This window comes from Bos javanicus, chromosome 28, assembly GCF_032452875.1.
Source record: "Bos javanicus breed banteng chromosome 28, ARS-OSU_banteng_1.0, whole genome shotgun sequence".
NCBI lineage: Eukaryota > Metazoa > Chordata > Mammalia > Artiodactyla > Bovidae > Bos > Bos javanicus.
In genome coordinates, this window is record NC_083895.1 from 37309489 (window position 1) to 37596624 (window position 287136).

General features: G+C 46.1%; 3 protein-coding genes across 8 annotated transcripts; all 3 read left to right on the forward strand.

Moving 5' to 3' along the window:
• The first annotated feature begins 17568 nt into the window (after positions 1–17568).
• Positions 17569–36491, forward strand: PRXL2A (peroxiredoxin like 2A). 5 transcript variants are annotated; one of them, XM_061405505.1, is made up of 7 exons: positions 18682–18884; positions 20049–20132; positions 28330–28509; positions 30549–30640; positions 31285–31425; positions 31986–32150; positions 35707–36491. In XM_061405505.1, the coding sequence occupies exons 1-7, from the start codon at positions 18881–18883 to the stop codon at positions 35818–35820; spliced, it is 780 nt and encodes a 259-aa protein (XP_061261489.1). In that variant the 5' UTR covers positions 18682–18880; the 3' UTR covers positions 35821–36491. The 5 variants fall into 5 exon arrangements, with proteins under 5 accessions (XP_061261493.1, XP_061261492.1, XP_061261491.1 ...); XM_061405509.1 differs by lacking the exons at positions 18682–18884; positions 20049–20132 and adding an exon at positions 17569–17786 and having other exon boundaries at positions 28347–28509; XM_061405508.1 differs by lacking the exons at positions 18682–18884; positions 20049–20132 and adding an exon at positions 17579–17768 and having other exon boundaries at positions 28347–28509.
• A 24301-nt stretch (positions 36492–60792) lies between these two features.
• TSPAN14 (tetraspanin 14) lies at positions 60793–118518 on the forward strand. Its single transcript, XM_061405503.1, has 9 exons — positions 60793–60920; positions 86979–87076; positions 106780–106830; positions 108588–108734; positions 110245–110415; positions 112552–112677; positions 113941–113985; positions 115703–115822; positions 116898–118518. Exons 2-9 carry the CDS (start codon positions 86996–86998, stop codon positions 116967–116969), a joined length of 813 nt encoding a protein of 270 aa, XP_061261487.1. The 5' UTR covers positions 60793–60920; positions 86979–86995; the 3' UTR covers positions 116970–118518.
• A 17675-nt stretch (positions 118519–136193) lies between these two features.
• Positions 136194–221791, forward strand: SH2D4B (SH2 domain containing 4B). Of its 2 annotated transcripts, XM_061405511.1 has the most exons (8): positions 136194–136770; positions 157487–157646; positions 159220–159367; positions 174661–174808; positions 191697–191913; positions 195841–195965; positions 215442–215662; positions 218921–221791. In XM_061405511.1, exons 1-8 carry the CDS (start codon positions 136587–136589, stop codon positions 219011–219013), a joined length of 1296 nt encoding a protein of 431 aa, XP_061261495.1. In that variant the 5' UTR covers positions 136194–136586; the 3' UTR covers positions 219014–221791. The 2 variants fall into 2 exon arrangements, with proteins under 2 accessions (XP_061261495.1, XP_061261496.1); XM_061405512.1 differs by lacking the exon at positions 215442–215662 and having other exon boundaries at positions 136194–136784; positions 157483–157646; positions 218921–219009.
• Positions 221792–287136: the final 65345 nt, after the last annotated feature.

Below are 287136 nucleotides of genomic sequence, written 5' to 3' on the forward strand. Positions count from 1 at the left end.
GGGATTTTTCAGGCAAAAATAGTGCAGTGGGTTGCCATTTCCTTCTCCAGAGGAGCTTCTTGACCCAGAGATCAAACCAGCATCTTCTGCATTGGCATGCAGATTCTTTACCACTGAGCCACCTGGGAAGCAAGGCTACAGAGATAAAGCCTATTAAACTAGAATTTAATCCTGACCCTAAGTTTAAGCTTAAGTCACTATGCAGTGTTAGCTTCCAATGATGTTGTTGTTCAGTCACTAGGTCGTATCTGACTTTGCAACCCCATGGACTGCAGAACAAAGGCTTCCCTGTCCTTCACTATCTTCCGGACCTTGCTCAAACTCATGTCCATTGAGATGGTGATGCTATCTAACCATCTTATCCTCTGTCACCCCCTTCTCCTCCAGTCTTCAGTTTTTCCCAGCATCAGGGTCTTTTCCAATCAGTGGGCTCTTCGGATGAAGTGGCCAAAGAATTGAAGCTTCAGCTTCAGCATCAGTCCTTCCAATGAATATTCAGGGTTGATTTTCTTTAGGATTGACTGATCTGATCTCCTTGCTGTCCAAGGGACTCCCAAAAGTCTTCTCCAGCACCACAATTCAAAAACATCAATTCTTTAGTGCTCAGCCTTCTGTTTGATCCAACTCTCACATCCATACATGACTACTGGAAAAAGCTTCGACTTTATGGACCTTTGTTGGCAAAGTGATGTCTTGGCTTTTTAATATGCTGTCTAGGTTGGTCATAGCTTTCCTTCCAAGAAGCAAGTGTCTTTTAATTTCATGACTGCAGTCACCATCGACTATATGGATGGTGCTTCGACTATATGGACCTTTGTTGGCAAAGTGATGTCTTGGCTTTTTAATATGCTGTCTAGGTTGGTCATAGCTTTCCTTCCAAGAAGCAAGTGTCTTTTAATTTCATGACTGCAGTCACCATCCACAGTGGTTCTGGAACCCAAGGAAATAAAATCTGTCACTGCTTCCACTTTTTCCCCTTCTATTTGCCATGAAGTGACGGGACCAGATGCCATGATCTTTGTTTTGGGGATGTTAAAATTTAAGCTAACTTTTTCACTCTCCTCTTTCACCCTTATCAATAGGCTCTTTAGTTCCTCTTCACTTTCTGCCATCAGAGTGGTATGACCTGCATATCTGAGGTTATTGATATTTCTCCTGGCAATCTTGATTCCTGCTTATGATTCATCCAGCCCAGCATTTTGCATGATGTGCTCTGCATAGAAGTTAAATAAACATGGTGACAATACAACTTTGTCATACCTCTCTCCCAATTTTGAACCAGTCAGTTGTTCCATGTAAAGTTCTAACTGTTGCTACCTGACCCACATACAGGTTTCTCAGGAGACAGGTAAGATGGTCTGGTATTCCCATCTCTTTGAGAATTTTCCAAAGTTTCTTGTGATCCACACAGTCAAAGATTTTCATGTAGTCAATGAAGCAGAAGTAGATGTTTTTCTGGAATTCTCTTGCTTTCTTTATGATCCAGGGATGTTGGCAATTTGATCTCTGGTTCCTCTGCCTATTCTAACCAGCTTGAACATCTGGAAGTTCTGAAAGTTCTCAGTTCACTTACTGCTGAAGTCTAGCATGAAGGATTTTGAGCATAACCTTACTAGCATGTGAGATGAGTGCAATTGTCCAGCAGTTTGAACATTCTTTGGCACTCCCCTTCTTTGGAATTGGAATGAAAACTGACCTCTTCCAGTCCTCTGGCCACTGCTGAGCTTTCCAAATTTGCTGACACATTGAGAGCTCCACTTTAACAGCATCATCTTTTAGTATTTCAAATAGCTCAGTTGGAATTCCATTATATATACTAGTTTTGTTTGTAGTAATGCTTCCTAAGGCCCACTTGCCTTCACACTTCAGGATGTCTGGCTCTAAGTGAGTGACCGCACCACCGTGGTTATCCTGGTCATTAAGACCATTTTTGTATAGTTCTGTGTATTCTTCCCACTTTTTCTTGCTTCTGAATACCAGACCACCTTACCTGCCTCCTGAGAAACCTATATGCAGGTCAAGAAGCAACAGTTAGAACTGAACATGGAACAACAGACTGGTTCAAAATTGGGAAAGGAGTACATCAAGGCTGTATATTGTCACCCTGTTTATTTAACTTATATGCAGAGTACATTATGCAAAATGCCAGGCTGGATGTATCACAAGCTTGAATCAAGATTGCTGGGAGAAATATCAATAACCTCATATATGCAGAAGACATCACCCTTATGGCAGAAAGTGAAGAGGAACTAAGAAGCCTCTCGATGAAGGAGAAAGAGAAGAGTGAAAAAGCTGGCTTAAAACTCAACATTCAAAAAATGAAGATCATGACATCCAGTCCTGTCACTTCTTGGCAAATAGATGGAGAAACAATGGAAACAGTGACAGAATTTATGTTTTGGGGCTCCAAAATCACTGCAGATGGTGACTGCAGCCATGAAATTAAAAGACGCTTGCTCCTTGAAAGAAAAGCTATGACCAACCTAGACTGTGTATTAAAAAGCAGAGACATTATTTTGTCAACAAAGGTCTGTCTAGTCAAAGCTATGGTTTTTCCAGTAGTCATATGCAGATGTGAGAGATGGACCATAAAAAAGGCTGAGTGCCGAAGAACTGATGCTTTTGAACTGTGGTGCTGGAGAAAACTTTTGAGAGTCCCTTGGACAGCAAGTAGATCAAACCAGTCAATCTTAAAGGAAATCAACCCTGAATATTCATTGGAAGGACTGATGCTGAAGCTGAATCTCTAGTACTTTGGCCACCTGATGCAAAGAGCCGACTCATTAGAAAAGACCCTGATGCTGAGAAAGATAGAAGGCAGGAGGAGAAGGGGACGACAAAGGATGAGATGGTTGGATGGCATCACCGACTCAATTGGACATAAATTTGAGCAAGCTCCAGGAGATAGTGAAGGACATGGGAGCCCGGCGTGCTGCAGTCCGTGGGGTTGCACAGAGTCAGACATGACTGAGCGATTGAACAACAATGAGAAGAAGATAGGGCCTTGAATACCTAACAAAGAATATTGCACTTAGAGAAGCTCAAGTTCTGGAGTGAGAAACTTAGGAAATATGCAAGGTTGTAGTGGAATCTCCTTAAGCCTGAGCAGAGAGATGTATGCAGACCCAAGCCAACACTCAACCCTTATCTTAGCAGAAGAACTCTGATTTGAGATAAGGTAGTGTCTGCTGGGAGTGTGACTCCAGATCCAGGGCACAGGGAACATCTTCCAGGTATAGTGCCATTCCTTAGGAAGAGTCTAGGCTTCTGTTATCTTTAGAAGCCAAAGACCACTCAACTTGTTTCCATGGGTATACATATTGGTGCCCAGTAAAAATGAGCTACCCAGGAGGCTGATGAAGAGAAGAGAGTGGAACCGATGAGAATTTAGTGCATTGAAGGGCCTCCCCTCCTGCCCTGACTCTGCTTGGGACCACCACTGACTTGGACTCCTCCTTTCCCCAATGAAGGAGGAGGGGAAACTCACCAGAGCTGTTGGAGAGCCAGGTTGCTCGAATAAGAAAAGCATCCAGCCGTGAATCAGGTCACCCCCAATGTGGATGATGACCTTAGGCAAATCTTTGGGCCATTTGTAAAATAGAAGGACAAACCCAGTGATCCTGAAGAACCTTTGCTTTGTTTTATTGTTATTGTTGCTTTGTGGTTTAAAAAAATGGGCAACATAAAGTTTACTGCCTTCATCATTTTCAAGTATGTGGTTCAGTAGTGTAAAGTACATTTATGTTGTTGTGTAGCAGATCTCCAGAGCTGTTAACTCCATTAAACCCCCAAGCCACTTTGTCTTTCTGTGAATTAGACAACTCTAGATGGAGAAGGCAATGGCACCGCACTCCAGTACTCTTGCCTGGAAAATCCCATGGGTGGAGGAGCCTGGGAGGCTGCAGTCCATGGGGTCGCTAAGAGTCAGACACGACTGAGCGACGTCACTTTCACTTTTCACTTTCATGCATTGGAGAAGGAAATGGCAACCCACTCCAGTGTTCTTGCCTGGAGAATCCCAGGGACGGGGGAGCCTGGTGGGCTGCCGTCTATGGGGTCACACAGAGTCGGACACGACTGTAGTGACTTAGCAGCAGCAGATACATCATATGGAGAAAGCAATGGCACCCCACTCCAGTACTCTTGCCTGGAAAATCCCGTGGGCGGAGGAGCCTGGTAGGCTGCAGTCCATGGGGTCACGAAGAGTCGGACACAACTGAGCAACTTCACTTTCACTTTTCACGTTCATACATTAGAGAAGGAAATGGCAACCCACTCCAGTGTTCTTGCCTGGGGGAGGCTGGTGGGCTGCCGTCTATGGGGTCACAAAGAGTCGGACACAACTGAAGCAACTTAGCAGCAGCAGCAGATACATCATATAACTGGAATCATACAAAATTGTCTTTTGTGGCTGGCTTACTTCATTTAGTATGATGTCCTCTGGGTTCATCCGTGTTGTAGCATGTGACAAGATTTCCTGCCTTTTAAGGCTGAAGAATATTCCATTGCATATATATGCCACATTTTGTTTATCCAGTCGCCAGCTGATAGATCTTTGGTTGCATCCACCTCTTGGCTATTGTAAATAATGCTGTTATGAACATAGGTATGCAAATATCTTTTCAAGATGATGCTGAAAGCTCATGTTCTCTGTATACCGGTGCTGCATCAAACCTTGGAGACAGTTTTGAGTGAAGTAGAAAAGGATAGCTTTATTACTTTGCCAGACAAAGGGGGACACAGTGGGATCCTGCCTCAAAAAACTATGTGTCCCAACTTGGAGAGGATAGTAAGAAGTTTTATGATTCAAAGAGGGTGTGATCAATTTGAAGACATTCTTCTGATGGGTTGGTGGTGAAGTATGTAGGAGTCAGCATCATCAACCTTCAGGTTCCAACTGGTCTGGAGTTAGGGTTAGGGTTAAAGTATGCTTGTGGGGCAGCATGCCATCGTTGATCTTAACTTCTCCTACCTGGAGAGGGCTTCAGCATTTACAAAATAGTTCAAAGATATTATCGAGGGTATCCCTTGATGGGCTTCCGTGGTGGCTCAGACAGTAAAGAATCCTCCTGCAATGCAGAAGACCTGGGTTTCATCCCTGGGTTGGGACGATCCCCTGGAGGAGGGCATGGCAAGCCACTCCGGTATTCTTGCCTGGAGAATCCCCATGGACAGAGGAGCCTGGTGGGCTACAGTCCATGGGGTCACAAAGCGTCGGACGCGACTGAGTGACTAAGCACAGCGCATCCCTTGATATAGAAGCAGGACCTTGCCCAAGACCGCACTATTGTTTCTCCTGCTTAAATCTGACCGTTGGACCTCAGGGAAGATCATGGAGGCTGAATGAAGGCTATTTCTTGTAATCAAAGAAATGGGGAACATAAAAAGTCTTTGTGCCCAGGAACCACACAGGACCCTGCTTAGTATCAAAGATCCAGCTTGACTCTTGGGTTTAACATACAATCAACTTGGTTGCATGTTTTATTAGTACGTTCTTTAAACGAACAAATAAATAAACATGAAGCCTTTTGAGGAGTGAACTAACTGAAATTAACATTTCAGAGACTGCTGGGTGACATTAATTTGGGAAGTTTGGACACTCAAAGCTAAGATTTTGGTATTCAATAGAGTCCCAAAGCTGCACCCCCCAAGAAGGTACAGACCAGCCTTAAATTGTACTGAATAGCCTTAAATTGTACCCCTAGAACAGCTCTAAACTGGGGCCTTGCAGAGAAAGTCCTGGAATCATTATGAACTTTAGTCACAATATTATCTAGGAAACCCTTTCAGCAAAGATGAGTATCTAGTAATATAAATCGTTTGCTAGATGAAGCTATGCATTTACTTGTTGGAAAATATGGAAGACTACATTCCAGGTGTTCAGAAAAAACATTCTTCAAATTCAGTCATGTATACTACACCCCCAGGGAAAAATATTTAGGAGCCGTACAGCATCCTTTGGAAGAAAGATTTGCCTTTTCTCTCCTGAGTAGCGTGGTTGAAAGGTCTGGCCAGTGATCAAGCTGGTAGGCATGTTACTAAATATTGGAACTTCTGACTTCAGCACAATGACTCAGTGGGGTGGTGAGTGTTTGTTAGATGCTTAATATTTCAGTAAAGGTGTGCCTGCTGGTTGGTGTGCAGAAGTAACTTAAATCACTAATCACAGAATCCTCTTTGGAGAAAACTGTTGTGAAACCTGGCTGATCCATTGAAACCTTCCTCTCTGGGTTCGTTTCCACAATGAGAATGTGTATCTCAGGATAGTAGTGGGAGAGCCAAGCCATTCTTCTTAATAACAGTTGCCAAGTCCCCGTCTGGGAGTGTGGCTGTGATGAACACAGTCTCTACCCTCGAGGTCCTACTCCAGTGGGGGAGGCAGAGAGAGGTAGGCAGTGTGGGAACAGAAATAAAAACAATCCTCAGGAGCCCAGAAGAGTGAAATTAACTCAGGTAGAGTGCGAGGAAAGCACTGCACAGATGACAACTGACCTGGGTGTTGAAGAACAAGGAGGAGTTTCACAGGCAGAAAAGCATAAGGAAGGGCAGTTTAGACTGGAGGAAACAGCACATGCAAAGATACCTTGATGTTTGGAAATGCATACGAGTGGCAGGATGGCTGAGTAGCAGACGGTTGAGGCTGAGGCTGAGACTTGAGAAGCCTTCTTGATGAAGTGTGAGAACCCCAGAAGAGGGCTGCTGTGTCCCTGTTGGGTGGATCCAGTCCCATTCCTGGTCTTCCTGGCTGCCCACAGTGTCCAACCAGGGCTTACACTGTGCAGCTGTGTACCCAGAACCAAGGATGGAAAAGGCATTGATTCATGGGTGGTACAAGCATTGCTTTAATGGCCATTTGCAGGGATGAGGCATTCAATCAGCAAAGAGGAGGCCTTGCCTGCTTAGAGGGGAGGCTTCCTGTGGTGAAGCTGAGGAGAGTGTGAGGAATATTCACCTCTTGGCTCTTTGCTGCAGCAGTCCTGGCCATCCCAGTCAATGACTTGATGCTCATTAACATTCCTGGGAGGCAGAAACAGCATGCACTGGCTCCAGCCAGGTCCCTGGGTGTCTTGGCAACGTGCCAATGAGGGGAAGCTGGTGGCACTTTGAGATATCAGCAAGAGAACATAAGGCAAGGTGACTGCAGGCAGGGAGGAAGCCTTCATCTTCTCCCAGAAGGATTGGCTGGTGGCAGCCTACTATTGTCCAAAACTGGTTATCTGTGATTTGGGAGACAGTGCTTTTTATCATCTCAACCACAGTTCTTCTTTCTGGGACATAGACTATACTGAATGAGACACTAAGAAAAGAGACAAAAATTAGACAGTGTTAAGCCAGTCTAGACTCTTTATGGGATGCTCTTCCTTCTAAATGTTTTTAGGAAGAAATTGAGTCTCCCCAGAGAAGCTCTAATGAATATGGAGCGGCCTGTCTTGCTACACAGGATTCTTTTCACCTGGGAGTTCTGAGTGTCTTCTCTAGCCTCCAGAAAGTGTAGGTGATCTTTAAAAATAATAATTAATAATTCAATGAGACATGGGCAGAGCTAGGAAGAACTATAGAGAGCTCCTAGAGGAGAAGGATGCCCAAAATGTGGAATACAAGGAAACTTTTTTTTTTATCAGTGTAGCTATTTTCCTTTTAATTATATTGCTTTAAAAATACCAACATGAGCCTACATGTTGAAAAGTAAATCTTTCTCCTTCCCAGAATGGAACCATCATTATGAGTTTGTGGGGTTTCCTTCTAGAACTTGTGCTATGCACATACAGCATCAGAGTGTATCAAAACAGACCTACATGTAGCTGGATGAAGAAGAGTCAGAGAGACAGGACCAGAGTGGGATGCAGAGAGGGACAAACACACAGCTGATGTCAGCTGTTCCTTCCGGTTATCAGGAACAGGGAATAAGAAAAGCCTAACTCTTGGGAACAGAGTGAGGAATAGAAGTTTTCTGTTTCTAGTCAGTTAAGCAGAGTTACATCAGGAGAAACAAGCCAATACTTGGGAGGAAGGAGAGGCCAGAGAAGCCAGATCCAGATTTCTAAGACTAATGGAAGAGACGCAATTGGGGTTACCCAACACGACGGAGGGCCTGAGCCCTCTCTGCCCCGGATTGCTGCAGGGTCTTTGTAGAGACTGGACTGTAAGCCCTAAATCACTGAAGAGTGGCTTCAAGGATCTAATGGCAAGTGTGCTGTCAGCGGAGAAAACTACAGGGCTTGATTGAAAATTCCAAATTTGGTGAGGATGTGGAGCAGCTGGAACTCCTACACACTGCTGGTGGGAATGAAAATCATACAGACAGTTTAGAAAACAGTTTGAGACCGTCTTATAAAGTTAAACATACACTGACCATATGACCACTCCTAGACATTGATCCAAGAGAAATGATAACAGATGTCCAGAGGTTGCAGACAAATGTTCCCAGCAGCTTTATTCATAGCTGACAAAAAGCCAGAAACAACCCAAATACATCCATCAACTGGTGAATGGAAAAACAAAGTCTAGCATACATATACAATGGAATACTTCTTAGCAACAAGAAGGAATGAAGTACTGGTGTGTGTGTGTTAGTTGCTCAGTCATGTCCAACTCTTTGCGGCCTATAGACTGTAGTCTGGCAGGCTTCTCTGTCCATGGAATTCTCCAGGCAAGAATATTGGTGTGGATTGCCATTCCCTTCTCCAGGGGATCTTTCTGACCCAGGGTTCAAGCCCGGGTCTCCCACATTGAGGGCGGATTCTTCACCAGCTGAGCCACAGGGAAGCCACAAAGGACTAGTGTACACAGCAACAAAGGCTCGAAAGCACTATTCTAAGAGATAGAAGCCAAATAAAATACTGTGTATTGTATGATTCCATTGATATGAGACGCTACAAAAAAAACTATAGTGATAGAAAGCAGACCAGTGACCTCCTGAGGCTAGCGGTCTGGGGAAGGGATTGACCACAAAGGGCCATGAAAGAACTATTGATCATGGGTAACAGAAGTATTCCATTCGACGACTGTGCAGGTGGTCGTAGACGACTGTATATGCAGGTTTCATCAGTTAAAACCGGTGAATTTTATCTCAATTCTTTAATAAAAAATTGTACTTTACTAAAGCTGATAAAACTGCTTTTAAAGAAAATTTTTGTGGTTTTATTGTAGCATGAGGCATTGAAACATCTGAACAAATCAGTATCTGAGCGGTGAGGCAGCTGCTTTCTCCTTCATTTCTTGGGTTATTAGAGCCTGTCAGTAGATTAGGAAAAAAAGACAATCTTTTGCATTACTTAAGTCTTTCCAAGGCATATGCTGGTACAACACAAATCTCTCCTGTCAGATGCAACTTATTTTTTTCTTAATTCAAGCAAAAATAAGGAAGGAAATTGATAACTGGATTGAGAGATGGGATCTAACTAGAGGAAAAGCAGACTTCTTTTAGAATATCATTAGGAAGTGAAGTGAAAGTCACTCAGTTGTGTCTGACTCTTTGTGATCACACAGACTGGGGTCAACTTTGAATACGTATATCTTAAAATGTAGTTGAAATGGACAATGATTCAGAAAAATATAACTTAATAAAGTGAATCAATAGAAAAGTTCTTAGCTGGTTTTACTATGCTAGCATAACCCAGATGCCCCTGAAACTATCAAGGACAGTGAGGAGTTTGAGGGAGCAAGACTTCTTTTTGTTAAATATATATTTTTTATTAAATTTTTTTTATATTGCAGTATAGCTGATTAACAATGTTGTGATAGTTTCAGGTGGGCAGTAAGGGACTCAGCCATACATATATATGTGTCCGAGGGAGTAAGACTTTTGACACCAACTTCAAGTTTAGGGCTCTTGAAACCACACTTAGGTTTGATAATTCACTTGGGGAACCTGTAGATCTCACTGAATGCTGTTATGCTAGCAGTTATATTTTATTATAGGGAAAAGATATAGATTAAAATTAGCCAAGGGAAGAAGTACATAGGGCCAAGTCTAAGAAAGTGCCAAACTCAGAGCTTCCGGTCATCCTCTTACTGTGGAGTCATGAAAAGTGTTACTTTTCCAGCAGTGATGTGTGACAATATTCAGAATACTGGTGACCAGGGAAGCTCACTTGGACCTTAGTGTCCAGAAAAAAAAAAAAAAAGTGAGAAGGAAATTAATAGCAGGATGGAAAATTGGGATATAATTATAGATAAAGCAGAGGTTTTAGAAAACATTGTATTCACCTGAATGGCTTTATGGTGTATTTTGATACTTAGTAAGATAAACTTTGTCTCATTGTTCTTTCATGTAACTTGCACAACTACTTTCAGGCGTTTGGGCTTCCCTCATAATTCAGTTGGTAAAGAATCTGACTACAATGCAGGAGACCCTTGTTTGATCTCTGGGTTGGGAAGATTTCCCGGAGAAGGTAAAGGCTACCCACTCCAGTATTCTGGCCTGGAGAATTCCATGGACGTTATAGTCCATGAGGTTGCAAAGAGTCGGACACGACTGAGTGACTTTCACTTCACTTCACTTCAGACATTTACGTTTCCTTATAAAACTTGGATGTTATATTAGTTCAGCTTCATTGAGTTACAAGTGCACACTGTTTACCCTCCATGAAAGAGTTTAACTGCTGTGTAAAAATCTTCTAAGAGATGACATAGTGACTTGGCACTAAAGTGAAAAAGTCATTGTGAACACAGTTTTCATGGAAATAGCAACTGAAAAAATAAATTTATATTAGTAAACGAAATTTGGTTATCAAAGGAACGACTTCATTTTTCTGTTTTCCTGCAAAGCAACAATCAAAATAAAAGACATTTATAGAGCCAAGAAATAAAGCTATCCCCCAATCACCCCTCACACACATATGAATTCTATTATATTTCACAAGATCCATGCCAAAGGATTATAAAGCAAAGGAAAATTCCTCAAATATCTTGATAAAGATAAAAGAAATTCCAAAGCAATAAGAGATTGTTATCACAATTCATGTGTTTTGAAGGACTGCCATTAAGATGTAAAACATCTATTTATCAAAACTTCCTGTTGATTTTGAGCAGAAGACAATAGTGGAACTATTTTTAAGAAATGCTGCATTATCAGTGTTTCTAATAACCCAAGGATAATCAGTTCAGTTCAGTCGTGTCCGACTCTTTGCGACCCCATGAACCACAGCAGGCCAGGCCTCCCTGTCCATCACCAACTCCCAGAGTCCACCCAAACCCATATCCATTGAGTCGGTGATGCCATCCAACCATCTCATCCTCTGTCGTTCCCATCTCCTCCTGCCCTCAATCTTTCCCAGCATCAGGGTTTTTCAAATGAGTCAGCTCTTCGCATCAGGTGGCCAAATACTGGAGTTTCAGCTTCAACATCAGTCCTTCCAATGAACACCCAGGACTGATCTCCTTTAGGATGGACTGGTTGGATCTCCTTGCAGTCCAAGGGACTCTCAAGAGTCTTCTCCAACACCATAGTTCAAAAGCATCAATTCTTCGGTGCTCAGCTTTCTTTATAGTCCAACTCTCACATCCATACATGACCACTGGAAAAACCATAGCCTTGATTAGGCAGAACTTTGTTGACAAAGTAATGTCTCTGCTTTTTAATATGCTGTCTAGATTGGTCATAACTTTCCTTCCAAGGAGCAAGTCTCTTTTAATTTCATGGCTGCAGTCAAAATCTGCAGTGATTTTGGAGCCCAGAAAAATAAAGTCAACCACTCTTTCCACTGTTTCCCCATCTGTTTTCCATGAAGTGATAGGACCGAATGCCATGGTCTTAGTTTTCCGAATGTTGAGCTTTAAGCCAACTTTTTCACTCTCCTCTTTCACTTTCATCAAGAGGCTCTTTAATTCTTCTTCACTTTCTGCCATAAAGGTGGTGTCATCTGCATATCTGAGCTTATTGATATTTCTCCCGGCAATCTTGATTCCAGCTTGTGCTTCCTCCAGCCCAGCGTTTCTCATGATGTACTCTGCATATAAGTTAAATAAGCAGGTGACAATATACAGCCTTGACGTACTCCTTTTCCTATTTGGAACCAGTCTGTTGTTTCATGTCAAGTCCTAACTGTTGCTTCCTGACCTGCATACAGATTTCTCAAGAGGCAGGTCAGGTGATCTGGTATGTCCATCTCTTTCAGAATTTTCCACCGTTTATTGTGATCCACACAGTCAAAGGCTTTGGCATAGTCAATAAAGCAGAAATAGATGTTTTTCGGAACTCTCTTGCTTTTTCCATGATCCAGCAGATGTTGGCAATTTGATCTCTGGTTCCTCTGCCTTTTCTAAAACCAGCTTGAACATCTGGAAGTTCACAGTTCACATATTGCTGAAGCCTGGCTTGGAGAATTTTGAGCATTACTTTGCTAGCATGTGAGATGAGTGCAATTGTGCGGTAGTTTGAGCATTCTTTGGCATTGCCTTTCTTTGGGATTGGAATGAAAACTAAACTTTTCCAGTCCTGTGGCCACTGCTGAGTTTTCCAAATTTGCTGGCGTATTGAGTGCAGTACTTTCACAGCATCATCTTTTAGGATTTGAAATAGCTCAACTGGAATTCCATCACCTCCACTAGCTTTGTTTGTAGTGATGCTTCCTAAGGCCCACTTGACTTCATATTCTAGGATGTCTGGCTCTAGTTGAGTGTGACTGATCACACCATGGTGATTATCTGGGTCATGAAGATCTTTTTTGTACAGTTCTTCTGTGTATTCTTACCACCTCTTCTTAATATCTTCTGCTTCTGTTAGGTCCATACCATTTCTGTCCTTTATTGAGCCCATTTTTGCATGAAATGTTCCCTTCGTATCTCTCATTTTCTTGAAGAGATCTCTAGTCTTTCCCATTCTATTGTTTTCCTCTATTTCTTTGCATTGATAGCTGAGGAAGGCTTTCTTATCTCTCCTTGCTATTCTTTGGAACTCTGCATTCAAAGAGATATATCTTTCCTTTTCTCCTTTGCTTTTTGCTTCTCTTCTTTTCACAGCTATTTGTAAGGCCTCCCCAGACAGCCACTTTGTTTTTTTGCATTTCTTTTTCTTAGGGATGGTCTTGATTCCTATCTCCTGTACAATGTCATAAACCTCCGTCTGTCTATCAGATCTAGTCCCTTAAATCTATTTCTCACTTCCACTGTATAATCATAAGGGATTTGATTTAGGTCATACCTGAATGGTTTATGGTTTTCCCCACTTTCTTCAATTTAAGTCTGAATTTGGCAATAAGGAGTTCATGATCTGAGCACAGTCAGCTCCTGGTCTTGTTTTTGTTGACTGTATAGAGCTTCTCCATCTTTGGCTGCAAAGAATATAATCAATCTGATTTCAGTGTTGACCATCTGGTGGTGTCCATGTGTAGACTCTCCTTTTGTGTTGTTGGAAGAGAGTGTTTGCTATGACCAGTGAGTTCTCTTGGCAGAACTCTATTAGCCTTTGCCCTGCTTCATTCTGTACTCCAAGGCCAAATTTGCCTGTTACTCCAGGTGTTTCTTGACTTCCTACTTTTGCATTCCAGTCCCCTATAATGAAAAGGACATCTTTTTTGGGTGTTCTAAAAGGTCTTGTATGTCTTCAGCATGCAACTGTTCAACTTCAACTTCTTCAGCATTACTGGTTGGGACATAGACTTGCATTACTGTGATATTGAATGGTTTGCCTTGGAAACAAACAGAGATCATTCTGTTGTTTTTGAGATTGCATTCAAGTACTGCGTTTTGGACTCTTTTGTTGACTATGAGAGCTACTCCATTTCTTCTAAGGGATTCCTGACCACAGTAGTAGATATAATGGTCATCTGAGTTAAATTCACCCATTCCAGTCCATCTTAGTTTGCTGATTCCTAGAATGTCGATGTTCACTCTTGCTATCTCCTGTTTGACCATTTCCAATTTACCTTGATTCATAGACCTGACATTCCAGGTTCCTATGCAATATTGCTCTTTACAGCATCGGACCTTGCTTCTATCACCAGTCACATCCACAACCGGGTGTTGTTTTTGCTTTGGCTCCATCCCTTCATTCTTTCTGGGGTTATTTCTCCACTGATCTCCAGTAACATATTGGGCACCTACCGACCTGAGGAGTTCATCTTTCAGTGTCCTATCATTTTGCCTTTTCATACTGTTCGTGAGGTTCTCAAGGCAAGAATACTGAAGTGGTTTGGCATTCCCTTCTCTGTGACAAATGCAGACATCAACGATTCTGAGTCTAAAAATGCAGAAGAGTTAAACTTTTGATGTAAAGATGTTTTAGGAATACCTTAACACATTAATTTCACTTCTATTTATCCTTTAAAGTGTGCATGCAGTGATGTATGAGATAGACACTAACCCAGACTTAGACCAATCAGAGCACAGAAATAATCTGTCTACCATGACTGGCCAATCAGAGTGAGGCTCTTGACTTTGTTCCCTTCTTAGTCTAACTGGCCCCTCCCCATGCTGGGTCTTGGAAAGCATCCTTTGACCATAAGAGGAAACAGACTTAACATGAACCAACACATGGCTAACAGAGCAAAGAAGCAAAAGGACCTGGATACTTGATGACTATATTGAACCACAGGAGCACCTCAGGGCAGCACGTGTTTGGTCTCTGTTACTCGCTTTAGAAGCAAGCTTTAGAACTAAAGCTCTCTAATCGAATAAATGTGGATGGAGCAAATATAATAAGTGAGGACACTCAAGGCAGCCCTGCTGTGTCAACGGAGGGACCGAATGATCGAGCATACCATCCAGCTCTGGGTTAGTCATTGATCCATCTGGTGAACCAGGTATTGTCTACTGAGGGCTCCAGAGAGGTTTTGCTGTGAGGCACACTGTGGAGGGAGAGCATCTTTATAATACTTTTTAAAAAATAAGGAAGAGTGGAATTTGGAGATATTGGCAAGTAGAAAGATAGCTGGAGCTGATCCACGCACATCTGTTTCTGTGCTTCATACATGTTTCCAGATCTTGATTTGACTTTTACGCATCCACAGAATGAGAACCTGGCCTGAGAAGATGAAATCAAGCACCTATTTTTACTTTACTTTCATGTTGATGCTAGCTGCTTCCAGAACTGTTCCCAAAGAGCCAGACACTTGGCAGGACCACCAACTTCAAGAATCATGTTATGCTGTTGGCCTGGATTACTGCTGAGTGAACAGATGAAGATAGGTCAGTCTACAGGCAGCTGTGACACTGAAAGAATCACAATTTTTTACTTACAAATCTCTGCCTCCTGTTAGCAATGTTTTCTGCCTGCCCCAGGGGATTTGTGAAGGATGGAACAGTTTCCCTGCCCCTATCGAGAGGGTAACACAGCTAAGTTGTCACAAAGCCCCTAGTCAACCCTCAGTTCTACTCCCCTAAATTCAAAATCTAGGTTATTTCATGGTCTTCAGGACACCAGAACTACTTTTCTCTTTAAAGCTTGGCAGATTGGTATTGGTGTTTTTAATCCTTGAGTTTTGTGAGTTTTCCTGTGCCTACTTGCTCATAACTTATTCTTCTGGTCTGATGACCACTTTTTAATGAGTTCAGCCTGTGCCTTCTTGGACCAGTTGGGAGTGTGAGGAGTGTGCTAATTAGCTATCAGATCTAGCTTGACTTTTGAAATCCAGAGCTTTGGAATGCTACAAAAATGTAAATATAATCCTGGCTTTTTGCATTTGGTAATTATCCAGAGCTGCAGCCTCAGGGAGCCTTCCACCTTAGGATTCTGAAACCCACAACCCCTGGATGGTTCTGTCATTAATGGTCAGTCTCCAGGGACCCATACCCAAGGGAAATGGTTTCCTGTTTTGTTCTAAGTGGCTCTTCTTCCCTGCAACCTTTCTCCCTGTTGACTAAATATCCTATTTCAGGATGGCTAGAATAAGCCTTTTCCCTCTCCCCTTCATGCGCTAAGAAGGTATTTATTAACAGGAGTGAGAAAGGCCCTTTGGGGTAAACTGTCTTCTTATGACTACACTTACACTGAACCAAATTATATCAAATATTTTCAGGCCTTCAAATACCTACTTCTGCAAGAAATCTGCAAGATCACCCACAGATCGCTCTCACCTCCAGCCTAGAAACACCTTCTCTTTTACAACACTTCCCATCTATACCTCCGTGCTGGCCTTGGGCCAGGCTCTGGGCTCCTAACGATGAAGAAAAGGAATTCACCATCTGCTAAAGGACAGGTCTCTTAAAGCAAGGATCTCCATCCTCCAGAATCCAATGATCTGAGGTGGGACTGATATAATAATAATAGAAATAAGTGAAGTTGCTCAGTCCTGTCTGACTCTTTGCAAACCCATGGACTGTAGCCTGCCAGGCTCCTCCGTCTATGGGATTTTCCAGACAAGAATACTGGAGTGGGTTGCCATTTCCTTCAATAATAGAAATAAAGTGCACAATAAAAGTAATGTGTTTGAATCATCCTGAAACCACCACCACCCCATCCCCACATCTGTGGAAAAATTGTCTTCCATGAAAGTCTCTGGTGCCAAAAGGTTGGGGACCGTAGACTTAAATGGCCCATAAATTTACAAGATACTTGGAGTCTGAATTGGGAGGGTTGGGAAGGTGAACCAGACCTCTGGACTTTGCACATCAGTAGGCAGTGCCAGGTGAACTCAGGGGGCAAAATACAGTGAGTGTGTCAGCCCTGCTATGCTGTTTCATTGCACGCTACCTGTGACTGATCAGTTGTCCCAGTGATATTTTAAGTGTTGATCAGTTCTTCCTATCTCTGAAAAGGCGTTCTCTCAATCGCTGACTTTTATAAAATAGTGTGAACATTTAACACATAACAAGTAAACGAATGTATGGAAGAACCATTTGGGTCAGACTAGACCCTGACTTCAGAATCTGTGAAGTCTGGCAACATCCCAGGAGCCAGCGCTCCAGGCTGCCACTCACCACCCTCTACCCAACAGACAGCACTCTGAAGGTGAATGAGGTTGCGGGATGGGGGTCAGAGGCTGGCAATTGTGAATTTGCTCCTAAAGCTTGAAGGGACACTCACCACAATGCGTCCGACCTAAAGCTTCTCGCTCCCTATACAAAACAAAAACCCCCCAAAGACAGAAAAGCCTTGAAAAATTAACTGCTCAAAAACGGTGAGGACTGAAACTCTAATACTTTGGCCACCTGATGCAAAGAACTGATTCATTGGAAAAGACCCTGATGCTGGGAAAGAGTGAAGGCAGGAGGAGAGGGGAAGACAGAGGATGAGATGGTTGGATAGCATCATAGACTACGGACATGAGTTTGAGTAAACTCCGGGAGTTGGCGATGGACAGGGAAGCCTGGCGTGCTGCAGCCCATGGGGTCGCAAAAAGTCGGACACGACTGAGGGACTGAACTGACTGAAAGGGGCTGTCCTCGGGCTACAGGGCTTCCACATCCAAATAGGGCACGAGAGCCTCCTTTTGCTCCAGAAGGCGCTCCTGACAAATGAGTCAGGAGTCTAGGGTCACCGCTAGCAAAGGACTGAGTTAAGCTGGAGCTGCGAGAACGAAGGGCCGGAGGATAGCGGGTCTCGAGAGCCACAGAGGGTTAGACGCGCGTTCGGAGTGAGAGACAGCGCCACAGCGCCGCAGGCACCGAGCCGCGGTGGGCGGGGCGGGTCACTTGGGCGTGGCCCGCGCGGCGGCGCAGGCGCGAACCTGCGCAGGCGCGGGGGCCACCCCTGCGACCCCTTGGGCCGGGGAGGGTTTATCAGTCAACCCACCCGGCATCCTACGCTAGAGGAGGCGGGAGGCCGGGGAGCGAGAGTCGTACGCGCGGCGCGCTGGGGGTCCGCGAGGCTCGTGACGTCCGCGAAGGCAAGTGAGGAAACTGAGGTAGGACGGGGCGAGCGAAGCCGGTTGGCGCGGGCAGGTTAGCTGGATGCCGGACTCGTTAGGTCCGCCCGGCGATCAGCTTCGGGGCCCGCGGGAAGCTGCTTCCGAGCCGGCCGGCTGCGGCCGCACCTGCTGAGCCCGAGGCGGCCCCCACTCCCGCGGAGGACGACGCCCCTCCCACCCCAGTGCCCCGCGCTCCGCGAAAAAGCCAGCGTTTGCGGTCAGAAAACCAGGTTTCGGGACCGGCGTTGATCCGTTCGGCCCAAAATCACCCTTTTCACCGCCCCCAGGCTTTGAGAGAGGCTGATTGCACAGGCCTGCCTAGATTATTAGGACAAAGAACTGAGAAACGGACTCTTGTCCTGGCGCGTCTGTCCTGTGGGGCCGAGCCGGGATGAGCCTGGGGTTGTTTCCCAGGGGGTGGCGGGCGGACCAGCTGGCAATGTGCAGGTAGAGGCCGAGAACCTGGTCATGCGGGGCTCTGTGTTTTATGGGGTAGCGATTTCTCGCTTTTTTCATAATCTCAGAGGCACCTGTTTTGCCTCCCTCCTACAAAGGCAACTGAAAAGAGCCCAACCTTACGGATTTTAAAACACTGTGCTGAAGTGTGGGAATGAAAAATCAAGGCACTGATGATCAGACAGTCGCACCTCGAAGTTGTAGGGATCAGAGCTGAAGCAGTTGGAGAAGGTGGTTAAGGCCCAGCCTGGCCAGGGTCGTGGGGAGACAGCACCCCCAGAGAGGCCAGAAGCCAGCTTGGGCTTCAGCCCCAGCTGACTCTGGGCTTCTTTTTGTTTACACACGAGGCTGTTTCCACAGCCCAGCTCCCTACCCCTCCGTTTAGTTTTTTTTTTTTTTTTTGTTAATATATTTTCCTTTGAACTTGGCAGATGATTAAAAACAGAAAATAATTACTTCGGATTTATTTAGCTAAGCCTTGTCCGGGAGCCAGCTTGGGAAGTCTCGGATGCTCCTGTTTCGGCTCAGTCGGGCAGATGAGAAACCCTGTCTCCTTGGAACGTATCCAGCCATTAGGAATCCTCCATCTTCATGTATAGACAACATTTTAGGGGCAACCACTGACTAATCGAGAAATGAGTAAGAATTACACCTCACATTCTGTCACTCTTTGTAAGGTAGCTTACAAAGCACCATGCATGCATTTAATCCTTCAGTTCTACAACTCTGTAGGTTACCTTTTGTAATTTGGGAATCGTTCCTGTTTTACTAATGCAGAGCCTTGTCCAGCTTCTTACAGCTTGCAGCAATTTGAATTAGGTTTGAGTTATCCTTGGTGTGAATCTTCTTATCTTGCCCTTCTTTATAAAGGCATGCCATTTATTTGAGATCTTAGGCAGTGTTCCTGAGGTGAATGAAGACACTTCTTACTTAATCTGCTCCTGTCACTTAAAGAGTGCTAGGAAAGTCTGGTGAGGACTGGAATTCTGGGGCTTGAAGCCCCAGGGTCTGTTAGTATCCCAGAAATAAGGCAGCTCTCCTGCCAGCTGGGTACTTGCCTTTTTGTGAAATGTTGAGCAGAAACACTCCAAATGTCCCTCTGCTGAGGCGTGTGTGGCAAGAACTCTCTGGAGGGAACCAGCCTCACCCCTGAACTCAGTAGCCTCTGGCCCAGGGAGATTACAGCTGGGCAGGGCCCTTTGCCTTTTCTGGTGCTGGCGGGCTGTAGAAGGACAGCCTGGAGTATGCACTGTAGAGTGGGCAGAGGGGCCAGAGAAAAGCCAGGGTTCCCTCCAGACCCAGAACTTATGCCCAGGAGGCAGGCCTGCAGTGACACAGCTGGAGCAGCTGTTCAGTGTTTGGTGTCTGTTCTGCTTCACATCTCCTGCCCTTATAAGAGAATGAGTGAAGCGGAGTCCTGCAAAGAAGAGAATAGTGCTGCTTTGCAGTTCATTCCTCATTGCTCTTCTCATATTTTCTTCCTGAAAGTGCCCTTATTTTAAAGGAGCGCTGAGGTTCAGAGGGACAAGGTGAACTCTCAGAATCAAAGAGGAAGAAATAGGATTTTTGTCCTGAAGCCCAGTGTCTTTCATAGATTGAGCTTGCCTTCCCATCCACACTCATAAAACGGAGCCCAGACTGGAGGCTATGCAAGCAGACGGCAGAATGGCCAGGGGTTTTGCAGGGCAGGGGGTGGGAGAAGCCTCAGGATACTGATGAGAGGAAAAGATGTCTCCCAGTCCTCACATTCCTTACACTGGCAAGTTTCCCAGTAACTGAGATATCCTCTTGTTCTGCATTCAGCATCTGATCAGAACTTTGAATCTGGCATCTGGGAGACAGTCATCCCAAGGAGCAGAGCAGGAAGTTGGAGACTGAGGCAAGTAGGTGAGAGCTCCTTGCACCTGGCTAGTTCCTGGTGGTTGATGACAAGGGTGGGTGGGAGTGCGTCCCCTATTGCTCCTGGGGCCGTAGGTGCCATGACACCAGGCTGCTAAATTGTCATTTTCGAGGCTATCTTTTTATCATCCAGAATTGAGACGACCTTGTGACCGTGGGGAGGAGAGGTACAGAATGGCTTCTCAGCCAAGAATGGGCAATGTGACTCTCAAAAAAACATTTGACTTCGAATTATAAACTGCTTGCAAGGCACTGGACTTGGGAGAGATTAGTGCTCTCTCTAGCCACATGATTTCCCAGGCTCTGTTCAGGAGCAGTTTTGCTTTCAGCCTTCTTCAGACCAGTGAGCCTACTTGAGGATCTCTGGGCCCCTTTCCTGAGCCCCACACTGTTGCAGCCTCTGCAGGTGTGTCCAGTGCAGGCTAAGTAGCCATGAACTGGGAGTTGGGAGCCCTGAGACCCAGCGTAGTCACTAACCAGTCTTCCCCAGAAGTGACCTGGGACTAGCTGGTTCCATCTCTGGGCCTTAATTTCTTCTTTTACTTCGTGAAAGAGGGGCTGAACTAGAACTCTGAAAGAACGTGCATTAGCGAGAGCAAAGAAAAGAAGATGAAGTATGCTTTCCAGCCTCCTAGTTTCTTCTGTCTTCCTGAGGACCCCTTTCTTCCTCCTGCCCTGTCTCTGCCTGAAGCCAGCTCATTCTGAGTAGGGAAGATTCCCTGGGTGGGGCTTGGTTGGGCAGATGTACCCTTAATGTTTGGAATATGATGCTGTCTCTACTTGTTTCGGGCATGAATTAACCCACCCAGTGCTGATACCTTGTTTTAGTAAGACTTTTATCAGTTCTTGCCCAGAGGCAGCTCCTTGAACAGGCAGAATGAGGCCTGGGGAAGCCGAGGGTGAGGCTGCACACACCCAGCAGGGGAGCAGTAGTGGCACGTGTCCCCATAACTTTCTGGATGTCAGAACCCTGGAGGTGCAGTCGTGCAGTAGTTCAGAGTCTTTGGATGGCAGAGCTGAGACAACCTCATAAATTTGTCAGTTCCCTCCTGTGTATGGATGAGGAGACCCAGGCCCAGAGCGTCTTCAGCTTGCGTCAGATCACCCTACCAATGAGCAGAGGAGCTAGGAACCCACCTAAGGTCACCTAAGCCCCAGGCTCAGGTATTTTCTTTAAGGTCAAACAAGCTACAAAGTAGTTCCAACTCTGCCTCACTGTGGAGTTGAAAGGGTAAAATTGAGATCATTGCATCCAGACATTTAATGCCTAGCAATTGACAGGATTTATGTTAAATAGATTCCTGCTGAATTTGCAGGAATGGATAAAGATGGCAGCTCCTACCCTCAGATTGATCCACCATATTGTGTAGATAGACGTGTAAATAACTAAATACACTGAAGTCCATCTGCTTGTTCAATGTGCAAAAGTTATGTGTGTGTTTGCACACATGCATGCAGTCTGACCGGAGGTGAGGGAGCAGTCAGTTGTCAGGACTTTGAGGAAAGGCTCCGGGGAGAGAGTGTTAACCTGTGCCGTGCCTCTACCTAGTTGGCCTGGGTGGGGAGGGCGTTCTGGATAACAGAAACAACACGAGCTGCAGTGCGGAGGCCTGACATGACATGTTATAGTCCTTGCACATTGAGTGACCAAGGAGGGTGCTGAAATGGCTGGGAGTGAGGCAAGAATGGTGGCCTGAAGCTGAACTGTGAAGGGCCCTGGTGGTGGGTTGCAGAGTTTGTTTACAGTGATAATCTGAAGGCAAGGGAAGGATGCAATCCGGCTGGGGAGTGTAACAGTTGATCTGCCTACAGCACGGAGAATAAGCAGAAGAGGGCTTGGAGCCAGCCAACCTCAGATCTGTAGTTACTGAGGCCAGGTGCAAAGTAACAAGGGCTTCACTCTGGACAGCAGCAGTGAAGGTGAGAAGAGGGCGGGTACTGAACCCATTGCATAGGATGGACAGAACTTCCTGACTGATTTTGTGTGGGTGATGAGGGAGAATGAAGAAGAAAATGCACTTCTCAGTTTCTGGCTTGCACAGTTGGCTCCATGCTTGTGTCATTCACTGAGCTGGGGAAAAGGAACTCTGGAAGAGAAACTGACTTTAGTGGATGTCAGCTTTTGGTCACAGAGATAAACTATAGAACTCTCGAGTGGAAACTTCGAGTCCAGAGCAGCACATGGAACATGGAAGTCAATCCCAAGGTGGTGGGTGAAGCACCGGCCATAGGTGAGGTCACTGAGGCACAGAGTGTGGGTTTCGAGGTGTCTCGAAGTGGCAGGAAAAGAAGGGAGGGCAGAGGGAGGTGAAGAAGAGACAGTGGTAAGTGGCCTCAGTGGTGTGGGGTGGAGGATGGGGCAAGGAGGCTGTCTGCCTAACTTGCACTGCTCACCGCACAACAGGCCAGTAAATCGAGAGACAGGGTGTCAGGGGAAAGAATAGCGATTTTATTCAGAAAGCCACTAGGCCAAGAAGACAGTGGACTGGTGTCGCAAAGAATCATGTTACCTGAGTTAGAATTCAGCCTTCGTTTATATGGAAAGGGGAGGGGACATGGCTGATTGTTGCAAATTTCTTGATGCAGATATTCTTTGTTCTTGCAGCTGTCAGAGTAGGTCCGGTCACAGTGTTCCTTTAAACCATCAACAAGACAATTGTTATTTTCTGTTGTGCAACTTTTTAAAGATCAAAGCCTTGAGAACACCTTTCATGTATATTTCAGGTTCTAGGCAATGTTCTTTCACAAAGGTGCAATAAGTACCACCTGACTAAGCACAAAGCACGAGGGTTAGAGCTAAAGGAATAGAGCCAGCGTGGAGTCAGGCTTGTTTGTCTGTTACACAAGCAGCCATGGAGAAAGGGACAGCTCCTTTTATTTCAGTTACTGTGACCCCAGGACTGTGTTAAGGTCTGCGTTAAGGACTTTGCTTCATTAGCCTGCTCCAGAAAGCAGAGAGGGAGTCTGTTGGCACTTGATAAATGTTATAATCTGCATGACTGCAAATGACTCAACATTTGCTCAGTGTTTTGAAGGACTAGGGGGTCTTGGCAGCTGTCCATATTGATGTTTTTTGGAGATTGACTATTGGCAGCTGAAGGTGCCCCACGGTTTGTGGGTGGCCTGGTCCTGCCTATGGAGTGAGTGAGCTTAGGGCCAAAGGCGGGACTCGAGAGCCCAGCCTCCAGCCTTCCCCTGCCACCTGCTCCTTGCCTACTCCTAGCCGGTCAGCAGGACCCGGGGTGTGTACTCTGTCCGTGGGGGATGGTGAGTGCCTGGTTCCCAGGTTTGAAAGGTTGGGTATACGGGACCGTATGTGGTCAAGGGCAGGTGCCTTGTGAAGCTCTGGGTACCGGGGAAGAAATACTCTGAACTTGAGACTGGAGGGGGGTGGAGGTAGGGTCATGATCAGGAACCCAGAATGCACAGGCTCCAAAGTGAGCTGTTCCTGAAAGAATCTTGTGATGTCACTGGGTGCTTTGGAAGCTTTGCCATTCACCTTGTCCAACCCCCTCATTTTGGAGTTGAGGGAAAGGAGGCTGGGGGAGGGATCAAGCCAGCAGGGCCTCAGGAGCCCGGCTGTGTCTCGTGCCCCCATGCTCATCCCAGCCCGGCGCTGCCACTCTGAGCCGCCCCAGCTGTTGTTTGTGGTCTTATCAGGCTTCACCTTCTTCTGTGGGAGAGCCCGGATCAGATAAGTCCCACAGTGGGCAACCGAATACTGTGGTGGTGTCAGGTGACGGTCGGCTCTTCTGTAAACAGCCTCGCTATTATCTTTCAGAGAAGCACTGACCCTTTCCTTAACAGAAGGGGGATAGAGAGGGGAGGAAAGAGAAGAGACCTCTGTCACATGGTGAATTTCCTTTCAACATGTGGTTTGACTGTATGTGATGAATGAAAAAACAAGTTGATCTTTTAAAATTCTAAGACAAAAGACACCAGGCCCTTTGACCTCCAGAAACCCCACCAGTGAACGCTTTGAGAGGCCTGTGTAGTAGAAAGATTCAGGGTCTTAGTGGTCTGGATCCAGGAGACAGTACTGCTGCCTGCTAGCTCTGTGACTGGAAGGAGGTACTGAACTTCTCTAAACTTAACTGTTGTCAGCTGCGCAACAGGAGGCTATGTGCGTGATAAGACTGGAGAGAGAGTGAAATTGAGGCACTCATTTTGGATGGTACTAAGTAAGTGCTTGGAGAAGGCAATGGCACCCCACTCCAGTACTCTTGCCTGGAAAATCCCATGGATGGAGGAGCCTGGTGGGCTGCAGTCCCTGGGGTCGATAAGTCGGACATGACTGAGCGACTTCACTTTCACCTTTTGCTTTCATGCATTGGAGAAGGAAATGGCATCCCACTCCAGTGTTCTTGCCTGGAGAATCCCAGGGACGGGGGAGCCTGGTGGGCTGCTGTCTATGGGGTCGCACAGAGTCGGACACGAACTGAAGAGACTTAGCAAAGTAAGTGCTGCTGTACCGGCCACCCTCTCTCTCCAGTTAGTAGCCTTAGAGGTTCACATGATTCGGCATTGTTCCATGCAGATATTAAGCTTCCCTCTACCTCCAGGCTTCCTTTTGTGAGTGGAAATAGCTGTGATTCAGGTTTCATGGCACATGCCCCAAGGCTTGTTGGGTTGGGAATTGTTTTGCAACTTAGGGGGGCTTGGCTGGGAGGTGGATCTATACACTCTACTTCCCTCTGGCAGAAGGGCCAGCTGCTCGAGGCCCACTGGGAGCATATGTTCCCAGAGAGGCCTGCCTCTCCCCTCTGGTGCTGATAACACTCTCACATCTTAGTGCTTCGGGGCCTGGGGTTGGGGGCGGAGCTCCCCGAAGGGGTGACTCTGTGCTCATGCCTTCTGGATCACAGCTAGAGGTGCGGATGGGGTGCTGAACAAAGCTCCTGGGGGTTCTGAAGCCCCTGTCTTGTGTTCCAGCTCATGAACTGGAGGTAGAGAGTCAGGGGCCTGTAGGACATTCACACCCAGCCAGTCTGCTGTTTCCCAGGCTTATTGAGCCGCAGCCTGGCCTAGCTCTTCCATCCTGCTCTCTGAGTTTCTCCAAAGCCACTTCCTTCTAGGTGCTTCTGTGGCTCCCCAGACCAGACAGAAGCGTTTCATCCCTGCACTGCCCTAGCGCAGTGTTGATACCGTGCCTGCGGTGTGGTCTCACCTTTCTTTTTCCCCCTCACCTTTCCACCCTGTTACTGGTGTACTAGGCCTGTAGCTCCTAGAGGACTGTTTATCATTTAGTTAAAATTCCCAAATTGCCACTTATTAAACAGATCAGTGCTGAATAAATGTTTGGAAATAAATGTTGAGTCTATTTGAGCCTGATTCCCTTGTACTCAGGAGCAAACAGGCTCGATGATGGATGGGCAGTGGAGAGATGGAGCCTGTTTGTCTCCAGGAACAGCAGTGGTGTGTTAGAAGGATGCAGAGCTGACTGTGAGGGTCCCCGGACTTCCTAAAACTTAATGATGTGTCCCAGGAATTGAAGCGAGTCCTTTGGAAGGGTAGGTGTAAGCTGGCCTTTGTGAGCTGACGCAGAAATGGTATCGAATCTGTGATCCGAGACCGTAGCCTGTGGATCTGAATCATACACACTTATCAGGAGTCCAGGGAGGCTTTGGAAATACGTCAAGGTACAGAAATTGCACCCCGCTCTGGAGAATCTCCTGTTTATAGCAGGCAGGTGAGAGCTGTGGTTTTCCTCCTGATTGTTCTATGAACCATAATCCAATAATGTATAACTTTGCCACATAAAAAAACAAATTGGAAGTCGGCCTGTGGAATGTTCTTTCCTGCTTGGCCCAAGTGCTTTGGTCGTCCATAAATCACCATTTCCATCACTCAGTCTTGTCAAATTCATTTCAGCACACATTTATGAAAAACCCACTGTGGACCACAAACAGGCCCTGTGCTGTCCACCGGGAATTCAGAGATGAATTGAGGAACAGAGTCAAAAGAGAGACAACTTGAAATCGGGTCCAAATGAGTGTGGTGAACACATCAGAAGGACCATTGTGCAATGTGGACGCAGGCTGGGGAGAATAATCCCCTCTAGAGGGAAAGTGGGGATAAGCAGAGCATCCAGGAAGACCTCTGGAAGAGGTGTTTGGGTCTTAACAGAATGAATGAGGCAGGACGTTCCGGGCAGAGGCGTGGAGACATGTCCTGGCTTTTGACTCTCAGTGTCACTGTGGCAACTGAAGCTGGCCCTTGAGGAAGGCCCAGCTCTCCAAGGCCAGCCTGCCTTCATAGCTGCACTTGATTCTGTGGCTTATGTCCAGCCAAGCATGAAACCGGAATTCTTTGTTCTAAGACAATGCGTCTCACACTCCAATATGCCTGTGAATTGTCTGCCACATCTGATGAAGATGCAGGTTGTGATTCCTTAGTTCTGAGGTAAGACTGGAAATTCTGCAGTTCTCCCTGGTGCCAATGCTGCCAGCCCATGAGAGCACGTTTTGAGGTTATACGACGTGCTTCTCTCCCAGTTCACTTGGTCCCTCCCCCAACACACACACAAATAGACACATACAGCCTCCCCTTCTTTTTCCTCTTCCCTCTGGTACAGATGCCAGATTCCTCTTTCTTAAAGGCTATTTTTGTTGGTTATTCCCAGTTCACACCCCACACCCACTGCCTGGAAGTCCCCTTTTATGTCTGAACTCAAGTCTAAACTTCTCAGGCTGACCTAAACACTAGTCTGGCTTACCTTTTCTGCCCAAAACCATCACCACCAAGTTACTCCCAACCTCACCTCTTGGCAGTGGACCCCTCCCAGCCCCCTCCTTTGGCTATGACGTGCGAATTTCTGGGCCTTTGCTTAAACCTTTGGAGAAGTCCTCTCCTGAGTAGAGTCTCGCAGGGGGAGTCAAGTCTTTGGTTAAGTGGGATGAGGTCAAGTGGGTCACAGAGACACAGACACATAGATACATACCCCAGGACGGTCCCAGTGATCCTAGCAAATAGAGTCATGCTAGTACTTAGGGAGGAAGGCTCCAGTGTAAGTCAGATCCTAGGATGGCTAGTGGGCCAAATGGAAAGACAGAAACTGTAAGTGGTTGTCAGGAAAAGAAGGCTGGATAGGGTATCTGCCACTCTTACAGAGGTGGGTTGCTTCGAGGAGCTTGCACCCAGAAGCACAAGGCTTCCCAACTAGAGGAAGCCCTAGTGCAGCCCCTGAGCACGAGCTGAGGATGAGGCTAGATTCCACAGGACCTGCCTGTGCCTCCATTTCAACCAGCGAGCCCCCTGCCTGACACAGACATCTGTTGCCCAGCCCTCTGAAACAGACTCCCCCCCCGCCACCCCAGCACCATGCTCTTTTCTTACACGATGCCTACTCTCTCAGACTGTGACCCTGTTCCTTCAGCAGACATCTGTGTAGTTCTGTTCACAGGGGGAAATGTCAGATTAATAGTAGCCATCTCTATTAAACTATATAGTAAGGGTAGATATTTAGAGGACATTTGTGTTGTCAACTATGGTTTTATGTAATGCTCCTTTTTTGTTATTTGCTTGTTTTCACTTTAAGCCTGTTTTATTTGTATAATGATCAGAAAATAAAAGTCTTCTCAATTGGGAGAAATGTACTCAGATTGCCTGTCTGCCTCGAGTGAGGTCCTGCTGGGCACTGTTGGGGGCTGGATGAAATAGGAGGACTGGTCTCTCTGTGCCTGAGGGGTTCACAGTGAGGAGGAAGGGTAGGGTAACAAGAAGGGGATCGGCACTCTGAGTAATCTAATTACACAAGAAGCTGCTCCCTCCCCAGGGAGGTGGGAGCTGTGACTCCTGGACTGAAGGCATGGACAGGCATTGAGGAGGAGGGAAGGAAGTGCTGGGGGTTGCAGCCTGGAGGAACACCATCAGACCAGGAGGTGACAGCTTTGGGCATGGGAGAGGGATCAGCAAGAGAGGCTGTCACTCTCTTGCCTGGCTCCTGACCTGGAAGTGAGCTCCTTGGGTCAGGAACCTCCATATGTCCGTCATAACCCCCCAGGCTCCTATGGTGGCGGATCCCTTGATAGCATCCCTTGTCTAGTTCTATCTCTGATGCTGCAGCTCCCCCTCCCTTGGCCTCTGGCACCCTGATTAGCTGTCCAGCCAGAGCCCTGTCCCAGAGATCAGATTACAGCTGTCCTGTGGGAGCAGTAACATCTTCTTCCTTCCTCTCAATCCCCAGAAATGTCTTTCCTCCAGGATCCCAGTTTCTTCGGCATGGGAATGTGGTCCATTGGTGCGGGGGCCATAGGAGTCGCTGCCTTGGCACTGCTCCTGGCCAACACAGACATGTTTCTGGCCAAGCCCGAGAAAGCAGCATTGGAGTATCTGGAGGACATAGACCTGAAAACACTGGAGAAGGGTAAGTGGTGACCCCACCGGTGTCAGTACTTTTCCAGGGCACTGGGTTGCAGGCCTACTTATTTTTTTTCTCTCTGAAGTAGTTTCTTCTTTTTGTTTTCACTGAGAAGGCAGTGTAACATTAGAAAAAATTTAATAACACTTTTAAAATTACTGATAATTTAAATTTTAAATTACCATTACCCTAACACAATAATCTTTTTAATTTTTGAACATTCTTTTCCAGGTGTACATGTTGTAATATGTATTTGTGATCTGAGTGTACATGATTTCTTTTACAGTATAGCTTTTTCTTATCAAAAGCATTATTCATTTTCTCATGTTGTCTCTCTAAATGTAATGATAATTGTTCCGTAGTATTTAGTAACAGTGCACCATGGCCAACTCAGCCACGCCTTCCAGAGTGTGGAGTGTGTCCTGAGGGATTCAAGGCGCCTGGGCCTTCCCAGGTGGTGCTAGTGGTAAAGAACCCGCCTGCTAATGCAGGAGATAAGAGACGTGGGTTTGATCCCTGGGTCAGGAAGATCTGCTGGAGGAGGGCATGACAGCCCACTCCAGCATTCTTGCCTGGAGAATCCCATGGACAGAGGAGCCTGGTGGGCCACAGTCCATAGGGTTTCAAAGAGTCAGACACGACTGAAGTGACTTAGCATGCTCACAGGCATGGATCTTCAAAAACAGGAGCTCCTGAGTCAAATAAGTTTGAGAAATATTGTGTGTCCAGTTCCATGTTCCTGATGCGAGCACAGGGCTTTGCTTCCTGAGATGAGGTGTCTGAATTTTCACTGGTACAGATGTGGGCAGCCTCACCTCTGGTACAGCCAGGGTACCCGAGGAAGCACAGTCACATTTTTAGAATAGACCCGCCTGTCTCCTTCCTGGGGAGCCCACTGGAGTCCCTGCTGGATGGCTGAGAGCCACATGTGATGACTCAGCTGCCTTCCTGTGCTCTTGGCCTTGGACCTGAAGCTCAGGGGGTTTCAGTCATACCCATACTGTGGGTTCAGTGGGCATGAGAATTAGGTGCAAGTTGGGGCTCACTGACTGGGTGGTCTCCAAGTTGACCCCTCAAAAGGAGACCATCATTTCTGTTCAGTAAGTGAGGAAGCTTGTGAAGGGAAGGCAGGAACTGTGATTGCAGATTTATGATGTAGCTTCCCTTGGTAAGGGACTAAGAAGCCATGGAGACAGAGAGCTCTGTTTCACTATGTTCAACCCAGAATTTCCCCGTATGATTTGATTTCAACCCTCTCCCACCTTTATTTTCCTAGGTAACATTTCACAGGCACATGGATTCCTCACTGAAATAATAAGGGATAGTGCTTACTCAGCCCTCACTGACTCTATTACGAGATGCTGCAGTGAGCTCTTTTATATCCATGTTTTAATACTCCTTGTGGCCCAAAGTGGAGCTGCTAGGCGTCTGCATTTACAGATAGGGAAAGGAAGGTTCAGGGAGGAGACATAGCCTGCCTGGGCTCACACCTAGATGCTACTCAGGCTGACCAGAGCCGGGCTTGAGCTGCACTGCTCTGCTACCCGAAGCATCTCCTTCTTGGGCATTTTCTACCCTCTCCTGTGGATAACACTGGAGTTAACATATTGAGGTTAAATTTAGAAAAAAAAAAGTTCAGTTGATTTCTTTAAATACTTCCTTCAGAGTTGGGATTTTCTTGGCCCAGTGCAAGATCTTGTTCAAGTTTTGGCCATGTGTTAGCCCTAAAGCACTGTTATAAGGTCCACCGAGACCAGCAAAGGAATACACTACTTTTCCAGAAATATTGCAGTTTGGGATATTGCAGTTCACAACTAGATTTTTATGGGGGAGGGGGCTTCTGGTTAGGGAGTAGGGCTCTTCCACTGGATTCATTTTCCTCCAAAAGATGAATATTGCCTGTCTGTGTTTCCTGTTTGACTTTTTCCTCAATGTGTGAAGTACTTTTCCAGGTCCTCTGTTAGGCCTGGTGCTGTTTATGAGGTGCTTAGAGGTCGGGGGCAGCCAAGAGGAAATGATACTGAATTCTCTTTTCTTCTCCTCAGATGCAGTAACTTTTAAAGCGAAGGCGCTCTGGGAGAAGAATGGAGCTGTGATTATGGCTGTGCGGAGGCCAGGCTGCTTCCTCTGTCGGGAGGTGAGTGCACTGGAGGACCTGTTCATAGGAAGGGATCCTAGCAAGTGGGAACCGGGGCATTTCCAGCCAGGACCAGCACTGGCGTAGTCTGTCATTTATTCCAGGTTTTTTGTTTTGGTCTAATTCTCTGTTTCTCTTCATGTAAGAGTTCACCTTATCCTAGGGTTAACCCCATGCTTGACCTTCCTTTGGCAATCCAAGGCCTGTGAGTCTTGTACTCTGTCCTGTACCAGCTCCAATGCCCATGTTCCTGATGTGAGCACAGGGCTTTGCGTACTGAAATGAGGTGTCTGGATTGTCACTGGTACAGGTGTGGGCAGCCTCACCTATGGTGCAGCCTTGGCACCTGGGGAAGCATGGCCACACTTTTAGACTAGACCCACCTGTCTCCTTCTTGGGGAGCCGCTGGCATTCCTGCTGGATGGCTGAGGGCTGGAGGTGGTGACTCTGCTGCCTCCCTCAGCCTTAGATCCGAAACTCGGGGATTTCAGTCTTGCTGATCATGTGAGTACAGTGGGCATGAGAGTCTGTTCTCCTGCATTTGGTGCATTTGTCTTTCCTACACTCTGGGCCTGTAGGAGACGGTGTTGGTTGGCCACAGAGTCCCAGGAGTTCATGCCCTTGACCTTTCCATTTTTCTGCAGGAGGCTACAGATTTGTCCTCCCTGAAGCCCAAGTTGGACGAGCTGGGCATCCCCCTCTATGCAGTGGTAAAGGAGCACATCAAGAATGAAGTTAAGGACTTCCAGCCTTATTTCAAAGGAGAAATCTTCCTGGATGAAAATGTATGTGTGGTGTGAGCCAGTCAGACACAGACTGCTGGGGATGGTGCTCATGCATGAAGAGTTTGGTGGCTCCCAGCCTGTCTGGCCAGGAGCTGAAGTTGGCCTCCCTTTCAGCTTCCCCCAGCCCTCTGAGCAGAGCACGAGTGAAAAAAAAAACTTAAAAACTGTCTTTCAGATTTTACTTGAGCCCTTCCTGACTTGTGACCCAGGAATGGGAGCCTTGAAAATAGCTAAGAGCTCTGCTGAGTCCCCCACCCTGTAGGGGGGTGCCCAGCACCAACCCCTGTCCCGTAATTCACTGTGCCCTTATTCTTTCCCCTACACTCGCCTCTGCAGAGTGTAGGACTGTTATCACTTGGTCAGGCCCAAGAAGCCTGTACGTCTGTAGCAAGAGATAGCAAGAGTTGCAAGCTGCAGGGTTCTGTTTGGTCCCGCGCAGTTTAGAGCGCTCTTGGGCAGGAGCTGTGTGTGTGTCAGGGGTGGAAGATGTGAACCAGCAGAAGGCAGGAAGGCAGGCATACGGGCTACTCACATGGGGTCTATCTTCCTCAATCCTGCAGAAAAAGTTCTATGGCCCACAAAGACGGAAGATGATGTTCATGGGATTTGTCCGTCTGAGCGTCTGGCAAAACTTCTTCCGGGCCTGGAATGGAGGCTTTTCTGGAAACCTGGACGGCGAGGGCTTCATTCTTGGGGGAGTCTTTGTGATGGGACCAGGAAAGCAGGTAAATTCCTAGCATTCACTTGGGGGTCTGTGAGCATAAGACACCAGTCTGTTGGTGGGAGGGTGATTTTCCCTAATCGGAGTCTCCCAGCCTTCCTTCCAGAAAGCCAGGGATGATGTGGATGGGGAAGCGGGCTCCTCCTGCTCTCTCGGCACCTCACGCGGGAGCCCCCTCCCCCGTCACAGTAACATCACAGCATAGTGTGAGCCTTGCAGGAGTACCTTGTGAGGGCGGTGAGTGAGCGCACCAACCAGGACAGCTCCTCAGTGGCACTGTGGGGGCCTGACCCAGGTTTTCTGATGTCGAGTTCTGTTTTCCACATTAGAACAAAAGCAGAGTCTTTATTCTGTGAAAAATTTACTCCCTTGCAGTGTTCCCTGTCATTGAGGACGGATAGTAAAGCGACGAGAAGGAATGGAAACAGACCTCGCTGGGGGAGCAGCTGGGAGCTGTGGTGGGCGGGGTGCTTTCCGCATGGGGGGTCCTGATGGCAGGGCACAATTCTGTGTACACTCTGGCTTGGGTCCCAGCCGTGGGGATCCAAAACAGGGGCCTAGGAGGAGAAGGTGTAGAGAGATGAGGACTCTGTGGGCCCAGGAGGTGGTGGGTAGATGTTCCATGTCAGACTCAGGGCAGTGCCAGCAGAGGCCGGGCAGGTACAGAGCTAGGACAGGGTGCAGTGGGTGCCGGCTCAAGGGCCTGGCAGGAGGACCCAGAGACTCAAGGTCTGACTTCTAAATCTCTAGGCCTGTCTCGCCAACTTTAGGCATGACATTAATACTTGGGCTCATCTGTAAAAAAGACAGGATTGGGAATTCCCTGGCAGTCCAGTGGTTAGGAGTCAGTACTTCCACTGCAGGGGGAACAGGTTCAATCCCTAGTTGGGGAACTTAAAATCCCACAAGCCTTGTGGCACAGCCAAAAAGACAGGGTTGGTCTTCATGGTGGAGATTCCTACTGACACTGCTAACTGCATACTTTTACCAGGTAGGGAAGAATAAGCTAGTGGGAACAGAAAGCCTTCAATTTTTTTAAAAGAACTTTTTATTTTGTATTGGGGTGTAGCTGATTAACAAGTAGTTGTTGTTCAGTCGCTCAGTCGTCCAACTCTGTGTGACCGCATGGACTCCAGCACACCAGGCCTCTCTGTCCTTCACCATTTCCCAGAGCTTGCTTAAATTCATGTCCATTGAGTCGGTGATGCCATCCAACCATCTCATGTTCTGTCATCCTGTTCTCTTCCTGCCTTCAATCTTTCCCAGCATCACGGTCTTTTCCAATGAGTGGGCTCTTGGGATCAGGTGGCCAAGGTATTGGAGCTTCAGCTTCAGCATCAGTCCTTCCAATGAATATTCAGGATTGATTTCCTTTAGGATTGAGTGGTTTGATCTCCTTGCATTGCAAGGAACTCTCAAGAGTCTTCTTCAACACCACAGTTTGAAAGCATGAACAAACAGTGTTGTGATATTAATAGTTTCAGGTGAACAGCAAAAGGATTCAGCTATACATACACATATATACATTCTCCCCCAAACTCCCCTTCCATCCAGGCTACCACATAACATTGAGCAGAGTTCCATATGCTATACAGTAGGTCCTTGTTGGTTATCCATTTTAAATATATCAGTGTGTACATGTTGATCCCAAACTCCGTAATTATCCCTTCCACCCACCCGCACAACTATAAGTTCATTCTCTAAATCTTTGAGTCTCTTTCTATTTGGTAAGTAAGTTCCTTTGTATTGTTTCTTTTTAGATTCCACATAAGGGATGTCAGACGATATTTCTCCAGAAAGCATTCAACTTTAAGCTGTATTTCAAGTCTTTTTCTTTTAAACCTTGGGTATCTGCAGTTGCTTGTCTGAGAATCTAGCATGATCTGGTGTCTGGTATAACATTAACTTATTTGCTAACTTTCTGGTAAATATATCAACATGTCTTAGTGACAGGGACTGCCAGTGAGTACCTGCCTTGTGCCAGATGCTCATCCACATGATCTCATGTCTTCTCTGCAGTCAGTCTGGGGTAGTCAGTATTTTTATTCCCACCTACATGTAAGAGAATGGGCCTATGAAATAACTCAGCAGGAGAGAAAGTGACTCTCCTGCTGCAGAGACGCCGCCCTTCCCTTGCCCATAGCTCCTTCTTGCAGATGGTTCCCAAAGATCCCTTCCGGGTACCCTTGCAGTTGGGCAGGCCACTTCCTTAGGATCCTTCAGCCTCTCCCCACTCTGGACTCCTAGGATTCCTTCTCTTCCTATCCCTGCCTCTCTCAGCCCCCAGGGCAGGGCCCGGCTCCCCTGCCAGCCTCCTCTTGCCTGGCAGTGACTCACCCGGTGCTCACAGGCTCCCTAAGCCCGGCTGCTCACTCTGATGTTGCTAGGTGTGTTGCTTGACTTTGTTGGTGCCCCTGGAGCTCCTGCCTTCTTCCTTCCTGGTGGAAGGTTGACCAGGCTGGCCCAGCTTCAGGACTCACCTCTGTGTTTCTTGAGAGCAGAGTTTTTGCAGTTCCACTGTGCCAAGTGCCACTCAGTAGGGATTTTCTTTGTAATAATCTTTAAAGCATACTTACTTTTAAAATAATGCACTTTCAACGTAGGAAATATGAAAATGGAGAAGGTGGGGAGAGCTCAGTTAAGAGAGTCAACTTGTTAGAACAGAGCTGAGCTGAGGGGCCTTTTATTTTTTTTAGAAAATGATATCTTACTAAATTAGATATTCTCTTTTAACTTAACAGTGTATCATGAACATTTCCTCATGTCATCATATGTTCTTCCTCAGTGTTTCTAATGTCTGCAAACTGCCCTGATGAGCAAGTAAATATAATTTAATTTCCTGCTGTCCTTCCCGGTAGTGGAAGGAGATCACCCTTCCCACAGGGTGGTGATACTTTTTATTTTTTTTTTAAGTCTTTACGAATAATGGTAAAAAGAACATGTTTACAGTGTTTACTTTTCAAATTCAATTTGAGTTTAATTTATTTTGTGTCGGAGAACTCCCTAACAAGGATTCCTTGATGCTGATCTCCAGCATATTGTCTTTTTTACCACTTCAGGGTACTTTGGGGCATACCATGTTTTAGTGCATTATGCTTCACTAAATGCACCAAGACTCATAGGTAAACTGAAGAGAGGGTCACCCTTCTCAGTTCGTCATTGGGTGCCCATCAAGGCCTGACCTCGGAGTTCCACTTCCACACCATCAGGCTTTTCTGAGCAAGCTCCTGTTCTCTTCTGCCTGGAATGTCCTTTTCTGTGCACCTCTCCCTTCACCGTCCATGGTGTATTGTCTGTGAAGCCTTCCTTGATCGCCTGTTACATTAATCACTCCTGACTTCCTGTTCCCAAAGTGCTGCATGTAGAGTCCAGATTATTTTGAGGGAGACTTCCTGATCCACCTTCCCCAAAAGACTGCACTTCTCAAGGACAGAGCCCATCCTGATTTGGATCTCTGTTCCTTGCTGCCCCAAGCATAGGGCTTAATGGACAGCTGGCACTGAGTCTGTCTCATGAATTTCTCAGAGTAAGGACTGATGTAGTCTCTTGTTTCCTTTTAGGGCATTCTTCTCGAGCACCGAGAAAAAGAATTTGGAGACAAAGTAAACCTGACTTCTGTTCTGGAAGCTGCTAGGAAGATCAGACCACAGACTTCGGCCTCAGAGAAACAATGATTGTGTGAAACTGCCCAGCTCAGGGATAACTAGGGCTCTCACCTGTGTTTGCAGGATGTGTTGTGGTTCCACTGCTGTCCCTAAGGAGTTATAAACCCATTTATGCCATATTCTCAGTATAGACCATTAACATATTTTAATATTGTACTCTGTGTAGGTCTCATAAGGCAAAATAAGGTCTAATAAGCCCCCAAACAAGACTGATAAAAATCTAAGAAGCTAATAAGGCTTATTTCAGCTAAAACCTGGAAAATCTGAGGCTTAAAGTTGACTGTTACACTTCATCACAAATGTACATGGTGTTTGAGTGCTATTATTTGAAATGATTTTTATCTTCATGTCTTTAAAAATCTTAGAAAAGTTGATGATTGACTTGATTAAAGATACAAAGTTTTTGGCTCATGTTTTCACAGTAATAATGAATGATTTATTTTATAATGTTAAAGTAATACATAAAAGAATTGATGTGCTTTGGATGACTTGATAAAGGTAAATAATAAAGTGAAATCTATTTTCTCATTGTCTTCCATTCTAATCTTGGAAATTTGATTTTCTAGAAGGAATGATCTTCTAGAAAGCATGGTTCTGGTTCTAATAAAATTAAGCATCAAAAATTGTCCATATATACACATTTCTGATAAAACTAACAATAAAAATATTTACCATAATAATGGCTGAATTTATTAAATCATTGGTGTCAAAGACACTGAATGTGAAAAATCAGTGCTCTGCATGTGTATGGGGTATGGTTGGTAAAGGAGTTCCCCTCGTTCTAATGATCTAGGAGATTTCCAAATGACCAGAAAAGTTCATCCTGTCATTCACGTGAGCTGTCTTTTCTAGAGAAATGACTTGGCATTTAAAATTGGTAGTTGCTTTCTTATTGATGGTCTTTTGGCCTAATTTGGTAACTGAAGGGAAAAAAGGACAGAGAAGATGAAATGTAACTTAATTCATTAGTTTGTTACGTTTGAAATTTTGTCGTGTGAGTAAGTATGATGCCCACAAAAGCCTGAAGGGGACTCTGCCCTAGAGAGTCGGCTCAGGGCACCAGACCAGCCCAGGAGTAGGAAGGCAGGGATGGGAGTCCAGAGGAGAGGAGTACAGTGGTCCCCCTCTACATGTATATGTTCCAAGAACCCCTCTGGCTGCCTGAAAACATGGAAGACACTGAACCCTGTGTATACCGTGTTTTTTCCTATACATGCATACCTATTATAAAGTATAAATTAGACAAGAGATTAAAAATAATAAAATAGAAAAATTTATACTCTGATAAAAGTTATGTGACTGTGGTCTCTCTCAAAGTATCTTAATGTACTGTACTTATCCTCCTTGTGATGCTGAGATGGTATGTGCTGAGATGAAATGAGGTGAATGACGTAGGCATTGTAGGGTCAGGCGACTGCTGACCTGACAGTAAGTAAGAAGAAGGATCATCTGTCTGCTCCAGGTGATCCTGGATCCCTGAGCCGTGACAGTGTTGGGGTTTGGGTGCCAGAAGCAGATGATGTGGATGCTTGTGCATCCCACGCAGGGCAGCGGGGCAGAGCAAGATTTCATCACGCTACTCAGAACAGTGTCCAATTTAAAACTTCAGAATTTTTTTTTCTGAAATTTTCCATTTAATATTTTCAGAGGGCAGTTGACTTCAGGCAGCTGAAAGGGTGGAAAGCAAAACCATGGATAAGGGGGAACTACTGAATTTACCTAAGAGGCCAAACCGGCCAGGAAGAAGGGAGTCAGTGTTTATCCGGGAAAGCAAGAAATGAAGATGGAGGGTGGACATAAAGCTGGGAAGGTAGGCATATCGGCACTGAGCGTACAGTGAGGAGGGTTGGCTAGTTCAGGACTAAGACCAGGACTGGGTCTGACTTCATGTGGTGGCTGTATGGTGTATGCAGTAGCCCATGAGGTGCTGGGCTTCTTGGAGGCAGTGCTCTTCAGTATTTGAAGAGGGTCAACAGTGACTCATCCCCTACTAGCTGTGACCCCTGGGACTCCAGGTAATGATAGGATTTTCCAGATGAGAATTCTTTGGTGCCTAGGAGACACTTGATTCTGAAACAGTTCTCATACAACCAAAGAAGAGCAGAGCCTGCAAGATGTCGCTGAAATGGATGCCTGGAGAGGAACCAACCTTATTGTGATCTTCTTCATCAGCTGTTTCACTCCTGGGTCCTCGCATGCGTTGTGTCTTCTCTCCCCAATCAGCATGGCGTTACGGAATGAGCACTGGACTGAGTTATGAGGTGAGCTCAAGTTCTAGTTTAACTGTGTGACTTTAAGCAAAGCTCTGACCTTAGGCTCTCAATCGTAGAATGGGCATAGTAATTCCTATCTGTCACTGAGGGCTGTTTATTAGAAGTCATTGAGGGAATGATAAATACGAAACGGTACTTCTCCAACTTTCATATACATGCAAATCACCTAAAGATCTTGTTAAATGAATAAGGTTAGAGAAAAGCCAAACACTAGTTAAAGGCACTGTAGGTGGAGTTTACTTGGTAACCCCTACAGTTAGGGCAGAGGCTTCAGTGCAGAACTGAATTCAGCCAGGCTGTGCACAAAGGTGACTGGAATTTTAAAGGGAAGATGAAGGAGTGGGAGGGGAGATGAGCTGGGATTTGAACAAAGTCAAAGTGGTGGAAAATTACAAACGGCAGGTGGGGGGCACTGATCACTGTGATCAGGCTGTCTCTGCTAACTGGCTCATTCAGCAGGTTAGGTTTCCATCCTTCCACAGAGACTGGAAGATGGAGCCCTATCTGTCTTGCTGAGGACAGTTTCAGAGGGATGCCCCCAGGTCCTTAAGGAAGATACTCCTGGGTTTCAGGAGATAACATACACATCTTAAAGGGACAGAGAACATTTACAGTTGTGAGGGGTTTTTTCTTTCCTTTTTTTTAAAGTAAATGCTCTAAGGAAAGGGAGGTAAAAAAAAAAACAAAAGGAAGAAAATGGAGTCTGTTTGCTATCCACCTGAAAATATCACAATGTTGTTAATCAGCTATACTCCAATATAAAATAAAAAGTTTAAAAAAATAAAATATACATCAACTTAAAAAAAGAAAATGTAGGTCAGAGGCCTATGGTCAGATGTTTGGCTGGAGCAATGGGTAAATTCTTTTGACAGCCTTGAGCTTCCCCAGGCAAGGACTCAGGGGGCTGGATCTCCCCAAGAAACCTTGAGTGCTAAAAACTATGCTAGGGAGCATAGTTTTGTTCAGGTCTCCTACTGTGGGGGCTGGACAAAACCATTTGTACTGAAAGTTACACAGTTCTCAAGACTGGAGGAGGGGTGGGGCTTGAGTTTTCACACCTCTAACAGGCTCCTGGTAATGATGTTCTACTGACCCATGGACCACACTTTGAGAAGCAAGAATCTAACGACCCTACAGAGCAAACCTGTTAATATCTGTGTACTTCGGGCTTGAAGCTTCAGCAGCCTTTGACAAGCAGTAGCATGTTCCCTTTTCTTTATTTTATAAACTAATCAAGAATCCATAATAATTTAAACTACCTGCAGAGAGAGAGTCCTTGCAGGAAAGCTGATGGTTCTTAAAAATGTTGGCACGATAGAATTACCTGAGGAAGTTGGAAAGATTCTGATGCCCTGGACACACACCCAGGCCCATTAAATCAGAATCTCGGGGGTGGGACACAGATAAAACATTTCTGTAAGCTCCTGGGTGACTCCAATATGCAACTAAGGTTGAGAAGCATCTTCAAAGAATTTAGCATCAAGTCTAGACCAGCGCTCACACCTTAAAAGAGAATTTACCCAGAACCAGACTGCCTTTGGTAGTCTGTGATGATTTTTGTAAAATGGTCTTTGGATGGCAAGGGTCAGGGATGGCATGGACATGGATGTAGGGGAAGCCTGGGCTGAATCTTCAGGGTGGAGAAGATCTGGGTCGGTGCACAGGATAGTAAAGAGGTCATTTCAGATAGGATCAAGCCTCTGAACCTCAGAGGGAAAGTATGTAGGCATGGGAAAATGGGAGAGCCTACTTTATTTACCTGGTTCTTCGTTCTCTTTCTCAATACACTGATTTCTCAAAAGCATTACCCTTCTCACATCAATGAGGAAACAGCAGATCCAAAGGCCCAAAGGTGGGGATGGGATTGTTATAGTCAAGGAATAAAAAGAAAGCAAGTGTGGCTGTAACAACATAAGTGAGGGGGCAGAGGTAGATGAGACTGTCTAAGAGAGAAAAACAACCCTGACTCATTGGATCTACTCCTTTAGCTCCAACTCCTGTGCCCTTTGCCTGTGCATAGTCACGCTGGCGCTGCGCCTTTGTGAACGAGTGTTGCCTAAAGCCTGAAAAACACAGAATAGTCCAGTCTCAAGGCTCTGACTTTTAAAAAGTTGAAGAACAGAAAATAGCACCTGTCTTCTTGGAGGTTTACAGGAACACTGTAGCCACACCTATGTGGACAGTGGCAGTCATAAAGGATCCCTGCATCAAGAAGTATGCAACAACCAGCCACCTGCCTCTCCTTTCAGAGGCCCCAAATTCTAACTCAGGTAATATGGTTTTCGGGACACTAGTCCACCATCTTCTCGGTCTGCTGGCTTTCTAAATAAAGTCGCTATTCCTTGCCCCAACAATCCCTCTCTCGATTTATTGGCCTGGCATGAGGCAAGCAGTATGACCTTGGCCTTGGTAACAAGATGAGAAGGTGGTGAGATAGATGGTGGAAATGTACACCATGTTCTGGCATACCATGGTAAAACGTCTGAATTTTACTGAGAGATGGGAATCCTTTGGAGGGTTTTGAGCAGGGGAATGATTTGACTTACATTATTCTGATTGCTTTTCGATGATCGATGATAGAAGATCAGCCATAGAGACCAGTTAGGATGCTACTGCAATAATCCAAGCAAAAGATAATGATCGCTGGAAGCTGGTGGTAGCCGTAGAGGTGGTGAGAAATTGTCAGATGTATTTGAAGATTGAAGATGGAGCTAAGGGGATTTCCAAATGAATAAATTTGGGACACACACACAAAAAAGAGGAGTCAAAGATGACTCCAAAATCTTTGACCTGAACAACTAACTGCTCGTGAATTTTGCAGTAAAAGAGAGCAGAAAATGATGGTGTAGAAGTAAGGTTTTAATAAGCTGTTAACACAATAGTTGGGATGAATGAACCAGGGGTCTAAGTATCAACTGAGATGCATAAAAACAATCTTAGGTAAAAACCAAGCTTCCCAAGGCTATACTCAGTAGCACACAATTTACATAAAATTTTAAGACTGACCAACAGTAATGTTTAAAGCTTCATACATATGAAGTAAAGTGTAAAAACACATATGGAATGATAAACTGTGTAGCCAGGGCTGTGCACCATCCAGTTGCTTCACACTTTTACAACTAATGCCCAGGCCAGATCCTACTCCAGTTAAACCAGAATTTCTGGGTGTGCATCCAGGATGGATCCAGTATTTTTTAAAAAGCTTCCTAGGGGTTATAGTGTGCAGTCAAGGTGGAAAACACTGCCTTAAATTGAGAAACAACTGTGGTATGTTAGAGAAGTATAAGGAATGTTCCTCATCTATATCTTAAGCCTTGAATAGAGCATCTGTTTAAGAGCTAGATAAGAGACACCCATGCCCTAGTTAGTATGGTGTTCAGTCCAGAAACATGAAAAAACTCTTCTGCTGCTGCTAAGTTGCTTCAGTCATGTCCGACTCTGTTCGACCCCAGAGACGGCAGCCCACCAGGCTCCTCCGTCCCTGGGATTCTCCAGGCAAGAACACTGGAGTGGGTTGCCTTTTCCTTCTCCAATGCATGAAAGTGAAAATTGAAAGTGAAGTCCCTCAGTCGTGTCTGACTCCTAGCGACCCCATGGACTGCAGCCTACCAGGCTCCTCCGTCCAGCAGATAAGCCCACACTGTCATCTTCCAACATCAAAGAAATGGCTGATTACAAGCTTAGGGCAAAGAATGTGTACAAGCTCACCTGGAATACCTTGTCATATCAGTTATCAAGCAAGTGCTCCAAAAGCACTGAAGGCTTGTAGAAAGAAAGGACTCAAGATCTACCGTGAAGGGTTCTTTCTTGCAAAAGATGGGACAACATGAGCATCTTTAGTTAAGATGGATTAGAACATATAAGATATGTTTAAACTCATAAGTTCACAACAATCCTTTAAAAATTTTTAAACGCTAAAAAAAAAAATTAAAAAGTCTTTGGATGATACTAGAAAATTAATTCATTTTAAAACCTGGGAAAGAAAAAAAGAAATGAGCACTTATCCTGTCTCTCTTGATTCAGAGGAACCAAAGAGTTGGCGAGAGAACCTTCTCATTACACAAGTACATGCTCAGGGCTGGCCCAGCCATATTTAGAATGGGAGAGGTCACGGAGTAGCCAGAGGCAGAGGCCAGGTCTCTGGAAACTCCTCTCCTGGCAGAGCTTCTTTCCAACAAATAATGCCTCAAACTACTCTCTACATCCAGCAAGACACGCTGGTTCCATTTCCTACTTGAAATACTCCCACCATAGACTCAATGAGTTAAAATCTTGATCCTACCCCTCACTTTATGGGGTAAAACAGAGTTACAGAAATATGATGTTATAGGACCCCAAACAGGTCAGTACCAACATTTTGAAGAAGACAAAAGAGCTCTGAATTAAGCCCCCAAAGCTGAGGCTACAAAACCTTTTGCTGATGGCCACAGGACTGGAAAAGGTGAGTTTTTATTCTGATCCCAAAGAAGGGCAGTGCCAAAGAATGTTCAAACTATTGTACAATTGCACTCATTTTATGCTCAAAATCCTTCAAGCTAGGCTTCAGCAATATGTAAACTGAGGACTTCCAGATGTACAAGCTAGGTTTAGAAAAGGCAGAGGAACTAGAGATCAAATTGCCAACACCCATTGGATCATAGAGAAAGCAAGGGAATTCCAGAAAAACCTCTATTTCCTTTTCATTGACTATGCGAAAGCCTTTGTGTGGATCACCACAAACATTCAGTCCATCAGTTCAGTCGCTCAGTCATGTCCGATTCTTTGGGAGCCCATGGACTGTGGCATGCCAGGCTTCCCTGTCCATCACCAACTTCTGGAGCTTACTCAAACTCATGTCCATTGAGTTGGTGATGACATCCAACCATCTCATCCTCTGTCGTCCCCTTCTCCTCCTGCCTTCAATCTTTCCCAGCATCAGGATCTTTTCCAATGAGTCAGCTCTTCACATCAGGTGGCCAAAATATTGGAGCTTCAGCTTCAACATCAGTCCTTCCAATGAATATTCAGGACTGATTTCCTTTAGGATTGACTGGTTGGATCTCCCTGCTGTCCAGGGGACTCTTGAGTCTTCTCCAACACCACAGTTCAAAAGCAGCAATTCTTTGGCATTCAACTTTCTTTATAGTTCAACTCTTGCATCCATAAATGACTACTGAAAAAGCCAAAGCTTTGACTAGACTGACCTTTGTTGGCAAAGTAGTCTCTGATGCTTTAATATGCTATCTAGGTTGGTCATAGTTTTTCTTCCAAGGAGCAAGCATCTTTTAATTTCATGGCTGCAGTCACCATCTGCAGTGATTTTGGAGCCCCAGAAAATAAAGTCTTTCACTGTTTCTATTAGGGAAATCCCCATCTATTTGCCAAGAAGTGATGGGACCAGATGCCATGATCTTAGTTTTCTGAATGTTGAGTTTTAAGCCAACTTTTTCACACTCCTCTTTCACTTTCATCAAGAGGCTTTTCAGTTCCTCTACGCTTTCTGCCATAAGGGTGGTGTCACCTGCATATCTGAGGTTATTGATATTTCTCCCAGTAATGTTGATTCCAGCTTGTGCTTCATGTACCTGGCATTTCACATGATGTACTCTGCATATAAGTTAAATAAGCAAGTGACAATATGCAGCCTTGACGTACTCCTTTCCCGATCTGGAACCAATCTGTTGTTCCAAGTCCAGGTCTAACTGTTGCTTCTTGACCTGCATATAGATTTCTCAGGAGGCAGGTCAGGTGGTCTGGTATTTCCATCTCTTGAAGTATTTTCCACAGTTTGTTGTGATCCACACAGCCAAAGGCTTTGGCATAGTCAATAAAGCAGATGTTTTTCTGGAATTCTCTCACTTTTTCGATGATCCAACGGATGTTGGCAATTTGATCTCTGGTTCCTCTGCCTTTTCTAAAACCAGCTTGAACATCTGGAAGTTCACATATTGTTGAAGCCTGGCTTGGAGAATTTTGAGCATTACTTTGCAAGCATGTGAGATGAGTGCAACTGAGTGGTAGTTTGAGCATTCTTTGGCATTGCCTTTCTTTGGGATAGGAATGAAAACGGCCTTTTCCAGTCCTGTGGCCACTGCTGAGTTTTCCAAATTTGCTGGCATATTGAGTGCAGCATGTTCACAGCATCATCTTTTAGGATTTGAAATAGCTCAACTGGAATTCACCTCCACTAGCTTTGTTCGTAGTGATGCTTCCTAAGGCCCACTTGACTTCGCATTCTAGGATGTCTGGCTCTAGGTGAGTGATCACACCATAGTGGTTATCTAGGTCATGAAGATCTTTTTTGTATAGATCTTCTGTGTATTCTTGCCACGTCTTCTTAATATCTCTCCTTCTGTTAGGTCCATACCATTTCTGTCCTTAATTGTGCCCATCTTTGCATGGAATGTTCCCTATAGTGCAAAATCAGAAAGTGTGATGCCCCTAGATTTGTTCTTTTTTAGGATTTCTTTGGCTATTTAGGGTTTTACGATAGGTTTCCCTAAAAGGTATTCTAAAAATGCCATTAGAAATTTGATAGGGATTACACTGAATCTGTAAATTCCTTTGGGTAGAATGGATATTTTCACAATATTAATTCTTCCAATTCAGGAACATGGAATATCTTTCCATTTATTTGTGTCTTCTTCTTTTCCTTCCCTTTTTATTTCTTGTATCCTCTTTAGGCTCTTTCATCAATGTCTTATACTTCTCAGTGTACTGGTCTTTTATCTCCTTGGTTTATTTAATTATTTGGATGCTATTGTAAATGAGATTGCTTTCTTTTTTGCTATAATCTTTTTTATTTCTGAAAATAAAATAATGGCCCTTTTTATTAATGATTTTAATAAACTGAGTTTTTTTTTTTTACTAGTCTAGCTAAAGATTTATCAATTTTGTTGATCCTTTTAAAGAATCAGCTTTTGGTTTTGTTGATTTCCTCTTTACATTTTTTCTACATTTTTATTTCATTTATTTTGGCACTAATCTCTATTATTTCCTTCCTTCTGTTTGTGTTGGGTTTAGTTTGCTCTTCTTTTTTAGTATCTTGAGGTACAAGGTTAGGTTATTGATTTGAGATCTTCCTTTTTTTTTAAATATAGATGTTTACAGCTATAATTTTCCATCTAAGCACTGTGTTGGTTGCATAAACTTTGGTATGCGGTGTTTTTGTTTTTTCATTCATTTCAAAATATTTCCTAATATCCTTTTTGATTTCATCTTTGACCTTTTAGTTATTTAGGAGTATGTTGTTTGTGTGCTAGTCAGTCAGTCATGTCTGACTCTTTGAGACCCCATGGACCCATGAGACCCACCAGGCTCCTCTGTTCATGGGATTTTCCAGGCAAGAATACCAGAGTGGGTTGCCATTCCCCTCCAGGGGATCTTCCCAACCCAGGGACTGAACCCAGGTCTCCCGCATTGCAGGCAAATTCTTTATTGTCTGAACTAACAGGGAAGCGTAATATCCACATAATTGTGAATTCCTCAAATTTCCTTTTGTTAATGATTTCTAATTTCATTCCATTGTGATCAGAGAATAAGCTTTTGTATGATTTCAATTATTTTACTTTTTAAAGATTTATGTGATTGCCTAACATATGGTCTATACTTAAGAATGTTTTTTAGGGAGAATTCCCTGGTCCAGTGGTTAAGAACCCACCTTACAGTGCAGGGGATGTGAGTTTGATTCCTGGTTGGGGAACTAAGACCCCACATGCCACACAGAAACTAAGCCTGCATGCCATGTGCTGCAACTAAGACATGAAGCAGCCAAATAAGCGCCCAGAGTGTTTCCCAGGCACTTGAGCAGAATGTGTTCTGTAGTTGCTGTGTGGAATGTGCTTACAGATGTCTACCGTGTGCTCACTCACTCAGTTGTGTCTGACTCTTTGTGACCCCATGAACTGTAGCCTGCCAAGCACGTCTGTCCATGGGACTTTCCAGGTAAGAATAGTGGATTGGGTTGCCATTTCCTTCTCCAGTGATAGATGTCTATTAGCTTAGCTATCTATTAACTTAGAAAGCTTAGGTTGCTTTCTTGCTCTTTTAGATAGCTTGTTGTTAGTGTATAGAAATACAATTGATTTTTATATATTGGTTTTATATCTGCAACTTTACTAAATTCATTTATGAGTTTTAGCAGTTTCAGGGTGGCCTTCAGAGTGATCTGTATCATGTGATCTGTAAACAGATTTCATTCTGATGAAATTCTGACTGGATGCCTTTTATTTATTTTTTTCTTGCCAAATTGATATGACTAAGACTTCCAGTCCTATGTTGAATAGAAATGGTGGTAGTGGGCATCCTTGTCTTATTTCTGATCCTAGGAGGAAAGGCTTTTAGCTTTACACCATTGAGTATGACGTGAGCTGTGGGTTGAGGAATAATGCTTCCATACTTAATCTGTCGGTATGGAACAGATCCTTCCATACTTAATCATACTCAATCCTATCATGAAAGGATGTTGAATTTTGTCAAAGGTTAAACGTACTTCTTTCTCTTAAGGTATGACCTAGAAGAAGCATGTATCACTTTTGCTCACATCCTACTGGCCAGGATTAAGGGCTGCACGTGCATTCCTTGGAGATTTCATGGGTTCAGTTTCAGATTACTGCAAAAAAATAAATATAGAAAATTAAAAAACAAAGCCAGTCAGATGAATTTTTTTGGTTTCCCAGTGCATATAAAAGTAATGTTTACACTGTATTGTAATTTGTTAAGTGTGCAGTAGTATTATGTCTAAGAAAATAATGTACATATCTTAATTTAAAAAGTTTGTTGCTAAAAACGCTATCATCTGAGCCTTCTGCAAGTAGTAATCTTTATGCAATAGTAGTAGCATCAGAGATAACTGATCACAGATCACCATAGCAAAAATAAGAATGATGAAAGTTTAAAATATTATGAGAATTACCAAAAATGTGACACAGAGACACAAAGTGAACAAATACTGTTGACAAAAAATGGCGCCTATAAACTTGCTTGATGCAGCATTGCTACAAACCTTTAATTTGTAAACACACATACACAGATAAACAAAGCAAAGCTCAATAAAATGAGGTATGCTTGTACTTAACTGTAACAGTGGCTGGGAGAATGTAGTCTTTCTCATGGATGGGTTTATACCTTGCCAAACTTTGGTGACTCTATCCCTAGAAAAAGAAAACAGAATGGATTTGAGGATTCAACCGACAGCGTCTTCCATAACATCCTGATAAGGGCCTTCCCTGTACCCTTTCTGATTGTGCCTGTCTAGGGGGAGAGAAGACTAGCCTGCTGCCCTTATCGGGAAAATAAACGAACAGTAACAGTATTTGCTTTGAGGAAGAGGGTGCTAGGGACACAGGTGAGAAGAAAATGTCCGTTCCAAAGCCTTTTTGAACTTTAATACATGTGAATGTATTAACTAATTAAATATTTTTAATGAAGTAATAAAAATAGCATTATCCTATCTGCTTAGTAAACCTCTGTATCTGATTTACTGACCAAAAGTTTTTTGCACCCTCACCCTCAGCCCCTCCGAGAGGGTTATAGATGTGGCATGAAGCTCAGGGCACATTAAATTGTATAGAATCAGTATGGCTGGGTAAGCCCAATGGGCCTGCATGGGGAGAGGAGGCCTGGAGAGGAATGCAAATTCAGACAAGCCCTTGGGAGAGTTGCTCTGCCTGTCAGTGGATCCAGTCGGCATTGGGCCTTCCCTGTGCTCTTTCTAATTGTGCCTGTATAGGGGGAGAGAAGACTAGCCTGCTGCCAGGCCCTTATCCCGGCACTGCCCATACTCAAGAGGAGGAGGAGGCCAGGGCCCTGAGGGCCAGAGGGGCTGGGGAGCTGGGCCTAGAGACACAGCCAGCTCCTTGGGTGGGCTGTGCGGCTTGCCCTTTCAAGCAGGAAGCCTTTGACACGTTTGCCAGGCAGGGGCCTCAGCTGCCCTTATCTGGCATTCATCTCTTCCCCAACATTCATGACTCAAAAGAACCTTGAATCAACTTCAGGCCTGTGTGGGGTGAGGGCTGGGGGGCCACCAGCAGTGAATCCCTTACCCTAGAGCACAGGGTCAGCCCCCTTCAGTGGCCCCAGCTGGGCCACAGGGCAGAGCACAGGACAGACACCTTCTCACCCCCGGTGCACAGGCAGTGAGAGTGTCCTGCTCCCTGGACTGACTCTCAGCACCCCTTGGGCTCCCCACAGCTTACTCTTTAATGCCCAAGGAACTCTGTGTACACAGAGAAACACAGCCAGCTCCACACTTTGTCTCACATGCAACATGGGAAAGCGGAAACAGTTAACATTTCTTTAAATATTCACATACTATGTCTGACTCTTTGCAACCACAAGGACTGCCCCATGCCAGGCTTCCCTGTCCTTCACTACCTGCGGGATTTTGTTCAAAACTTAGCAAAATCCCGGAGGTAGTGAAGGACTTTTTTGAGCAGTGAAGGACAGGGAAGCCTAGCATGCTGCAGTCCATGGGGTCCCAAAGAATCGGACACGACTTAGCGACTAAACAATAAACCCCCACAGTTAACAAATTGACCTTTTATAATTTTAACAAAGTAGATTGCCCTGAACATTTGAAGTTAAGTGTAATCAATGACACTCTTCCGAATTCTGATGATTCAGTCTCATAAATGTTTTAAACACCTTTAAAAATCGACCAATAAGACTATAATCATCACAAAACCGGATCTGCATACTCATACTCAAACTGGTTGCAAATGCTAATATGTAGATCAAACTTTATTATCTCGAGTCAGCAGCCCTAGCAGCAGACAAGAGAGGCACTATGCACTCATTTGCCATGCATCACTGCCCTCTCCTGGGGCTCTCATGCAGCAGCTCCACTGGAGTCCCCTCACCAGAGCTCTGTACCCCAAACTGTCCTGGACAGAGTGGCTGGACCAGAGGTGGGTCCTGGACTCTGAGTTAGGGCCCCATGGACTGGTCAGGTATGCAAGGCAGACCAACCTGCAAAGCTAGCACAAAAGTTTTGTCCAAGAAGTGATATAGAGGGTGACAGTCAACCAAGGTAATCAGCTTCTCACTCTTGGGGTACACAAATGTGCCTCTCTGAAAGAGGAAGAGGGCAAGGGCTGAAGACTCACAGAGGGCAGCAGGCAGAGCCCCCGCAAGGAAACTGGGGACCAATTGGCCAGAAGTAGCTGGAGCAGGAGAAAGAAAGGGAGACACTAGAGCCAGAGTGTGAGTGACACTCTGGAAGCTGGTGACATGGGAACATCCAGGCCCATTCTTCTGAAGGACCTGGCTGAGCGGTGGGGCTGGCTGGTTTCTTCCTTCTGTATTCTCACACAAAGGGAATGGGCAGAAGATGTTCTGAGTTGAGGTGGTAATATGTGCTGTGGTCAAGTGCACTGGAAACAGAAGCTGATCCAGAGACCTGTGTGCAGGAAGTAAGGGAAGCAGGACAGGGTGGAGGGAGAAATTGAACTGAAACTGAACTCTGGCTTCATCTGACCCCATGGGGAGGCCAGAGCCAGGATCACTCATCACTTGTCCAGAGTGAGGTAAGAGGACTTGGCAAGCTCTGGGTCTAAGAACTCTGGGTGAGGCAGCTTCCTTCAGCCAGAAGCCATTCAACGGATTCCAACACTGGGTCCTGAAGGGCAGATTCCAATACTGGGACCTGAAGGGCAGATTCCAACACTGGGTCCTGAAGGGCAGGCTGTGCAGCCACTCCTGAACTAGAGGTGGCAGACTGGATCACCGAGTGTGAAGAAGGCCAGTGGTCAAAGCCGAGGTTACGGGGACCTGCTCAGATGTGGTTATGGGGACCAGGCTTGTGGAGTTGTGCAGAGTTCAGGGACATGAACTTCTCAGGGCCTGGGGGAAGGGGAGCATGGAATCAAGTTCTCCTTCTAGACTGAGGCTGGGGCTCATGAGACAGGGCAAGTCTGGTGATGAACATGAAGTGTGGCCAGTGCATGGAAGGTATCTAAAGTCACATCAGCAACAGAGACCTCAGAGAGCCTGTGGAGACGGTGGAAGCAGGGAAGAGAAGAAACATTTACAGGGAAGGGAGATTCGGATACTCGGAGGAGGAGGCGCATAGTCCTGTCTGAGTGGGTAACTAGGAGAGGGGAGTCAGGAGAACTAGTGCTCCAGGAAGGAAGCAGCCTCAGACCAGACCAAAAGCCCTTTTCTCCTGCCCCAACACACAGAGCAGTGGTTCCATAAAGCCAGTTCAGCTGGCTGCCCCTAGATGGCAGTGTGTGCACGCGCAGGAGCTAGCACGCACTGCTCCCCAGGGACAGCCAGCTTCTCTCACGGAACCGGGGGAAAGTCCCCAGAGGTGTGAGGCAGCCAGGCAGAAGCGCTTGTGATGTGTACAGCATCCACCTCTGCTCTGCTCTGCTTCAGGCGGCTGGGGCAGGTGCCTCTCTGTCCCCCTCCCTGGGGTTCCTATCAAGGGTCCCTCCTGGCAGAGCCTGAGCATAGGGGTCCCAGGGGCTCAGTGAATCCCCAAATCCATGTGATCATGACTCTCCAGTCTGGGGTGGAAGATTGAGACACAAAGGTCTGGACATAAAGCCAACAGTTCTGGTTCTACGTCTTATGGGGTGAGTGACTCACTCTGAGCCTATGTTTTACAAACGCATAGCTTTGTCAAAGTCAGTTCACATGAGATTATTTCAGAAGGAATAATTCTTCACTGTCAAGTGATTTTCACATTTGCACACAGTCCACAGTTCCCCTAGTAGACAGCTTTCAGGGGCAAAGCTGGGGTTGACCTTACTCTTAATCTCGCTGATTGGCACCCTCCCTCTGACGTCTTACTGGCAACATCTGGACCTTCCTGCTTTGGCAAAACTGTCTTCACCCATTTGGAGAAATTACAGTAGGGTTGACTCACAGGCTGTCAAGGCTGGAAGGGCCCTGGGAGGTTACCTACTAAACAACTGTCCCCTCTCTCCCACCCTCAGTTTATAGGTTGGACAACTAAGGAGAGATAGGTAGGACTCCCCGTTACCATCATCTATGACAGTCCTGGCCTCCACCATTAAAGTATGCTCCACTGTGTCCTGTGCTCACACATGGGATCCTATCACAAATCGCTATGGTCTGGTAGGGATACTTCTGAGGACAGAAGACTCACAGCCGCGGTGGCCGCTGCATATCGGAGCAAGAAGCCCTTGGAAATTTACAAATTCTTTAAAACAGATATTTGGGTAGGCATTGGGTGACAGGCTAACAAATTACTTTCTTTTTACCTTTCTCCATGGCTCTCTGATCTTTTCAAGAAAGGCAACCTTAATTCAAGACAGCTCTGGGTGAAAGATGTTAGCGCCCGGCTCACCTGAGTCCTGCCATACTTGACCCTGACTTCCTCACTCCAAGGGTCACTGATTCCTTCATTCCAGCTCAATCATTCCCACCCATGGATACATCCCTCTGTCCGACCTAGCCTCGTGCAACCACTCCTGTCTTTTGTAGTCAATGAGGGCCCTCCAGCTCCACTCCCATCTTCTCCTTTCTCTCCGTCTACTGGCCCTTCCAGCTATCACTTCTCTCCCCCAACACCCACAGCTCATGATGCAACACTTCGGTGCTTTCTCTTCAATTGTCTTCAACCCTCTGTACCATTGTTTTCTATTATGCCTTTCCAGCAACTCCCTCCACACTTTGATCAATTCTCCGGTCTGTGCTCTCTACACCGGGACACACCCGAGTCGCCGAGGACTGATGAAGGCTGTCTCATTTGAGCTGTGACTCTGACTCTGGTTCACCATCCTCAAACCTTCCTGCCTGCCTTCCTCAGAAGCTTCTCTCATTTTCTACTAAGTTTCTCTAAAAATCCCTGGATCCCACCAAACAGCCACTTTCTTTCTTTCTTTTTTTTTTTTTTAGCCACTTTCTTTTAACAGGTGACCTATTTCTCCTATTTTCAGAAGGAAAAAAAAAGCCTGCTTTCACTCAGGGACCCCCACTAAACCCACAAACATCTGTATCCAACTCGGCTCTTCAGTTTTTGGTTGCCCACTTGTCCTGAATCCCAGTCCCTCCCACCTTCTCCAGCAAGCATCATCTCTTTTCCTTCAGACTCTTGGATCTCTCCTCTTCTACTGTCTTTCCTGCATCATTTAAACGTCTTCAAGTCTCTCTCTCCATAAAAAATCCAAACAAACCTCTCCTTCAGCCTCTTACCCCCATCATCTTCCAGCTAACGATCTCACTCTGAGCCTCATTTAGTCTCCAGCCCACTTTTGACTCAATTATTCCACTAACCCAGCTCTCTGAAGCTGCCGATCCTCATTATTCCTCAGCTTCATCTTGCAGTCCTCCTTGCAACACTGGAAACTGGGGGCCACTCCTTCCTTCCTGAAACCCTCATTTCCCTTGACTTGTATACATACTACCTTTCTGGCTTTGCACCTGCCTTGCTGATGCTCTTTCTCAGGTTAATTAATCCCTCTTCTTTTCTCTTTCTGGTTGGCCCCACGTTCATCGGGATTCGGCCTCAGTTACTCTCCCTTCTCAACTCCCAGTCCCAGGATAATTTCCTCTACTTTTATAGTTATTAATCAGCTTCTCTGTGCAGCTCTCTCAAGAATCATTCTCCTTTTCTGTCAAACAGGCTTGGACTTATTTCTTTAAATTACATTTCCCAGCCTCTCATGGAGCTAAGGACTTCCATGTGACCAGACTTGGCCAATGAGGCATAAGCAGCAGGCAGTGGGGATATCTGGGAGAGGGGTGCTTTCCTTAACACAGGTGCTGCTCCTTCATCCATTCTGCTCTTTCTCCTGCATATGTGGAACGCAGTTGGGAAGCTGGAGTTGCAGCAGCCACTGTATGACCACAGCTGACTCTGAGGATGCAAGCTTCCCAGTAAGGAGAGCCAGAGCAGACTGACAGGGCAAACCTGGGCCCTGAATGACCAGTCTTGCTCTGCTTACCTTCAAACTTGGCGTTACGTCAGAATTTTCAATAAAGAGAGCAACAAAGAGCAACAAATACCATTTAGTTAAAGCAGTGTGGTTGGGTTGACGTTACAGGAACCGAACACAAGTTCTGATTAATACAGTTCTCAAATATATAATGTTGCTTAGGTGTTTCTCCTGAACTTCAAACAGCAATTTGGACCTCTTTTCTCTATCCAGAAATCTCTCAAAGGGAAGAGGTCCAAGTTGTGACCCCCTCACCAAATACACACAGAGTCACTTGGATTCCTGGTCTCAGTAAACAGCATCACTGTCCATGCAGCCAGAATTCCTATTAGTCACCATCCTATTAGTTCCCCCTCAGTTCTACCTCCTAAATATATTTTCAATCTGTTCACCTCTTACCATTTCCTCATTATCAATTTTCTGAACCACTGTACAGGTTCCTTCGTAACTATTTAAAAATTTTGCTCCCTCCAATCCTTCTGCAGCCTTAGGGATCTTCTCAAAGCACAAGTGTAATAATGTTACTATTTTGCCTAAAACCTTTCAGTGACTGCTTAGGGCCTAAGGAATACCAGGCATATATATACTGTAAAACTCTGCCAAGAATTAGGCTGGTCCTGCACCCACCACCTCTTCTTTGGCAAAGATGTTGCTCTACTGACCACAGGGATGGACATGTTGACCTATACCTGGTGGAACTAGGGAAACCTCTCTCCCTTGCCACAGTGATTGGTTCAAGAGTGGGCACATGACCAGTTTGGCCAATTAAAGGCCTTCCTTGGGATTCCTAGAGTGTAGAGTTATTTGGAGTCACATTTCCAACATGGGGCAAGCTCTGAGCACTAGGAGAAACAAAGAGAAAAGGGCTCCTGGTCTGTGTAGCCCACAGGATCAGCCCCTAGTATCCAGAATCGATCGAGTTTCAAGTTCTTCTTTTTGATTTTGTGAATGACTTGAGTATCCTTCTAATAATTTTCCTTCCTTTGGCCTAAGCTAGTTTCGGTAGGGTTCTGTCACTTGCAACCAAAACATCCTGACTAAAGTGAGGACCTTTGGTCGTCTGGCCCTAATAAGGCATCTTTCCAAGAAAACAGAGTTTCTTCTAGCTTAGAGGATGTTTTACAAACGTTATTTCATTTGATTCTTACTACAAGCTTGTGAGGTGGGTTCTACTATCTTGACTTCACAAATAAGTAAGGCTCAGAGATGTAAAATATTTTGCTCATGATCAAGAGGCTGAGAATTAGGAACACTTGGACACCAAATCCCTCTTATATTCAAGGTGTTTCTGTTTATTCCCCACCTCTTGTCCTGTACACACACACAGAAGTGCTAGAGTGGAGCCCAGCGTGAGCAAAAGCAGCCCTGGGACAAGGACCAGACTCGGGCGGGGCGGGGGGCGGAGTGGGGCAGTGGGGGAGGGGGGTGATGGGAGGGTTAAAGGAGGAAGTCAGAGGATGGTAATGCCAAGTTCCTCCATTTAAATTTTATAGCCACTCCAGGTCCAGGAGAAGAAAGTGCTCTCAGCTTCTTTCTTTTACCCCTCCTTGTACTATTTTCTGTTCCGATAATCTATACCTCAGGCTTGCAGTAGGTGCAATAATTCAGTTATATTCTTGGCAATTACAGTTCTAGGGGCTAGCCCGGAAACTAAATCACCGTTAAAATACAGCCTTTTTATGAGTTGGGACTGTCCATATCTCCATTCTTCCGCTTTAGGTTACATGGTACTTTTTTTTCCTTCTTTCAGTGCTATTGAGATGTAACTGACCTATGGCACTGTGTAAGTTCAAAGTACATGGTAAAATGATTTGATCTACAAGTATCATAAAATGATTACCACAATAAGTTTAGTGAGCAACCATTAACTCATACATTAAGAGAAACAAAATAAATTTTTCTCCTTGTGATGAGAACTCAGGATTTCCTCTCTGAATGACTTTCATATGTAACATACAGCAGTGTTAATTACATCCCTAGTACTGTATCTCAGAACTAGAAGCTTGTCCCTTTCGACAGTCTTCATCCAATCCCCCTCCTGCCCAGGCCCCGCCTCTGGTAACCACAGATTTGATCTCTTTCTCCCGTGAGTCTGCTTTTGAAGCATGTAATTGACCTACAACACTGTCAGTCTCGGTGCACAACATAGTGATTTGATATTTCTGTACATTTCAAAATGATAACCACTGTGATTCCTTTTAGTTTTTAAAAAAGGAAAAGAAAATGGGCCTGCTCTGTTTTGAGTGTCCCTGATGCTCTCTGAAAGCCACAACAAATTATTGTAAAAATGGGTCAGGTAAAGCTTGGTGGGTCTCAAAGGGCAGCTGGGAATGGCAGGTGAGTGTCACAGTAACTCTCAGTGAGGCCTGGTGGGGGTGGGGTGGCGGCCTTGCTGGCTTTAGGGCACTTCCCTCACCCCCTTTCATGTCCTGCAGCAGTATGGCCAACTGCGCCAGGAAGCAGCTGTCTCTCTGAGGCTGCTCATGCTGGCAGGACCACTAACATCATGGGGTCCATGATTCACAAAGTTGGCTTTACTCTCTCCTCCTTGTTCTAGGCTCACGACATTCTTCACCATCCAGGGTTAAGCAGAAATCATCAGGTGTGGATGATCATCTTTCCAATTCCAGCCTTCACTGGAAATATCTTCTCTGCCTCCACATCCCCCTTAATAATGGTGGGGGTACCCCTCTACTAGAGGGGACAGCACCATTCCTGCCCACATCCCATCTCCTTCTACTTCTTCTTCCGAATCATCACTCCTGCCATCTCTCCTGAGTCATTCCTATCACTCTGCAAGCTTGTTCTGCTCCCTCCACATTTGAATAAAATCCAAATATCCTAACCAAAATTAAAATTAGATATGGCTATAAGCACTGGAAAACAAAGGATGAAGTAGGTAGCCCAGAGTAGATACAGCAAATCCCTAAACATCAGGAACCCAAAAACTTGTTGCCCTAACATCCTCAACACACAGCTTCCACTTCAGCATTGAATAAGCCTGCTTGAGCTGCAGCTACATCTTTACATATTCCATTGGTCAGGAGAAAACAATGGCTGAGGCCAGCACACCACTTCCCTTTACAGCTACTTATCCGGTGTTGCACATGCTCACCTCCATTTACTTCCTGTTGGCTAGAACTGAGTCATGTGATCATGCGGAGCCCTGAGGGAGTCCTAGAAACTTGGTTTTAGTCAAGGAAGCTATGTGGCCAGCTAGAATTGGAAAGTCCATAATAAAGGAAATAGGGGAGAATGGCTGTTAGGGTCATCCAGCATTCTCTGCCAAAGCCTCCTGTCCTTCCGCATCCCTTCTAGACCTCTCCCAGTTCTGTGTTCCCTGTTGGAGAAGCTGTCCAAACACAACCGCTCTACCATCGCGTGGCAGCCACCCACTACTCTAGGAACACTGCCCTTATCATGCGCACCAATGACTTTCATGTTGCCAGAATCAAAGGCTCCTTCCCTTTCTTCATCTTATCTGGTTTGTGAGCAGCATCTAACACAGCTGACCACTCTTTTCTGGAAACACTGTTTTGTCAGTCTCTGGGATATAGCACTCTCTGGTTCTCCTTTCGCTTCCTCAGCCTTTTGAAAAAGAAGCCTTTTTCAGTCTTCTTTCTTGCTCTGACTCTTCTGACTCCTCTCGGTCTCTCTTGAACCCCCCTCCCCCCTTCTACATCTACCTCTTTGGCCTGGGTGACTCCCTCAGATCCCAAGGCATTTACCATCTTTAGAATGATGTCTCTCAAAGCCTCACCTCCAGCCCACGCCTCTCTTCTGGGTGTGTAGTGACTGGACAATTGAACTGGATCTCTGATGGGCATCTTGAACTCAACATAAACACAGGATTCTTGATGTGCCTGTCTGAGCTGTAGTCTCTTTCCTCCAGCCTACCCTAACCAATAAATGAGGCACTGTTTACCCACTTACTCCAGCCAGAAACTTGAAAGTCATCTTTCGTTTCTCCGTTGCCTCCCCCACATCCATCCTATGGATGTCCACGTCCAAAACAGCATCTTTCAACTACTGATCTTAGTGTGGCCATCAGTTTGGTCCAAACCACAATGAGTTTGGGCCAGGGCTGCCATAAGAGTCTAACTGTCGCCTTGCTTTCATTTTTGCCTGCCACCCACCCAATTTATTCTTCACACAGTAGAAAATCAGGATACATTAGTCTTCTGCATAAAACCCTTCAATGCTTTAATGAAAGGTCTCCAACCTAAATCAAATCCCTTATGATTATACAGTGGAAGTGAGAAATAAATTTAAGGGACTAGATCTGATAGACAGAGTGCCTGATGAACTATGGACAGAGGTTCGTTACATTGTACAGGAAACAGGGATCAAGACCATCCCCATGGAAAAGAAATGCAGAAAAGCAAAATGGCTGTCTGGGGAGGTCTTACAAATAGCTGTGAATAGAAGAGAAGTGAAAAGCAAAGGAGAAAAGGAAAGATATAAGCATCTGAATGCAGAGTTCCAAAGAATAGCAAGGAGAGATAAGAACGCCTTCCTCAGCTATCAATGCAAAGAAATAGAGGAAAACAATAGAATGGGAAAGACTAGAGATCTCTTCAAGAAAATGAGAGATACCAAGGTAACATTTCATGCAAAGGTGGGCTCAATAAAGGACAGAAAAGGTATGGACCTAACAGAAGCAGAAGATATTAAGAAGAGGTGGCAAGAATACACAGAAGAACTGTATAAAAAGGAGCTTCACGACCCAGATAATCACGATGGTGTGATCACTCATCTAGAGCCAGACATCCAGGAATGTGAAGTCAAGTGGGCCTTAGAAAGCATCACTATGAACAAAGCTAGTGGAGGTGATGGAATTCCAGTTGAGCTATTTCAAATCCTGAAAGATGATGCTGTGAAAGTGCTGCACTCAATATGCCAGCAAATTTGGAAAACTCAGCAGGGGCCACAGGACTGGAAAAGGTGAGTTTTCATTCCAATCCCAAAGAAAGGCAATGCCAAAGAATGCTCAAACTACCACACAATTACACTCATCTCACATGCTAGTAAAGTAATGCTCAAAATTCTCCAAGCCAGGCTTCAGCAATACGTGAACCGTGAACTTCCAGATGTTCAAGCTGGTTTTAGAAAAGGCAAAGGAACCAGAGATCAAATTGCCAACATCTGCTGGATCATCAAAAAAGCAAGAGAGTTCCGAAAAACATCTATTTCTGCTTTATTGACTATGCCAAAGCCTTTGACAGTGTGGATCACAATAAACTATGGAAAATTCTGAAAGAGATGGGAATACCAGACCACCTGACCTGCCTCTTGAGAAACCTATATGCAGGTCAGGAAGCAACAGTTAGAACTGGACATGGAACAACAGACTGGTTCCAAATAGGACAAGGAGTATGTCAAGGCTGTATATTGTCACCCTACTTATTTTACTTATACACAGAGCACATCATGAGAAACGCTGGACTGGAAGAAGTACAAGCCGAGATTAAAGACTGCCGGGAGAAATATCAATAACCTCAGATATGCAGATGACACCACCCTTATGGCAGTAAGTGAAGAGGAACTAAAAAGCCTCTTGATGAAAGTGAAAGAAGAGAGTGAAAAAGTTGGCTTAAAGCTCACCATTCAGAAAACTAAGATCATGGCATCTGGTCCCATCACTTCAGTGGGAAATAGATGGGGAAACAGTGGAAACAGTGTCAGACTTTATTTTTGGGGGCTCCAAAATCACTGCAGATGGTGACTGCAGCCATGAAATCAAAAGACTAAGTTTACTCCTTGGAAGGAAAGTTATGATCAACCTAGATAGCATATTCAAAAGCAGAGACATTACTTTGCCAACAAAAGTCCGTATAGTCAAGGCTATGGTTCTTCCAGTGGTCATGTATGGATATGAGAGTTGGACTGTGAAGAAGGCTGAGCACCAAAAAATTGATGCTCTTGAAATGTGGTGTTGGAGAAGACTCTTGAGAGTCCCTTGGACTGCAAAGAGATCCAGTCCGTCCTAAAGGAGATCAGTCCTGGGTGTTCATTGGAAGGACTGATGCTGAAACTGAAACTCCAATACTTTGGCCACCTCATGCGAAGAGTTGACTCATTGGAAAAGACCCTGACGCTGGGAGGGATTGGGGGCAGAAGGAGAAGGGGACGACAGAGGATGAGATGGCTGGATGGCACCACTGACTTAATGGACACGAGTTTGAGTAAGCTCCAGAAGTTGGTGATGGACAGGTAGGCCTAGCGTGCTGTGATTCATGGGGTCGCAAAGAGTTGGACACAACTGGGCACCTGAACTGAACTGAACCAAACCTAGACACAGTCTTACATGTCTTGGTCCCCGCCCACCTCCCCATATCATCCTGGTTCTCTTTCCCAGGCTCCATACTCTGGCCATATTATTTTTGTTTTTTTTCCTTCCTAGCTCCTTGACACATTCACAACTTACCTTTCTCAGGACCTTGGCACAAGCTGTTCTTGATTTGGGAGAATTTCTCTCCCTGGCTCTTCCCAGCACTGTCTCCTCATTCTCTTGACTTGAATTCCAACATCAACTCCTCAAAGACATTTTTCCTGCTGGCTCCACCTAAAGAATTAATGGCTCCTATCTTCTAACCCAGTCCCTTGTTCTTCTCCCAGCATTTACTTCAACTTGCAATTATGTCTCCATCACCAAAAATCAGCTTTATGGAGTAAGAGGCTTCCGCTGTCTTGTTTATGGCTGTATCCTGAGCATCAAATCAGGGCCGGGCACTCAATCAAACACCCACTATCTCCTCTAGATGAACGGATGGGCAGTTCTCCAAGGTCTCTGAGCTGTCTGGGTGTCAGAGGCTGGCTGCATACCCCTTAATAAGAAAAAACTGAGAATGGACCCAACAGTTCCTTTACAAGATCTCCTCCTTACATTGCACTTAACCTGTTGGTTGCTTTTACCATAAGGTGGAGCAACCAGTCTGTTGGCCCAGTTCTAACAGATTCGAATTTCCTGCTGCCCAGCAGAATAGCCTAGTTCTTCCCCACTGAATGAGTTCTAGGCTCAGTGGCGGTGCCTGGGTCTCATTTTTCAGATAGGTGGGTTGAGACCCCAGAGGTCAGCCTTTTTAACACCAGAGCCCAGTCGGCACTGTGAATACCTGTCTACCACAGGCTGTACCTCTAGCCCCCCTTCCCCTCAAGAACCCTCTCAGCCATCTTCTCAGGATGAAGGTGAGGGACGAATCTCGGCAGGTGGTCCAAAGAAAGCCTGGTATTTTTAGCACCAAAGCTACCAGGAGCCAGTCTTTACCTGCCGGTGGGTGTGTAAAGGAATAAACGTTAATTTACTATTCTAGGTTGGAATCGTACCCCCACTCCCAGACTCTGAGGCCCGGCAGGAACGCCTTTCTGTATCTTCAATTCAGCCATTTTTCTAACCCTGCGCTCACCTCTCTACCCGGTCACCCTCGTCGTGCCCCGCCGCGAAACGTGGCCCCCAGAGCTCGCGCTCTCAAGGAGGCTGGGTTCCGGTTGGGTCAGTGACAACGCCGACGTGGCGTCCGCATATTGCGGAGGCCCCAAACGCGGGGTGCGGGTCCCGCCTAGGCCTGCGCCACGAACCCACCCGGCGAGCGCCGACCAGGGCCGCCTTCGCCTCCCGCCCCGCCCAGACTGGTTCGAAGGGGCCCGGGGCCCCGCGGGCTCAGCCCAGGCGCGGACTGGAAGGCCGGGAGGGGCGGGGCGGGGGCGGGGCTATAGGCGGGGGCGGGGCGCGGAGGGCGGCGCCGCGCCGGGAGGCCCAGGGAAGCGGCGCCCCTTTCTCAGCAGCCACCCGGCGCCGCGCCCCCGGCCCCGCCCTCCGCGCCCCGCCCCCGCGCTCGGACGGCCTGAGTCGCGCCCTACCGCCCCGCGCCGCCGAACTTGCTCTAACTTCCTTGGCCGAGCCCGGCCGCGTCGCTGCTGTCGCCGCCGCCGCCGCCGCCACCGCGCCCGGGTGAGTAGAGCGCGGAGCCCCCGCTGGAGCGTCGGGCCCTGCCCCGCTCATTGTCTGAAGCCGATCCCCCCCACTCCCCCCAGCGCCCTCTGGGGACAAGGACTGATCCCCTGGTCCAGGTTCGGTCCCTCCAGCGCCCTCGCTCCTGCCCCGGGGCGGCCCGGCGGCCAGCGCTGGCTTTGTCTGCTCAGATAGCCCGCGAGGGGCTGAGGCCTTGGCCCGGACCCCGCTGAGCCGAACTCGGGCGCCGAGCGGAGTGAGAGCCACAGCGGTCGACCCAGCTGGCGCTCGGGGTTCTGTCGCCCTCGCCCTGTCCGCATTCCCGGACGGGTGCCTGCTGGGGCCGGGCGTGGGTGGGAGCACTCGGGGAGGGAGGGATCAGATCGCCGTGGTCGTGGGCTCTGCTCCCCTCCCCAGCCGCGAGTCTTGGGATGGGCACTCCTTTCGGTTCCGCCACAGACCCTCGGCCGCCCGGAGCTCGGGCTAGAGGGTGGAGGGTGGCGCCGACCGGGGAGGGCGGTCCCCTCCCCTGCCCCCCAAGTGTGCTCCCAGTCGCCCACCCTGGCCCTAAGTCCCATTCTGCCCTTCACGGATTTGGGGCGGTCGGAGTTTGAGTAGGTGGTGATCCTGCTTCTCTGTGTTGGTCGTTTGGAGTTGTGCTTGGGAGCAAACCAACTCCTGATATAACTGGAACTTCGGTCGAGTTGGGTCTGTGGCTGTGGAGTTCGTTCGTCCCGGGCCACTGCTCCTGCCCGGTAGGGGCGATGGTATTGGTAGGTAGGGTGTGTGTGTGTGTATTTGTGTAGGGACTTGTGCATCAAGACCGCTGGGACACGAATCCGGGGGAACACGAAGTTGGTCTCTCGCTGGAAGCAGTCCGTGCTGTTGGGAGTCGTGGGGAAGCGGCTGGCCCCGGTGCTGGCCTGGCAGCTTGATCTGGCAGCAGTGTACCAGTTCGCAGGCTGTCCCTGGTGGTGGGGTCTAGGGGCATCAGGTCAACCTGGGCCCTGAGTGCAGGGCATTGCACTGGAGCCTGTGCAGCTGTGCTCTCTGAACCACAGTCAGCTCCATAGGATTGATTCTTCTCCACTTCTGAGATGGGGGTTGCCCTCTGGTTGATAAAAGTGGGTGGAGCTGCTTGCTAAATCCTTCAGGGTAACCTTTCCCCTTCCCCTTGACCTCAAGGTACAGGAAGTTAGTGCCTGCAGAGTGCTTGGGTCACCCTTCCCTGTTGGTGAAGCGAAAGCTGGCGCCTCGGTCATCAAAGCACCCCAGCACCCCTACATCACCTCTATCGTTCAGTAAGCCCTGTGGAAGGCCGAGCGCCCTTGTTTCCAGGGATCCTTCAAGCACTCTCAGAATGAAACTCATACTCCTCTATGATGGCCCTACATGTCCTTCCAGATCCTCTGCTATCTCCAAGCTTTGTCTTATCTTGAGGATCCATGATGTCTGGGGGTCAGGCCTTGGAAGCCCAGGCTATTAGATGGATTTCCGCTTCTGTCTTCCTGCATCCTCACATCTCTGAACTCCACTGCTTGAACCACTAAACATGGTCTTCAGTTCATTCAACAAAGCGTGGTTGAGAATCTGTGGGGTGCCAGGCATTGTTGTAAGCACTGTTCTAGGCTCACAGCTCCCTGATTGGCTGTCAGTTCTATGAGGTCTTAGAACCTGGGCTGGACATGTAGTAGATGCTCTGTAGTGTTTACTAAGCTGAACTCAGTCTCAGCTTAGCAGCACTGTTCAGGCACTGGAGTTCAAGCCCACTGGTGCATCCTGAGGTTTGTAGCTGCCTTTAGCAAGAAATTTGGAGAAGGAAATGGCAACCCACTCCAGTGTTCTCTCCTGGAGAATCCCAGGGACGGGAGAGCCTGGTGGGCTGCCGTCTATGGGGTCACACAGAGTCGGACATGACTGAAGTGACTTAGCAACAACTAGCAAGAAAGGGCAGGGAAAGGAAGGCCGCGGAAGGGTTGACTGCTTAGGAAAGTTCCATCCTTTGCCAGCTGGGTAGCTGTGCAAATCTCTGAGGCCGGGTGAGGGTGCCTCCCATCCCTCCCATCCTGCATTTGGGAGTGGGAGGACAGAAGGCATTCTCCCTGGGGGAGGGGAGGGAGCTCTGCCCCACGGGTCCTGGTGGCAGTGAAGTTTCCAGAGAGGCCAGGAAACTGGGAGTTCTAGAAGCTCTGGGTTGTGGAAGCATTTCCTGAGGCCCCACGCTAGGGTTACCTTGTGCTCAGGGATTTGACTTCAACTTTTATTGGGACAGAATTCAGCTTGGCAATGCTTACAAAGTGCCACTGTGCCAGTCCTGGGAAACCTTTGCCAGATTTAAAAACTGGAGGAGTTATGGACAAGCTTATAGCAATTACATGGAATGTTTAAATGTGTAGTAATTGTGTTTATTAAGACAGTGTTTATTGAGACACATCACATACTATTGAAGAAGCTTTGTGTGTATTCATTTAATCCTTGAAAGAACACAGTGCAGTGGGTAATGTTAATGTCCCACTTTACAGATGGTGAAACCATGGCCCAGAGAGGTCACCGAGTGAGGTCTGAATGTGAACTGGGTTTTCTCATATCTAATTAGATAAATTAGATAAAGCCTCCTCTCAGAAGTGATTCAAGTTGATTAGTACACTGAAGAGCCTGGCCCACAGAGGAGCTAGTAAATTCTTCAGTGCAGGTCCCTTCATATCCTCTGCTTCTGAAAGCATTTCATCTGTCTGGGCACAAAGCAGGTGTCTCTGAACCTCTGCTGGTTGACTGTCAGTGTAGCTTTTATCTCCCTAAGGCCAGGGAATGGGAAGACCAGCACTACCTTGCACAGAACACTGGGGAGTGAGTCATTGCCTGTAGCTGTCTAGATAGATCAGGGTTTGCCGTGGTAACAATCCTCAAATCTCAGAGGCCTGAAGCATTGAAGGATTATTTCTTACTCACACCACATCCATCGCATATCTGCTTTATGTTGTTCTCACCATGGGACCCATGCTGATTAATTGGAACGCTCCTAGTTACTTGCACCTGGAGACAGGGAGCACAGTGAATCTCACCCTGGCTCCTAAAGCTTCCACCTAGAAGTGGCGTTTCAGTAGCCAAAGCAGTCACATGGCCATACTTCCCTGCAGGGTGGGGAGCAAAAGAGGACTGGAAACATTTGGGAAACAGCACTGATGTCTGCCACCTGCCCAACACTGTGCTGTCCCTGTAACTTATTTCCAAGGTCTAGATCTGAGTGTTGTGTGTTTCTGTGCCATCAGGAACACCAATCATGAATTAGTCAAAGAAATGTCATTTAGGTTAGAGATGAATTGAGGTGTCACATTTGAAGGGCAGAGGTATGGTGAACAAAAATGCTTATTAGCATAGTAAGAGGTGGTCTGCAGAAGCAACTTGTTCCTCTGACCCTGGACAAGGTATTTTGAGTTCCTTGAGTTCTTCTTTTGCTTATTCATTTATTCAGTCATCAATTCGTGGGCCCAAGGACTGGTGCAGAGACCCTAGCCAGGGATTCTCATTAAGCACTTGTTTATCTCCTTGCCTGGCGCTCGGGGCTGTGAACTGGGTTCCAGGATCCCTGTTTCCTGCTGCTGGGTCCTGTGGCCTTTAAGGAGGGATGGTATTACCCATGGTATGGGAAGCAGGCTCCTGCTCCCTGTCTCTGCCCTGACACATCAATCCTTGGATTTCTTGTCTTCCTCATATTCTGTATGTGGCGAGTAGGGGCAGCCAACTTTCTTAGAAGCAGGAGCAGGCAGAAATACCCCATAGGCTTTGCTCTTCCCCTTCCACCAGTGAGATTCCGAGGCTGAGCTTGCAGGCCTTGGGGTGTGGAAAGGTAAAGTGGTGATGTTACCTGAAGGATGGAGCCACATGGAGATCAGGCTTGGATGTGGGGTTGGGGTGGTTCTCTGGCCTGTGAAGCGGGTGGAACCCCTTTGTTAATTGCATTTTCCCACCTGGGCCACCCTTGCAGGGTGTCTAAGAGCTGGCTACACTTTGCACCCTGCTTTTGTGCTTTGTCGCCTGCTTTGTCCCTGGTGACTTCCAGCAAGGCCAGGAAACCCTGGCGGAGGTGGTGAGACCTCAGGTTCTTCTGCTTGTGGTTAACTCACTATCTTTGGGCATCTTTCCTCCTTTTTCAGGGCTTCTGTTTTCCTATCAGGAATACAGGGAGAGGTAATGGTGATCTACAGCAATGGTCTCGATTTTGGCTGGTCATCAGAGTGCTCAGGGGACTACATACACCAGTTTTTTGAAAGTCTTTGGTCTAAGTGAATGCCAGCATTCCTGGTTTGTCTTATCTTCATTATAACAATGGGGGTAATTCATAATGTGTCAACATCTGTTTTCTCCTTGAACAGCGTGTTTTTTTGGTTCAGACAGAAAAGTGGTGTGCTGGACTAGTAGAGGGTCTGGCCTGGCCAGTGGGAAACAGTGCCTTTGCTGGTTGAATGTACCAGTGAAGAATGTTGTCCGTCACACAGAGTGGACAGTGATGAGGCCAGCTTTTGAGCTGTACCTACTTTGTCGCTGAGTGATCTAGACAAGCCTTTGAATTTTCTTTCTCCCTTTCTCGAACTTGGTGTTTTCATTTGTAAAATGAGAAGAATCCGCCCTCCCTGTTCGTGGTGGAGTTACTGCGAAGCATACACACTTGGGGTTTGCGATGCAGTATGTGCAGCTCTTGAGTTAGGCTGATATATACTCTGCTTTGGGACTGCTGCCATGACTCTGATGGCTCCCAGCAAAGTGCTCACCAGCTGCGGGTTCTGGGAACCCCACTTCCTCCATTCTTGGGCCTGGTGGGGGCTGGGCGGGGCTGGGCAGGGCTGTGGTTTTCTTTTAGGAGGCAGCAGGCCTGGTAATCTGAGATACGGTGGGCCTGGGCAGGCTTCTGGAGGTCTGTTCTGTCTCCCTCACTCAACAGCCAGAGAGAAGTTCCTGGAGCCCTGGTGTCCATCAGCTGGACAGCTGGAGGGACCGGCCTCTCCCTTCTCGGGCTCTGTCCGCCTGTGTTTAGTGGCTGTGAGCTGTGGTGGTGGGGCCTTTGGGATCCTAGTCAGAGGTGCATTCCTGGTGCTGCCTCTGTGTCCCCCTGGAATTTAGGAGAGCTGAGGCCAGGCTTTCCTGTATGGGTAAGGTTTGGGGAGAAGCCACGCTTTGGGACTGAGTAAGGGTTGACTCCGAGAAAAGGGTTGATGAACCTCCCCCTTCTCTGGCTTTTCCCTGTCTACCTGTACTAATCACTGGGGCCTGTGCCAGTCTATTTTGCAGGGCCCAAAAAGTTAAAAAAAAAAAAAAAAGCTTGGAGGAATGTGTAGTCCTGATACTCAGGAGAGGGGCCCTCAAACAGCAGTTGGAATTACAAGAGTGTTTCCTGAATCTCTTCAATCCATACCCTGAGGTCCGAGTGGTGAGCCTGGGAGGGCCGAGGGTAGCAGCATATCCCTGGACACAGTCCTAAGTCAGGGTCTGCAATTATGCATCAGAAGCCCCCCAGGGCACCGTGGGAAACTCAGGCTTATTGGAAAGTGGCAGGTGGGAATAAGGAATATGATCGCCCCAGCTTCAGATTTGGTCTCCCCTGGAGGGGCAACTGGGCCCCACACACCCTGCTCAAGTTCAGGCCATGGTGTGACTTTCTGCTTTCGGTGTGTTTTGATGCCCAGTCTGGAGAGCCCATTCAAGCTGTGCTCAGGACTAGCTCTTTCCACGCCTCCCGGCTGCAGCCACCAGCTGCTCCAAGGAAAGGCTCCGATTGCCCACTTGAGTGACCATTGCTGCGAAGAGACTCTGTTTCCTCTCCAGGTGACTTCCCTGATGTCTGGCTACTCTGTAGCTGGTTTCAGCCCTTTACTTCTGGGCCAGGCAGACAGCATCTGTCCCTGGGGATTCTTGGGGGAGGCCAGCGTCCAGCCTGAAATGCCAGCCCCAGTTGTTCTCACAATCCAGGTCCAGGAAGACTTAGAGCTCCATATTGTTAAAGGAAAAAATATATATATATATTATTCTGACACTTGTGAACACAGTAAGGTAGACTTTCTTCAGGACTGTCATGATAGGTGTAAAGACTATAACAATGGAGCTTTGCAGTAAGGGAGAGAGATTGGGCTCGCCCCCAAATATTACAGGGAAAAGTGGGAATTTACAGCCAGGGAACAGAGTAGGGGGAGGGGTGGATGGATGGAGAATTTATGAGAGGGTAGGGTAGTTCTTTGTTAACAGACCTAACAGAATTCTTGCTGAAGTCAGGCTAGGGTGATCAGATAACGTGGGGGATGCTGCACTAGGAGGGTGAGGATTTGGTCAGACGTGCAAGGTGACCAGCAGTGGAGGGGTGGGGGATCCTGGCTAAACTGCCGAAGCGGGAGTCTTGCTAAAACTGGAATCTAACAGGACAGAGACAGAAGGGGCAGAGGGCTCAGAGGAGCCTGACTGGCTCGGTCAAAGAAACTGTCAGTGTATGAGGCTAGCTCAGCCTTTGTTCGGTCTTGCCCACGCTTCTCGCATTGGCCTGAGCTCATCACTACTCATGCTTGTCACTCAAGGGTGGTACCCTCTTTGTGGGCATCACTCTCTTGTTTCCAGAAACCCTAGTCCTTTTCTTTTCAGCATTTACTGGCTCCTTGGCCCCTGGCTCCCTCACAATTGGCCCCTTGACCACCTTCTGCACCCAGGAAACAGACTTGGGTGAACCCTCGGCCTTGGTTCCCTGGGGCCCACCAGTGCTGGCTGCCCTTGTTGCCAGATGTGTTGGGAGCCAGATAACAGCCTTTTGACTCTGGACAACCCTCCCTACTTGACCCTCTTTCCTCAGCCTCTCCACCTTGTGTTTCCTGTTCTCCGCATTCTGGGCAAACCAGTCCGACAACTTTATGGATCTGTTTCTCTCCCACAGGCCTTGGATACAATTAAACTGCCTGACCTGGGCCAAGGGAGGTACAGTGGGTGACTCTCCCCTCCCCACCCTGCTCCACTGCTGCAGCTCCAGGGCCTTCTGGCCGGATCCCCCCCTACCCCCAACTGCTTCCTTCCGCTGTCTGTGGCCTTCCCATCCTCCTGGTTCTCTCTGACCTTCTTGTCTGTTTGCTCACACCTGCACAGATGACCCTGTTGGGTGTGTCTGCTACTCTTGGAGGTGTTCGTGTCTCAGTAGCCAGCTTTTTAGGAACGACGCCACCCGCTGTTGTGAGGAAAAAAAGGGAGTGTGGAGAAGACCTGCTGGCTGCGGGGCTCGGAGCCTTCTCCACTTCCTGAAGGCTGGCTTCCACCCCAGCAGGGGAACAGTGGCCCTGTGCACCCATCCTGCCTCTGCTGTCATCGTCTCCTTTGTCCTCGTTGTTTCCTGTGAAATACAAGTAATGATATAAACAAGGGGCCTGTCAACAACAAAAGAGCCAGGAGTTGCCTTGAGGTATTCATTCCCAAGGGAGTAGGGCGGAGCCAGTGGCGTGAACCCTGGTGCAGGGGTGTGGTGTGCAGATCTCTGTGGGGCTCCTCTGGGCTGGGGAGTCCTGATGCTCTCTCTGTGGGAAGACAGATGTGGGGAGGGGCAAGGGGGGAGGTGCCAGCTGGGATGCTGTAGGATTCAGTGTGTTGAGCATCAGTGCCTACCTGGGTGTGGGAGCCCTGCCCATTCATGCAGAAAGACTGTGGGAGAGGCCAGCCTTGGTCTGATGGACCACAGCTCCTGAGGGTCCACTGAAGGGCCAGGAACTTGTTTCCAGTAGCTGAGGTCAGAAGGCTCTGGCTGCCTGCGTGATTCTGCTTGTCATGAAGTCTCATTTGTACTCCTTTATTTCCAGCCTCCTTGTTGAACATTGAACACTCATCAGAAAGCCTCTTACAGAGTAGGGGAGCAAAACTTACACCTCCCCCATTTCTAGCCACCTTTCTCTGTGGCCTGGGCACTCTGCAAGTCCTTAGGGGATCTTTGTGGTGGGCTGGGGGTGGGGCAGGGGACCTCTGCTAGGTAGAGACAGCTCCATCCAGGAAGCACTCACTCCCTGCCTTCCAAGTGGCCTCACTCCAATGGTCTGGCCCATCCTGGTTCTAATAGGCATTGTGTCATACCCCTCAGAAGCCAGAGAGAGACTGAGATTAGTTATTCTGTTGTCCCTTAGGGGGAAAATCACTCGGAGGAAATACATCAGTGCTTCTGAGTGCAGAGTATTTATTGATGTGTCAGTTAAAGTAGGCTTTTAAACAACATGTATGTATCCCTTTAGTAAGGAGGAAGCGTGCACACCGATCTCGCAGCTCCATTTTGCAGCTTGCATTTCCTGAAAGGTGCAGGGAGTTTAGTGGTTAAGGGATTGGAGTTTAGAGCTGGGATTTTGGAAAAACTGTTTTTAGCCTGTCCTTGGAGTTGGGCCAGGCCTAGAAATCTGTTGAAATAGCTTTCTTCAGCTGCTAAAATTGGGATGGGTTCGTAACATGAGGACCTTGAGCCTCACTGATGATTGGGGAGGGCCCTGAGAAGGGTCTCTGCCTAGGCCTGGGATGCCTGTGACTCAGCGCCCCCTGATCCTGGGGGTCTTACAGTCTCATCACAGATGGAGTGGACCTGGCTACAGATGGTCCTCTGTATGGAATAACTTAGGTTTCCTTTCTGCCTTGGTCAGAATCCGCTCTTGGTCTTCCTAGGAAAACTTTCTGTTTTGGGACCTGGGGAGGACTTGTGAGCCGGGAGCTCTATGAGTTGGTATGTCTGTCTTTATTTCAAAGACCGGCACCCCCCCACCCCACCCCCACCCCTTGCCGCTTCTTATTCTAGGGAACCGCCTGCAGAGAGCTACAAGCCAAATTTTTTGTGCTATAAATGAGGGGTTTTAAATGTCAATTCAGTTTTAACTTTTTTCATTTTTAAAACTACATGTTTTATTTTTAAAAATACATATTTATTTCAAAGATCTGATATGTAGTGAAAATTAGTATTTCCACCCCTGGCTCCTTCACTTCTGCTCCCCTGAGGCCACATAACCATCACCAGATGTTGGGTGCCTAGTGAAGCGTGTCTGTCCTCTTGTTTGTCCCCATGCTGTACACACCTAACGGTGTTCTGATTTCTACCCTCAAGTGTATCTTGGGATTGTTCGATTTCAGCACATGTAGTTCAGGCCATTCTTTCTAACAGTGGCATGGTATTCCTCTGTGTGGTCAATCATGGTTCACTTTATCAGCCCCCTATGGATGGACATTGAGGTTGCTCTCAGTGTTCAGCTGCTACAAGCCAAGCAGCAAGGAATGCCCTGCATGTACACGCTCAGAGGTCTGTTGTAGAGATGGTTAGATGGGGAATCCAGGCGTGGGGTGCTTGACCAGAAAAGAAACATCCTGTTTTGATTCCAAGAGGGAGAATGAACGTTTCTGAGCTTTCCTTGTGGAAGGATCTTGTGTTTATGCCGTCATACCCTCGAGCTGGAGGGGCCATGGTGCTGGCTCGTTCCCATGTGGTCTGAGCATTTCAGCTCAGGTCATCCTGCCTCTGGAGCACCTGGTGTTTGTAGCCTTTGGCTGTGCCCCATGGGCCGTGCAGCCTGTGCACCCAAAAGTGTGATTATAAGAGTGTGAAGAGGCAGGCAGAGCCGGGGAGGGTCTGGGGAGGCCAGGCGTGGGGAACTTCTCATACGTGGGCTTGAGTGACTCTAGGAGTTTGCAGGAATTGAGCTGGGTATGAAACCTGGAGTCTTGGAGAAACAAACAAGGAACTGGGGATCAGTTTTTAGAAGAAAAGATCCTCCTTGGGTTTCAGGGGTTGGTATGAGGCCTCTTGTCCAGGTCTCACTAGACCATCCACCGCCCTGAGATCCCCCATCTCCTAGCTGCCCAGCAGCCCTGCCTGGCTTTGTGCAACTTCAGGCTGCTCTGGAGAAGACTGCCCCCTTGTGATTTTAAAAGCCTGTCTAGAAGGAACCTGGTGTAAATAATAGATGAGTTTTTCTGTTTTGAGCAGGCAGCCTCCTTGAAGAGCAGATGCAGGGGGTGAGGGCAGGTGAGGTTTTCTTACTGGGGTGGGTTTGAGGGAATCCTTCTGGGGGTCCTGGGAGTGCTCTGGCAGTTTCTTCACCCCTGTGGCCACCATGTGCCCCTGAAATGACCATAATATTCCCCTGTCTGGCTCTGGCGACCTCATGCCTAGACAGGGCAGGGCAAGAAGGGAGGAGATTTTAGGACTGGCTGGCAGATAGCTCCCCTAAAAAACAATGTGCTTGGTATGACGCTGCCCTGGTGAGTCTGAGGCCCACATCTCTGCCCTCTCTCTCCCACCATTGCCCTTACATGCTGCCCTGTGAGAAGTCCACAGCTTCCCATGCCCACAGCTCTATTGTATGGGGCCTGGAGCTTGGCGGCATACAAGTTTCTATTGTGGCAGGGTGGCAGCTAGGGCTGACCTGTGGGGCTGAGGAGGTGGGGCCTAGGGACTGACAGTGGAGCTATTCATGGGCTCTGCCCCATTTCCTGCTGCCTCCCATTGTGGACAATTTTGGGGGGAGGGGAGGGGAGGAGGAGAGGGGGTGGCCAGTGCAGCTATTGTTCCTGGCAGTGGGAGCCCATTATGCTTAATAGAAGTCCTTTGATGAACAGATCTTAGCCACTCCAGGGCCCCTGTCCTGTTCTCTGACGTTGGGTGAGCTGCCTAGCCCGACCCTGCCCTCTGTCAGCACTCCCCATCGCAGGAAGTCTGGAAGGATCCTGCCCTTTGGGTACTTCTGTCAAGACTCCCCTTCCTCCCTCTCAAGTCCCAGGTTCTGCCTGGAACCTCCCTGGGTATGAGCACTGAGCAACTGGGCAAGGAGTAGGGATGCCCAGCCACCTGCCCACTGCCTCTGGGAGTGGGTTTCTGCCTGAGCTCTCTCGGCCCAGCTGCATCCTTGGGTGGGGGCCAGGCGTGTGCCTGGGCAGCTGTCAGTCTTGAGGCCCCCACTTTCCTTTGTACTTCAGCGCCCTGTGTTCCTGTGCCTCACTGGAGTACTCAGCTGCAGAAAAGCCTGCTTGCTGGTTGGCCGGCCTGCAGCCTCCTCGCGCTGCCTGAGCCACAGCCATTTTTCTTTGTTCTGCCATCTCTGGGCTCTTGAATCTCAGGCAGGCGGTGGCAGGCTGGGCAGGCAGCAGGCAGCAGGCACACAGCACCAGCGGAAGCCCTTATGACATGAATCTTCCCACTGAGCCGATGCTATGCGGTCTGCTTGCTGTACCGTCACTTCCCCCAGCTGTACCTCCGGCTCCCCAGTGGTGCTGAGATTTCTCTTTGTTTAAAGAGGGTCTTGCCATCTTATTGGATCACAGTGCTGCTGGTTTGTACAGTGGGGACAGAGAAAGGGCTCGCCTGCTCGTGCCACTGAAGATGTGTAAGAGAGGGGAAGGACTGAATTCATGGATGCCTTTGGGAGCACCGTCCTTCTGGTCTTTGGCAGAAAAAGCCACTCCCAAGTGCAAAATGTGATCTTCCTTTACCTCCTGGTCCTTCTCCATGAAAGAGTCATATCAGGACAAACTCTTAGCATTTAGTGGCAGGGGTAGTTGAGAAAACAGTGATTTTTGTTTTTCGGGTTTTTTTTTTTTTCTTTTGAAGGGTCTCTATGGTTGTGGTATTCAGTATTCTTGCCTGGAAAATTTCACGGACAGAGGAGCCTGGTGCGGGCCGCAAGAGTTGGACATGACATAGTGTGCACGCGCCCCCCCAACACACACAGCATGCGCCACCCACACCCCCAACACACACACCCATCATCCCCGGCCCCTTTGCATCTGAATGTCTCTCATCCTCAGTTTTTGGTGGGCAAATTGAGCTTCCTCCTGGGGAGTCTGATTTTACCCAGTGTGAGGTCACAGCCTAAGCTGAGGGTTACTCTTTCTGAAAGTGTGCCCACCCCAGCTCACAAATCTCCAACTTTCTTAACTGCAGTCTGTAATCGTCTCCCTGCCTTTGACATAGAGTTGTTTGATATGAGAACTCCTGAGCTCTCACTACTTTCTGTATTTATCATTTTATCTTTCCAAAACCCATCCATCTTGAGATCAGCCTGGCTGTCTTATCTGACTCTTATCAGCCAACCTCCTAAATTAGGAAGCAGGTCCCAGGCCTGGACAGGGTTGCCCCCTTGGAGTGCCCTTATTGCAGCAAACGTTGAACCAGACTCAGTAAAAAGAGCTAGGTTCGCTGTCATAAATGTTGAAACACAGATGCACCTTTTAGGGTTTTTTGTTTGTTGTTGTTCTGTCGCTAAGTTATGTCCAACTATTTTATGACCCTGTGGACTGTAGCCCACAGGTCTCCTCTGACCATGGAATTCTCCAGGCAAGAATACTGGAGTGGGTTGCCTTTTGCTTCTCCAGTGGATCTTCCCAAACCAGGAATCAACCCCTTGTCTCCTGCATCGGCAGGTGGATTCTTTACCACTAAGCCGTCAGGGAAGCCCAGTTTTTAGGGTAGTTGGGCCCAAACGAGGGTGGGAAAAGCGTGATTGAGGCAGCATGCTGCTCTGGAAAAGCACAGGGAGGTAAGGCGAAGCGTTGGGTCCCAGCTGTGCCGCTGGCCTTCCGGGTGACCTTGGTCACTCATTTCCATGGGCGTAGGTCTCTGGAAGATGGAAAGGTTGCTCAGATGAACTTTGGTTGTTTTTGAGCCGGGACCTTTTGAGTTCTATGAAACTAAGTCCAAAATGCTTGTTCACTACACAGATCCCCTCTCGCCAACTCTGGGTACGTTTTTGGGAGAAATGTCATTGGACGGGGTTAATGGGGCATCTCTTCCCATGGTTTTTTTTCCCCTCATGTTCTTGAGGGACTGGCAGTGGTGATGATAACCTCCCCAGATGTCTGTGGTTTTCACAGGGAAACCCACCCACCAGGAGCCAAAAGCAAACAGCAGCCCTCAGGGGCTGAGTGTGACATTGGGAGCCCACTCAGACAGACAGACAGACAGTCTGCCTTAGACAGTAGCACTGGCCCTTTTCTTGGACATACCACACTCCCTCTCTGGCAAACCTGGGAGGAGGCAGTGAAGGCTGTTTTTTATGTCCTGCCAAAATGAGGCCGGGCTGTTAAAAGTAGAAATAAAACTTATAAGACGGAGATACCCTCTGTATTTAAATATCCTCTTTAGTTCTGGGAGGTGGGAGTGGGAGTTAGGGGAATTGGGGGGTAGGAGGCTGAGGTTACATTTTGTCTCTATTTTGTTAAAAATTCCAGGAGGCAAAATGGGTTTCTGGCTCTTTATCTGCCTTTCCCCACCCAACCTCTACCCCCTGGGGGACCTCCTGTGTCCCTTGGCTTTCCTGCCTTTGTCTGCTGGGCTAGGATTGGCCTCCTTGTCACAGCTCTGGCCTTTGTGCTTCCGCCCTGCCCTGCCCTGCCCTTCCTCACGGGAGGCCTGTGCTCTTGGAAGACATCCAAGGGGCAGGGAGCCCAGCTTTGATAAACATTTGGTTAGAGTAGCTTCCACAGCTGTGAAATGGGAATAAAAATAACCTGTGAGGATGCACTAAAATACCAAACAAATTCCACAGTTAAAGCATCCCTCCAAGAAAGCTGATGACATCCCTGGTTAAGAGGGGTGAGCTTTCCCTGTCACTTGCCCTAAAGGGCCTTTCGCTCCATCAGTGCTGTTGCTTCTCACTCGAGGCCTCTTAAACCCTCACTGTGGAGAGTACTGCCCGCAGGCCTGTCAGCGGGCCGGGCTGCCAACACCTGGGAGCCTGTTGCCCTGCAGACTCACCCCACAGCAGCTGAGGCAAAATCTGCATTTAACAAGATTCCCAGGTGATTTGCATGCACTTTCAAGTTTGAGAGGCTCTGTCTCAGACACCTCCGTCCTGCCCTGCCCCACCTTCAAGACTGTTTTCTCTCTTTTGTGGTTTAGTTGTCTGCACCCTCCTTCCCTGCTTAAAGTTGCCTACTTTAAAGGGGTCTGGCTCCGTCTCTGGGACACGAAGATTGCAGCAGGTAGCCCTGGGCACTGGGGGTGTCTGGGAGGTGGGTCTGGGAACCATGGAAGCCGCCTGAGCTGGCAGCTGCGGGTGCCTCCTCCAAGCCTGTCCTCAAGGTCAACTCTGGGGCACCGGGCCGAGGAGGTAATTGGAGCCCTCCTTTGTGAAAGGGGGCTAAGAGCCTCCCTGGGCCATCTGCTGCCACCTACCCCACCGCATCCGTCCCAGCTGGGCGACATGGCGATCAGAATCAGATTGTAAATGTTGTTTGCTTTTTGTAGACACACGAAGCATTCTATAAAAAGGTTTTTGGTATATGTTGAAGTTCAAATAAATAGTCCAGAAAACGGACTGTAAATTTATTTTTTGTAGTATTTTTTTAGCGGGAAAAATGTTTGAAATGATTTTCCTGATTTCGCTAAGATGGTCTGCCCTCCCCCTGCCTTCAGGTAGAGGTGGGTGGAGGGCCTGTGGGGGTGAGTGTGGGGCCCCAAGCCTGGGGATGCCCCTGGCTGTCTGGAACTGTTTTAGGTACTAAGCTTCTAATCTCTTTGCAGATTTTTCTCAGCTTTTTTCATTAGAGTCCCATCACTGATTTGTGTTTTTTAAAAAAACATCTGCTTCTTCCTTCCCCTCCCTGCTTGTTCCTCTTCTCTCCTACATTTCAGCGCATTTCATTTTACTTATTTTTCTCCAGCAGGCTTCACCTTTTATAGCTTGTTGGGAAAATTTGCTTTCTTCCCTCTGTGAGACTGACCCCAGGCTGTTTGCCTTGCTCAGAGGCCAGGAGCCAGGCTCTGCCCTGGCTTGGTGAGTCCTGTCCACCCTGGGCAGGATTAGGGGGTGGCCCTCCAGTGCTGACTTCGGGAGTCAAGTGGGTTGGTTGGTTGGTTGGTTGTCTTAAAAAGTATATTGCAGTGAACTGTGCAATTTTGGGTACAAGGATTTTGAACATCTTAGAGCCACAGTCTTTATGTCTTTCAGGCATGAAGAAATGGAAGAAAAGGTGTTTAATTCTAAGTTTTATATAGTTTGTGTTGCGGGGGAGAGGGTGGGATATCTCTGCAAAGAGAACGTTTCCCACCCACGTTAGACACTCAGGTCACATCCTCGCACTGAGTTGGAGCAGCTCCCCTAAAGGCTGCCCAGGACTCAGTTATTGGAGCAGAATTTATTTCTGCCCGAGAGCAGGCCCACTCGTCACTCAGTACGTCCGTGGCTGTTAGGAGCGTCCCATTCCCCAGCTGTGTTGGTTCTGCTGGGGCAGCCGGCCCGATGGCGCCTTGGTGCCATCCACAGGGCCTGACCCAGAGCTTTGTTGAGACTCCTGGCTGCCACCATGCCGGCTTGTAGTGGTTAAAGCTGCTGCTCTAGGGAACATTTCCTGACCAGCTTCCCGCCTCCTCCTTCCTTCCTGGGCCTCATCCTGCCCTCCTGCGCCTGCCTGACAGCATTTAGCAGAGGGAAGCGTGTCCTGAGCCCCTCCCGTGAGGTGCAGGGCTCACTCGAGTTCTTGGTCTCCACAGCCCCACTCTAGGTGCCTGGCAACAGCAGCAGCAGCCAGGACGTGTAGAAACAGGTCCCGAGGTGTTCGTCTCCCACAATAAAAGCCTTTCCTCCCAGGGACTCGCAGAGCGAGTTAGTACACTGATAGGTTGCTGGACTCTTGGCTTCATTCATTCGTGCTGTGGCCTTGCCTCAAGCCATTTGTGGAGAAGCTCAGGGTGGACAGAAGGCCCAGTCCTCTGGGTCCTGAGGTCCAGAGGTCCCAGCATGCAGGGTTCATGGGTTCTTGTCCATGTTGGAGATGTTGCCATAAACTGGGCCCAGAAACCGCATCTCGTGCGCGTCTGCTTCTGAATGCGGACATTTCATGTGCACATTGGGCTTTCAGAAACAGGCCTGCTGTGATCATCTGGGCTCAGGCTCCCCCCTCTGCATTTAAACAGGCGGTTTCACATTCAGCGGCAGAGGGAAGGCCCCTGGAGGCCAGGCCGGTGCCAGGCCTGCTTCCGCAGTGCTTTGAGAGGTGGAGCGGCAGCCGCTGCAGGTGGCCCGGCCCTCACCTGTGTGGGCAGGCAGGTGAGGCATGACTTGCCTGATGTATCATTTTCAAGATCTCTCTTTGGGCCCCAGGATTGTCTGTTGCCCCAGAGTTTTCTTCTCTTCATTTCTTTTTTTAAAGAAAAATGGCCACAACTTCTTAGATTTTACTTGAGGTGAGTTACTTTTGTAAACTCTTCATTTGTTTTGTTTGTTTTTTGATCATTCCTCAAGATAGGACTCAGGTTATGCATTTTCGCCGGGAACACCACAGAAATGACATGTCCTCGGTGCATCCCGGCAGGAGGGACAGCCGTTGGCTTGACTCATTGCTGGTGATGACAGTGGTGGTCACTCGGTTAAAGGTGATATCTGTAAGGTTTCTCCATTGCTGAGTTACTATCATGCTCTTTGTAATTAATAAGTGTTCTATGGGGAGATACTTTGAGACCATGTAAACATGCTGTCTCTAATCAAACTTTCGTTGACTAGTTGTAGAGCCTGTTATGGTCTAAAGGTCTTTGTGTGTTCCCGCATTCACGTATTGAAATTCTGTCTGGTGCCTGGCTTGATGATGTTAGGACTTTGGGAGGAACTTAGGTCATGGGGGTGGAGTCCTCAAGAACAGGATTGGTGCCCTTACAAGAGACCCCTCAGAGCTCCCTTGCTGACCACCATGTGAGGACACAGTGAAGAGGTGCCAGCTTTGAACCAGGATGAGGCTTGAACCCCACTTTGTTGGTGTCTTAATCTTAGACTTCCTAGCCTTCAGAACTATGAGGAATAAACTTCTGTACTTTAGAAATTGCCTGGTCTGTCAGTTTGGTCCAGTCTGGTGTTTTGTTATAATAGCCAGAACAGACTTAACCCATTATCAGTTATTTCTGTCATACTAGAATTCTCCAACCTAGAATTCTATGGTTACTGAATGCTGATGATTTAATTACATAAATTTTTACATTTATCCTTCTGCTGTAAAGAACTTTCCCTTCTCTTCCATTTATGTATTATTTATCCATTTATATGTATTAGAATGGAGTCATGGGTTCTTTATTCAGTGAGTTAAAATGCATCAATATTATTTATTTTGGTGCACACATAGTTCCAGATTGGGCCAGTGGGGGGGGTCCCTTCAAACTGTCTGCTGTGAAGGACAGCTCTTAAAAATGTGGCTTTCCAGGTCTGTCACATTCACTACTGAACGAGTCTCCATGTGCAGTTTGGAAAAAGCTCCTTGAGTGATTCCCCTGATTCCTGTATTTGGGATCAGCTGGGCCAGACCCATCATTTTCAAGCATGTATGTCATAGAGCCTCCCCTTCCCCCTAGCCACTTGAAGAGAACTGCTCTGCACACCTCATGCTGGGTTTCTGGGTCAGAGTCTCTTTGTACAAAACCTCCTGTAGCTTAAAAAGTAATAAAAATAGTAAGTTTGAAAATCGCTGGATTAGGTGACCTCCATTCGAGGCCCAGCATGTCTCCCACTGAGCCCTCGCCTCACTGCTTCCTCCTCTGCCCCACGTCCCTCCCTCCCTTGGCTTCTTTCCTGGTGTCAGCACTGAGGGAGACAGATATCTCCTCCCCAGATTAGCGAGGGGCCCCTTGGTGCTTCTCAGACTCAGCAGGTCTGGGGGTTGTGGGGTTTTGGTGGTGGAAGCTCATAATGCTGTGTTGGTTAAAAACAGTTTCAGACAGGAAGCCAAGCTCTTAGAATCCCAGGCCCATTGGAGAGCCCGATGGGGCTCAGAGCTGGCAGCCCAGGTGTTCCTGGACTTCCACCTGGAGGCCTTCCCAGGTCGGGCAGTCAAGGGCCTGAGAGTCTCTGAACTCTGGGAACCTCCCTTCCCCCACACCTGTGTGGCAGGGCTTGTCACCCGGTGATGAGGGATGGTGAGGGGTGGGGGTAGGGAGTTGAGGGGCCCAGCCTAACTCCTGGCTGAGTTTGTAGTGTTTTCCCAGGGTGAAGAGGCAAACTTCTGGACTCCTGCGGTAGTTGCTGCCACCCTGTCCATTTTTGCACTGTTTGTGGCAGACCCTGAGTATGGAGAGTTGGTCCTAAGGGGTATGGGTTAGAGTAGGACTTAGACACTTCTGGCTCTGAGGGTGAGTCGGAACTGAGTGGGGAGCCTGTGGACTTGAGGCCCTCTTTCCCCTCTGAGTGATAGTGCCCCTAGGCTGAGGTATGATATGATATCCTTCCTGTATGTGAGATTCCCTTGGGCAGTGAGGCAGCCTGCCTACTGGCCTGCCTTACGACCATCTCATTTACCCATTTCCCTTGAAAGTCGCCTGTCTCTTCCTAGACTTCTCCCCTTGGGCCTCCCTGTCCCATTGGCCTGTGAATGGTCCCCAGCACACAGTGGGCTCTGAGGACCTGGAGAGTCGAAGGCCTGTGGTGTGCTGTTTGGAGGTGCAGCAGGGCCCCCAACTCTGTTGGGAATATGGCTGCCCTTCCTGGGGATTGGCTTGTGGGCAGATACAAGTACTGGGAGCCTCAGAGGTCAGGTGGAAAGGTTGAATCTTGGTCAATGGCCAGGTCTGGAGAATGAGGTAGGGAGGAGCCAGCAGAATAACTTGGTAGAGTTTTAGCTTGGGATATGGGTGGATAGTGCTGTCAGGTCAGCACAGTTCCACTGGGTTCTTTGCCTGAGGCTGTCACATGGCCCAAATCAAAGGGTTGGCAGGGCTATATTCATTTCTGGAGGATTTGGGGCAGAATTTAGTTCCTTGTTGTTTGTTTTAGTACTGAGGCCCTGTTTCCTTGCTAACCGTCAGCCAGGGTTCCCCTGAACTGCTGGAACTTCTCTCTGCTCTTTGCAGGTAGCTCCTCTGTCTTAGATCCAGCAACAATGCATTGCATCCTCATACTTGGAATATGACTACTTCTGCCCTCAGCTGGGAGAAAGCTCTGCTGTTAAGGGCTCATCTAATTACATTGGACCCACTCAGATAGTTTCCCTATTTTAAGTAAATTGATTATTCATCTTGATTACATCCGCAAAATCTCATTTGTCCTTTTATATGGTTATAAATTATACTTCCTGTTTTTCCTTTTTTTTTTTTTTACTTTGCTCAGTAAAAAGATGGCAACTAAAATATTTCTGAAGTCTTCCCAGAGATCTGTGGATTTAGTGAACACACTTAATTTTACTTTATCCTAAAACCCCACAGAAGTTAAGATAAAGGGAATTTTAAAAAATGAATCACTCTACAAGGACATGGAGAATGGCAAAGGAAGCAAAAGCAAGAAAAAAATGTTCAAATCAGGAATTAGATGGGTGAGTGACCCACTTTGAAATGTAGGAGTTGGTGTCACCATATTATTTTAGGGGGGCTTGGAGGGGAGGAGCCTCAGAGCTGGCTGAATATAAGAACTGAAGGCAGTTCATGTGGTTAAACGCCTTTCTTGTCTCCATGGTGCTTGGTGACTGCATTTTCCCTTTAGTGGGACATTGGAGATTCCTTGTGCTGAAGGAAAAACCAAGGGCCTGGGAGATTCCAGTTGTTCTTAGTAAAGCCTTCTATCCCACTTGGCTTCTAGAACTCTGACAGCCAGCCCCTTACCTTCCAAGCAGGAGATTAAGAGACCTCACTGAGGAACCTGACTGACCTAAAGATGTCGACAACATGGACTTATAGCAGATGGGCCAGTCAGATCGCCCTGCACAGAAACTCACCTACCTGCCCAGGGACTCAGTGCTTCTAGTCAATTCTTAGGCATTTACTTCTAGTCATGAGGATTACTAATGATTGCTAATACCTGAAGAAAGCACCTAATGTGAAAGGAAGCAAAACAAATGGGGCAGGGGGAGCAACTTGAAATAAATATTCTACTTGGAGAATATTTTGAAAAAAATTAGACATTTTCTCAGAGACATAAGAGAAGTACCCATGAAAAAGGAATAGGATACTATACAAAAGGAACATTTAGGGAACAAACAAAAAATTAAAATTTTCAAAGAATAAGGGCAGAGCAAAAATATCAAACCATTAGAATAATTATAAATTTGAAAGAGTTTTCTGGAAAATAGACAAAAAAGATGAAGAAGAGATGGATAATAGAGAAGAAGAGGTAAGATGTTTAAAGAATCAGCTCAGGTTCCCATATCCATTAATAGGAGTGGCAGAGAAAAATGCAAGTGGGAAAATCACCCGGAAAAAAGTTTCCTAGAAGGATATAGGTTTCCATATCAGATGGACTTATCAAATGTTGAGCTGAGTGGATGAAGATAGGCCAGTACCCTGATCAGTTAGCCCAGTACCTTGAAATGTCAGTGTGCTGGGAAGAAAAGGATGATCTTACAAGTTTACAGAGAGAAAGAAACAGGTTAAGTACAAAATCAGGAATCTGAGTGGTTTCAGACTTCCCATTACCCTGGAATGAAGATGATGTTAGGGCACTGCCTTTAGTGTTCTCAGTAGAAATGGCTCCCAACCTAGAATTCTATACACAGCCAAACTTATTCACAAATGAAGGTAAAGTAAAGATGTTTTCAGACATACAGGGTCTGAAAAATTTTCTTCTTGCCCTGAAGATTTCTTCCCCAAAGATGAGCAAAGACTGGCTCTTTCATAGGCTGTATCCCAAATGAGGCTGAGGGAGTTCTTCTGGGCACCAGTCCAGATTAAAGTAGCTCAGAAGGTTCCAGGAGAAATTTCTTCTGGAAGAAGAACTAGAAATAGAACATCTGATGTGAGTGAACTTATTGAGAGGAGATTTGGACAACTGACATTGAATTGGGGGTTGAATATTAATAAATTCATAGAAAATTAAACAGAAAAAATGAGAATTATTGACTCCAGAGAACAAAAAAGTTGTCTAGGAAAAGTAATCATGGCTTACATGGCTCGCTGTGATGACTCATGGGGTCCTAATAATGTAGACTCTGAAAATTAGTGTCGCCGTGCGTATGATTGGAGTGGAGATATGGGAAAGGAGTGTGAGGGGAGTGGTTTGGGACAGGTGGCTTGTACAGGAGTAGAGTTACATTTTCGTCTTCAGGGCAGGAAGTGGTGAGGTAACACCTAACAATGAAAAACCAGGGAATAGTAATACAAGCATAGCATGTACTGAATTTTCTAAGACATTTGGAATGTTAAGACCAGCTAGAAGTTAAGGGAGCCCCTGGAAAGGGACTGGGGCCTTGGGGCCTAGGATCTGTTTTTTTTTTTTTTTTTCTGAACACAGCATTTACAATCATTGATTCTTGCAGGGATATGTTCAGGAATAATTAAAAAAAATGAAAATAGCATATCTGGAACACGTGGCCTGTGATAAGGGCAAGTATTGTTTCACAGAGCTCAGATGTGTATGGGAGTATGTGTGCATTGGATTGATTGTTCAGTGTGATTCTTGTGTGTGCTAAGTTGCTTCGGCTGTGTTTGACTCTGCGACCCTGTGGACTGTAGCCCGCCAGGCTCCTTTGTCCATGGGACTCTCCAGGCAGGAATACTGAAGAGCTTCTTACTGTGGGCCATCGTAAAAAATTTGAAAGCCATTGTCAGTGGCTTCTCATCGCCAGTTCTCTTTGTACACTTGTGAATTGTCTAAGTATTTTACAGTTCAACCTTTTTAATTAAATAAAGCCAAGAGACGGAGGAGGCAACAATCTTACAAGTTAATATAATCCCAAAGTAGATGAGCCCTGTTTACAGTGATTGCAGAGGTCATCACACTTGTGGGGCCAGCACCCTCCACCAGCAGTGGCCTCAGTTTACATTTTAGTACAAAGGTGGTCACAGTAAGTGCCACAATAGAAGCCTTTTTAGAAAATCACTTGTAAGCCTACCAACCCACGAAGCCATTTTCATGGTTTTAGCTTCCATTTTGACCTTTAACCACATGCTTACAAATTGTTTCATAATTGCAAGCTAGGATATTTAGATTTTGAATGCTTAACTCGTATTCTCTCTCTTCTTTTGGTTTCTTTCCTTGAGGCAAACTCTTGAGTCATGAGTTTATTGGATTAAGGATAGGACTTCTTTTTTTTTTTTTTTTATGTCTCTAACTGTATTGCTTACCAAAGGGTAGTAACACTTTATTCCACTCCCAGCAAGGTATGAATGCAACAGCCTCACCATGGGACTGCCAGCAATAGTGGTGGTGATTTTGTTAAAATAAAAAGTGTAAAACAATATCTGTGAGTTGTCTTTAATTTCATTTCCAGTGACTTTGAGTAGTTTTCCATCTAGGAATTGTTTTGTTCTTCAGTTTTAGAATACTGCCCATATCCTTTGTCCATTGGTCTAAAATCAGTCTTCTATTAAGTGTGAATTTCTTTGTGTTGGAAATAGTATTTACCTTTTGTCATAATCACTACAGCTGCAGATAATTTATCATTTGTTTCCTTTTTAATTTTAATGTTACTTTTAATTGTTATATGGGAATTTAAAAGCATATCTGTTCTATATTGATAATTTTGTACTTCACTTAGCTTAAATGTGAAGGATACCCTGTTCTTGAGTGTGTGTGTGTGTTTACTATTTAGATAGACTTTAGTGTATTATTCAATTCCTCTCAGGTTGCTAACCAGCTATCTTAACACTGAAATAATTCTGACTTTCCCCCTTGTTTTAAGAAGTTGATGTTTGGACAAACACAATGCCTCCTGCTTGCCACGTAAAGGCTTTATTCTGTTATAATAACTTTTGGAGTTGAGACAGTTTGAGGACTTGGAATTAAATAATTGTTTTCTCTACAGAAAACACAACATAGCTTTTGGAGAGTTTTCAGTTGTGGTGGTCATTAGTAGCTGTGAAAATTTATCTTCTGTTAAGAAGCAGAATTTTTAGTCTGTGTATTTAGGGTATTCAGGGTAAATGCTTTTGGTGCTGACTGAATTCGTTAGCTGGTAGAGAGCTGAGTTTCGCCTTCCTCTGATGTGACTCTACTCGGGTTAGCAACTATGGTGAGAAGTGAGGGACCATAGTCACTCGAGTCATTTTGGCTGGCTTCTGGGTTGGATCTGGTTCTAGTTACATACAGCACCACCATCCTCGTCACCTTCTGGGGTTCTTTGAAATGTGGGTAACACCTCAGGCTGGTGGGGGAGCACTCATCAGTCTTTTCTCCTTCCCTGAAGTTCTGAAGCAGCCAAGCCAGACCTCAGATGCTCTTTGCCTTCATTCCGCCCCAAACCCAAGGCTCTGTGTTGGAGGATGTGGCTTAGGCTGGAGTCCAAACAGATCTCACTTTTACCTCCTTCCAGTTAAATTCAGAACTTGCCTATGTGGGGACCTGGATCTTCTGGCTGAAGCTCAGGACCTGCCTCTCTACCCACCCTGGTCCCAGGACAGAGCTGGTGGGTCAAGAGCAAGAGGCAGCTTTCCCTTGCTGCTCCTTCGACGGCGTGTGGTGCCGGACCCCTCTCCCCACCCCCCGGTCAGTCGAGCGCCTTCTCTCCCCATGGGGAGGAGTAAACAAGGGGTGAAGAAAGACTAAACTGCACTGTTTCCATTCAACAGCTTCCTCTTCTGTGGGTTGGAATGGGGAAATAAGTGTCATTAAAACACCCTACCCCAAGACCTCATACGGTTATCTTGGTCCAGCAAAAATGATGCAACGTTTAGCGAGTGTTCTGGGGGTGAGTGGCAGGCATGTAAGGGGACGTATCTGGGGGTGGTACATCATCTCATGGATGATTAGGGTGTTTCTTTCTGGTTATTCCCTAGCATGGACCTGGCTAGTATAGTCTGAGTGTTTAAGTTACCATGGAGTGAAGGCTTGGGGTTTATATCACGGTTGTTGAGATTCTCTATGTGTGGGTTTGAACCCTGACATTTATAAAGGCAGAGTTATTTCCTGGTTGGGTCTTTATGGGGTGAGACCCTGGGAGCCCAGTGGAAGAGGGGGGAACAGGTGCTGAGAAAACCAGCCTCCTGCAGAGAACCCACACTCCAGAGCACTGGCTCCCTGCAGTGTGCATGACAAGGAGCTCGCTGTGGCCATTCCATGTTCTCCCCATGTACGTGGCCGGAGCAGAAGGAGATCAGGGATCTCCGGGTGGAGAGTCCCTGTGTCACCTCAGGGTCATCATTGTTCAGAGGCCCTGGGCTAGGGGGCAGGGATGAGGTCTGCCCTGCTATGGAAAGCATACAGGCCAGTGGTAATTAGCTGGTGTCTTTGTGGAGCCAAGATCCAGGAGAAGGAAGGGAGCCTGGCTTTGTTTACTGCTTCAGAGCTTTAAGGAGAGTTCTTTACTACGGTTAGGTTAAATAACGCCAAGGAGCACCCCTTAGGATTCCTGAACTTTAGGGTATTGTGCCTGAGCAGCCCTCCCCAGTCTCTGGGGACCTTAGGGATCGGCCCCATTTTATTTGAGGCCTTGAGAGGCAGACGCTTGCTCAGGGTCAGGTCATGTGGCCGAAGGAAGGACTGTGTCCAAGAGTTCCTGTTCATCTCCTTGCAGCCGTCCTGTGTGGCCCAGGCTGTGTTCAGGCCTTCTGTGTCCTTACCGGGAGCTGTGTTCATGTGTATTCTGGGAGGGGAGTGTTGTAGAGATGCTGCTCTGCTGGTGGGACGAGGAGGTGGGGATGGGCTGCAGGGTCACTGCCTCCTCCCTGGCTGGTTTCAGGCCAGGCAGGTTGGATACTCCCAGCTGGGCCTTGACCATACTCCCGTCCCTCTGGGAGGGAGGGGGCCAGTGGGCAGTGGTGTCCAGTCTCTGCCTGTTGGTTCTGCTCTGCGGGAAGGATGGTAGAGCAGTCAGAGTACCCATTTCCAGAGGGATGTGGTTTCATGTGCCTGCCTGGCAGCGCTTTCTCAGAACATTACAGACCAGGGGCCAGGCCGCCAAGCCTCGGCAGGAAGGGATTCTGTGGTGGCTGCTCCACGGCAAGGCGCAGAAGCTGGTCTCTTACTGGCAGCTGTGGGTGGGTTGTCTCCCCACTGCCAGAGTAGCCTTGTTTGTTTTTGCCCTAGGCCTTGGGTTACCTCTTGTTCCTCTCCTCACCCTGGGAAGTAGGGTGAGTTCTGGGGCTAGGGGTGGGCATTTCCAGTGAGCCTCAGATCCCACCCGAGGGTCAGCTTGAGGTGCCTTCCCCACCATTCAGCCACTGTTGGGCAGCAGCGGATAGTGGAGGACTTAAGGATCCGCCTGGGTTGCCATGGTGTTTCAAAAATGAACATAGTGAAGGTGGAGCAGGCCCTCGGAGTGCACTCCTTCTGAGGGCACCTCCTTTGTAGGCTTTGGACACAGACAAAGGAGAGTTGGCCCCAGCCTTCACCCTGGGCAGTTCAGAGTTCTATAATCTAAGCTTTACTGTAGCCCAAGGAGGCCAAAACAGTGATCCTAGAGGGTGGGAGGTTAGGCAGGGGAAGAGGGAGTGGGGTGAAGACTGGCTGCTGTGAGTTCACGGGACCTCTCCACCCAGGCCAGGGTGCTCTGCCTTCCTTACCTCTTGAGGGCTGAGCTTGAGAGGTTGTCTCAGAGAATATTAGATGAACAAATGTGACTTCTCCTGACTGGCCACTGTTAGGTCATGCCCAGACTTGCTCTTCATCTCTTCTTCCCAAACTCGACTCTCACTAGTCGAGCCCTCATTTCTTCATTTGGTTCCCTCAACTCCTGGTTGCTTAGCCCCGGGTAGCAGTGTGTGGGAAGAACGTGGATTGCGGGGACCGCTGTCTCACCCCCACGTTGCCTTGGTGTGGGTCCTGAACGCTGTGCTTTTTGTCCTGCTGTTGGGCAAGTCACGTGACCTTTCTGAACTCCTGTTTCCCTGTTGTGAAGTGGGGGAGTAAATACCCAGTGAAGAGGTGATGACCTAAATGTTTGGGAAGGTTCCCAGCAGAAGTCCACAAGACACTTTTTAGAAATTGCTATTCTCCATTCTTTCAAAAATTTTCCTCTTATTCTTTTGGCTGTTTATGGAAAGTTGACTTTGCTGATTTTTGTCTAACCTATAGTTGGCATTGATATTAAACCTATGTCTGGACTACTGAAAGAACACAGGACAATTTGGGAATTTCAGGAGTCTGTGTCTTGCCTTTGCTCCTTCCTTGGGGAGCAGATTTTGGGGAGATGGTTTGAAAAATTGAACCTGCCATCTCATCACTCTTCCTCTCTCCACAGATCCTGCTTCTCAGAAGATGCACTATTATAGATATTCTAACGCCGAGGTCAGCTGCTGGTACAAGTACCTCCTCTTCAGCTACAACATCGTCTTCTGGGTGAGTGGCTGAGAGCGGCTGTGTTCTCTGTCCTTAATTAGTAAACCGTTCTTCTTCACGTACTTTGGGTTTACCTGGCCCCCCATGAGGTGGCAGTCATTGCTCTACCCTCATGAAGCCAGTAACAAGTAAATTATAAAATAGACCATAAAGTGCTGGGGAAGGCCAAGTGATTAAAGACCAGATTAAGGTGCCCTTCTTCAGCCTTGGGGGTTTAGGAAGCCTTGGGGGTTCAGGAATGCTTGGGGCTCTGACCCAGTTTCCCTCCACCCACACTCCAGGAATGCCCCAATGATACATCAACTGTAAGGTCCTTTGTGCACACTGGACTGTGGGCCAGGCCCTGTCCTGGTTTCTAGGAGGTAAGGGTGGGCAAGGGTAGTAAAGCCCTGCCCTTGTAATGCTGGGGTTCAACTGGCAGAGGTATTAGCTTAAGAGCCTCAGAGCAGGGAAGGAGAAGCCACTTGGCCAGGACGCTTGGGAAGGACATTCAGAAGAGAAGGCTTGTGGGCAGAGACCTGAATATTAATGAATACACAGCCATGTGGGGTCTTGGGAAGAAAGCGCTGGGTAGGGAGAGCAGCAGAGGTCCTGAGGCAGGAATGAGCTTGGCGTGTGCAAGAAACAAAAGGAATGCCATGTGGCTGGGTCTGAGTGAGTGCAGGGCATAGGCAACACAGGTTAGGACGTGGGCACAAAGAAGCCAGGTCATGTGGGACTCAGTGGTTCCCAGTAAGTAGCTGGAATTACTTTCTGCTCCTTTTAATAATGCTTGGTAGGTTATAAGTTGGATGGTGTCATCTGATTTTGGAAAGATTCTGAAGAGTGAAGAGATGGATGGTGGTCCCAAGTTCTGAGATGAAATTTGGGGCAGAAGAGTTAGAAAGATCTCTTAGCCAGATACTTGGAGTTGTCAGTTTCCTGGAAATGAAAGTCTTGGCCACCATCGGAGGAAAGGGTGACCAGATTATTGAAGGAGAGGAGAGGAGGAGTCTGAATACGGAGGTGGGGATGCTAGAGGTGGGTTGAGGAGGAGAGTCCACTCCAAAGTTGGCTGTGAGTGAGTGGCCTGAGGTCAAAGGAAGACCAGGATATTTTTGTGTCATGGAAGTCTCAAGAGGAAGCCCTTCATGTAGAGAGGAGTAGGGTGAGAACAGAATATTGACATTGGCTTTGACAAGGTGGAGGTTGTGACCTTGACCAGAACTGCTGGGGAGTGAAAACCCACCTAGAGTTGGCCCAGGAGCTAATGGGACGTGAGAGAGTGAAGACCAGTGACTCATGACAGTTCTTTCAAGGACTCTTGCCTTAATGAAAAGCAGAGAAATTGGGTACTAGCTGGAGACAGTCAAGGGGTTAAGAGAGATATCGGAGCATGTTGGTGGGATTGGTTCAGACAAAGGCAGACATTGATTCTGTGCAGGAGAACAAGACCACATGACCATACACAGAGACTTTTTAAAACCTCCCTTTAATATAAGCACCATTTCTGGTGTCTGGGTCTGCAGCCTGTGTCTGGGGGGACCAGATGGAGACAGGCACAGGATGAGTGGTCGTGACGCCACGTGTGCCTCTGCTGAGGATTTTGACATTTCCTATTTGGACTGGGACACTTGACAATAAGGCAGACTTACCGCACTCCTCAGCTTTTCAGCCTTGTTTTTCCAGCATCATCTCCTGATGATTTATCCGGTGGGGGGCTGGGTTTCTGTCCTGGAGAAATAGGGTGGGATTCAGTGGCTTGGCTGTTTCCCCCAGGACTTTTCTGGTCCCAGACAACCTTTCATTAGCAACCACCTCATTGCCTCTGTAGTAGAGCAGTGCTGAACATTTGAGGTGGTTCCTGTGGACCCCTCCTAATGGGAGGGCTGTGGCTGCCCCTCCCTGAGATGTGTGACGTCCAGACCTGCATTGCTACCTGTGTGGAGGGGAGCCTTCTGGCCCCACCTGGAGTCCCCACCCACCAGCCAGATGCACAGTTCAGAGCCACCTGGTTTAGACCGGCGGTTTGACCTTTTCAGCTTTGTCCACCCAGCTGTTGTACCCCTCAGCCAGCTGGCCAGCTGTGTTTGCTGGCCTTACATCTCGACCTCTGACTCTCATCCTGATTTTTGCATCTGGAGTGAAACTCTCCTGTGGCCGCCGTGGCTGAGGGCCTGGGAATCTCCGTTTCTTCAAAGCCTCTTCAGAACAGATTCTTTGCTCTTGGGAAGCTTTACTAACCTACCCAGTATAATACACTGGCAGCAGCAAATTCAAATTGTAGAGTTCATGAATCTAGAATTGTAGCAGGTCTGTTTGGTTATTGAAGGGGGCTGCAGTGTTATCAGAGTTTTGCAGAATTGGCTATGTGTGTGGTTGAGAGCTAATCATTTTTTAGTTGGTGTCCACTGGGGCAGAATGGGATGGAACAAAAAGGAACAGTCAGGAAAACAAGGACGGAGAGCTTGGTTGGGAAAATGAGAGGGGGAGGCCGCCTGGCCCCTCCCTGCTGAGTTCTAGGCACAGATTTTCTGTCTTCTGTGCAGGGGCTGGAAATGTGGAGTGAGGTCTGAGAACTGGGGTGTAGAGCCCTTCTAGAAGTACATGGTGCAGCCAGGGCTCCTGGGTGCCAGTCTGGACTCCCACCTGAGCTAATTTCTTTATGAATTGCTCTCACCTGCCTGCTTCCTGCTTCACAAGGTTTCTGAAAATGTGTAATATGGTATGCCTTCTCAGAGGAGTTTTCTTTTTTAAATGGAGAAATTACAGAAATAAAACAATATAATGAAACATCCCCCAACCCCATCCCACCACCACCACCATGCTCCCATCAACTGGCTTCAAAAGTTACCAACTCAGCCGATCTTGTTTAATTTATGTCTTCTTCCACCTTGGATTATTTTGCTGGATCGTTCTGCCGAGAGTTTTTGTTTGATTTTGATGAATTAACAGTGAGCAGTGGAGCAGGATGACAGCCTTAATGGTGGACTTGGGCTCAGTAGGCAGGTTTGAATATGAAGAAGCAACTTGTTGATTCTTTGACCAGTTCTAGGTGCTGGAACAAGCAGAGGTTTTATTTAGCAGGTTGCCCCATCCAGAATTATTTTCACAGTAACATTCTTTATAGCAAATACCTGTAGTACTCTTCTTTAAGCTGTCTATTTCCAACTTTAGGACCAAGATTTTTCCATGGAACATTTAATACTTACTGGAGGCAAGAAACACGGATGCCCCAGTATTTGTGTCTGTTCTGAATTGCATGTTTTACTAGGTGAGCATGGAGCTGGGCTTCATGGGGTTTTCATCACAGGGATGTCAGGGAAATGCTGCCAACACAGCATTTTGAGGACACTAATATTTTTTACCCTTCTTTTGGTTTTTTAAATTTATAATCATTCCTTGGTTGTGTTATATCTGTCTCTAGGGTGGACTCTCACTTTGACATAGGGAAATGCAAATCAAAACCACAATGAGATACCACTTCTCACCCCTTAGAATGCGTATTATTAAAAACAAGAACATAACAAATGTTGGCGAGGATGCAGAGCGATTGGAATCCCTATGCACCATTGGTGAGAATGGTGCAGCTGCTGTGGAAAAAAAGTATGATGGTTCCTCCAGAAGTGAAAAAATTTACCGAATGATGCAGGCATTCTCCTTCTGGGCATATATCAAGAAGAATTTAAAGCAGGATTTTGAAGAGGTATTTGCACACCCTTGTTTATAGCAGCATTATTCAGAATAGCTGAGAGGTAGAAGCCACCCTGGTGTCTACTGAAGGTTGAATGGATAAACAAAATGTAGTCTATACGTGCCATGGACTATTCGGTTCAGTTCAGTTGCTCAGTCATGGCTGACTCTTTGTGACCCCATGGACTGCAGCACGCCAGGCCTCCTTGTCCATTGCCAGCTCCTGGAGTTTACTCAGACTCATGTCCATTGAATTGGCGATGCCATCCAACCATCTCATCCATGGAATATTACTCAGCCTTAAAAAATAAGGGAGATTCCTACATGTACTCCCACATGGGTAAACCTTGAGGACATTATGCTAAGTGAAATGAGCCAGACACAAAAGGACAAGCACTCTATGATTCCACTTATATGAGGTACGTAGAGTAGTCAGAGACAGAAAGTAGAATGGTGGGAACTAGGGACTGCGGGAAGGGAAAGTGGGAAGTTACTGTTGAACAGGGTGTCAGTTTTACAAGATGGAAAGATACCTGTGGATGGAGGTGATGGTTTGACAATTCTGTGAATGTACTTAATGCCACTGAGTAGTCTTACTTAAAAATGGTTAAGATGGTTAGTTTTATATTATGTGTTCAGTTCAGTTCAGTTCAGTTGCTCAGTCATGTCCGACTCTGCGACCCTATGAATCGCAGCACACCAGGCCTCCCTGTCCATCACCAACTCCCGGAGTTCACTCAGACTCACGTCCATCGAGTCAGTGATGCCATCCAATCATCTCATCCTCATCGTCCCCTTCTCCTCCTGCCCCCAATCCCTCCCAGCATCAGAGTCTTTTCCAATGAGTCAACTCTTCGCATGAGATGGCCAAAGTACTGGAGTTTCAGCTTTAGCATCATTCCTTCCAAAGAAATCCCAGGGCTGATCTCCTTCAGAATGGACTAGTTGGATCTCCTTGCAGTCCAAGGGACTCTCAAGAGTCTTCTCCAACACCACAGTTCAAAAGCATCAGTTCTTCGGTACTCAGCCTTCTTCATAGTCCAACTCTCATATCCATACATGACCACAGGAAAAACCATGGCCTTGACTAGACAAACCTTTGTTGGCAAAATAATGTCTCTGCTTTTCAATATGCTATCTAGGTTGGTCATAACTTTCCTTCCAAGGAGTAAGCGTCTTTTAATTTCATGGCTCCAATCACCATCTGCAGTGATTTTGGAGCCCCCAAAAATAGAGTCTGACACTATTTCCTCTGTTTCCCCGTCTATTTCCCATTGAAGTGATGGGACCAGATGCCATGATCTTTGTTTTCTGAATGTTGAGCTTTAAGCCAACTTTTTCACTCTCCACTTTGACTTTCATCAAGAGGCTTTTTAGTTCCTCTTCACTTTCTGCCGTAAGGGTGGTGTCCTCTGCATATCTGAGGTTATTGATATTTCTCCCGGCAATCTTGATTCCAGCTTGTGTTTCTTCCAGTCCAGCGTTTCTCATGATGTACTCTGCATAGAAGTTAAATAAGCAGGGTGACAATATACAGCCTTGACGTACTCCTTTTCTTATTTGGAACCAGTCTGTTGTTCCATGTCTAGTTCTAACTGTTGCTTCCTGACCTGCATACAGATTTCTCAAGAGGCAGGTCAGGTGGTCTGGTATTCCCATCTCTTTCAGAATTTTCCACAGTTTATTGTGATCCACACAGTCAAAGGCTTTGGCATAGTCAATAAAGCAGAAATAGATGTTTTTCTGGAACTCTCTTGCTTTTTCCATGATGCGGCAGATGTTAGCAATTTGATCTCTGGTTCCTCTGCCTTTTCTAAAACCAGCTTGAACATCAGGAAGTTCACGGTTCACATACTGCTGAAGCCTGGCTTGGAGAATTTTGAGCATTACTTTACTAGCGTGTGAGATGAGTGCAATTGTGCAGTAGTTTGAGCATTCTTTGGCATTGCCTTTCTTTGGGATTGGAATGAAAACTGACCTTTTCCAGTACTTTACTGCAATTAATTTTCCTTTTTAAAAAATTATTTATTTATTTTTGTCTGTGCTGGGTCTTCATTGCTGCACGGGCTTTTCTTTAGTTGCAGCAAGCGGGAGCTACTCTCAGTTGCGATGTGCAGACCCCTCAGTGCGGTGGCTTCTCTTGTTGAGGAGCACAGTCTCCAGGGCTTCAGTAGTTGTAGCATGTGGGCTCAGAGGTTGCTGCTCACAGGCTCTAGAGCACAGGCTCAGTGTTTGTGGCACACGGGCTTAGTTGCTCTGTGGCATGTGGGATCCTCCCAGACCAGAGATGGAACCCGTGTCTCCTGCATTGGCAAGCAGGTTCTTTACCACTAAGCCACCAGGGAAGCCTCACTATGATTAAAATTCTTGAAACATCTCACTTTGACTTCAGAGGAAGGGAAGCTGAGAGAGGCATATACAGCCTTTGTCTTTGTTCATTCTCACCCCACCTGATTCTGGAGAGAATTTGGGCTTCCCTGGTTTTACTGAGTGTATCCTCAATGAGGGATGATTCCGATGATGCTGGCAACTCCAGGATTGCTTACCACCTCAAACACTGAGTTTAATCTGCAAAGGTTCTGATGAAGCCCTTGCCAGGATCTATTTCAGAGATGGATTAAAAGTGTAGAACCGAGGCCCCTGGTAGGCACAGACGATCAGCCTGTTTCACAGAGAGCCCCTGCCCTGGGCCTTCTCAGTGACATGAGCCACAGCTTCCTTGCTTGTAAAATGCAGGAATTCGCTCCTGAGCCTCATGTGCAGCCTGTTTCTGGGTGAGAAACATGGACATTTGTGTTCTGTGACCAGCATGGCTTGAGGCCCCTTCCTTCAAAGTAACAGATGCCTCCCATGAGTAGGGTAAGCATGTAATTTGTGGTCCAAGTTGGGAAACTTTAAAGAAAGAGAGGTTTTTAAGAATTTTGCCGGAACAGCAGATGTGCCCCAGGACTGCCCCAGGCAAAACAGGACAGTTCCTAATCCTAACCCTGCCCAAGAGAGGCAAAGCCAGTCTAACGTGGAAGGACTTAACAGCAGCTCCCTGCCCTCGCTCCTGTTTGTGGCCTCTCTGTGGGTGGACAGTCTCTTTGTCTGACCCTACAATGGGCTGTTGACTCTGGATCGTTCTAACCACTAGAGAATTGCCCTTATTTGAGCTGAACTCTGTCCATGTGATATTGGACCCCAAGGCCTGATCCCCACACAGATGGTTTCTCTGCTTCCATTTCTTGGTTGTTTAATGCAATTAGAATGGAAAAGTCTAGTGTTTAATAATGTTTGTAGAGTATTTCGCTTTCACTGCTGAGAAGTATTACCTTTTCCCCTTCCAGTTTTATATACTGAACTTTTGTATTTGCCTGGAAATTCTGGAGAACTACACAAGGCCTCCCAGCTTTACTGTGTTCCCTCCTACAGGCTCCATTTTCCTGTCTGTGGTCACTCAGTTTCACTTGGTGAAAGTATCCTCATCATCTTGCAGTCTGAGTTTTCGTATTAGCATCACTTAGGATAGAGCATTCCAGGTTGCCAAGTAGACTTCCTGACCACGTCTTTGAAAATTCCCTTATCGGACATTTAGGTTGTCTTTCTACTATCCTGGATAAGGACGCTGTGATTAGCTTTTGTAACACAGATTCTTGCCTTTGGGGAAAGGACGAGAAATTATTTGCTGGGATAGGTTCCCAAGGGTGAGATTAAATGGGTCAGAAGGTGTATCCATTGTTTTGACTGGCCTGACACATTTATATAATCATATTCACCAGAAGGACTGCCCCAGTTCAGAGGAAATAGATTGCCTTATCGTTTGGCGCACACGGGTATGTGTTTGTTTGTGTATTTTTCCATATTTTGGCTTGCCAAGACAGAGGGCAAGGATTGCTTAATTATAGACTCCACTTGAACTGGGAGTGGCTGATCCTTGCAGGCCCTCAGCTCCTGATCTCATTGGTTCAGGCGCATCTGAGGCTGGGACCACCAGGAGGAATTTGCAATGATGGGCAGTATGTGTACTGTGATTATTGCCTGGGACATGTGATTATTACACACTCACAGGGTGGTGTCAGGGCTGAGTAACTCTGCTTCTGGCAAATAGTCAGCATGGCCCAGTCTGACGGGGAGATTTGTCATCTGTGGGGGAGTGTCCTACTCCCACCTTGTTTTACCTTTCCCCTCCCAGAAATGTGTTTTAAAAAAATCACGTCTATTGAGGTGTAAATTAAATAGGATAACATGTACCCATTTCGGATGTTCAGTTCACTGAGTTGGCAGCTGTATACTCTGTATAATCACCATCACCACAATAAAGATATCAAACATTTCCATCACTCCTGCAACAGTCCTTGCACTTTTCTATAATCATTCTCCCCCCACCCCTCCTCCAGCAACCATTGATCTGCCTTCTGTCATTATAAATTAAATTTCACTCTTGGATATGGCTTCCTTTAATTTAGGGGATGTTTCTCTGGTTTTTTTTTTTTTTTTTTTTTTTCTGTTTTTAATTTCATGAATTTCTTTAAAAAGTTTAAAAATTTTTTTATATTTAAAAATTGTGGTAAAACCTATGTAACAAAACTTAGAATTATAACCATTTTTAAGTGCCCAGTTGAGTCGCATTAAGTGCATTCATATTGCTCTTCATCTCCAGCCTGTTGCGTGGATTTCTGCTTTTTATTATTTTCTCTCTTCTATGTGTTTTGGGATCATGCTGTTCTTTTTCTGTCGTCTTGAGGTGGAAGATTAGGTCATTGATTTTAGATCTTTCTTTTTTCCTATAGTGTAAGTACCTCATTTTATTGTGTTTCCCAGACACAGCAGTTTTAACAAATCGCAGGTTTTCTGGCAACCCCGATTCGAGCAAGTCTATCAGCACCATTTTCCCCAGTAGCAATGGCTCAGTTCATGTCTCTCACATTTTGGTAATCTTTGGAATATTTCAGACTTTTTCATTATTGTATTTGTTATGGGGATCTGTGATTCATCACTATTGTAAAAAAGATTATGAGTTGCTGAAGGCTCAGATGATGGTTAGCATGTTTTAGAAGTATAGTATTTTTAAATTAAGATACGTACATTTTTTTCTTAGTCATAGTGCTATTGCATACTTATTAGACTACAGTATAGTATAAAGACAATCTTTATACGCACTGGGAAACCGAACAGTGTAGTGTGACTTGTCTTATAGTGGTGGTCTGGAACCGAACCCAAGTATGTCCAAGGTATGCCTGTGTTTGGTGATGCTCCATGTTTTTTTGTATCCCACACATTTTGAGATGTTTTCATTTCATTTGGTTAAATATCTTGTAAATGTGTACTGTTTATACAAGTGTCTTTTCTTTCCCTTCCAGGCTTACTGCAGGAGTTTCTCTTTTTTACTGGGTTCCAGCAATTTTATCATGATGTGTGCTGGTGTGTTTTCTTGTGTTCTGTTTGAAGTCCATTGTGCATTTTGGATTTGTGGGTTTATATTTTTCATCAAATTTGGGATGACTTCAATTATTATTTCTTTAAATATATACCCCATCCCCGCCTTGAATTCCTTGTTGTCCCACAGGTCACTGAGATGCTGCTCAGTTTTGTTTTTTCTACCCCCTGCATCATTTAATTTAGATGGTTCCCATTGCTTTCTCTTTGAGTTCACTCATCTTCTGTAGTGTCTAACTGGCAGTTAAACCCGTTTAGTGAATCTTTCATTTCTAATGTTGGTTTTTCTGTTTCTTATAGTTCCATTTTAATCTTTTTAATATTTTCTATTTCTCTCTTTGCTTATTTTCCTGTAAATCTGAGTATATTTACAGTATCTGTTTTGAAGTCTTTGCTGATTCCATCTTCTCTCTCATTCCTGTCTTGTTTCCAGTTACTGATTTTTTTTTTCCTTTTTATAGGTCATGTTTTACCTCTTGTCTATCTGGTAACTTTTGTTTGGATGCTAGATACACTTTTTCTGCCCGAGCATTCTTCCTGTCTTGGTCAGCTTGGGCTGCCATTACCACATGCCATTGCTTTTGTTGCCTAAACAATCGAAATGTATTTTCTCCCATTTCTGGAGGCTGGAAGTTTGAAATCAGGGTGCCAGCATGGTCAAGTTCTGGTGAGGGCTGTCTTCCTGGCTTTCACGTGGCTGTCTTTCTGCTGTGTTTTCACATGGCAGAGAGAGAGAGAGAGAAAACACAAGCTCTGGTCTCTCTTCCTCTATTCATGGAGGCTCCACCCTCATGACCTCATGTAACCGCACTTAACCTCCCCGTCTCCAAATACCATCACACTGGGGCTGCGGCTTCAAGATGTGAAATTTGGAGTGACATAAATTTCAATCCATATCAAGTCTTTTGAATTTGCATCTTTTGTCTGAGATTCATTCTTGCTGTGGTACGTAGCTGTAGATCATTGATTCTCATTGTTGTGGGATATTCCATTGTGGAAACATATTATTTGAATTACTTGTAGTTTTAGGCTATTAAGACCTGTTGAAGTGATACAGAAACATACCAGGGTTGGAGACCCGAATTATAGGATGTCCTGGGGTTCACGTGGCTGAGCTGAAGGAAATCCTGTCTCAGTTCAGATGGTTTCGGTATGATAGTTTAGTGCAGGACGTGGCTGACTATGGCTTGCACGCCAAACCTGGCTCTCTGCCCGTTTTTGCACATACGACTTTTTTTGGAACAAGCCCTGCCCATTTTCCTGTGAAAACAGCAGAATTGAGTAACTGAAACAGAGACCTTCCACCCAGCAAAGCTGAAAATACTTACTATTTGGCTTCTGGAACTGCCGACCCTCAGCTTAGTATCTTGTTTTCTACTCACTGTTAATCATCCATCTGTGCCAGCAATGGCAGGGACTGGGACAGGGGTGAGGCGGGTTTGGGGGTTCCTTCTCACTATCGCCTGGGGCCGCTGCCTGTAACCATCCTCCGCCTTCGTGTCTTTCAAAGGCTGACCAGAGTCAGATCCCTGGCCCAGGCATTGTGTGCGTGGGCCCCCTGTTATCTGGGAGCACAGAGTGTCTGTGGAAGCTGCCCCAGGGCCCTGTGGGGTGTCCTTCCCCATCCTGGCGTGGCCCCTCACAGGGGTTCACAGGCTCTGTGGGAAGGGCACACATGCTTCTGGTTTTCAGAACCGCCCTTCCGGCAGGAGGAAAGGCTGGTGTGTGATAACTGTGTGACCCAGGGCAAGGCACTGACCCGCCCAGGGCCTGTTTCCCTCTGAGATGAGGAAGCTGGGCTCCAGCATCCCTTCCGGCCCCCAGAACTTCCAAACTCCCACCCAGAAGTGGCTGGGTTTAAGCTTTTTTTTTTTTTTAAAGAAGCAGTCCTTTTATGCTTTCTTTATGCTCCAGAGTGGATGCAGTCTGGAAGGGCAAGGCCTCCTCATCTTGACCTCAGCGCACTGGCTGTCAGGGCCAGGTTGGGTCTAAGATCTGTGCCATCTCTGGCATCCTTTCACGTGACCACAGGCATCTCTGGTGTTCCCTGGACTTGCCAGGCCAGGATTTCCAGTTCTGGAGAATGAGTGCCAGGACCATTGGGTTTCCACCTGGCATGGTTTATGGTGGCGGAGCTTAGGGAGCAGGAGAAACAGAGGTCTTTGGAGATCATTGGCTTCCACTGAAGTCGAAGAGAGAAGTGGTTTTCTTGAAGCCACAAGATGAGTTAGGAACAGAGCTGAAACAGTTTTATTATAGCTTTTTCTACTCCCTGCCCTGTTTTCTATCCATCATCCTTTCCCCATTTCACTTGCCTCCAGGAGGCACCTATTTCCTTAAACTCTACTCTTCTGACCTTGTGTCAGGACAAAGCTGTGAGTCATTGGAAGGTGGGGCACAGTGTCTTCAATCCAGCAAATGCTGATAAGGTCTGGAAGGCCCCCCACCCCAGGACTCTGCTCTGCTTCCAAGGCAAGGCAGGGCTCGCTCAGTACCCCAGGGTAAGCACATTATTCGGGATGCTTACTGAATCCTTATGACCCTCCTTTGACCCAGGAGGGGTCACCTTCATTTTGCAAAGGAAAACGGGTTCAGAGAAATTTCTGGACCCACACAAGTCCTCTCACAAGGAACTTGTAGGGTAGAGCTGGAATCAAGACCAACTGACCCATGCTGTTTGTTCAGCGCTGCCCAGGACTCCTTTGGGTTTCAGTGCTTCCTCCTGGTTCTTTTTGGAGCCTCCCTCAGGTAGCCCAGAGGAGCCTGCCTCAGCTAAAGGAATCTACAAGAGTCAGGGGCTGGCAGGCCAGCAGCCTGAAAACATTTACGGCTGCTGGTGGTTTGTCTTGATCTTGTGGAGGAAAGGCACTGGGGCCCGAGCACTTTTACACTGAAATGAAATCTTGTAAGAGACTAGGGCCACTAAATTGTGGGTGATGAGGGGCTGCTTTCAACCTACTTGGTGTTTGAATCCTCCTCCAGTCCGGCGAAACCTAGCCAGGTGTCTACACTTCCATCGTGTCTGGAACCTGCTGGGTAAAGACTTGCCCACTTAGCAAGTTGACTCCATGTGGGCTTCCAGAACAAAGCAGGGCTGGACCAGCCCAGAGTGCCCCAGAGGAAACCTCTCACCTTCTTACACAGGGGGCCTTTGCTTCAGGTTATTCCTGAATCTTCACAGTGACCCCCACAGGGGTCCTGACTGGACACAGAGTGATCCTCCATTGGCTTTACTGTTGCACACCCTAGAAGCCCCTTCTGCAGCCTCCCACACCACTGGGCACTTGTGACTGCGCCTTGTGGTGGAGGGCGTATGCTGCTGCCCACTATTCGCGGCTGCCCTGTGCAGTGAGATAACGTGATGTCAGGACAGTCAGAGACACATAGGTTTGTTTCTTGACTTCTCCACCAGCTTGCTATGTGAGTTTAGGCAATAACCAAATCATCCTACATCTGAACTTTCCCATTTGAAAAATAGGGGTAACAGTACCAGTGTTATGGGGTGTGGAGGGCCTCTTTAGGTATATTGTGTTTAATGTAGCATCAGTTACCCAGGAGAGGGTGGTGCTACTCGCCCTGGTGACCACCACAGTGTGCTAACCTGATGGTCCAAGGCTGTCCTCTTTGAGCTCCTCCCAAACTGGTGAGAGTTGGACTCCGTTCTTTGAGAAGGAATTTAATCAGGTCATAGATGAGAAACAAAGGAGGTTACTCTGAGGCTGGAAGGCACTCCCAGATGGTTGGCAGCCAAGAGGGCAGCCCAACTACACAGACCATCTGTCCTGGGGGGTGGGGGCTGGCCAGAGAAGGGGCTCCTCAGGGAGCCATGCCAAGCTGGCCAGAGTCCTGGCTCATTCAAGAGGTTGCTGTTTGAGCTTCCAGACAGGTCACTTCCCTGTCTGGCCCTCCTTCAGTCTTGTCTCTAAAACAACTGTTAGTCCTTGAAGTTCCTGCCTTGGGCCAGTGTTCATTGAACCCATGAGCTGGCATGTGACACCCCTCCAACCCCCCACCTCAGTTCCTGTCTTTCTGCTGCAAGTTAACTTTAGTTCTTCCTTTGAAACAGAATGGGAAAAAAAAAAATGTGAGCTCTTATTCTTGGAGCCCTGTTGTTTTGAGAGGAGAACGGGGCTGTGGTGGCATGGAGCTGGTGTGTCAGGCTGATTGTGTTCAGCGAGAGGGCTGCAGGGGCCAGACCTGCCTCACCATCCCATGTGGTACATGGTGGTGGGTGGGCTGTCCTGGAAAGTGGTCAGGCAACCCTAAACAAAATAGAAAACTTCTCTGCCCTCAGAGGGCTTAAGTAGGGGAGGAGACACAGTAGACAGCTCACGTGGTCTAGGATGAGTACCTTGAAGAAGATCCAGCAGGGAAGGAGGTCAGGACTGACGCGTGGGGAGACAGTCTGCGCATGATGGCAAAGGGAGGTGTGTTTGAGGAGGTGAAATTTGGAGAGACCTGAATGGAGTGAGGGAGGAAGCCAGGAAGGGATGTGGAGGAGGAACCTTCTAGGCTAAGGGATCGAGTCAAAGTTCTGAGGCAGGGGTGAGGTGGGTGGGTTCAAGAAACAATGGTGGGGAGGGATGTCTAGGATTCAGCAGAGATGGCCGGGATTGGGGGCGGGTAGGTGGGTGGGACGGGGGCTGGGGAGATGGGTTGGAGATAGTGTTAGAATGTGGGCTACAGCCTGGCTACCCAGGCCCTTGTGAGCCACAGGAAGGAGTTTGAATTTTATTCTACGTGTAAAAGGAAGTCATTGGAGCATTTTGAGGAGGAGGGTGATCTGATATTATTAAAGCGTTGTTCTAGTTGCTCGGGACCTGTGGGGAGACAGTGGCAAGGTCCCTGCAGGGGTGATGGCATGGACAGGTGGGAGCAGAGAGGGTTCTTAACATATTTTGAAGGTAGGACTAATAGCAGGTCCTGGTAGGTTGAATGTGGAGTTGGAGGTCCAGAGTGGTCAAGCCTGAGGTCGAGGTTTTCTGTCTTAAGAGTAGATGGTCAGTATTGCCATTTAGTGAGAACGGGGTGGGGGGGGGTTGGGAGGAGCCGCTGGGGATCTGGGAGACCACAGCTCCCTTTGGGGGCACGTGAAGATTGAAATGTTGCTGGTCGTATTTAGAGGACAGGTCAAGTAGTCATTGGTGTGTTTGACTCGGGATCAGCTATGGCTGGAGGTTGGGGTTTGTGCGTCAGCTGTGTGAGTTATGAGATTATCCAAGGATTAGGGGAGGGCAGGGGTCAGGACTGAACAGTGAGGTTCTCCAGCATTTAGAGGCCTCTGATTCCAGTTGAGCTATTTCAAATCCTGAAAGATGATGCTGTGAAAGTGCTGCACTCAATATGCCAGCAAATTTGGAAAACTCAGCAGTGGCCACAGGACTGGAAAAGGTCAGTTTTCATTCCAATCCTAAAGAAAGGCAATGCCAAAGAATGCTCAAACTACCACACAATTGTACTCATCTCACACGCTAGTAAAGTAATGCTCAAAATTCTCCAAGCCAGGCTTCAGCAATATGTGAACCGTGAACTTCCTGATGTTCAAGCTGGTTTTAGGAAAGGCAGAGGAACCAGAGACCAAATTGCCAACATCCGCTGGATCATGGAAAAAACAAGAGAGTTCCAGAAAAACATCTATTTCTGCTTTATTGACTATGCCAAAGCCTTTGACTGTGTGGATCACAATAAACTGTGGAAAATTCTGAAAGAGATGGGAATACCAGACCACCTGACCTGCCTCTTGAGAAACCTGTATGCAGGTCAGGAAGCAACAGTTAGAACTAGACATGGAACAACAGACTGGTTCCAAATAGGAGAAGAAGTACGTCAAGGCTGTATATTGTCACCCTGCTTATTTAACTTCTATGCAGAGTACATCATGAGAAACACTGGGCTGGAAGAAGCACAAGCTGGAATCAAAATTGCTGGGAGAAATATCAATAACCTCAGATATGCAGATGACACCACCCTTATGGCAGAAAGTGAAGAGGAACTAAAAAGCCTCTTGATGAAAGTGAAAGTGGAGAGTGAAAAAGTTGGCTTAAAACTCAACACTCAGAAAACGAAGATCATCGCATCCCGTCCCATCACTTCATGGGAAATAGACTCTCTTTTTTGGGGCTCCAAAATCACTGCAGATGGTGATTGCAGCCATGAAATTAAAAGACACTTACTCCTTGAAAGGAAAGTTATGACCAACCTAGGTAGCATATTGAAAAGCAGAGACGTTACTTTGGCAACAAAGGTCTGACTAGTCAAGTCTATGATTTTTCCTGTGGTCATGTATGGATGTGAGTTGAACTGTGAAGAAAGCTGAGCGCTGAAGAATTGATGCTTTTGAACTGTGGTGTTGGAGAAGCCTCTTGAGAGTCCCTTGGACTGCAAGGAGATCCAACCAATCCATTCTAAAGGAGATCAGCCCTGGGATTTCTTTGGAAAGAATGATGCTAAAGCTGAAACTCCAGTACTTTGGCCATCTCATGTGAAGAGCTGACTCATTGGAAAAGACTCTGATGCTGGGAGGGATTGGGGGCAGGAGGAGAAGGGGACGACAGAGGATGAGATGGCTGGATGGCATCACTGACTCGATGGACATGAGTCTGAGTGAACTCCTGGCATTGGTGATGGACAGGGAGGCCTGGCGTGCTGCGATTCAAGGGGTCGCAAAGAGTCGGACATGACTGAGTGACTGAACTGAACTGAACTGAAAGAGGGTAAGCCCTCAGAAGAGACTGAGGCGGAATGACAGGGAGAGTGAAAGACAACCATGTGTGTACCCTTCATGTCCCCAAAGCTGAGGGCCTCAGTGGAGGAGGGAATGACCACTGTGCTGGATGAGGGTGGATAAGCTAAGGCAAAAGACTTGACCTCCCAGCTTGGAAAGAGGGAAGTGAGTCATCAGAGACTGTGAGGAATGGTGGGGAGGGAGGTCTATAGGATTCAGCAGAGAGCAACTAGTCACCTTCCAGCTTGCTTACCGCACAGTGTCAGACACTCAGGAATGGAAAGTCATGCACCCCATGAAGGAAAATAAAGTCCTTTATCAGCTGGCTAATCCAATGGGAGGACTGAAAAGTGGGGGATCGGTGTGATGTGGTGGAAGGAACCTCATGTCGGCTCCTTGGCACCCACGTTCCAGCAGCAGAGGGACCTTTGGCCGCGTAGTGCAGTGCTGTCTCCAGTGCTTGAGGTGGTGCCTAGCATTTGCTCAGTGTCCATTGCACGAATGAGTGAGTAAATGAATGAACTGAGACTCGGGATCGGGGTCTTCTCCCTCACTGCTTACTGAATTGTTACTGACCGGAACTTGGGTTCACTCTCCCAACTTGAAGCAAAGCCAATAAATTGACACGAGGTTGTGGTGAAGGGAAGTACAAGGTTTATTGCAGAAAGCCCAGCAAGGAGAATGGGCAACTCGTGCTCAAAAGACCCCAACTCCCCGAAGGCTTTCAGACAAGTGTTTTTATTTATTTATTTATTTTTTAAATTTTATTTTTAAACTTTACAATATTATATTAGTTTTGCCAAATAGCGAAATGAATCTGCCACAGGTATACACATGTTCCCCATCCTAAACCCCCCTCCCTCCTCCCTCCCTGTACCATCCCTCTGGGTTGTTTCAGTGCACCAGCCCCAAGCATCCAGTATCATGCATCGAACCTGGACTGGCGACTCATTTCATATATGATATTATACATGTTTCAATGCCATTCTCCCAAATCATCCCACCCTCTCCCTCTCCAACAGAGTCCATAAGACTGTTCTATACATCAGTGTCTCTTTTGCTGTCTCGTACACAGGGTTATTGTTACCATCTTTCTAAATTCCATATATATGCGTTAGTATACTGTATTGGTGTTTTTCTTTCTGGCTTACTTCACTCTGTATAATAGGCTCCAGTTTCATCCACCTCATTAGAACTCATTCAAATGTATTCTTTTTAATGGCTGAGTAATACTCCATTGTGTATATGTACCATAGCTTTCTTATCCATTTATCTGCTGATGGACATCTAGGTTGCTTCCATGTCCTGGCTATTATAAACAGTGCTGCGATGAACATTGGGGTACACGTGTCTCTTTCCCTTCTGGTTTCCTCAGCCCACTTTCACCATTACTATTCAACATAGTTTTGGAAGTTTTGGCCACAGCAATCAGAGCAGAAAAAGAAATAAAAGGAATCCAAATTGGAAAAGAAGAAGTAAAACTCTCACTATTTGCAGATGACATGATCCTCTACATAGAAAACCCTAAAGACTCCACCAGAAAATTACTAGAACTAATCAATGATTATAGTAAAGTTGCAGGATATAAAATCAACACACAGAAATCCCTTGCATTCCTATACACTAATAATGAGAAAACAGAAAGAGAAATTAAGGAAACAATTCCATTCACCATTGCAACGGAAAGAATAAAATACTTAGGAATATATCTACCTAAAGAAACTAAAGACCTATATATGGAAAACTATAAAACACTGCTGAAAGAAATCAAAGAGGACACTAATAGATGGAGAAATATACCATGTTCATGGATTGGAAGACTCAATATAGTGAAAATGAGTATACTACCCAAAGCAATTTATAGATTCAACGCAATCCCTATCAAGCTACCAACGGTATTCTTCAGAGCTAGAACAAATAATTTCATAGTTTGTATGGAAATGCAAAAAACCTCGAATAGCCAAAGCTATCTTGAGAAAGAAGAATGGAACTGGAGGAATCAACCTACCTGACTTCAGGCTCTACTACAAAGCCACAGTTATCAAGACAGTATGGTACTGGCATAAAGACAGAAATATAAATCAATGGAACAAAATAGAAAGCCCAGAGATAAATCCAGACAAGTGTTTTTAAAGGCAGATGTTCGTAGTGAGGGCCACAGGGTATGTGATTAGCTTGTGGACTTTCTTCTGATTGGTTAGTGTTGAACAGATAATGTTTCAGAAATCTGAATCATCAGCCTTCCCGTTCCAACCAGTCTGGGGTCTACACTTCTTGTGGTCAATGTGTAATTGCCCTCCTCCACAGAGTGGGGGTCTTACTTCTGCAGAACAACTTAAAGATAGTGGTAGATTGTTATCTAAATCCCTTCTGGAGGAATCGGGAGTCCTGTGACTCCTGTGTCATTATTCTAATCATTAACTGCTTGAATCTGCTCTTTGGAACAGGTAGGGGGAGGGGAGGCCAACAAGAAGCAGGGGTCATGGAGGGGCTTGTACCCGGCAAGGTCCTTCAGGGTTCTGCTCGGTTTCAGTCTCCCCTTTTCTTTGATATTCCTTAATCTCAAGGAGAACGGGGTGGGACAAGAAAGGGAATGAAGTTACGGATAGAGCGATTAATCATCAACTTGTCAGGGAACTTGGATTCAGGGAGACTTGGGTTCAGAGTTCTCGTCCTGGCCCTGTCGGCCCCTGTGGTACTTAGTCAAGTTGCGGGGGGCGGGAGCAGGCGGATCAGGTCACCTGGCAGGACTTTTTCACTTGAAGTCCACAGACTGCTGTGGGAACCAGCAATGAGGAGTCTGTGAACCCTCTGAAATTCCCTCCAAAATGTGGGGCATGTGCACATTTTCTGAAAGTGGCCTGTGATCCAGAGGAGGTTGGGAACTCCCGGGCTTTCTCCAAAGGCCTTTCTTCTGAGTCCAGCCTCCTGGGGCTTGCAGTGGGCAGGAGGGTCCTGGAACTGGAGAACACACTTGGGAAACTTGCAGTCACAGAGAACCTTGCCCTGTTGTTTATCACCAGGTCCTGATAAATGGCGGCACAACGCCAGCAGAATGTACGGCAGTTGAGCAGAACAACAGGGGGCTGCTTAATTTCCGAGGCCACGAGGTGTTTGCTCTGGAAAACCCTTCCTGGTGTAGGGAGCTGTGGGGTGTATCTGGAGGGTCTCTTTTTGTCATGGGGCAGGTGGGGCACCTTGGCACCAGTGGGCTCCTGTGGATGAGAGGTCAGGGTTGGGGGACACGGTTCTGGGGTTGGCACATGGCTCGGTGCAGGCCTCTTAATTCAGTAACATAACCCAGCGTTCCCTGATCACAGGTGTGTCCTGCCACGAGAGTGTAAGTATGGTAGGGGAGGAAGCTCAGCCTGGCAGCTGCTTTTCTGTGCTTGGAGTATTTCTCCAGGGCTGGGACCCAAGAAGGGTGGCAGTCCTGTGCAGAGCCTTACCTGCACTGGGAGCCCTTGAAGGCGTCACAAGGGATGATGTCCTCTTCACACCAGGCAGTGCACTGCATTGAGAAGGGACTTGTGGAAGAGGAAGGAAGCAGGGTGTGGCTCAGTGTCTCTGACCCCAGAGTCTCTCCTGATCAGAGACTGTTCCGAGATCTTTGTTTCTGCTCTCCCAAGCATGGGGCCAGCTGGGGTTGAAGGACTTTGTCCCAGCAGTCGGGGAAGACAGGTGTGAGTTACCTGAAGAGCCTCACTGTCCCACCGTTCAGCCGGAGTCCCTGTCATCTGCAGGGACCGAGGGGCTGCCTTGCCTGCCCAGCGTGGACATGAGCCAGGAACCCCCTCTGACACTAGCAGTCTGGTCCCTCCTCTGAGAAGCATGTTCGTGGAGCTGGTTTCTGACCTAACTTTCTCTCTCTTTCCCCTGCCCTGCTCAGCTGGCTGGAGTTGTCTTCCTCGGAGTTGGATTATGGGCGTGGAGCGAGAAGGTAGGTGTGACTGTCACTGGAACCCTGAGCAGTAGTCCACCAGGTTCATTCAGCTTTAATTGTCCCTTTCTCCAAACTCCTCCCCAGAGAGCCCCTCCTGTGCAGGGCAATGATTTGTGGTCATTAACCTTTACAGAGCCAGTTCTTGGAAGTTACTTAACTTGTGATGAAAACTCTTGGGGTCCTGTGGCTAGCCTGGCTTCCCTGTGGCCGGTTTGCTGCTAGAGGCCAAGGCTGGGCCAGTTGGGATTTTGAGCCCCATGAGCATGGAGAGCCCTCTCTTCCGTTTCCAGAAGTCCCGAGTCATCCCGGGGCGTGTCCAGAGCTGTGTCCAGGGCAGGCCTGGGGCTACCTTCTGGAATGGACTGTGCCTCTGGAGCCAGCAGGTCCCTGAGCACAGCTGTGGTGATTCCTGAAGCTCTCGTTCTCGCCCATGGATAGGACCCCTGAGTCAGGGAGTTAGGCTCTGGGTTGTGCCCCCTGGGTGCCCTGCGGTGCAGGGGCACATCTTTAGCGCCCACGAACCTCATTGCCCAGCCTATGGAGGATGGGGGAGGAGAGGAAAGCAGGCTCTTACTGTCTGGAAGGACAAGGGGCATTTGGAACTCCAAGCAGGGGACTAGACCGCACGTGAGCAGAGTGGACCTTTGGGCACCTTTTGCACCGTAAGTCGGTGGGTATTGGGGAGGTGGAGAGACGAGGCAGGAAACAGTGAGAGCTAAAGCTTTCTCTTACGCCTAAGGCCCAGGGCCCTCTGTTCCTTTAGCGGAGCCTCTCTTTACTTTCAGAAGGAGGCAGGAGCACTTAGGTCTGTGGGCTTTGTTGCCATGGCCTTGGGAACTGGATACGGTCTGCCTTTAGGTTTAGGCCCCTTTAAGTGCTTGCAGTGCCATGTCCCTTTGCCCTAGTGACCGAGAAGCTGGTGCAAACCATGACTCATAGCGCCACCGTGTGACCAGAACGGAGCAGCAGCATCTCAGCCAATCGGGCCCAGAGCCTAGGCCTGGCTACCCTGGCTGCCCGGTTCCCGCTGGGTGTCTGGCCTGGCTGCTCTTTGCTTCTTCCTCCGTTGAATCCTGTAGAACTGCTCTGTCCATTCTGGTTCCCATTAGCCAGATGTGGCTGATTATATCTAAATTAATTAAAGTGAAATACAAATTAAAATGCACTTCTTCAGTTCCACTAGGCCTCATTTAAAGTGCTCAATAATAGTACGTGTGACCAGTGGCTGCCATTTTGAACAGCGCAGATATATACAGGACATCTGCATTGTCACGAAAAGTCAGCGGACAGTGCTGTCTTCATCTGTCCCTGGTGCCTGTGCTGTTCACAAGCCTGTTCGTGTTGAAGCTGTTTTCATCTCAAAATAATGGCGTTCTCCATGAATTGAATGCAGAGTCAGCTGCCAGATGACCAAAGGCCAGGGCCTTTGGGTGCCTTGACCACAGGGTCCTCCAGGGCCCCTTCTCACCCCATCTATATCCTACAGGCTACAAAAGAAGCATGGGGTCTGCCTGTGAGGAACTGACAGCCTAGATGGAGTCTGGGAGCAGGAGGGCCACTGGGAGCTGAGGGAGGCAGAGATCTGCTGGGCCTCTAAGAGGGCAGCGGGGCAGGGCCATGCGCTGGCCTGGCACTTAACGAGAAGACAGCCCCAGAAGGCAGCTCCCTGTCCTCATTTAGTTGCAGCTCAGTCCCCCCAGGGCACCCTCGACTCTTCAAGGCTGATGTTACCCTGCTTTCTCTGCCTCTTTCAGGGGGTGCTATCCGACCTCACCAAAGTGACCCGGATGCATGGAATTGACCCGGTGGTGCTGGTGCTGATGGTGGGCGTGGTGATGTTCACCCTGGGCTTTGCTGGCTGCGTGGGGGCCCTGCGGGAGAACATCTGTCTGCTCAACTTTGTGAGTGGCCCGGAGTGGGGGTGGGAGGAAGTATGGTGGGGGAGGTAGGAGTGCAGGCTCTGTAGGACAGGCTTAGCCTTATACCTGCTGGAGTGGGTGGGGCGAGGTAGCCACTCTTACAAGCCTGCCCCAGGATCCGGCAGTGAGGGGAGGAGGCAGCCCTCTGTTCCCTGCTGCCCCCTGAAAAAGGTAAGGTTCCAGGAGACACTCAGATGAAGTAGGCCCTCAGCCGGGGAAAAGTTGGGCCCCTCTGGTTTTCAGCTCCTAGTGGGCAGGGTCACCTGCCCCTCCCTCACCTTTTATCTGCCCCCTGCAGTTCCAGCTATTTGTCTGCTGGTCACCTTTGCCCTTCCTGGCTAAGATCAGAAGATGTCAATAATGTTAGGAAATCTTTTGCCTTCTCCAGTGGGTATGAATCTGTTGGATGTACAGTGCAGAATCCTCGATTTCCTGGCAGAACTTTGAGTTACTAAGAGTTAGTTTTATATTTAGATACACATTTATTTTGAAATGCGTTCAGCTAAAATTAAATAGCACCTGGTGGGGGAAACACATAATCATATTTTGCAATATATTATTTGTTGAATTTATTAGACCAAGCCTTTTATTCTGGGCTTAAATTAAAAAGCAAAACACACTTTTTTTTTCCCCATGCTTTTCATTTTTGTTTGGTTATCTTGCTTCTCTGTGAATGGAGATTACATTCTGGGAGGCCTTGTACGTATGTATGTTTGTGTGTGTGTGTGTGTCTTATTTTGAGATACTGCTGGCTATAGCATAAATGCTTAGTGTGCGGTGTGGCCAGTGCTAGTGGCTGTGATAACACGAGCTCCGCAGGCCGGAACCCCGCCTTGACGGAGGGGTGTGGACCTGTGGCTGCAGTGGCTTTGACAGAACTCCACCCCCGTGGTGCCTCTGCTCTGCAGACCTTTTAACGCAGTTGACTATTGTATGCACACAGAGTAGGTACTGATAACATTAGCAACTCCAGAGTTGTCAAGAGCCCTGCCAGGGGACTCAGATGTCCTGCATCTCAGGCATGTGACCTGAGTGAACCTCGGTTTCCTTATCCCTAAAGTAGGAGTGACAGATTTCTAGCAAGTGCGATGGCTGTAGGTGTGAGGAGAGAGGTCAGATAGGATGTCTGGGGCACAGTCCCTACACTAAAGGAGCTGGCAGCCTGGTAGGCCAGGATAGCCATTCATTCCTATTGTGGGGTTTCCTTGTTGGAGGGGTGCTCCTTCATAGGAGATGGCTGGCCCATTGTCTTGGAGCTTGCTTGTCCTTTCACTCATCTGACTCTTACCAATAGTGCAGCAATGTGAGCAGGGATGAGGTGAAACCAGGGTACCCAGCCCATCACGTGGGATTCCTCAGCTCCAGCGCAGGTCTCTTGGCTGCCAAGCCCGTGCTCTTAGTGGGAGGCAGAGGTTCTGGGTCAGGTGGGGGTGTGGTCTGGCTGGGAGGCTGAGGTGCGGTGACACCCACTCCCTGCTTGTCCCCCCTGCAGTTCTGCAGCACCATCGTGCTCATCTTTTTCCTGGAGTTGGCCGTGGCCGTGCTGGCCTTCCTGTTCCAGGACTGGGTGAGGGACCGGTTCCGGGAGTTCTTTGAGAGCAACATCAGATCCTACCGGGATGACATTGACCTGCAGAACCTCATTGACTCCCTTCAGAAAGCCGTAAGTACCACGCCCGCCTTCTCCCTGATAGAGCTTGGTTGTCCTGGCTTCAGTCTGTGTGCGCGGCTGGGGGCCCAGGCTGGTGAGGAACATTGGACCCTCCTTCCTCAGCTCTGCCCTCAGCAGGGAGGCCAGGGTGGTGCCACCCCTGCCTCTGAACAGATTAGCTTTGTCCACTCCTGTGTGCTGATGGGCCAGGCTTGCTCAGGGTACTGTCCCCCAAGTGCTTCAGGCAGGCAGTCTAGCTTCACTCGTGACCACCCCCACTCCCTCGGGCCTGGACCTCTCCAGCCCTGACCACGCAGACAGCCACAGTCCCTTGGGCCCTGTGGGCACTGAGGGGCAGAGCTAGGCACATGACTCCCTGTCTGAGGCTATTCCTGTCCCTTTCCTTCCCGGGACCTTTTCCCCTTCCTGTTTGAGAGGACAGAGCCGCCTGGAGCAAACTTCTTTAGACCGAGAGGAATGTAACCTCCCTGGAATATGTCCCCGGAGGTTAGTCTAAGCAGTCCCAGGCGGTGACCTTTTCTCGTCTGACCTCCATCCCCGTTGTGTGTGGCTGCACCTGGAGGCTGGGACCACAGCTGTCCCCCATCCCTTACCTCCCTTCCCCCGGGAGAAACCCACTCCCCACCATGCTGGCCTGTGCAAGGCTGCTGTTTGATCTCTGCTCTACCAGAAAACCTGCTGCTGCTGCTGAGTCACTTCAGTCATGTCCGACTCTGTGCGACCCCATAGATGGCAGCCCACCAGCCTCCCCCGTCCCTGGGATTCTCCAGACAAGAAGACTGGAGTGGGTTGCCATTTCCTTCTCCAATGCAGGAAAGTGGAAAGTGAAAGTGAAGTGGTTCAATCGTGTCCAACTCTTAGCAACCCCATGGACTGCAGCCTACCAGGCTCCTCAGCCCATGGGATTTTCCAGGCAGGAGTACTGGAGTGGGGTGCCATTGCCTTCTCCAGCCAAAAAGCCTAGCTTCCTCAAAAACTTTTTATAGGGAACCTTTTGGTTCTGAGAAGAAAATAGAGAGCATTAAAAATAACTTTGATCTGTTCTCCTTATTAACCAGAACTTGTTTGCCCCGTGTTTCACGTATCCTGAGATCGATCCAGCAAAACCCATTTATGTGATCAGAGATCCTTCCTGTGTTGTTGGTAGAGACCCGCGTGCGTCTGTGAGAGTCGGCACCCCACCCCCTCCTGACAGCACTGCCTGAGGCGCCTTTTCCTTTTCTATTCAAGGCTCCTCGATTCCACATAGCCTGGGGCTTGCTGGTATCAAGGATCCAGGTCTCTGCCCTGGCCTTAAAGACACTGTAGTTTCCTCCACTGCCTTCCTCTCCTCATGGTGAAATATTGGGTATTCGTTAGAGCACCTGGAACCCTGGAGGGTGGTTGCGGGAGAGAGGCGGGCTTTTACCTCAGAAATGAAAGTAAAGCAGAAATCCTGGTTGTGGGCTTGTAATTAGGGCTGTAACTGTGTCAGCTCTAAGGACAAGTGCAAAAACAACATCTGGTTGGGACACTGCTGATGTCACAAAGCTGCTCTCAGTGCACTTGGTTTTATGAGTTTTTAGACAAAGGGAGGTTTTCTTTGCTGCTTCACCAGATAGGGAGTGCTTGTGGGAAGGGAGGACGAGACCCTGGGTCAGGGGCAAAGCTTCGATTGCATTACCATTCACCCTAGTTGTAACTCTTTCCTTGGGAGTACGTGTTCAGCAGCTGTTTTCTGTAGAGACACAAAAGGTGACTGGGGTCAGCTTGGCCTTTTCTTGTGGAGGAAGGCACACTGACCATGGGAGGTGTTCTCTTGCCAGGTGATAAGAGGACCATATACGAAGGAGAACGAGAAGCCTGCTCTGGGCTGGTTAGGGGGCAGTTGGGGAAGTTCCAGGGTGAGGAGGGAGTAGAGCTGAGGCCAGGGCGCTGCCCGGGGTGTTGGGCCCAGACAGGGCCTGGACGCAGTTCCCTTCCTTAGGACCACCAGGGTCACCTTGGTCACGTCCCTGTGATGGCAGGTCCGTTGGGTGGGCCTTGATTTCTCTGCGTGATACATAGAGGCACACCAAATCCCTCGTCCCTCAGACAGACACCACCCTGTGCTTGGAGCTCTGATGGTCCCTGGCGTTGTGATTGCAGAACCAGTGCTGTGGGGCGTATGGCCCTGAAGACTGGGACCTCAATGTCTACTTCAACTGCAGTGGCGCCAGCTACAGCCGTGAGAAATGTGGGGTGCCCTTCTCCTGCTGCGTGCCTGACCCCGCGGTAAGTCGGCTCACCTGTGGACAGTCCCTCTGGAGTGGAGTGAGCAGTTCCTGCTTCCTTGAGGGCTCTGGCCACTTCTCTCCTGCGGACTCACTGAGCGCCTGGCTCCCCTTCCACTTGCCTGGGGCTCGTGCAGCTCTGAAATCCTATATGTAGAAATTCCAGGAACGTTTTCACACGGCCCACCCTGGCTCTAGTGGGTTGGGTGAAGCAGGAGAAAAACAGTGTTACCCCTGCCGGGAGGGGCTCTCACTCAGAGAGCCTGAACAAGATGCTATGAGTGTAATGAACCCAGGTGTCCCTTTCTCTGGAGAAAATGCCCAGTCCTCAGAAGCCTGGGACGATGGGGTACATCGCCATCTGGGGTGACGCAGAATTTTTACTGTTCTTTCTTCTTCACTGGTTTTCCTCTCCGGTCTGCAGACTAACATCCTTGAGTTCCAGAAACTGAGCTCTTGGGTGACCTTTTTTTTTTCTTTTGGTTACACTGTGTGGCTTATGGAATCTTAGTTCCCCAACCAGGAATTGAACCTGGGACCTGGCACTGAAAGCTCCAAATCCTAACCAGTGGACTGCCTAGGGAGGTTCCTCGGGTTCCCTTGAAGGAACACTCAGTGTTTGCCTGAAGAGGGTCTGAGCCGAGAGGACAGTTACACTGTACTGTCAGTGTGGTCACACTGTTGGTGCTGGGCCACAGGCCCTGGGCAGGTTCCTCAGATCAACAGAGGCTGCAGAGCACAGCTCCACGGTGACTGTGAATTCTTCAGCAAGGGTAGGTTTTCCCCTCTTGCACAGGGATCGGCAGACTGCAACCCCTGTGCCACAGCCGGCCTGCTGTTGGTTTTTGCCTCACCTGTGAGTCAAGAATGGTTTCAGACATTTTTAAGTGAACATAAATCAAAACAAGAATAATTTGTGACACATGAAAATCATGCAAAATTCAAATTTCATTGTCTATAAATAAAGTTTTATTGAAATACAGCCATGCCCATTCATTTATATATTGTCAATGGCTGTGTTCATGCTCCAACAGCAGAGTTAAAAAGCAGCTACGTAGACGGGTCAGAAATATTTACCGTCTAGTCCTTCATGCAGAAAGTTTTCTGACCCTGTCCTAGCATGAAAGGTTAGCTGGCAGTGTGCTGGAAGGGTGTGTGCTGTAATGGAGTTGGTGCTCATGTTTGGTTGTGACTTTTCTAGAGCTTTCTACCACTAGCTTCTCAAGAGTACAAAAATGATGAATTTTTCTGTTTTTTCTAACAGCAAAAAGTTGTGAACACACAGTGTGGCTATGACGTCAGGACTCAGGTGAGAGCCCCCATATTGCATATGAATTTTGAATTCTTTAGGTCTATTCCCCAGGGTCTGACTCCCTGATTTAGCACAAGTGCAAATTGGATGGGAAACCCAGGGGAGACTTAAGGAGCCAGAGGTGCCACCTAAGCTGGGAACCAGGCAAGCTTGGAACCAGCACACACATGTTCATGCACACATCCTCCCGAGAACAATGATGCCTGTGATTTCAAACTCTGTGAACTACAATCCCAAAATCTAGCAGTTGCTACATGAGTGGAAAGAGGTCAGGTGGAAGTTTGGGAGAACAAAGGCTATATGTTGGAGAAGAGGCTCCTTGGAATCCTAGGAGGTATCTGTTATCTAGGGGTCCAGGATGGAGCTGCAGGAGCATATGGCTTGGTCCAGCTGCCGAGTGGAGACAGTGGTGGCAGGGCAGGAGTGGGGCTCAGCCCTCTAAGGGCTTCTTCAGGCTCCACTCGGATGTGAAGAGGTGAGGCCTCACCCAGTCCTTGCTCTGATGGCCTCTGCTGCTGTGAATGACAGCTGGTCTGAAAGAGAGGGATCTCAGGGAACCTGCAGACACCCCTCCTATTGGTCGTGGACACTGGGGACGTGACCTTCCTGTTTGGGAAACCTCAGCTCCCTCTGCAGTGAGCTCCCCTTGACAGGGATGGGCCCGTGTCAGCATCAGCCTCTCCAGTTAATGAATTTTGTCACCATTTGTATTAGTCACTAGGGCTGCCATAACAAAGCGCTCGGGCTGTGGGGAACAGAGGTTTATTTTCTCACAGTTCTGGAGGTTAAAAGTCTGGGATCAAGGCGCCAGTAGGGTTGGTCCCTTCTGAATCCTCTCTCCTTGGTTCAGATGATATCTTCTCCTCCCTGTGTCCTCAAATGGGCTTCTCTCTCTATGTCCTAACCTCTTCTTAGGGGACCCCAGTCATACTGGATTAGGGCCCACTCCAGTGACCTCATTTGAATGTATTTACTTCTTTTTTACAAGCCTGTCTCCAAGTACAGACACACTCTGAGGTCTTGGGGGTTAGGACTTCAACATACAAATTTTAGGGGGACATAATTCAGCTCCTAACACCGCTAACAAATGAATGTTCTGTCAGTGTTTCATGAGTGATGCTGATAGGGGAGGGGGGCCGGAGCTGGTTGCTGTGTGGGGACATAGGAACCGGCTGTGGCCCATCCCTTTGTGCTTCCTGAGCTTCCACTTGGGGTCAGGATTAGAAAGAGCCGGCCGGCTTGTGTCTGCTTATGCAGGCTCTGCTTCCTGGAACCGGTCTCCCATGGGCTAGGGGACACGACCTGAGAAGCTCCTTCCCTTCCCTCTGCTGACTCAGAAGACGCTGAACCCTCTTCTCCCAGTTTCTCTCTTTGAGGCACATCTTTCCCCCGCACCTCCCAGCCTGCTCCGCTTTCTCCAGATACGGGCTGTGGAGTGTGTTGATCTTGAAATCTGTGGAGACCCTCACAGAAAAGGTTAAAGATCACAGTGAGGGAGCCTTTACTTAGGCAGACTGTCCAGGGAGGGGCAGAGGCCAAGGCCAGCTGATGTACTTCTGGAGAGTTCTGTCTGTCCATCTGTCCTCGGCACCTCCCTCTCAGATCCCTCATTCCCCACCAACCTTTGCCCTGCCCTTGGCGGGAGCCCACTAGAAAACCAACGTGGGACAGCCTGCGTGTCACAGGCTCAGGGCAGTGTCGTGTCTCCCTGCAGCTGAAGAGCAAATGGGATGAGTCCATCTTCACGAAAGGCTGCATCCAGGCGCTGGAGAGCTGGCTCCCGCGGAACATCTACATCGTGGCTGGCGTCTTCATCGCCATCTCCCTGCTGCAGGTCTGTTCCCACTGCCCGTGTGGCTTCCTCCCCGCTTATAACCACACCTGTCCCCTTGAGTCAGATTTCACACGGGGAAAGACGCTAGTGGCTGGGGGTCCCCGAGGCCAGGGGTGAGCAGGCTGGCTAGTGTCTGCCAGGAGAAGAACTAGCTAGGGAAAGTCGAGAATTCAGTGAATCAGAGAAACCAGGGGTTTTTCAGTACTACCCAGGGCTTGGAGGAGAAGCCAGCAGCCTTGTGAGCAACTTCTGAAGCAACTGAGGCTGCTGCTCTGTGGAAAAACACACCGTTTAGAAAATGTACAGCTCTGACCTTTCCTGGAAGGAGGGTCACTGACGTGGACTCGGGGTCACCAGCTGTCCATGCCCTTTTCCCTCCTTTGCTCCGTGGCTGGTTGATCTCAGAGGAAAGCCGAGAGACAGACGCAACGGGAAAAGGAAACAAAAAAACTTACTTGCAAAGCAGGCAAGAACTCAGACTTAAGAAGGAGTGGCTCATCAAATACCAACCACAACAAGAACTTAAAACTGGGGAAAAAGCCAATTTCCTCAGGTCACCGAGTTCACATTAGTCTGTTCTTGGTAGAAAAACATCATTCTTCCCACACGGTTATCCCAGCCACTGAGGTCAGAGTGTAGCTTCAGACATCAGCACAGGCCAGGGCGTATTTATTGTAGAATCCAGGTTTATGGGAAATGTTCAAGATTTGTTATTTTGGGAATCAGAACCAGTCACTGACCCTGTCATTTCCAGTTTCACCCAGCACACAAAGCGTGTTGTGGTTTGCGGTCTGGGACATGCAGGGTCATGTTGCAGGCAGGCCAGAGCATCCCTTGTGCTTCTGTGGTGCTGCAGTTTGCCCCTTCCAGGCTCTTGGGACATGGCAAAGCAGACCCCAGGCTCCTCTGTCTTAACTGTGGGTTGGTCTCCTTTGGTGTGTGCCCGGTTGCTGCTTTCTGTCCTCAGTCTCTGCGGGCAGGTGTGGGGGTGATGGGCAGTGTGGGGTACCCTCTCCAGCATGCCCTCTGGGCCCCGATGCTGATGGCCGCTGCCTCTGCTGCCCTTTGTTTCCAGATATTTGGCATCTTCCTGGCGAGGACCCTGATCTCAGACATTGAGGCGGTGAAGGCAGGCCACCACTTCTGAGGAGCCAGAGGCAGGCAAGCGGAGCTGAGCCACACCGTGGAGGCAGCAGCCCTTCTCCAGCATTAGCGTCATGTCCACAGGGAGAGAAGCAGAAGCACCTGGCCAGAGCCGGCACCCCGCCTTCGGCATCCGCGTGATGTCACCTCTGTTTCTGCTTGCCGGTGCTGAAGACTGAGGGGCCCCCTGTAACCCACAGAGACTTGTGACTGACACCCCCACGGGGGTCCGCCCAGAGTCAGAGGCTCCGTCTTTAAGTGGGGGAAGTGACTGAGGGACCGACTGCTCTGGTGGCTGCACCCTGGCCTCCATCGCACATGTGGTTGGTGCTGGCCTCAGGGGCAGCCCCATCTTCTGTGGACCTCCGAGTGCCAGCGGGGCCTGCGGTGTCTGCACACATTGGGGGTGTGGGCGGGGATCCTCAGCCACATCCAAGTGAAGTAAGCCTGAGCCAGCACGTGGCTGGTGCCACGGGAGTGCCTCGTCCCCTGTCCCCTCCAGCCCCCCAGGACGGGAACTGCTCCAGCCTAACAGCATTATGCCCTGATGGCACGGGGGGCGGGGGGGGGGGGTGGGGGTGGCGGTGGGCGTGGCTTTCCTCTTGAGCGTCAGCTCTCCTTTTCCTAAAGTGTGTAAATAGTTTATTTATAGGGGTAAGAATGTTCTCACACCACGTCTTCATTTCCTCTGGCATTCTCCTCTCAACAGCCTTACGCGGTGTCTGGGACTGACGCCATCCCTTTCAGTTCCCTTGAGTGTCTCTCAAACCAACTCCATCAGCTTCTCCTTATCATCCCTCATCACCTAGCTGCACTCACACACTCCCCCTTTGTCTACGTGCCCCTGACACGCATACCGTCACTCCCCTCCCCACTTGGCCTCACTGTCTTCTGGTCTTGGTGCTACTGAAACTGTTACCCGGAACTTGAATCCTGACCCTTGTCTACCGCAAAGCCAGGGAACCCTAGCCAGAGACAGCCAGCCGGAGACCTTTGGCCAGGGCTCCTCTCCAGGCTGCATGCAAAGGGCCGGCTGGCCGGCCTGGCATTTTTTTGCCTCTCCTTGGACAGAGAAGCCCTGTAGCCAGCCCCTGGGCTGAGCCATGGACCCCAGCCTGCAGCTGGGTAGAGGCTCATATATTTCGTTGAAGACTTTCGTGGTGACCCTCCAACCCCTGAAGGGGATATCTGTGGTCATTGTGTCCACCCTTCGTGTCAGGGTTTATTGGGGGCCTGCTTTTGGAAATGAAGTCTGTCTGATGTCCTGAATAACTTCCCGGGGGAAGCTGGGATGTCTGTGCCGCTTTGGCTGGGCTACACTCTAACGCCTCTCTGGATCTTGTCCTGCCAGTTCTGTCCTCCTCGTTCAGGAATGAGCGCTACCTTCACTCACTCGCCGAAGTGTACATGCCGCTGTTTGTTGATGACGTTGGTTTTGTTGTTTTTTACAGTTTTCTCTGTAGACTAGAGGAAGAAGAATGCTTGTGTTTTTAGGAAGTGTGATGCTTTTCTTTGACTGCCAAACTCTTTTATGGAATATATCTTTATATTAATGCTGTTGCTTTGATTGTTTTTGTTTGGGGTCATAGCAAGATGGCATTAAGCACCTCAGTGGTAAACTTGGTTGCCAAGGGAACCAGTGGGATTGGGTGTGAGTAAGCACCACAGGAAGGTAGCCGGTTGACACAATCTGAAATAAATTTCATCAGGTGATTTTTTTTTTTTTTTTTAGATTCCATGTGCCACTTTCAGTGATTGGAGGTTACGATACAGCAAGCTGGCTTGCTCAGCTGTAAACACAGGGACTTTGACTCTGTAGGCCCAGAGGCAATGTTATTTTAGGTCATAAGCATACAGCCCCAGGTGGTAAGGTCCAAGCAAAAGAGCCTGGGAACACTGGGCTGGAATCTGAGACTGTGTGAGCTGTGTGCCCCAGACCTGCTGGCCCACGTGTGGAGAGGGTTAGCGGCTGTGCCCGCCTCGCCAGTATGTCTGATCCAGCCCGCCCTGGGGGAGTCAGTGTCCGCAGGCTCTCCCTGCTGGTGTGTGTGCACCGCAGCTGCTCCTCGACAGCTCTGCCGTTCCGTCTATTCAGGTGGACCTGGTGACCCCTTGTAAATATCTTTACAGGTCCCAGCCCAGTTCAGGGTGAAGTCTACCTACCTGTGACTTTTTAGAGTTGGGTTTGTTTCTTATTTTACAGAACTTGCTGACCACTTTCAGCCATCTCTTCTGACTCTGAGTTGTGCTGAGGGTAGAAGAGAAATGCAGGCTAAGGAGTGCTGACATGGCATCTCCAACGCTCTGGACTCTCCACAGAGCCACAGTGCAGCCTCCTGGTCATGCCCTGCCCAGTCTCCCCTGAGCCCCCAGCCACTCCCTGTCCTCTCAGACCACATAGGCCAGCCTGTGCCTCTGCACGTCCCCTCCTGCCCCACCTCCCCCCCACCCCATACACTCTTGCTTGAAAGTTTCAGGGTCTTTGCTTATCCTTCCTGTGACTCTCCTGTCCACCTCCTCCTCCTGGAACTGCCATGCTATTATTTTTCCCAGTTGGTCTCCTTCTTGTCCCATCCCACATACCCACCTCCCAGAAAGCTTGCCTACCCAGCTCTGTGCTGCCCTGCTCCAGCTTTCCTTCCCAGGAAGCTGCTTGTCTGGCACTGTCCACCTCCCGCCACTACCCACTGCTTTTCTCACTCGCCTGGAAGCCGCTTAGCCCAGTCACCAGACTCAGTGCCTCTCTCTTGTTCCCTGTGGCTCCTGAAGCCCCGGACCACCCCATCCTCAAAGTCCTCTGCTTCTGCCGCCCAAGCTCCCAGGTGCCTGGCCCCCTCATGCCCACCCTTGTCCCGCCTCTCGCTGCACCTATTGCACGCACCAGTCTCCTTGGGCTCCTTTGACCCCAGGGCAGGGCTGCGGGTGGGGCAGGAAAGCCGTCTGTGCTGGTGCTGGGCTGGACTAGGTTTCCCCACATGAATAACAAGAAAAATGAATGGATCCAGAACTTCCTGGAACAAAGGAAGTACTCAGAGTACCTAACAGTTAAAAGCTGATTCAGTCCCCAGATCAGCTCTGGAGGAACCATTTTTGTGTCCAAAACACAAGAAAGGTAAGTTACCAGTGGAGATTTGGAAGAGGTGGATTGAAACTCTGGGAGCCTTGCCCCTGAAGGAGATTTGGTGCCTGTGACCCTTGCTTCTGAACCACTGATTGGTGCCTGCTGAGGAAAACCAGCACCAAGGGCAAGGCTGTGAGAAGGATCACTTCCTGAGGAGGATCCAGTTACTGAGCTCTGTGGCAGGTTGACAACCATCCGGAGAAAGTCAGTGAAGATCCCTAGCTCTGTACCTGGATCTGGGTGCCTGGTTGAGTTTGGGGGGCCTTTGGGAGAGCATGACATCATCCCAAAGGACCTCTGTCCCACCCTGGGCTAGAGGCCCTGGTTTTGAGCCGCAGGCTCACTCCCTTTCATGACCAGAGCTGCCGTCTGGGCAGCTTACTTACCTTCATGAGCAGCAGCCTCACTCCCCTCCATGACCAGAGCAAGCCTAGTGGGCAGTGAGAAATCAGGCATAGCTTTCTCTCCCAGAGATACTACTTGGGCAGTAATGGGCATGGCTGGGAGTGTAGGCCACTGCAATCTCAGGGACACGGGGGGAGAGAGCTCCTCAGAACAGGAGGCTGGGTCAGAGCCAGCGGAGGAGGGAGTGAGTCTCGGCAGTGGGGACCACCCAATTGCCTCTTGGCCGGCAAGCTCAGAGTGTGGACTGCAAAAAAGGGGGAGGAGATATTGCAGTGGTCCCAGGACATCCTTCTGCCCAGGTGTCCGGAGCTCAGCCAGGTCACCTCTGGGTCCAGTGCCCTCAGCTGTCTGGGTGAGTGGAGTGGCTGTGGCTGACCTTGGGTGGGTGTTTTCTAGCTCCAGGCTCATCCACAGGGTTTGTAGGCTGTCTGCCCCCAAACTGTGGTAACCTGTCCCCAGGGACCCACCTTGGTACAGGCCCTGGCATGTGCTCGCCTCCCATCCAAGAGGATGCTGCCCAGCCTTCCAGGGCAGACTGGGCCTCCTACAGCACCATTCTCCTTCATCTGGGCGCTCTCTCCAGAGATGCAGAGAACTGTACACTTTTAGCTCCTGTAAACTCAGCAAGACCTGGTTTATCCTCCTCAAACCCAGGTCTCCTGCATTGCAGGCAGATTCTTTCCAATCTGAGCCACCAGGGAAACCCAAGTGTTAGTCGCTCAATTCTGTCTGACTCTTTGCGGCCCTATGGATTGTAGCCCACCAGGATCCTCTGTCTGTGGGATTCTCCAGGCAAGAATACTGGAGTGGGTAGCCATTTTCTTCTCCAGGGCATCTTCCCAAACCAGGGATCAAACCCAGGTCTCCTGCATTGCAGGTGGATTCTTTAACATCTGAGCCACCAGGGAAGCCCTCAAAGACTACAGTAAAGATATATTCATTCTCAGAATGCTTTTAGGGTCTCCAGGGCACCTCAGGACAAGCCGACATGGGCACTATAATACGGCGACTGTGATACAACTTTGGGATTCAAATGGATACTGTTCTGGTGAACTTGCCAGTTTTAGAGATTCCAGCTTTGGAGAAGGAGGAAGTCTGCCTCACAAAGGTCTGGGAGAGTTCTCTCTTCCTCAGTTTTCTTGCCATGCTCTGCATTTTGTATGTCAGCAGTGGCTTCAAAAGCATGGTTTAATAACTACCAAATTAAATTACCACCTAAGACTCTATCACCTCAAGTGACTTTTAAACTAATCTTTCTCTCTTTTTTCAGTATAAGTTGAGACAGTCCACGCACAGAGTATAAAGTAACAAGTACGTGTTCTGTTCCCCAGTGACATCCACCACAAAGTACCCTCCTCGGAAATGTGCATGCATATTCAAGTATCTTTTCCACACAAACGAGAATTGTGTTTTGCAATTAACTACTTAACTATATCTCAGAAATATTTCTCCGCGGCCAAATACCCATCCACAATGCATTATCACAGTCCACTGAAGGACTGCCATGAGTGAATGAACCTAGTTTTAGAATGGGGATTGTGTTCACAGTCACAGGTAAAAGAAAACCCAGTTCAAACTGACCGAAACAATGAAGGGAGGTTTTTGGCTCCTGAACCTGGAAAGTCCAGAGGTGGGGTGAGTTTCAGGGTTTGATCTGAGTGACTCAGTGATGTCAGCACTGAGGATCTGGTTTCCTTTCCTGTCTGCTCCACCTGTCAAGGTGTTCTCATCACCCAAGGCAGAGGGAGGGAAGACCCCACCACGAACCACCTGGAGCCGCTGAAGAGGACGGCATGGTGGTAAAGCCATTGAGGGGATCCCCTCCAGCAGCCCTCTGTGTGGGTTCATCCCACTGAAATGCCGTGGTGGGGGAACCAGACTCCTGTAGAGGAGACGGACATGGGAAAGACTGCCAATCACCCCTATTACACTCCTGTGGATGAACATTTTGGTTACAGGGTGTTTTGTTCTTACAAGGGCTATTAAGAACCCCACTATATTTTACTATTAGAATTACTTCCAAGAAGGTTTTTGTAAGGAAAACATTTTAAAGAAATTCTCCAGGGAGGTGGGCTGCCATCATAATGAGCGGCTACTCAGGGCCGGAGTGTTCCTGTGCTGCCAGGCTGTTGAGTGGTAAGGGTGGCCTGAGCACCTGGGATGTACGGGCTAGTTCTGGGGTGAGGGGTGGTGGGCAGGGGATGGGTGACGTGTCCTCCAGGAGCCTGTGGCCTGCGACAGCACAGCTTCCACAGGGAGGCTGAGCAAGGTGGCCCTGCAATCCACCTTTGCCTTCGGAGACAGCTGGTCCTGTGAGAAAGGAGTGGTTTGAATGGCATCCTTGTGTACAAATGAGGACATGGAGATCCAGGGCCACCCTGAGGTTGCCAGGGAGGGAGCTGCAGAGCCCGGCAGACAAGCCTGCAATGGGGCTTTGGGGTCCAGATGGCTCACTGCTGACTGCTGGGTCGACCCCCTCCTGGAGAAGGGCAGATCACCTGATGGGCTCAGCCTATTGGTTTGGCCACTTCCCCAGACAGGTAGGTATGTGCCAGAGGCAAAACTAGACAGTGAACCCAGGGTAGGTGGGGAAGCGGGGGCGGTCTTGGCTCTGTGAGGGTGTATTCCTGCGGAGACTGAGTGGGGTTGCCATTGATCCTTTGCAGTACCAGGCTCTCTGCTCTAGATTAAGGCTTGTGCAGGAGCTCAGGCTTGAAAACAAACACCCCAAGCAAATACCTCACTGCCTCAGTTTCTTCATTTCTCAGGTGGAAATAATTTGAGGTCTTGATTTCACAAGGTTTCTGGGAGAATCTGATGAGTTTGTGTAGAGGAGAGACAGCAAGGTAAACTTGAAAGGTGCTATCAGCTGCCCAGCCACCTACTGCTCACTAGCCTGTAGCCTTTGGGAAGTTATTTAACCACTTTGGGTGTTTTTTGTGAAACACACCTCCAACATGAGGTTGTTTCAAGGTTTAAATGAGATGAGGTGGCTCATCTAAGCATTTTAACATAGGTTTAGATGGATTACTTAGTAGGCACCCCTCACAACTACTGCTAATGCAATTATTGAATTCTATCTAACTACCAGTCCCCACCAGGCTCAGCTGCCTGGGTTATGGGAAACACAGCTCAAGCTCCCAGCCAGAGCTGGGATCCAGCTTTGCAGCTCCCTCCCTGGCAACCTCAGGGCGGCCCTGGATCTCCAGCGCACAGGAAAGACTTGTTCCTTTTAGGAACAAGGCTTAGGTCTGTTGGGGGCTCAGCGGGTATTTGAGGTTCAGGGTCTGTTTGCTTTCTACGTCATGGTGGTGGGGAGGCAGAAGACGGGTTTCTTCTTGCCGGGAGTGTGGATCCTGCCAGAAACCAACACAGCCTGAGACGTAGCTCCTGAAGCCCCCAGAGGAAGCAGTGTTCCTCTCCGGCCAAGGGGGCCAGCAGAGGGCCACAGCCTGCCTTCAAGAGCTCCTGAAGGGATGATCTGGGGGAGACTGGGGAAGGAACCTGGGTTAAAGGAGCTTGGACGAGAAAGAAGAACCTGAATAGATGCTCTGAAACTAGCAGGATGACGTGTTTGGATGGGATGGGAAGGCTCCTATGGTTGGAGACCATATTTGGTTCCATTCCAGGCAGGGAGAACAGAGATGAGAGGAGTGCTGGGACCCACCCTAGGCCTCAGAGTGAGGGGCTGAGTCCAGCGGAGGGGCCTGGAGCCAAGGCCAGGAGGTGGTCCGTGCACCTCCCACCTTGACAAGCGAGTGTGTCCAACCCTGATGCAGGATGGCTGCAGCAGGACTGGAGGCACTCGTGTGTGTGTGTGAGAGACGCATGCAGTCCTGGAGGCATGTGTGTAAGACATGTGCATGCAGTCCTGGAGGCATGTGTGTGTACGTGTGTAAGACACGCATGCAGTCCTGGAGGCATGTGTGTGTGTGTGAGACATGCATGCAGTCCTGGAGGCATGTGTGTGTGTGTGTGAGACACGCATGCAGTCCTGGAGGCATGTGCGTGTATGTGTGTAAGACATGTGCATGCAGTCCTGGAGGCATGTGTGTGTGTGTGTGTGAGACACGCATGCAGTCCTGGAGGCATGTGCGTGTATGTGTGTAAGACATGTGCATGCAGTTCTGGAGGCACACATGCATGTGGGTGTATATACGTGTGTGTGCGCACGCATGCACTACAGGTGCTGGAAGTCCTGCTGTACTAGCCCAGGTCCCCAGGAGGAAATCTTCATTTCCAAGACCTTTCGGATTTTATTTATAGCCCTAAGGTCAGGAGGGCAGCTGGTTAACAGTGTCTTAAGACTGTTCTAAGGCACATGAGCCCAGCAGTCTCACCTTCGGGCTCCACCTCGTGGCGGCACCTTCTTCTGGGTCACATCATCCCCTCTCTCCTAGCCCTCACCGCCGAGCCATTTCAGCCTTACTGTGCCTTTGCAGGGAGCCCGGGGTTGCAAGTTTTGTTTGTAGGTGATTTTGGGGGTCCAAGCAGTCATTATCAGCTGGGGCTGGGAGGAGGGCTGTGTTTTCTTTTTAGTTTTAGATCTGTTCTTGCTTTGTTCTACTTTTAAAAGTCAGCACAGCTATGATCATACATGTGGAGAACTGACCTCTGGGAGGGACTGAGCACCCTGTTGCTAGAGGTAGGCAAACCCAGGCTGGACACCTCCTGTTGGGGGTGATATGGATGGGGCTGCCGGGGAGGTTTGCACTGCATGGTAACTCTTCTCATCCCTGAGAGGCTCTCTTTCCTGTGTATTTTGTCAGATTATTTTTCAAAAATGCGGCATCACTCATCTACATGTTAAGCACATGCGAAAGATTTAACTCATTAATTAAACAATGGATCTGGCAAGATTAACAAGCAGTTCAAAGGAGAAATTGCAGTGGACTATAAATCTAAAAAGAGTAAAGCAAATGTTGAGACTGGCTTTTTTTCAGGGCGAAAGGGTCAATGGTCATTCCCCTTTCCTGAAGGATCATGCAAATATACTATATGCATGTCCATAGACAAGAAGTATTTTGCATTAACTACAACTTAAAGAGTTGTAAAACAGCTCAAAGGCAATGACATTTGAGAATCAGGATCAGATAACTGAAGGCTGTTCTCTAAACCATGCAGAGTTTTCCACCCACAATCTCTTGCTTATTCCAAATTTCCTTCCACTTCTTGTTACTCTGGCAGAGCTCACTTTTAAAAAAAATAGGACCCATTCAGGGAGTCCAAAGGAGCCAACTTCTCACTGTGAAGTGGAGCCGGGGGATGAGGGTGTCTCCCAGGTGCCCTTGGTCAGGGTCAGCCACTATCAGAGGGGTCCTAAGGGCACTGGCTGCCTTCTCAGTGGGGACTGGATGGCTCAGGTCTGCTGCCCAGAGAGCCCACTGTCAGCAAAGCCGCTTTAGACCCACGGGGTCACCCGCTCCTGCAGACGTGTAGGGTTTGTCTTCGTTCCTCCAATTGTAAATCTCAATCACATCCCGTTACCCTTCCAGTCTCGCCCATCTAAGCTGAGGGGACTATTGCCCGTTAGCTAAATCCAGGCCACAGCCTGGATTTGAGAGCTCCTGGAGGGATGATCCAGGAGTGTGGGATCACCAGGGCCCTGAGGATGAAATTGGCTCCTCCAGTCAACAGAACATCCGGTCACCTCTTCTAAAAGTTAGACATCTCACGTGTATCTGAATCTCTTTCCAAGCATAACTGCATTTTGAAGTGAGCTTACCTCCCCTCTCTGTGGATCTTAAAACAATTCTTGGAAGCTGCAGGGGGTGGGTGGGTCTTTGCAGGATTCTCATATAAAAGAGAATCTGTAAGGATGTTCTAAGAAACTGGGGTGTGGGGGCCCAGTCCCTGGCTGGTGAACTCCCCTCCTTCCTCCGGGCAACACAATTCTTACACCTGGCCAAGGTGTGCATTAAAAGTTTTCGACTGTGTTTTTGTTTTCTCTTTCTATATTCCACCCTGCACCTTCCTCGATCCCCAAACTGTATGGGGACAAATGTCAGTCACTGGCCTTGGAGGCAGCAATACCGGTGAACGTCCACGTGGTTCTCAGGAGTGAGGCTGGAATGGGCTCATCTAGGACCAATATTCGTTCCTTCTGTTCCAAGTATCTGCTGCTCAAGGGCAACAGTCAGATAGCCTCATTAAAAAACCTACTTTGGGCAACACTGCTGGGCAGGTGAGGTATGTTTGACATTAGAGGAAGCTTAACACACGGGTGCCACGCATGTTAAGTAGCAGAACTGGGTTTATAGCCCAGGATGTCCACTACAAGGACTGTTCTCACCCTGTCTGAAGACACCAACTCACAGGACACAATCAGTGTACATAGAAGGGGCCGATGTGGGGGCCACACACTGATGTGGTCTAGTGTGGAGGCAGCACAGTGCCAGTGAAACAGACAGAACTGGGGACCATTTCCTCTGTAAAGTGGGGATACTGATTATAACACTGCAGCTTCAGCAACAGTGCGATGATTCTCTATGTGTGACCTCCTAGACCAGCAGCTGTGGTATCACTTGGGAACTCGTTAAACATGCAAATTCTGTGGTCCCACTCTGGGCCTGTGGTAACAGAAACTCAGGAATAGAGCTCAGCCGTCACTGTTGTAACCAGCCCTTTGGTGATTCTGGGGCTTCCCTGATGACTCAGACGGTAAAGAATCTGCCTGCAATGCAGGAGACCCAGGTTTGATCCCTGAGTCAGGAAGATCCCCTGGAAAAGGGAATGGCTACCCACTCCAGTATTTTTGCCTGGAGAAATCCATGGACGGGGGGTTGCAAAGAGTTGGACATGACTGAGCAACTAACACTTTCACTTTCACTTGGTGATTCTAACACAGGTTCAAGTTAGAAGACCACTGCATTAGAGTCAGCATTGGAGAAGGCAATGGCATCCCCTTCCAGTACTCCTGCCTGGAAAATTCCATGGACGGAGGAGCCTGGAAGGCTGCAGTCCATGGGGTCAGTCGCTGAGGGTCGGACACGACTGAGCGACTTCACTTTCAATTTTCACTTTCATGCATTGGAGAAGGAAATGGCAACCCACTCCAGTGTTCTAGCCTGGAGAATCCCAGGGACAGGGGGAGCCTGGTGGGCTGCTGTCTATGGGGTCACACAGAGTCGGACACGACTGAAGTGACTTAGCAGTAGCAGCAGCAGTCTAGTCAGCTGGTGGCTGGAGCAGGGAAGAGGGTGAGGACCCAGTGAGGGAGAATCTTAGGAAAGAGGTCTGGATGCTTGCACATCACTCGTGCCCATGTTCCATCATCTGAAGCCACGTCAGGCTGCCAGCTCAAGGTCTCTCTGTACACCCAGGAAGAAGAGGCGAGGCTAGATATTGAAGGACACCAGCCGACTTTACCCTAAGTCCCACAGCTTGGGGAAGTGAGGATTGGGGCTGGAATCCCCCTTTGTAGGGAACTGAGAACCCAGCCTGTGGGGGGTTGTTTGCCTAGCTCACAGCCTCTGCTCAGCCTTCTCACTGCTCTGAAAAGCAGCCTCGAGGTAGCAGGCGCCTCTTCAAGCTGAATAGTATGTGGGATCCCACAGGGACAGATGTGGTTTGTGGGCAGATGGTGGCGGGGAGCAGGAGGCACACGTACTCTTGTCCATACCCACCAGGGGTGACCACTGGGGAGGTGAGACACCACTGCATGGCCCCAGAAGGACTGTTTGGCTCAGAACAAGACCCCAGAGAGTGGAGGTGGAGGATGGAAGGGCAGGAACCTGTTAGGGCTCACTAAGACTTAGGTTTAGGTCCTGGATCATTAGCAGCTGTCGACTTTGACAACAAAATTGGCCTTGGAATAATAAAACTGTCTGCCTCATAATCTTATTCTGAAAATTAAAGAAGTTAGGAGAAGAAAGGCCTTAGCACAGTGCCTGTGGCTTCATGGTGGGCATGCAGGAAGTATTGGCAGTGATCTCGGCTCGCTCTTCCAGGCCCGGATGGGAGCCCAGGGCTCCCTGGAGTTCTCAGGTGCTTATAGGGTGAGGGCACTGCTGCTCCTCTCCACTGGGCGGGATGGCCTAGGGGCCTGGTGGGGCCAGGCCTGTGGTTTGGAGGTGACTCTGCAGCTGAGAGAGGCAGCAGGCAGGCCTGGCTGATGCATGGTCTTTAGTAGGTGCCAGGGGACCTGGGGAGGTCTGTGTGGGCGGCTGCCCATAGCACAAGCCTGTTTGCCATCTGCGGTCTCAGAGTCGCCTCCTGCCCTTTGAGTTAATAAGAATCAGTCCTGGGCTGACACAGTCAATCTGTTATACTTGTGCTGAGTGGCCTGGTTCCAGGGGGATTCGGATGGAGTCAAGCGTTTTCCAATTAGCAGGACCAGGGCTCCTGGAGAGGTTTAGGGAGGGGGAATGCAGATGAGCGTAGGCTGGCTGTCTGTGATGGAGAGGGGGCAGCCCGCTCAATACTCCCTCCACCTGAGGACCCAGAGCTCCCTGCTGTACGAGCGGTGTGCAGCCCAAAGGACTCGGCATCCGGTGAGCCGAGGACCATCTCTGGAAACCACCTTTTTTTTTGCTGTGTCACTGGTTTCCTGGGGGAGGTGATGAAAGGGGGGCTGGGCAGCAGGAAGGGGGGATGGCTGCCGTCAAAGAGAGAGCGGAGCCGAGGAGGGACCTCCAGTGGGAAATGGGCCATCAGAAATGGCCCTTAGAGAGGGTTTGGCCAAGGTCCTTAGTGTCATGTCCAGTTCACCCCTGCGGCATCCTTGGCAAGACAAATGCAGGACTAGCCAAGTAACACACGGGTCATGATGACCTTAACGGAGAGGAGGTGAAGCAGAAGGGGACTGTGATAACAGGGAGGAGGGTGGGGTACTCTCAGAGAGGCATGGGGCATGGGGACAGGACCAGACTTCACACTGCCCCGTGTTTTCTCTCCATCAGTGTCTCCGCCTCTTGGAACGCTGGCCCGTTCCCAGACTCCCCGAGTGCTGCAGCCACAAGTTCGAACTGTAGTAGAAAATCAGCTGATTTCTCCTTGTTTTGCGTATCGGTCCCAGGCTCAGGAAACACACCTGTGGAGAACTCAGGACTTTTCCTGTAAACCAGAAGGAGTCTGGGGACATAGAATTAGCTCCCAACACCCACCAGCCCCACCTAGTATGTTGATTCACCAAGTTAGTGAGGAACTCAGTCCCATATTAAGGAGCAGGAAACAACTCCCACTGCCACCTACTGTGAGCCTGGCCATGTGGCTCTGACATAACTTACCGCACCCACTGAATGCTGATCAAAGCCTTGTGCAGAGACCTGATTACTTAAGCTCTGAGCCACTGGAAGGTCAGGTCTGGCTGCCTGCAACCCTGGGCTCTGAAGCTAGAATCACAAATGTGTGTGTCTGTGCTTTTTATTTAACATCAGCATTGGTGTCCTCAACCTGTACTCCACCCTGTACTCTGACCCCAGCAATTCCATGGTGGGGAAAGCCCCAAGCCCTCCTCATGAACTCTGCTAATACCTGGCACTCGGGCCCACAGGCCTCCCACTACTATGTCCCTTAATGGTTCCTTTTTATCCCTCCTCTGTCCTGGCAGAATTAAAGTTCACTTTTTTTTCCTCTTTTAAATAAATCTCACAGCAAGCGTTTTGTGAGTTAAATCATTCTGATGAAGATCTGGGGCAGAGTGGTCCACCTTCTCAGGTGTGCAGCCATCCCTTTGCTTCTTCCCCTGCCTCCTCTGGGCTCAGAGATCCTGGTTTTCAGTCCTGGAGCAACTCAGCTCGCCACAGCTTGGCCTCCCAAATGTGCATATATAAACCTGGCATGGTTTCCAGAAGTTCATGGGCCGTTCCTTTTTTTTTTTTTTTGGATTTACTTATTTATTTTTGTGCGTGCTGGATTTGAGTTGCGTGCGCGCACTTCCTCTAGTTGTGGAGAGCAGAAGCTGCTCTCTAGCTGTGGTGCTCGGCTTTCTCACTGCGGTGCCTTCTCTTGTTGCAGAGCACAGGCTCTAGGCACGTCCGCTTCAGTAGTTATGGCTCACGTGCTTAGCTGCCCTGCGGCATGTGGGATCCTAGTTTCTGGACCAGGGATCAAACCCATGTCCCCTGCATGGGCAGATGAAGTTTTAACAGCTGGAGCACTAGGGAAGACCCTGGGCCTTTCCTTTTATTAGGACCTGTTTATTCTCTTTAGAAGGCACTAGGGTTTAAAATACTCTTTTTCCTGATACATTAGACTGGGAGCATCCTACACATGCTTTTCTCCACTAGTAATATATCACGATTACATTTATGCCAACAGATATGCTCAATGTCAGTTCTAATATCTGTATAGTATTTCATTCTATAGACTCACCATGATTTATTAATCTAAGCCCCTTTTATTGAATCCATCTGTTATTTTGAAATTTCCCACGATTATGACTAATGATGCAGTAGTTATTCTTTTGTATGTCACAGAACCCCTAAGGTCATGACCACTGAGGGCGATCCTGGTACAATCACAGGTAACAGATCTAGCTAATTATCCCAGCTCTGATTATTGAATAAATATCCATCCTCTCCCTCACCCCGTTATTAAGTGTCAATTGGATCACATTCTAAATAATGACATACGTATTTGGATCTGAGTATGGGCTTTCTCCGGTTTCCCTGGTGGCTCAGTGGTAAAGAATCCACCTGCAATGCAGGAGACAGTGGTTTGATCCCTGGGTTGGGAGGATCCCCTGGAGAAGGAAATGGCAACCCAGTCCGGTATTCCTGCCTGGAAAACCCCATGGACAGAAGAACCTGGCGGACTGCAGTTCATGGGGTTGCAAAAGAGTCAGACACAGCTTAGTGATTAAACAACGGCAACTGGGCTTTCTTATTTCAATCTATCTGGTTTTTTGTCAGTGTGTCAGAACTGAAATGTTTGTTTTAGAAGTCTGAATACTGGCAGTATAGAGTTCAACATTCCACTGTATTTTCTAGACTGTTCTCATCTGTTCATTCATTTGGCTAACTTGGGAAACACTTTGTCAAAGTGTCTTGCCCACATACCAGTTAAATTTCAGGTTTGGCTTGAAATCGTAGAAATGGATGAATTATTTGAGATTGTATTAGTTATGCTTCGCTGCATGACACATTACCCCAAAGTTCAGCAGCTTGAAATAGCACTTATACATCTTACATCCTGTCTGAGGGTCAGGAAACTAGGACCAGCTTGGCTGGGGGATGCTAGCTCAGGATCTCTCGTCAGGTGGCAGTGAAACTGTTGGCTGGGGCTGCAGTCTTATCTGACCAGATCCTCTGCCACTCACGTAACTGTTGGCAGGAGACTTCAGTTCCTTGACATGTAGGTTTTGTAACATGGTGTCCCCAGAGTGAATGCTGAGAGAGAGAGAAGAAAAGAGAGAGAGGAAGGGAGAGAACCCGAGGAGGAAGCAGAAAAATCTTTTATAACCTAATCTCAGAAGTGACAGATGATCACTTCTGGTGCATGCTATTATTGATCACACAGATGACCCTGGTGTGTGTGAGAGAGGCCACCCAAAGTCACAGATACCAGGTGTCCGGGATCATCGAGAACCATCTTGAAGGCTAATTAATACAGAGGTGGACTGAACATGTTACGGTACTGCAGCTTTTCAATTGTGAATGCAGTGTGTCCCTGCTGCTGCTGCTGCTGCTGCTGCTGCTGCTGCTAAGTCGCTTCAGTCGTGTCCGACTCTGTGCGACCCCATAGACGGCAGCCCACCAGGCTCCTCTGCCCATGGGATTTTCCAGGCAAGAGTACTGGAGTGGGGTGCCATTATACCAACTTAAATCCTCAGTGTGCTCTCAGCAAGGATATTCACTTTTTTTCACATAGGTCCACACAATGTTTGTTAAATTTATTCGCAGTGTTTCATATCTGGTTCCTATTGTGAACTGGATGTCTTTTAAGTGGCTGTTGCACTCATACAGGGACACTATTGATTTTTATGGCCATGATTTTTCAGGGGAGCTTAACAGGTAACAAAGCAGAAATTCCTCTAGACTGTCACTGAGCCTTTGGATCACAAAACAGAGACCAGATAAGATCCTAAATGTGCTCTTGGGACCAGTTTCCCCAAGTGACTGCGTGCCAGGGAGGTAGGAGGAGAATATAAGGAAGGCCTTCCCGCAGTCCGTCTTTACGTGGGGCTCAGGGCAGCAGCAGCAGCAGGGCTGCCTGAAGTCAAGATGATGGGGTTCTCTGACCATGACTTGACCCTGCCTTTAAGGGAGCCCTGTGGTCAGGGCCTGGGGGGATAGCCAGGGCAAGTGGCCAGTCCACCTAATGCCCCAGAGACTTAGCCCATCTGCCCGCGACTTCCAGGTATGAATCTCCAATAGCATCTCCTCAGAGCCCTGTTCTGCAGCGTTTACACAGCCTCTGGTCGATTCCCACATGAATGTTCCATCATCCATTCTCGTTTCTAGTAGCTACAGTGTTTATCCAGCACCTGCTGCACACCCAGCAGAGCTCTCAGCACCAGGGATCAGCAAAGCACCTGCCCTTGTGATGCTTGTTACAAGTAGGGAGAGAGAGACAACACCAAACCAATTGTAAAATAGTCTTTTACAGAGTAAGTGATACAGGAATAAAAAGAGCAGAATAAGGGAGGCTTCCCCGGTGGCTGAGCAGTAAAGTTTCCATCTGCAATGCAGGAGATGCAGTAGACACTGGTTCAATCTCTGGGTTGGGAAGATCTCCTGGAGGAGGAAGTGGCAACCCACTTCAGTATTGTTAACTGGAAAATCTCATGGACAGAGGAGCCTGGTAGGCCACAGTCCATGGGGTCACAAAGAGTCGGACACGACTGAGCATACACGCAACCAAGGAAGGATCGGGAATATAGAGGGGCTAAAAATTTGAGCAAAGACTCGAAGGGGCTGAAGGAGCTAGCTGAGACCTGGGCAGAGGGAACAGCCAGTATAAGGGAGGGAGTGTGTATCTGTGGAAAGGTGAGAATGGGAGTGGTGGTTAACAGGGACTTTGCGGAGGTGGGAGGGGTGGCTGGGAGGAGGCAGATTCTGTAAGCCTTGGACTCTGAAACAGGAGCCACTGCAGGGTTTCAAGTAGAGGAATGACGTGATCTACATTTTAAAATGACTTTAGATGTAAGCAGATGCCTGATAGGAAACTCTGGGATAAGGAAATGCCCTCTCTTGTGGCCTTGGTCCCCACGGGCCATGCTGCTACAGTCCTCATCACCTCCCTCAGAGACTTTGGCCAGAGTCCGCTGACTTCTCCCAACCTCCTGCTCTTCTGTCTCAGAGAAATGTCTCCAAGCCCTTATGCAGCCTAGGAACCTCTGGTGACAGGAAGGATTATCCCTGCCAAGGTTCTAGCCTTCCTGCTAGGAAGGTCTGGCTTTGTCTACATGTCCCTCTTTGGGGGTGGGTGCCAGTGTGGGCAAGACTGTGCATGTCCTGTCCCGTGTCCAGAGGCCAGTTTTCTTGGGGGCACGTTTCAGCACTTCTCAAATATATTTATTTCACTCATAGGAATTATATATCTTACTCACTATATAAAACAATACAGAACGGACTAAAGTGGGCTTCCTCCCCCTTCCAACAAGAAAGCAAGGAACCATGTCTGTCTTCTTTCATATTCTTCCTTCGTTTATACGAAAACAATCAAACATAGAATTTTACAAATGGATTGCACCATGCACAATACTCTGTCACCTTTCCATTTTTCTGCGCTGGACATTTTCCTCAGCCAAAGCAGACATATAGACTCCATTCTTTGTGACAAGTGTCAGTGTTCCTCATTAGGCCACTCCCCACCCCACTGAGGGACATTCGGGTGGTTTCCAGTTACTTTCGTAAGAACATTGCCTGCGTGCACCCTGCCCCCAGAGGGAACTGCGTTAGCATGCAAAGTTAAACACATCACATCAGCCGATGAAAAATGAAAACAAAATAAAACCAGTTGGAAGGCGGTAAAAGGCCATGTGTAAATACCCCTGGGACTCCTCACCTGGTTCGTTTCCAGTCGCTGGGCGCTATCTCGGCAGGAACTGCCACGGGCTCCTTTGCTCTGCGCTGCCGCCGCCTTGGCGTCCAGGCTCTGGGCCGCCGTCGTGTACTGGCGCAGCGCGCCAGCGGCGGGAAGGGGTCCACCTGCGCGCAGATCCCGGGGCGTCGGCGCGCTTGGCCGGTGCTAGCTGCTGGCTCTCCCTCTGGCTCTCCCACGGGCAGGCGCGCCCACTCCGATTGGCCGTCAGGGGGCGCTCCAGGCCGAGTCTAGCGGCCTCCCTCGCCCGGGGACCGCGACCGGCGGGCGGAAGCCAGGCCGGAGGTGGAGCGGGGAGCGGGGCCAGGCAACACCCACCCGCGCCGGCCCTAGCACGTCCTTCCGGAAACCCGATCCAGCCCGCGCCCCGGCCGCGCTCCACGCTCGGCCTCCTGCCCCACTGACCTGGGATAGCCAGGGAGCTCTTTGCCCGCTGGAACACAAAACGGGGCGCTAGCGTCGTCCTTCCCATTTGGCTACCACCCACCCTCTCTCAAACATATCACTCCCACAAGGATGAACTATCACCGCCCTGGCGAGAGGACCAGACCTCTTGCCGATGGCAACCGGCCCGTCCCAGCAGGCCTGTATTGTGCACGCTCTCTGCCCTCCCTGAGTGGGGAGGAGAGAGAAGAGGGTGGCTGGCATCCAGAACTACAGCGCTGCATGGCAGGAGCCTCTGTGTGGGGCCTCCATAGTCTGGGTCCTACTGGGACAGGCCAGCCAGACCTGGGGGTGGGGCAGCCTGGCCCTCCATACTTCCTGTGACCCCCTGGGCATAATGAGCACCCACTCACACCTGGGTTCCATCACTCTGGGGTGCCTGATCCACCTTTAGTTCTCTTGGGGAGGGAAGAGGATGTGAAGGTTACCATCCGTCCCAGGCCATAGTGCCAAACTCTGTTTTCTCCTGCTCAGGCTACAAACCATCAAAATATTCATAGTATCTAGTGGATGTCAAATTTGAAAATTAGATGAAGTCCCCAGGTGGCAGCCTATGGAGTGGGTAGCCAGAGACAAGTCTCTTACCTTCTCTGAACCTGTTTCCTTGTCTGAACACAGGGGCAGCTGGGAGTAGCTCTGAGTGCTTGTTAGGGTGAACTTCGGATCTGTTGCATGAGCAACACTATCCATCCTCATGGCCAAAGACAGATGAGCTCCCTCCAAGCAGAAAGCAACATCCCCCTCTGTCCAGGGCACTTCACATTCAGGGCATGGAGAGCACAGAGAAAACACACTTGTATTGTTTGTGATCATGTCCAGATACTTGCAACAATAACAACAAAAGGACCAGCAGTGACCACAATTGACCCCAGACTGAGCCAGCCCATTCCAGGGGAAAGGGAGAGGATATCTGCCTCCTTCATGTCCTTGAATCCTGTGATCAAGCCCCTCGGGTGTCCCTACTGATTCCATTTGGCTTTCTTCCTTAACTGCAAGCCAGAAAGAAGGGCAGATCTCTTTTCCTCCAAGGCAGAGTGTTAGAAGCATTATCTTAGTAGGCCAATGTCCTGGAAAAGAGAAAGACTGGCAATGATGGAGCAACTAAAGCGAAAGACAGCAGCTGAGAAGCTCCTGGCTGGCTCCTCTGGCCTGTTTGATGTTGACTCAAAAGACATGGAATTCATTGGCAAACCTGCCTCCTCCTCCTCCTCTTACCTTTGGAGGAAAGATCGGTTCCTGGTTGGCTGGGGCAGTGTCATTGATACAGCTGGTGTCATCGTTACCTTCCACTAACAGATCACTCGACACCTGCTGGGCCAGGCAGGGCCAGGCCTGGGCATTGCCCGCAGAGCTGGAGGCTTTGACTCTTCCATCATCTGAGAGCCCAGGGGAGGCCACGACCCAGCCTCTTGGGGACCCAACAGAAGGACTAGACTGTTTCAGGCGCCGGATTGCCATTGCAGGTCTTGGCTGCCTCTTTCCTTCCAGCTGCCTGATCCCTGTTGTTGTCCCGAGCAGAGGAGATGAGTTCGTCGTCAGCTGGGAGCTGTGGCAGAGTGACAATGCTGCACGGAGAAGGGGCTCTGGGAGTGGCTGTGGCGTGAGGAGCCCGGGGTGAGGAGTGGCCTGGGGTGTCCTGCTGGCGTGCGCATCCCAGGCGCCGCCATGCTTCAGCAGATCCTGCATGACATGTACATCGACCCCGAGCTCCTCGCTGAGCTCAGCGATGTGCAGAAGCACATCCTCTTCTACAAAATGCGCGAGGAGCAGCTGAGACGCTGGAGGGAGCGTGAGGCTTGGGAGGCCCTGGCCCAGGTCGAGGGCCTCAGGCCCCCCAAGGTCAAGCGAGGTAGGTGGCTGGAAGTAACCAAAGGCCTGAGCCCTGGCCTCCTGGGAGATGGAAAAGTTGATAATATCAGGCTGCATTCTTTAAAATGTGTACTGATGTGATGAGGGTCAGGGGCTTGAAACCCTTGTTCTGTGAGCATCCTATCCCATTAGCCTGGGCGTCTGTCTTTTATGCAGGGCTCCAAGGCTGCACAGAGGACTGCCTGGGGACCCTGACGGCACGGACAGAGGGCAGGGTGCAATGAAGACACTCCGTTCCTCCCTCCCTCGCGAGTGCAGCTCAGTGGCTCCAGCACGGTGCCCCGTGCCCCTCCTCCCTGTCCTGTGAGAGGATGCTTTGGGTTGTGCTGGAGCCTCACTGGGCCTCTGGACCTGCATTAAGCATGAGCAGCCCCAAAAGTAGTAGCAACTGCAGATGAGAAGCAAGGGTTCCACCCACATTTCAGGTAGTTAGCATGCAGTGATGTGCCAGCCACTTCTATGGACTGGGGCGCCTGTGAGCGAGGGCACATCTGAAGCAGGCAGGCTGCTGAGTTGTGCGGTACTCGAGACCCTGCTGGGGAGGGCACTGTATATGGGTGTTGCACTTTACCATTCACAAAACCCGTTTGTCTTCTCTCTCATTGGCTGCCCACAACAGCCCTCCTCTTAGCCTCTATACTGTGGGCCAGAGTGAGGTGTAGACTTGATCAGTTTGCAAGTTTTCAGTCTAGGATAAGGTTCTGCCTCTCGATAGACATACAGGCCCCTGAGTGACCTGGCTCCCTCTCTTCACTCCAGGCTCACCATTAGCCCCTGCCATGTTCTGCAGGCCGCACCTGCACCCATCTGGCCATATTGCTGTAGCCTCTGTCTTTACACACATGATTCTTCTCTTGAGGAATGTTCTCCTGCCTTTGTCCTCCTGACAGACTCCTGCCTCTTGCAGTCTCTTGGGGATGCTCTTGGCACAGGAAGTACTTGCTCCTTGGTGACTGCTTGGACCCATCCCTGCCCTAGCACTTGGCACACTGTCAGTGTCTTTGATCCTCTGCTTGCCTGGCTCTCCCAGGGGACTCAAAGCTCCAGGAGTGAGATCATTCTCCATCCTGTCTTCCACCCTTGGGTCTAACACAGAGTTGTCATAGAGTATGAAATCCCCATTTTGAGCAAGACGTGGTAGGACCCCAGGGAGGCAAAGCTGTGACTTGGCTGCCTGTGGCTCATGCCAAGGCTGGGACTGCACTGGCAGCTTCATCACTGCTGGTGAAAAAGACAGGCCACCTTCCTGCCCCACCCGCCCAGAGCCCTGGGGCCGCATGTCATCGATACCGTGACTCTCCTGGGAGGAAGACAGATGCCTAAAACTTTAACTACAAAAATATTTTTACTACGATTTGTCACACGTTGACATCTACATTTTCATGCATAAATTATACATTAAGCTCATTTGGGTTTCTGGTGCAGAAGACTCTTTTCCAGATAGTTAATTTTCTGATTTATAAAGAATGGAGACGAGGAGGAGTGTGTGTATTCCAGGTCAGAATCCCGCTCAGATGTCAGCTCTTTTCTGCAGTCCCAGAGCTGTCTGGGAAGACCTCGGGGAAGCCCTGGGGGGCAGGCTCAGCCCCAGAGGCTGAAGAGCTTCTTGGTATGGGTCTGGGTGCACATTGTCTGCTTCTCGTCCTGGAATCTTGATAAAGGGTTGCAACAAACATCCCACCTGTCCAAGACCTTTAATATTTACCATGTGCTTGCCCTCACTGAATACCCCCATAGTCCTGTGACCCAGTCTCAGATGAGGAAGCTACAGCCCAATCCTCCAAAGTCACCTAGCTGCTAAAAATGGAGTCAGGATGAATATCCTGTGACTTTGACCATGGTCCAGTGACTGATGTTTTTCTATTCATTCACTTCTGAACTCAGTGCTTCAATTCAATGGATGGTCTGTGCGTGTATTCATTTGTTCATTCATTCATACCTTTAGCCAGCATTGCTAAGCTCTGATCTTGGTGAACTGGACAGAGCTTCAGCTCTTGAATCCATGGGTAAACAGATCAGATCCAAGAGAGCATGCCAACTGGAGTGTCAGGAGTGAGGCTTGGGAAAGAAGCAGCCATGGGGTGGCTCAGGGCAGGGTGTGTGGGCACAGGCTCTATCAGCTGGATCTTTTCCTTCCTTTCACAGACACTTCCTTCCCAGCTGGTGCTTCCCTCCCTCCAGTCTGTCCTGAAGGAAGCGCCTGCTGCGCCCTGTTGTACATGCCAGACTCTTGGGATCCCTGAGCACAGCTTAGTTCCCGTCAGCCTGGAATGACCTCGAACCTCCTCCTGCCTGTTGATCCCCCAAGTCCCATTGGTCCCTGGAGAACTCCATCCCACCCTCTCTCTTCTGAGGACACTTCTCAGCTCCTAGCAGGCCTGACCTCGCTGTCCCTAGGACTCAGGCAGGGCAAGGTGCGTCCTGACCCCGAGAACGTCTCAGCTTTCCAGTTACACCTGCAGAGGGTAGGGATGAACACTGGTGATATGGATTATTCCGGTTTACAGAAACTCGGTGGTTGTTCTGGTCCTGGGAGGGTCCCCAGAAGTGAGCTGGGCTGAAAGAGGATGGTCATGGCTGGGCGCATCTCACTCCCCTGATCATGCAGGTGTGTCTTTTTGGTTTCGCTTTGTACTTTGCTGAGACGCTTCTGGTGTTCTGCCCTGTTGTAGAAGGTACAGACCCTTAGCCTATGTTGTTTTCCCATTTCCCATCATATTTGCTAGTTTTTCATGTTTCTGGCAAAATTGATGTCTGATGGAAAATTGTGTTGTTTGTTGAGACTCTGGGAAGGCGTGTTACATTACATTCTGCTAGATTTAAGCCACAGCCATCAAGCATGATGGTGACTGCAGCTCCTCACATGTGATGTGGGTTCTTGCAGCCTTCACAACCTCCTGGCCCTTTCTGGGTTTTCTTGGGGCTAGAGCTGTGTGTCACCTGGAACACTGGATTCAGGACACATGTGTTCCTACTGCTGCGGTGACCCAGGAAGCCTCTCCACCTGGTCTTGCTGGTTCTGGCCACGATTGGCAGTCCCTGTCAGTGTTAAATTGGTTTCTCCGTGACCATCTCCTTATCTGTCTGGACATCCTCTTCCTGGGGTCCAGACCTCTTCCTCCACTCTCCTTCCTGCTCTCTCCTTTCATGTGGCTGACATTGGCCACACTGCAAGCCAGACCTGCAGCCTCACGGAAGTGCCTTATTCTCACCCACCCAGCCAGCCTTGTGCCTGCTCCTCAGTCTGGCCTACGGGAGACTGTCGGTCTGGCTGTCCAGCCCCTACTGCTTCCGTTCCCCAAGGGTCAAGAGGCAGCTCCCACCTGTTAGGCCCACCTCTCTCTGTCCTCCCATCCTATGCCACTCCTACAAGCAGCCCTGACCTGGGGCTAGAGGGAGGCACCCGATCCAGCATCCCGTCTGAGCTCTCAGCCATTCCCACTGCACATCTGCCCTGGACTTGGTGCCCAGGTGGGCCTGGTCCATGCTCTAATGAAACTTGTGGGACACAGTCTTTCTCCCTGGACATCCACCTTGTCTCTGTTTCCTGGGAACCTTCCAGTAACCATGGCAACCTCACCCGCTGGGCCTAGACCCTCCTAGCCTCAGTGTGTTCCCTTTCCGGGCGTGGGAACCTGTACTAGCCTGCAGACATTCCCAATGCATCCATCTTCTCAGTGGTCCCCCTGTCTCAGGCTCATGCCCTGTGACCTTTCTCTGCAGAGTAGCCAAAGTGCCCTTTCAACACACTAAGCTCAGGGACCTCCCTGCCCCAGTGGCTTCCATCCACTCAAAGGAACACAAATGCTTCTTGAGGGCCTCTACCCATTCTCCAACCCAGTTTCTCCCTCTTTGGAGTCCCTCTGCGTGGAATGCTCTTTTCCCAAATCCTCATGAGCCTGGGTTCTCCCCTCTGTTCATTTCTCAGTTAAATGTTGAGCTCTTCACTGACTCTTTGCCCTTAAGGAGCCCCACCCTTGTCTTTATTATAACATCCAGCCTGACTTCCCTCAAAGCACTTTACCTCATCTGAAAGTATCATTTTTCTTTTTTTGTGTGGTAAAATATACACAACATAACAGAGAAGGCAATGGCACCCCACTCCAGTACTCTTGCCTGGAAAATCCCATGGATAGAGGAGCCTGGTGGGCTGCAGTCCATGGGGTCGCTAAGAGTGGGACTCGACTGAGAGACTTTCCTTTCACTTTTCACTTTCATGCATTGGAGAAGGCAGTGGCAACCCACTCCAGTGTTCTTGCCTGGAGAATCCCAGGGATGGGGAAGCTTGGTGGGCTTCCGTCTATGGGGTCACACAGAGTTGGACACGACTGACGCAACTTAGCAGCAGCGGCAGCATACACAACATAAAGGTTACTATTTTAACCATTTTAAAGTGTGCAGTTCAGTGACGTTTAGAATATTGTGCAACCACCACCCGCGTCATGTACATCACCCCAGAAGGAAAGCCCATATCCATTACTCGGTCATTCCCCATCCTTCCCTCCCACAGCCCCTGGCAAGCACCGATCTGCTTTCTGTCCCTGTGAATCTGCCTTGGAGGTTATCATCTTCTTTTTCCCTCACGTCTGTTTGCTTGTGTACAGTCTGTCTTCTCCATTAGCCTGCATGTGCCGTGTCAGCATGGCTGGGGCTGTGCCGTGTCCATCCTAGCAAGTGAAGAAAACCTGAGGATTGTGGTTGGGGCCAGCTGTGGGCGGGGAGCAGCTGAGACCCTGGTGTGCTTGGTGTGTCAGAGGGGCTTGACTGAGGAGACAGGTATTAAAGGATTTCTCTTTTGAGTAGAAGGCTGTGAGTTGTGGGATTCCCAGGTGACTCAGTGATCAATCTGCCTGCCACGCAGGAGACATGGGCTTGATCCCTGGGTTGGGAAGATCCCCTGGAGAAGGAACTGGCAAACCATTCCAGGATTCTTGCCTAGGAAATCCCACGGACAGAGGAGCCTGGTGGGCTATAGTCTGTGGGGTCACACACAGTCGGACGTGACTGAGCGACTGAGCACGCATGCGCACATGACTGAGCGACTGAGCACGCACGCGCACGGTGTGAGCTGTGCAGTGTGACCTCTCCCCTAGACGTTGAAAATCTTCAGTAGAAGTCTAACAGTCTCAGTATACTTGTGTTTCGTGATATATATTGTAGAAGCTGAACTATAGTCTGTAATATATGAAAAGTGTTAGTCACTCGGTCGTATCTGACTCTTTGTGACCCCGTGGACGGTAGCCCATCAGGCTCCTCTGTTCCTGTAATTCTCCAGGCAAGAATACTGGAGAGCGTAGCCATTCCCTTCCCCAGGGACCTTCCCCACCGAGGGACTGAACCCCAGTCTCCTCCATTGCCCGTGGATCGTTTACCACCCGAGCCGCCAAGTGGTGGGAATTCTGTCACCTTTTCACTCGTACTTACAACTCATTTCCTTCTCTTTTTTTTTTTAACATACAATTCACCATTTTATTTTTAAAATTCCTTTTAGGCTTTACATTTTGGGTCTATGATCCATTTGAGTTAATCTTTGTATGTGGTGCAAGATGTGGCCAGTTGTTGCTGTAGTTTTGCATAGAGGTGTTCTTTTCTAGCCACGTTGGTTGCTCTGTACTGCATACCTTGTGGGACCTTAGCTCACCAGATCAGAGATCAGTCGCTCAGTCGTGTCCGACTCTTTGCGACCCCATGAATCGCAGCACGCCAGGCCTCCCTGTCTATCACCAACTCCCGGAGTTCACTGAGACTCACATCCATCGAGTCAGTGATGCCATCCAGCCATCTCATCCTCTGTCGTCCCCTTCTCCTCCTGCCCCCAATCCCTCCCAGCATCAGAGTCTTTTCCAATGAGTCAACTGGTGGCCAAAGTACTGGAGTTTTAGCTTTAGTATCATTCCTTCCAAAGAAATCCCAGGGCTGATCTTCAGAATGGACTGGTTGGATCTCCTTGCAGTCCAAGGGACTCTCAAGAGTCTTCTCCAACACCACAGTTCAAAAGCATCAAATCTTCGGCGCTCAGCCTTCTTCACAGTCCAACTCTCACATCCATACATGACCACGTCAAACCCACACCCCTTGCATTGGAAGGCGGAGTCTTAACCACTGGACGCTGGATAAGCCCTTCCTTCTCATTTCTTGTTTTAGGGTTTTGACTTCGATTTTTAGGTTGACTGACTCTGCTTTTTTCCTTCGCATCTGCCTAGTGTTCATTTCCTTGTATCTTTTCTTTCCCCCTCCTTTGATACTACCGTGTTTTTTTTTAAGGGAGTCGACTGAAAAGTGTATATTAAATAGCGTATATTCGTTTAAAGCTTTAAAAATATATACTTGAACCCATTTTATCTTTATCAGGAATGATAAAGATAAAATATCCTTGTTTTTTATTTTAATATCCCTCTCCATGGTTTTGTTGGTATAATCAAGAATTTTGGGTTGATTTTGTTTAGTTATCTCTCAAGACTTATTTTTTATGCCAATAGTGGTTCTATAATCAAGTCATAACAACAATAATTACTTGGACACTAACTCCACTTTGTACTGCTAGTTCTCCACATTTTTTCCTCTGAGGGGAAAGTGATAAATATTATATCCCCTCTCGGTGCCCCCTTGTACAAATGATTTGGCCAACCCAGCAGCATACCATTCATTGTTTGGATTCTCAGCACATCACGCAGAAGTTATTAAACATCAAGGCAAATCCGTGTTTGAAGCTGTCTCCTGTCCCATCCCTGTTCTTGCTGTCATATGCAGTTGGCATGCTGATTTTCTTCAACTCCCTTTTTAAATTTCTCTCTTAGTTCCAACAGTTTTCCAGTAGCTCCACTTAGAGGACAGTGAGTATGTAGGAATGCTGGGAAATCAAGGGCATGGAAGCCCTGGATTTGGGGACTGTAACTCTTTGGGGTGTCACTCTGCTTCCCCTCATCTGGGATGAGGCAGGGGCTTTCTGGGTGGCAGTGAGGCTGAAGTGCACAAAGTTCTCACGCTGGCTCTGGCCGGGGGCCTCTGCAGCCCCCTGGCTCTCTCCCTGTCCTCCTGGCCTTCCCTGAGCCCAGTGCCAGGGTTCTGACAGAGGCAGCTCTGTCAGAGCCCTCGGCTCCCTGTCTCCAGCATTTGCAGAAGCTGCAAAACTACAGACTCACCAGGTAGGCAGTGGGAGGAGCCAGGCAGAAGCTGCTGTGAGAGGATGTGGGGGCATGGCCTTAATCGCTTCTGGTGCCCAGCAGGTGTGGGTGTCCCCAGGGGTGAGGGTGCAGTCTTGTTGAATGCGGACAGAGGTCAGCCTTAAACAGAGCCCTTAACTGTCAGCTCTGAGCATCCTGGATATGGCAGACAACTGAAGGTATGGCCTTGTCCCACTGAAGGTTTTAGGGAAGGGGGCCTGAAGGAGCCCTCCATTCCTCCTGGAATGGAGGCTCAGGTTCTGGAGGCTAAGGAGGAAGGCCCAGGATTGCAGGAAGAATGAGGCCTCAGAGTAGCTGCTTTCTCTGGAATGAAGGTGAACTCACCTAGATGGAATGTCTCACCCATCCTGGGCCCATGAAGTGCCTGTTTATCTCACCCCCTTAGGGACCTGAGGTTGGATCCTTTGTGTTTCAAGAAATCTAAGATGGGCAATTGAAGAGTTACAGTCCCCCAATCCAGGGCTTCCAAACCCCTGATTCCCCAGTGTTCCTACAAACTCATTACCCTTTAAGTGGATCTACTGAAAAACTGTTGAACCTAACAGAGAAATCTAAAAAGGGAGTTGAAGAAAATCAGCATGCCCACCTTAGATTCATGAAATCTAAGATGCCGGAGCTTGAAAGACACACTATTTTTATATACTGCTAAGAAAGCTGTAAGTGAAACCATGATACACCATTGTTTATAAGACACATCCTGATTTCAGAAATTTTTAAGATGTGTGTCGTCAAATTAACAAAATAGGTTATTATCTCTGTTTGAATTGAGGTAGAGTTAGAATCCGGGTCCAGGTTTGTTGGGGCTCCAGGTCCCCACACTTGAGTGCACAGCATCTTCCTCCTTCTCACAGCTACTCTTATGGTGAAACAACATATTCCAGATGACTAAAGACCAATGCAGAAAAAACAAAAACAAAATTCTAGAAGTAATCGAGGAAAAAATGAGAGCATATTGGGGAGAGTGAAGGCTTTCTTAAAATAAGACACAACAAGAAAAATAAGGAAAATAAAGATAAATATGACTAAATTTTTAAAATCTTTATAAAAGGTACCAAACTGAGTTTAAAAAGAAAAACAGGAGAGATAAATGAGAGGAAAATATTTGCAACATTTGTAACAGGCCAAGGACTTGTATCCAGAGATGAAAGAAACTTCCCCAGTCAGCAAAAGAAAAATAGTAGAAAAATGGAGGAAAGATATGAACAAGCCATTCACAAGAGGGAAATTTCAAATCCACAATGACCATGAGGAAAGGTCTTCAGCATCACTAGTAAAGTATGTCATTGCCAATTAAAACAATAATACTGGCAAAAGTTAAAGAAGTTTGATAGTAGTAATGTTGACGGGGATCCTCCTACAAGGTTGCTGCTGCTGCTGCTAAGTCGCTTTAGTCGTGTCCGACTCTGTGCGACCGCATGCACGGCTGCCCACCAGGCTTCCTCGCCCCTGGGATTCTCCAGGCAGGAATACTGGAGTGGGTTGCCATTTCCTTCTCCAATGCATGAAAGTGAAAAGGGAAAGTGAAGTTACTCAGTCGTGTCCGACTCTTAGAGACCCCATGGACTGCAGCCTACCAGGCTCCTCCGCCGTGGAATTTTCCAGGCAGGAGTCCTGGAGTGGGGTGCCATTGCCTTCTCCGCCTACAGGGCTAAGGAGGGACATATAAAGAGGGAGAGAGTTTCTGCAAGTACCTGAAGAGCTTGGCCCACAAGGATGGGATTCTCCTGCCCGCCTACCCCTCACCATTTTCCTGGATGCTGCCAAGAGCTCATGGGCTGTATATTTTTCTCTAGTTAAAAAAAATGTTTTTTGGAGTGTAGATGATTTACAGTGCTGTGTTAATTTCAGGTGAACAGCAAAGTGAATCAGTTATGCACACACATACATCCACTTTTTTTTAAAGGTTCTTCTCCCACACAGGGCATTACAGAGTGTTGAGTAGAGTTCCCTGTGCTCTACAATAGACGCTTATTAGTTATCCATTTTATATATAGGAATGTGTATGTCAATTCCAGTCTCCCAGTTTACCCCACCCCCTCTTTCTTCCCTGGTAACTGTAAGTTTATTTCCTGCAGCCCAGGGACTGATTAAACAGATGGAGTTTTGCTCAACTCTGGCTTCTCCTGCCTGCTGCAGGACCCCAGCTGGGCATGCCAGGCTGAGCTGCTCGGGTTGTATTTTCTCCTCTTGCTTGAGAGGTGTTCATGCCTGCCACCTCCCTTCTTCCCTGTCCACCTCACTGCCTCCTCTTCCACCTGGAGGTCAGCAGGGGCAGTTTCTGAGAAAGGCCACCACCTGGTTATCTCGTGACTCCCTGTAACCTGACGCCAGGTCTCAACTCTCCTTAGTGGAGTCATGCTGAAGTAGCAGGTTGCAGGCAGCTGCCGGCCCCTCTGTTATCTCTCGGAGTGGCTAGTAGCATCACTGCTTTCCAGGTTTTCTCACATTAAAAACTAGCAAAGCTTCCTAGGATTCTCTCATTTGAAACCAGATTCTGCATTTAGCTTTGGGGTTTAAATTCTTCAGGTGCATTTCCACACCTGTTTCCCGCCTGTCCTTTCAAAATGACATGATTCGGGGCCTCAGGGAGCATTTATTTTTATCTTACCATCGCATGGATATGCTTATTATCTGGCCACCATGGTTGGGTTCCCTATACATTCCATAAATGATTTCAAACGTTTAAAGCTTGTTGTTTCTTTTATAATGGCTGAGAATGTAGTCTATCCAGGTGAGTGCTCTGTGTGCACTCGAAAGAAAGTGTTCCATTATAGTGTGGACTGTTCTATAGTTGTCGGTTAGGTTAAGTTTGTCTATTTCTTGTTTAGACTTCTGTACCTTAACTAATTTTTAAAATTACCTTGTCAAATAATTACCAGGAGAGTTTTTCTTGTTGTTGTTGTCCAGAACAACTTTATTGAGACATAATTCATAAACCATACAAGTCACTAGTACCCTCCAGGCCCCTTTATCCCTGCTCCAGCCTTTAGTAACCACTAATCTTCTTTAGGGGCTTCCCAGGTGGTGCTAGTGGTAAAGAACTTGGCTGCCAATGCAGGAGACATAAGAGACACAGGTCCGATCCCTGGGTTGGGAAGATCCCCTGGAGGAGGGCATGGCAACCCACTCCAATATTCTTGCCTGGAGAATCCCATGGATAGAGGAGCCTGGCGGGCTACAGTCTATAGGGCTGCAAAGAGTCAGACATGACTGAAGCGACTTAGCATGCAGTCTTCTTTAGGTCTCTGGATTTCCCTATTCTGGACTTTCATATGGATGGAATAATATAAAATGTGGACTTTCGTGACTGGCTTCCTGCACTTAGCGTAATGTTTTCAAGGTCCATCCACAATGTAGCATATATCCGTATGTCATTCTTTTTATGGCTGAATAAGGTTCCATTATATGAATGTATCACATTTTGTTTATCCATTCATCTCTTAGAGGATATTTGGGTTTTCACTTTTGACTATTGTGAATAATGCTTCTGTAAACACTCATGTGCAAGTTTCTGAGTGGATGTATGTTTTCATTTCTCTTGGGTGTGTAGCTATGAGTGGGATTGCCAGATCTTCTGATAACTTTATGTTTAATAACTTGGGGAATTGTAGATTGTTTTCCAAAACAGTTGCACCATTTTAATGTTCCACAAGCAGTGGGTAAGAGCTCCAATTTCTCCACACCCTCACCAATACTCGTTATTATTTATCTTTTTGGTTAAATCCATCCTGGGAGGTGTGAAGTGTTACGTCATTGTGGTTTTGGTTTGTGTTTTCCTGATGAGTAAAGATGTTGAGCATCTTTTCTTGTGCCTATTGGACATCTGTATATCTTCTTTAGAGAAATGTCTAGATCCTTTGCCCATTTTTTGACTGAATTGTCCTTTTATTATTGAGTTGTAAGAATTTTTATGTACTCCAGACACAAGTTCTTTATCAGATATATGATCTGCAAATATTTACTCCCACTCTTTGAGCTGCCCTTTTACTGTCTTGATGGTGTCCTTTGAAAAACAAAAGTTTTAAGTATCAAATTTTGATGACATCCAAATCGTATATATGTTTTTTGCTGTTTATGCGTTTGGTGTCATATCTAAGAAACCACTGTCTAATTTAAGATTATGAAGATTTATGCCTATATTTTCAAATTTGTTAATACAGAATAGTATATGATATTCTCTTTTATTTATTTATTTGGTTTTGTCTGTGCTGGGTCTTTGTTCCTGCTGCCAGCTTTCTCTAGTTGCAGAGAGTGAGGGCTCCTCTTTGTTGTGGTTGGCAGGCTCTCGATGTGGTGGTTTCTTTTTTTGCAGAGCACAGGCTCCAGGGTGTGCAGGTTTCAGTCACTGTGGTACAGGGGCTTAATTGCTCCATGGCATGCGGAATCTTCTGGGTCAGGGATCAAACCCATGTCCCCCACGTTGGCAGGCGAATTCTCGTTTACTGTACCACGAGGGAAGTCCCTGATACTCTCTTTTAATCAGTTCATGTTTTACACTCTCTTTTTTATTCCTAATTCCATATATATATTATATATACACACATAATATATATATATATAAACATGTATATGTTTATATATATGTTTTAACTTAATTTAAGCATGCTGGGTGATTTCCTATCATATTAAATTTTTTCAAAGAACAAATGTTTGGTTGTATTTATAATATATATGTCATATATTCACTAATATTAGTTTTTTCTTTGGTAATTATTTTCTCTTTTTATTTTCTTTTTTTAATGTCTTAGATTGAGAACTTAGTTTATTCATGTCTCATCTTTTTTTTTTTTAAAGAAAGCCTTAAAAATTTCTCACTGTAAAATATTTAAACATATAGACAAAAATAATAAGTAGTGTAATATGTACTTATGGACCCATATTACTAACGGTTAACATGGTGCCTTCTTTGTTTAAAAACAAATTCTTTATTTGGCTGTGCCGGGTCTTAGTTGCAGCATGTGACATAAATTTAGTTCCCTGAACAGGAGTCAAACCCGACCTTCTACACTGGGAGTGCAGAGTCTTAGCTACAGGACCACCAGGGAAGTCCTGCCTTCTGCGTTTTTATTAAAGTGTGAAGTACACTTTAATATCTTTCTAAAATTTCACTCCTCATCACTCTCCCGATATGCAAGCCTATTATAAATACAAAATGTACCATCCTTATATCTTTTCTGTACTTTAATATATATTTTGTAAGCAGTATGTTGCTTAATCATTATATGAATGACATTATACTATATACAGTCTGAATTTAATTTATTGGTTCTGCATTTTTTAGAGAGATATGTCTGTGTTGTTCAAACCTATTTATTTTTCTTGCTATGGAGTACTGAATTATAAAAACACCAAAATGTATTTATCTGTTTCCCTTTACTGGTCATTTATGTTGTTTCTGATTTTTAATATTTTGCACAGTGTTTCCATGAACCTTCTAGTTCAGGTTTTTCTGGGCACATGTGTACTTGGAAGTGCTTTGTAATAATGTGTAGCATTTTTAACGTTACTAAATATTTGCCGAATATCATCAAAATGATTGTATCAGTACCTTCTACCATCAGCAATTTATAAGAATTATTGTTGTTCCATATCCTTTCCAACAAGCAGACTTTTCCATCAGACATTTTTATTCTTTCCAGTCTTGTAGGAGTGAAATGGTTGTATTTTTTCATCATCATACACTCACAGTAAAATTGATGGTGGTTTCACTCCTTGATGAAACAGTAAACCTTATTATTTTATTGTGTGACAAACTGGAAGGCTACATAAACCATTTCTGCTGCATACTGAAGTATGATGGCTGTCCTGAGGAAAAGCAGGATGTGATTTTTTGAGTTATATGCTGAACTAGCCTCCTTTGTCATGGAATGCCATTTTTATTTGAAAGAAGACTGACAAACGATGTCTTTTTTCAAACTTGGATATTTGAAAATTAATAAGATGACTCTGTCACGTCAAAGAAAACAACTGATAAAATTTAAGGCAGTGATAAAATTCCAGCTTTCAAGCAAAAATTAGAATTTTTGGAAAACTTATATCAGCCACAATGAGCTTATTGGATTTCCAATACGTAGAGGCTTTTCTTTGAGGTTTGAAGTGATGTTAACAGACATGATTTTATGATATTGTAAAATAAAATGGGTCCACATTTGGAAGATCTGCTCGACTCCATGGACCAGTATTTTCCAAAGGAACATTGAGAAAAGTTGCTAAATCATGCATGAGTGAAAGATCCTTTCAAAGTTCAACATAAACCAATGGATTTTAATTTTATTTTACTTAGAAATTTTAATTTTTAATTTTGAGGTAACCTTAGACTTACAGAAGAGTTGCAAAGTTGTTCAGAGAATTTCCCTTATACGCTGCATCTAGCTTCCACTAATGGTTACATCTTATGTCACCATGATACATTGACCAAAACTAGGAGATTAACATGACCTATGAATTTTAATAGGACAAAGTACAATAAATTCACTGATATTGTTTCAGGTTTCACATCACAACAAACATTTAAGAAACTACCACTTTAGTTTTGGTGTGGTATAATAAAAGATTATCTGTAATATATGAAAAGGCATGGATTTTTCTCTTTTCTTCTCTTTCCTATTATATATCTGTGTGAAGTCAATTTTTTTTTCATATGCTTCAACTAAAATTATGTATTACAGCAGAGTCCAGCTGATTTCTATTAAGCTGGACATTCAAAGGATTTGCAAAAATGGAAAATGAAGCCACTCTCCCAATTAAATATTTTTTATTTTAGAATATATAGCTATTTTTTATAAAAGTGCTGTATATGTTATTATGTAATGGATTTGCTATTATTTTATCTTTTTTTGATCATGCCCTGCAGCATGTGGGATCTTAGTTCCTGACCAGGGATTGAATCCCTGCTCCCTGCAGTGGAAGCACAGAGTTTTAACCACTGGACACTAAGGGAGTCCTGATATGTTATTATTTTCAATAAATATATATTACAATTTTCTGTTTTAATTTTGAATATGGTAAATATTGATAGGTATAATCCACATAAACAAAAATTCTTTGAGATGCTCAATATTTTTAAAGAATATAAAGGGGTCTTGAGAGCAAGTTATTTGACAATAGTTGCTTGAAATGATACATAGTATGTAATGAGTTGACTTTTCTACAATGCATCTAGACTAGTTCTATCTATACACCATTCTTAGAGAACTGAGAAAAAAGTCACCATTCAAATTATGTTTTCTAGGGCTTATTTCTCTCACAGGACTCTAGTAAAGAAAGATTGTTCTAGACATTAATAAGTCAATACATGTAAAATATGTTGAACCATGAATAGCAGATAAGCCTTCAGTATATGTTAACTGTTACTATTGCTTTTATTAATTGGTGCAGTTATTTGACAGTTGTGCATACTCAAGTATCTTCTCTCAGTTGGTTGCTGATTTTTAATTGTCTTTGTGGTATTTTTTTGTGTGAGAAAATTTTTAAGCTTTAATCTGTATTCAAATACATCAACGTTGTCTCTTATATTCTTTTTATGTCTCATAGAAGAAATTCTTTCCTTCCCCAAAGTAATAATGATATGCTTTTATATTTTCCTCTAAAGGTTTCTAAGTGTTCCCTTTCACAGACTCACGAAATCACCTTTGTCAAGGTCGTTGGTGACCTCCATGTTGTTGAATCCAGCGGTCAATTCGGCCTTCATCCTGTTGACCCATCAGTAGCCTTTGACACAGTTGACCTGTCTTTAATCCCCGAAATGCTTTCTCGCCTTGGTTTCTGTGATACTGGGCTCTTTTTGTTGTCCTCCTGCCTCACAGGCTTCTTTGTCCTCATCTCCTTGGGGGTCCTTCTCCTGTCTATATGTTGGAATGTGCTGGACTTCTGTCCTTCCACCTCTTCTAGTTCCTTCCTATACCCACCCTTTATCTGCTCTCATCCAGTCTTACGGCTTTAAATATCTATCCAGTGATGCCTATAAAAAATTATATTTTAGTTCTAGTCTCTCCTCTGAACTCTTTTATTCGATTGCCTGTAGGATGTCTAACAGACATCTCAAACTTAACTTGGCCCAAACAGAAGTGTTGATTTATCCAAGCTATTTCTTTCATGTTATTCCTTTCAGTAACACCACCTTTCATTCCGTTACTTAAGTGGAAACATTGGAGGTTTCTCGTTCTCTCTCTTTCACAACTCATATCCCAAATTTAAGCAAATATTGCTCTTTCCTCCAGAATATATCTTAAATCTTAACCACTTTATACTGCTTCCACCAGGATCATCTTAGTCCAAGAAACGATTATCTAGCCCCTGGACTATTTCAGATGCTCACTGTCCTACCGGATGTGCTTGTTCCCTGCTTCCCACATAACGGGGAGAGCGAGCATTTTGAACTATCCATGAGATTATGTCGCCTTCCCCACTTTCCACTTGTCATGACTTCCCATCCCACTTAGAACAAAATCCACAGTCCTTACCCGTGAGGGTCGCTGAATGAACTGAAGCTGATGCTTCTCCAACTGCATTGCGATTTCCCTTCTTGCTCCCTCTGCTTGCAGCCATTGTAACCTCCTCGCTGCCCCTTGAGCTTGCCGAGTGCATCACCAGCACGTGACTTGAATCCTCCTCTGGCCCCTGTCTCACCTGGAGAACTTTGACTCCCCTCTACCTTGTAGGAGTCACAGTCCTGGTGACCACCATTTCCTTCAGGACCCACGTGGGAGCTGAGGCTTCCACCCTGCAGACTGCTTCACATCTGTTTAGTATTGAGTCCATGGAGGTATCTCTTGTATTCCTATACATTTGTTCTTGTTATTTTGGTTCTATATTGTTATGTGTTTGGACAAGAGAGATGTTTTCTTAAACTTTTTTTTTTTTAATTTTAACTTTTATTATTTTGGCTGCACCACGTGGTTTGAAGGATCTGAGTTCCCGGACCAGGGATTAAATCTGGGCCCTCGGCAGTGAAAGGGCAGAGTCCTAACTATTGGACAGTGAGGGAATGTGTGGAGAAGAAAGTTTTATCTTTACTGGGACATCAAAAAGAAAAGGCTTTAAACCTATAATTTTTCTTTTGAGCTTACTGTTACTTGTACTCATATATATATATATTTTTTTGCTACAACTTTTCCCCTTGATAATGTATAATTTCAGTTTTGATTTGCCCTAAGATCCATGAATTCTCTAGGAGTATTTTCTTGATGCCTATTTCCCCTCATTGATTTCTAAATTTTGTGTCATTATTAGAGAATATGGCCTATAACATTTTTCTCACAAATTGCAAGATCAGAAGAATAAAAGTATATTCTTAAACTTTAAGGGGTAAAGTTCTATAGTTGTTAAGTAAAATTTATTGACTATATTATTCAAAAACTTTATATTATCAATTTTTAAAATCTATTTGGCTTGCCAGCTTCTGAAATAAATATTGTAGAACTCTCCACTATGGATATATATACATTTTCAAATTCTCTTTGAGTTGTTAGGAGTTTTTGTTTTATGTAGTTGTCTGCTATGTTGTCTGTTGTATAAAGTTTTATGACTGTTACAGCTTCTTTGTGGGTTGCATCTTTTATTATCACATAATATTCTTTGCCTTGTCTGACATGTTTGTCCTTGAATTTGCTTTGTCTGACATTGGTACTTCTGCTTTCTTTTTGCTTGCCTTTGCACGGCCTATTGCTGACTATTTTTAACCTTTTTCTTTTCTATGTGTGTGTTATATTTAAACAGTACAGAATTGGATTTTACTTTTTTTTTTTTTTTGCTTCGGAGAAGCAAGGATTCATTATTACTTGCAGCCAGTAAGGAGAATACTTGGCCTTTCTGAAAGCAGTGTCTGGATTTTACTTTTTATTTACATCTGACAGTCTCAGATTTTTAATGGAGAAATTAATTCTGTTCCCCTTTTTGTGTTAAAGAGTATACTTAGGGTTTAGGGCTTCTGTGTTATTTTTTATTGTTCTCTGTATCAGTTAGGAATGTGCTCGGCTGTAAGTGACAGAATGCACCATTAATAGTTGTCTGATTAAAGAAATCTTTCATATTTGTATTACCACATTTCATTTAATAATTAAAGAACTTTATTTCTTGGAGTTCCTCATTTTTCCTAAATGATAAGAAGTCTGGAGGTATACTGCAGTGGCTCGATTAGTTTAGCTTCTCAGTCAGATCGGCAAGGCCTCATCTCCTCTCACATTTCTGCTTACTCATCTCTGGCATGTGGCTTTCTTCCTCATGGCTGAAAAAGTCCTCCAGCAGCTCCTGACATCACTTCATTCCAGCCAGGAAGAAGGAGGGGAGGTAAATGAGCAAAGAGTGAACACATTTCTCCTAAGAAGTCTTCACCTTTTGTTTAGAACAAGAAAGCCTTTTGCTGGGACATCTGCCCACATCTTCTTGGTCAAAAGTGGGGATGACTGGTCACTTCTAGGTCGACTACTTGCCAATGAGAATAATATTACGTGATGGGTTTAGACCAGTTTCATTTGTCCTTTGGGGCTGGAGTAGAAACTTGCCTTTCCTGAAATGCAGGGATCTCTGTTACTTCCCAAATTGGGGTTTTTAGCAAGCGAGGAAGGTGGCTGGGATGGATGGTGAGGAGGTAACTGATAGCATCTGCTATGATAGCTACTCATTTTCTGTTGTTTTCTCTTTTCCTTTTAAGTATTGTTCCAGGATTGAAAAACCTGTTATCATGCACCTTTGCCCACAGCTAATTTGGAAGGTCTGCAATTCTGTAGTAGTCGCTTCCTTGCTTCTATCAGTCATAATTAAACTTACATTCCTCTAGTACTGCATTGCTTTTAACATAGTAAAAAGATAACGATGCCTTTATATATCAGCCAGGGGAGTTAATGCTGCCGTCTGCAATTGATAAATTCTGAAATTTCAGTGAGTTATAATGGAGGTCTAGTTCTGATTACGTCACAGCTTGACGTGGATTGGGTAGCTGTGGCATGGCTCGCCTTCGAACACTGACTCATGGATCAGGCCTGTTTTCTCTCCACCATCTTAGAGTCGTCAATTTCCTGCTGGGTGGGTGGGAAAGAGAACGTGGAAAAAGGCACGCTGACTGCAAACAGCCTTAGCCCGGAAGTGGCACAAGTTACTTCCCCTGATGTTTCATAGACGAGAATTCAGTCACGTGGCCCCACGGAATTGAAGGGGACCTGAGAAAAGTCACCTGCTGGGCTCAGGGAGAGGAGGTGGCGTGCTGGACATAGTGCAGTCACTGTCACAAACTGTCATTCCAGTCATCCATGCATTTGTTTTTCTCTGCATAGATACACTCACTGCCTCCTTAACGGGGGTGCCTGCAAGTCTCACCTGGTCACTGCATCAGTCCAAAGTCCACAGTCTACATGTGTACGGCATTAGGCCCTCTAAGGTCCTGATGTGGCTCAAAAGACATGTCATCCTCACACCCTCGAGACATGATACACAGTGGGGGGAGCAGGGTCAGAATGTCCACTGTGGAAAAGGTGGGAGTATGAGCCCCACTTAGTCACTAGTCTATAGCATCATGAGGTCCTCCAGGTCAGACTCTGTGAGGACCCCCTGCGCTGGCAGTGAAGGGATGACCTTGAATGGACACTGACCGTACTCTGGAGGCTCCTCCTTGTTCATTATTCCCCTAGGCTGCATCCGAAGTGAATACAGAGGATCTCATCCTCCTTGGACCATATAGATATAGACTTTGAAACCTGCCTCCTGGTCATCGAGGTTGGGTGCCCAAGCGTTGTTTAAGTCATTAAGTCCAGACTCAGAGACTTAGTAGGCTTCTCATCTCTTTGCTTCCATGTGCCAGGAGCAACAGCTAAGATTCTTCTCTGGACGTATTTCAGAAATTGCGTTTTCCTTTGCATCTTTATCCCATGCCTCTACTTTTCAACTGAAGGTCATCTGCATTTAGGCTGTTTGAAAAATAAGCGTGAAAGACTGCACCCTTCGTGTCTTGTTTTAGCCTGGTTCCTCTCAGGAGCAGAGACAAGGTTGGGAGACAATCACACAAGAGTTTATTCAGGAAACACCTGTGAGAGAAAAAGGGCCGGGAGCTGGAGGAGGCTGGGAGAGCCATCGCGCTGTAGTCAGTGCAGGCATGACCTTGAGTGAAAGAGAGGGGAGGGAAGGTTGGGTGGAGGCGTTCCAGGCTGTCCAGGGAAGGTTTGTTACAGCCTCTGAGGAGTTGCCCTTCACAGGAGTCTCATGTCTCCCAGGAACCAGCCTGCCATGCTCAGCTGAAGACTGGGAGCATGACCTTGGGCTCAATTCTTTCTGTTCCTTAAACACTTAAAAAAAAAAAATTAAAAAAAATTTTGGCTGCACCACCCAGCATGTGGGATCTTAGTTCCCTGACCAGGGACTGAACCCATACTCCCTGCAGTGGAGTCCCAACCACTGGATTGCCAGGGACGTCTCCTCAATTCTTTCTTGAACTCATTTCTTTCCCCTAACATCTTGCCAAACACAGCACCTAGAAACTAATGCATACTCCTAGTGCTGTGTTTTCCAACCTCCTTTCTTAAGAGAGACAAGTTCAGAAGGCATGAGGGTCTTTGTTTTAAGTTACAGTGTCTGACAGCTTTACCAGATGCTTCGTTCCTGCATCACATGAATCTTCAGCCAACCAGCCTGCTAAACACCACTACTAAAGCACTGACAGTCAGTTGATATTCTTGTTGCAGCTTGTACCCCACTTTGGGGTCAGATCTCCATTTTAGTCATGGTTATCAGTGGAATCTATTAGAACAGGCAGACTGAAAAATCTCAGTGACTTAATCCAACACAAATTTATTTCTTGCTCAGGTTATGGGCTGATGTGGGTCAGGGAGATACAGGGGCTGGTTGCTTCCTCTTGCAACACCACCATCTCCAATTCTTTGCTTCCAGTCAACAGACAGGGGAGATGATAGACAGAGATGAGAAATGAGAGAGAGAGAAGACTCAGAAGATGCTTGACTCCAAAGTGCCTTGGCTTGTATGAAAGTGTTAGTTGCTCAGTATTGTCCAACTCTTTGCAACTCCATGAACTGTAGCCTACCAGGCTCCTTTGTCCATGGGATTCTCCAGGTAAGAATACTGGAGTGGGTAGCCATTCCCTTCTCCAGGGGATCTTTCCCATCCAGGGATCAAAGTCAGGTCTCCTGCATTGCAAGCAGCTTCCTTACCGTCTGAGCCACCAGGGAAGCTTTGGCTTGGAAGTGACACAAGTCTTCCTTCAGTGAGTCACCTGATGTCCGCTCTGCTGAAGATCTCAGGTCTCTGGGCTTGGACACCAGTTCCAGCCCTGAACACCTGCTCCAGCAGGCTGACCTGGCTGCCATATTGCTCCCTAGAGGGAATGGGAGGGGGAGATGGCTGTGGAACAGGTCAATCTCTGTCTGGCATCCTCTTTGCAGATGACAAGGTTTTGTATGGTGATGTGATGGTTGTGCACCCCTGGTCAACCCAGGTCATTCCTCACTCATTACAACTCTGACCTTTTTTTTTTCCTTCCTTCTCCTTCTTCCTCCTGTTGTGAGGCAGCGAGTGACAAGCACATCCAGTGGCTGCTGGGGGCAGATGGCGAGGTCTGGGTCTGGATCATGGGAGAAGGTCCTGGTGACAAGCCCTATGAAGAGATCTCTGAGGAGCTGATTGCAGAGAGAGCGAGGCTGCAGGCGCAGCGGGAAGCCGAGGAACTCTGGTGAGAGGTGCCACCGGGTGTTGAGGTGGGGAGAGGGTGCTGGTGCCTGAACACGGAGGCTTGGGGTGGGCTCAAATTAAGGATAATAGATTATGGGTGGGAAGGAGAAGCCAGTGCCAGGCAGCTGGCAGGCTGTTTGGAGCTGTGCTAAGATTAGGTGGCCGAAGAACTAGTCTTACATCAGGTAGAGCTTGTGGTCCAAGTCTCAGTTCCACTCATTAGTGGGGAGGTGATTCGAGGCCTCAGTTTTCTACACCTGTGGTTTGGGGACCACAACACCTTTTTAATATAGTTGGATTTATTGAGATAATACATTTGATATTCTTTCGCCTCTTCCCTCACTGAGTTGTCCCTAGGACAGCAGGGCAATTTGAATATCACTCTTAAAGTCTGCTTGTTCCTCTTTGTGTTACCTCTGTTTTTCACACAAGATGGACACTGAAGCCTCTGCTGATACTGGGAGGGTCAGACTTCTTTCATAAACAACTTACGACGTATTTGTTGCTAAACTTGGAAGTTTGTATGAGGTCGGTGCCAACATTTTTCCCACAAGTTTTAATCACGGTGTTTTTGTTGTTGTTGTTTTTGACTACACTGGGTCTTCCGTCCTGTATGCAAGCTTTCTCTACTTGCAGCGAGAGGACTTCTCATTGTGGTGGCTTCTTTTGTTGCAGAATGCAGGCTCTAGAGCCCAGGCTCCAGAGAAGGCAAGGGTCTTTGGGGTCGCACAGAGTTGGACACGACTGAAGTGACTTAGCAGCAGCAGCAGCAGAGCCCAGGCTCAGTAGTTGTGGCGCACGGGCTTAGCTGCCCCTCGCATGTGGGATCTGTCTGGACCAGGGATTGAACCCCGGTACCCTGCATTGACAGGCAGATTCCCAACCACTGGACCACCAGGGAAGTCCAATGACAATGTTCTAAATAATAAAATTGTGACATATATTCATGTTGAGGTTTGACAGAAAACAGCAAAATTCTGTAAAGCAATTATCCTTCAATAAAAAAATTAATTAATAAAAAAAATTGTGACATATGACCAATATTGAAAACTATAAAGAATTAATTAAAGAACAACTCAATACCCATCACCTAGGATAAGCATGATGAGGATTAGGGCAATACCTGCTCTGTAAAGTGCTGTATTCACACCTTGATAAATTGATTACTATAGATCCACAGCATTATTCAAGGTACCTGTATAGTATCCCATTACATGAGGAACTCAACTTATTGATCCTGTTGAGGGACATTTGTGCTGTTTGCCCTTTTTTTTAATGTTGTAAAAATCCTCTGATGTGCATCTCCCTACACCTTTGTAAACTCAAGCAAGAAATGGGATTCCTGAGTTTGTTTTTTTTTTTTTTTTTCCTGGCTTCCAAAGCAGTTCTGCTGATTTACATTCCTGTACAGGAGAGGAACGGTTTTTTTCCCACCTTTGCCAACATTTGTGAACCTCAGACACTTGCCATTCTGATAGACCAAGAATGACTGGGCATGGCTTTTATTTGAAATTCTGTTGGCATGTGGTCCCTTCCTTTCCCACGCCTCCTGATATCTGCTGTTCTCTTGAAAGGAAACAGAAGGAGGCAGAGATCACCAAAAAGTTCCGGGATGCTCTGGCCAATGAGAAAGCCCGGATCCTGGCAGAGAAGTGGAAGGTGGAGATGGAGGACCGCAAGGCTGCCAAAGTCCTGGAGGAGCGCATCCATGAGGAATTCAAGGTGGGCCAGTGCCTGGGTGTCGGTGTGAGGCCACCTGTTGCAACCCCCAGGCTGATCTCTGGTTGGACCAGTCCTTGGCCAACCACTCTATGCTTTAGAGCACTCTCATAGTGCTTTATGAGAATAGAAATCAGACGTGTCTGAGTAGGAAGGAACTTGATATACCATCTTGGCTAATTCACTTCTCCTTGTACAGATGAGGAAATTGAGGGCCAGATAGGGAAGAGACTGTGTGTAGTGGTGATTGGTTTGGGGACAGAGCCAGGATCAGAACTCAGCCCTCTGCATCCCAAACCAAGGGTCCTGAAGTGGGGCCTGAAGAGAGCTGAGTCTGTGGTCAGACCAGCCTGGGATCCAGTTCCAACTCTATTGCTCACTCTTGTGTGACCTTGGGAAGCTTGCTGAACTTCTCTGAGCTTCTTGTTTGTAATATTCGTAATAACAACAATCTCCTTGAGATTTTTGGAGGATTCAAGGAGATGAAAAATGTAAATTTTTCTGCCCAGCACAGGACATTGTTTGTAAGTTTGCATATCTGTTCATTCTGAGACTCAAGAGTTTGGAGCTGGTAAAGGAGCTTTACAGTCCTGTAGCAAGAAGCTTAAGTTTCCTGAAAAAAAGCTTAGGTTAATATTTTTTCTTCTGGTTCCTATTTTGAGATTTTTTTTTTTTTGGCTATGTAGGAATAATATATTTCTCAGGGGGTAGAAAACTCAGAAAATACTCTAAATAAAAAGGGGAAAAAAAAACAAGAATCATGCTGAATCTCAGCAGTTGTATATTTTTGTGAATTGTATATTAATGGCATTTGCCCATTTTTGAATTTTTAAAAACATTCCCCCTATAATGATTAGATAAAGGGGACATTGGCCTTTTAATATCATTTCTGTTGTAAATATTTTTTCTCAGTGTTGTTGTTGCAGTTTTCTTAATTTTGGTTATAGTGGTTCATGATGTACAGAAGGTTAAAATTTTTATTAGCCAATTATATGAATCTTGTTCTCTATTAGTTGTTTTATGCATAGAAAGACCATCATCACAAGCTTATAAAAATACTAATCTACATTGCTTTGTATGTCTTTCCAGATCTCATTTCTTTGTACTCAATTTTCCTTCACTTTGCTGTGTGGTATGATATATGGCTCTCACTTTATTTTATTCCAAATGGCTAGCCCATTATGTTAACATCATTCACTATGTAAATCATCCTCTCTCCTCTCATTGGATTTCCTGCCTTGATTCTTACTTCTTACTTACTTTTGGATCCTTTTGTGGATTTTTCTTCTTTGACTGATTATTCCTGAGCCAGATGTAATTGTTTAATTGTATGTAACTTTAACATAAATTTTACCATCTATTAAAGTTAGAGTGTATCATTATTCTTCATTTCTAAAATGTCCTTGGCTAATCTCATCCATTTTTTCCCCATTAGAGCTACTTTTGAATTATATTCTCAGTATCCTCTTCTCCCCTAATATCCAAAAAAATCTGTGTGGTGGTTTTCATTGAATTGCATCAATACCATTGCTGTATTTGTGGAAGATGAACATTTTTTATAATATTAAATCATTAAATCTTACTCAGGAATGTGATAAGTTCTTCCTTTTATCCAAAGTTTCTTTTTTTATCTTTGATATAGTTTTTTTTTTTCTAAATACCTATAAATGCACTGGCCACCCAATCCCAAACATTCTCAGTGACATATGAGGGCTTCTTTTTTTTGGACTTGGGTAAAATGTATTGTTTTCTTTAAGTGCTCTATGTTTCTTTCTTTTAAATTTTATGTTTAATATTTTTATTGATATTGTGATTGTGCTCATTACTTTTAAACCTACTGCAACTTCTATATATTTGCATTGTTATTGGTCTCCTTATTTAACTTTCCCATGAGTTGCCCTTTTTCTCTAGGAGATTCTTTTGCATTTTTAAGTGAAGGAATATGTACTCTCAAGACACTTCGTTAAAAAAAAATTCAAACTTGGAGAAAAGTGGAAAGAAAAACGACATGAGTACTCATATATTAATATTATCCACCTACATTTACCGATTATTAATATTTTGCCTCGATTTCATGCTCTTTGCTCTTCTCTTTCTCCGTCCACACATGCATACCCACAGGCGCACACACGGTCACATAGACATACTTGTACTTTTTTGTCGCTGTCAAACACTTTGAGAGAAAACTGCAGACATAGTGCTTTCTAACCCAGGAGTTGGCAAACTATTTTCTGTACAGGAGCAGATAGTATTTTAGACTCTGTGGGTCATGCTGTCTCTGACACAACTACTCACTAGGACATCATGGCACAAAAGCAGCCACAGACAACATGTAGACAAAAGAGTGAGACTGTGGTCCAACAAGATTTTCAAATAATGCCTGTCATTGGCCTGGGAGCTTCCCGATCAAACCTAATCCTTCAGTGTGCGTCTCCCACAAAGAAGGACATTTCCTGTCATAGCCACAAGAATCATTGTCACACTGATTGAAATTAACCATGTAATTCCATAGTAGTGACTCAAATCCCATCCACACTGGAGAGATGCTTAGTTTGTATTGCTGGATTTTGCATAGGAGCCTGGTGGGCCACCGTCCATAGGGTCGCAAAAGAGTCCAACGTGGCTTTGCAACTAAACAATAACAATTTAAGTCTGCTGGGGAAGAAAACCAGTACTTTTCACATGTCTCCAGCAGTGAGCATCGCCTGTTCCAATCCCTAGCCTCCCTCCTCCCCAGAGGTGGGCTGAGTCCCAGATGCCGGGAGGGTAGCTTGGCGGACCTGGAGTCTTAGGGCTCGGTTCCCAGCAGAGATTCTCTGATGTCTCCTTGAGGACCTCAGTGATTGAGGGGTAGAAATTGTATGCTGGCTCTGTGTTGGGGTTTATGGAGGAATCAGTAAAGCCATATGTTCACTGAGGAACCCAAATGCAGGCTTTTGTGTTATTTCCAAAGGTTATCGTTATTGTGTGGTTTTTTTTTTTTTTGTATGTGTTTTTTCTGTGTGAACACATATAAATGTGTTATATGTGTTTAATATACATAGTAAGTATGTCTGCTCTGAGGAGCCTCAGAAGTGCAAGTAGCATCTTTGAGGCCTTGGAAGGCTCATTAAGGAACATCAGATCAGACGTTGGGGCTGGATGGTCCTTGTTAATGAGCTGAGATATTTTCTGTCAGTGCGTCCGTACTTAGTTGCTAAATCATATCCGACTCTGCTACACGCCTGTAGCCCGCCAGGCTCCTCTGTCCGTGGAATTCTCCAGGCAAGAATACTGGAGTGGGTTGCCATTTCCTTCTCCAGGGAATCTTCCCCACCCAGGGATAGAACCCATGTCGCCGGCATCTCCTGCCTTGGCAGGCAGATTTGTTACCACTGAGCCACCTGGGAGCCCCATTTTCTGGCAGAGCTGTCTGTAAATGAACTACCCTTTTATTGTGACAGGCTCTCCATCACAGGAAGTGGTTATGTGTAGGCTGAAACAGTATCTGAGAAGGTTTCAGTGGTGGATTAAATATGCCTGGCAGCAAATACTTGGCCTCTCCTTCCTTTGAGAGGAGGAGTCTGGTTCCCCACCACTGAGCCTCTGTGACCTTGTGGCTAGCCTTGGTCTGTAGGGTGCAGTAGAAATGACTGTGTGTAAATTCTGAGGATGGACAAGAGCAGATTGCACCCTCTGGCAAGGCTCACTTTTGGAAGCTGCCTCACAAGAAGCCTTCCTGCCCTAGGTTCCCAGGCTATCTGCAAGGACACCCAGGCTAGCTAAAGAGAGGCTGTGTGAAGGAGCACCTAGGCACCACACACGCGAGTGAAGCCTTTGTGGTTCTTCCAGTCAGTGACCTCAGCCAAGTACTCGACCATGACTGACATAATGTGCAGCTGAAAGGCCACCCAGCCAAGCCTGGCCCGAACTAGTATCTTCAGAATCTCAAGCACATAAAACATTTGTGTTTTAAGCCACTAGATTTTGCTTATAGCTTGTTGTTATAATACTTAGCAATAGATAACTGCAACAGCTTTGCCAAAGGGATTTACGCAACGGGTTAGAGATTGGTTAGATAATTTTTATTGTGTCTTCCTACATCAAGATGCTAACATAATACGAATCTTGCATGCAGCAATGCACCGATAACATTCATCTAATTTAATACTTTTTCCCCTGAGACCAGAAGTGGAGGTTGTTTAGAGGAGGGTGGTGGTGGTAGTAATAAACTCCCTGTTCTCAAAGAGCTTACCAGGTGCCAGGGAAGAGAGAATTCTGAGCAGCCACTCAGCCCCAACCATAACCGGAGGCACCTTAGAGGGCAGAGGTCCTTCCAGAAACCCTGCACAAAGACAGAAAATGGAAAGGAGATAAATGGGGTGAAAAATGATCTGCTGGGGGAGAGAAAAAAGCACATGATGGGTGGAGGCAGACAAAAATCTGGAAAGACTGGCTGTGAGGCCCTTGAATGCTATGCCAAGGAGGTGGACTATTTTCTGTGGGCAAAGCAGACCTGCGTGTATTCAGAGGGCCATGTTTGATCACATCTTACGAGGAAAACTGGTGATGTGATTCAAGTGATGAACATTTAGGGTGCTGCTGCTGCTAAGTCACTTCAGTCGTGTCCAACTCTGTGTGACCCCAGAGACAGCAGCCCACCAGGCTCCCCCGTCCCTGGGATTCTCCAGGCAAGAACACTGGAGTGGGTTGCCATTTCCTCCTCCAATGCATGAAAGTGAAAAGTGAAAGTGACGTCGCGCAGTCGTGTCTGACTCTTAGCGACCCCATGGACTGCAGCCTACCAGGCTCCTCCGTCCATGGGATTTTCCAGGCAAGAGTACTGGAGTGGGGTGCCATTGCCTTCTGAGGGGAAGCCAATTAGATCTTTGCAATGGTCAAAGTGGTAAATGATGAGTGTCTGGACAGAGTCTGCGACTATGAAGAGATAAAGGGGATGGACAAAGAAACGCTGGTGGTGAAATCAACAATCAGTTAGATGTTGGTATGTGGCGCTAGTGGTAAAGAACCTATCTGCCAATGTAGGAGGCCTAAGAGGCATTACTGACTCAATGACGTGTGTTTGAGTAGACTCCCAGAGTAGGTGATGGACAGGGAGGCCTGACGTGCTGCAGTCCATGGGGTTGCAGAGTCAGACATGACTGAGAGACTGAACTGAAGAGACTTAGGTTTGATCCCAGGGTCAGGAAGATCCTCTGGAGGAGGGCATGGCAACTCACTCCAGTTTTCTTGCCTGGGAAATCCCATGGACAGAGGAGCCTGGCGGGAGGGCAGAGGAGCCTACAGTCTGTGGAATCGCAAAGAGTTGGACATGACTGAAGCGACTTAGCACATGAAGGAAAGCAGAGAGCAAGGCGTCTGAGCCCCAGTTGGAGGGATGGCTAGATGGCACCAGCCTTTTGCATGGGGATCTGGGAAGGAGGTTCAGGCTTGGAGGAGAGAGAATGTGCTTGGAATGGTCATGCTGAGGTTGGTGTTTGTTGCTTTTGTTTTTCCACCCAGGACAGAGAAGAGTGGGGAATGGAGGAGAGGAGAGAACCTGTATGAGAAACCTGGTGGTTGAGGGAGTTTGCCTGGGGAGCCTGGTCATAGGAAATTCATAAAATAGGAGGCATACTCCCAGAACCTTCTGTAGGGTTAAAGACAGAGTTTAAAAATAAGAGCTACAGATAGCTAGAAAACTGTTTTTGTTTTTTTTTTTTTTTAAAAAAACAACATTCTGTTGTGGCTGACACTGTGCTTTGTCACTCAGTCATGTCTGACTCTTTGCGACCCCATGGACTGTAGCCCACCGGGCTCCTCTATCCATGGAGATTCTCCAGGCAAGAACACTGGAGTGGGTAGCCTATCCCTTCTCCAGGGGAACTTCCTGACCCAGGAATCAAACCGGGGTCTCCTGCATTGCAGGCAGATTCTTTACCAGCTGAGTTGCTGGCACTATTTGAATGCAGTTTACATGCATACAGAAGTTTTTTTTTTTTTTTTTTTAGTAAAAAGGTCGTGGAGCCAGATAAAATTTGCATTTTCCCCCGTTTTTTTTTTTAAACTCCTCAGACTGGTTTTGGGTGCTTCTCTGTCTGCTTCCACCCCCAGCACATGGGCAGCAGGGCTCCTGCTCTGCCCCTCACCCTCGAGGCCTGTGCCCTCCCTTCCCAGCCTGTAAGCCTCCTGCCCCATCCTGCCTCCTCCGGGTTTCCGTGATGGGGAACAGACTCGGCGCAGCTAAGTTCTCCTTTCATTTCCCTCTGTTTTCTACTCCAAGCCATTCTCTTTCTGTTCTTTTTCCTTTAAGGCTGGAGTTCATTTTGGCCACCTCACGACACGCTCTGCAACCAGAGATGCTATCGCTGCTTTAATTTCTCTCAAACATTTTTAGACTTTCTCTGAATTTCTCTTGGACAAGGCTGGCATCAGTGAGACACAGCATGGGGCGGTTTACCCTTTCCTCATCACAGATCATCACAAACGCTCTCTTCATCAATTCATTAAGTCACCCGCTCTTCTGGTCAATGTTTATGGAACAGCTACTATCTGCCTGGCCCTGTGCGGGGTACTGGTGATAGAAAAATGAACGACACGGGCCTGGCCCTGTCCTTTGGGAGCATGTTGTCCTACAAGACACGATGGTATCACTGGGCCAGGCCAAAACCAAAAAGGACTATGCCTTCCAGAAAAAGCACGTGTCTTCGTGACATTTTCCACTGGGGTGAGACGGATTGCGCGTCTGTGGGCTCCTGTGGTGTGCTGTTACTCATGTGTTATCAGGAGAAGGGGGACTGGATCAGCTGGACAGCTCAGAGGGCTTTGGGCTTGCCAGAAAAAGGCAATCGACTCCTAAGGTGGAAGGCAAGTGTTTGCCTACCTGCCTTTTGGCTGTATTGGCCTTTCGCTGCGAACCCAAAGAAAGATGGCCTTCAGTGATCACAGATGGGCCAAAGGATTCTGAAAGTAGCAACAGTGAGAGTTTCCAGGCAATTTCAGCTGTAAAGGTTGAGCATTTTTGCAAAACCAGGGTGAGGATGATGCCATACTCTTTATTTGTGGTGGAAAATGTCTTCTTTTATCAATTCATTTCTGTGAAGAGCTTACCTTTGCCACAGTAAGTGACCGGTCATGTTCCTTTGAGGTGGAGCTTGATGCAGGTTTCTGGCTCTCTTTTAAAAGTATTTCTTTGTTTCTTTCTTTACTTATTTGATCTTTAGTTATGGCATGGGGACTGTTAGTTGTGGCACGTGAGATCTAATTCTGTGACCAAGGACAGAACCCAGTCCCCCTGTTGGGAGCATAGAGTTTCAGCCACTGGACCACCAGGGAAGTCCTTGGTTTCTGGTGTTGTCCCACTCTCAGGAGAAAAGAATTGAGTGAACTGTGGAACTGCCATCCATCCATCTATCTGTCTATTTATTGGTAGTAAATTTTCCTCCATCTTTATTGAGGTGTGATTGACAAATCAAAATTGTATGAGAGGAGAAGGCAATGACACCCCACTCCAGTACTCTTGCCTGGAAAATCCCATGGACGGAGGGGCCTGGTGGGCTGCAGTCCATGGGGTCGCTAGGAGTCAGACACGACTGAGCGACTTCACTTTATTTTTTCACTTTCATGCATTGGAGGAGGAAATGGCAACCCACTCCAGTGTTCTTGCCTGGAGAATCCCAGGGACGGGGGAGCCTGGTTCGCTGCTGTCTATGGGGTCACACAGAGTCGGATACGACTGAAGCGACTTAACAGCAGTAGCAGCAGTAAGGTGTACAACGTGACATTTTGATATACATATACATTATGAAATGGTGACACAATCAAGCTGACTAACATATCCATCACCTCACCTACTCTTTTTGTGTGATGAGAGCACTAGTTTGATGAAGCCCATGTCCATTATATACAGTGTTCATTTATAGTCCTCTTGCTGTACGATAGATCTCCAGAATTTTTGCTTTCTATATAACTGAAGCTTTGTGCCTTTTCGCCACACAGCTAAAGTATCTATAGATAGATTTTTAAAAGTAGTATATGTGTATATACAGCGAAATAGTATTCAGTCTTAGAAGGAAGTCCTGACATTTGTGACAATGCAGATGAACTTGGAGAACATTATGCTAAGTGAAATAAGCTCGACACAGAAGGCCAAATGCTGCATGATCTTACTTAAATGTGGAGTCTAACAAAGTTGAACTTGTAGAAGCAGGGAGTAGAATGGAAGTCGTGGAGTTGGGATAGGAGTGGGTGGGGAGGGAAGTGGGCACTGGCATTTACCATGCTGCTTCCTGTTGCCACAGCTGGTTGGAGTCGGAACACTGTATTTAATTTGAGGTGGTTGGTCAAATGCCATTTATCTATGACTGGTACACCAGTCATAACCCTTTTCTGGGGGTACTAAGTCTCCTTGTTATGGTAAATTGTGTCCAGTTAAAATACATATGTTGAACTCCCAACCCTAGGGTCTCAGGATGTAACTGTATTTGGACCTAAAGGTCTTTATAGAGGAAATTAAGTTCAAATGAGGTTTTTAGGGCAGGCCCTAAATCAATGGCTTCCCAGGTGGCTCAGATGGTAAAGAATCTACCTGCAGTGCAGGAGACCTGGGTTCGATCCCTAGGTTGGGAAGATCTGGAGAAGGGATTGGCAACCCTCTCTAATATTCTTGCTTTGAGAATTCCATGGACCGAGGAGCCTGGCAGGCTACAGTCCAAGCTAAATCAATATGTTTGTTACCCTTAAAAGAAGAGGAAATTTGGACAGAGACATGGGTGAACACAGAGGAAAGACCATGTGCTGCTTATAAGCCAAGAAGAGAGGGCTCAGAAAGAAATCAACCCTGCTGACACTTTGGTCTTGAACTTCTGGCCTCCAGAACTGTGAGACAATAAATATCTGTTGTTTAAGCCTACCTTCCCCAGTCTATGGTGCTTTGTTATGGCAGCCGGGAAAACTAGTATCCTCACAAGGAAGTAAGACTGGGGGGTTGAAAGCCCTCTGGCTCTGACATGCCTCAACTGTCTGTAATTTCCCTGCGATCACTCCTGTTTGGAAGACTTCTGTGAGTGGACGATAGATCTATAGTCCCTGGTGGAAGCTCTCTTGGTTAGTGCGCAGTGTATTGAGCAATGTGGTGACCACAATCCGATTAAGGATTCCTGGGAGAAGAATGGGAAACCCACTTTGTAAACTGTGATGTGCCATGCCAGTGTGACGCTTCGTTTTTATGCTGCTGAGATGCTAGTGACTGATGAAAGTGAAATACAACTTTGGGGTAAAATTCGATTTTTTCTGTTTTGGAGGCAGACAGACTTTGGTTCCAGTTTTGCATCCGACAATAACTCTCTGCTCTAGTATTTTGCATCTTAAAGAACAACCAACTCACCCTCCCTTTTCTAGCTTAACCCCACAGCCCCCTCTGGCTGCTGCTTCCTGTCTCTGCTCATTTTTAGAAGGAAATGTCTTGAAAGGAGTTGTCTGTGATCACTTCCTCTCTCTCCCCCATGCTGCCTGGATGGCTGCCCATTCGCTCCACCAGGGCTGCTGTTGACAAGATCTCACATCTCGTGGTCCTGAGACCACGTTCTGCGGTCCCTTGGTGCTTCTCTGTCATCTCTTGTGGTGTCTCAGTAGCCTGCAGCTCGGCTCACCACCCCCCTTTTCTTCTCAGCTTCTCCTGCAGACGTAGCCCCCTCTGGGTTTTTATCTTACCCCTTGGTCTGCCTTCTCAGTCTCACTTTCTGGCTCCAGCTCTTTCTCTCAACTTATAAATGGCTCAGTGCCCCCAAGGCATTCTGGGTGTTTTCTCTGATCTACGTTCTTTCTCTAATTGACAACATCAAGTCCGTGGCTGAGAAACATCACCCCCGTGCAGAAGGCCTCTCACTCAGCCTCTGCAGCCTGAGCTTAAGTCCCTGGGCCCCTTAAGCCCCAGGTTTGTGCATCCCCCTACCCACAGCAGGTCTCTTGGATGTCAGATGGCATCTCAGACTCATTAAACATAGAATTTTGACTTGTTTTCCTTCCAGCTAGTGTGGATAATTCCCTACTCAGACATGCCAAACCCATTTCCAATGCTGGGGCCATTGAGCCTGTGGTTCCCTCTCTCTAGAAGTTTCTTCTCCCTGAGATTCACTCATCAGCCTTCGTATTATTTAGGTCTCAGAGCAGTCCCTTCTCAGAGGATTTCTGGTCACACTGTCTAAAGTAGCTGTCTAGACTCTATCACTTACCCTGTTTTAATTCTCTGTATACTTTATTATATAATATGATATATTGAATAGTGTATTATATAAATATTATATGTAATACGATATATTACATAGTATGATATATAGTACTTCTGATATTCTGATATATTTTTTATTTTACCAGATGAGTGTTTTTCTGTCATTGGAAGGCAAGCTCTGAGAGAGTGAGGCTAAGTGCCTTTTTCACAGCTATGTCCCCAGTGCCTGGAGCAGGCAGAGTCTCCTAGGTGCTCAGTAAGGATTTGGTGAATGACTGGAGAAGCCCCTTAACATCTTTATCCCTTAATTACTAACTCCTAGAGAGTGGGTCATTAGGAATTTGTCTTTTTTTAGAATTTAAAAACGTGATTGTTGAATTGGAGAAAAATTCTCAATCTGTGTCATTTCAGAAGCGACAAAATCCTTGTTTTTTTTGTTTTTTTTTTTTTTAAACGAGGGGCTCAAAACTCAGTTCCCGTCTTCTTTGTTTTTTCTTCTTGATCCATTAAACTATCAGCGGACTGAAAAAATTATAAGCCACAAAAACAGAAAATGAGAGGAGGGGAAGAGCAGATGAAAATAATGCCCAAAGAAATTTGGTTTCTGGAAGACAGAGGGAGAGTGATGGGAGGTTAGCGGGCACCTGCAGGAAGGGGCTGGTGGTCCTGAATCAGCTCAGCCCAGAGGCCCCACAGGCTCGAGACTTGGGGACAGCGGGTTCAGTGAAGGATGGCGCTGCGAATGAGGGACTGGGGGCACGTTTCTGCACGGAGCGGCTGGACCCTCAGTTCCCTGCACGCACCTGTCTCTTCAGGCTGCTTCATCCCTCCCTCTGACCGGGAGTGGAAGGGACAACACTGGGGCTCAGCGTATCAGGACAAGTGGGGAGAACAGATGGGGGCGGGTAGGAATCCGGGGGAACAAGCACAGGTTTGAACTCTGAACCGTGGGACCTACAGTCAGGGTTGCCTGTAGGGTATCCAGAACTGGTCACATTGTTTTTTTGGTGGTGTTTTTGTCTATAGCAAGTTAATAATTTGAGCTACATAAACTCAGCCTATTAACTCTATTCTGGTGGCCCAATCTCAGGTGATCCTATTATAAAAATATTCTGTTGGCCAGGAACATTCATCTGCTCACTGGGCTACCCTTCTGGAACCAGGGCTTGGCCACTGGACCTGGGAGTGACTCCATAGTTATGAATCCTGGAGCTCCGTAGAGCACTTGGTTAACGCTTTGCATGGAGGAGAGGGTCAGAGAGTACCCTGAAGGGCTGAATGGGACCTGGTCTGGGTTTGGGGCATCTTACCTGAACCTACATCTGCCCCTGCCTGTCCTGGGGTACCATTTCTGGGAAACTTGCAGGGACAATTTGCAAAAAGGTACCTCAAAGCTTTGGTTTCTCATGAATCATGGGGCTCAGGCTAGGGGTCCTGCTTGCTTGAGTCTAAAGGCTGTCCTACCTGTAGCGTGCCTCCTATGCAGACTCCTGGGATGTTGGTGGTCAGGCACCACCCAGGTGGACACAGAAGATGTCAAATAATTGCAGAGAAAGAACCTCCAGGTGTTTCCACCTGAGGGTTCTCAGTGGAGTGGCTGATCCCTCATCCAGTCTTCTTAGAGTGAAACCCAAGGAAACCCCGAATACACACTCCGAGTCTCTGTTTCAGATATACTTTTTTTTTTTTTTTTTAGTTTGGCTGCCTTGGGTCTTTAGTTACGACACGTGGTGCTGTGCGGGCTCAGTAGCTGTGGTGTGTGGGCTTAGTTGCTGCAAGGCAAGTGGGATCTTAGTTCCCCAACCAGGAATCAAACATGTGTCCCCTGGATTGCAAGGAGGATTCTTAACCACTGGACCACCAGGGAAGTCCCTCAGAAACACACTTGCTTTCCTCTTTGAATTGTGAGCAGTCAGGGAACATCAGACATCAGAAGAAAACCTCTGACACAAATGATAGGTACCAAATAAAACAAACTTTAAAGAAAAGAACAAAACAAAACAAAAAGAAACCAGAAGAAATAGACCTACATCAGAATATGAGGGAGAAAAATCCTAAAATCCTCAGAGATGAGTTCTGGCGTTTATGAAACAAGTACAGAATGCCACAAAGCAAAAAGGAACAAGCAAAGAATAAAAGAGGGCTTGGGAATTATAAATGTGCTAGCTGAAATAAAAAATTCAGTGGAAGGTTTGGGGGATAAAGTCAGTGAAATCAACCAGGAAGTAGAACAAAAAGGCAAGAGGCAGGAAGTAGGAGAGAAACGATAAGGCACTTAGAGGGTCAAATCAAGAAGTCCAGCAGTTGACACATAGGAATTCTAGGAAGGAAAAAGCAAAATGAGAGGAGAGAAATTATCAGAAAAATCCGAAGCAGAGATGTAGTAGACTAGGACCTGAAACTCCAATCAAAAGCACCCTGAGTGCCTAGTAATCAATGAAAGAAACTCCACACCAAGACACATCTATTAAAAAGCTTCAGAATTCAGAGATAAAGAGGAAAATAGTGCCTTATGCAGAAGAATGAGAATCCGAGTGGCAGTACTGGATGCTAGAAGATAAGGAAGTGAAGTCCTCTAAGTTCTGCAGGAAAATGATTTTAATCAAATTCTATGCTTAGCTAGCCTAGCAGTTATATGCGAAGGTAACATAGATATTTTGACATGACTCTATATGGATATATAAATAATATACATATGATACAAAATATGTATGTAGATCTAGCTATACATATGTTGCTGTTGTTTAGTTGCTAAATTGTGTCTAACTCTTTGTGACCCTCTGGACTGTAGCCCACCAGGCTGCTCTCGTCCATAGAATTTTCCCAAGCAAGAATACCGGAGGGGGTTGCCATTTCCTCCTCCAGGGGATCTTCCCAACTCAGGGATCCAATGTGCATCTCCTGCATTGGCAGGCAGATTCTTTACCACTGAGCCACCAGGGGAGCCCCTGATGGCTTTACAGTGAACTATATTTATTTTAAAAAAATTTATTTATTTATGGTTGCACTGGGCCTTCATAACTGTGCATGGGTTTTCTCTAGTTGCAGTGAGTAGGGGCTACTTTTTGTCCTGGTGTGCAGGCTTCTCATTGCAGTGGCTTCTCTTGTTGCAGAGCCCAGGCTTTAAAGCGTGGGCTCAGTAGTTGTGGCATGTGAGCACAGTCATTCTGGGTCATATGGGATCCTCCTGGACCAGAGATCAAACCTGTGTCCCCGGTATTGGCAGGCAGATTCTTCACCACTGGACCACCAGGGAAGTCCTGTGAACTATATTTAATTATGTACCAATCTTTGATATAATTATGAATTGTGATGTAAATCTATTGTGAGGGTGATGAGAAGAAAAATATGGGTTTACACCAGTGTGGGAAATATAAGTGCTAAATATTCATGTACCAAAAAAAGGTAGTAATGTCTAGAATCAATAAATCAATAATGGCATTGAAACATGTATAATATCATATATGAAACGAATCGCCAGTCCAGGTTCAATGCATGATACGGGATGCTTGGGGCTGGTGCACTGGGATGACCCAGAGGGATGGTACAGGGAGGGAGGTGGGAGCGGGGTTCAGGATGGGGATCACGTGTATACCCGTGGCTGATTCATGTTGATGTATGGCAAAACCAATACAATATTGTAAAGTAATTAACCTCCAATTAAAATAAATAAATTTATATTAAAAATAAATCAATAATTAGCAGCATTATTCAGACATGGATATAACCACACAAAGGAAAGCTAAAATAATTGAGAATGGTGACCTCTAGGCACTAGATAAGAGTGGGGTACTCTTGCCTGGAAAATCCCATGGACGGAGGAGCCTGGTGGGCTGCAGTCCATGGGGTCGCTAGGATTTGGACACGACTGTATAACTTTCAAGTAGACAACCTGAGTGACTTCACTTTCACTTTTCACTTTCATGCTTTGGAGAAGGAAATGGCAGCCCACTCCAGTGTTCTTGCCTGAAGAATCCCAGGGATGGGGGAACCTGGTGGGCTGCCGTCTCTGGGGTCGCACAGAGTCGGACACGACTGAAGCGACTTAGCTGTAGCAGCAGCAGCAGGTTGGGTAAAGTGGTTTAGAGAATTAATTTTTTTTTATAACAAGCCCTCTGGCATGATTGACATGTGTGTTCATGTTGCTTTGATTAAACAAAAGTAAAGGAAAATACACACAGCCTTTTTGGAGCTTGAAAGCAGGACAATATTTGGAGATTTGGGGCCCCCGAAACTGTTTTCTCTTTGAAATATCTTCTTTGGAAATGAGGTTAAGATATAATCATATCCTCCACTCTTCCCCAGTAGCATAGTGGACACCTTCAGACCTGAAGGACTCATCTATTGGTGTCATATCTTTTTGGCCTTTTATACAATTCATGAGGTTCTCACAGCAAGTATACTGGGCTGGTTTGCCAATCCCTCTTCTAGTGGGTTAAGTTTTGTCAGAACTCTCTGCTATGACCTGTCCATCTTAGGTGGCCCTGCATGGCATGACTTCACTGAGTTATGCAAGCCCCTTTGCCATGACCAGGTGGTTGATGCAAACAGACGACTCATTGGAAAAGTCCCTGATGCTGGGAAAGATTGAGGGCAGAAGGAGAAGAGGGTGTCAGAGGATGAGATGGCTGGCTGGCATGACTGATGCAATGAACATGAACTTAGGCAAACTCCGGGAGACATGAGGGACAGGGAGGCCAGGTGTGCTGCAGTCCATGGGTTTGCAAAGGATTAGACATGACTGGGTGACTGAACAGCAACAACAATAATCATAGCCTGCTTAACTTGCCTCCAAGAAGACCAGGCTCCCCTCCTCATGCCCACTTCCCTCTTCCCCAGAATGGAGGTATGACCAAGCGTAGCCCAGAGTTCTCTTATTATTGCAGAAAGCGTCACATATTTGATTCACATATTTCAAGTCATTTGATCTTTACCATGGCCTGATCAGATATAACTGTTACCATTTCATGTGTGTAGAGACAGAGTCTGGAGTGGCCTCCTCTGGCCACCTTTCCATGTGACATCTTAGCCCTGACTGCCTGTGACCTGTTACTATCACCTAATGTCATTCTGTCTCCATGTTTTTTAGAGGAAAGAGGAAGAGGAGAGGAAGCAAGGAGAAGAGCAGATTCGCCTCCAGGAAGAGCAGAGGGCGAAGGAACTCTACTGGACCCTGAAGCAGGCCCAGCTGCAAAGCCACCCCAACGAGAAGGAGGAACGTGAGTGGGAAGAACAGTGTGAGTAGCACTTGCTTTTTTTAAAAAATTAATTCAGTTCAGGTCAGTTCAGTCACTCAGTCAGGTCCAACTCTGCGACTCATGGATTGCAGCATGCCTGGCCTCCCTTGTCCATCACCAACTCCCGGAGTTTACCCAAACTCATGTTCATTGAGTCAGTGATGCCATCCAACCGTCTCATCCTCTGTCGTCCCCTTCTCCTCCTGCCCTCATCTTGCCCAGCATCAGGGTCTTTTCAAATGAGTCAGCTCTTCACATCAGGTGGCCAAAGTACTGGAGTTTCAGCTTCAGCATCAGTCCTTCCAATGAACACTCAGGCCTGATCTCCTTTAGGATGCACTGGTAGGATCTCCTTGCAGTCCAAGGGACTCTCAAGAGTCTTCTCCAACACCACAGTTCAAAAGCATCAATTCTTCGGCACTCAGTTTTCTTTATAATCCAACTCTCACATCCATACATGACCACAGGAAAAACCATAGCCTTGACTAGGTGGACCTTTGTTGGCAAAGTCATGTCTCTGCTTTTTAATATGCTCTCTAGGTTGGTTATAACTTTTCTTCCAAGGAGTGAGCATCTTTTAATTTCATGGCTGCAGTCACCATCTGCAGTGATTAGTTAGGTCTGCTGGATCTTCCTTTCCGTCTGCAGTGATTAATTAGGTCATTAAATCTTCCTTTCAGCATGCAGACTCTTAGTTGCGGCATATGGGATCTAGTTCCCTGACTCAGGCCTCCTGCATTGGGAGCTCAAAGTCTTAGCCCCTGGAACACCATGAAGGTCCTAAGCTTTCTTACTGGGGACTGGGAGACTGGCCTGTTTTCTCAGCCACTTTCCTCCCACATGTCTATTTGCTCAGTCATCATTCCAGTTCATCTGCTTAGCCCAGATGCCTTTAACCTGTGTCAACCATGTATATGGTTCTGCTAAGGACCCAGAGGGTAAGAGCTCCATCCTCAAGGAACTTACTTGCCTGTTGGGGAGATTTCTTATACTAAAGAATAAAACTCTACATTTACTGAGTTACCAATAATTTTCTGGCTGGTGCTAAGCCCTGGAGATCCAGAGATGAGGGATCATGGTCTGTATCTTGGGGGAACTCGCCGGCCAGGCAGGAGCTAGACACACAGGCTAAGGGCTTTGAGGGAAAAGGTACATGTTCAGTTGGAGCACATGGTGGCTATTCTGGTGGCATTCCAGATGAGAAGGTATAAAGTGAAGCTGCTGGGAGCATGGGGATATGGGACGAAGAGGCTGGAGAAGGTAGTCAGGATGGAGGACCCAGAATATGATGAAGGGATGTGGTCTGCTTAGGAAGTTAGAGATGTATGTGAAAAAGTGAAAATCACTTGGTCATATCTGACTGTTTGCGATGCTATAGACTGTAGCCTGCCAGGCTCTTCTGTCCATGGAATTCTCCAGGCAAGAATACTGGAGTGGATTGCCATTCCCTTCTCCAGGGGATCTTCCTGACCCAGGGATCAAGCCAAGGTCTCCTGCACTGCGGGCAGATTCTTTACCATCTGAGCCATTAGAGATGTATAGGTGGCTCTTAATCTTGGAGAGTGTCGGGGGTGGCAAGAAGTTAGGTGGGAAAGAGGAAGTGGAACTAAGCTTGAAGGTGGTGTTTTAATATGTACGCGAGACTTGCTTTAACCAGGTATGGATAGGCATGCAGATGTGGAAACGACTGTTGCAAGAAGTTTTTGCCCACAGATTCCTAGAAATGGAGAGCATGGCATGCCATGCAGGGCCACACAAGAAGCACCAGGGTGAGTCAAAAGGCAGAGGAAACAAGTAGAAAAAGTGGGCAAGAACCTTTACTATGGAGTCATTGGGAAAGGTAAGGCATGCGTGTGTGCGAGCTCAGTTGCTTCAGTCGTGTTCGACTCTGTGACCCTATGGAATATAGCCTACCGGGCTCCTCTGTCCATGGGATTCTCCAGGCAAGAATACTTGAATGGTTGCTGTGCCCTCCTCCAGGGGATCTTCCTGACCCAGGTATTGAACCGGTGTCTCTTAAGTCTCCTGTATTGGCAGGCGGCTTCTCTACCATTAGCGCCACCTGGAAAGCCCCAGAGGTAAGGCAGGACAGGGTGAACAGACAGGACTGGCTGAAGTGAAGTGGTGTCGCTCAGTGTGTCCGACACTTTGTGACCCTATGGGCTGTAGCCGACCAGGCTTCTCCATCTATGGGATTTTCCAGGCAAGAATACTGGAGTGGGTTTTTGAATAATTTCAGCAAGCTCTGGGGTATAGGAGCTGTCTCTAGTTCTCTATACCCGGCACTGGGGTGATGAGGGCAGATGGACAGACTGAGGAGTACAAGAACCAGATAAACGAGGTGGTTGGGGTATGGGCTTTGCATTGGTTGGTTTGCATTTGAAAGGTGCACTTGCAGCTGGGTCCTTTGCTAGCTCTAGGAAATGGCTAGATCTTGGAGGGGCAGTATTTGAAGGACCAGCAAGATCCCAGATGTCAAAACTTCAAAACATACAGGAAATAAAAAGACACGACTTGTATGCATGGACAGAGGAAACTTGTAAAGTCGAGTGACATAGTTCAGGCTGGTTTGGGGAGTGAGAGAGAGGAGGAGACTGTGGCATGATTGACTTTGGAGATGACTAGGGCCACAGCAGGGAGAACAGAGATATGAGGTGCCTTCTGCTGGCTAGCATTCTGATCTTCAGCATTTCACAACCATCTGCCCCATTCATTAGACAGACTTTAAAAAAATTGAGATAAAATTCACACACCATAAAATTCATCCTTTCAAAGTATGCAGTTCAGTGGTTTCTAGTATACTCACAAAGTCGCCCCACCATTACCACTCTCCAATCCTAGAACATTTTCATCCCCAGAGAAGGAAACTCTGTGCCCACTGGCAGTTACTCACCCCCTCCCACTATATCCCTGGAAATAATCTAATTTCTAATCTAATTTCTGTCTCTATGGATTTGCCTGTTACAGGCAATTCATATAAATAGAATCATGTATTATGTGGTCTTTTGTGTCTGACTTCTTTCATTTAGTGTATCTTCATGTTGTAGCATGGATCAGTCATTCATTCTTTTTTATGACAATAAAATTCTAATGTGTTCTATACCACACATTTGTTTTTCTGTTTATCAGATGATGGCCATTTGGGTTGTTTCTATTTTTTGGCTGTTACAGATAATGTTGCTCTGAGCATTTGTGTATGTTTTTGTGAATATGGATTTTCAATTCTCTTGGATATGTATCCAGGAGTGGAATTTCTGAGTCTTATGATAACTCTATGTTTAACACTTTGAGAAACTGCCATTCTGTTTTCCAAAGTGACCATACCATTTACATTTCTACAAGCAATGTGTAAGTGTGCCAATGTCTTCACATCCTTGTTAGCACTCGTTTTTGGTGTTTTGTTTAATATCCATCCTAATGAAATGCTATCTTATTGTGATTTTGATTTGCATCTACCTAACACTTGCCACGAAAATACTGAGGATTGTAAGAAGCTACTATGAATGATTATAGTCCAACAAATGAGATAACCTAGAAGAAATGAATCACTTTCAAAAACGTACAACTGAACAGACCAATTACTAATAAGAATGTTGAATCAGTAATAAAAAAATTGCCAACATAGAAGAGTCCAGGACCAGATGGCTTCACTGATGGATTCTACTGAACATCTAAAAAAGAATGAACACAAATCCTTCTCAAAATATTCCAAAACATTGAAGAGGAGGGGAGGCCAGCATCATCCTCATACCAAAGCCAGACAGAGACAGTATAAGCAAAGAGAGTTACAAGCCACTATCCTTGATACACATAAATGCACAAGAATCCTGTAATATTTTGCTACAAAATATTTGAACATTTGGAAAGGCCCCGTGGAAGAAACGGCAGGTGGTTTGGGAAAGCTGAGTAGGAAAGGGGAAGGTGGAGAAGGGCGTCCCAGCAGAGGGAACAGCACTGAGCAAAAGTGGGGTCCTTGTGTTCTTGGAACACGGTACATGGTTTTAAAAAAACTTATTTATTGCTGCGCTGAGCCTCGTGGCTGTGCATGGGCTTCCTCTAGTTGTGGCGAGAGGGGGCTGCGCTTTAGCTGAGGTGCTCAGGCTTCCTGCGGTGGCTTTTCTTGTGGAGCACGGACTCTAGACACACGGGCTTCAGTAGTTGCAGCACACGGGCTCAGTGGTTGTGGCTTGTGGGATCTAGAGTGAAGGCTGTGTAACTGTGGCACCTGGGCTTGGTTGCTCTGTGGTATGTGGAGTCTCTCCAGACCAGAGATCAAACCTGTGTCCCCTGCATTGACAGATGGACTCTTAACCACTGGACCACCAGGGAAGCCAGCACATGTTTTGACGTGCCTGCAGCCTGGGCTTCATGTTGGGTAATGATGGAAATAAGGCTAAAAAGGTAAAACCTTAGGCAAGACCTAAGAAAAATTTGTTCATATAAATTTGGAATGGATGGAGAGAGAGGTGGAAAAAGAAGGCAGGACAAAAGTTTATAGTGAAAAAAAAAGTGAACAATCACAGAGTAAAGTCACATGAGCCACAGTGTTCTGGGAAAGGAGCACTGGGCTGGGAGCCCTGTTCCAGAGTGAAGTCACACGAGCCACAGTGTTCTGGGGAAGGAGCCCTGGGCTGGGAGCCCTGTTCCAGAGTGAAGTCACACGAGCCACAGTGTTCTGGGGAAGGAGCCCTGGGCTGGGAGCCCTGTCCTAGCTCTCTTGCTTCCTAGTGTACGACCTCGAGCAAGTTCTCATTCAGCTCTGTTGCTCAGTCTCTTCATTTGTAAAATGAGGGTGAGCATGGAGAGTTGAGGCTTGTTGGGAGGGTGAAATGAGAGAGAGGAACCCAGGTGCTCTCTAAGCTGTGAAGGGCTGTCACTCATGGAGCATTCCTTTTTTTGTACCTACACCCTGAGATGGAAAGTTACGGGCTGGGCTAGTGTTTAGCTGGGGATGGAGGGTGGAAATCATTTGGTGCAAGTGCTGCCTGTTTGCTAATAAATGGGCTGTGTGGCACCCGAAAATGGGAAAACCGACCCTAAACAGAGAAAAGATGTGATAATTCAGGCCCATGATTCCGGTTCCCTCATTTTATGCTTTCTTAAAGAATGATGAGCTTAACTCTGAAGCTGTCATTCAAATCCAGCAAAGCCATTCTGCACTCAATTAACTTAATATGAAAGCTATAGTGGGCCATTAATCTACTGGGAGCAGCAGTTTTTGATAAAACACCTAAATTAAATTCTCCAAGTTAGGAAAAAAAGAGGGAATTGTTCCCTTTAGTATCACTTGAATACAGAGTTAGTTATTCAGTTCAAACAGCAGAGCAGGCTCTGACTTCTAAGAAGCTCTGAATATATCAGGCAGAAATTCGCTTAATAGTTTCTCAGCAGAAATTTGTAGGACTGTGAGTTAGGTAACATCTAGTTGCCCAGAGATTTTTAGATGAGCCAGTCTGACTTGGCTAATGGTATCGCTTATAAAAATTGGGACAGTGTTACAGTTAACCCCTCCCCTTCCTCTTTGAGCTTTATGATCCCAGTTGTGGCCCCCAACCCACAATCTACATCCTCGTGTCAACACTTTGTGGGATTGTGGTCAGAGCTGAGTGAGAAAACGTGTGCTCAAGTCTACGAGGGAATCCAGTTGTCTGGGTTCTGTTCTCTTCCCTCATAGAAGGGCATGTGCTCTGGAGTCTGGGTTTAAACACAGGGATTCTAGGAGACTCCCCAGGGATTCAATGGCTAAGACTTTAAGCTTCCAGTGCAGGGGGCCTGGGTTCGATCAGGGAACTCAATCCCACAGGCTGCAACTTAGAATTTGCATTGCCACAACTAAAGATCCTGCGTATTGCAACAAAGATCAATAACCCCATTTGCCGCAACTAAGCTCCGGTGCAGCCAGAGAAAGAAAGTCAGTGATTCTAAACTGCTGTGCACTTGACCCAGGTAGAACCCGGGGGCTTGTGGAAAGGGGATATGGTCTGGAGATGGGATGGGGCAGAGAATTTGGGGTTTGAAGGACAGCTGAAGAATAGCAAGAAAAATTTTTTTCTCTCCACTGATGGGATGGAAAACTGTGGAGTTGCTCCTTGGGCAACTGCTCCTCAAACTCCAGGTGCCATATATTTTTGGTTTTACAGCTCAGAATAATGCCAGCCCGAGCCCCCCACATGCCCGATTCACGTCCTGCCTAGGGTTCTCTCTCCTCCTGATTGCTCAAGAATCCCTGGGGAGCACTCTGGTCTTAAGGAACCCCTGATGTTGCCCCTGGTGGCCAGACGGGGTCACTGTTGGCAGCCATCAGGATTGTAAGCCAAGCAAGGATGGTTGACAGCTGACCTCAGAAGCCTCTGAGTCCAGGTAGAGAGAGCCCTAGACAGAGATTTCTTGTTTAGCTGTGGGTGAACCTCACTGGATTTCTCTGAGGCTCATCAGGGTTCATTGCCTCGGTGACAAACCCATTCTTCCCCAGGTTATGGCTGTTCCCCAGGCTACCAGAGGCCTGAATGTATATCCTCCAACATCTGGACCACATGTTTCTCTTTCTTAGGGGTCAGGAAACATCCCCTTCTCACAAAGCTTCATTTTCCCCATTTCCCTGACAAGGGCTCCTGACTCTATGCAGCCCCGCATCTTACACCACTTTCCCACCTCCACCCCGCCGCGCCTTAATGAGACTGGACCCTTTCTAAAGGTTGTATTCCAGTCCCCCTATCTCACAGCAAAGACAATAATATTTAATGAACTCTTGCCACGTACCAGGAACTGTCCAAGCCCCGTCTATATACACTCTCATCGATGTCTCAAAGCAACCCTGTGAGGCCCTCATTTTACAGATGAGGAAATATAGTAGAGCCAAGGTAATTCAAGTTGCCTAAGGTTCCTATGAAGCATAAGATGGAGCCGAATTTAAACACATCTACACACATACACAACTTAAATATTTATTGGTGCCTTTTCATGTATATAGGATTATTCACTAATTTTCAGAGACATTATGCTATTCACCCAAGGGCTTACTACAAATTGATAATGCTTTGAAGCATTTGGTTTCTCTGCAGGCTCTAACTGGCTCATCTGAATTCTATTCAGCACTGAGTCTTTTCTGTCTGGGCAGAAGTAGGGAGAATGGTAGTTAAGTGCTCTAGAAATAGGTTTCATAATGAGTGGCAACTGGTGATCTTCTAAGACCTCATGCTCCCTGGACCTTCCCCCGTGAATCCCATAGGCACCTCTACCTCCACTCGTTCAAAACCCAATGCTCCTCTTCCCCCACCTGCTTCATCACCTGGCTGTCAAAGGCAGAAACTTGGCTGTCATTCTGGTCTCTTTTCTGCTCACTACTAATCCCCAAACCTGCCAAGTTATAAAGATTCAACCTCCTCAATATTCTTGGAATCTACACCCCTTCTCCTCATCATCCTGACCATGTCTTAACTTTGACCCCATTTCTCTTTGTCTAGCTTTCTGTTTTGCAAACATTCATGCTTGTTCCTGTTAAGTTCATTTCCAGCAATGTAGCTAAGTCAATCTTTGAAAAGTTCCAACAGCATCCTGCTTTCCTGCTTAAAGCCTTTCAGTGGCTTTCATCACTCTTTGGTAAAGTACTGAAATTGATTAGTCAGTGTTTTTGGGTTTCCTAAATGGCCTTATCTGTTTCTGCATCTTTACCTCTTGCTCCCTCCCCACAAGAGCTTCCTTCCAGCCATTCTGTGAGAAATGTTCCAACTCCCTTTTGCCTCTGGGCCTCTGCGCCTGAGCTTCCTCTGCTAGAACAGCCCCTCCTTGGCCTCTCTTGTTTGAATCCCTTGAGTCCACCTGGCATTAACTTAGATGCCCTCCAGAGAATTTCTCTGCTCTCTCTGGCTCCCCAGCACCCTGTCCATACCGCACAGCTCCATGCACCATTAGCTGTTGTGTTCCCCCTTCAAGGCAGTGAACTCTCCGAGGATGGGGACTGTGTCTTGCTCGTTGCTGTTTTTACATCCCCTAGCAGCAGCCAGGCTGCCAGCCGACAGGGTGACCTCATGAAAAATTAGGAAAAGGTGCCGGCTTTTCAAGTTGCTGCACTGGCATCTACCAGGAAGCTGTCACAACATCTGTACATACTGATGGTGATCATGGGTGACTGTGCCCCCTGCAGTTGTGCAATGCACAGCTCCTGCTTGTGCAACGTGGAGCTGGCACAAGGGAGGCACTGTACATGTGTGCTAAATAAATGTGTTTTTTGTGCCCAAATGTGTTACTTAAAGTGTTAAAAATCCTGCCTCTTGCAGTGACTAGCCTGGCCACATTTCTGGAGCTGTGTAACTGCTCACAGATATGCTTCCAAGAGGAAACCCAGCTCCTGCCATTTCTCTTCAGCATGGGAGAACTGAGCAGGAGTCTTGAGCAGAGGCTCGGACGTGATTCCAGAGCAGCCTGGCAGTTCGATCCCTGGGTTGGGAAGATCCCCTGGAGAAGGTCATGGCAACCCACTCCAGTATTCCTGTCTGGAGAAGCCCACGGACAGAGGAGCCTGGCGGGCTACAGTCCATGGGGTTGCAAAGAGTCGGACACGACTAAATGATTTAGTAAACACACACATGGGATGAAAGAGGGGGTGGTCTCCATTTTCCACGGAGGGAAAACTAAGACCTAGGGAGGTGAGAACGTGTCGTGGGCTAGACAGAGAGTCAGGAGCAAAGCCAGGCAGAACGCTCAGCTCCCCTCCCGGCCTGGGGCAGCTGAAACTCCCAGATCCAACAAGAGTGGGGCTGGACTCCTAGGACTGGGGGTCTCGGTGTCTTTTAAGCATGAGGGCTGCAGGCCGGCAGTCCTGGAAGGTGGTGTCTCAGTTCTGAGTGGTGGCCCCAGGCCGGGCAGGTGTGGGTACATCCTTGTGATAGGAGGGCAAAGCTGGAAGGGGTCTTTCCCCCTGATCTGCAGGTAAGAGAACTGAGGGATGGCTGGGGGCACACACAGCTGGGTACATTTCTAGCTAATGGCAGCACCTGCTGTGCTCTGGCCTCTTCATTCTAAGCCCAGTGCTCCCCAAGCCAGAATGTTACAGAATGGTTTATTTTTTTTTTTTTTTAATTTTAAATTGTGGTAGGGGCCTTCCCTGGTGGTTCAGTGGGTAAGACTCCGAGCTCCCAATGGAGGGGGCACAGGTTTGACCCCTGCTGGGGAACTAAGATCCTGCATCCTACAGGCCACATGGCAAGGCCAAAAAGAAGGTAAAAAAAACCCCAGCAAATGCATGGTGGTTTTGAACTGTGGTGTTGGAGAAGACTCTTGAGAGTCCCTTGGACTGCAAGCAGATCCAACCTGTCCATCCTAAAGGAAATCAGTCCTGATTATTCATTGGAAGGACTGATGCTGAAGCTGAAATTCCAATACTTTGGCCACCTGATGCGAAGAACCAATTCATTGGAAAAGACTCTGATGCTGGGAAAAATTGAAGGTGGGAGAAGAAGGGGACGGCAGAGGATGAAATGGTTGGATGGCATCACCCACGCGATGGACATGAGTTTGACAAAAGGCTCTGGGAGTTGGTGAAGGACAGGGAGGCCTGGTGTGCTGAAGTCCATGGAGTTGCAAAGAGTCAGACGCGACTGAGCAACTGAACTGAACTGATACAGCTTCAGACTGACCATTTTAACTACTGTAAGGGAATAGTTCAGTGACACTGAGCACACTCATGGTGCTTTGCTACCGTCACCGCTGCCCACCTCCAGAGATTTGCTTTCTTCCCACATTGAAACTCTGGCCCATGAAACAATAACCTCTCATTTCACCCTGCCGCTAGCCCCTGGCGGCCACCACTTTCTACTCTGTGAATTTAGCTACTCTAAGTGCAATCCGTGGAGTATAAATGAAATCATACAACGCTTTTCCTTTTGTGTCTGCTTATTCACTTAGCATTAACATCTTTAAGTTTCAACCACGTTGTCGTTTGTGTCAGAATTTCCTCCCTTTTTAAGACTGAACAATATTCCTTTTATGTATATACTGTGTTTTGTTTATCTGTGTATCCATTGATGGACATTTGTGTTATTTCCATGTCTTGGCTATTGTGAACCATGCTGTTATGAACATGGGTGTGCAAATATTTGTTTGAATTCATGCTTTCAATTCTTTTGGGTATACATCTAGCATTGGCCTTGCTGGACCGTATGTAATTGTGCATTTAATTTTTTTAATGGAATTGCTGTACTATTTTCCACAGAAGCTGCACCATTTCACAGTCCCACCAACATTGCATAAGGGTTTCAATTTCCCCATATTCTTGCCAGCACTTGTTATTATCGTATTTCTTTTAATTTAAAAACAATAGCTATCCAGATAGGTGTGAAGAGGTATCTCTTTGTGGCTGGTCCATTTTTCAGACTATAAGTTCAGCTTTTCTTCTGGTCTTCAGTGTTTTCCTGTTGTTCAGCTGTCTTTACATCATTTCTGAGAGATGAGGTTCACTCTCCCCTTTAACAGATGGAGAAAGGAGACCTTGGAACCCACCTTAGAAGTGGGAATGGCTATGATCCCCCTTTGTTCTGCGTGCAGTGCAGGCCCTTGCCGTGCCTGCTGAACAGGCCCGTGCGAGGTCATCCTGGACTGGAACTCGGGCCATAGGAGAAAGCGAAGCTGACTTGGTTGGGGCCCCACCTCTGCAGTGGGGTCCTCTGGAGTATGAGACCATTTGATACTTGCTGCCTCAGGGCCAAAGGTGCTTGTGGTTGTTTTTACTGGGATAGAAGAAAAAAGACTTGAGTTCTGGCTGAGGGTTTCCATGGCAGATTCACATGATTACAGTTTGAATCTATCCCAGATTCAGAGAAGGAACAGAAGCAACCTTTGAAGATTTCAGAGCTTCCTTTAGGGTAAGATGGGAGTTCCCTGAGGTCCAGTGGTTAGGACTCGGTGCTTTCACTGCCCTGGCTGGAGAACTAAGGTCCCACAAGCTGCTTGTAAACAGACCCAGAATCCGTGCCACTGAGCATCAAGGGTGCCCCCTCCTGGACTGACTGAGAACTGCTTATGTCTGCATTTTGACGGTGCTAATGCCCCCGGCAAGAATACACAGAAGAACTGTACAAAAAAAGATCTTCACGACCCAGATAATCACGATGGTGTGATCACTGACCTAGAGCCAGACATCCTGGAATGTGAAGTCAAGTGGGCCTTAGAAAGCATCACTATGAACAAAGCTAGTGGAGGTGATGGAATTCCAGTTGAGCTATTTCAAATCCTGAAAGATGATGCTGTGAAAGTGCTGCACTCAATATGCCAGCAAATTTGGAAAACTCAGCAGTGGCCACAGGACTGGAAAAGGTCAGTTTTCATTCCAATCCCAAAGAAAGGCAATGCCAAAGAATGCTTAAACTACCTCACAATTGCACTCATCTCACATGCTAGTAAAGTAATGCTCAAATTTTCTAAGCCAGGCTTCAGCAGTATGTGAACCGTGAACTTCCAGTTATTCAAGCTGGTTTTAGAAAAGGCAGAGGACCCAGAGATCAAATTGCCAACATCCGCCGGATCATGGAAAAAGCAAGAGAGTTCCAGAAAAACATCTATTTCTGTTTTATTGAGTATGCCAAAGCCTTTGACTGTGTGGATCACAATAAACTGTGGAAAATTCTGAAGGCGATGGGAATACCAGATCACCTGACCTGCCTCTTCAGAAATCTATATGCAGGTCAGGAAGCAACAGTTAGAATTGGACATGGAACAACAGACTGGTTCCAAATAGGAAAAGGAGTACATCAAGGCTGACAAGTACATCAAGGTGACAAGTATATTGTCACCCTGCTTATTTAACTTATATGCAGAGTACATCACAAGCACAAGCTGGAATCATATGCAGATGACACCACCCTTATGGCAGAAAGTGAAGTGGAACTAAAAAGCCTCTTGATGAAGGTGAAAGAGGAGAGTGAAAAAGTTGGCTTTAAACTCAACATTCAGAAAACGAAGATCATGGCATCTGGTCCCATCACTTCATGGGAAATAGATGGGGAAACAGTGGAAACAGGGTCAGACTTTGTTTTTTGGGGCTCCAAAATCACTGCAGATGGTGACTGCAGCCATGAAATTAAAAGACACTTACTCTTGGAAGGAAAGTTATGACCAACCTAGATAGCATATTCAAAAGCAGAGACATTACTTTGCCAACAAAGGTCCGTCTAGTCAAGGCTATGGTTTTTCCAGTGGTCATGTATGGATGTGAGAATTGGACTGTGAAGAAAGCTGAGTGCCGAAGAATTGATGCTTTTGAACTGTAGTGTTGGAGAAGACTCTTGAGAGTCCCTTGGACTGCAAGGAGATCCAACCAGTCCATTCTGAAGGAGATCAGCCCTGGGATTTCTTTGGAGGGAATGATGCTGAAGCTGAAACTCCAGTACTTTGGCCTCCTCATGCGAAGAGTTGACTCATTGGAAAAGACTCTGATGCTGGGAGGGATTGGGGGCAGGAGGAGAAGGGGACGACAGAGGATGAGATGGCTGGATGGCATCACTAACTCAATGGATGTGAGTCTGAGTGAACTCCGGGAGTTGGTGATGGACAGGGAGGCCTGGCGTGCTGCGATTCATGGGGTCACAAAGAGTCGGACATGACTAAGCGACTGAACTGAACTGAGCTGAATGCCACCCACTCCAGTATTCTTGGAGAATTTCATGGACCGAGGAGACTGACAGGCTACAGTCCATGGGATGGCAAAAGTCGCAAAGACATGACTGAGCGCCGAAAACTTTCACCTTTTTCACTTCCGATGAAAATAAAATCTTTAGCTAACACCATGGTGCTCAAAATGTACCTGGTACAGTTATAAGTGATATATATTAGTTTCATAGTAACTTCATAACAACTTTATGAGGTAGGGACCGTTATTATGTCCATTTTTCTTTTGACAAAATGGAGGCCCAGGTTGATTAACTAACTTGTCCGCTGTTACACAGCTGGTAGATGAAGTTGAGATCTGAACCCAGGCAGCGTGGCTCCAGAATCAGGCTTTGAGAAATTTGAAGAAAAGATCAAGGTCAGAGGCCTGATTTAGTATAAGACATTGCTTTTCCAAAGCACTTCATCGTTTAGAGTGTTTTATATGTTTCATTTAATCTTTATAATAACTCAGTGAGGCAGACACTCACATCATTCTTATTTTGACGGAGGTAAACACTGAGGCCTGGAGGCATTCAGGGACTTTCAGAAGAAAGCTGGCATAGAGTGTTGATGAAGGTTGGAGAAAAGGGATCCCGGGCACTGTTGGCGAGGTATAAATTGATGCAGCCACTATGGCAAACGTTATGGAGATTCCTCAAAAAAATTAAAAATAAAGCTAACATATGACCCAGCAATCTTCCTTCTCGGTATATATCGAAAGGAAATAAAATCAGGCTATTAAAGCGATATCTGTACTCTCATGTTTACTGCAACATTATTCACAGTAGTAGCCAAGCTACAGAGACAACATAAGCATATGTCAACGGATGAATAAAGACCACACACACACACACACACATATGTATATATACACACATATACATACATGGACCTTTAGAGGTTATGCTAAGTGAAAAAAAAGACAAAGGAAAATACTACACAATTTCACTTATATGTGAAATCTAAAAATGTCAAACCCATAGAAACAAAGAGTAAAATGGTGGTTTCCAGGGCTTGGTGGCAGGAGTGGCGGGGTGAGGAGGAGTTAGAAGTTGATCAAAAGGTACAAAGTTAGAAGGTGAATAAATTCTGGGGATGCTTCCCTGGTGGCTCAGAGGTTAAAGCGTCTGCTTGCAATGCAGGAGACCTGGGTTCGATCCCTGGGTTGGGAAGATCCCCTGGAGAAGGAAATGGCAACCTACTCCAGTATTCTTGCCTGGAGAAGAATCCCATAGACGGAGGAGCCTGGTGGGCTACAGTCCATGGGGTCACAAAGAGTCGGACACGACTGAGTGACTTAACTTTTGATTCACAGCTTAGTGACTGTAGTCAACAATAATGTGTTATATCCTTCTAAGTTGCCTAGAATGAAAGTGAAAAAGTGAGTCACTCAGTGGTGTCTGACTCTTTGGGACCCCATGGACTGTAGCTCACCAGGCTCTTCTGTCCATGGAATTCTCCAGGCAAGAATACTGGAATGGGTAACCATTCCCTTCTCCAGGGGTCTTCCCAACCCAGGGATCCAACCCAGGTCTCCCACATTGCAGGCAGGTTCCTTACCATCTGAGCCACCAGGGATCTCAAATGTTCTTGCCACAAAAAAGAAATGGTAACTATGTGACTGATGAATGAGTTAGCCAATGCTATGGTGATCATCATTTTGCAATATATTAAGTATCTCAACATCAGCACATAGAACACTTTAAGCTTATTTGTGTACATCAATTATATGTCAAAAAAAGAGAAAGAAACACAAGAAGAGAAAAAGACCCCAGAAGCCCTCCTGGAGCTGCTGCTGACCCTGATCCCACATCAGTCTCTCTCCATAATCGAGGCTGGGCGGCAGGGCTGGCTTCCTGCTTGCAGCCTCGGCCGTGTCGTCACCTCTGAGTACCCTCTGTCCTGCTGCCTGGCATTTCTGAGCTGATCTGGCTGCATGTCCATCACAGCTGGTTTGAGTTGGTGGACACCTCTGCACAGAGGGGAGTTTGCAGAATGGTGGGGAGCTTGGTGGCCCTTGAACAAAGGGCAGGGAGAAGCTCAGAGGCCCATTGGGCTGGGAAAGAAAGTGGGTGGAAGGGGTGCTCCTTAAGGGCCAAGGGATTTGCCTTTTGTCCTGCAGGTACTGGGAGCCACTGAAGGCTTCTGAGGAAGACAATGGCAAAACCAGGGCTGGACTTTGGGAGGCTGCATTTAGTCCCTGTGTGACCCACGGCCTGCGTCCTCCCCTAGCTGAGTTCCCAAAGCCTGTCTTCCTACTTTGCATGTGACATCCTTCTATCACTGACTGTGGCTATCTCTCAAGGGCTGTCAACTCTCAAAGGTCACTGGCCCCTGAAGAGATTTCGTTGTTTAATCTCCAAGTCATGTCTGACTCTTTTGCGACCTATGGACTGTAGCCCACCAGGCTCCTCTGTCCATTGTATTTCCCAGTCAAGAATACTGGAGTGCGTTGCCATTTCCTTCTCCAGGGGATCTTCCCGACCCAGGGATCAAACCCGCGCCTCCTGTGTTGGCAGGTGGATTCTTTACTACTGAGCCACCAGGGAAGCCCTCCTTGTGGGGCAGAAGTATCTGTGTTCTGTCTGTAGTCTAGTGACTGAAAAGCCCATGCTGGGAAACTGTGGTGGCAGGTATTGTGTTGTTCTTAGTACCAGGAACTGAAATTAGGTTTTTTCTCCACCCCCCGCCCCCACCCTGCCCCCTGCCTCTTCTGGATTCCTCCCTCTTCTTTCCCTGGAAAAACTCCTGTTGATCTTTCCAGACCCAGTGGGGTGCTCGGTCTCCTGTGGTGGCTCCTGACTCCCTCACAGAATGTGAGTGCTGCAGCCCCTAAACTCCAAGACTTGTTGAGTCTCTGTTCTCCTTATGTTACAGATATTTATTTGTCTTATTCTCCCAGCTACGCTCTGACTGTCATGAGGGACTGGTCTCGTCTTTGCTCTCTCTATATTCAGCCCAGAGCCTGGCAGGGTTAAATACTTAATGGGGTGCAGTCGTTCAAGCATATGTATCACCTGCTGACTGACGCATATGTATGCTAGGCACTGGAATGCAGAAATGAATAGACCAAAGAAAATTCCCCTCCCGCCACCCTGGCACTCTCAGTCTATGTGACCTCCACTTCTATAAATACTTTCTGAGGGACTTCCCGCAGCCTTCCTCAGATCTGGGAGATGTTGTGTTTTGAGAATGGACTTTGACCACTTGAAGAGGAGAAGCTCTTTCTTTAAGGATGAGGACCATTTGCCTTGTATCCTGCAAATGCCAAAAGAACACAGGTCTCTGGCATTGGTAGGTTGTAGTTGCGTGCTATGCAGGTATTGGATGGACTTTGGAGTAGATTTGGACTTTGGGTAAGATTTTTCTTAAGGCTTGGGCCAAGGCAATCGCTGGACCTGTGCAATGAGAACACTGCCAGTTCCAAGACTTCTCTACAAAAGGACTGGATGGGGCCTGACTTGATGCAGTCAGACTACAAAATAATCAGTTTTAATTCTAGACCGTGCTTCAGAGGTCTTCCTCGCTCTGTGCACTTTCCCAGCTCCAGGACTTCCTTTTGAGTTTTAGAAGCAGCAACTTGCAGATGTCCAACCTGCCTAGAGAAAAACGAAAAGACATGCTGGTGAAAGGGGCGTCGTGGCAGACGTGGTGGCTCTGCGGGGACAGTTACTGAAGCGCCTTCTTCCCGCCCTCCAACACACTCACCCACCAGCTGTCAAGGCCTCAGGAAACGGAAGAGAAAGGGAACGGGAACCGGGACTCCAGAGTTTCCCATAACTCATCCTCTGGTAGCAGGGAGTATAGGTCCCTGCCAGGCTTGCCCACTGACCCATCCAGGCAAAGCAATGTCCTTCTTGGGAACTCAGTTTCCACATGAGTAACATGAGGAGGGATGAGTAACGGGATGGCCTTAAGGGCTCTTGTGGCTTTTTGTAGGAAATAGCAGGGGCTCTGGTACCAGATACACCTGATTTTATTTATATTTTTATTGATTTATTTTTTAAAATTTTGGCTCCACTGAGTCTTCATTGTGGCATGCAGGCCTTTTCTCTAGTTGGGGTGTGGGCTTAGTGGCTCCATGGCAGGTGGGATCTTAGTTCCCTGACCGGGGATCGGACTCCCATCCCCTGCACTGGAAGGCAGATTCTTAATCACTGGACCACCAGGGAAGTCCCTGAAAATACCCGATTTTAAAGCTTGGGAAGTGGGCACAGTGGTGAACATGCTCTCTCTTCCTTTCCAGTACGTCGATCCAAGGCAGCTGACGAGGAGAGGAGCCGCCGAGCCCAGCGCGCCCGGGACGAGTACCAGCGTCACTCGCTCCGCGCCATCCAGAAGGGCACTGTTGCCGGACTCAGCTCCAGGTTCCGAGAGCTCGGCCAGAGCCACGAGCAGGAGGCGAGACTCCACCACCACCTCCCAGGCCCGGGGCCGCTTTCACCCCTGGCCGTGCCTGGCAGGTGGGTCGTGGTGTTGTTTGAGACCTTTGATTATGGCCAACATGCCCTTAATAAGAAATCTTGAAGACATTAATTTTATACTCGGGCAACTATTATCTACAACAGAGATTCCCCAAAGTGGGACCACTGGATTAAGGGCTACATGTATTTATAGTATTGATAGTTAAGGTCAATTTATCCTCCACAGAGATGGTACCAGTGAACACTCTTATTCTTTAGCCTTGCCAGCAGTATGTTGTCAGATTTTTGTTTTTTGTGAGAAATAACATCTCAGTGAAAGTTTAAACCTGCATTTCTTCTTCTTCTTCTTTTTTTTTTTTAAAAACCTGCATTTCTATTTATGCATGAGGTGAAGTATTTTGTATATGTTTAAGGATTTTTGATATTTCCGTACCTGTCTCTTTCCTGCCTCTTCTTTGTGTTATTGGTCTTTTTGTCATCTATTTTTTTGTTTATTGCTATTCAGTCACTAAGTCGTGTCCAACTCTTTGCAACTCCATGGACTATGGCACACCAGGCTCCTCTGTCTTCCACTATGTCCCAGAGTTTGTTTAAATTCACGTCCACTGAGTCAGTGATGCTGTCTAACCATCTCATCCTCTGCCATTCCCTTCTTTTGCCTTCAATCTTTCCCAGCATTAGGATCATTTCCAATGAATCAGCTCTTCACATCAGGTGGCCAATATATTGGAGCTTCAGCTTCAGCAACAGCCCTTCCAATGAATAGTCAGGGCTGATTTATTTTTAGGAATTCTTAAAATATAGGAGAAAAGATTCTCTTCTTTGTGATAAAACATTTCCCCCCCTGAATCTGTCGTTGGTCTTTTGACTTTTACGATAACATTTTCTGTCATGCAGGAATTTTTGATTTTTATGAGATCAGAGTTTCTTTTATGTTTACTGGATTTAGAGACATAGTTAGAAGTCTTCTTCCTCTTGTTCTTTTTTTTTTTTTTTTTAAGGAGACAAATAATTTGTCCTTCAGGCCCAGAAGACAGAGCTGCATGGCCTGCTGCAGTCTGGCTCCAGGCTCTCTGGGTGTAGCTGTCAGCAGGGGAGACATGACGGCCACAGCGAGCCACCTTGGGTGGGGCAGGGGGACCAGGGACCAGGCAGACGGAATGGCAGACCCAGGCACCAGAAGCCGCGCATCAGCCTCTTTCCTGTGGCTGCCCTGTGGCACAGGTCCCTGTGGCCTCACTGCCCTCAGCACTGTGGTGCCAGCACATGCTTGCCTGGCTGTACTGCGGGCAGGCACATGGTTGATGGGAGAGAGCTGCAGGGCAGGAGCAAGGCTTCTGGCCAGGTGGCCTCTTGGAGCATCTCCCCCTAGCATTTACATTCTGGGGAATCAGATTCTCTACTTGGAAACAGAGGGACAAGAGTGAATGAACTTTCATTGCTGTCATTTATAACCTCCTCTTGCCTTCTAAGGAGAATGAGTCTCAGAAACCAGAAGATTTTTTTCTCCCCAAGCATAGTTATTTACTGGGGAATGCAAGTGTGAAGGAAGAGGCTGGGGGCAGGACTGTTGTTTTATAAAGAAAAAGGGACTCTGAGGTTCCTGAGAAGAGGGAAATCCTGAAGGGTGGATACAGGGCAGCAAAGCTGGTTAGAGGGGCTCTGCCTGTGGAGGTGGCTGTGGGGAGGAAGGGATTTGGAGAACAGACCCCACTGATCATTGGAGAAGGTGATGGCACCCCACTCCAGTACTCTTGCCTGGAAAATCCCATGGACGGAGGAGCCTGGTGGACTGCAGTCCATGGGGTCACTAAGAGTCGGACACGACTGAGCGACTTCACTTTCACTTTTCACTTTCCTGCACTGGAGAAGGAAATGGCAACCCACTCCAGTGTTTTTGCCTGGAGAATCCCAGGGACGGGGGAGCCTGGTGGGCTACTGTCTCTGGGGTCGCACAGAGTTGGACACGACTGAAGCAACTTAGCAGCAGCAGCAGCAGCAGCCCCACTGATCGTGCCTCTGAGCCGTTCAATGGAACCTCACCCTCTGTCTTTCTTGTGTGTTAGTCACTCAGTCGTGTCTGACTCTTTGCGACCCCATGGACACTGTAGCCCACAGGCTTCTCTGTCCATGGGGATTCTCTAGGCAAGAATACTGGAGTGGGTTGCCATGCCCTCCTCGAGGGGATCTTCTCAACCCAGGGATCGAACCCAGGTCTCCTGCATTACAGGAGGATTCTTTACTGTCTGAGCCACCAGGGAAGCCCTGTCTTTCTTATGGAATCATTTTTAAAATCTGCAGTGTTCAGTATTGCATGTGAGTACATGGATTCATTTTAGGGCAAGAAAAATAGGAGCTCATTCTGGGGTTTGCCAGGAAGCCCTGGGCTCATCATCCATTTTTGTTGGTGCAGAGCAAATGCAATGACTGCATAAGGGGACAGCTGATGTTTATTGTATAAGAGATAATGACAGTGGTGGTGAATTCTAAATGCCAGTGCTATTAGGTGGACCAGACAGCAATGACAGTGAGAATTTACCAGTTTTCTGTCACTCAGGTGGAAAGGCTCTAAGTTGCAGTTGTTTAAGGTGGGCCCAAAGTCTGCTCTGCTTTCAGACCATAAATTAATACAATGGAATTTTTGAGCTTCCCTGGTGGTTCAGTGGTAAAGAATCTCCCTGCCATTGCAGGAGACGTGAGTTTGATCCTTGGGTCGGGAAGATCCCCTGAATAAAGAAATGGCAACCCACTCCAATATTCTTGTCTGGGAAATCCCATAGACAGAGGAGCCTGGCAGGCTCCAGTTCATGGGGTCACAAAACAGTTGGGCATGACTTAGCGACTAAACAACAACCACAAATCTTGCTGTATATCCACAAACAGCCGTGCATGCTGTTATGGGGCATATGTTGTCAGACCCTTACTGGGCTTCGTGTTAGAATGGCTCCAATAAAACAGAATTTCTGTATACATCCAGGAGCCACAGTACAGACACAAAGACAAGTAGAATCTGGGCTTTTGTGGGAAAATATCAGAAAGCATGGAAGTAGTGCCCGTTCATCTCACTCTAGGGATCTTCAGACCCTCACCAGATCGCCGGTCAAAAGTCAGCCAGTGTAGCGCCTTGTTCCTGCCCCTGTCTCTTTCCTCTGTCCTTTTCCTTTTTATTTTTTGGCGGTGAAGCTCAGCCATTTTCAGAGTAGATTGAGGCTGTTCCCTGTCCTGATACTGCGTCATAAATCATGAAAGCTAGTTGGCCAAGACAGGTGTCCCCTTAGATGGCGGGGGCAGGGGCAGTGGGCGGGGAGATGGGCGGGGAGATGGGGAGAGGCAAAACCAGCATCCTCTTTGGTGGGGGTTTGGGGACGGTGGAGGACACGCACATATAATGATTTTGCTGGTATTACATTAGGATCCTTCTTCATAGATTCTGCTGTTTATGCCCTGGCCTTTTCTCTCCCTCAGACATCCCCTCCTGTCCTATTTCCCACTTGCACTTGTGTGACTTTTTCTTTTTTATTTACATTAAAAGAAGTGTTGACCTTACCAGGCAACAGGCGGGATCCCAGTTCCCATACAAGGGATAAACCTGAGGGACCCCGCCCCACTCCTGGATTGGCAGCATGGAGTCTTAACCACTGGACCACTGGGCTGCCAGGAAAGTCCCCCTCCTTTAAAAAAATTTCTTTATTGGAGTATAGTAGCTTTACGAGTTATGCTAGTAGGCTTCTTTTCCCCAAAGCAAGTGATAACAGTTTTCTTTTGGGGAAAAATACGAACAGCTGGTACATTAGAATCTGCAGAGAGCCCTCAAGTACTTGGATTTATTTAATCCTTTCCACAAGCTTGCGTGTGGGCACCAGGCTTGTTCACAGTGGTCTTCCCAGCTCCCTCCCCCTCCTTCCTGCCCCGCCCCTGCCCCCTCCCTCGTGACTCTCCCACGCTCTGTGGTCTCTGTCTCAGCAGGACCTGGGAGCGGCCCCTGCGCCCCGTCTCCAGAGAAGTCATAGTCCGCTGGTTTAAGGAGGAGCAGCTGCCTCGCCGAGCGGGCTTTGAGAGGAACACCAAAGCCATTGCCCCCTGGTTCCACGGTAGGCTGACTTTCCAGATCCCTGGGGCAGGTTTCCATATCTCAGCCTCCCTCTGGGGTTGGGGCAGAGTCTGAAGGACTGCTACAATCAGGGGAGTGAGGACATTAGACTCTGCTAATTCTGCTCTGGCCCCACAAAGACTGGCGGTCTCCCAGGGCTAAGGCTCAGTGTTCCTGGGCGCCTGCGGAGAGGGCAGTGGAGAGAGGTCTGGTGTCTGCCCTTTCTGTGCTCACTGAATATGCTGAGCTCGAGGCACGGCTTTGATTTCCCCATGGCATGTGCTGGAACACTAAGTGACCTTCACAGAGATTGTTAGAGACCACGGCTTAACATCTCTGTGAGGGCGTCCTGGGGCCTGCAGGCCCCAGGGCTCTGGATGTGCACTGCCCTCTCTGCTGGGAAGGGATGAATAGGACTCTGTGTACTGCCCTCACTTCACAACCTGCTTGGCCATCAAGGGCCCCACAGAGGCATTTTTCTCTGGGAATTGTGACCCCCTTCCTTCTCCTGGGCCTCCTTATACCCAACAGGATGGAGGGGGTCCTTATGGCTCAGAAAGAAGACAGTCAACGTTTATCTGTGACCTCACTGTGTGTCCCTGGAGATTCCCTGTCTGTAACCTCTGTCTCAGTTATGTGTCCCTATAGCCCCTGGGAGAGCTTCCATTGGGACCACTGCTTGCCTTTTTATTCATACATTATTGTAATCATGGAAGCACAAAACTAGCATCTTAGGCGCCTGCATAGTGTGTGACTCATAGTGTTGAGGTGGGGGTTTGTCAGGGCCATTGGCTGCTCTGCCAATGGAGAAGGCATGGCAGAGGTCCTCAAATTTATCTTTAGCTCTATTTTTTATCCCAGTTTTAAAAATGTAATTTTTATATTGTCACAGAGCAAACAGAAACGTGATTTAAGTCTTGCAATTCACACAACTGACTCCGTGTTCTTCTGTCAGGTCTACCATAAAGCACGCAGAAAGGTTGCTAATACATGGACCAGAGCTATTTAGTGACAAAGTTTTCATTGATCTGTGACAAGAGGAAAGAAAAAGGCTCATATATGGAGGGTGGCCAGCTATCTTTGCTTGGAAAGGACTGTGTCATATTCAAAGATAATACCCTGTCCTCAGTTTTAGTGTTAACACGTCCTGTCTCTTAGGAACTGATGGTGACAGTAAACAATGGTTATTTTTTTATATATTGCCTTTGCTTAGAAAAAGGGAGGTGTTGGTTTCCACACTTTTGGTTTGATTTGTTGTTGTTTTTTAGTAGCTAAGTTGTGTCCTACTATTTGCGATGCTACGGACTGTAGCCTGCCACCTTCCTCTGTCCATGGGATTCTCCAGGCAAGAATACTGGAGTGGGTTGCCTTTTCCTTCTCCAGAGGCTTTTTATTGATGCTTACACCTAAAATCCCAAAGTCTGGAAGTCCTGGTATGGTCCAACTTCTTTCCCATTGTAGCAATTCTCTATAGCATCTTTAGAAATAGATTTAAGGGACTAGATCTGATAGATAGAGTGCCTGATGAACTATGGACTGAGGTTCATGACATTGTACGGGAGACAGAGATCAAGACCATCCCCATGGAAAAGAAATGCAAAAAAGCAAAATGGCTCTCTGGGGAGGCCTTACAAATAGGTGTGAAAAGAAGAGAAGCGAAAAGCAAAGGAGAAAAGGAAAGATATAAGCATCTGAATGCAGAGTTCCAAAGAATAGCAAGAAGAGATAAGAAAGCTTTCCTCAGCGATCAGTGCAAAGAAATAGAGGAAAAACAACAGAATGGGAAAGACTAGAGATCTCTTCAAGAAAATTAGAGATACCAAGGGAATATTTCATGCAAAGATGGGCTCAATAAAGCACAAAAATGGTATGGACCTAACAGAAGCAGAAGATATTAAGAAGAGGTGGCAAGAATACACAAAAGAACTATACAAAAAAGATCTTCATGTCCCAGATAATCACGATGGTGTGATCACTGACCTAGAGCCAGACATCCTGGAATGTGAAGTCAAGTGGGCCTTAGAAAGCATCACTATGAACAAAGCTTGTGGAGGTGATGGAATTCCAGTTAAACTATTTCAAATCCTGAAAGATGATGCTGTGAAAGTGCTGCACTCAATATGCAGCAAATTTGGAAAACTCAGCAGTGGCCACAGGACTGGAAAAGGTCAGTTTTTATTCCAATCTCAAAGAAAGGCAATGCCAAAGAATGCTCAAACTACCACACAATTGCACTCATCTCACACGCTAGTAAAGTAATGCTCAAAATTCTCCAAGCCAGGCTTCAGCAATATGTGAACCGTGAACTTCCAGTTGTTCAAGCTGGTTTTAGAAAAGGCAAAGGAACCAGAGATCAAATTGCCAACATCTGCTGGATCATCAAAAAAGCAAGAGAGTTCCAGAAAAACATCTATTTCTGCTTTATTGACTATGCCAAAGCCTTTGACTGTGTGGATCACAATAAACTGTGGAAAATTCTAAAAGAGATGGGAATACCAGACCACCTGACTGGCCTCCTGAGAAATCTGTATGCAGGTCAAGAAGCAACAGTTAGAACTGGACGTGGAACAACAGACTGGTTCCAAATAAGAAAAGGAGTATGTCAAGGCTGTATATTGTCACCCTGCTTATTTAACTTATATGCAGAGTACATAATGAGAAACACTGGGCTGGAAGAAGCACAAGCTGGAATCAAGATTGCTGGGAGAAATATCAATAACCTCAGATATGCAGATGACACCACCCTTATGGCAGAAAGTGAAGAGGAACTAAAAAGCCTCTTGATGAAGGTGAAAGAGGAGAGTGAAAAAGTTGGCTTAAAACTCAACATTCAGAAAACGAAGATCATGGCATCTGCTCCCATCACTTCATGGGAAATAGATGGGGAAACAGTGGAAACAGTGTCAGACTTTATTTTGGGGGCTCCAAAATCAATGCAGATGGTGACTGCAGCCATGAAATTAAAAGACGCTTACTCCTTGGAAGGAAAGTTATGACCAACCTAGATAGCATATTCAAAAGCAGAGACATTACTTTGCCAACAAAGGTCCATCTAGTCAAGGCTATGGTTTTTCCAGTGGTCATATATGGATGTGAGAGTTGGACTGTGAAGAAAGCTGAGTGCCGAAGAACTGATACGTTTGAACTGTGGTGTTGGAGAAGACTCCTGAGAGTCCCTTGGACTGCAAGGAGATCCAACCAGTGCATTCTGAAGGAGATCAGCCCTGGATTTTCTTTGGAAGGAATGATGCTAAAGCTGAAACTCCAGTACTTTGGCCACCTCATGTGAAGAATTGACTCATTGGAAAAGAGTCTGATGCTGGGAGGAATTGGGGGCAGGAGGAGAAGGGGACGACAGAAGATGAGATGGCTGGATGGCATCACTGACTCAATGGACGTTAGTCTGAGTGAACTCCGGGAGTTGGTGATGGACAGGGAGGCCTGGTGTGCTGTGATTCATGGGGTTGCAAAGAGTCGGACACGACTGAGCGACTGAACTGAACTGATAGCATCTTTAGTGGGACTCCCCCTTGCTAATCTGTACTAGAGAAGAAGCCTCCTGCCGCACAGTCAGTGTTAGGGAGTCACTGCTGCAGGTTGGCTGAGGCTCTCCTCTTGGCTGATCTTGGCCGAGCATCATCACTGGGGTGGGGGGGACTCTGCTCCGTGTAGCTCTCATGCTGCTCTTGGGACCGGCAGGCCAGCCTGGGCACGCCCTTCTCAGGAGCCAGAAAGCAAGTGGCAGCCTGCCAGGCTCTTGAAGTCTAGCCTCCACACCAGCATCCATCACTTCCACCTCGTGCCACTGGCCACAGTGTGTCACAGGGTTGAGAAGGTGGGAAAAATACTCTGCTCCTTTCGTGTGAGGAACTGCAAAGCCATGTGTCAAAGAGTGTGAAGGCAGGGAGGGGAGGAGAATTTGGGCCAATAATGCAATCGACCACAATCCTAATGTAAATCTTTTCTTTCCCTGGGGTAAGCATTCATCATTAATTTAGTTGAATTTTAGGTGCAAACTTCAGGTGTTCAGAAGGACTCTTGTGACTTTGTATTTTCTTCCCTTCTGTCAAACACATATGGATGTGTTGTTGAACCGTAATCCAAACAGCAATGTGGACTGGGAGTCTGGAGATCTGGGGCCCTCTCTAGAAACTAGCAGCTCTGTGAGCTTGGGTGTGTCCTTTCAATTCCTCATCCGTGACCATAACATTGACTCCATGGGATATGTATGAAGATCAAGCCAACAAATGTGCTCTGTCCATGAGCACATAAACATGGGTGCTGATGCCTCCCGGAGTCTGAGACTCCTTCTCTGCAGAGAAAGTCTGGGAAAGTGGACTCGGAGCACAGAGCAGGAGGGGAGGAGGAGGTGACTTCCCACTGGGACCACAGGGTTCTTGATAAAAGTCTCCTCTGTTAAAAAGAGAAAAAATGTTAAGTCATTTCTCCTTTCTCCTGTGTTCATTGTTATGTTCCTGGGTTTCTAAGAGATATTTCTGGTTATATAAAAATACTTATGAGAAAAGCTATTGCATGTAAGCTTGGCTTTGGGGGAAAAAATATCTATTTTTGGACTTCAACATGTATCTGAAACTATTAAGAATATCCTCTGTCTAAATACTGCCTCAGTCAGAACCCATTTCTCCTCCTGAGCTTTACTTCTAAAAATCAGTCGCATCTGGTTCATGGCTTATTGTCTTGGCAGCAACCCACTGGCTGTCGCCAGAGGACTTGCCCTGAGGGCTTGGCAGGGACTGCGGGTGTGCAGTGAATAGTGGAGTTGGGGCTTGGGTGCTGGAGTGGGCCTCCTGATGGCCTGTCCTGCACTCAGGTGGGGTGTTCACCTCTTAACTTTTTCTGACAACCACCAGGGCAGGGCACTCCCCATCCATGTAGTCGGTGCAGCTTGTAGGGACCCAGCAGTTGAGGCTGGCTTTCTGTGCAAAGCAGAGCTCCCAAGTAGAATGGGCACTGCTTCCTACCTCCCCATGCTATGTCTTCAGGAGACACATGGAGGAGAGGATTGTTGAAGGTCCCAGAGCTGCAGGGTTCTAGGGTGGGTCCATCCCTTCAGGCCCTTTGTCCACCTTGTTCTTAACAACAGCACATCTGATTGTGTTTGAAGCATGTCCGGGGAAGGACATGGAAGTTATAGCAATCATTTTTAGTAATTATTTTGGTGGGGGGGAATGTTTGTCTTGCAAATGTGTGTGTGGTGGGGGAACAAAGCCACCAGTCCTCAATCTCCGGAGTCCCATCTGGAAAAAGGGAGATCGTTAAGCGGATTCGGGGCTGGGAGTTCTAAAGAGACACATTTCACTTCAATAGAAGAAAGATGGTTGCAGCTACTGTTGGGCAGAGGGACGGCTAGTGGACTCTTGAGATGGGTGACCAGAGGGCCTTTAAGAATGTCTGTTCTCAGCGTCTGGTATGCAGTTTGATTCTGCTGGCACTGCCCCGGGACCACCAGTCTTATTCGCCGCTCAAGCTTCCAAAGTTTTCTCAGGTTGTTGGGAGCATGGGAAAGGTTGGCCAGGGCGTGGGGTTAGGCACAAAGCGGGCACCTGGGTGGGAGTCTGTGGGCTAAGGAGTGAGGGTGTTTTCTTCCTAAACATGACTGTTGAGCTCCTTTGTTCTTATTTGTGTCTCTATTCCTGGTACTGTCTTCCGTCCAGGAACTGAGGCTCAGGCAGTGGACACCCCCTCCTGGATGGCCCTTCCAGGAGTCCTGTGGGAGATAGGGGAGCAGACACACCAGGCTGTCCTGCAGCCCCCCAAGGAGGTGGGAAGGATTGTGCCTGTGGAGGCAGAGGGTGAGAGGCAATGTGGACTCCCCCAACTGCATGCTCTGGGAGGTCACATCCTCTCCGAGCTGCACGGAACAGAAAGAGCTTGGCTGGCTGATCAGTACTACCTGTTGGTGATCCTCCTGGCAGGCTGCTGCCATGAGGTCTTGTGTGTTTGCCTGGCTGTGTAGCTGTGCAGAGTGGTTGGATGTGCACTGTCTCAGAGGGACTCTCAACTTCTTGAGTTAGTCACGGTTGGCCTTCTACAGATAGCATCACTGATGGCCAGAAAAGCTTGAGAAATCACCCTTCTGTACCCAGTAGTAAATGTGGGAGCTGGGATTGGCTCTGGCTCCGTTTTTGTTCCTCCATTCTGGTGGCTCCTTGAATATACAGCTGGCCAGGGAGGGAGACGGGGGCAAAAAAGTGCTCCTCTGGATTCACAGTCGCTTTACTATGTATTCACTTGAACTTCTTTCATGCGTGGCTCGAGTCCTTTTATTTTATTTAGCTTTGGCTGCACTGGGTCTTTGTTGAGGCACTTGGGGTTATTTGCTCTGAGGCAGGTGGCATCTTATTAGTAGTTCCCCAACCAGGGATTGAACCTGCATCCTCTGCATTAGAAGGCAGATTCTTAACCACTGAACCATCAGGGAAATCCCCTTGAGTTCTTTATTTTAAATCTCACCCCTTCTCATTCCTTGGACTTTCCAGAGCAGAGCTGCCTCTAGTTCCTAACCTAGCTTGATGGGAAATCAGGGAATGCCTTGTACAGTCTTTGGGATCAATCTTGGAAGCTAGAGTGTCTGGAGCTGAGAAGGAGAGAATGAGCCAGCTGAGGCTTTTGTCCTCAGCCCCCAAGAACAATAGAAAGATAGGAAGCTATGGTGAGACTTTGGAAGCTGTTGAGAGGTGGCAGCCAGAATCGGGGGGGTGGGGCGGGTAGTGAGACCTGAGCACCAAATCCATGTGAAGCAAGAACTAGCTGCAGAAACCAGCGGTCATGAAAGTAACAGTGGTGTTATGGAGATTAAGTGTATAATATTTATAAAGTGTTTAGAACTTGCAATAAATGCTTCTACTTGTTATATGGAATAAATAAACATGGTAGCCTTTGGAGATGCATATCAGGATTTGAAGCATGTGAATGGTGGCTTCATACCCTTAGGGTACACCACTCCTGTCACTTGGAAGTAAAGAAAAAGATAACATCAAACAAACTCTTCACAAAAGGAAGATGGGATGTATTTAGCCTTCCCCACAAAAAAGTAAAAGTCTGAATTTTCTTTCATTATGAATATGATACCCATCTTGAAATTTTTTAAAGAAACTGTGAGGGATAACACATGGGTCATTTGGAAGGGATGGTTAGCATGTTACCATCCATCATGTCAAGTCAGATGACCGATTTTCCTCTCCGGAGCAGAATTTGGAATGGAAAATTTCCACCAACTCTTATCCTAAATGCAAACATTTCTAAAGAAGAAAAAAAGTAGGTCGGTTGACCTACTTTCTTCGTAAGTTCTTGCTTAAGCTGTTCCAACTAAGAAATAAAGGCACCTTTTTCCTTCTTTTTTTTTTTTTTAATTGTGTACTGGCTGTAGGGTCTCAAAAAAAGATGACAAAGAAGAGTGGAATTATTTTTTGCTTTAGGAAAGCCTCGATTGTAATGGTGCTCTCAAGATTTTAACTCTTTCCTTTCCCCTAGTTCCATGTTTCTGATTTCAGGCCCTTTGTGTCTTGTCTACCTAACACTTTTTCATTTTTAATGCTTTGCTGAGATTGTTTTGTGATGCGCAGGTGTGGGTAACTAAAGTGTGTGGAAAGGGACAGACGTCGGAGGATCTAGATGGCTTGGATTTGATAGAACTGATTTTTTATTCTCTATTGGGATTAAATAAAAGCACAGAGTAACAATATACTGTGATTTCTGTTGTTATTGATTTAATATACTTCTGATGGTCTCATCATATTTCTGGTGGTTGCAGGAGATTCTTCCTAATTTGCTGACACTGGGAAGTTTCTATCATCGGTTAGACGCAGGAAACTGCCTTTAGGTTTTCCGTGCCCCAGGACCTGTAGTCTAGTTTCCCACGGATGCCCAGCCTCAAGCTTGTCCCAGCCCTGGGACGAAGGGCTCCAGCTCAAGCCAGAACCTTTTCATGGCCTCACATTTTTATGATGACAGGCATGAGACGGAAGCCTTTGGGGTGGGAGGCATAGCTGCTGTCTTCCAATCACTAATGTCTTCTAGGTCAGAGGCCTCAAGAAGTGGAACACTTCTGAAAATCACAGGGTGCTAACTTTGATTCAGTCTGACCATCTTTTTTAGCAGTTAGTTGTCCTGAGGTGGAATAAACTACGTCCAGGAGCCCTGAGCACACCTACTGCTGAGATGTGTAAACAGAGGCCAGACGGCCCTTCAGTCAAGACAGTGAAGGCCTGGCTTGTCCAGTCTGATGGGGATTAGGTCAGATCACATGACTTTTCTCCCCTACCTTCCCACCATGAGCTCTTCTTTCTCTGCTTATCTAGAAACAAATATGGTGGCTTTGACATTTGCTAGAGAATGAAGTCTGGTTGCTACAGTAGTTGAGAAGCTTTCTGGAAGTGACTTTTATAACACTTATGCTTAAGTATTAAAGTCTGTCATACTCAAATTACCTTGTTTAGTAATTAAGTTCTTTATTTTTTTTAAATCATAATTTTATTTTTCTTCACATAAATTTAAAATTATATTTGTGTTGCATTAAGCTAATATCTTCATTCATTTACTTATTTTTTAAAATTTATTTATTTTAATTGGAGGCTAATTACTTTACAATATTGTATTGGTTTTGTCATACGTCGACATGAATCCGCCACGGGTGTAAACGTGCTCCCCATCCTGAACCCCCCTCCCACCTCCCTCCCTGTACCATCCCTCTGGGTCGTCCCAGTGCACCAGCCCCAAGCATCCTGAATCCTGCATCGAACCTGGACTGGTGATTCGTTTCTTATATGATATTATACATGTTTCAATGCCATTCTCCCAAATCATCCCACCCTCTCCCTCTCCCACAGAGTCCAAAAGACTGTTCTATACATCTGTGTCTTTTTTGCTGTCTCGCATATAGGATTATCGTTACCATCTTTCTAAATTCCATATATATGCGTTAGTATACTGTATTGGTGTTTTTCTTTCTGGCTTACTTCACTCTGTATAATGAGCTCCAGTTTCATCCACCATAAGTTCATTATAGATTCACATGTCAGAGCCATTTGCCTGTGTGAGTGCACGCTCAGCTGCTCTGAAGCTTTTCGGCCCTATGGACCATAGCCTGCCAGGGTCCTCTGTCCATGGATTCTCCAGGCAGGAATACTGGAATGGGTTGCCATTACCTTCTCCAGGGGAGAAGGTTTGATCCCAACTCAGGGATCAAACCCAAGTCTCCTGCGTCTCCTGCATTGGCAGACAAATTCTTTACTGCTGAGCCATCAGGGAAGCCCCATTTGCCTCCAGCTTTCATTTAAAATAGAGAGGATGCTTTGACGTGTTTAGGTCACATTCCTCCTCATCAGCCCCCAGGAGTGCACAGGGCAGGAGGGCATTGCCTGCTCTAGGTTTCAGCCTCCTAGAATTTCCTGCAGGCGATCGATGTGGCTAGCGTGGCTTGCGATTAACACGTGTTTCCTCCTATAATCATCACGAATAGACTGTCTGCCCCCCATGCAGAGCTCACAGTGCTACCAACATTTGTACAGCCACATTTCAAGCTAATTTAAATGTACAATGAAAATGCAGTGTACTTTTCTATAATTTCTCTGATCTCATGAAGTTATCACCAACCCCTTTTACCCCTCTAGGTGGTAGGGAAAAAATGAACTCTCATCCATTCCGTTTAGTGTCATTCTTTTCAATGTGGTCGTCTTTAGTTAACTTGGTCATTTTGGGGAGAATAGGCTTTGGGATTGCGGTTGTCTCACTCCACTCCCTGCTTCTCTCCAAAAGGGCATCTGAGTGTCAGACTCTTCTCTGCACTTGTGGGGAGATGGTCAGGGGCAGGACTGCCATGCGTGTTGTCTAGCCTTTGCAAGAGGATGTGCAACTGAGGGTATGAGAGAGGCCAATTCTGGGTCCCTGATCTGCTTCCAGGTCCTGTCCCCTGCTTGGGGCCATGTCTGTCTGGAGGTGCTCAGAGGTACCACTTGGATTGGTGGCATCCCTGGGCAGGTGTTGCCTGATCTGGTACCATTCCTCAGGTGTACACTGGTCTGTATTCATGGGGTTTGGTTGGTTTGCTTCATGTGTGGGATCACACCGGCTTTTATGTTTTAACTGGTAATTTAGTGAAAATTTCTTTTGTGCTTTGTGTCTGGTAAACATCAAACAGCCAGTATTTCATTTATCCCTTGCACAATTCTTTGTGCTGTGCTGTGCTTAGTCACTCAGTCATGTCTGACTGTGACCCCATGTACTGTAGCCTGCTGGGGTCCTCTGTCTATGGGGATTCTCCAGGCAAGAACACTGGAGTGGGTTGCCATGCCCTCCTCCAGGAGATCTTCCCAACCCAGGGATTGAACCCAGGTCTCCTGCATTACAGAAGGATTCTTTACCAGCTGAGCTACCAGGGAAGCCTGCACAATTCTCCGGAAGAGGTAATAATAGTACTTGTTAGAGTTTGAAGTTGTTGAATTGTCTGGGCAGGGGCACTAGGGAGCAGGCTCCTGTGTAAGGTATTTAAATCATTTGTTGATTATTAACATTAAGCTTCAGTTTTATGTGAGACACTGTGCTAAGCACAGGGCGTATGGTGGTGAGCAAAACTGACAGTTTCCTTCCCCTTGTGGCACTTACATTCACTTGCAATTGACAGAAAGCTATCAAACCGATACACTCAAAAGAGATTAGTCCAGTTTCAGGCTTTGCTTGATTCAGGGAGCTTGTTTTCAGCAACTGGCCTCTCTCCATCTCTCAGCTCTGTTGCTCTCCGTGTTGTTTTTATTCTCAAACAATACATCAGCCTGCGGTAGCATGCCTGCACTTGTTCTCCTAGTTTCAAATCTAGCTGAAGAGAGGACATACTTTTCTCTCAAATAATTTGTAGTATTAGTCCCAATATTCTGCCTTGTTGACTCTGGTGTGGTCACATGCACACTCCTGAGCCAGTCATCATGGCCAAATGGTTGAGCTCTCTGATTGGCTAGGCTTGAGTCACATGACCATACCTGGAGTAGGGACAAGTCCATCCCATTGCAACTGGATAGACTGAGTGGGAAGGTGTGGCTCCCCAAAAGAAGCTCACCATTCCCTTGCCAGAAGAAGCACAGATGGTCCTGAGTGGGCAAGACCAATGGAGGGCCACCATGTTGAGGAAAATAACTGTCCTAGTGAAACTCACAATCCAGTCGATGAGACTGGCGTGAATCAAATAATGAATTTTTACTTCCAGTTGAGGTTAGTGCTACGCAAGATCCTTGTGTAGCCAGTTTCAGAAGTCATTTTGCTGGGTGGTTGCAACCCTGTCGTGAATAGTGGCATCCATAATTTGAACCTGGCATGTCAGCTTGGAACAGGCAGGCAGTCATGGCAGGGCATGGTGCCTCTTGTGCATAATACATCTGAAACCAAGAAGCTTGTCCAGTGAAACCCTTGTCTCAGCACTTAGCTGTGGCTAAATTTCATTTGGAGTTATAAAAAAATGAAGGCCTTGGAACTCATTCATCACAATCTCTGTGGTTTCAGGATGCTCTGAGAAACTGTTGAGAAGGAAGAGCTTAATAATTCCAATCCCCTTAATGTTATCGTCTGGAAAGTGTGGCAATAAGAAAGGAAAGTCACAGAAATGAATGAGAAATAGCTGAGCGGTAATGGAGGTGTTGTTGGCTGGCCGGTGAGGCGTAGCTTTGGTGAAAGCTTTAAGAAATATGCATGTCAGATAAATTGAGACCCATAAAAAGTAAAATGTCATGTCTGGCCTGCCTGCCTTTCTTCCTTTTTGGGGAGAAGCCCTAACAGAGAAATAAAAGGAGCTCATTTGGTTACTCAGGTTCGATTTGAGCTAATGATTTCAGGGACCAGTGTGGAAGTGGTGGAGGGGATGGGAACTGAATCCTGGGTCTGCTTTAGGATTTGCTAACGTGTGGATTTATGGGTCCGTGAGAGCAGAGTGTCTTTTGCAAGTGTGCTTAAAGTGCCTCTCCTTCCCTGGGGCTGCTGTCGATTAGTACAGATGGAGCAACTATTTTGATAGTGAACACTGAGTTTTGGTGGTGTTTGAGAGGAATCCAGGGAGATGATTAGGGGAGGCGTCAGGAAGAATGCTTGGGGATTTGTGCCTGAGGTGCAATAATAGACCTGAGCGGGGAGCAGCAGCTGCCCCACCTCACGGGAGTATTGGCTGCAAACTCCCACCCGTGCTATTGATGTGCAGGTGCCAGGAGCCCGAAGTCATCCTGGACTCCTTTGCTGTGCTGGTGTACATGTTCCCTGCTGCCTCCCCACCTTCTCACCCTCACCTGATGAAACCACGGGAAGCGGACTGCTGCCCTGAAGGGCCCCTGACCCTGACCTTGGCCCTGTCTTTTCTGGGCAGAGGCCCCACAGGGGGCATTGCAGTGAGTCAGATTACCTCCGACCCCCAGAGAAGCCTTGGGCACCTGTGGGACCTGTGGGTCAGGTCAGGTCCGACACCCTGTTCCCCTTAGTCCCCATCAAGGGCCTCCATCTGTACGCTGGGCTTCTGCCAGATTACACTTCATTGAAAAATAATTTTTTTTTCTCATTGCGTCTTCCCACTTCTGCTGTTTGGAGGTTATACCACTCTCAATGCCTGTCTTTCAGTGGTTAATTCAGATGATTTTACATGCATGCTTTGTTAATATATATCTTTAACCTCTTGCTAAACAAGTTCTAATCATCCTACTCTCAAATGATAAGATATTATCCAGTAATTTAGTTCTGTCTTTTTTAAACCCTCAAATTACCCATGATTATTGTTACTTTGTAAGTCAATATATTTTAAAAATTGACTTAAAGTAGCCATACTCATCATTTCTTCTAGCATCTCAGATTCTCTGTCTAGGATTATATTTCTTCTAAATGATATATATTCTTTAAAATTTTCTTAGTAGTCAAACTCTCAAATTTTTTCTGAATGTATCTTTACATTTCCTTTCACCTTGAGAGAGTTTCATTAAACACCACTATTTTTTTTCTCAGCATCCTGAAAATATTACTAACCCGTTGTCCTCTGGCTTCTGTTATTGCAGCGGAAAAGTCAGCCACCAATTTGTTTATTCTTTGTAGGTAATCTGCCTTTTCTCTCTGGTTGACAAATTCAGACACTGAGTAGCTTTGTGCCATTTCACTATTATGTGCTGACTAATTCTCAGCCTTCATTCTTTTTTATAATTTTGACTTCTTTTAAAAAAATTTATTTATTTATTTCTGGCTGTGCTGGGGCTTCGTTTCTTCCTGTGGCTCTCTCTAGTGGGGGCTGTTTTCCAGTGTGGTGCACGGGCTTCTCTAGGGCTCTTGGCTTCAGTAGTCATGGTGCGGGCTTTAGAGCAATCAACATTAGCTCTTGAGATAGTCCCACCTCTTCAATCTCCTCTCTGTTTAGGGGTGTTCAGATTATTCATGTATTAGGCCTTTCATTCCATTCTCCATGTCTCTCGACCTCCTGAGAGGTAGATTAAATTTATGTCACGTCATATAGGTGTCCCATGGATGTGCCATTCTTGGTCTTCACTGGGACGTTTCACTCACTCACCTCTTCTGCTCCTCTTTCACCTCATCATCACTCCTTTCTGCTCACATAGCATCTACCCAGGCTTCAAGGCGCACTTCCCAGCCCTCTTCATTGCCTCTATGAATCTCGCCCTGACTTCCAGAGGTCTCATCAACCTCCTCCTTCTTGGTCTTTCACAGTACTTACTGTCTCTGCATGAGAGAACACGGTGTAGAGCAAAGAGTGCTGGACTTGGAGTCCGAGGCCCTAAGTTCAAATTCTGACTCTACCACTTAATAGCTCTGTGACCTTGGGTGAGTCACTTGTCTTGCTGAACTTCAGTGTCCTCAGCTATGAACTGACGATGGTAGGGTTGTTAGGAGACTAAATGCGATGGGGGCCACCAAGTCCCCAAGGTACTGCCCAGTGCTGGCTTCAATATCAGGCTTCTCATGTGACCCTTGGTCCTCTGCCTCACAATGGAAACTGTTCCTGGCTGACTAGTGGCTTGGGAGCTGGATAACAAGGTTGCAACTGTGGAAATGTAGCTGTGAAGCAACCCTTACGTGAGAAAGCCATCACGGAGTTGAAATCCCTGGCTTGTATGTCTCTAATCCGTACCCTTCAATCGATTTTCCACTCTTGAAGATTCTCGTGTCCTTCCTCTGTTTGGGGAAGATCAGTACTCCCCACTGCTCTCAGAATGAAGTCCATAATCCTTCTAATGGTGTCGAGAGTGCTTTGGGGCCTGACTCCTTCCATCCTCTACACGTCTTTCCACTGCCCAGCTCCTCCTCAGCTCTCCCTCCAGCCACAAAGAATCATGTGCTCTTTCCTTTTGCAAACTGCCCCCTTTTCCGTGCCCCTCTGTCTTAACCTTTCTGTTCTCAGTCTAACTGGCACTTCCATCCCTGGGCTCCAGAGCTGGGTGGGTTACCTCTCTGAGCCCATATTCTATGGTCTTTATCACTACCAGTTACAGTGAGTTCCTCTCACACCACATCCCCCCCACCCCCCATAAAAAATTCTGCTAATCTTGATTTCAGTCCAGAATCAAAGATTCTGGAAGGCAGGAATTGTTTCTCATTCAATGCTGACTCTCAGATGCCCAGCATGGGGCCTGGCTCCTAGAGAGTGGTTGATAAATGTTTATTGGAGGAAAGAAAAGGGAAGAAAGGAAAAGGAGGTGTTTTTGGAAATTACAGGAAAAACTACATTTCCTGTTGTCTGAGGGTGAGAACTGGCTCAGATAGAATCCGTAGCTGTATTCTCCAATAATTGTCAACAACCCTGGAGCATTATCTGGTAAGGCCGTATCCCTTACCAGAAGATCTTGGTTATTAGCAGAGTTAGAAAGTTTCTGTGGTCCTGATGGTGAGCTCACTCCCTAGCCAGAAGTGGGGAGGTATGCTCCACCATTTCCTCAGCCAGGAGGTTATAAAGTGTATCAAAGGAGATGGGATGGGATGGGATACGATTAATGCTGATTCCCAGTGCACTTAGCTTAAGGGTGATCTGGGGAGAGAGAGATGGAGAGCAGAGTAATGGAGCAGGAAAGCAACTGCTTCTTCCCCCAAGCAACCTTCACATCCCCCAGCCACCAACTAATTCTCCTGAGGGTTGGTTTTCTGTAAAATTGTCTTTGCCATCCTGAGCTATGAGGCCGTATTACCTTTGGTCTTGGGACAGATTACAGTTTTGAGTCCTAGGAAGGCATCAAAGAGGTATCACAGAGTTCACTGATGCTTATTATTTGAGCTGCCTGCTGAATCCCCCATATGGAATAGCCCAGGCTGGGGCCCAGGGACCCAAGTGGTCCCCTTCAGAGAAGGTCACCCTCAGCAGCCTCTGTGAGAGGACTGGGTGTGTGGCGTGTGTGTAGCACGCCCAGCAGTACTATGATCGTCACTGCTATCAGCATGAGGTAACAGCCAACAGTAGCACATATGTCGTGTACTCCGGTACTCTTGCCTGGAAAATCCCATGGACGGAGGAGCCTGGTGGACTGCAGTCCATGGGGTTGCGAAGAGTCGGACACGACTGAGCGACTTCACTTTCACTTTTCATTTTCATGCTTTGGAGAAGGAAATGGCAACCCACTCCAGTGTTCTTGCCTGGAGAATCCCAGGGATGGAGGAGCCTGGTGAGCTGCCGTCTATGGGGTCGCACAGAGTTGGACACGACTGAAGCGACTTAGCAGCAGCAGCAGCAGCAGTGTATCCAGTACAGATTAGTTACATGGTATTGGGTAGTCATTACTTCTCAGGCACATTCACACGTGTGATAAGCACATTCACGCATGTGATAAGCACATTAATACATTATTGTAATGAAGTCTCAAACAATCTAAGACATAGGTGCTATAATCAGTACCATTTAATAGACGAGGACACTGACCTGGGTTTCAGAGGGGCTTAAGTGCCCTGCCCAAGGCCACCTGTTGATCAAATCCCTGAGCTGTGATTTTAGTTCATGTGCATATTCACTGCTCTAAAGTAAACAAGCCCCCCTCCCCCCAACATCTCTGGCACTCGGAATATAAAGATAAGGTTGCTTTGTCTGTTCAGGTCATCCAAAAGCAGAAGTCCAAGAACTTTATTGGAGGAAATGCCTTTGAAGGATGAAGGAAGAGGGAATGGGACAGGTGGGGAGAGTCTTAAGAACATGGTGCAGGTCTGATACCTGTAAACGGGCAGAGGGAAGGAAGGACGGGTGATTAAGAGGAAGAGCCTGACATGGGAGTGCAGCTCAGAGGAACACCTTGGTCAGGCTGAGGGGAAGCCCCCGAGAAAAGACTGCTCAGTAGAGGAGTCCCACATAAGAGAGTGTCATGTAGGGTCATCAGGAGGAGAAAGGGACGACAGAGGATGAGATGGTTGGATGACATCACTGACTCAATGGACATGAGTTTGAGCAAACTCTGGGAGATGGTGAAGGACAGGGAAGCCTGGCGTGCTGCAATCCATGGAGTTGCAAAAGTCGGACAGGACTTACCGACTGAACAGCATCAACATAGGATAGGCATGGTGGCTCTGCTACCCCTGGACTCAGTTATAATACCCTTTGCCCTGAATCAGGCATGTGGTACCTCCTGGGCATGGTGGATCCTGCAGGGACAACAGCTGCAGATGCTGCTCATTGAAGCAGGGTCTCTCTAGAAGGGAGGCTGAGCAGAACTCATGGCTGCCAGTCTCCATCCTTGAGCTGGTTTCCAGCTGGTTTACTAATGTACTATAGAGTCTGGGCAGAAGGTCATGAAAGCCCAAAGGTGAGCTGTCCCAACACCTCCTGGGATAAAATGATTCCTGATGGGTCAGGCAGAATGTGCAATGAATAAAGTGAAGCCAATGGGGCTGTCCCAACACCTCCTGGGATAAAACAATTCCTGATGGGTCAGGCAGAATGTGCAATGAATAAAGAGAAGTCAATGGGGCTAGCTTGGCTTCCCTTGTGGCTCAGCTGGTAAAGAATCTGCCTGCAATGCAGGAGACCTGGGTTCAATCCCTGGATTGGGAGGATCTCCTGGAGAAGGGAAAGGCTACCCACTCCAGTATTCTGGCCTGGAGAATTCCATGGACTGTATTGTCCATGGGGTCACAAAGAGTCAGACACGACGAGCAACTTTCACTTTCAATGGGGGCTGGTTTAGGGGAGAATGAATTGAAGGGCAGAAATGTAAGCTTAGTCCTTTTGGCTCAGAGAGGCACCTTTTTCCAGTTCAACCACCTTGAAGGATGTTTTCTAACCCACACAAAGGTAGAGTATAGGCAGCCAGCAGCCTGTGATTCCTGGGAGAGAAGAGAAATCCTTCAGTGAGGGTTCCAGGTCAGCTGGGAGAAAGCGGGCATTCAGAGCCTGCTGTCCACTGTTCTTGAGCCAGGCTTTGCCAGATGGAGGTCAGTGGAAAGATCTTCCAGGGTTTTAGATGGCAGAGAGGAGGAGAAGGGGATGACAGAAGATGAGATGGTTGGATGGCATCACCGACACAATGGACATAGGTTTGGGTGGACTCTGGGAGTTGGTGATGGACAGGGAGGCCTGGCGTACTGTGGTTCACGGGGTCGCAAAGAGTCGGACACGACTGAGCGACTGAACTGAACTGAACTGAGATGTGGCATTGTCATTTTGGTGTTACTGGTCACTTTTGCTTATTAAAAAATCAAGTCACATCAAGTGTTTCCACCCATTTTAACTCTCCTCTCCACCGCCAGTTGACCCTGGGCTTCAGCTTGAGGTACTTCGAGTTGGGACAGAGGTGGTATCTTCTGGTCTTCCTCCTTCATAGGCCTTGGCTTCGTCTCTATCTCCCTTTACTGACCCCTCCACCCCAGCCACCTTTGGGATCTAAGTCCTCTGGTATTGGGGCAGGGAGGTGGCTGAGGGACACTGCTGAGTCTTTTGACAAATCCTTGGGACGCCCTTTTGGTTGGTCTTCTTTTGGCTGCCGCTGCTTCTCCAGCTGAACCCACCAAGGCCGTCGGGGGCATCTACCCTCCTGCATGGATGTGTGTGCCATCCTCCAGGTGCCCTGTGGTGGGGGTGCTTCCCACCCGCTTCTCTCCCCCTCTCTTCCTGGTTTCTGCTTATCCCTCTTGGTTGGGGTGGGGGTTGTTGGCTCGATTGCCTCCTGGTAAGTCCTTGGCCCTAGGAGGAAAGAGGTGGCCCCCATTTATGCTGTTGGCTATCTTAACAGGGGACCTGTGACCGTGTGGTGGCTTCTGTGTCCTCTGCTTTGGGCACAAGAGGGTCCTGCCACACCTCCTGTGAAGCAGGAAAGATCAGAGAAGGGAGTGTCCCTGCACTGAATCATGGCAGAGGCACTGGGGGTGCCCTGATGGGGGGTGGGGGTGCTGAGTGTGCCTTCAGGGTCAGCGTGACGAGCAGCCCAGCCACCTTCTGCCCTCTGCTGTGTGGCTGGCAGAACCCTGCTGAATGTATGTAGACGGTAAATAAGTGGGTGTGTAAGAGGACATTGTGTTGCAAATTTACCTTTCCCCCAAATAACAGATGAGAGCAGGAGCCCACATTCCCACAGCTCTTCTGTTTATGAAATGATTTTTCAGTTCTAGGTCTCACTTGAAAATCATAACATGCCCTTGAAATAGATAGGTTAAGATGGTCATTTAAGTGTTAAAAGGAGAAGTTGAGGGCTTGGCTGAAGGTCCTGTAGGCAGGTGCCAGCAGGGATGGACAAGTAGACTAAGTCTCCCTCTCCTTTTCCCACCACCCTGCCCTGCAAAGCCGGACCCACCAGACACATGGCCCCTCCGATACTCCCCAGAAGAGAGCAGCTCCTGAAAAGTCTTTCAGGGGATTGACACTGATGCACAAACACCTCTAAGGCCAGACCTGACTGTCGTACTCTGGTGAAGCCACATTGTGTAGAACTGCAGAACATGAGAATGTTTTGTTCTTTGAGCTGAAGTGGTGCTTAATTCTGTGCCCCTATTAAGAAACTGTTTGCCTTGTGTCCATAGATAGACAGAGGAAATCTTTTTACTTCCTAAGAGGAACTGTTGTCTCCAGGTGCTTACTCACAGGTACCAGAGAGATAACCAAGGCAGTAATCGTAAGTCATTCTGGTCTGTTCATTAAAGCAGGACTCTCAAGGATCTCCACAGCACAATGTCTGTTGTCTTGTATTTGTAATCGATAGGCGCTAAAATTCCAGCTCATTACTAGTTCTTTGCTTGCCTGATTTTACCCAATTAATCCAAATTAGTGTGGCTTAATTTGGAGGAAAGCATGCTAACCTGGGGTCTTAGTAGAAACTCTGCCCCCGAGCTCACCACCGCTAGTTGCTCCGGGCCAAGAGGTCCTCTCACTGGAATAAGGGAAGTGCTGGACAGCTCCTGAGGCTCCCCTTTTCTCTAGACCTTTCACAGAGGCTGAGGGGCAGGGATGAGCTGGGAAGCGTGGCTGGATGAGAAAGGGGTTGCAGAATCTGCTGACATTTTTTTCTTTTCTTTTTTAAACCAGGAATTATCAGCCGAGAAGATGCCGAAGATCTCCTTGAGAATATGACCGAGGGTGCATTTCTGGTCCGGGTCAGTGAGAAAATCTGGGGTTATACCCTCTCCTACCGCCTGCAGAAGGGGTTCAAGCATTTTCTTGTGGATGCCTCTGGGGATTTTTACAGCTTCCTGGGAGTGGACCCCAATCGCCACGCGACACTCACAGATCTCATTGATTTCCACAAGGTATTCCTCTTAGGGTTGCTGATGTGGGGGAGGGCAGGAAATGCCAGGCTGTGGGCATTCTAAGAGATGAGGATGGAGAGTGAGCAGGTAGCCCCAGAAATTCTTTAGGATCACAGGGATCTAGATCATCCTGATTGAAGAGGCCAGAGATTGTCTAGACCAGGCTCTGGAATTGCTGTTTTTCTCTGGGCAACCCTTTACTCATGCAGGCATCTCCAGCCCTGGTCCGCAGGCGTGTTCTCACCTTGAGTACCTGAGTGAGAAGGGGGCTGGCTGGTTGACTTGCCTTCTGTCCAAGCCCATGTCTCACCCCCAGCTTGTTCCAGGATGTCCCTCTTGAGCATGTTCTAGACAAGCCTCTGGCAGCTTCGTAGGGTTGGCTGAAGAGCAGGCAACACTGCAGTTAGAGAAGCTTTTCTGGTGCCTCTTGTTCCAAATACAGCCTTACCACTTTTGTGTGTGACCTCCAGCAGTTTCCTTATTCATGCCAAGCTGAAGTCCCCTAACTAGGCAAACAAATGTCTTATAAATAATACTTAGCTTGGCTCCTGTGAGTCTTACATGGGGACTGTGTATAACAGCGCCCTATAACTGTGAAGCGGTATGCGCATTCTTGTTTCCCACAACTCTATTTGTTATTTGTTCCCCTGCCGGGGACCTCACATTAGAAGAGATGTTGACTTCCAAACAGTGTGTATAAAAAGAAACAACTTTTGTGTTAATGTGGCTTCAGTACTACCTGTGAGAAAGCCAGCTGTGGAGCTCAGTGACCCAGAAAGGTGGGGCCCAGGATTCTAGGACGGAGAGCTGTGACAACACAGGGGTCCCCATCTCCCTGAGCTTCGCAGGTGTAGAAATGTTCACAGAATTCCGTAGCCATCTCACTGGGTTTTTGCTATAAAAGGGACTCTGGGATTCGTATTACTTTTTCTTTATGGATGTCCCCAGGTCTCTAGGGCAGCTCTTAACTTCAAGTAAAGCGCATAGAAAACTATCCAATTACAAATAGCTAGATGCTGGGAGGAGAGAACTGCCTGGAAAACTCGGTTAACCAGACTTTCTCCTTACATTTCAGCCATAGGACAGAGAAAGGAGGGGTGTGTGGACGTTGGCACCTGCTCTGTTTTGAGCGCTGTGCCGGTTGCGCTCATCCATGATTCGTGTTGTATTTAACTTTCACCATGACTCTGGGTCCCCAGGTAGTGCACTTGTAAAGAATCTGCCTGCCAAGGCAGGAGATGCAAGAGACGTGGGTTCAGTCTCTGGGTCAGGAAGATCCCCTGGAGAAGGGAATGGCAGCCCACTTCAGTATTCTTGCGTGCAGAATTGCATGGACCAAGGAGCCTGGCGGGTTATAGTCCGTGAGGTCACAAAGAGTCGGACATGACTGAGCGACTAACACTTTCACACCATATCCTTGAATGCATGTTTTGAAAGCAGAGTCCCTGAAATCAAGCTCCAGGTTCTAAGCCCCAGCTTCATTATTGTGTCATTTTGGGCAACTATTCAAATTCGGGACCTTAGTGTCTTCCTCAGTGTTGTTGTCGCTAAGTCGTATCTGACTCTTATCGACCCCATGGACTGTAGCCCGTCAGGCTTCTCTGTCCACGGGGATTCTCCAGGCAAGAATACTGGAGTGGGTTGCCATGCTCTCCTCCAGGGGATCTTCCCGACCCAGGAATTGAACTTGCTTCTCCTTCATTGGCAGGTGGATTCTTTACCACTGAACCACCACGGAAGCCCTTCCTCCTCAGTAAGATAGGGTTAATAATAGTACTCACCTCTTCAGGGTCAGGAAGGTTTCAATGAGATATCACTGTGTAAAGCACGAAAACACTATACCTTACATTTGTATATTGTCAGGACAAGCTGGTTGTTGCTGACGTGTGTCTGTGGGATGTTTTGAAGTCCAGGCATGCACCACATCCTTGGTGTGGATGTATCTTACAGTTTCGTTCTCCATCCTCCTTTTGCTGGTCACTTTCGTAGCTTCCAGGTTTTCATGATCACAAACAGTGCTGTATGTGTCACTTTGGGCACACATGCAAACATTTTTCTGGGATGGATCCCTCACACTGGAATTGCTGGCTACAAGACTATGCACATTTTACTTTGTAAAGATCTGCCAGACTGCCCTCCTAAAATGTAGCGCCAATTCATGCTTCTTCCAAAACTATATGAGGCTGTTCCCCGACACTGCTGCCAATACTGGGGATTATCAGTCATTTTAATTTTTTCCCACCAGATGGGCAGACAATGTATCTCACTGTTGTTGAGCTTGCATTTCTCTCATTACCACTGATGCTGAGGATTTTTTCACATGTTTAATGGCCACTTGGATTTCTTCTGTGAATTATCTGTTTATATCCTTTGTCCATTTTTCTACTCAGGTGTCTTTTTCTTACTGATGTGTTGATGTGTCAGTTCTCCTGGCGACTAAATTGCTCTTTAGTTCTGTCCATTCCGCTCTCCAGGTCGTCTGTTGAAAAAAAGTGTTGAACTTAAATGGGCGTCCCTTTCATTTCCAGGTTCTTTAATGGGTTCTTTTATTTTATAATAGGCCATTCTTGTTTCATGGGTGATTTATCTTCTTATTTCACTGAGGAATTTAATACATATCTCTGAAAGACTCTTTGTTTGTTTTATAAACCTGATATTTTCTTGGGAGTCATTTCAATTGTTTGAGTTTGGCATCTTTCTTTTATGGTTATGATTTTCCTTAAATGTTTATAAGTTTTGGGCTTTGGGAGGAATCTTTGAACTTTGAAATTCCTATTTGTTCATCTGTGGATACAGTTGCTGTTTCTCAAATCCAGGCTCTTAATGTGGCGAAGGTTGGAGTTGACAGTCAGCAGCTCATCTTTGGGAGTGGAATTGTCTGAACCGTTTGGATTGCTTTGGCTTCTGCTCCTCACGTCCTCACCTGCCTGAGGCACAGACCTCTGCTGTCTGGGGCTCCCCCAGCCTGCCCACTGACAACTTGTTCTCCCCCCTGCCCTACATTTACTCCTCTGACAATCTCATCACATGTTGATTTTGGTCTTGCTTTGTTGGTGGCCTTCCTTCTTATTTTCCCATGCTTTTATAGATTTATTTCTTTTTAAGAACACTTTTTCTGTCATTTCTATAAATTTGAATGAGGAGGAGGGAGATACATATTCTTAGTCTTTCTATCTTGAACCAGTCTCTCTCTGGTGGACATTTATTTCCTTTTTCTGATTAAAAGTGAATTTTCCTTTTTTTTTTTTTCCTTTTTAGGAGGAAATTATCACTGTTTCAGGGGGAGAGTTGCTGCAGGAACCCTGTGGACAGAGGGACAGCCCACCAGACTACCATCTGTTGTTTGAATGATTTTTTTCCCCCTTCTCAATTGGACTTCATTGGGCATCCTGTTTTTGAACTCAAGAACTTCCCAGCTCAAATCCTTATGGCCTTCTGGAAGATCCACTAACATCCAGAGGAACAAGTGGATTGGTATATTTCAACAAATATGAAATATATGGTGTATGTGTTGGTGGTTCCTGACCCAGTGCCCAGGACAGAAATTGCTAATAGCTGATGCAGCTCTTTCCTGAAAAATTTAGATACGACCTCAGAAAATAAAGCCGTTTTGTCAGGGCTGACCTAAACTGAACTCCTAGAGTACACGGTCATGTTGTAATTAACCAAATAATTCCAGTGCCGAACTCTGAATTTAACCTATGGCAGACATTCAATAAATGTTTGTTGAATGAATGTACTTCTTTTGAAAGTTTTCCAACACTTGTCAGCAATGATTTCTAGTAAGTTCTATTTGTTGCTGTTTATAAAGTCATGGAGATTAGGGAAGAAATATTGTAAAGAATTTATATGGAAGGCATAGGTACTGTATTTTAAATGATATTCGTTCTCACTGACATTATCATTGGAATTACCTAAGGCCTCTGAGTCCCAGCTTCCAGAACAGATGACTTCGCCCTGCCTTTGTATTTTCCTCTTCTTCTGCCACCTCTCCTTTTTCTTGGAATCATATGTTGGCCTCAGTTTTGCAATATTGAGGCAGTGGTTTCTTGTATTTCTACAGATGTGCCTAAGCCCCAGGGAGAATTAAAAATCCAAGGATGGTTTGTAGACCTCTGATATGGCCTTTGCTTTCTAGGATGTGGTCCTGTTTATGCAGGTTACTCAAATAATTAGCTCTATCCTCACAGTCCTTTTGATTTTGATTCTACTGTCCATTTATACTGGGCTTCCCAGGCGGCATTAGTGGTAAAGAACCTGCCTGCCAATGCAGGAGACATAAGAGACTCGGGTTCTCTCCCTGGGTCAGGAAGATCCCCTGGAGAAGGAAATGGCGACCACTCCAGTATTCTTGCTTGGAGAATCCCATGACAAAGGAGCCTTGTGGGCTATAGTCCATAGGGTTGCAAAGAGTCGGACTCGACTGAAGCGACTGAGCATGCATGCTCGCATGCCTATTTGTACTGAGTATGTGCTATTTATACTGTGTTTATACTGAGTACATTCTTCTTATTAACAAGAAGACTCTCCCAGTAACTCCTCAATAACTTTCAGCATCGGTGTCTTTGCATGCTCATGTTTTACATTTATGGATTATATGTATTTGTATATGACATGTTATCATGGGAATTTTATAGGCTGCAGAATCAAGCAGACTTGGGTTCAAATCACACCCTGAAACTGACTAGTATTATAATGCTGGCAGTATTGTATTTTGTGGGAGTAAAAGGATGAATGGACTCTGGCCATCAGTGGACTGGTTACCTTACTTGATAGTTGTATCAAATATCTCTCATGCTCTATTCCACCACTGACCTCACCCATTCCTCAGATCACCTTGGCTACTTGCTACTTGTTTTACTCCAGTCTCCACCACTAAAACCAGTTCTGAATGGGCTCTACTCTTCCCTACCATGTTGATCAGCTTCACGTAAGCATTGGCCAGTGGTGCCTTGCCACGTGTGGTGCTATGGACTATTCTTCTGTTACTGCAGAGGCATTGAGACACCATGCAACCAAGGAGAGCTGGGAAGTTAATTCCCCATGCAGGGAATTTTGGATCAATGGGAGACAGAGGCTGCTGATCAGTTCTTCTCCCTTCCTCCTCTCTTCTGGATGGACTATACCACAAGGCAGTTCTTCTTATGCAAGACATATTAAGACAGTCCGATAAAACCAAGCAACTGGTCATGATGAAACAAGCAGTAGCTGGATCAGTTCCATCCCCTCCATCTCTGCGTCACTTCTGCTTTTTTTTTTTTTTCCTTCTCTCCTGGTCCCTTGGGACTTTGTTCCCATGTGAAACAGCAGCACATAAGCATGTGCCACAGGCTTAGCATTTTGGGGAAGCCAGGGTAAGAATCCATCATACAAATGTGTTTTATATAAAATCTGCATCGTGACTCCCTGGCCTCCCTCCTATATCACTGCATTGCAGGGGCCCTGAATGGATGCAAGAAAGTGACTGAGGGAATCGGCTTTCTGAACTGCAAAGTGCTTTAAAACCTGATTATTATTATTATTATAATTACCTTCTTTCTAGTAGACTCTGAGAATCGAATTAGAGTTTTGGCTGCTACTTAACTAGCCATATGACGCTGTTCATGTCATTTAACCTCACTAAAGTTCAGTGTAACTGAGAAGAGAATTTCCTATATGGCCATCACTAGGCCTCTTGGCAGGTCAGTCAAATGATAAACATGAGAGTCCTGTGAAATGGAAGGTATTGCTGGTGACAACTGCTTTAACAGTGACGATGGTTTCAAGCGTCAAGGGGATAGGATGTGATGATTTGCTAGGTGTTAGGAGGAACTAACAAGAAGAAACTTCTCTTCAGCAGCAGCTTTGAAAGCAGACCAGGATGGGTTGAGAACTCGATTCCCTGAGCTGTTGTTCCTGTCACCCCTAATTAACTTGTGAGAGACAACAGCTGAGTTTCCCATGCCCAGCTCATTTATTTCCTTTTATTTTGGGCCCGCATTTTCTGCATGTCTCATAGATTTTAGGTTTTACCTGGCCTTAAAATAAATTCCTTGTAAGTTGTCCTGCAAATGAAATTACTGTCTGGAAAACTGCAGTTTCATCTTGAGAGTTTTATTATGCTAATAAATGTCAGGATTCTCAAATAAAGGAATTGCCTATTTTTTTTCCCTGAGGCCTACAAATATAATGAGAAACAGTCAGCCAGCTACAGGACTCAGCAGAAGGAAAATTTACAACCCACAACTAGAAAGAGAAGTTGTAAAAAAAACACTGTGCAACTTAATGGAGGATAAATTTCAAGGAGTGAAAGGGGAACTTGGGGAAAGATTTGGGGGAAGGTCCCTGTGTGTGGAGTTGGAGCTGCACACTGTGGCTGGAGGGAATATGTAAGGAACAAGGGCTGCGAAGGGCTACTGAGAGGGAATCCTTAGATGGGACATGTGTTGGGACTTCCCTGGTGGTCCAGTGGTTAAGACTTCATCTTCCAATGCAGGAGCCGTGGGTTCGATCCTTGGCTGGAGATTATAAATGCCTTACAGCCGAAAAGCTAAAACATAAAACAGAAACAATATTGTAACAAATTCAATAAGGTTTTAAAAATGGTCTACATGTAAAAAAAAAATCTTAAAAAAATAAAAAACAAGAAAGGACATGTTGAATAGGAAGATCTGAGTCCCTGGGGACCATGCCCCCTTCTGTACCCTTAAATCCTTCATTATCCTCAGGATAAATTTGAAGGCAGAAAGACCTTTGTTTTGTGACTCTAAACAAGTGTCTCCAACTCTCGGGGCCACAGTTTCTCTGCAATGCCTGTCTCAGAGCAGTCGCTGGGAAAATAGCACACGATTTTGCAACAGTAACGACAAACGCTGAGTTCTGTGTGTGAGTGTAATTCTCATAGCCGTGCTGAGGGAGACAGTGCCATCATCCTCATCTTGCATGTGGGGAAACTGAGGCACAGAGAAGCTCAGAACTTTCCCAGGGACACTTGTCAGAGAAGTTGTCTTGCAGCACTGGGGTTTCCCAATCTGGCTTTGGAGCCTGTGTAGACCTCACATCAGTGCTTTTCAATCTCGGATGTGTAAATGAACACGGGTGACGTTCTTAGAGTGTCCTCCCGCGGCTGCGGGGCGGGGCCTGAAGGTGTGCATTTCTAACAAGTTTTCAGGTGCTGTCAATGCTGCTGAGCCTTCGGCCACAACTGGAGCAGCAAGCCTCGCCAATTAAAGCTGCAGGCCAAACTCGGCCTCTCTGCTGTGTTTCTACAGCCTGAGCCAAGAGTGGTTTTTATATTTTCAGTTGGCTGGAAAAAATTAAAAAGAAGAATAATATTTTATGACCTGTGAAAATTACATCGAATCCAAATTTCAGTGTCCATCAATTAAGTTTTACTGGACTACAGCTTTGCTAGTTTGTTTACCTAGTCTTTGGCTGCCTATGGTCTGCAAAGCCTAAAATATTTTCTGTCTAGCCCTTTATGGAAAAATTTGCTGACCCCGGCATTAAGTTATGGTGTGTATGTGAGAAATAACTTTTGCTTTCTTTTGCTGCTTTATCTAAATTCTACTCCTTAGGAAAGATGCTAACACCATTGTTTATATGTCTGAGAAACCTAAGTAAATGTGTTACATGTTTCCATTTTAAATTTGAAACTCATCTCTAGTAACCAAAGAAAAGGCCTGTTTCTTTGTCAAAGGATTTTAACCAAATATAAGCAAGCACTATCACAGTTATATAGATACTTTACAAGGGCACAGGGTCATTTGCTTTCTCGAATGAATCATACTTCCCTACAGTTCTTTTTGTTTTGTCCTTCAGTCTGTGAGGTCCTGGAGGCCAAGTGATGCCATATACCTGTATGTTTTATGGTGCCTGGAATAGTCGCTGTTGTCAAATTGCATTTGTTATGGATGGGGGACAAATGGGCTGTGTGGATTTCAAAAGGCTGGTTTCACCTTTACGGGAGTCCTGGGGTAGAAAAGCCCAAGCTGAGCATCACAGCTGCCTTGGGTTGGAATCCTGAATCTACTGCTTTCATCTGTTAAGAGGAATAAACAAGCAAGACCAATAAGCTCAAAAACAGCTCTGCTAACAGCTAGTCTCAACTGGGGGAACTGAGAATTCAAACAAAAATCACATTTTGGCAAAACTGTTCTGTGACTTGCAAAACAGATAAACGGAACCAATTAAACAGTGACTCCCCGTTCTCCCCTCCTTCCAGCCCCTGGAAACCACCTTTCTACTTTCTGTCTGAATTAATGTGATGACTCTAGGTGCCTCATGTAGGTGGAATCACTGTATTGGCCTTTTTGCCATCGGCTTGTTTCACTTGGCATAATTTCTTCAAGGTTCATCCATATTGTGGCATGTATCAGATTTTTTTTCCTGTTTAAGGCTGAGTAATATCCCATCATATGTGTATACATTTTGCTTATCCATTTTTCTGTTGATAGACATCTGTGTTGCTTCAACCTTTTGGCTGTTGTGAGTAATGCTGCTATGAACTTGGGTGTGTATTTACATGACTCGTGTGTTCTAAAGATCTCTTGGGTGTTTCAGCAACTCCCTAGTTTATAGATTCTGACCAATCCCTGCCAAGGTTATGCTGTGATTAACTTCAGCTCCAACAAGTTATCTTATCTAACTCCCACAATTCTTCTGGTATGTGCTCCCCCTTGCTGCGACCAGCTGATCAATATAACATTGGTTACACATGTATTCCAGGAGGGCTTTCGCTGGTGGGCTTTATAAAGATAATGTCTGTAAAGTATGGGATCCATGATAAACAGTTAATAACAGCTGAATGTCCCTTCTCCATTGACCATGCTAAGATCAGCTGTGAGAGTCGCCATTGTGGGCAATAGTCCATGTCCATTTCTAACATCATCTTACAGGATGAGCTCATGGACTTGCTGGGCTATGAGCTTATACTCTAGGAAAGTGTATAATGTGGACAATGGTGAGGTTTCAGAGCCAGAGACAGACTCAAAAATGGTTATGCCAGGGACTTCCCTGATGGTCCAGTGGCTAAGACTCTGTGTTCCCAATGTGGGGAGCCTGGGCACGATCCCTGGTCAGGAAATTGGATCCCATATGCAGCAATGAGGATCAAAGATCCCACGAGCTGCAGCTAAGACCTGGCACAGCCAAACTGACATATATACACTACCATGTGTGAAATAGATAGCTGGTCAGAAGTTGCTATGTAACACAGGGAGCCCAGCCTGGCACTCTGTGATGACTTAGAAGGGTGGGGTGGGAGGAGGGGACAGAGGCTTAAGAGGGAGGTGATATATGGCTGATTTGCATTGTTGTATGGCAGAAATCAGAGAAGGCAATGGCACCCCACTCCAGTACTCTTGCCTGGAGAATCCCATGGACAGAGGAGCCTGGTAGGCTGCAGTCCATGGGGTCTCGAAGAGTTGGACACAACTGAGCGACTTCACTTTCACTTTTCACTTTCATGCATTGGAGAAGGAAATGGCAACCCACTCCAGTGTTCTTGCCTGGAGAATCCCGGGGACGGGGAGCCTGGTGGGCTGCCGTCTATGGGGTCGCATAGAGTCAGGCATGACTGAAGTAACTTAGCGGTAGCAGCATGGCAGAAACCAGTATGACATTGTAAAGCAATTTTCCTTCAATTAAAAAATAAATTAAAAAGATAAAAAATATCTTAAAAAACAACCCCCCTTCAAAAAATGGTTATTCCAGATACTCTTCTGAAGGAAAATTTGTTACCCTAGAGGCATCACATGTTAGAGGCCCAGCAATCAAAGTGACCCCACTCCGGGGGAGCTGAAGGAGAGAAGGCCTCAGGAGCATCCGTGTTCTGTAGAAGGGGGAGGTAGCAAGCTTATCTATGGTGGACCCTTAACGTATTCACCAGAGGGCTTCTCCCCTCCATGGACACCTCATCTTGCATCCCCCACCTAGGCAGGAGGAGGAAGCAGAATAGAGGGAAGAGTAATTCATTGAGGGTCATCAACATGCATCCAAATCTAAGTGGCTGAAGAATAAAAGAGGCTTCTAGAAACAGGAAAAAACTGGCATAAGTAATGGTATGGCAGTATAAAAGTGCATGAGTGTATGTATGCATATATTCCAGGAAAAAGGCTTTAAAGGCCCCTGTGATCAACAAGGTCCTTCAGAACCAAAGTTGGGGTGCATATATGTGTGTGTGTGGCGGGGGGAGGGGGGGAGGCGCTCTTTAGCATCTCTAATCTACGCCTCCCTTATCACACAAACTGAATATCTGTACAACTAAACTCATCATAAGGGACTCATTCTGCTTAGATTCTCACTCATCAGCCAAGTGTCTTGGACACTTCTGCAAGCAATTTGTACCCCTAACTTGGGTGTTGGCCAAAACTTCAGCCTAGCCCTTCCATAACTTGGTTTCTTCCTCGTCTATCTTTCCTTGACTCTAATTGATGTTTCATATTGCTATTTATGCCGGTATGACTCTGGTTAATTTCTTTTTTATTCTCACATCTTCATGGGGTTTTGGTGGGGTTTTCCCATTTGGCTTGCTCTGATTGGCTGTAATTATTGTTTGTCATTTCGCCTTTCTTTAGTGATTCTTTCCCCTGCACAGCTGCTGGGCAATTTAATAAGCTGGGGGCCCACCCCCTTCCATGTTGCATGTGTGTGGTTTTCAGCCTTCTATTTCTACTCATGGTTGTTGAACAGAACTACGGAAAGTTCTCTGAGCTAATGAGGCCTCTCTCCTCATTTCCAGTTTCTAAGGCTTCTTGAAAAGTAAAGAACACTTGTGGCTTACAAGCAACTAAAAACACACAGAGCAACCAAAATAGTATGCTGAAATACAAAAATTAGTATTTAAACAAATAACTAAATCCATACGAACATCCATGATCTAGCAACTCAGGGCCCTACTCTAAAACGTTGTTTTAGGAATAAATCAGACACTTTCCCCAGTCTGCCTAACAAAATATCGTTTTCCATTAACCGCTTAGCAATTTGTTCAGGAGGCATGGAATCCCTGAACACAAGGGCCATGGGAAAACTAATTAATGACACTCTGCATTAGAAACATTCTTAACCTTAAAAAACAGAGGCTAACTCACAGCTGAAACAGAAACACAAAAATCATTTTAGGAACAACTTAACTTTTATTACTTAGTACACACCAAGGGAGGAATACTTTGTGTTAAAAGCACTTACCTGACACTTCTATAAAACAATGGAGCCCAGGCTGGTAGATGTAGCATACAGAGCCCTCAAAGAGAAACCGTCAATATTGACAACAGAGATTTATGTTCTCAATTAAGCAATTCAATTATTGGTTTAAGGGAGGAACCATTTCTCCCAACAATTTACAAAGCCTCTGAACACTAATTTTTAACCAATTGTACTCAAAAGTACAATGGTGACTCAAAAAGGAGAAAACGTTAGGAGAGACATTTCATAGGCTTTTATAAGCTTTTTGTCTTGTCTCAGTTTTTTCTTCAAATGGAATAATTTTCTCCCCCATTGCATATGTGATTTTTTTTCTTCCCTCCAGTGACACTGAGGATGGCCAGGAAAAGATCGAGGGGCTGTTGGTGGTCTATGTCAGTTGGGGCCCCAGTAGGAAGGATGAGGGGGCCTCAACAAGAGTCACCGGATGAGGTTTTATTCACGAAGGTGGGGTGTAGGGGACCCCTGGTGGAAAGGGCAGTGGCTTAGTGGCATCCCACACAGCACCCCCAGGCCCTCATGCTGTAAGGAGGGGAGAGCAGTTCCAGCATGTGGAGGGAGGGACACGTACAGCCGGCCATTCTGAGCAGGTCAGGACTGTGTCCGGGGACAGAGCCAGCTGACATGACCTTGCAGGGAGGCAGCCTGGCCAAGAAATAAATAGCCTGCAATCACCCTGCTCCCTGTTTCTAACCTCTGCTGGGTGCCCCAGTGGCTGAACCTGCCTGTGGCCAGAGGGTCTGAAACTCTCGGTGAACTCTGCACAGGACAGCCACCAAAGGTGGAGGAGTCAAGAGTGTATCTGGGTAGTGGGGCAAAGTTAGTCTGAAGGTGTCCCAGCTTTTCCTGCCAACCTTGAGTCCTTGTACGTATTCAGAGATAGTGTCTCTGCTTGCTGTCCTGTTCCATCCACCGCAGTCACCTTTCTAGGTCCATTTGTGAAGTCCGTTAACAGATCTTTTTATTTTGCTTTTGAAGGCAGAGGCTGTATCTTATCACCCAGCCTCTGGCTTTGAAACTTGGCTGTAGTGTTTCAGCATCTCCACCACAAGGACCTTCACCTCTCTCCCTGTACCTGAGGAACAGGCCGCCTGGCAGTGGTCACCAGACCCCGGGATGGCAGACCACCATATCCTCCGCACTCCAACATTCTCTAGTTCACGCTGCTTTTCATGGATTTTCCAGTATCATCATTTTTAGCACTGAGCCCATTCTTCATACATTCCTGGCAGTGATCATTTGAACAATCTCCAGTTAAAGGTTTATTTCACTTCTAACTTTCTCTACTTTTCCCATGGTATAGATTTTCTCCTTTTTTGAATCTCCAAAGACAAAGCAATAATAGGAGACAAGGGAAATTCATCAGAGAAGCACACACTTGGAGTCAGTATAGTCTGAGCATCACGAGGGTTTTTTCCCCTGAACCTGGGGCTCAGTGTCGCAGCCCAGGAAGCCAGGGCTCTGCTGCTGGGATGCTGTGGAGACTTTGGGTCCCCCCTACCAGGTGACTCTGTCCATTTTCTTTGTGTAGTTGTTTTATGGTTTTGGCAGAACAAGAGGATGGCCATTTAAAATGGTTGTCATTTCCTTACTGGTTAATCTGAGCATGGAATGAAATTTCTAGTGTAAATTCTGCAGATTAGAAGGAAGAAGTGCAGCTCAACTACAGTTTGGACTGGAGGCAGAGTCTAATTGGACTGTATTTGAAACTTTGCACAATAAAAGGGAAACAAACCAGCAAAGAGGGGAAGGGACCTCAGTTCTGTTTGTGTCTGCCCAGACAGGAAATTATCCATTCACAGGGCTACATGATGGGCATGAACAGGATGATCTATAAGCAGTTTCCAGGGATCCTGAAAACAAAACAAAAAAACCAAATAGACAGTAATGTTGCTACTCTAGAGAGGCTAACCCCTTGGTCTGGGCTGGACCTCAGCATCAGTCTATTTTAAGTAAGTGGAGACTCTGTTTCTGAGGTTAAGTGTCCCCTCTGTGGGGCACAGGACAGTGTGGACATGCTGTCTTTGTGACCATGACGACATGTACTATCTTCATGATTTAGGTAACTGTGTGAGAAATGCCACTTTAATTTTCTGCAATTAAACCTAATTTATATCAAGTCCCCATTTTCTGAATAAAAATTGGTTATTTCAGGTTAAAGTAAGTGAATTCCCAGTCTCTCTTCTTCCCAGGATGGATTTACCAATATCATGGAGAGCAAGCAGCTTTATCTAAAGTCCACCAACTTAAATGTTTATCACATCCAAAAACACCCTTGCAAAAATCCTTGGCCACATTATCTGGGCGCTGTGGCACAGCCAAGTTGGCTCATAAAATTAACCATCACAGCAGCCCTTAACTCGAGAGGCTAATGATGGGGTTCCGCACTGGCCTGCTGATGACATGACCTGGGCCACGGTGACCCTTAATCAGTGGTCCCTTCTCTTGGGGGTCTGCCGCATTCACACGGCTGCCATTGGTGCCTCAGACTGGAAGAACACAGATCTCCTTGGCATCCCAAATCAAGCCTGTGCTAAAACCCTCTGCCTTCTTCTTGGTCCTAAAGTGGAAGGGGGAGATTGCCCCCTTCCCTCTGGCCGCACCACACCAGCTCTGTTCTTTCTCTAAGGTTGGCCAATCCAAAGGCACAGGATTAAAAATAACTCTGTCTGCAGAGTCAGCCGGGGTGAATTCTTCTGGGAGCTCTACTGTGAAAGCACGTTCGTCAGGGGCTTACAAGCCTGTCCAGTCCTGCCTTCCTTCTGCTAGTAGGCGACAAGAAGTGAGCTGCTGTAGCGAATCGCCTGTGTCCTCTGGGTATTGTATGTGACTTCAGAAGCATCTGCATTAGCTCCAGCTTCTAGGCTCTTCCTGAGGGGATGGGGAGCTGTGGGCCAGCTGTGCCTGAGAACTCCAAATGCTCTTTCACCTTCCAGAGACAGGGGTTCATGTCACACTAGACCCTTTCTAAAGACAAGTCCCCTCTGACCTTGGGAACTCCATGCATTCTTTCCTTTGTCAGAGACAGTGTGGCTAGGACTTGCAAGATAATGAAGAAAATATAAATCCAGGTTGGAATTCCCTGACCCTTGCCTGCTTGCCTCCCATCAAGGTCTGCATTCAGCTTTTTACTTTGTTTGGCACCCTGGAAGCAATAAGCCCCTTACAGCCAGCATTTATTCACTTTTTCAACATGTCCTCAATGCCTTCTAAGCACCTGCCCTGCGTTGGGTGCTGGGAACATAAGGCTAAATCAGCACCAGGCAGTGATCCTGAGGGGGCTCCAGTGTAATGAGGCCACTGGAGCAGACAGAGGCAGAGCTCCGTCCGTCCCCATGGACCCCATTTTATCTTTGCCACAGTCAACACTCTGCTTTCAGGAGCACAGTGGCAGCTGCCAGTCTTCCTGGAGCGTGGTGGTAGGGCGACTGGAGCCACTTGCAGGGATGTGCCTTGGACTTATACCTTCCTTCTCCAACCCTGGCTGCCATTAACCAGTGCCCATTGGGCACTGAGTGTGGGAACCCCGCCCCTCACCTTGAGTTGAGTCAATTCTGAGGCACAGTTTACCCTCCTGAGGTCCCCTTGGAGGTCAGCTTGAAGCCACCCTGTTTTACTTTGGCCCAAGATCGCCTCCTTGTTGGCTTTCTCTTCTTCCTGTCCTGTTTTCCCACTCCCTCGTGTATCTTTCCTGGAGACGTTCCTTCATAAATCATTTGTATGAGATTTCTCCTCCCAAGGTCTGTTTTTGGGGGAGTCTGTCCTAAGGCAGTCAGAGAAACCTAGTTAGAAAAATATAAAACCACATGATCAGATTTAAGGGGTGCTGGGAACATAGCTATAGGACACAGAGAAAAGTATAGCAGGCAAGTTCTGGCACATCATGATGCTAGGCTTGTGGACATGCATCTGTTATCTATCTGGCTGCCTGGTTTCAGAGCCCTTTATCTGAAGGGGTCTGGCTGGAAGCCAGGATTCTACCACAGAAGTTGAGAAGCACAATTTCCCTATTTTCTGCCTTCCTGGTTAGAAGGGCGAAGTCCCCCAGACTTGCCCAACTGCACAGTCTGCCCAGTCTCTGCAGCTGCCCAGCTTCATTTCCTGGATTGGTGATGGGGGTGGGGGCGTGGGGGTAGGGCCAGCCTTTGGGGGGCATTGGTGGAACACACACTTATGGCTTCCTGTGCTTGGTAGTGGCAGCAGAAGGGTGGTCCCTGGGCTGTTTTGCACTGAAGTCTTGGTTGTGGTTCTGTCTGTGATTTCCTACACTGCCCTCCACCTGCCCAGCCACTCTCCCCAGCCTTCTAGGTAATTCTCTCAGCTCCCTGATATCCTCTGATATGCTATTCTACTGCTTATGTCACCGAGGGACAGACTCTGTTGAAACCAAAAGCTCTGGCTCATCCTTGAGTCAGAAGTTTGGGGAGGATTGAGGGAGAGGACAGGTAGGGGTGTGTGGAAAGGCGCAGAGGTGTGTAAAAGGGCACCGGGACTTGGCAGTCTGTAGTTACTGGGGATGCAGTCAGCGATGGGCTCGAGGGGGTCATGGCGGAAGGCTCTTACAGGCTCTGCTATGGAGATGGGGTTACACTGTTTCAATCACTCCCTGCTTCAAAATGTAACCCCAAATTGGCGGTGGGGTGGACTTAACCTAAACTCTGATGTAAAATAAACCGCAGTATATTTCATTCACAAACAAATATTTCTGCAATATCTGCTGCCTCTAAACTCCCGGGTTCTTGGGTTCAGAACTATTATGGAGAAAGGATCCCTCCTCATTTATCTTAAATTCTAACCCTTCTCCCACAAGGGGAGCCAAGGTGATGGGGATGATGCTTTTAAAAGCAGTTCACATTCTGTGTCTAATTTGGCTGCATTATTTTCATCATCTCATTTTACAGATGAGGAAATTGAGGCTCAGATAAGTTAGAGGGTTCTTTGAGGTGGCTCCGTGACAGAGCACTGATGTTAGTATGTGAACCCAGGCCTTCCAGCTCACAGAACTGAGTCTCTTTCTACATGCTTCTCTGAAGATTTTCTGTGCAGGTCACGTTCCAGTGTCTGCCTGGAGCACATGTGAAATATGGCTCACCTCCAGCGTGGCGATGAGGCATCAATCTTACTTCTTCTGTGTCTTTCCAGTTTGGGTGTGAGAGAAGATGCACATTCATCAGGGCCACCTGAGGCCGCTGTTAAGGACCCAACTCTAACTGATCCACAGCCTCGGGGTTTACAATTATAGGTGGATCTAACCTTGGCCGTGAGGGGCTAATAAAATGAAACTGTGATGTCCATAAGTTTGAGATGCTATGATTTACATGTTTGTGTAAATCACAGCATTTTACCGGTATCTACGAGCAGTAAGCTGCTGAGGACACAGAACCTATGGGGAGAAAATTCACGAAACAGTAACAGACACCATGTACATACTATGTACATACTGGATACCATCCTAGGTAGATGTATATGGTATCTACATCACCCATGAAAAATGCGGTCAGGTGAAAAAGCCCTACCCTCTGCTTGCTTAGCTTGGGGAACTTAGACCTGTGGCCCAGACGTGTAGGGGTTTTTGTTAATGTGTGTGTTTCAGGGTAAATGATGGCTTTAAGTTAAGTGTGAGTTGTTCAGTCATATCTGACTCTTTGTGACCCCATAGACTGTAGCCCGCCAGACTCCTCTGTTTAAGGAATTCTCCAGGCAAGAATACTGGAATGGGTTGTTATTCCCTTCTCTAGGGGATCTTCCTGACCCAAGGAACAAACCCAGGTCTCCTGCATTGCAGGCAGATTCTTTACTGTTTGAGCCACCCAGAAAGGCCCATGCACCTCTCCACAGCCTGTAAACCTGTGGATGCAGGAGCATGTGGACAGGGGACGGGGGTCCTGCGTTCTAATTCTGCCTTTGCAGACTCCCAATGTCATTCTAATTCTGCCTTTGCAGACTCCCAGTGTCATTCTGGAGAAGGCAATGGCAACCCACTCCAGTATTCTTGCCTGGAGAATCCCATGGATGGGGGAGCATGGTAGGCTGCAGTCCATGGGGTCGATAAGAGTCGGACATGACTGAACGACTTCACTTTCATTTTTCACTTTCATGCACTGGAGAAGGAAATGGCAACCCACTCTAGTATTCTTGCCTGGAGAATCCCAGGGACAGAGGAGCCTGTTGGGTACCGTCTATGGGGTCACACAGAGTCAGACACGACTGATGTGACTTAGCAGCAGCAGCAGTGTCATTCTGGACTTGGAGTCCTTTTCTCAGCTATCTGAGGAATAAGCTGCATAAAATCAGCTCAGGTCTATTCACCTCTATAATATTTTATGAAGTCATAATTAAAGTGCCCCAAGAGAACATTGTCTTTTTAAAAGAATTATTTTGTTAAATCAAACTGTGTAAAGCTAATTATCACTCCTTAATTCATCTATTTTATAACTTTCACTTTTTTTCTGCCTAAGTCTTTTTTTGTTTTTTGGTACAAAAATGAATATGTAAAATATGAAAAGAAATAACAACAAAACACAAATTTAAATAAGTTGCCAAATACCACAAACACCCTCAAGTTAAAAAAGATGGTATAATGTTTTCACTAACTAGCTCTTTTTAACACACCTCTATGGTACTTTCAGCTTCCTACATATCTTGGCGTACTCTTTGATTATATCTCTGTAAAATTATCATTTCATAATATTTTGCAAACGAATTAAAAAGATAAGCTATTGCTTCCTCCAACAGAGTTGATCAAAATTTATGTTTTAATCTTGATATTTGGGTTGTATAAACATCAGATGGGCTTCCCTGGTGGCAGGGGGGTAAAGAACCCACCAGCCAATGCAAGAGACACAGATTTGATTCATGGGTTGGGAAGATCCCCTGGAGTAGAAAATGGCAACTCGATCCAGTATTCTTGCCTATAAAAACATCCTGTGGACAAAGGAGTCTGGCAGGGTACAGTCCATGGGGTCACAAAAAAGTTGGACACAGCTTAGCAACCAAACAGCAGCAAGTGTCAGACACAGACACACAGTAGTATCGCTACAGGATTGTGTTGTACAGACAGAAAAACGGAAGCAATTGTATTTTAGCCAATTCCCATTACCCCAAAGAAAATATGCAGTGCATTTATAACTTTATACACAGTCTTCTTAAGTGTCTTCTTGAGAGGAGAGAACTTCCATTTGAACTAATGTCAATAGGAATGCTGGCCTCCACCATCAATTGTATATATCTGATCATTTGAAGACTTTTTCACTGATTGACTTCTGGCTCAGGACATTTTAAACCTTGTTTCTCCTCTAACCAGTCAGCATACACAGTGTGGAAGCTGTTCCTACACTCCTGCTTTCTCCAAAGCTCTGAAGGAAATCCCAGCTGAGATTTCATCGCTGGTGTGGGTCCCTGTCTACGGCTGAACAAGACGTACGGCTGAACAAGGGGCTGATCTCTTCTGCCCCTAAAAGGTGTCCGCAGAGGATGGGACCACTTGAAATACTTCTTTTACAGCTATGATTCTTCTTCACCTCTTCTGAGCTGGCTCAAACGTCAGTGCCATTTCCCTCCTAGCTCATGTGTCCTTTCTTTCCATTAACTGTTTTTCTCAACAAGTTTCCAAAGTTTGGAACTATGAGTAGGCTTGGGAAGGAAAGAGCTTCATTCTACTTTTCCCTCTCAGGGACGAACACAAATGGAAGCTAATGGTTTGGTTATTCTTTTTTTTCTAGAGAATATTTCTTAGGCAGGCGTCCCTGCTTCTTCCCTGTCCTGATGATTCTCTGCCTGTTTTTGTTTGTTTGTTTGTTTTTCTTTTTTTAATCCTTCCAATTTTATTTTATTTTTAAACTTTACGTAATTGTATTAGTTTTGCCAAATATCAAAATGAATCCGCCACAGGTATACATGTGTTCCCCATCCCGAACCCTCCTCCCTCCTCCCTCCCCATACCATCCCTCTGGGCCGTCCCAGTGCACCAGCCCCAAGCATCCAGCATCATGCATCGAACTTGGACTGGCAACTCGTTTCCTACATGATATTTTACATGTTTCATTGCCATTCTCCCACATCTTCCCACCCTCTCCCTCTCCCACAGAGTCCCTAAGACTGTTCTATACATCAGTGTCTCTTTTGCTGTCTCGTACACCGGGTTATTGTTACCATCTTTCTAAATTCCATATATATGCGTTAGTATACTGTATTTGTTTTTCCTTCTGGCTTACTTCACTCTGTATAATAGGCTCCAGTTTCATCCACCTCATTAGAACTGATTCAAATGTATTATTTTTAATGGCTGAGTAATACTCCATTGTGTATATGTACCACAGCTTTCTTATCCATTCATCTGCTGATGGACATCTAGGTTGCTTCCACGTCTTGGCTATTATAAACAGTGCTGCGATGAACATTGGGGTACACGTGTCTCTTTCCCTTCTGGTTTCCTCAGTGTGTATGCCCAGCAGTGGGATTGCTGGATCATAAGGCAGTTCTATTTCCAGTTTTTTAAGGAATCTCCACACTGTTCTCCATAGTGGCTGTACTAGTTTGCATTCCCACCAACAGTGTAAGAGGGTTCCCTTTTCTCCACACCCTCTCCAGCATTTATTATTTGTAGACTTTTGGATCGCAGCCATTCTGACTGGTGTGAAATGGTACCTCATAGTGGTTTTGATTTGCATTTCTCTGATAATGAGTGATGTTGAGCATCTTTTCATGTGTTTGTTAGCCATCTGTATGTCTTTTTTGGAGAAATGTCTATTTAGTTCTTTGGCCCATTTTTTGATTGGGTCGTTTATTTTTCTGGAGTTGAGCTGTAGGAGTTGCTTGTATATTTTTGAGATTAGTTGTTTGTCGGTTGCTTCATTTGCTATTATTTTCTCCCATTCTGAAGGCTGTCTTTTCACCTTGCTAATAGTTTCCTTTGATGTGCAGAAGCTTTTAAGGTTAATTAGGTCCCATTTGTTTATTTTTGCTTTTATTTCCAATATTCTGGGAGGTGGGTCATAGATGATCCTGCTGTGATGTATGTCGGAGAGTGTTTTGCCTATGTTCTCCTCTAGGAGTTTTATAGTTTCTGGTCTTACATTTAGATCTTTAATCCATTTTGAGTTTATTTTTGTGTATGGTGTTAGAAAGTGGTCCAGTTTCATTCTTTTACAAGTGGTTGACCAGATTTCCCAGCACCACTTGTTAAAGAGATTGTCTTTAATCCATTGTATATTCTTGCCTCCTTTGTCGAAGATAAGGTGTCCATATGTGCGTGGATTTATCTCTGGGCTTTCTATTTTATTCCATTGATCAATATTTCTGTCTTTGTGCCAGTACCATACTGTCTTGATAACTGTGGCTTTGTAGTAGAGCCTGAAGTCAGGTAAGTTGATTCCTCCAGTTCCATTCTTCTTTCTCAAGATCGCTTTGGCTATTCGAGGTTTTTTGTATTTCCATACAAATTGTGAAATTATTTGTTCTAGCTCTGTGAAGAATACTGTTGGTAGCTTGATAGGGATTGCGTTGAATCTATAAATTGCTTTGGGTAGTATACTCATTTTCACTATATTGATTCTTCCAATCCATGAACATGGTATATTTCTCCATCTATTAGTGTCCTCTTTGATTTCTTTCACCAGTGTTTTATAGTTTTCTATATATAGGTCTTTAGTTTCTTTAGGTAGATATATTCCTAAGTATTTTATTCTTTCCATTGCAATGGTGAATGGAATTGTTTCCTTAATTTCTCTTTCTGTTTTCTCATTATTAGTGTATAGGAATGCAAGGGATTTCTGTGTGTTGATTTTATATCCTGCAACTTTACTGTAGTCATTGATTATTTCTAGTAATTTTCTGGTGGACTCTTTAGGGTTTTCTATGTAGAGGATCATGTCATCTGCAAATAGTGAGAGTTTTACTTCTTCTTTTCCAATTTGGATTCCTTTTATTTCTTTTTCTGCTCTGATTGCTGTGGCCAAAACTTCCAAAACTATGTTGAATAGTAATGGTGAAAGTGGGCACCCTTGTCTTGTTCCTGACTTTAGAGGAAATGCTTTCAATTTTTCACCATTGAGGATAATGTTTGCAGTGGGTTTGTCATATATAGCTTTTATTATGTTGAGGTATGTTCCTTCTATTCCTGCTTTCTGGAGAGTTTTTATCATAAATGGATGTTGAATTTTGTCAAAGGCTTTCTCTGCATCTATTGAGATAATCATGTGGTTTTTATTTTTCAATTTGTTAATGTGGTGTATTACATTGATTGATTTGCGGATATTGAAGAATCCTTGCATCCCTGGGATAAAGCCCACTTGATCATGGTGTATGATCTTTTTAATGTGTTGTTGGATTCTGATTGCTAGAATTTTGTTAAGGATTTTTGCATCTATGTTCATCAGTGATATTGGCCTGTAGTTTTCCTTTTTTGTGGGATCTTTGTCAGGTTTTGGTATTAGGGTGATGGTGGCCTCATAGAATGAGTTTGGAAGTTTACCTTCCTCTGCAATTTTCTGGAAGAGTTTGAGCAGGATAGGTGTTAGCTCTTCTCTAAATTTTTGGTAGAATTCAGCTGTGAAGCCGTCTGGACCGGGGCTTTTGTTTGCTGGAAGATTTTTGATTACAGTTTCAATTTCCATGCTTGTGATGGGTCTGTTAAGATTTTCTATTTCTTCCTGGTCCAGTTTTGGAAAGTTGTACTTTTCTAAGAATTTGTCCATTTCTTCCACGTTGTCCATTTTATTGGCATATAATTGTTGATAGTAGTCTCTAATGATCCTTTGTATTTCTGTGTTGTCTGTTGTGATCTCTCCATTTTCGTTTCTAATTTTGTTGATTTGATTTTTCTCCCTTTGTTTCTTGATGAGTCTGGCTAATGGTTTGTCAATTTTATTTATCCTTTCAAAGAACCAGCTTTTGGCTTTGTTGATTTTTGCTATGGTCTCCTTTGTTTCTTTTGCATTTATTTCTGCTCTAATTTTTAAGATTTCTTTCCTTCTACTAACCCTGGGGTTCTTCATTTCTTCCTTTTCTAGTTGCTTTAAGTGTAGAGTTAGGTTATTTATTTGACTTTTTCCTTGTTTCTTGAGGTGTGCCTGTATTGCTATGAACTTTCCCCTTAGGACTGCTTTTACCATGTCCCACAGGTTTTGGGTTGTTGTGTTTTCATTTCCATTCGTTTCTATGCAAATTTTGATTTCTTTTTTGATTTCTTCTGTGATTTGTTGGTTATTCAGCAGCGTGTTGTTCAGCCTCCATATGTTGGAATTTTTAATAGTTTTTCTCCTGTAATTGAGATCTAATCTTACTGCATTGTGGTCAGAAAAAATGCTTGGAATGATTTCTATTTTTTTGAATTTACCAAGGCTAGCTTTATGGCCCAGGATGTGATCTATCCTGGAGAAGGTTCCATGTGCGCTTGAGAAAAAGGTGAAATTCATTGTTTTGGGATGAAATGACCTATAGATATCAATTAGGTCTAACTGGTCTATTGTATCGTTTAAAGTTTGTGTTTCCTTGTTAATTTTCTGTTTAGTTGATCTATCCATAGGTGTAAGTGGGGTATTAAAGTCTCCCACTATTATTGTGTTATTGTTAATTTCTCCTTTCATACTTGTTAGCATTTGTCTTACGTACTGTGGTGCTCCCGTGTTGGGTGCATATATGTTTATAATTGTTATATCTTCTTCTTGGATTGATCCTTTGATCATTATGTAGTGACCTTCTTTGTCTCTTTTCACCGCCTTTGTTTTAAAGTCTATTTTATCTGATATGAGTATTGCTACTCCTGCTTTCTTTTGGTCCCTATTTGCATGGAAAATCTTTTTCCAGCCCTTCACTTTCAGTCTGTATGTGTCCCCTGTTTTGAGGTGGGTCTCTTGTAGACAACATATGTAGGGGTCTTGTTTTTGTATCCATTCAGCCAGTCTTTGTCTTTTGGTTGGGGCATTCAACCCATTTACATTTAAGGTAATTACTGATAAGTATGTTCCCATTGCCATTTACTTTATTGTTTTGGGTTCGAGTTTATACACCGTTTTTGTGTTTCCTGTCTAGAGCATATCCTTTAGTATTTGTTGGAGAGCTGGTTTGGTGGTGCAGAATTCTCTCAGCTTTTGCTTGTCTGAAAAGCTTTTGATTTCTCCTTCATACTTGAATGAGATCCTTGCTGGGTACAATAATCTGGGCTGTAGGTTATTTTCTTTCATCATTTTAAGTATGTCTTGCCATTCCCTCCTGGCTTGAAGAGTTTCTATTGAAAGATCAGCTGTTATCCTTATGGGAATTCCCTTGTGTGTTATTTGTTGTTTTTCCCTTGCTGCTTTTAATATTTGTTCTTTGTGTTTGATCTTTGTTAATTTGATTAATATGTGTCTTGGGGTGTTTCTCCTTGGGTTTATCCTGTTTGGTACTCTCTGGGTTTCTTGGACTTGGGTGATTATTTCCTTCCCCATTTTAGGGAAGTTTTCCACTATTATCTCCTCAAGTATTTTCTCATGGTCTTTCTTTTTGTCTTCTTCTTCTGGAACCCCTATGATTCGAATGTTGTAGCGTTTAATATTGTCCTGGAGGTCTCTGAGATTGTCCTCATTTCTTTTAATTCGTTTTTCTTTTATCCTCTCTGATTCATTTATTTCTACCATTCTATCTTCTAATTCACTAATCCTGTCTTCTGCCTCTGTTATTCTACTATTTGTTGCCTCCAGAGTGTTTTTAATTTCACTTATTGCATTATTCATTATATATTGACTCTTTTTTATTTCTTCTAGGTCCTTGTTAAACCTTTCTTGCATCTTCTCAATCCTTGTCTCCAGGCTATTTATCTGTGATTCCATTTTAGTTTCAAGATTTTGGATCAATTTCACTATCATTATTCGGAATTCTTTATCAGGTAGATTCCCTATCTCTTCCTCTTTTGTTTGGTTTGGTGGGCATTTATCCTGTTCCTTTATCTGCTGAGTATTCCTCGGTCTCTTCATCTTGTTTAAATTGCTGAGTTTGGGGTGTCCTTTCTGTATTCTGGCAGTTTGTGGAGTTCTCTTTATTATGGCGTTTCCTCACTGTGTGTGGGTTTGTACAGGTGGCTTGTCAAGGTTTCCTGGTTAGGGAAGCTTGTGTCGGTGTTCTGGTGGGTGGAGCTGTATTTCTTCTCTCTGGAGTGCAATGAAATGTCCAGTAATGAGTTATGAGATGTCTATAGTTTTGGGGTGACTTTGGGCAGCCTGTATCTTGAAGCTCAGGACTGTGTTCCTTTGTTGCTGGAGAATTTGCTTGGTATGTCTTGCCCTGGAACTTATTGGCCCTTGTGTGGTGCTTGGTTTCAGTGTCGGTATGGAGGCATTTGATGGGCTCCTGTCAATGAATGTTCCTTGGAGTCAGGAGTTCCCTGGAGTCAGGGTTTGGACTTAAGTCTCCTGCTTCCGATTATCGGTCTTATTTTTACAGTAGTTTCAAAACTTCTCCTTCTATACAGCACCATTGATAAAACATCTACATTAAAGATGATAAGTTTCTCTACAGTGAGGGTCACTCAGAGAGTTTCACAGGGTTACATGGAGAAGAGAAGAGGGAGGAAGGAGTTAGAGGTGACCCAAATGAGATGAGGTGAATCAATAGTGGAGAGAGTGGGCTAGCCAGTAGTCACTTCCTTATGTGCACTCCACAACTGGACCACTCAGAGATGTTCACGGGGTTATACAGAGAAGAGAAGAAGGAGGAAGGTAACAGAGGTGGCCAGAAGGATAAAAGGGGGAATGAAAAGGAGGGAGACAGATCCAGCCAGTAATCAGTTCCCTAAGTGTTCTCCACCGTCTGGAACACACAGAAATTCACAGAGTTGGGTAGAGTAGAGAGGGGTTAGGGAGGAGACACAGGCGACCTGGTGGAGAAAAAGGAGGGTCCAAAGGGAGAGAGAGCAGTCAAGCCAGTAATCTCACTCCCTAGTGAAAAATGGGTCCTGAAGATTGGGTCCTTAAAGGTACAAAATTGGTAACAAATACATAAAAGCAAAAATTAAAAATCTAGAGTAGAGTTTGGAATTTCAAAAATACGATGTTAAAAGAAGAAGGAAAAGAAAGAGAGAAAGAACGAACAAACAAAAACAAACAAGGTCGCGAAAATTATAAAGAAAGTACAGGTACAAAATTGATAACTAATACCAGAAAGCGAAAATTAAAAATCTAGAGTAGAGTTTGGAATTTCAAAAATACGATGTTAAAGAAAAGAAGAAGGAAAAGAAAGAGAGAAAGAACGAACAAACAAAAACAAACAAGGTCGCGAAAATTATAAAGAAAGTACAGGTACAAAATTGATAACTAATACCAGAGAGCGAAAATTAAAAATCTAGAGTAGAGTTTGGAATTTCAAAAATACGATGTTAAAGAAAAGAAGAAGGAAAAGAAAGAGAGAAAAAATGAACAAACAAAAACAAACAAGGTCGCGAAAATTATAAAGAAAGTACAGGTACAAAATTGATAACTAATACCAGAAAGCAAAAATTAAAAATCTAGAGTAGAGTTTGGAATTTCAAAAATACAATGTTAAAAAAAAAAAAAGAAGAAGAAGAAAAATAAAGAGAGAAAACAAACAAACAAATACGAACAATGTCACAAAAATTATAAAGAAAATACAGGTACAAAATTGATATCAAATACCAAAAAGCATAAATTGAAAATCTAGAGTAAAGTTTGGAATTTCAGATATACAATGTTATATAAAAGAAGAAGAGAAAGAAACAGAGAAGAAGAAGAAAAAAAAAAAATCACAGAAATTATATAAAAAAAAACTATAGGTACAAAATTGATAACATATACCAAAAAGCGAAAATTAAAAATCTAGAGTAGAGTTTGGAATTTCAAAAATACAATGTTAAAGAAAAGAAGAAAAAAACAAAAACCAACAACAACAACAAAAAACAACAAGGTCAAAAAATTATAGAATATATATATATGAAGTTTGCTGAAGAAGAAAAAAATAGGGTCTTTTTTTTTTTTTTTTTTGCAGAGTAATAGGTTATAAAAGTGAAAATTAAAGGAACAATAGAGGACTTAAATTTTTTTTTTTTAATTAAAAAAAAAAAAAAGAAAGAATGATCGTAAAAATAATAAAAATATATCTAGGACTTTTTTGTTTCTTTTTTTGTGGGTGTTGTGGGTTCAGTTCATTTTTGGCTAGTTCCTTGGTCAGATTTATATTTCTCAAGATCTATAGGCCCCTTCCTATGTAGTCCGTAGTAACCACAGGGTTTTGATCTATTGCCTGTAGCTTCCAAGGCGTTTCCCTCTGTTATATCTTCTTCTGTTTGCTAGTCTCTTCAGTATCTGGTTTCCGCCCTGACTCAAAGGGCACGGTGGAGGACACTTTTTTTTTTTTTTTTTTAGGCTTACTTGTTCAGTCGCGCTGTGGGGAGGGAGGGAGGGAGGGTGCAAACAAATAACACTGGCGTGGGCTCGCAGTGCCTCAGCCACCCTGGGTCTGCCCCCGCTCACGGCGCGTGTAGCCTCCCTGTCCACACTGCTCGGACTCTAGGTTGTTCCGCCGGGAACAATCCGAGGCTGGCCCTGGGCTGCATGCACCTCCCAGGTCCAAGCCGCTCAGGTTCAGGCACTCGGGTAGTCCTCAGAGGCGCAGACTCAGTTGGGCCTGCGTTTTGTACTCTTCCCAGGTCCGAGCGCCAATTTGCTCTTCCCAGGCGAGCGCCAATGCTGCGACTTATCGCCTCCCCGCCACTCGGTTATCTGGATGTAAAACTGGCACACCTTCTCAGGCAGATGTTGACCGTCCAGATCCCCAAGAAGTTTTAGTTAGCAAAGAAGCCTGCTTACAATTTTATAGATAATGTCTCTCTGGGGCTGCGATTGCCCCCTTCCGGCTCTGGCTGCCTGTCACCGGAGGGGGAAGGTCTGCAGCTGGCTATCTCTGTTCAGTCCTTTGTTCCGTGCGCGGGCCTGGCGGTCTTAGGTTAGGGCTGGCTTTTCGCGTGGTAGGTATCCCACAGTCTGGTTTGCTAGCCCAAATTATTTCACTCAAATAGCGCTCAGGGTATTCAGGCCAGATTCTTACTCTCAGCGATGCAGCCCACGCCGCGCCTCCCTGCCCAGCCCCGATTCGCTAATGGCGGATGCAGGCGTCTGCGCTGCTTCTCTGCTGGGGGAGTTACCGTAGGGCTCGCAATCTGTGAGTTTTAAATTGTTTATTTATTTTTTCTCCCTGTTATGTTGCCCTCTGTGCTTCCAAAGCTCGGCACAGATTCGGCAGTGAGAAGGTTTCCTGATGTTTGGAAACTTCTCTCTTTTAAAGATTCCCTTCCCGGGACGGAACTCCGTCCCTCCCTCTTTTGTCTCTTTTTTTTTGTTTTTAATATTTTTTCCTACCTCCTTTCGAAGAGTTGGGTTGCTTTTCTGGGTGCCTGATGTCCTCTGCCGGCATTCAGAAGTTGTTTTGTGGAATTTACTCGACGTTTAAATGCTCTTTTGATGAATTTGTGGGGGAGAAAGTGTTCTCCCTGTCCTACTCCTCCGCCATCTTGGCTCCTCCCCCTGTTTTTGTTTGTTTATGCTTTTAAATTACACCTCAAATGAGGATGTAGAGAGTTAACTTCAGAATGAGGGGAATGCTATGGGAAAAATGACCTGACTTCTTTGATAAAGAAATGACATAAGAAAAATATTGGGAGTGGGGTGAAAAAGTTTCTTTTCTGGATGAAAAGAAACTTAAGAGACACATCCACTGAACGCGATATATGGACACTGTTTGGATCTCCATTTGAACCAGTAGCCTGTAAAAAGGACATTTGTGAAATACGGTGGTCTGGAAATCAGCTGATACTAAGGAATTTTTGTTAACTGGCTGGGTGTGAGCGATAGTTTGGATTATGCTTCAGCAAATGATGAACACTCATTCTCCTACTACTACCTGTATCCCTCCCAGGGGCAGGACCTCTACAGATAAGGATGAAGCAGGCCCAAAGTTCTATAGAGGCAATGGTAGTGGCCTCAGTTCAGGGGGTTGTGATAGGTTAGTGGGGTTAGACCCAGCTTCCTCTGCCTGATTTCTCCCATCATCTCCTCCCATTGTTACCCCTTTTCCTGCCCTTGGGCTGTCCTTTCTCTTTTGCCTTTCCTGAGGAAGCTCTCCTTTTGGCCTTACTGTTCTCTATTCTCCACCCTACTTTTGACCTGCCTCCTCTAGGCAGCTGTCTCTACCACAGCACCTGTTGTTACCCCGTCCCTGGAAGTCCACTGTACACCCTGAGTTTATATGCATTAGCATACAGGTCAGCCTTTGATCACCTGCTCGTCTCCCCGGTTGGACATGGGGCTCTTTGAGGAAGGGCAGGAGCTGGCTATTATGTATGCTGCACCCGTCTTATTCTATGTGCTCAGAGAGGGTTTGCTGATTGAAAAGTATATCAAGTAAAGATATTTTACCCTGGAACATATATTTGCATAAAGATGGGGTGGCCGCAGCAGTGCCTATACCAACTGGAGGTGAGTTTGGAGGCAGTGAGAGCACCAGATGGGAACCTGCAGACCCCCTGGAGGATGAGTGATGTAGCTTTATTTCATCAAGTTGCATCCCTGATTATGGCACTTCAGAGATGCTCCCTGGGCAGACAAGAAATTTGTCAGCTCCACTGCAGGGGTTCTCCACCTGGGGCACCCTGTAGAATCACATGGAGTGCTGAGAAGTCAGTTCTCTTGTACAGCCCTCCCTGCCCCTCGCAGACTCATTAAAACAAAATCTATGGAGGTAAGCTGTGGACCTAGGCATCTTATTTTTAAAAATTCATCTAGATGATTCCAACTGCAGCCGAGGTTGAGAAGCACTGGGCTGTGGAAATCTTTGCCCCACTACAAAGATGGGATTTAATGGAGTCATTTACAAAGCTGCCAGCTGTTCCTTGTAGGCTGTGCCAACAGAGAGAACAAGCTTATAGTTTTTTATTTTTATGCAATATGGTGAATAATCCTAACAGTAAGCAAGGGAAGGTTCTTAAAGCCACATGCTGCAGGAGAAATTCAGAGGGGTGGGAAAATTCCCTTTTTGTAGAGAAAAGGGGCTGGTCAAACATTTCAGACACTTTTACCTTCTTTGTTTGGGAAGGAAGCTGGAGTGTGCAGTGGGGAGAGGGTACAGCGGGCAACAGGGTAGGAGGAAGGGGACCTAAGGAAGAGCATCACCCTTGAAATTTGTAGTTAAAGGATGAATTAAGCCTTAGGTGGACTTGGCTACTTGGAGCCCAGTGTTCCCAACCTACCACCACTCTCTGCTTTGGAGCTAAAGTGCTCAGAGGATGTGACCCAGTGGGGTGTGGCTGGGAGCTGAGGCAGGTGTGGTTGGCTGATGGGTGCTGGTAAAAAGAGACAGTACCAGCCAGCTTGTGACCCTCTTTTACCACAACCAAGGGTCTGTCTCCTTCTTAGCACTTGCTACCCTAGCTGACCCAATGAGTGGGTAAAAGGGATGAATTACTTACACGATACTTGAGGTTCAAAAAGGGACACATGTCCTAAACTTCCTAAATAATATAAACTCCAGCCCTGAAGTTCTGCCCACGAGGTCTTGCCATTCCTGGGTTCTCCTTGGACAAGTGCCCTGGGGCTTCCATGAACCACGGTGGCTGCCTGTGCCTCTTGCTCTGCTCCTTCTGCTAATGACATCATTGCTTCCCTGGGAAGGACCCTGTGATGATGATCTGGCTCCCATTAGGAACAGAAACCCAAACCCTCCCTTTCTGCAGCTCATCTTAAAGGGCTGGAATAATTCTTCTTTCAACCCTCAGTGTTTAAAGCTGCCAGCTCTTCTGCTAAGACTAGCTGTTCTCATTGGATGCCTCTGGGGAACTTTAAAAACTGATGCTTGGCTCTCACCTCCAGCTTCTCTGATTTAATTGGTCTGGATGCAGTCTGGGCATAGTGATTTTTAAAAGTTCCAGGTGACTAACTTGCAGCCAAGGTTGAGAACTTCTGCCAGCCCAATTTTTCTTCACTGTGTATATAGAGAACATCCACAAACTCAACTGCCTGCAGAGGGTGAGTGGTTAACATCAGGATTATTTGGGGTCTCTCACCTGCCCACATCCAGTGTCTTTAAAAGCCTTGTGTAGGCTGAAAACAGTGGCTGCAGGGTGACCCTCAGTCGGCAGTGAGAGACCATTCACTCAAAAATTTTAAAACAAAAACTTATGCATGTACGTATCCACTAGGTGAAAGAAATCCAAGACTGCAGGAAAAATATTCCTTTCGGGGAATAAGACACTGTTATAGTATATTTAAGCTAAAAAAGTCATAGTATATTTCTAGGAAATATGTAGTGTATTTCTAAATGGGGGCTTCCCAGGAGGCTCAGTGGTAAAGAATGCACCTGCAAAGCAGGAGATGTGAGTTCAGGCCCTGGGTCAAGATGATCCTCTGGAGAAGGAAATGGCTACCCACTCCAGTACTGTTGTCGGGAAACATCATGGACAGAGGAGCCTGGTAGATTATATAGTCCATGGGGTGGCAGAGTCGAACACGACTTAGTAACTGAACAACAACAACAGCATTTCTAAATGAGGTTATAGTGCGTTTATAACATCATCCGGCTACACGGGTTTCCTAGTTCACCCACCTTCAATACCGGTTCCACAAGACCAGGGACCACCGCTGTGGATTTCCTGCTATACTGATGCTGTAGAGGCCAGAGGCTGGCACTCAGCCAACGGTTGTTGCAAGAACAGATGACTGCCTGGATGGGTGGATGGATGGGTGGATGGATGGGTGGATACACGATGAGTATATGGATGGCTGAACCAGAATTGCTGCCTCCTGAGAGGCTCTGGAAAACCAGCCTCTCACTTGGGGTTTATGGTTCTTTGCACAAGCCAGAATTGGCAAGGAACATCTGAAAGCAGAGTAACCTATAAATTCAATTTTTTAAAAGGCCAGAACTTCAGAGCCCCAGAAAGCTTTATTTTAGCTATTCACAGAGTTGCAATTTAAGATTTTAGAAGAGTAGCCATCTCGTCAGCTTCTCTATCTTGTGATGTGCAGGCCCACGACTGAAGAGTGGAAAGCAAATGTATTCCAATGAAAGCCATCGGCCTCAAAGAGTGACCTTTCCGATACAATGATTCATAAGAAAAAAAATGCCACAATGAAAAGAATAAGATTCCTTTCATTTTTTTACCAGCTACTTTTATTCCTAGAGGAAATACCTTTCAGCTGCCCTCTCTTCCACTATTGTGCTGGTCTTTTCTCTGCAACCGGTACAGAAGGGGATGTCCCAGGACAAAGACACCTCGAGCTGGTTGGGGGAGATGGGAGGATGTGAGGTGGCTATTGTCGACCCCCGTCCTGACCTGGTTTCGCCCTGGCTACACCTGGTCTGTCGGCAGAACTGCAGGCTTCTCACCTCTCTTCCTAGTCAGTGAGAAATGGCCCGTGTCCAGCATCACAGTCCCCCTCCAGCCAGGGATGGTGCATCCCAGGATGGGCTGTTGGTAGAACTGTGTCTCAAATGACGGATGGGTTCTTCTGTTTGCTCTGTGAGAGGTTTCAGAACTTGATATTGGTCAAGGTTTTAAGACAGGGGGGTGAAGAGGTTATAGGAACTCCTGGGTCAACAGTCTATTGACCCTTGATCCTTTCCCAGGAAAGGGACTGAGGCCCCCTGAACCCTGTTTGTAGACTTCATCATGAGTGGTAAAGCCCATGCCTGGTGGGCATCAGCGCTCTGCCCCTGTCTGCAGGAGTGAGTGCTCCAGATGATGGCTGAGGTATGTCCCATGTGGAAACATTCCCAAGGAAAGGGCATCAACTCTCCTTCATCAACATGTGCAGGGCTGGATGTGAGGACCTAACGGAGCTGGTGAACCCACAAGGCGTATCCTATTTTGAGGATATGAGCTTTCTGTTAGAGTCCTTCTCTGTGCTGGGCTCTGTGCTTTACACATTTTATTTTCTTTAATCCTTACAACAGCCCCTCAAATGAGCATGGTCACCTCTTCTTAGAGAAGAGGACACAGAGGCCCAGAATCATACAGCTAGTAAGTGAATGAACCATGCTTAAAATCATGGCATGTTTAATGAAAAGCCTAGTGACTGACACCCAAGGGCCCTGTAGAAATTCCAGAGGCTCCACAGGACATGAGTAGGAGAGATGGGAGGAGGAACACATGGGCAGGACAGTGACCTTGTCAGGCTGTGTCAGGAAGAACAAAGCTCCTGAGAGTCTGAGACTCAAGATTAATAAGGACAGGTTGGGCTCAAGGGCCTATTAATTTTGTCTGGAGTTAGTTGAACAAGGACAGTATCTGAAATGTTAAGTTTGGGGCAAGGGTAACAGCCAGAGCCAAAAGAACACTGTTTTGCTTCCCATTCCCTGTGGGGTGCACCCAGTTATGTACTGACTCAATTTGGATGGAAGAACCAATGCAATGGGATCATTAAAGACTCCCAGAGACAAACTGTATTGTTTATATAAAATGAAGAGTTTTAACAGGAATAAATTCTGAGATTACCCCTAGGACAGTAACAGCAGATAGAAAGGTACAAGTCAGAAGGATCAGAGCTTTAGGACCTACATCAAAAGGCTCGAGGGTTTTGGTCTCAGTGCTCCTGACAGTATGGGGCCTAGCAGAAGAAGCAGTGGAACCACAAAATGATGTGTGTTTTTGTGCTATGGAAATCTCATGTGGGGGTTGCATGGTTCAGATGCTGCTGCTGCTGCTGCTGCTAAGTCACTTCAGTTGTGTCCGACTCCGTGCGACCCCATAGACAGCAGCCCACCAGGCTCCCCTGTCCCTGGGATTCTCCAGGCAAGAATACTGGAGTGGGTTGCCATTTCCTTCTCCAATGCATGGATGCATGCTAAGTCACTGCAGTCGTCTCTGACTCTGGGCAACCCTATGGACAGCAGCCCTCCAGGCTCCTCTGTCCACAGGATTCTCCAGACGAGAATACTGGAGTGGGTTGCCATTTCCTTCTCCATGGTTCAGATGATGTTTGGTGAATTGGCAAATGCATAGAGAAGGATTCATTCATTCTTTCTTTCAAAAATACTAGTGTGTCAGTGCCAGGCTCAGGCACTCAGATTCCCTAATGAAAAGTGAAAGTATTAGTTGCTCAGTCATGTCTAACTCTTTGTGACCCCATGGGCTATAGCCCACGAGGCTCCTCTGTCCATGGAATTCTCCAGGCAAGAATACTGGAGTGGGTTGCCATTCCCTTCTCTCCAGGGCATCTTCCCGACCCAGGGATTGAACCCAGGTATCCCACGTTGCAGGCAGATTCTTTACCACCCAAGCCAACAAGAAAGCCCTTTCTTAATGTACAGACTGAGAAACAAGTTCAGAAATAACAAGACTGATTCAGATCCTAACCTAAGTGCGTGACAAAATTCCAACACGGGTAATGTCAGAAAGTAACTGGTGAGTGGAGGTTACTTTTGATTGGGTGCCCAGGAAAGCCCTGTTTGAGGAGGTGACATTTGAGCTGATGTATGATTGACAAGAAGGAGCCAGTCATGCAGAGGTCCAGGCAAATGTAACAGCAGCAGTGGATGGCCTGATGCAGGAACCAACCTAGTGAAGAGCAGAAATGAAGGAGTGAGCTTCAGTCCTCTATTGATGGGAAGTATGGCAGCGATGGCTAACTACTCAGCAGGCTTTTTTCTTCTGCTGAGCACCCAAGTCTTGTATATTTTCTAGCCACCCTTAATATTAGGTGTGTGACTGTCCGGTTATATTTCAGCCAATGGAATGCAAATACAAGTGATAGATGTCCCTCTAGTCCTGGCTTCTGAAACCCCCCATGCCTACTCCGTGTATGTTTTCTTTCTGCTGGTCTGATGGTGATGAGAAAAATGTTATTAAGAGCCTTGTTTTGAAGATTTTAAAATTTTTATTGTTAGTTTACTTTTTGGAAGATCAGATCAAGGTTTCTGTTAGGGATACACTAGGTTTGAGAGGCCATTAGACATCCACAAGAATTTGCCTACCAAGAGGTTAGGAGGCACAGTCTATAAGATCATTTTCACTCCAACACCAATTGCAAGTTTGGGGACTTTAAAAACTGTCTTGATATTGAATAATTCACTAGAAAGATTCACAGAATTCACTGAAAGCCATTCTATCCATATTTATGGTTTGCTACGAGGAAAGAATACTGATTGAAATCAGCCAACAGAAGAAGCTCGTAGCAGAGTCCAGAAATACCAGACATGGAACTTACATTGTCCTCTCCCCAGCATTGTTCTACTGGTGTTAATGTGAACAATATGCATGGAATACTAATGACTGGGGAAGCTCATCTGAGCCTCAGTATTTGGAGTTTTTATTGGCATCAATTGTGTAGGCATGATCGATTGCTCACGTGACTGATCCTAACTTCCAATACCACATAAGTCAAGTTCCCTACCCTAAATCGCATTGTTAAGACTATTTTGCACAATTCAAGGCTCTTAGGCCAATAAAGATGCTCCTTTCAGGCATGACATTTTCAAAGGCTTAAAGATAACCTCTTAGAAGCAAAGGGCAGAGGCTGGACTTCTTCTGGGGCAAGGTTAAATTCTTTACTGCACAACATCCAAAAGGAAGTGTGAGGTAAACAGTTGGTATATGAATCTGGAGCTCAGTAGAAATATCTGAGCTAGAGCTAGAATGGTTGGGGTGGTCTTAGACATAGGGATGTTATTAACAGCCAGGGCTAGATAGAGGGAATTTGAGGGCCTTGAATAAATCCTGAGCACCCAGCATTTGGAGGTATCCAAAGAGCCTGAATTCGGAGAAGGCAATGGCACCCCACTCCAGTACTCTTGCCTGGAAAATCCATGGACGGAGGAGCCTGGTAGGCTGCAGTCCATGAGGTCGCTAGGAGTTGGACACGACTGAGCGACTTCACTTTCACTTTTCACTTTCATGCATTGGAGAAGGAAATGGCAACCCACTCCAGTGTTCTTGCCTGGAGAATCCCAGAGACGGGGAAGCCTGGTGGGCTGCCGTCTCTGGGGTCGCACAGAGTCGGACACGACTGAAGCAACTTAGCAGCAGCAGCAGCAAAGAGCCTGAATTAACAGAGGACACCAGTTAGTATCAGCCAGTGAGGTAGGAGAACACTAGACACTTTCAGAGAGCTTCTGGTATAGCTATCTATCTATCTATCTATTTACCTATCTATCTACTTACTTATTTACCTATGAAAATGATTAAAGGTGTCAGAAAACTCGCATACAACAGAGTTTAAAGGAAAAATAATTTATTAGTATTTAATGGAATGCTTAATATGCATTAAAACTTATGCTTGTATTGTGCACAAACTCTTTGAGCTATCTTCTCCTGTAAATCCCCCATTTTATGAAAATTACTAACATTTAGAAAGTGCTTAATATGAGTTAAGGCTGGTGTTCAATTATGCACAAGACTCTGTGAGGTATTTTCTCTATTAAATCTTCCACATTACAGAAGAGGCATTATGGCTTAAGAGAGTAAAATAACTGGACCAAGGCCAAACTAGATTCTCTCCACACCTGCCTGACTTCAGAGGTCTTGTGATTAAGCACGAGGCAACACAGCTTCAGTCTGGGCACTGGGGACTGAGGACGGAATGAGGGGCCCTTAGTGAGGACAAAAGTGCTTCCTGCAGGGCCGCCATTCAGAAGCAGATGGATGGCTCAGCAGGTGAAGAATCGCCTGCAGTGCAGGAGACTTGGGGGACAAGGGTTCAATCCCTAGGTCGGGAAGATACCCTGGAGGAAGAAAATGGCAACCCACTCCAGTATTCTTGCCTGAAGAATCCCATGGGCAGAGGAGCCTGGTGGGCTACAGCCCAAAGGGTGGCAAAGAGTCGAGCATGAAAGAGTGACTAAGAACTATAGAACTGTTCTATGTAGCAGCAGAGGGCAGAGCCAGGGCCTACCCTGGTCTGCTGAGAAGATTTCATTTCACACAGAGAAGACTTCCTGGGGTCTAGGGCTCTCTGAGTCAGGCTCAGGTGGTGTGGAAGGTGTGCAGGCTCGGTGAGCCATGGTCACAGAGGGTAGCCACGTGTCCTCTCTCCAGCTGACCTGCTGTTCCTTTTATGTGGACCCCATGCTTTCTGAATCATTAAGTGTAACCCAAATACCACAATCTCCACTCCTCTAAAGTTTTTCTTCTGAAGCCTTCACTGCCGTTGGGGACATACCTGTGTTGTTGCCATATAAAGCTATACTGAGCACTAATTATGTGCCAGATGCTATGTTAGAAGTGTCTCAACAACCCCGTGAGGTTGATAGTATTCCCATTTAAAGGTGGGAGGAGAAAAAATGAAGCCTGAAGCTACTGTGTTTCTCTATGAGAAGCATTCTACAAAATGTGATTATCCCCAGCTCCAAACCAAGCATGGCATCTAGGCTAGTACCTAATTCTCAGGCTTGCCCATGCATGGAGGAAAATGGGATATTGAATACTTAAAAGATGTTATTGTCACATTAATGCAGAAGCTTGGAGTGATCACAATGTGAAATTTACCTGGTAGCTCAGCAGTGAAATTGCAGCTAATTAATTTTGCCTGATTCGATAGAATCCTCCTCAGTCTTTAATCTTCTGTCTGCATTTTGCCAAAAGATGAGTGGGGGGATATGGATGGAAACGTAGTCTGTAACCTGCAAAGTAGCTTCTGTGTGTGGCCACTTGGCATTTCCTCTGTAGGCCACACGGGTTATTCAAGCACAGACATTCTCTTCTCGTGGGGGTCTGGGTGGAAAGAAAGCTGGAGACTCTTAGGACTGTAGAGTAATTGAAAATAAGGAATCTGGAGAAGGAAAGACAAGGGGATTTAAGAGTCTAGGTGTACAGATTTGGTGGAGAAATTCAGAGAATATTTTTCAAGCTGGAAAGGTTCTTAGAAATCATCAGTTCTATTCCAAACCTCCCTTATAATATTGCGATTGTCTTTAAGTTAATTTGGACTGACCCTGGGAACTTGACCTGGGAGGATCAAGTTTGGACAAGGACCCTTGAGCCTACCATCCTGAGCTTGGTAAAGCTCAAGGGTTGAGGGTGACATCTGAAAATAATCTGTGGCTGTAACCATGAGGAACAGCATCCGATCCATTTAGATCTGACTGAACTGTGCCTGACCTCATCTAGATGCATTGGCTGGTGGAGGGACCCCTGTTAAGCCAAGGTTGGGGTTCCAGCCTGGGCTGCTGAACCAACTTAGGTCTCAAGCTAAGGGAGCACAGCAGCAGGGGTCCCTCAAGCCATGACTACAAGTCCCCAAAGCATGCCAAAGCTCCTTTTGGGGAAACTTGTAGAATGTTTGCTGTTTTGCTGGTCAAAATCAGGACCCTTCCCAAACTCAAGCCATTTCTCAGCATTCTCTCTCTCTTTTTTTTTTTGCTCTGGATGATTTTAAAGTCTTTGTTGAATTTGTTACACCATTGCTTCTGTTTTTTATGTTTTAAGTTTTTTTTGGCTGTGAGGCATGTGGGACTTTTAGCTCCCTGACCAGGGATTGAACCCACATCCCCTGCATTGGAAGGTGAAGTCTTAATCACTGAACCACCAAGGATATCCCTCAGAATTCTCTTCTTTTCCTTTGCTTGACCCTGTCTTTTTTAATGTTCCCATTAGCCATCCTGTTCTATAGCCTGATAAGAAGCAGTCTTCCCATCTGTCTCCATTCTTGCTGGTTCTACCAGTTGGTCTCTAGCCCCCTGGGAATACCAGTTCATGAAGGACTGAGCTTCCCAAGAAAAGGAATTTGGTTTAGAAGTGTTGGAGAACCCCTGAAGGTTTCTTCTCCTTTGTTAGATTCTTTGTAATTCAATAACATTTATTTTTATAATGGTGGTTAGATTTACAGAAAAAATTGCCAAGACAGAACAGAGAATTCCTGTGTACATCTCACCCAATTCCCCCTATTGTTAACATCGAATATCAGTGCAGTAATTTTGTCACAGTGCATGCATGCTCAGTTGCTCAGTCATGTTTGACTCTTTGAGACCCCATGGACTACAGCCTGCCAAGCTCCTGTGTCCATGGAATTTTTCCAGGCAAGAATACTGGGGTGGGTTGCTATTTGCCTTCTCCAGGGGGTCTTCCTCACCCAGGGATCAAAGCTGTGGCTTCTGTGTCTCCCATATTAGCAATGGGATTCTTTACCACTGAGCCACCTGAGAAGCCCTGTCACAGTGAATGAATCAATATTGATATATCATTATTAACTACAGTTTGTACCTCATTCAGTCTTCCTGAATTTTTATCTAATGTCCCTGGTCTGCTTCAGGATCCCATCAAGGATATCAGATTTCATTTCATTGCCATGTCTCCTTTGGCTGCCCTTGGCTGTGACAGTTTCTCAGACCCACCAAAGTCTTTCAAATAGGGGTGATATCTGGTCAGATTTGTGCTTTGGAAAACTCTGGCTCTAAAGTGATGGAAGGTAGGTATGCTCTTAGAGATGGATCTCAGGGTGTCTGCTGGCATCTAGGCTCAGACCACTAGTCTTCGGGGCAGGGATCTGGAGCGGGGGCTATGCTGCTCACTGGGTCAGGGTCATGCTCTGTCCCTGCCAGAAGCATTGTCAAGAAACCTACTCTTTTTATCTAGGTTTTTAGATTTTTAGTGTATAATTGTTCAATTTATTATTGTTTCATTTATATTGTATTTGTTGCTAGTTCCTATTTCATTCTGTTGTTTGTTTATTTTAATATTTCCCCCTTTTATTTAGACAGGTTTTGTCAAAGTTCTATGCTGTTAATTTATCAAAGAACTAGCTTTTGGCTTTGTTAAATGTCTATTTTTTGATTATTAATTTCATTTATTTTTGCCTTTACCTGTATTATTTTCTGCTTTTTTCTTTTATTTTCTGCAACTTCTTGAATTGACTATTTGCTTTCAATTTTTGCTTTAATTTTCCTTGATGAACTTATAAATATCTGAAAAGTTCAGCTTCTGCTATTCCTACAGATTTTGAAATGAGGTGTCTTAATTGTTACTGAGTTTTTAAGTATTTATTAACTTTACTTATGATTTTTTAGCCACCAACTTATTAGTAATATGTAATCCTGTTTCCTGATACAGAAGGTTTTGAACTTAAATTTTTGTTGATAATTTCTAATGTTATTATTTTCTGAGTAGAGAACATTCCTCTGTGATACTGAGTCCTTAGAATTTTCTGACACTCCCATGACTTAACACATGCTCATTTCTTGGTGCATATTAAGTGTTCAATTAAAAAATTTCATTTTATATTTATTGAAAGTCCGCTATATTCAATACCTGCATTATTCAGATACTCTATATTTTTGCTCAATTTTATTGCTTTATTTATCAGTTTCTGGGAGTGAGTATTCATTTCGCAGCTGTAACTGTAAATTTATACATTTATTCCCACAGTTCTGTCAGTTATTTCTTTATATATTTTGAAATTATATTGTAAAGTGCATGAATATTCCTAATTATTAATATATTTTCTTACTCTGCTATTCTCTTTGATCAATACGTAATGTTGTTACTCTTCTTGTTTTGAATTCCATCCTGTCAAGTGTTAAGATTGCTCTCCCAGCTTTCTTTGGCTTCACGTTGCCTGGTTTATCTTTCCCCCATTAAAAACTTTTTAAGGTTTTCTCTATTTTTTTTGTTTGAAAGGTGTCTAAGACAAGATATTATTGGATACTTTTAATGAATCCATTGTGGAGGGGTGTCTCATTTTAAACTGTTGTTTGATCCATTTGAATTTTTTATTATTAGATTATGTTCTTTATTTTGATTTAGCATTTGGTCTGGGAAGCTGGTCTTTAGTGAGATTTGAATTTGTATTTTAGTTTTGTCATTTATTAGCATGAAGCTAGGCATATTTTCTATTTTAACCTAATTTCTTTCATTTCTTTTGCAAATGGCTAATAACATGCATCTTGCATAACCGTTGTGAGATTAAATGTTTACAAAGCACTTAACAAAATAGTTACCATATAATAACCATTTGACTCATCTCTCTACTCACTTTCCTCTTTACTGAGGAAGCATATCCTACTCTTCAGAATAATATTCAAAGATATTTCCCATAAAATTTGCCATATTTTGGCACTGAGTGACCCATGATTTCTGCCCCACTCAATAGCTTTTCTTAATCTTTTCTTTTTTCAGTTAGTCTCCGGATACTTTGTACCATTTGCCAATACCCAGAATGGGAGTGATTTATTTTGAATTAACTTAAAATATGTCATGATTTATTACCTTTAATATCATTTTTCAGGGAAGATAGAAAAATACATACTCAAGCTCTTTAAACCAAGGGATGAACTTCAATCTTTGCAGTGAATTAGTTTGGTGGAATTTAGTTCTGTTCATTCAGGGGGCCAGCCCTCAAGAATTTTTACTTTTACTTGAGGATGAATTAGGGAACATTCTCTGTTTGAAAAAAGAGGCTTGCTATACTGTCACAGGAAACCTTTGTTTTTGGAAATTAATTTATTTAATTGGAGGCTAATTGCTTTAAAATATTGTAGTGATTTTTGCCATACATTGACATGAATCAGCCATGGGTGTACATGTGTCCCCCATCCTGAACCCCCTCCCACTTCCCTCCCCATCCCATCCTTCAGGGTCGTCCCAGTACACCGGCCCTGAGTGCCCTGTCATGCATCGAACCTGGACTGGCGATCTATTTCACATATGGTAATATACATGTTTCATACATGTATGAAACATACATACATACATGTATGTATGGTAATACATGTTTCTCAAATCATCCCACCCTCGCCTTCTCCCACAGAGTACAAATGTCTGTTGTTTACATCTGTGTCTCTTTTGCTGTCTCTCATATAGGGTCATTGTTACCATCTTTCTAAATTCCATATGTATGTGTTAATATACTGTGTTGGTGTTTTTCTTTCTAACTTACTTCACTCTGTATAAGAGGCTCCAGTTTCATCCACCTCATTAGAACTGATTCAAATGCATTCTTTTTAATAGCTGAGTAATATTCCATTGTGTATACGTACCACAGCTCTCTTATCCATTCATCTGCTGATGGACATCTAGGTTGCTTCCATGTCCTGGCTATTGTAAACAGTGCTGCAGTGAACATTGGATTACACGTGTCTCTTTCAATTCTGGTTTCCTCAGTGTGTATGCCCAGCAGCGGGGTTGCTGGGTCGTATGGCAGTTCTATTTCCAGTTTTTTAAGGAATCTCCACGCTGTTCTCCATAGTGGCTATACTAATTTGCATTCCTACCAACAGTGTAAGAGGGTTCCCTTTCTCTGCACCCTCTCCGGCATTTATTGTTTGTAGACTTTTTGATAGCAGCCATTCTGACCGGCAAGAGATAGTACCTCATTGTGGTTTTGATTTGCATTTCTCTGATAATAAGTGATGTTGAGTATCTTTTCATGTATTTGTCAGCCATCTGTATGTCTTCTTTGGAGAAATGTCTGTTTAGTTCTTTGGCCCATTTTTTTGACTGGGTCATTTATTTTTCTGGAATTGAATTGTGGGAGCTGCTTATATATTTTTGAGATTATTTCTTTGTCAGTTGCTTCATTTGCTATTATTTTCTCCCATTCTGAAGGCTGTCTTTTCACCTTGCTTATAGTTTCCTTCATTGTGCAAAAGCTTTTAAGTTTAATTAAGTCCCATTTGTTTATTTTTGCTTTTATTTCCATTACTCTGGGAGGTGGGTCATAGAGGATCCTGCTGTGATTTATGTCAGAGAGTGTTTTGCCTATGTTTTCCTCTAGGAGTTTTATCGTTTCTGGTCTTACATTAAGATCTTTAATCTATTGTGAGTTTATTTTTGTGTATGGTGTTAGAAAGTGTTCTAGTTTCATTCTTTTACAAGCAGTTGACCAGTTTTCCCAGCACCACTTGTTAAATAGATTGTCTTTTCTCCATTGTATATTCTTGCCTCCTTTGTCAAAGATAAGGTGTCCATAGGTGTGTGGATTTACCTCTGGGCTTTCTATTTTGTTCCATTGATCTATATTTCTGTTTTTGTGCCAGTACCATACTGTCTTGATGACTGTAGCTTTGTAGTAGAGCCTGAAGTCAGGCAGGTTGATTGCTCCAGTTCCATTCTTCTTTCTCAAGATTGCTTTGGCTATCTGAGGTTTTTTGTATTTCCATACAAATTATGAAATTATTTGTTCTAGTTCTCTGAAAAATACCATTGGTAGCTTGATAGGGATTGCATTCAATCTATAGATTGCTTTGGGTATTATACTCATTTTCATTATATTGATTCTTCCAATTCATGAACATGGTATATTTCTCTATCTATTTGTGTCATCTTTGATTTCTCTCATCAGTGTTTTATAGTTTTCTACATATAGGTCTTTTGTTTCTTTAGGTAGATTTATTCCTAAGTATCTAACAAACAAAAGCCCAGGATTAGATGGCTTCACAGGTGAATTCTACCAAAAATTTAGAGAAAAGCTAACACCTATCCTACTCAAACTCTTCCAGGAAGATAAACTGCCAAACTTGTTCTATGAGGTCACCATCACCCTAATACCAAAATCAGACAAAGATGACACAAAAAAAGAAAACTACAGGCCAATATCACTGATGAACATAGATGCTAAAGTCTTCAACAAAATACTACCAAACAGAATCCAATAACATATTAAAAAGATCATACGTCATGACCAAGTGGACTTTATCCCAGGGATGCGAGGATTCTTCAATATTTGCAAATCAATCAATGTAATACACCATATTAACAAATTGAAAGATAAAAACCATATGATTATCTCGACAGATGCAAAGAAAGCCTCTGACAAAATTCAACATCCATTTATGATAAAAACCCTCCAGAAAGCAGGAATAGAAGGACCATACCTCAACATAATAAAAGTCATACATGATAAACCCACAGCAAGCATTATCCTCAATGGTGAAAAATTGAAAGCATTTCCCCTAAAGTCAAGAACAAGACAAGGATGCCGACTCTCACCACTACTATTCAACATAGTTTTGGAAGTTTTAGCCACAGCAATCAGAGAAGAAAAGGCAATAAAAGGAATCCAGATTGGAAAAGAAGAAGTAAAACTCTCACTGTTTGCAGATGACACGATCCTCTACATAGAAAACCCTAAAGACACCACCAGACAATTACTAGAGCTAATCAATGAATATAGTAAAGTTGCAGGGTATAAAACTAACACACAGAAATCCCTTGCATTCCTATACACTAATGATGAGAAAACATAAATAGAAATAAAGGAAACAATTCCATTCACAGGAAACCTTTTAAAAGTGAATCTGTAATAGAAAACTGGAGATGGACTTTGCAGCAGCTAGAAAGTGTTTTGACTTGATTGAAGTAAAACTAATGCATTGTCAGAAAATTAAGTAAACAAGTTTGCCAAAGTGTATAGAACAAACACAGGCAAAACTAATGAGTGCTAAGGGGAGACTGGAAGTATTAGGTAATTGTTGGTACAACAGACAGTACCTGAGAAAGAATGTGAGGAGGGGTAGAAGGTTGGAGATGTTCTAGGTAGCCTGGGGAAGGAGCATTTAGATGGAGAGGACAGTATACACTGAGGAATTCAGGTGTGGAACAGCACAGCTGTCTGTGCACCTACAAGTGGCTCTAAATTGGTCCTGGAGGGGCAGGAAAATGGTTATTGCTTGTGCATTTCTGGCCGCACTCAGATGGACTGGAAGCAGCAGGTGGGTGCTAGCAAGCACAGTGTTTTCTGAGGTTAGTCTGCATTTCCTAAAGACCTCTGAGGCATCAAGTTAAGGGAGGATTGGTTGTTCGGGGGAAGGCCACAGACCATCCACATGACAGACAGCCAAGACTGGAATCTGGTCATGTCATCTGAGAATGGAGAGAAGGGGATATGTTTGCATCAGATCAAGGAGACAAATTGACAACACTTGGCTATTGATTGGATATAGGACTTCAGGACTGACTCCCACTTTCCAGAGTGACTGACTGAACAGATGAGAAAGCCAGTCATCAGGACAGAGTCTCTACAAAGAGGAGACAGTGGGGAAGACAAGGAGCTCAATTCAGGACCTGTTGAGGTGAGGCTACCTTTTCAGAAACCTTCCCCTCACCACTCAAATCTTGTCCTCACTTTAATAGGGTGCTTGTTGAAACCAACTGTCACTTACCTGCCTCTGTTGTTGGCATATCATAGCAGCTCAGTTTCAAACACGTGGCAATTTAGGGAAAGTATTTCATACATTAGAAGAGAGTCTGGAGCTAGAGCAGTCTTGGAGAAACGGCGCAGGAGTTGAAGACAGACTCAGTGTACTGTGAGTTTTGGCTACTCAGATCCTCAGGAAACTCCTTACAGTGGACAAAACCCGCTGAATCTCTGAAGTATGGTAAGCCGGTGGGGCCAGGTGGAGGGAAGAAACTAAGGCCAAAACTCATGCAGGAGATGGCTGTGAAATGGTGGAAGTTTTCTGGCCAGTATTCAACCCTGGAGGAGGCTGATGCTGGGAGCAGGAAGAGAGTGATTTCTCCCTTAAGGGCAGGCAAGTGGGCTGGTGTCCTCAATGCCTTCTCACTGCCTTCCTTGGCCCACAGGGCAATGATGGGGGGATTTGCCCCAAGGTGGGAAGAATGAGAGGTGGAAACATGAGGAAGAGAGCAAGCCAGGCTTGTTAGGAACCACCCAGGAGTTCTGTGGTCCCCAAGTGAGGTGGTGCCTTCTCCTGCCCTGCAGCCCAGCCACTCTGTGCCTCACACTGATCTCCAGCCAGGTTCTCCTGACACCTTCCCTGGCCCCGATCCTCTTTCCATGGGAAAGTCACTACATTGGTGGGGAAAGGAGCACTGCAGAAGGAAGATCCAGGGAAGTCTGTATCACTGCCTACCTGAAAAATGAGCTAAAGTCCTAATTTGTAGTGGATATCATTTATGTTTTAATAGAGGTTCTATAGATACTATCTTATACTCCAGCCAAATTCCTAGAATTTTGGTGCTTTTAGGTCTTCTTATGGAAGGGCATTCAGTCCTGCCACAAGATGTCCTTGTTTGGGCTAATGCACGTGCTGACTTTTTCAGTTTTGTGGTTGTTCAGCTGGGGATTTGTGTGAAATGACACAGGCAGCACAAACCAGTGACACATAGTGCTCTACTCAGCTGGTTGGAAGTCTGGGAATTAAAACACTGTTTGCTGCTCATTATTTGATTGATTGGGTAGGTAATTTATTTATGAAGGTTGCTTTCATTGCAGTAGCATGGGGACTGGTTTGCTAATGAGGCAGTCACAGGACATGGAGTACTCTACATGAGGGGGGCAAAGTCATGAGGGCCAAAAGCATGGGTTTTAGATCCAAGTGATGTGAGGTGGAATCCTACCCCCATTATTTATTTGCTGGGTGACCTTGACTTCCCTGTATCTCAGTTACCACACTTATAAAATTGGGGCAATGATATGTGCCTCAAGGGGCCATTGCAAGGATTGGATGAGATAAACAAAAGAAGGTACCTGCAACTCAGTAGGTACTTCATTAGGGTGACTTTTCCTCCCCTCTAGAGAAGCTGGATTGGAAGAAAGATAGCAACTAGAAGCGGCTAACCTGGAACCAAGTGCCATGGCCAATCCTTCCAGCTCTGAGAAGCTCTTAGTCTCTGAGACACTTGCCTCATCTGTATGAGAGGATTAATATCATTGTTCTCTCTGATGATTTCTGACAGACGCTATGAGGTCCTCAACTTATAGTGTTGAAAATCCTTTAAGAGCCGTGAAGCCTTCCTAGTTACTGTGATGTAGGAGGATGTGTGTGAAGGGTCAGGATGGAGAGCGGAGGGTGTGAGTCTGTCTAGATAGGATTTGTAGGTGGAGAATATTCACTCAGTATCCGACAGATATTTGTTAGTATGGGTTTGCTGCCGCTGTTGCTGCTAAGTCGCTTCAGTCGTGTCCGACTCTGTGTGACCCCATAAACAGCAGCCAACCAGGCTCCCCCATCCCTGGGCTTAAGCTACGTCAATTCTAGGAGTTAACATAGTCTGTAGGACTGTATGGAGGTGGGATTGATCCTGATGTTAAATCAGAGGAAGGCAGTGGGATCCCTCTTGACATGAAGTACCCCTGAGAGGAAGACAGCATCATGGTGCAAATGCCTGGCTGCTGGTCAAGGGGCCACTATAGGAGAGGTGAGGTGAGATCACCAGGAAGCCTGTCCTTCACTCCAGACCCTTGGGACAGATGTCTGATCCTTAAAATAAGTGAATCTGAAGGGGCTATATCCTACTGATCTTCTACAACCCAGCAGTGATCCCGGTATTAACCAGACCTACAGTAATATACTTTAAATGAACAAATGTGTTGAGTGTCTCTGTGGGACACAGAAAAGATGAGGCACTGATAGATTTGGAATTGAGGATGGCAGTGGCATTGACTTTAGTGTTCTTGGCATTGAGCTTTGGCATCTAATGAGCATCTGAGCCTGGTTGGGCACTGGGTCGTGGGCCTCACTTTTTGAGTGGGTCAAGGAAGGAGAAATTCCCATAAAAGGTGCTGGAGGACAAGAGGCTAATTGCAGATACCTAGTGGTAGCTCTGAGGTCTCATTCTCAACAGTCATGTGTGAAACCTCTTGGCCACTTTGAGAACTGGAAGGAACTTGAGAGGGATCAATGTTTCCATGGAACACATTGTAGTTGTAGTTAGAGAAGCATTTTTGATAACCAAGCTATTGTATATGTGTAGGGAATGTTGGATAGAAACAAGGATGCATGAAGTAGAGTCCTCATTCCTAATAGAATTTATAGTCTAGTGCTGAAGTGAGAGCATGTACATCCCTGATGTAGGAAGGAGGGAAGAAATTAGGGTCAGAAGAGAGGTCAAGGACAGGTGGCATGAGAACTCAATGGAGGGTGAAGTGTCATCTGGCCAGAAAATCAGTGTAGGGGTGGGCTTTGATCTAGGCGGTTGCCTCTACCAACGTCACGTGTGTACCATGTTCCTCTCAACTGTGGCCAGGGAAGTAGGCTCATGAGAGGAAGACATGGCTGTGGGATCTTTGCTTCTTATCCCTCCAGTCAGATCTTAGAGATACCAAGTTTCCCTCATCAGAACTCTCTGCAGCTTGACGCTGATAGTCTGGCTTCCATGTGTGTGCTCAGTCACCTCAGTTGTGTCCGACTCTCTGTGACCCCATGGACCATGGCCCCCCGCCAGGCTTCTCTGTCTATGGGATCCTCCAGACAAGAACACTGGAGTGGGTTGCCATTTCCCTCTCCAGTGATAAAGTATGAAGTGAGTGAAGTGAGCAAAATGAAGTTGCTCAGTCGTGTCTGACTCTTTGTGACCCCATGGACTGTAGCCTACCAGGTTCCTCCATCCAGGGAATTCTCCAGGCAAGAGTACTGGAGTGGGTTGCCAATTCCTTCTCCACTGGCTTCCACAGAGCCACCTAATGAATCTCCCCGAAGCATGACCATTTATGTCACGACTCTGCTCTCAAACCTTCAATGCCTCCCAATTGCCTCTGCAAAGATTTTTCAAACTTCCCTGGTGATAAGAATCTCTCACTGGAACATCAGGACTTTCCCCTGGGAATTCTAAATCAGGATGTTTAGGTTGTTCCCCAGCAATCCATTTCCAAAATAAGCACTTCAGATGATTCTTAACCTCAAGTAAACTTGAGAAACCTGCAGAATAAATTCTAAACTCGTAAACCTAGGACTGGAGAATGCAATAAAGTAGTCTGCAGAAAGAGAGAATGGACGATATTCTGGGAGAGGCAAGGATGAAAGAGACAGAGCTTTCCACTTTTTATAAGACACCCTGTGTTCTGACAATAAAGACCTTTGTTTTGCCTAAAAATGCATGAGCAACCAAGGGATCTTGCTAATATATGAAAGATATTAAGAGGTACACAGATTGGTGAAAACACTTTCACTTCCTCTGACTCCACCTGAAGAAGGTAGCTCAGCTCTGTTACCCTCTCTTACTTTTTCTTTCCTTTTTTCCCCTCTGAATCTCAGGGAAAGGAATGTAGAGTTTATCAGATGCCAGAATATCCTTGATCTACTTCAAACTTCTCTTTGTTACCCAAATTCATTCTAGAGCACACTCAGTAAGTCCTCTGGCGTCTCCCTGAGGAGATATCTCTGCTTGAATACCTGGAATGATGGGGAGCTCACTATCTTACATAATAATCTTCATATTTTAAGAATTTCAGTGGTTAAAATTCATTTTTATCTTTCAGCATTGAATCAAGCTTGACTCTCTAAAGTGAACCAGAACAATTCTGTTCTCTTTTTCTCATTATTTTTCAGCTATTTGAGATTTGATACATGTTTAATCTTCTCTTCTGTGACTAAACTTCTCCTTGGCTTTTACACATAATTCCTCACATTATTATTATTATTTTGAGTTAGCCTGGCTTCCTGGTAGCTTTTCTTTGGGAATCTGGGGTTTGGTTAGGAAAGATGATCATGTCCCTTACTCTGGCAGTGAAAGTTTGTTAAACTAAATGTAGTGTGCGTGTGTGTGTGTGTGTGTGTGTGTGTGTGTAGTATATATGTAACATATGTGTAACATATATGTCACATTAGCTAGGGTATAAATATTTTGGTAATACATTTGTTGGTTACTTTATAGTTAATTTATCACAGCACTGACTCAGAGACCCTTCCAGGTAATCAAAACCCCTGACCCTTTTCACAAATACTATTAAGCCAGGTCTCTCAGCTAACATTCTCCATTTTTCCAGGCATTCCCAGGTCTTTAGAGGAACGTCAGGATACTGAGTTTTCTTTTGCAAGAGTAAAGTCTAGAATTAGCATAGCACTGGGTTTGAAGTTTGACTCCTGGATCTGGTTCCAGCTCTACCATTGACTCACACTGTGACGACTCCACTTTCTTCTCACTGGGTCTCAGTTTTTCTCTTCTATAATCCAGGAGGCCAGGATCATAATATGGGTTTCCAGCCAACCTCTGGTTTTGGCAAGGTTCTATGGAAAGGGCAGAGATGAGCTCATAAAAATGTATCCATACCTCCAAATCCCATTCCTGTTGGAGAGATGGAGGCTCAGGGAGAGGTTGGAAAAGTAGGATGCTGGGAAAGGTCCATGTGCTGAGCATCAGGTGGGACCCATACTTGCCCTGGGTGTCAGTGGAGAACAGTTCTGTGGCATGGGTGAGGCTGGTTGGCTTAAGGCCGTAGTTTCTGGATGGATAAATAAGGCTACAGTGGAATCTCTATAGCCAAAGGCAGGGGCTTCCACCAGCTCCGTGGCATTAGCAATTCAGGGAATAGGCAACTAAGATCTGCTGAGGATGTCAGTGGATCCCTTAGATAACGTCAGGCATGGGTGCTGGGGAAGAAGCTTCAGGAATGTGGCGAGGAGGCAGGCCACTGTGCTCCCCGACCCCATCCTTCCCAGTGCCTGCTCCCCACTCCCTGCCCAGGACCAGTGATCCTTAGAATTTGAGGCGTGTGCTGTCATCCTGGTGCAGGCACAGATGGAGGGGTGGTGAAGCAGCACCGTTTGTTTTTGGGAAGCAACACAACAGAAAACCTTGTGTCATTTTAACAAAGAAAAAAATGAAACAGCAGGCAATTAGGCAGGAGTGTATCAATTAGTGAGCCAGAAAAATGTTTTACAGTATTTTGATGATTCAACACTGTCAAATAAAAATGACATAATAAAACAACCCCCGAAACAAATACCAGAAAACCCACAGAAATCATTAAATAATCAACTTCATTTAAATGCACTTAAAATACATGGAAACAGAAAAAAAAATCGAGAGATCCGTTTGGTAGGGAACAGAGTTATTATGATGTGATTGATCCCCCCCATTTGTTAAAGGAATACACTTGCACCAATTCTCTTCTCCTGTGCTCCTTTCAACACGATCTCCTTTTGGCCAACAAACTACTGTGAGCTTCCATCCACACCCAGCCTGGAAAATGTAGCTTAGTCTCTGCACACGGCAGCCAGGGACAGAGAAAGCACCTCCCTTATGGGTCTGACGCCACAGGCTCCTCCTCAGCCAGATCAAGGATCATATGGAATAAGTCATGCAAGTTGGAAGCTATAAGGCAGAAGAGTGTATTTTGTCATAACCTGGTCTTTGGATTGAGTTGGACTGCAGCAACTTAGCACGCACACACCAGCTTTGATACTCACTAGCTATGTGACCTCAAGGAAGATATACCTTAGCTCTGGTATGTCCAGTTTCTTCATTCGTAAATCAGGGTAATGATTCCTGCTTCAGAAGTTTATTGTTGGGATTACCTGAGAAAATACATAAAAAGCAGGTGACCTATTGTAGGTCCTAAATACATGCTATTTCTCTCCTTCCTCAGAGCTTCAGTCTCAAGGATAATCAGCATTTTCCATCCTGACTTGCCTTAGGAGTAAAAGGAAGGGCCATTTGACTTGTGGTGGCCACAAGTAGACTTGCTGGGTACTGGGCTCTGGAAGATTTTCTGGAAGATTTGTAGAAAGTTACTTTCTATCTATAGGGACTGGTTCCCTCATTTTCAAAATAGTTTTACCTCTAGAGGAAGCCTGTACAAGGAATTGAATGTCTTTTTCACCATCATCTCCCTCTTCTCTCTAAGTGGAGAGTGCAGGTCAGTTTCCATTTGCTTTTTATCTTCTCATTGAAGTAAGTCCTTCAGTTTTGGGATATTTTTGTTGTTGTTCAGTCACTAAATTGTGTCTGACTCTTTGTGACCCCATGGACTGCAACATGCCAGGTTCCTCTGTCCTCCACTATCTCCCAGAGTTTGCTTAGATTCATGTCCATTGAGTCAGTGATGCTATCTAATCATCTCATTCTCTGTTGCCCCCTTCTCCTTTTGCCTTCAATCTTTCCCAGCATCAGGGTCTTTTTCAATGAGTTGGCTTTTCACATCAGGTGGCCAAAGGTCTTGGAGTTTCAGCTTCAGCATCAGCATCAGCCCTTCCAATGAATATTTAGGATTGATTTCCTTTAGGATTGACTGGTCTGATCACCTTGCAGTCTGGAGTATACAAAAGTCTGTCTGTGGGGGTGGAATATGGCATATGGGGTAGAGGAGGTCAAAGGGAGTGCTGGGTGAGGTGGAGAGGAGGTTGCAGAGATAAGATGGATCCTGCTGGGATGATTGTCAGTATGTGCAACAGAGTTGTGGTTCAGTGACTCCAGAGGAGCCTTCCTGTGGCTGGCCCCTCAGCCTGGGAGCAGGTGGGCAGAGTTTCCTTTGGCTGAATTGGGGAAGGGCTGAGGCTGTCCTGGGTAGACCGTACACCTGTGAGAGTTTGAGCGCCAGTCTGAGATGCACCCTGAGCTAGTCTGGCCCAGAAATGTGCAACACTCAGGTTATTATGATCATAAAAATGCATTTATTCTCACATCCAGTACCCACAGTGCATCCATTCACATAAAGCCATGTGCTTTGAAACCCACACTTCTAGAACCCCATACCTCAGAGTGGGGCAGCTAATAGAGATCACTTACACAGCTCCATCATGATTCAAACAGGGAAACTGAGCACCAGAGTTCACAGGTCCAAGATGGCCCACAGACCTGGAGGCAGGACCCAGCATGCCCCTGGTCCCCCTTCTCCTGTTTCACTCACTGCTACTCCCTAGACACAACATTCGTCAATTCTTCAGCTATTTTTCCCAGTATTTATCTTTATTTTTCTGAATTATGAAATTGGACTGCTGTTTTCGACCTTTCAGTTTTAGGCAATTATGCATTGACTTCTCATCAGTAGATGTAGAGTTGGCTCTCCTGTCTTTTGCACCCCCCACCCCTTTTTAGTCTCCTCATCCACCCAAGTCCTCTCAGTTTAATGAAAAACACTGTTCACTAAAGGTCAAGTTGGTCCTATGATTACATTTTCTGTCTTGTACAACTTTTCATTTTCCTGGAATTAAAAACCGTACATCAGTTTTCTATTTGCATAATTTGTGGTGTACCTGTCATCATTTTTCCTCCATCAGATATGCCATAAACTTGACAAACAGGTTTTGCCAGATGGAAGCTGCATTTTCAGCCATGTCTTGGATCAGCCCAGTTCCTTACTAGTCTGGCTGGAAGAACAAATGGGGTTATACTAACAGGAGGCATCTGATTTCAGGGGACCTGCTCCATCTGCTCACCCGGGGCCTGGGCTCTCCCTCTGTTACTGAGTCCAAGCATGCTCTGCTCGCTGCATAATAAGCTGATGAATCCAGTGAATCCTAGGTGAGGTGTCGAGGTAAGGAATATGACTTTATTCAGAGAGCCAGTCGACAGAGAAGATGGCGGACTAGCATCTCAAAATAACCATCTTACGGTGGGTCTGGATGCCAGGTTCTTTTTATGGATCAGAGATAGGGGAGCTGGGGAGAGGTGAGGAAACAAAGTAAAAAGGCCATTAATCTTGCAAATATCTAATAGAAATGGCAAGCCTCAGGCAGGGGGATGTGTTAGTTTCTTTCTTCCTTCCTGCCATCTACAGGTGGACAGCGTTCTGAATAAAGGCACTTTAGTTTAACAGTAGGCAGGATTCTCTGAGGCGGACCATTATGTATGATTATTATAACAAAAGCAACAGAAAGCAAGTCAAAGAAACTGTTTGAATATGGAGTCAGAATTGACTTCTCCCTGCAATACTTCCTTGATCTAAGGGCTCTTGGAGTTCTGGGTACTCACGAACGGCTCTGACTCTGGCCATTTTCTGTGAGACCTTTCTGCTTCTCTGCTCCCTCCAGCTCTCATCACAGCATCTCCCACTGGGGGCTGTTGACTTCTGCTAGATGCCAAACTTAGTACTCTGAAGTTCCCGTGATGCCAGCCAGTGCTGCAGTACCTGTGACAAAATGGGACTGGTGCTTCTCTGTCCTCTAGGTTACCAGGCGTTAGACGATATTGTCATGGCATTATCAGACCAGGGCTGAGCCCACCACTGCGCTGGGCCCTTCAAACATTCCCTGATGGTTGTGTGAAGGTTTTATCTTTGTGCTCTGCTCTAACGTTGCCCAAGGCCCACAGTACCTGTTCACAGGAGTCCAGGCTCTCGCCCACAGGCTGGGTCAATAAGGGACTGCCAGGGCCCTTTCAGTTGGCTCCCCGATCTTTTGCTTGTTGGTATTTCTTTTCCTTCCGACGGATGCTCCCTCCCCACATCTCTCTACTATCCTTGTCACCATCAGTCACTCCCTTCCTTCTCTCCAGCCTTAAATAAATTCAGGGAGCAAAATCCAAGCTCTTGCTTTGGGAAAAACATGTTGGAGCTGGAGTGTTGTTTTGTTTTTTAATGTTTTTAATTGAAGGATAATTGATTTACAGAATTTTGTGGTTTTCTGTCATACATTAATAAGAATCAGCCATAGGTATACCCATGTCCCCTCCCTTCCAGACCTCCCTCCCATCTCCCTCCCCATTCCACCCTTCAGTCTGTCACAGAGCCCCTGTTCCAGTTCCCTGAGTCACACGGCAAATTCCCATTGGCTATGTTCACCAAGATCAGGGTCTGTGTCTTGGAGACTTTGTTTCAGCTTGGAGTGCCCCTGGGGGAACTAGGGGAGGGGAGGGAAGTACACAGAAAATAAATCCATTAAAGCTTTGAATCTAATCTACCTGGGGAGCAATGTAGATGCTGCCCACGCCTGGATCTTCCGCATTTTTAAGGGAAAAGCTGCTTTTTGATTTGATTTTTGTTCTCTTTAGGAGCCAGCAAGTTCCTGGGACTGGCCTGTGAGCTGATTCTGCAACATATGTACGTCATTCCTTCTGTGTCCCTGGGCCACTCTCTGTTTCTGGGTCAAACCTGTCCTGGCCCATTTCACCTTTGCTGAGCAGGAGGCCCCCAGTCCTCTTCACCAGCCTCTTTTGAACGGATCCAGATCCAGCTTGGGGTTTCCCTGGTGGCTCAGAGGTAAAGAATCTGCCTGCAGTACAGGAGACGTGGAAGACACAGATTCAATCTCTAGGTCTGGAAGATCCCCTGGAAGAGGTAATGGCAACCCACTCTAGTATTTTTGCCGGGAACTCCCCTGGACAGAGGAATCCGGCACACTACAGTCCAAAGTGTCGCAAAGAGTTGAACGTGACTGAGCGCTTGAACACACACATAGATCCAGCTTAGGCTCAAGCTGAGACCTGACATTCTTGATTTAAATGATATGAACTTTTGAATTATACTATTTTCAATATGAATTTTTTAAATTTATTTTTTATTGAAGGATAATTGCTTCACAGAATTCTGTTGTTTTCTGTCAAACCTCAACATGAATCAGTCATAGGTATACATATATCCCCTCCTTTTTGAAACTTCCTCCTATCTCCCTTCCCATCCCACCCCTTTAGGTTGATATGGAGCCCCTGTTTGCGTTTCCTGAGCCATACAGCAAATTCCCATTGGCTATCTATTTTACATATAGTAATGTAAGTTTTCCCGTTACTCTTTCCATACATCCCACCCTCTCCTCCCCTCTCCCCATGGCCATAAGTCTGTTCTCTATATCTGTTTCTCCAATGTTGCCCTGTGAATAAATTCTTCAGTACCATTTTTCTAGATTCAGTATATATGCATTAGAATACGATGCATTAGAATACGATGTTTATCTTTCTCTTTATGACTTACTTCACTCTGTATAATAGGCTCTAGGTTCATCCACTTCATTAGAACTGACTCAAATGCATTCCTTTTTATGGCTGAGTAATATTCCATTGTGTATATGTACCACATCTTCTTTATCCATTTATCTGTCGATGGACATCTAGGTTGCTTCCATGTTCTAGCTATTGTAAATAGTGCTGCAGTGAACAATGGGATATGTGTGTCTTTTTCAATTTTCGTTTCCTCAGGGTATATACCTAGGAGTGGGATTGCTGGCTCATATAGTGGTTTTATTCCTAGTTTTTTAAGGAATCTCCATACCGTCTTCCATAGTGACTGTATCAATTTACATTCCCACCAACAGTGCAAAAGCGTTCCCTTTTCTCCACACCCTCTCTAGCATTTATTCCTTGTAGCCTTTTGATGATGGTCATTCTGACTGTTGTGAGGTGATATCTCATTGTAGTTTTGATTTGCATTTCTCTAATAATGAGAGATGTTGAGCATCTTTTCATGTGTTTGTTAGCCATCTGCATGTCTTTTTTTGGAGAAATGTCTGTTTAGGTCTTTTTCCCACTTTTTGATTGGGTTGTTTGTTTTTCAGGCACTGAATTGTATGAGCTGCTTGTATATTTTGGAAATTAATCCTTTGTCAGTTGTTTCATTTGCTATTATTTTCTCCCATTCTGAGGGTTGTCTTTTCACCTTGCTTATAGTTTCTTTTGCTGTGCAAAAGTTTTTAAGTTTAATCAGGTCCCACTTGTTTACTTTCGTTTTTATTTCCATTGCTCTGGGAGGTGGGTCATAGAGGATCTTGCTTTGATTTATATCATTGAGTGTTCTGCCTATGTTTTCCTCTAAGAGGTTTTATAGTTTCTGGTCTATATTTCTTACATTTAGGTCTTTAATCCATTTTGAGTTTATTTTCTGTATTGTGTATGGTGTTAGGAAGTGTTCTAATTTCATTCTTGTACATGTAGCTGTCCTGTTTTCCCAGCACTATTTATTGAAGAGACTGTCTTTGCCCCATTGTATATTCTTGCCTCCTTTGTCAAAAATTAGGTACCCATAGGTGTATGTGTTTATTTCTGGGCTTTCTATCTTGTTCTATTTGTCTATATTTCTGTTTTTGTGCCAATACCAGACTGTCTTGTTGGCTACAGATTTGTAGTGTAATCTGAAATTAGGAAGGTGATTCCTCCAGAAAGAAAAATGGAGTTCTTTCCCAAGACTGCTTTGGCTATTCGAGGGCTTTTGTGTTTCCATGTGAATTGTGAAATTTTTTTGTTCTAGTTCTATGAAAAATGCCACTGGTAATTTGATAGGGATCACATTGAATCTGTAGATTGCATTTGGTAGTATAGTCATTTTCACAATATTGATTCTTCGTACCCAGGAACATGTTATATCTCTCCATCTGTTTATGCCATCTTTAATTTCTTTCACATGCTGCTGCTAAGTTGCTTCAGTCGTGTCCGACTCTGTGCGATCCCATAGATGGCAGCCCACCAGGCCCCACTGTCCCTGGGATTCTCCAGGCAAGAACACTGGAGTGGGTTGCCATTTCCTCCTCCAATGCATGAAAGTGAAAAGTTAGTGAAGTTGCCCAGTCGTGTCCGACTCTTAGCGACCCCATGGACTGCAGCCTACCAGGCTCCTCTATCCATGGGATTTTCCAGGCAAGAGTACTGGAGTGGGTTGCCATTGCCTTCTCCGAATTTCTTTCACTAGTGTCTTATAATTGTCTGTGTACAGTTCTTTTGTCTCCTTAGGTAAGTTTATTCCTAGATATTAAATTCTTTTTGTTGCAGTGGTGAATGGGATTGATTCTTTAATTTCTCTTTCTGATTTTTCATTGTTAATATATAGAAATGCAAGTGATTTCTGTGTATTGATTTTGTATCCTGCAACTTTGCTAAATTCACTGATTAGTAGTTTTCTGATACTATCTTTAGGGTTTTCTATGTACAGTATTATGGCATCTGCAAACAGTGAGAGCTTTATTTCTTCTTTTCTGATCTGGATTCCTTTTATTTCTTTTTCTTCTCTGATTGCTGTAGTTAGGACTTCCAGAACTATGTTGAATAATAGTCATGAAAGTGGACACCCTTGTCTTGTTCCTGATCTTAGGAGGAATGCTTTCAGTTTTTCACCACTGAGAATAATGTTTGCTGTAGGCTTATCATATATGGCCTTTACTATGTTGAGGTAGGTTCCTTCTATGCCTATTTTTTGAAGAGTTTTAATCATAAATGGGTGCTGAATTTTGTCAAAGGCTTTTTCTGCATCTATTGAGATTATCATGTGGTTTTGTATCTTTCAATTTATTAATATGGTATATTGCATTGATTGATTTGTGTATATTGAAGAATACTTGCATCCCTAGAATAAACCCAACTTGATCATGGTGTATGAGCATTTTGATGTGTTGCTGAATTCTGTCTGCTAAAATTTTGTTGAGGATTTTTGCATCTGTGTCCATCAGTGATATTGGCCTGTAAGTTTTCTTTCTTTTTTTTAATGTTGTCTTTGTCTGGTTTTGGTATTAGGGTGATGGTGGCCTCATAGAATGAGTTTGGAAGTGTTCCTTCCTCTGCAATTTTTTTGAGAGTTTTCGGATAAATATTAGCTCTTCTCTAAATGTTTGATAGAATTCTCCTGTGAAGCCATCTGGTCCTGGGCTTTTGTTTTGGGGGAGATTTTTGATCACAACTTCAATTTCAGTGCTTGTAATTGGGTTGTTCATAATTTCTGTTTCTTCCTGGTTCAGTCTTAGAAGATTGAACTTCTCTAAGAATCTGTCTATTTCTTCCAGGTTATCCATTTTATTGCTATATAGTTGTTCATAAGAGTCTCTTATAATCCTTTGTATTTCTGCATTGTCTGTTGTAACCTCTGCTTTTTCATTTTGAATTTTGTTGATTTGATTTTTCTCTCATTTTTTCTTGATGAGTATGACTAAGGACTTGTCAATTTTGTTTATCTTCTCAAAAAACTAGCTTTTAGTTTTATTAATCTTTACTATTGTCTCTTTCTTTTTCATTTATTTCTGCTTGGATCTTTATGATTTCTTTCCTTTTGCTAATTTTTTTTTGTTATTTTTTTTCCAGTTGTTTTAGGTGTAAAATTAGGTTGTCTGTTCAATGCTTTCTTGTTTCTTGAGGTATGATGGTATTGCTATAAACTTCCCTCTTAGAACTGCTTTTGCTGCATCCCATAGGTTTTGAGTTGTTGTATTTTTATTGTCATTTGTTTCTAGAAATTTTTTGATTTCCCTTTTGATTTCTTCAGTAACATGTTGGTCGTTTAAAAATGCGTTGTTTAATCTCTGATGTGTTTGTGTTTCTTATAGTTTTTTTTTTTTTTTTGTAATTGATATTTAGTCTCATAGTGTTTTGGTAGGAGAAGATGCTTGATACAATTTCAGTTTCCTTAAATTTACTGAGGTTTGACTTGTGACCCAAGATGTATCTCTCCTGGAGAATGTTCCATGTCCACTTGAGAAGAAGGTGTATTCTTCTGCATTTGGATGGAATGTTCTGAAGATATCAATGAGATCCATCTCATCTAATGTATCATTTAAGACTTGTGTTGCCTTATTAATTTTCTGTTTTGATGATCTGTCCACTGGTGTGAGTGGGGTGTTAAAATCTCTTGCTATTATTGTGTTACTGTCAACTTCTCCGTTTATGTCTGTTAGTATTTGTCTTGGAGAAGGCAATGGCACCCCACTCCAGTACTCTTGCCTGGAAAATCCCATGGATGGAGGAGCCTGGTGGGCTGCAGTCCATGGGGTCGCTAAGAGTCAGACAAGACTCAACGCCTTCACTTTCACTTTTCACTTTCATGCATTAGAGAAGGAAATGGCAACCCACTCCAGTGATCTTGCCTGGAGAATCCCAGGGACGGGGGAGCCTCGTGGGCTGCCATCTTTGTGGTTGCACAGAGTTGGACACAACTGAAGTGACTTAGCAGCAGCAGTATTTGTCTTATGTGTTGAGGCGGTGCTTTGTTGGGTGCATAGATATTTACAATTGTTATGTCTTCCTCTTGGATCGATCCCTTGATCATTATGTAGTGTCCTTCTTTATCTCTTGCAATCTTCTTTATTTTAAGGTCTATTTTGTCTGATATGAGGATTGCTACTCCAGCTTTCTTTTGCTTCCCATTTGCATGGAATATATTTTTTCATCCTCTCACTTTCAATCTATATGTGTCTTTAGGTCTGACTGAAGTGGGTTTCTTATAGACACCATATATATGGGTCTTGTTTTTGTATCCATTCAGCCAGTCTGTGTCTTTTGGTTGGAGCATCTAATCAGTTTACATTTAAAGTAATTATTGATATGAATGTTCCTATTGCCTTTTTCTTAATTATTTGGGGTTGATTTTGTAGATCTTTTTTCTTCTCTTGTATTTCTTGACTATATATGTCCCTTTAACATTTGTTGTAAAGCTGGTTTGGTGGTACTGAATTCTCTTAACTTTTGCTTGTCTGAAAAGCTTTTATTTCTCCAATTTTGAGTGAGATCCTTGCTGGGGACAGTTGTAGATTTTTCCCTTTCAGTACTTTAAATATATCCTGCCATTCCCTTCTGGCCTGCAGAGTTTCTGCTGAAAGATCAGCTGTTAAGCCTATGGATGCTTGTATGTTACTTGTTGCTTCTCCCTTGCTGCTTTTGATATTCTTTCTTTGTGTTTAGTCTTTGTTAGTTTGATTAGTATGTGTTTTGGCAAGTTTTTCCTTGGGTTTATCCTGTATGGGACTCTGTGCCTCTTGGATTGGATAATTTCCTTTTCCGTGTTGGGGAAATTTTCAACTACAATCACTTCAAAAATTTTCTCATACCCTTTCTTTTTCTCTTAGTCTTCTGGGACCCCTATAATTCGAATGTTGGTGCGTTTGATATTGTCCCAGAGGTCTCTAAGACTATCTTCAGTTCTTTTCGTTTTTTTACTTTATTCTGGTCTTCAGAAGTTATTTCCACCATTTTATCTTCCAGGTCACTGATTCATTCTTCTGCTTCAGATATTCTGCTATTGAGTCCTTCTGGAGTATTTTTAATTTCAGTAATTGTGTTGTTTGTCTCTATACGTTTATTTTTTAATTCTTCTAGGTCTTTGTTAATTGATTCTTGCATTTTATCCATTTTATTTTCAAGGTTTCTGATCATCTTTACTATCATTATCCTGAATTCTTTTTCAGGTAGTTTGCCTATTTCCCCTTCATTTAGTTGGACTTCTGTGTTTCTAGTTTGTTCCTTCATTTTTGTAGTATTTCTCTGACTTTTCATTATTTTTTTTTTTTTAACTTATTGTGTTTGAGGTCTCCTTTTCCCAGGCTTCAAGCATAGTTGAATTCTTTCCTGGAAGAAGGTTGAATTCTTTCTTGCTTTTGGTTTCTACCCTGCTAAAGTCTGTCCAGTGGTTAGTGTAAGCTTTGTATAGGGTGAGATTTGTGCTGAGTGTTTTTTGTTGTTGGTTTGTTTGTTTGTTTTTTCTCTGATGGGCAAGGCTGATTGAGGTGGTAATCCTGTCTGCTGATGACTGGGTTTGCATTTTTGTTTTGTTTGTGGTTTAGATGAGGCATCCTGCACAGGGTGCTACTGGTGGTTGGGTGATGCCAGGTCTTGTATTCAAGTGGTTTCCTTTGTGTGAGTTCTCACTATTGATACTCCCTAGGGTTAGTTCTCTGGTAGTCTAGGGTCTTGGAGTCAGTGCTCCCACTCCAAAGGCTCAGGGCTTGATCTCTGGTCAGGAACAAAGATTCCACAAGTGGTTTGTTATGATATTAAGTGAGATTAAAACAAATATTCCAAAATGAGAGACCAAAGATGAACCCCAGACAAATGGTGGTTACAAAATCAAACAAATAATAATTAAAATAATGGAATATATACGCCCACGAGCAAAGTCAAAACAGTCCAATAAAAATAAAGTGGAGCAGATTGACCCAGCAAACAAAGGAAATAAGAAAATTATATTAACCAGTTAAGAATAAAACTAACTAAAGCACAAACTGGAAAACAAAACTGAAACAAGATGCCAATTGGGGAATAAAGCAATGAAAACAAAACTAACAAATATGTTGAGAGGAAAGGAAAGAGATGAAAGAAAGAATATATATGCAAAATTAAATAGAGGTAGATGAAGATTTATATACATTAAAGATTAACTGCAAGGGGAAAAGAACAGTAGGAATGGCATACAAAGAATAAATGTATAAAAAATATAATAGGTTTAAAAATTAAAAATAAAAATTATAAAAAAGAGAAAAGAAAAAAAATGGAAGAAGAAAGAAAAAAGGAAAAAAAGAAAAAAGGAAAACTCCATAGAACTGCAAAAACCCAATGCAGAGGCAGGTGTTGATAACAACAATAAAAAGTGTGACTGGGTATACACATGTACATGTACATATATATGCATATACACATATACATATTCACCCATAAGCAAAATCAAAACAGTCCAGCAAAAATAAAGTACAATAGACTGATCTAGCAAACAAAAGAAACAAAAATTGTATCTACCAGAGCAAAACTAACTAAAGCACAAACTGCAAAACAAAACTAAAGCAAGGTGCCAGTTGGAGAATAAAGCAATGAAAATAAAACTAAGAAATATATTGAGAGGAAAGGAGAGAAAGAAAAGAAATAAAGAATAGGTATACAAAGTTGAATAGAGGTAGATTTATATGCATAAAAGAAGATTTATATGCATTAAAGATTAACTGCAATGGGGAAATAACAGTAGGAAAAGCAAACAAAGGAATAAATGTAGAAAAAATAATAATAAGTTAAAAAAATTTAAATTAAAATTTAAAAAAGAGAAAAGAAAAAAAATAAGGAAAACTCAATAGAACTGCAAAGCCCAGCATAGAGGCAGAGGTTTATAACAATAAAAATGTGACTGAGAAAAAAAAAGTTCAAAAGCTTAATTGGATTTCATAGTGCCAATAAAGTCGACAACTACAACAGAGAGGGGGAAAAAAGAAGAAAAATCCAAACGAATCTATAGAACAAGTTAAAACATAAGAATAACAAATGTTTTTCTTGAGTCACTGCTGTCAGAGTCCTTTCCCTCGCTGGGAGTCACAGTCCACCTCACCTCCCCAGGATGCCCTCCAACACTGTGCTGATCTCTGGACCTGCTGTGCGGGCAGCTCAGATACTAATCTGGTCCTGCTCTGGTGTGTTCTTGCCTCCAATGTCCACAGCTATCAGAACTAGTGTGTTTTCTTTTGTGGGAGCTCTCAGTCTTCTTTTATATTTTCCATAGACACAGAGTGTGCCTAGTTGATCATGTGGATTTCATCTGCAGCTTGTACAGCTGGTGGGAATGTTTTGGATCTTCTTCCTTAGCCACACTGCCCCTGGGTTTCAACTGTGGTTTTTATTTCCACTTTGACATGTGGGTCGTCCACTGGGGTTTGCTCCTGAGGCTGCCCTGGAGGACTTGGGTTTGCCCCTGTGAGGGCCAAGTGTGGAGGTGGTCCAGCTGCTTGGGTGGCAGAGGTTCTGGCAGCACCAGGTACTCAGGGGAGTTGGCGGCCAGGGCAGCAGGAAATATAGTGCTCTAGAAGGGTATGGCAACCAGCTTTGGCCAATACGCTCCAGTATTCTTGCTTGGACAACCCCACTCCCTGGCAGAGAATCCTGGCAGGCCATAGTCTATAGGGTTGCAAAGAGTTGGACACGACCGAAGCATCCCCTTCGTGCATAGATGCGAGATTTTTTTGCCTGTGGCAGCTCTGCCCCAGTGAGAGTTGAGCATGAAGGTGGCGCAGCTGCTTAGCTTATGGGGACTCTGGCAGCGCCAAGTGTGCAGGGACATGAACTGCCTCCTCCGCAGGAGTTATGTTCTTATCAGAGTCTTTATTCCAGCCTCTTGTGGCTGGCAATCAGAAGGCCTCTTTGGCCAGTCTTTCTCTGTAGCTCCGCCTGTTCTGGCACTTAGAGGGTTCCCTTGTCTGGGGTCCTTCTCTGTTGTTTGGTGTGTCAGGCACATAGAGGGGCCCCCCGGCTGGGGTCTTACTCTGTACTTTGGCATATCAGCTGCATAAAGGAGCACCCTGGGGGGTCCTACTCTGTTGTTCAGTGCATCAGGCATTTGATGGGCCAGCCTTTCTATTGTTCAGCTGCCGATGCTGGCATGTGGGGAGAGTGAGGCTATGGTGATGGCTCCACCCCCTACACGTGACTCAGCAGTATTGCCTTGCTTCCATGGCTGCCTGGTTTTCCTCCACAGGTATTTCCCACCACAATCTCCTCCCTCACATCCCCTCAATCTGTTTCTCCACAGTCAACAGCAGCCCTCGCCCTAGGATCCACAATCCCTCAACTCCAGCTCCTAGCTGTGGTGCCTTCTAGGGGACCAGAATTCCTGTCTGGCTGCAGGAGTATGTATGGCTGCAGCAAGGACCGTCTGATTCTCGTTCCATTTAGGCTGCCACAGATCAGCTGTTTCACTCTCACCCTTAAATGTTTCTCCTCCGACTCAGAAAATTGCCCCGATGTGGGGATCAGACCGCTGCTTCAGTCCCCCCACCCATCGAGGGCAGGTACAGTCCTAACACTACTGTTTTTCCTCCTAATTCCTTTCTCCTACCGAGTTTTGTGTGGTTCTATATATTCTTTTCCACTGGTCAGGTACTCCTGTCCCCTTTCAGCTGGTGTTCTGCATGCACTTGTGTGTTTGAAGGTGTGTTCCTGATGTATCCACGGAGAGAGATGTACTCCAGGTCCACCTATCCCCTGCCATCTTGTTCTCCCCCTATTTTAAATATAAAATATTTTGACTGTGTAATTAATTGTGGTTGCTTTTATAACTCTTTGTTAAAACTTTTCATACAAATAAATTCACCAATCAGAGCCAGCTTTTTTTTTTTTTTTTTACTATCTTCTGGTCTAGTGTACAGCTGCTTCACCTGTAGAGGGACGTCCCCAGCACCACCTGGGTCGCGGTTTGATTTGTTATCACCTCCCCAGCACAGCCCATTCCAGTCGCCCAAGCCTCTGCTCTCTTTGCCTGCGGGGAAGTCACCATCAAGCAGATGGATGGGTACTTTTCAGCTTTAGAGGAAATTTTACTTCAGCAACCCGAGAGCAGTTTGAGAAACAAATGTTTCTGTTGTAAACATCTCACACAGCCATAAACTTCAGCCTCTGTTTACAGCCCCGCAGAGGGTGACCCTGCCCTGCCGTGACCCTCGCAGTTGGGCACTGTGGTTTATGAGCCCTTTCCTCTGCAGCGGGAATTGGTGACTCTTTAGTCAGGATGGAGAGAAGCAGAAATCCAGGCAGCCACTCTCCAGGGCCTAAGGGAAGGTCCTTCCAGGCTGCAGTCAGGTGCCTATTCAGTTCAGAACCCTCTCTGGACCTGGAATCGTGGTGGGAAACAGGGGGTGCCGGCTGGTCCCCACCAGGCCCTGCCTGGCTGTAAGTGCAGGTCCAGCCCAGCCCGAGTCCTTCCTCCTGGCTGACCTCTACATGGATGGAAGGTCAGCAACTGTCTTTCTAGTCCTAAGATGATACATTACTCTGCTGGAGCTGCCCTAGTGAAACCAACCTGGGAGGCTTAATCAACAGGACTGTATTGTCTCAGAGTTCTGGAGGCTAAGAAATCCAAGATCAAGTTTTGGCAAGTCTGGTTTCTCCTGAGGTCCTTGGCTTGCAGACGACCGCCTTCTTGCTGTGTCCTTACACTCCCTTTTCTCTGTACATACTCCTCTCTCTCTCGCTCTCTTTTTTAGTTAGGCAAGGTATTATTAACAGGAAAAGAGTACAGTACATGTGGATAGACAGGAACATGGGCAAACTCAGAGGAAGAGTCCCTGAGTTGCCTTCTGGAGTCTCTACGTGGCCAAATTTTCTCTCTGGTTTTGGTACTCTTTCTGTTTATTATGGAAATATACAGTTATATATAATAACATTCATTTATTTCAAAGTACACTTTAATGAATTTTATTAAGTATACACAATCATGTTACTTCCCTCCTAACCAATATTAACAACAATCCCTTTATAACTGAAGTAAGGGCCCTGAGGAATGGGGAGGAGGCTGTTGTGGCTGGAGTTGAGTGAAGGATACGAACTAGAAAGTCAGAGAGAGAGGCAGGATCCCCCTGGCCCTAATACCGTCTGTTCATAAAAGAGCATTACACTTCAGCTCGACTTGTTTCTGTTTTCTTAGTAATGTTACATTGAGGTCTATTATATAGGGTATTTCTATTCTAAAAGTGTTCTAAATAAGTAGATTTTAAACATAATTTTATAATTTATTAATGTTTCTATTTTTGTTAAAATTAACTTTTTTTTTATTAGTGCTGGTTTCTGTCATACAATGTTATACGTCAATTACATTTCAATTAAAAATACATGTAATAAAGATGTTTATAAAAGTGGTAAAATAAAATATATAAAACATTTTCATAAAGCCCCAGTCCCTTTCCCCCCAAAATATGCCCTGTGCCCCTTTGCTTTTGATCCCCTTTCTCTACCCCAGCCCCAGGCAGCCATTGATCTGTTTTCTGTCACTATAGCATTGCCTCTTCTAGAATTTCATGAACGGAATCATTCAGTACCTAGACTTTTCTGCTTGATTTCTTATATTTAGTGTAATGTTTTGAGATTCATTCATGTTGTTATAGGTCTTAATATTTTGTTTCTTTTTAACACACTATAGTGTTCTATGGTGTGTCTATATTATTTACACTGTTTCCGGTTTTTGGCCCTTATGAATAATGCTATCATAATTATTTGCATGAATTTTTCATGGGGATATATATTTTTATTTTTCTCTAAAGGATAGTTATGAATGGGATTGCTGGAAAAGGTCATTTTCATTCCAATCCCAAATAAAGGCAATGCCAAAGAATGTTCAAACTACTGCACAATTGTGCTCATTTCACAGGTTATCAAGGTAACCCTCAAAATCCTTCAAACTAGGATTCAACAGTATGTGAACCAAGAAATTCCAGATGTACAAGCTGGATTTAGAAATGGCAGAGGAACCAGAGATTAAATTGCCAACATCTGTTGCATCATAAAAAAAGCAAGGGAATTCTAGGAAAACATCTACTTCTGCTTCATTGATTATGCTAAAGCCTTTGACTGTGTGGGTCACAACAAACTGTGGACAATTCTTAAAGAGATGGGAATACCAGACCACCTTACCTGCCTCCCAAGAAACCTGTATACAGGTCAAAAACCAACAGTTAGAATCAGACATGGAACAACAGGCTGGTTCCAAATTGGGGAAAGAGTACATCAAGGCTGTATATTGTCACCCTGCTTATTTAACTTCTATGCAGAATACATCATGGATAATGCTGAACTGGATGAAGCACAAGCTGGAATCAAGATTGCCAGGAAAAATATCAACAACCTCAGATACGCAGCAAAGAGAAACTTAAGAGCCTATAGATGAAAGTGAAAGAAGAGAGTGAAAAATCTGGCTTAAAACTCAACGTTCAAAAAATGAAGATCATGGCATCTGGTCCCATCACTTCATGGCAAATAGATGGGGAAACAATGGAAACAGTGACAGACTTTATTTTCCTGGATTCCAAAACCCCTGTGGATGATGACTGCAGCCTTGAAATTAAAAGATGCTTGCTCCTTGGAAAAAAGCTATGCCAATCCTAGACAGCGTATTAAAAAGCAGAGATATCACTTTGTTGACAAAGATCCGTCTAGCCAAAGTCATGGTTTTTCCAGTAGTCATGTACCAATGTGAGAGTTGGATCATAAAGAAGTCTGAGTGCTGAAGAATTGATGCTTTCTAACTGTGGTGCTGGAGAAGACTCTGGGGATTACCTTGGACTGTAAGGAGATCATCCCTGCCAATCATGAATGAAATCAGTCCTGAATATTCATTGGAAGGACTGATACTGAAGCTCCAATACTTTGGCCACGTGATGTGAAGAGCTGACTCATTGGAAAAGACCCTGATGCTGGGAAAGATTGAAGGTGGGAGGAGAAGGTGATGACAGAGGATGAGATGGTAAGATGGCATTACCAACTTGATGGACATGAGTTTGAGCAAATTCTGGGAGATAGTAAAGGACAGGGAAGCCTACTATGCTGCAATCCATGGGGCTGCAAGGAGTTGGACATGACTTAGTGACTGAACAACAACAATAAATGAATGTTTAACATTATAAAATACTGTTATATTGCTTTGCAAAATGGCTGTAATATTTTGCATTCTTACCAGGAATGCAGGAGAGGGTTCCCATTGCTCTACATCCTTACCACCCTCACCAATCCTCATTATTGATGTCTTTATCTTTAATCATTCTAGTGGGTGTGTAGTGGTACCACATTGTGGTTTTAATTAGCACTTCTCTGAGGACTAGTGATGTTGAATATGTTTATCATATGCTTATTGGCCACTTTGTTTATCATATGCTTATTGGCCACTTGTATATCTTCTTTGGGGAAATGTCTGTCTCAAACTTTTGCCCATTTTTTTTTATTACACTTTATCCTTTTTTTAATTAAGTTGTAAGAGTTCTTTAATCTGAACACCAGCTCTTTGTTTTGAAAAATTGTTTTTAGTGCGTGGCTAACCTTTGTGTTTTCAAATTCTCTTATAAGGACACTAATCAGATTGGACTGCTGCTGCTGCTGCTAAGTCACTTTAGTCGTGTCCGACTCTGTGCGACCCCATAGACGGTACCCAACAGGCTCCTCTGTCCCTGGGATTCTCCAGGCAAGAATACTAGAGTGGGTTGCCATTTCCTTCTCCAGTGCATGAAAGTGGAAAGTGAAAGTGAAGTCACTCAGTTGTGTCTGACTCTAGTGACCCCATGGACTGCAGCCTACCAGGCTCCTCCATCCATGGGATTTTCCAGGCAAAAGTACTGGAGTGGGGTGCCCACCGTAATTTTAACTTAGGGCCTTTAGAGAGATAATTATCTCCAAATACAATCACATTCTAAGATGGCAAGGGTTAGAGCTTCAACACATGATTCTTTTTGTTGGCGAGGTGGGGAGACACAATTCAGCCCATAAAAGATGGGAAAGAATTAGCTTATAGGGAACAAGGAACAAAGTAGAAAGCGAAGAAAAATAACGTTTATTAAGGTAAAATAGTAGAGCTTGGCATTTCAAGTATAACCTCTATGGTTCTGTTAAGACTCTGAGAGCCAGCATTATATAATAATTTATTGTCTTGCTGGGGCTGTGATTTGAGTCTTGCATCTTGCAAGCCCATAGGTCGTTATGTTAATGAATGGCCCAGAATCCTTACCTAAAAGGGGCTCTGTTCTTCTGTACACATTTTACAAAGGAAATGGTATTGTCCAGAAATTTTTGAGAACCTGAGAATATCTATCAATGCGTGTTTCCCTTTGTTATGGGCCTGTCATGTCCAGCACATGTTCATTTAGGCAGATGTGTGACAATCACAGTCCCCTTCCCACCTCTCTGAGTGCCTGAAACAGGTGTGCTATCTTGCTCACAACAGTGCTGCATCTTAATAAATGAAGAAACTGGGGCTCAAAAAGTTTAAGGACTTAGAAGCCCTAACCAGAGGGTGACAGTGAAAATGGTCTGGAGTGGAAGGGAGGGGTGGGGTTAGAGCCTTGAGAAGCAGAAAGAAGAGCAGATAAATAAATGAACAGTATTCTAATTAATCCGGTGGAAGATCCAGATATGGATACTTGTGTCCCTGGCTTGAGCTTTCTGTTGTAGGCTTCTCTCTGGCCAGGCTCAGGGTTGGAGGAGGTGGGTGGGGACCAGGGCTAGTAGCCACAGGAAGCAGGGCTCGCCGATGCTACCGCCAGAGGGAAGACGTTTCATTTCTCCAGCAGGTGGCGCCATCTAGCCGGTTATCCGAAAAGAGCCTGCTCTGGTTGGAAAAATGGCTGTGTCAGGTACTCCCAAACTGCAGGTGCCCAGGAGTCGCCACTGCACCATGAGGACTCTGGCCTGGCGCCCTCTCCGGGGGCGTTAGAGAGAGGGTATTTGTGAACACCTAGAAAATCTGATCTTTACCTGCAGGTTCCCTGGAAAGAAGGAAAACGTCTGTGTGGCTGGGCTTGCTGGCAGGGGTGGCCAGTGGGCACAGCTCCAGGGCCAACCAGAATCCTCTGCTTTCCCCCAGAAGCCTGAAGCTCTCTCTGAAACGGGGTGAAAGACTTCTTAGTAGCCAAGAAAGGAAACTTCTCCCCGAAAACCTTATCTCTTTACCCAGTAACTGGCCAATTTCATTTTCTCTGCTGCTGCCCTTGAGATGTGGAAGGTCTTGGGATAAATATTTTAAAGTATTTTCCTAAATATGCTCATTTGGATTTGAATTCATATGTCTAAAGGACCGGGGAGAACGTATGTCTTTCCTGTCCTGGTACTCATAGTTTTGTGCTATAGAATGTCAGCCACAGTATGGTGGTTGCAGATACAGATGCTGAATTCAAATCCAAACACTTCTATGACTTGCTATGTGACCTGGGGAGGTTTCTCAACCTCTCTGTGCCTCAGTGTGCTCTTCAATAACTATTCTCTCATGAGTTTAACATTACGATTAAGTTTAATAAATGTAAAGTGCTTAGGGACAGTGTCTGAGGCACAGTTATTATAGCTAAGCAGTTATTGCCATCAGTTGAGCACAGGACAATTTTCTCAACCAGGTCATTGTAACACTAACACCCGACAAGCAGTAGCTTCCCAGTTATGCTGAACTGGACTTAACTGGGTGATAAAAGAGTTGCTACCAAGGAGTAAGGGGATGGCTGGAGAGCCACAGGGGTGCCCACTCCCCTTCCCAAGAGGGACCTGCTGTTCATGCCACCAAGATGCAAGACTCGGGGCAGAAGAGTTGATGGGAGAGGGTGTGAGTGCTGCAATGTGTAGCTGGGGTGCCAGAAGCAGAAGGGTGCATCCATCTGGATCCATGCCTAAGAAATAGGAATAGAGCCCAGTTTTAAGGGAAGGGCTGGCAGAAGCCATGCCCCTGGGAGCCTAGCCAACCAGCCTGAGCTGGGAAAAACCAGGAACCAGAGACTGAAACTCTTGAGGAGTCATGCCACACATGGCCCTGGCAGGGAACAAGGTTCAGCTGGGCACATAGGAGACCACTGGGGACTTCAGTTTCCTTTGTCACCCCCGACACCTGACTCAGGAAGAGCATCAGGCCAAGGTGGGGCTGATGAATAAACTTTAGCAACCTCTCTGATGCCTTCTAGAGACCTGATGAGTGGGTACCTTCTCCAGACCTCACACCTGCTTAATTGTTGGATCCTGAGTGGTGGGGTGGGGGTCAGCGAGAGGAGCATGTCTCAAGGAGGGGGCTGAGCAGTGACTTTTTGTCAGTTTAGAAGTATTCTAAAAATTCAACAAACTGGCCATGTCTGTGCTTGTGTAACTCAGCTGAACTCCAGCCCTGGCTTTCCTCTTTATCCCTACAGTCACCTTGCTCATTGGCCCACTGAGGGTGCAAAGGGGCAGGCAGCTGGAAAGGGCTGGGAAGGAAGGCACTGCCTAACCATTGCATTACTGTTTTATTCCCACAGCATCTGGAGTGTCTCTCAGATAGGATGAGACAGGATGGGTCCTGGTGGTGAAACCTCATGGTAAAGAGCTAGAGGCTCTGTTCTCAGCCGCCTGAATTTGAATTATGATTCCACCAATCCCAAGCTGTGTGACTTGGGGGAAAGTTAGTTGCCCTCTTTGTGTCTCAAATTCCTCCTTTCTAAAATGAGAGCAATAATAGTGCCTCCCATACAAGATGCTATGAGGATGAACTGCCCAATGCATGCAATGCATTGGGAGCAGTTGTAACTATTTATACTTACAATACTGAGAACCACTCAATATACATTAACTTTCATCACTTAAGTACACATTAAATTTGCATCCTATCTCAAACTGCATAGTCTCTGGTCCTGAGGACACATAAGCTTTCAGGAAGGGACTGTGAATGCTGTGTCAGTCCTCAGATTAATGACTACAAGAGTGATTAGTGGCAGAACAGAGAGTAACCTGGTTTCTTTTTCCTCCTTCCATCTAAGTGGATACTTGGGCTCTGACCTGCAAGGGTGAGGGAGAGCTGAAAGCAGAACTAGCCAGAAGTCCTCATGGTTTTATTTCTCAAGGTCTTCGTCTCAAAGGGGAGGGGAGATTGGAGGCAGACAAGGAGAGCACCTTGGACGAAACGCACAGGGAGAAGGATTTACCCCGAGACTGGAGGGATCTGAGGACAGAGGCCCAGGGGCTGGAGAGAACTTCGTGGTGGCCTGCTCCAGGCTGCCGCTGGGATCCCCTTCCCTGTGCATGTTCATGAATTTCATCGCTGCAGGCCCAGCTCCATCTGTGGCTATTTTCTGCTGCAGAGATCTGGCCACTGCAGGAGTCTTTCAGTCAGAGCACACTCAGCAATGAATGGCAGCAGCGGTTGCCCATTACAAACACCTTCCACTCCCATTTCTGCTGGTGTATGAAGGGTTTTATAGACTGCTCTGATTCGGGTGGAAATAGAACAGCTCTGAACTTCCTACCTATTACCTGGAAGACATTTCTCATAAAGTTTTTTTTTTTCCCATCATCCATTGGGTACTCTAGCAGCAGCTGGAGGTTTAACCATCTTGTGGTCACACAGGAATGGGTATATCGACTGTGCCATTGTGAGACCCCTGGCTGGACACACATGTGCTGGAATGGATTGGCACTGTTCTCATGATAGGCATTGTTATGAAGCTCAGGCTATGTGAGGGGCTGGGGTGCTGGTCCAGTCTCCCCTGTCCCCCCAGCTCCCAGAGCTGACCTGAGCTGAGTTTTAGGCACAGCCCCCTCCCTGGCCCATATGTTTCTGTCACCTGTAACC

Excerpts from the sequence above, each read along its gene's own strand:
- PRXL2A (XM_061405505.1), top strand. Across the intron at positions 30,641-31,284 it reads GCTGCTTCCTCTGTCGGGAG|GAGGCTACAGATTTGTCCTC; the intron begins GTGAGTGCACTG and ends ATTTTTCTGCAG. Across the intron at positions 32,151-35,706 it reads TGATGGGACCAGGAAAGCAG|GGCATTCTTCTCGAGCACCG; the intron begins GTAAATTCCTAG and ends GTTTCCTTTTAG.
- TSPAN14 (XM_061405503.1), top strand. The coding sequence starts at position 86,996 with ATGCACTATTATAGATATTCTAACGCCGAGGTCAGCTGCTGGTACAAG. Across the intron at positions 108,735-110,244 it reads ACATCTGTCTGCTCAACTTT|TTCTGCAGCACCATCGTGCT; the intron begins GTGAGTGGCCCG and ends TCCCCCCTGCAG. Across the intron at positions 115,823-116,897 it reads TCGCCATCTCCCTGCTGCAG|ATATTTGGCATCTTCCTGGC; the intron begins GTCTGTTCCCAC and ends CTTTGTTTCCAG.
- SH2D4B (XM_061405511.1), top strand. The coding sequence starts at position 136,587 with ATGCTTCAGCAGATCCTGCATGACATGTACATCGACCCCGAGCTCCTC. Across the intron at positions 191,914-195,840 it reads CCCCTGGCCGTGCCTGGCAG|GACCTGGGAGCGGCCCCTGC; the intron begins GTGGGTCGTGGT and ends CTGTCTCAGCAG. Across the intron at positions 195,966-215,441 it reads CATTGCCCCCTGGTTCCACG|GAATTATCAGCCGAGAAGAT; the intron begins GTAGGCTGACTT and ends TTTTTAAACCAG.